Below are 206,783 nucleotides of genomic sequence, written 5' to 3'. Positions count from 1 at the left end.
TGATATATAAAATCAACTATTTGTGCGTGTTGGTCAAAGTCTAGCATGTAGATCTACCAATAAATGTGTTTTAAGTTTAGACCAAAGCTCTTAACATCCTTTTGACATAACCAAACTTTGAACAGCCAAAGAATCAATCACTGTGTTTGTGGCCCAAAGTAGGACATATAAATGGAGAGATCTGCATGTGATAAGCTTTGTGGTTTATATCAAGTAGATGTGATTGAAAAAACAAATTAATTCCATGGTGTTAACTACTTGAAATATAAAACAATCTATGATTAGAACTACAAAAGGATCGTGACCTAGGATCCTCCATGAGGGGTGAAAAAAAAACAAAACTACGCTCCAATGATCGAAGGATGCATTATACATCCAGTTCTTGTAACAAACATTTCATGAAAACCTAAGGAAAGTGGTGCTGTGACTTATGTGGCATGACTAAGTATATCGTTGACTGTGTCTTTGACCAACTATAATTGATTTGAGAGTGAGATGATCTTCGTCTTATATGTAAACATGAAAGGTAGGTTTTGAAGTCCAATATTTTACCAAACTTTAAAACACTTAATATGAGATCTAATTTTATTTTATATTTTTTTTCAAAAAATAGTTTCTACATAAAAGAAATTAATGCGATTAAAAATTAAATCCATGATCTTCAAAAAAAAAAATAGCTTTAATACCATGTGAATTAACCACTGTATTTCAAAAATTTAAGAACCAGCAAATATATGAAGTCCTAAACTATTATTGGAGTAATAGTTGCAGCTACGGTCATATTAAATAGGTAATTGCTGGAGAGGCTACAATAACAATTATGGCAATTAAGAGTGGTAATTTATTCTACCTTATCGAGTACCTAATTTGGCCAAACCCTAATGGCAAATTTTACTTGATCGATCGCAATTCAGGACAAGTGTGTGTAAGGGCAAAACCTACTTTGAACCCAATCTAGGTATATATAATTCTTACAAATCACCTTTCCTTTCTATTTTTTTGCTCTAGTTGCTGCACTCATAAAAAGATTAAACATGTGAATGATTACATGTTCTTTAATTAATTATTTCTTTTAGTTTAAATAATATTTAATATTTTAAAGAACAATATTTTTGTTTATTATATTTTTTATTATTAAAATTTAGTTTATTATATTCTACATCTTTAATTTTGTATGAAACTTGATTTTTAAAGTCTTGTTTAATCCAAACGCCTAACCTATATATATATATATATATATATATAATATATATATATATAATATATATATATTGGGATGGATAGCCGATAATGGCATGGTCGATGCATATGCCATCGCTGACGGCAATGGCAACAAGAGGAAATAGTTTTTTCTTTTTCTTTTTTTTTTCTGCTAAAACGGGCATTTCATACTACACGGGTATGAATACATCCAGGCAGAATCTGCAAACAAAAGGTTTCGAAATGCACCGGACAATCATGCCTCACCAACCCATAGAGTGCTCTTGAGTGGCTCGCAACATACGCCGCGACCCAGTCCGCCGCCCTGTTAGCTCAATGATATACATGCATAGTCCAAAAAGTAATCCTCTCCCTCACCATCAACCATATATCGTGGAGCAAACGATGAACTCTTTTATCGCTGTGAGAGCCCTTCCGGACCCAGTTGATCCGCATGGCCGAATCGTCCTCATGAGAATGGAACTCGCCTGAAGTACATGTCGTACATATTATAATCCTCTCCAAACCGCCCGTAGCCTCTTCTCCCTGGAATTGAGGTGTCGAAGATTTGACCAATTCTCTACTGCCACCATGTTAGAGCTCGGATCTCTGATAACAAATCCTGTCCTCCTGTCCTGCCTTTGTTAGAATTGAGCTATCAAAACTGACTTTGAAGAAAGCTTTTTCCTTTCACGGTGATCGCGTTCAGTGGGTGCATTTAGCGAGGTGCTGAGGAAGCTCCCGAGCCCAAGAGTCGTTCTTGCTGTAGCACGTGGCCATGGGATGCGTGTGGTTGGGCTGGTGGTATGTCGTCCCCTTCGACTATTCCATCCTCATGGAATGGTTGAGATTTCACATGGTCATGTTTGCTGAACTCTGGTCGAAGCCTAGGAAACAACATCAGCAGATTTCGACGCAGTGGCTCGCCACGTGCCGGGGCAAACATTGGACACGTACGTTGATGTATTATGAATCACGTTGCATTACTGTGCTATATATATATAATAATATGATATACGTGCTCCGTTTGACGTCCGGTTTCTTTCATTGACAGCGACCTTTAAACAAACATCAGTATGCTTATATATAAGCACGCCACACGTGGCGATAGCTATGACAGAGGTCAAAGATCCGATCTTCGCAAATATTTGATGCTGGGACACGTTTCATGACGGTGGTCTGACACGTCAGTCGATAGTGGAAAAAGTTGAAGACTTCGTGTGGTGGCTTGCGATGGGTAAGCAAAAAAAAAAAAAAAAAAAAGAGAGACTGTCGATTCAATAAGCCAATTCTTTCTCTTTTTTCTCTTTATTTTTTTTTTACGACTTGCTCAAGTAATTCCCAAGATATCGATCAACTAGTATATAATTTTAACAAGTGGTTAGCTAATTTAGAGATGATTACTAACAATAAGTCTATCTATCCTTAAGCTAGTTATTCAATATCAATATGCAGCTTAACTGGCTTGAATAAGTTTCGCCTGATTAAAAAATTGACGGGTCAAGCTTATATGGTTAAATGGTTGGCTTACCTCCTCGTTTGGATGGTTTTGAAGCATATAAGAGATTTTGTTTTAAAATTTGATTAACAATTATTGTCTTGGCTGGTTGGTACTTTTTTCGTCGAGTAAAAACTTTATATTCAAATTTGAGTGATTGATAAAAAATATTTTTGTTAAAAAAAAGAATATAGATAACCATGCACAAATTTAAATCGACCGCATGCACCTATGCTGACCCAACTAAGCCCAAGTTACTTGTAGCTTTTCAAGTCTTAGTTTATCTGCAATACCTTTGCTAGAGGAGATGTAAGCATATGCATATATAAAGATGTATTTGTGATAACATCTCCATATATGGTTTTACAAATGCTGTAAGGTGTCAAGTTCGTCTTGTTTGCTCATAAGTCTTCTTGGATCTTTCTACTAAAATCTTTAGAACTCAGGAAATGTTTACCACATTTTAACTTCAAGTTGTTGCAAGGTTACATAGATATGTTGCGCTGATCTAATACAAATTGAATAACTTCTAAGAGTTTCTTTAAATGGGAGCAAGTGATCCACCAATTTTAACTGTTAATAAAAATTCATATTTTAATTAGGTAATCCATAGGAAATTATTCGTTTAGCACAACAATTTATGCTAATGGCATACCTATGCCATAAAGGTGTTGAAAAATTCCTCAAGCCACTTCCAGAGAATTTACACCATGATTAGCATTAATTATTTTAAAAGCAATTAAATCAATCTCCATGATTCAAATCTATTGCCCGAGGATCTCCCTAAAATTAATCTCACGAGTTCATGTATATATTCTTCATTCCTGATTTTTGAGCACTCATGCCCCCTCATAAAGAGAGAGATCATGTCAAGCTCCTGCATCCCATAGTGATCTCAGAATGCCAACCCGGGCCAATCAACTTCATTTAAGGCACGAGATTCTTTGCAATGACCCCACCTACCCACTTTCTTGTCTTTTTTTTTTTTTTTTTTTTGATGACGAGAATTTTTACTTTTCTAAAAAATTATATTAAAAATCTATTATATTCTTAACAAAAAAAGAGACGTTATTTATAAATTTTGACGGCTTAAAAGTATTTTTGAAAAAAATTCTCATGTATTTAAAGAGGCCAACAGTGCGATGGATTGGGATGGCATCCTATATAGCTTATCACTCCAAAAATTATATTTGGAAGAACAATGCTTCTATTTTAACTCTCCTGCATTGTTTTTTAGTATCAGATTCTTGAGGTTGTACTCACATCCGTTGTGTGTTAGCTGCTCATGTACGGAAAAAAAATTCTCAATTTCTAATCGGTGAAAAAATAGTTTTTCATATCTTTATACATTTTTTTCATAAAATATAAAAAATTATTTTAATTGGATTTTTTTTTTTGCTGCGAACTAAATGAGCCGGACATGAACATGTGCTAAATTGAAGGAATCCATGTACCTGCCTCCTACCAAACCATTTGATATACTCCATTGCTTCCGACATACTTTGAGGAATTTAACCATTGGAGAGATGACCGAAGGCCATTTCAGAAAGCGATGCCAAAGGAATGGTCATGGCCTCCTCCTGCTCCACGAAGCGACGGTGAACGCGCGCAAGAATGTGCTTTGCCTTGAATGTGGTCATAATGCGGTCGCCTGAAAAGTCGGCGTCCTGCGCCGAAATATTCAACGCACCAAGCGTAAGCAAGTGCACTGCCTCCAGACTCCGAACTTTATTTTATTTTCAAGAAAGAATCTCGGAATTTTAAATTTTGACAGCGTGAATAAGTGATTGTAGCCAACCACTCCACCACTACTCCGCCACATAAATGCATGCACAGTGTAGAGCTCTAAACAATGCCAGATGGGCTAATTACATTCATAGAAACTCCTTATCAATAAAAAATTATTAGACAGACCAAATCTATCTTAGATTTAGGATAAAGTTAAATCATCTGATAATTTTATCCTAGATTTACAATGAATCTGGTCCGCCTAATATTTTTTTTATTCTCGACAGTGTTGCTTTAGAGTTGGGGAATTAAAAATCTCTTACACTCTTCTTTCATTAAATATATTTTATTCTATATTTTATATAAATGAATGACTTGGAAAGATATAAAAATAAGTTCAATCGAGAAAATATTATTTATTAAACTATGTATGTATGCAATGAATGCTTCCTTCTAAATAAAACTATGTGCTCTTCGGTCCCCCCGCACCGGCATAAATAGTGGTTTTGTCTTGTGAATAGCAAATTATGCCGTTGCAATTAATTGTTTGAAAAGCCGTCAGAATGTTTATTTTTATACACTCCACGTATATACAAACAACAAACAACTCCTTGGCATTGCTCTTACCTTGATATGCTTAAATGGAAGAACTTTCTGTCCGTAACTCCGCCTCTATATAGCCTTTGATAGTTTTCAACCGGGAGGGTGCCCTTTGGCTTTCTAATTTTTGGTAGGAAGAGTGGGACGACCCCCTCAAAACGGGGAGGGGGTGAATTGGGTCTTGATGACTTCCACATGTACTGCATGTACCAAATACTAACAAGTATGGTGGCTTATGAGTCAGAGTTACCTTGTGTGGCAATCATTAAAAGTTTGAAACATTTTCTTGTTGGTCTATTGATATGGCATGCAAATGGAAATTTGAAAACTTAACTCATTTTGCATAAGAATTGGTTCTTAGGTTTGTAGAGTAATTCGAAGAGTTGCATATTTGGTGCGGTGAATTTTGCGAAAGGTGATTGTAGATTTAGTTGCGACGTTGAAATCTTGCTCGACCTCAGCTCGAACTACGACTAACTGAACTTAGTAGCCATACCTCAATCCATGCACAGCTGATTTATACTGTTGTTATATGTTATATTATATGCCATAAACTCCAAAGAAACATGCCACTACCCTCTATTGAAACCTTGCTGGATCATCTAAATGCGAGAGCAGCCTGTTATATATCTGGTGCAATAGTAAACTATTTAAATATATGTTGAACAAAAGGAGGAAAAAAGAAAAAAAGAGAAAACTTTTATATATGCTAAGGAAATATGGTTAAAGTAATTAGATATATTGGACCTAGACCGGCCCGGGTTGAGTACTTTGTTGGACTATGGACTGGGCTTAGTTGAGGCATGTCTTCGGTCCAGGCCAGCCCATTAACACCTACGGTGGACAATAAGAATGATCAACATCAACAGCTAAGAGATTCATTGGAATTAAAAATAATCCATGGATACCTCCCATATATGATTTAAATGTTTGTTAGCGAACCGTTTTGAATACTTAAGTTACAAGAAATGAAAATCGAAATATAATTTAATAATAATACAAATTTAATAAAAATTTAAAATTAAAAAGATCAATAATTATTGATAATGTTGTTTCGAACATCTCACCAACAAAAGAGATCAATAATAATTGAAAAAATATTAAATATAAAAGATAAATATTTATATTAGGATAGAAAAAAATATATGCTCATATTGAAATATTTTATTTTTATTAATTTGATGAAGAATTTTTTGATTATTTTGTCTTAGAACTTGAGCAGTTGTTTATAAGGTGATATAACGAGAAAGGAAAACATGAAGCCGTTTTGGATAAGAGTGATCAACATCTACATCTGGTAGCATAATTTTAGAAATAATGTAACAATCTGCATCGATCACTCTATATTATAGTTTTTTTTCTATAAAGATTTTAACATCTGAGAGATTTGCATGAATTAAATAATCCTTGACGCCTCCCGTGATTTAAATGTTTGTCAGTAAACCCTTTTGAATACTTAAGTTATTGCTGACGTGAATTAATTATGGTGATGAGGGCCAAGACGAAGGTTGGCTTGCATTGCTGGCTAACACTTGCCTACGTAAGTTTGCCATACGTAAAAAGATTCAGGCTTCTGCGCAACCCACAGCCCAAATATAAAAAAGACTAAAACTTGCATGAAAATAATTAACAAATATGGGCTGAGGCCTGAAATATATGGATGATAAATTTTGAATAGGAAAATCAGGCAATCACGATAAAACTCTCTGGAATTCAAAATATGGGGGAAATGATCATCAAAAAGTTGATAAATTGAAGGAAAGAAACTACTTCACGTTTGATACCTCCTAGTCTTCAAGCTATCTCAAAATTTTTAAGTTTTGTAATGCAAATATTTACAGAGGGTGCCAACTAAGATAGTTGGTAAAGCCATAGAGGATTTGTACTAATATAATAATTAACTTGGATTCTAGTTTTCTCTGTTGTCCAAATTCTTAGATCTTCAAAAAAAAAAAGTTTATTTTTGTTTACTAGATTATTTCCCTGAGTCTTAGAGATATCTTTGTTGCTCATTTAAAGCTCAAGCATTACCTTGTACTTCCAAACTTACATACTGCACACATAGTGAAAAGCATAGATTACATGTATCAATACATCTATTCTTACTTCTCTGATCTTACTAGACTCCATTATCCAGTAATAATTCACTAGAATAGCAATTATCGGATTCTATTTAATAACTTGCGCACGCATCCAGGTCTCATGCAGCCTTGCATTTCGTTCCCCACTCAATTTAATCAGATTCCAAATAGAAACTAATATTTCAGGTGTAAAATCTTCATGAAATGCATTGCTAAATCTTGTTTTAGTAAATTATAATTATTTGACTTCTGCCATGCATGGTAGTGATGCCCTTTTTTCACCGCCCACTGATTTATAAAACATCTGGATGAATGTTTTTTCACTCCCCATCATAAATAAGAATGTCTTCGTTGAATCGTTGCTTTTACTTTTCTATACACTCGGACCTAACATATTTATTAAATGGATTAAAAATTTCCCGATCTCTTAATTAAACAGGTATCCCCATCTAAGCCATTCAACCAGTTTAATGAATGGGTCTAATCAGAGTAAACAAGTTTTGAATGGGTTACATGAATTTTAAACCAGACAGATAAACGAATTAAATAACTTGAGTCATAATTGGACCTAACTATTAAATGGGTCAAAAAGGGACATACGAATCAGAACTCTAAAATTTAAGCTGACCAATTTCGACTTAAGTGGGGGCGACTTGTGCCAGCTTATGCAAATTTGGATTAATTTAAATCGGATCAGTTGCGGGTTGTATTGCTAAGTAGAATCATAAGTCGCTGCCTTCACTTGGCATGGCCTTGAGGTTGGCACCCTGCCTCATGACTTCAGCAAAAGAAAAGAGTTTTTAAGGGAAAAGGAGACTTTATACTGTTGGTTTAATCTTGAGCAAGTTTGGTTTATGTAGGGCCCTATTTTCTATTTATAAAAAATGGTACTACCTCAAGCAATGAGTATGGTTCTGTTGTGTTGTCTAGATACTGCAGATGACATGAAAAGATAAACACTATTCTTATAACTTTAATGAATAAATTTTTGCTCAGAATTTCCTTTGTGATAACAAATAATATATTATACTAAGTATACTAAAATATTTAATTAATTTAGCATGTAATCTAATATAAAATATATCGTGTCTTAAATTTTTCCTTGAAATTTCCTTGTAATTTAATGATGATGATTTATTTTCAAAGTAAGAGCATAAGTCTCTTTTTCTCTCTCTTGCCGGAACATCTCCCTTGGTATGGAACTATACACATCAAATCTAGTTTGCTTGGATCATCATGTATAGCTAACCATAGTATAATAATGTAGCGTTTATCCCCAGATATAACAGGATAGAGAGGGCTTGTCCCAATCCTCCCTTGTTATATCATGGGTTTCGACACAAGTAATGATAGCATCGGTCAACATCGTTCTCAATTTCGTGAGTCATAACTAGCACGGTCTGGTGCGGTTCATGATCTGAATTTGGCCCCATCTAGATGAAAGGAGGGCCATTTAATTACAAATAGAATGTCTCGTGGACTATGTGTAACAAAACTATATATAATATAAAACGAAAAAAAAAAAAAAACACCAGCTATGACGTAGATAAAGTAAGACAAAGTTGATGTTGCCTTACCCCCCTCTCTCTCCCTCCCTTTCCTTGAAGCCTACTCAAAGTACAGTCAACGGTTTTACGAAAACAGCACAGTCAACGTTCAGGATTGCATTCAAGATAGTACCTACAAGACCAGATTCTTTGAACAACTTGTACGAGACAACCTGGTTGCATGCGTACCGCCGCCTTCGACTTTGCTCATGACGTATCTTGAAATCGTAAGCGCTTCATTCAGCTCCATTCCTCTGTAGATTAAAAAACTATTATTTTACACTAACAAAGTGGAAGTAACCTGCACTCGAAGGAAAGAAATTTTTTTTTTTTTTGGTAGAAAAAATGTTTTGGGGGAATTCTAACATGCATCATTTACTTTTGATAGCACGACAATGATAACAAAAATAATATGATAATAAATTGAAGTTAAGACTTCATGAAAGAGGCTCCAATTTCAGATTAAAATTTGATCTTTATCTAGGTAGGCTGGGTAACATATCTCTATCATACTTATCTAAATATATTTTTTCTGAAAACATGATAGGAAAAAGGCGTTTTGGATTCAAACTCGAGATTTTTCTTTCGAGCCGTAACGATGGAAAAAGAGAATTTGAGTACTCTCTCGACCACTTTGGGTTTGAACTAGAAAGGATCTATTTCTCAATCACAAGCGCTGGTGTATAGTGTAATGACAATTAAGCAGCCATGATTGAGACCCAAACAATACATGGGTCAGCGAGTTGTTTAGGGCTTTCTCCGGTTCAGGATTGAATTGGAGAGGGACTGTCCATGTAATGATGTAATGTCAACAACATTAATACTTTAGGAAAGTGATTTACCTCGCACTGCAATATGCTTGCCTCGAGGTTGAAGTCATAAGAACACGGCACGTACCCTAGAATTTTAAACGCAAGTGGCAGACTTTTTATTATTATTATTGTTGTAATGCCTGTTGCACAAAGCTCTAGAGTAGATACAACCACTTCCATCAACCACTATAATGTTCCGGAAGTGCTTGGGTACAGCTGAAGAAGCCTTACATAGTTGCATAAATAGCGATCCAATTAGTAGTATTATTGAACTTGTTATGCGCATATAGTGACAGACTCTTTGAATTGATTGATTTGGGTTGAGTGATTTTTTCCAAATCTTCCCTATTCATTTGATACTCTTTTTTAGCTCCAAAACATGTTTCTCTCTTCTCCTTTCTGTTTTCTTCAATTCTTCAACTCTAATCCTAGCCAGCTCTTTAATGCTAACCCTAATTTTTTCTCTTTTTTTTGGTAAGTCGGATATATCATCCAAAAAAATCAATATAAAGAAGGTGATGAAGAGGAGGTGGAGCAGACTCATGGCTCTCACAAAGCTAGCCGCCAAAGTGCTGCGCAACAAACGAGGTGACCTAATTAGTTGCGTTGTTCACCTCACATTAAGCATGAGTAACCTAGGAGGCCACATAGTCCCTTAACAGGTCTTTGATGTCCTGTAGCAGCGGGTGCTCATCCCCTGCTTTCACATAGCCTTGGATCCAACTGATCACAGTAGCTAAGTCTACTTCCAGATGGATGCGTTGTGCCCTTATCCATCGAACCACTCCTCCCATTCGATTTGTTGGTCCCCATATGGCCCGCATCAGTCCTCATGCTGCACTCGGCTAGCCCATAGGCCATGGCCTCGCCAGCCGAGCCAAGCTTATCCATTGTCAAGACCTCCTTCAACTTTCTCACCTTACGCCCATGGTTGGACGTCGCCGACCCGGGGTCCAATCTCTCTGAATCGGCAACTTCAGCGGCACCATCGAGCTTCACCGGTGTCCCTCGAGCCTCTAGCCGATCAATTGCATAGTCTGGTTGACCCGAGCCACCAAGCCCTCCACCCTTCATGGATCCCCCTACCACCGAGACACCTTTCGGAAATGCGGCACCCCCACTCCGGTCGACGATGCTAAAGGCAAGGGGTCCATATAGGCCCTTCGGGGATGGAGGGGGCATCGTGGGCTTCAAAGGGCTCACCCTCTTGCTAGGCTAGAGAGAGGTTGGCCTCTCTAGGGTAGGAGGGTCGCCGATCCATTGGTGAGCTTCTGGCTCGCTTGATATGGCCCACACTAGATGCAGCCTCTAGCATCGCCACGTCCACAGGTCCAAACTTGAGAGCTCGACACACCACATTAGTGTTCTGCGCTCAACACGCCTTAGCACGTGAGTCGACCCCAGCCTCCTATTCAAACCCAAGCTAGCTCACTCTATCTACGTACTGCCGAATTCGAAATAAGATATTTCTTCTTTGGTGACAGATGATGGGCCATCCTAGATGGCTTCTACCAGCCATCCGAACTCTAGTATTAATCTTTCCTTTGTTTTCAAAACCTAGAGATAACTTTGGCAACATAATAAAGTGACCCCAATGAGTCCATGGTCATGGAACACCATGATGGCGACGGCAGTGCGTGTGCTCCATTCGGCCTCTTCCAAGAGGCCCGTCCCCCATTCTCTTGAGGTCCCACCATCACCTCGCCCGATCCTGATCAACTAAAGTCATCCTGGTCAACAAGCTATGATGCCGCTTGCCAAACTGTTTGAAAGATTTCCTTTAAGCGGCTAGCTCATGCGCCACTAGCTTGCTTCACATAACTGATTTTAGATTGGGAGGAAATGACTTTGTTCGAAGGTTTGTTCTTTATTTTATTTATTTTTTTTGAGAGGATTTTAAGCTCTAATTTAGCATTCAATTTTCTTTTATCCATACTATGTTTCCAAAAATCGAACCACTCCTGGAGCTGGAGAAAGGACCGTGTCCGAGGTCACCAATTCAACCGTCGGATCAACCTAAGTTGAATGATGGCACCATAATGTAATAATTGTATTAGTTATTTATTATATAAAAATATAAAAGTTTTAAAATTTTGATACTATAACAACAAATTACAAATAATGCATAACGTAATAGCATTATTATCACCTTATTTTATTCAAATTTTTTAAATAATAATAACTATATTATAAATAAATAGCATAAGATGAAAAAGAGCTTATCATGCTACAGCATAAATTAAAAAACAAGCTTCAATTTTTTAAGTTTAAATAATATATCATTTTTTTAAAGATATGAAAGGAAAGCATATGAGCACGCTGACATACCTGTTTAGTGTCATGTATAGTTTATAAAAAAAATTAAAAATTTGGCATCAAAATATTTTAGAGTTGAAATTGGATCGAATATTAGTATATCTATATTCATATTTGTTTTGTTTGACGAATACAAATACGAATATAAATGTTAGTGGGATGCAAAAATTCATATTCATATTTGTTTTAAATGGATACGAAACAAATCGAATACCAAAAATATGGATATAAATATTGATATAAGTTAGATAATTAAACTTTATGACTACATAATCAAATATATTACTAAGTACATGATAAATCAAGTAAATAGCATGTTGGTGCAGTCATTGATTTTTTAAAAAAATTCATGAATGCTATATAAAATTAAATAGAGTTACAAATAAAATTGAATATTTGAATACGAATTGGATAGGTGTCTATTCATATTCATATTAATTTTTCTTTTAAAGGATATAGATACAGATAACGATATTAGTTGGGTGCTTAAATTTTTATCCACATCCGAACAATGACCGATCTTATCCCATCTACTTTCACTCCTAAAATATTCTCTTCTTCCATTCTATAATAAACAAACATTATTAATAGCACATACCTCATAAAATATATATCATAATATCATATTATAAGAAAGAATAAACTATATAGATTCATGATACGAATCAATATCATATAACATAAACAATATATAGTATAAAAGCAAATATTATCACCTAAAAATCATATAACATGATACTTTAAGTCAGACTCAAAACATAATATAAAGATAGTTCACACACGCGAACCATCATCCAAATTCCAAATCATATACATCAAAAAAGTTCCACATAAACAATATTTCCATGAGTCAACAAATACTACATATCTTCTCCTCAAAAATTCACATTCCTGTAAATCTTCAACAAGCTGACTAATCAAATTATTTTATCATTTACCCATTCCAAGCCAGAATTGCAAATACTAAAAATTCCTAAGTCTACTCCTTAAACTTCCAACACTCTATCGTGTGCATCGTCATGTATAAAAATCAAAAGTAAAAATATCATGCTCGTCCAAACATTTGATTAACAATTTTCTCTCTAGCAAGTCTTCACACCGAGGGCGACGTTGTCTTTCTACCCTTGAAGTGGTGTTATCCGTTTTTTAGAAAAAAAACAAAGCGAGATGAAATTTTTTGTTGAATCAAAAAATAGAGGAAAAAAAAAGAGATGATTGGATTGAGGCGATGGATTAAAGGGGGAGAAATCCACTTGGATTAAAATATAGGATACGTGTCATACATCTATGCACCGTTTTTTTTTTGAAAAAATAGTAGAGGAGGGGAAGGGACCAGCCCACCCGCGTAGCAGCCTCACTACTGGGCCTTTATTCTACCAGAAAATATTTGATATAGGTCGTAAATTTTCGCGTGCCTTTTCCGATCCGTGAGGTTACCGTCTCATGTGTAGGTACGTTATCTCAATACTATCTTGGTATAGATAGAAGGAAAGCGTATCCGCCAAGAAGCCGTTCGAACGTAGGACATTTAGTTCTTAATTTAATCGATATCTACACATTTCAAATCCGAAAAATTCGAATAGAATTATTATTTTCGTACCATCAGACTACCACTTTTCTCATTTAAAAATATATGCTTTCGTTCTGTTCTTGTTTATATAAAAATATATATATATATTCCGATTCCGGTGGCTCACGCAAGCGAAGCGCTTCCAGAACGTTTGTCCTTTTCTCATTTAAAATCCGCGGGCCAAAAAACCATGTGCACCCTCGGTCTCGAGCTTTAAAATTCTTTTTTCGCGCGAGACATGCGGCTTTCTCGAGCTGACCGGCCGGGATTAGGTAACGCGGCTAGCATGTGGTGAACCCTAGTGCATGATAAGAGGAAGTTGGAACTCTACGTGGCTTTCTACGGATCTTAGTTTCTCCGTCGACGCAAGAAGACGACAAAATTGGACCGCACCGTCGCGCCGAACGGACAGCCGACTCAAAAGTCGTTCGTTGCTTCCAGCTTGGTGATGGCTGGTGGAAGCCCACGCCCTCATTTTTGAACTGCCCGGTGCAATTGCCCACGCTATGTCTCGTATTTCCTACTTTGCCCATCCATTCTCTGCACTACAAATCCTGTATTAACCTCATACAGCATTGTACTGCTGATTTTTATTGGATTACCACTTAATCCTAATCCTTCATATATATAAATTTTTACTTCAGTAACCAGATTATAACACTTAACAAGTACCATCGGAAGTCCAAGTAATCCAATTTATCGGTAGCCTTGATCCTACTTGTGAAGGAGATAAATGTAGCTCGACATGATGCTTTGTGTAATGGTGAAGAAAATTATAATAATTCATACTTAAGATTAATCTAAGGGAGCTTTATTTGTGTCCATGAGTAGTTAGTTGTGAGAAAAAACAAAATCTTAATCTTTCTTGAAAGTTAGGGAATATGTTGATTTAAATAGCCTTTTCAAAAGAAAAATCTATAGTTCACAAGTAAATATATTAATAGTCCATATATAATTAGCAAAGAAATGGGTTGGGCGTGATATGCACCACACTAATGCAATGCAAATGGGATTGAAAGTGGATTAAATATTAATATATTCATATTTGTTTTGGTTGATGAATATGGATATTAGTTGGATACAAAAAATAATAACCGAATGCTCAAATTTTTATTTATATTCGAATAGATTCGTATAAAAAATAGATCTAAATAAATATTATTTAGTCTATTTTTACTTTTAAATTCAAGCCCTTAAGTTGACGTAAAAATATTTTTCAAATGCGGATTACTCACAAGTTACAACGCAGATAACACGAACATTGACGATAATTCGTAATTCAATGTAATCGAACAATAGTATAATCCGTCTCGAGACCTCTACAGCCTACATCGAGTCATGACAGATTACAAATTACGGGAAGGAGATGCATCCATCTAACATGATAAGACCCATTTCCGAAGGAAAGAACCAAAAAAAAAAAAAAAAAAAAATCATCACGACATATCCGCCCGCATTCTAACAGGCGCTATCGTACGCATATCATCGTAATTATGACAAGAACTAGTGGTCGTTGCGCCCAGACCGCGTGTGGAAAAGCCGGATTGCTGGCTCCTCTGGCCCACGCGCATCTTCCGGGCAAGCGAGACCAGCGTGACGCAACGCAATCCGAAAAAAAAAGAAGGCAAATCGCAATCTCTATATAAGCCACCCTCGCCGCCTCAAACACCCCATCACCGCCATTCCTCCTTCCTCCCCATAACGCCCATAAACCCATCCCCTTCTCTCCACTTATACCTTACCTCTCCTCGTAGAAAGCTCGCATCAGTCCAGCCATGTGCGGTGGCGCCATCATCTCCGACTTCATCCCTCCCCGGAAGAGCAGCGGCTCCAACCGCCTCCTCTCCGCCTCCGAACTATGGCCCGACGCCTCCGACTCTTTCTTCCCCAACACGCCCGAGCCCGTCTCTGCTCCCTCCGAGAAACGTATTCTTCTTCGCTTCTATTCCCATCGCGATCTCCTTAGTTTGGTTTGGTTTTTTTTTTTCCTTGGAAAATAAAGAAGAATTTGTTGCATGCAGCGAAGAGGAAGAGGGAAAGGAAGAATCTTTACAGAGGGATCCGGCAGCGGCCGTGGGGGAAGTGGGCGGCCGAGATCCGGGACCCCATGAAGGGCGTGCGCGTGTGGCTCGGCACCTTCAATACCGCCGAGGATGCAGCCCGCGCCTACGACCGCGAGGCTCGCCGCATCCGTGGCAAGAAGGCTAAGGTCAACTTCCCCAACGAAGACCCCCTTCTCGAGCCCCCGAAATCCCAATCCCATCCATCACGCCACTACCCACGCGGCCCCATCCCCTCTTTCCCCCCCTCCGTCTACCAGGGCCATCCATCCGTTGCTCCGAAATTGGAAACGGCGGAGCCTTCCCCGGCTCCGGCGGTTGCCAACGGCGGCGATGCCGGCGGAGAGGTGAAGAGGCTGTCGGAGGAGCTGATGGCGTACGAGACGTACATGAACTTCTTCGAGATCCCGTACATGGAGGGCGGAGCGGTGGCGCAGCCGGAGGTGGCGGCGGCGGCGGCGGCGGCGGTGCTGCCGGAGGCGGGGACAACTGCCTGTAATCAGCAAGCGGCCGTGCCTTCGAGTATGGGGATGCTGTGGAATTTTGATGACTCTCTTGCCCTTTAATTTCGCATGCCTTCTTTCTCTGCCTCTCCGCTTCTCAAGTCTAACAGCTTCTATTTGTATATATTTATTTAATTTTTACTGCTCTTCTCTGCTTTGGTACAAGAAACCGGACGGATGGTCTTGTTCTATGCTAATTTGCTGATGATCTGTTGTTAAAGACTATGAATATTTGCTTTGTGAGATTTAATTTTCCGGCATAGGGAATTGCGACCTGCTTTGTTGCAGGAAGTGGTTCAGCTCATGCTCTGTTTCATTGAAGCTTGTTTTGTAATTCGAGAAGTTCTTATACATTTTGCCGAGCTTTGTGAGATTCATATGTGCCCTGTTCATATTTGGTTGAAGGGAAAGTGGGTAAGGAGTAGCTTCAAAACTCATCGATCCTTAGATCATGCTAAAGAAAATCTGCAATTAAGAGAGCACTTTGCTTTTCATAATGGTGATTACATGAGCGAAACGGATTAGGAGGTAGGAAAGCTTTACGATATTTGACCGGGAAACCTGACTTAGTCCGCGTACGAAATAGTTGGATGAAATAGTCCGGGCAACCTAGCCCTGGCATTCTCCAATTTGATGGTGCTACCTCATTAAGTTAGTTTTCCAGTTTCTACCAATTTTCTTTGAACTGCCTTTCCTCGTACGGAAAGAATAAACTGGTGGGCAGCCAGCATCAATTTATTTGGTGCTGAGTGATTTGTACCAGTTATTTCGAGACTCTGCCGATCACTTGATGACTCTTCGCCGAGAGCCAGTGACAATGGTGCTTATGGGGCTCCACCTTGGCTTCGTTTCATGGAGGGGTTCGTCGAGCAGGTTGAACACCTGCTAAGGGGAGAGGAAGGGGTAGTTGCTTCCATGAACGAATTCGATTCCATTCATGTTAATCTGAAGCTGGAAAAGGTTGTGTTTAAGCTGAAGCAAGCAGGGTTGTTGCTAACTGTGCTCAAAATTATCTGGATGGTAGTTGCTGTAGCCACCGTGCACATGTTATTTACTTGCAATTTGTGCAATACCGTAATAACATAAGCAACCTTTACTTTTGATGGTTTAACGGCTATTTCTTTTAGAATTTGTTCTCCGAATCATCTGAACTTCTTCCATGCCCTTCCAACTGTTGGGAGAACCTCTTATGACAAACTCGTCGATCCCTTAACCAAATGGATGGAGTCATTGGATCATGTTACGGTGGATTAAAAGATTGGTTCTTGATGCTGCGACCATATTGTATGCTAGATGGGCAATGACTTGGTTAGTCCGGCGTGAGTTGTATGAGCTTCAACATTGACACAAAATGGTGCTCATACCGGAATGGATGCTAGAAAATAAATAAGTAAATAGATAAAGCCCATATATGATGGAGAAATTGCTCAGAAATGTCCCAAGTCACAAATTGTCCAACTTTAGTTCCTAAATATCCTTTCAACATGGCTGGGGACAGAGAGCTTACAATGCGACCATAAATTGTCTCGAGATAAAAAGACGTTATTCCGTGGATTACCTGACCTATCCCATGATATTTCAACCAAACTTGGAGAGATAGGAGGAGGAGGAAGAAGAGCCTGATAATAACAACAACAAAATCCCAGAAATAGCTATTGCCTACTTCTGAGAAGAGCACCCGAGGCATGGAATAGATTTTTAAGAAGTCTTCTTGAAAAAAAAAGAAAAAAAGAGAGCTATTGCCTATTATATTTCTCTGTTGCTACATTTTTCTATATTATTCAAAAGGTGACACTATCCATAATTTTTTCAAGCAAACAATATTTTACCATCTTAGCAAAAAGTGTGGTTAATTGAGCAATAGCCAAATAACCCTTTTTTTGGCTTCATAATTAATTGGTAAATTGGTGGATACTGGTGCTTAATTTTAGCCATCCCTTTGTTAGTTATCTAAAAACCAAACACAATATGGAGATAGTTTTGTTCTGATGTGATGATCATATCAAAGCACTTTTTGTCCTAAGAAAATATGAGATAGTAAAAAATAAATCAAAGTATAAGACTATTCTTTAATCGAAAATTATAAGGAGCACATCAAAGAAAAGGGGGATGCACTTTGTAAATTATCTTCTCTATGACCCCATCTTGTAAGATAGAAATCTATCCTATCATAACGTATCAACTTCATAAAGAGGTGAATGATAGAAATACATGAATAATGAACATTTGGGTGAAAGCTCCACAACATAGAGGACACATTCAAGTTAATACTTGACATTAGTATGTATAAATTATGATAGAATGCTGGTTGGGTCCATCGTTCATTGAACTATTTGGTTCAATGCAGCATGGGTCCTTCATTCACATCTAAGATGCATGAAAGTGCATGGCTATAAATTCACATGAGCTGTGCTTTCATGCAAATCATCATGTGATCCAAGAGCATATGTTGCATCAGATAGTTCAATCAGCATTGGTCCGACTCTTTTTCATTATAGTATCCTAATGGTTAATCTTTCTCACCCTCAGAAAAGGATGTTGGATCTTCTTTATTCAAAATCGTAGCAATTTTCTTTGGACAAGGAATGTGGCTAGTGTTGCTTAGACTAATCCTCTAATTTTCAATTTATGATTATTATTAAAATAGATATAGATTAAGTAAATATATATCTAGAATATGCCAAGAGAGTAGGAAATTGTTATAATAATGATATCAACAAAAAGAAATAAATACATTCTACTGCAGAGTAAATCTAGGCAATCAATTGAGCCAACGATGGCAAGGCACTCTCACAAATAGTCCTGTGAGAAAAATTAATTGATAAAACATATACTACCCCTATTACCTGATTTATTGTAGTGTAGATACTTCCAGCTATAAAAGGAGTAACTTCCTTACATAGCGGCAAAAAACTCTAGCCTATCCGACCTAAATCTCAATCCATCCAACCCAAATCTCGGTTAATGTGATCCAGCCCAATCCCAAATTTAGCCAACCAAATCAACACTATCCTAAACAAATCTAGTGAAGTTAACTTTTTTGAGTATATCCCATACCTAATCAAACCCAATTATATTTAATCATACTTAATCAAAGTTTTGCCCAACCAAACCAACCCCTCTTTAAGCCTACTCATCCTCCCTAATCCAATTTATCCGATTTGAGGGCACATAAGCCTAATTAGCCTCCAAATCTATACATATATTCCAAATTAAACCCTTCAGAAATCAAATATAAAATTGGGCTAAGTCTATATATTATTGGACCTCTTGATATCCTCACCATATCCTTTTTATCATAAGTGTATTCCCAGAAGAACGCACTATGATAAAACCATAGTCATTGATGAGAGCACAAAAGTGCAATCATCGTACCACCTTAATTAGTATTATAGTTAATCTTTAATGATAAAATTAATTAATTAACATTGTATTTGTGTTTGAGTGCAAGGAGTCCAAGAGACCCAATAACATTGGGTTTGAGCCCAATGCCCGGCAGCTCAAGCTCAACAAATTCTCCAGCTGCCATGCAAGCATGAAATCCCGCACCATCCATCAGATCACCTTCCAAATCAGTCCCGCATCAAGGCCCCGCGATCATTTCCTTCTCAGCCACTTAGCCTCCCGCAGTGCATCGCGGTCGCCCATCCTCCCCAGCTCCAAGCTTCCAGATCCTCATAGCATCCCACGTGCGCCCCATTCCGTGCGATCACGGGAGTCCCCAGTGCGTCTCCAACGCCTGTCCGCGTTCATCACGGATTTCGCATTCGTCCGTAGGCCAAAGAAGAGGATCCATCTTCTTCCATCCGTGAAGCATCCATCCCGCAGATCCCTCCTTCCGATTCATCAACGCCTCCTCCCAGCGTCCGCCCACACCGTCCCCCTCTCTCGTGATCCAAGCCGGACGATCCCAGCGGCCAGCCCCTCCTTCCCGTTGGCATTCATTTCAACGCGTCCCCGTGATAGTAGCATCCGACGTCCGCTCCCATTTCTTCCGCCCGTTTCAAAAGCAGCAAATCCCAGCCATTCCGCCTCACAGATCCGAGCCAAGCACCCGTGCTAGCTCCGCCGGATCCCCAGCGCCTCAGCCCGCGTCTCCCCTTCCTCCGCCTCTGCTTGCGCCCGTGATGCGGACGCTAATCCATGATTCCCAGCCTCTCGGAAGACCCCCGTTTCCGTCCGCATTCACAACCATCCGCAATCAAGCATCTACCATCCGATTGCAAGCCGTGATCCCAGCCATCTCTGTGGCGGATCCATGTTTTCCTCCAAGCAATCCTGCGGCCAGCTCCACCGATCCAGCCATCTTCTTCAGCCCTCCCGTGTCAGCAAATCGCACAAGACTCGCGTCCGTTACCCCTCCATCAGGAGATCCACCGCCGGTTTCAAGGGATAGGGGAGATCTATATAAAGGAGAGAACAGAGAAGAAGAGGGGAGGAGGAAGGAGCTTGGCTGGGTGGTGGCCGGCGGGTCCCAGGAGGAGGAGGTATGCTCGGTTGGCCAAGAAACAAGGGAAGAAGAACCATCACGATCGCCAAAGCAGAGCATTGTGTTTTTATTTTATTTTATTTTTAGTTTTAGCTTTCTGTTTTATTTTTAGTCTTATTTTAATTGAGAGCAAGATGTTTTGGGGTTTTTAGTTTTATTTTAATAGAGAGTTTTATTTATGCTAAAGTTGTAATTTCTGTTGTTTTTAATTTCCGTTCTTCAAATTCTGTAATCTTTCTTTTTTTTTATGCAATACATTAAAATTTATTTCATGCAATCGATGTTCTGGTCTTCAATAGTCCTAGCACGGTTTTTATCCATTTTATGCCAGAGCTTTCTTTTCCATTAAATATATAAATGCTTTTCGAATTTAAGTACCTGTCTTTCTGTTAATTTCAAGTAGAAAATATTCTCCGGTAGACCAGAGAATCCGTCAACATCCCCAACGTAATGTTTTTCTTCTATTAATCAAAAATTGATTTTTAATTCGAGTGAACGTTTTTATTTTTAAGCAACTCCACTCGCCTCCCTATGGATCGACCTCTTACAACCGCTATTCTTCGAGTAGGAAAGGTAAGAGTAAAAATTAATTTAAATTTTGTTTGTCGGTTCTAACAACGATCTGTTTAGCATATTTTTAGGTAAACAGGAATCGGACGAACAGTCATCTTAACCCACATCCTTCTCTCTCATTGGATGACTTACCAAGTAGCATCCTGAGAGGTCTTGACATCATTATTCCTTCTAACTAATTTAATTTCTTCCTTACACTTCTCTTGTCACATTGAATCCTTGTTCCACTAAATGACTAAGATTTTTTCTCGTAACTAATGTTATCGATTTAGATTCCAAATCCTTGACATGCATTTCCTAATTAATATTGGTATGCTATGTTTGGTCCTCTTATCCTTCCCAAAAAAATCAAGTAACCCTAAATCTTACTCCTAAATCTAATAGCATTCACATCAATACTACCATCAAGTTATACAATTAGATGACACTCCCTTCTTCTATAACATTGCAACCATCCATCGACCTCTACATCACCAATGCTTGGAGGAGGGTAGGATCCAATCAAATTCCTCCATCTAGCTCACCTCCTCATCACTCCCCTAATCCTAACATTCTTCTCTTTACTCTAATACTAGCATTCCAAAGAAACATGATTAAACAAACCCACCCTTCTTATATCTCCACCTTCTACATTTTCAATCCTCTCTTTATATCTCTTATGCAATGAAACCATGCCATCTCAAATTCATTAACCTTGAAATCTCTTATGATTTTATTATAGCCCTGAAACCAATTCTTCGCCTCTCTATACAATTCTATCCCTCCAAAGGAACACAATCCATAGAAATATATTCTCTTATCATCTCAATCCTTCATTTGCGCTATCTCATCAATTTTTTCTCAATCTCTTAGGCTCTAGGATTAAGTCACTCAATCTCCCTCTCCTAGACATGAAATTTAGGACAACCATATGGTCATTAAATCTTAATATTAAAATCCCTCATCTCTCACTATAAAACCCTCTTTCCTCTTCCAAAATCTAAGAAAAAAAATCATAGAAGAAAGCTTTTATAAGTAGGCTAAAATTTGGAATACTCTTAAGGAAACTATACCTTTCTTGAGCCATTCTAAAGCTTAACCATCTCCCTTTTCACCTGCCTTCTCCTCTTTCTATTAAAAACCTAACCCTAATTTTTTTGATAGGCATTTGACAAGAAAGAAAGAATGGGCTTCAAAGGAGCACCAGACTCTAAACCCCTCTCTCCTTTTTCTCCTCTTGGTCTCTTCTTTTCATTTTCATTTATGCATCTAAGGATATACTAGAAAGCCCATTTTTCTTTAGGACCTCCTTTATAGAAGAGGTGGTTGGGTTACACTAATAGCCCTTTTCCATCATAAAATTTGATCCTTATCTACAGCTTTATCCATTAGATAGCTTTCTAGCACTTTAGCTAGCTAGGTGGTAATTACAAATCAAACCTATCAACTATCATCATCTCAGCAACATAACCGGCTGAAGATCGATTCTAGAATTCTCTACTCAGCTGGGCAGCTGGCACTCCACCACAACTGGCTTTTTCTTCTTCCCCAGCAAGATACCAAGCTCGTCTTCTTCCCCTGCAAGCTACCAGGTTTCTTTCAGAGCAAGACTTAGCAGGGCAACTCTTCACAAGTCTATAAATACTTGATTTCTGTAAGCATTGTTTAATTTTTTACTGAAGTACGGCACTGTAGCCGAGCACTGTAGCTTGTGCCGCGCCAGTGAGAGGAATGTAATGTTTTAGTGAGAGAAGCCTAATACATCAATTTTCTTTTCCTCTCAGCTCTTCTATGTTCTATACGTTCTGAGAATCCCTTTATGGTATCAGAGCAGGCGGTCCTCCCTTCTATCAACTTCCCACCCTCCTTCTTCCCAACTATCACTCGAATCTCTATATCCCACCCCAAGTAACTACTCTCAGCGGCAGATACTGCAGAAGAGTCAATGACATCCCCGAATTCAGTAAGTGCAGTTCGATCAGATGAAGTTCAACACTCATCCGACTCGATATTCTCTCCAAAACTCAAGTTCCTGGTTACAAGAATCACATCTCTTGTTTCCATTCAACTTGCATCAGACAACTACCTTACATGGAAATCGCAGATCTTCTGGGTATTTCGAGCATCAGGTTTTTTCGCTTTCCTCGATGGATCAATTGTATATAAACCTCCCTCAGGCCCTTCCAGCAGCTCAGAAGAATATGATAATTGGCTTCTGACTGATCAGTTCTTAGCCACTGCTCTTAATTCAACAATTTCTCCTGCTATTCTACACCATGTAGTAAACTTAGACCATAGCTTTCAAATTTGGTCTGCTTTAGAAACAAGGCTAAACTCTGCCTCCAAATCACACGTCATTCAAATTAAGAATGAGCTCCACAATTTGAAAAAGGATGACAAATCCATGCAACAATATCTGGGAGAGATCAAGATAAAGGTAGATACCTTGGGAGCAGCCGGTTCCACAATGGAATCAGAAGATATAATCCTCTACATTCTAATTGGTCTTCCACCAGCCTACGACGCCTTTCTACTGCTATCCGAATTAGATCCTCCTCTCTCCCACTAGATGAATTTTATGCATTATTGAACAGTGAGGAAATTATCCTGCTTAACAAAGACTCACAGCATTCCAGTACAGCATTGTCTTTTGCTCTCTCTGCTGTCCGTGGAAGGGGCCGATCAAGAAACCAATTCCCTCGAGGACGTAGACGATGGTCCTATGACCAAAATAGAGGCAGATGGCAGGAAAGAGGATGGCAAGGAAGTGGGCGGTCCGGGCGTAACAACTCAAACTTCATCGAGTGTCAAATCTGCAAGAAGACAGGGCACTCAGCTGCAAATTGCTGGTTCCACCTATACCCAAATGCTCAGTATTCCCCTCCAGATACAAACCATCAGGCGCTGTTTACAGCACCTCCCTCCACACAAACAAGAAACTGGATCATCGACAGTGGAGCATCTTCCCACATTACAGCTGACCCTGCTGCTCTTCACAATGCATCACCATTCCTCGGTACAAATCAGATTTCAGTAGGTGATGGCAATTCGATTCCAATTACCCATTCCAGTTCTGGTACGATTACTACTGACTCTCATAGTTTTCGCCCCTCTAAATTGCTTCATTCACCACAAATTTCACACAGTCTTCTGTCAGTACATAAATTAGCTGTTGATAATGATTGTGTTGTCATTTTCGACTCGGGTGGATGTGTAATTAAGGACAAGAAAACAGGGCAGACACTGTTTCAGGATCAGTGTACTGATGGTCTCTACTCCATTTCATCTTCCACAATGACCACAAAACCTTTCACTGCCTCTACAACAGTACTACAGGCTTCACCAAACTCAAGTGTCCTCTGCCATCACAGATTAGGCCACCCCAATTCTGCTACCGTTTCACAAGTGTGCAGGCTGCAGGGAGTGCCCTACTCAGAGATGCCATCATGTGTCACATGTAATCAATCAAAGAAGCCAGCTGTGGTGGAGTGCCAGCTGCCCAGCTGAGTAGAGAAATCTAGAATCGATCTTCAGCCGGCTGTGTTGCTGAGATGATGATAGTTTATAAAACCTAAGTCCTATGGGACCCCAAACATAGGGTGGGTTCTACGAGATGATGACTTTATTATTGTTGGGATGCTTTCGTGGTTTCTTTGTGGATACTATAAGTATCTTTACATTTCTCTGTTTATAGCCTTAATGAAATAGACAGAACTTTTATTCCTTCTTTTATCAAAAAAGAGATAAATATGTAGATTCTTTTATTTGTGCGTCAAAATATTTTAGGGGTGATAGGCACTTGAGTGCATAAACATATACAGAATTATACTATACAATTTGTATACAATTGAAATTATTTCCTTGCAAGGATGAAGCATACAAGAGGTTTTTGGTAGAGCTCCTAAAAAAAGTAGAGAGAGAGAGAGAGAGAGAGAGAGAGAGAGAGAGAGAGAGAGAGAGAGAGAGAGAGAGCTATCCAGTGGTATCTGAGAGAGAGAGAGAGAGAGAGAGAGAGAGAGAGCTATCCAGTGGTATCTGTATCATCATTGGTCCCTATAAAAATTTATTTAATCCTTCTTTTTTTTATTCCTTCTTCGAAGCAATGCTAAGTGCATGGCATGCACAAGCTGGCACTTTTTCATGCATGGGCCCTCATTGATAGCTGACATGGCTTGGCTTGTACGCATCATTATGCACTTTGCAATTTAGAAGATTGCTAGACTTACTCAATAGCCTATGTGGTTTTCATCATGGATAACTGCAGCTATCAAGCTTATCCTCTAGTCAAAATATTTTTCTCAAGAGAAATGTTGAATGTTGAATGATTATCAATGGCATATCTAATGAAATAGGCCAAGCTCTAGAATATTTGCATTACTCTTAACTACAATTATTTATTTTTAGGTCTCGACATGTGCAATGTATATGAGTTGTGAGAACAACTGTTGGAAAGTTGAGACCTCATAAAAAGGGAAAAAGGAGGTGGAGAAGAATTGATAAAGTTGTATTAGAAGAGATAGAATCCAATACTTCTAGAGTCTTGGTTTCTCAATCAAACAAATTGTATTTACCTCTCAATCTCTAGTTGGGTTAGGATTTGTCATATATAATCATAGCGGAAAGGACTTATCTCCTAGTTTGAAATGTAATCCCAGCACGTCTCTTCTGCCAAATTATGTATAAATTTGGTTCACAACTTGTACATTTTTTTTGTGTGTATAAAATTATAGCAGCTATGTATAGGATGTAAAACTGTGTATAATCCAATGGTTATTTATCTCAAATCCTGTCTATGGGCAAGATCACCCATATACCTATGGTTTACTCCTTTTCCTTTCTTTTTCTTTGAAAAAAGTTTTAGTCGTAGCAATCGTGTTAAGGTGGCACAGTTACATACAATCCATAAATTTGTATCTTTACGTCCATTTTTCACCAACTTGTGTATAACTTGCTCTCAAGTGTCCACTGATACGAAAACCGTATGTAAGGTAATTGAGTATAATCGTTATTAAAAACAAAAACAGGACTAAAAGTTTTAGATAAAAGAGAGAAAGTCAAAAAGGCAGATAATTATATGAGATGTAGTAAAGGGAAAGGAAGATGGACACATTAGAGGATTTTCATTCTTTTTCCTCTTGATATGATGATTTGAAGCCGGACGTGTGACTGCAAGACCTTTCCCATTGGATGAGCTGTTTGAGACTGTTTTATCTTTTTTTTCAGGAAAAGAATTTAGTTATTTGGGAACTACTTGTTCATTGTTGCCACGTCCTAAATTTTTTTCCAGCAAACGGTCCTTGGCGGCCTTGTCTCCCTGTCTAATATTCCAACAAACTAGGCTGAACCGATTAGATTCGCAATGAAAGAAATCACGCTATCCAGCTTCGGTTCCAAGCTCCCCCGAATATTCTATTCTTGCCTTGCTCATCCGGAAAGCCAAGAACGATGCCGATGGGAACAAAGCACGGCCTTTTATCTTAGCTATCCATTCCTATAACAAACCCTCTAGCAGCGTGCAGCGTCCCCTCCTTAATATCTTCTCCAATTCGATTCAATGTTATCCGTACTTGTGCCTTCAAGGTTCGGGCTAGATCTTTGGCACGAGAGAATAATTGATATTTTTTTCGAGATATCATCACTTTGCACAGCCCTTAAATCACTTCAATTTTATTATTCATCCATTTGTATATATAGATCTTGAAGCGACTATTGTTTCCTATGAGCTCCTATCTCCTAGCTTTCTTAAGATCCCTAGCTTTTTTAAGATGAGCTTTGATGGTAGTATGTTTGACGGTGTAGGTAGAAGAAGAATGGGCTTTGCGATCAGAGATCACGACTCCAAACTTGTCGTAGTTGGAGGATGATGCATATTCGACGTGGCTATCATGGGAGCAGAGCTAAGAACTGCGTGGAAGAGCATCACCTATACAATGCTTATTCTGGGTACGGACAATATCTACTTGGAAGGAGATTTTGCTAAGCCCTTTTTGAATTATTTATGTCTATCAAAAGATAAATAGTATTGCCGGCCATGTCGTCACTTTTGCTCTACAATATTGGGCGGAAATTAAGAGTTTGTTCCTTTTTTTTTTTTAATTTTTTTATTTGGCTTTAGATGAAATGGTGGATTTTGTCTGCAATCTCTGCTCTCACTTGTGCTGCTGCCGCGCCGTCTCAGAGCCCGAAACACAGAACCCGGCGAGCGGCGGAGAGATGGACGGCGGCGGCGGCGGAGGGGAAGGGATCACCCATCGGACGGTGGCGGTGAACGGGATTAACATGCACGTGGCGGAGAAGGGGGAGGGGCCGGTGGTGCTCCTGGTCCACGGCTTTCCGGAGCTCTGGTACACGTGGCGCCACCAGATCCATGGCCTCGCTGCCCGTGGCTTCCGCGCCGTCGCCCCCGACCTCCGCGGCTTCGGCGACACCGACGCCCCGCCTGGCGTCTCCTCCTACTCCATATTCCACCTCGTCGGCGACCTCGTCGCCCTCATCGATTCCCTCGGCCAAGACCAGGTGATTACTGTATGTCACGGATTCTTCTTAGGCACTGCTTCTTGGATCCTAATGTTTAAGGCAACTGCCGTGAAGGTGTTTGTGGTGGGGCACGACTGGGGCGCGATGGTGGCGTGGAGTTTGTGTATGTTTCGGCCGGAGAAGGTGAGAGCTGTGGTGAATTTGAGTGTGGCGTTCACGCCTCGGAAACCGGCCAGGAAGTCGGTGGAGTATTTGAGGTCCCTCTATGGAGACGACTACTACGTTTGCCGATTCCAGGTGCTGCAATAATTTTATTAGTTGTTGACTTGTTTCTTATATTATTTTATTGGATGGGTTTCGTTATGGTTCTGTGTGGCCTTTGTATATGTAGCGATGTTTTGCTTCTGGACACTTATCTCGGATCAACATGAAGTTTGTAATTACTTTGGTAGGGATTTCCCTTGCTGAATGGTAGTGAATTATTTAAAGAACTGGAGAACCATGTGGCCACGTCACATATCCACTGGTTCTTCGGATTCAGCAAAACGTCGAATTCATTATAAAAATTAGATGCAAACTTTAATTGGGGAAGCAAATGAGTGGTGTTTGTTCAAGTTGGGATGACTTGTAATTGTAGGCACTGAGTTAGATTTGATATTTTTTATCTCGTCTTGGCAGCTCGGGCTTATTTGGGTTATGTACAGTTTTGTGAGATCTAGACTTGTACTAGTTGGAGGATCAATTCTAGGTTTGGGATCCAAACGCTGGCCATTTTTCTATATTTATGACTGGTTGGAACAAGATCAGGTCAAGTTTGAGCCAGATCAAGGACTTTCTTAACATTGCATCATTAATTCACCTGTGAGGAAGAAGAGCCAGAGACTTGGCCTGTGATATCTGGATTTTACTAGGCTTAAATTGATACATAGATATTTATCGAAAAAACAAAAAATAAAACTTGATAGATAGATATAATACTTGCATTATTCTAGCAGTACTTTTAGCAAGTGCGTGCCAATATGTAGATAAATATATAGATATTAATCTTAATGGAGCCATGGGAAGAGCTGCTTCTTTTTTGCGGCGGGGGCTTCCATTCACCAGCGCAGACTACATACAAGTGCTCTCCGAACCGTGCTGGACAGTCACCCATCACACGACTCTCAAACCCAACTTGTGGTGGATCCCGAGGGACAAAGTCAAAGCACTTAATCCTTTGCCCCATAGGAGAGGAAAGAATGGATTTCATCACATTATTTAATAACAACTGATCATGCCAAAATCCTCTGACCAAGCTTGCTCCGAGATGACTAAGTCATCTGGAAATCTTGGGGTCAAATGCTTAAGCAGAAATCAAATAATCCCAAAATTCTATTATTTCAATTGGATTTGGATCTACATCCCATAATACATACGGAGTTAGACCTAGATTGAATTGCCTTTGATTCAAATTCTTGTAGACTTGTGTGAAATTATGTCTTTATCCTAAGGAATGCCTTGCACCTTTTGTTTCAAACATATGCGTCACGAGGATCCCTGGGAGTCCAACGGAATGCTACTTTGTCCAGAGATAAGGTTTTCTCAACACTCTTTTGGTCATGGGCTTCACTTTTGCAACCAATTTGTGCATTGCCTTTCATAATAGCGATGTCTTTTAGATAAGGGTTTTTTTTAATCACATTTCAAAATTTTAATATTTTAGCTGCTCAATTCATTTATGTTTAAAATGGCAATTGCATTTTAAGAGATCGATCTTTACAATTCACTGGAAACCCTCTTATAAGTTTGCATGCTACTGGATTGTCATGATATATACAGTGAACCAATTTTGAAAGTTCTCATAAAAAAAGGTTTCAAAGGCCAATATTTTGATCTTGGCCTAGTACAATGATTTGCTGCCATGAAGTTTTATCTATAGTACATGGAGCGGAAGCTTGTTGGGGAGATATCTGTTGGTCTTATTTTTCGCGACCTTTTTTCTCCATTGCAATGCTCTTATGTTGTTCTAAATAGCATGCTCTTAAATGACATTGTCAGATTTGACATTATTTGTATTCTTCTCAAAAATGACAATATCCATGGAATATATTGAATGGCTTTTTTCTCTCTGGAAACCCTTAACTAATTCATGAACAATGTCAATGGCTTGTATTATATATCCAGAAACCAATGACATAATAATTTCTTCTTACCAGATGACATTGATTGGCTCTAAGTACCAAAGAGTTTCCAACTGTCTCTTAATTAACATTTTTGAATGCGGTAGGAACCTGGAGCAGCAGAAGCAGAATTTGCGCGTCTTGGTACAGCATTGGTTCTCGAAAAGTTTTACACATATCACTCTCCAGATCCCCTTTTTATCCCCAAGGAAGGATGGGGTTCCCCTGACACTGAAATCCCATTGCCTTCTTGGCTCTCGAAAGATGACATCAAATATTATGCTAGCAAATTTGAGAAGACTGGTTTTACAGGAGGACTGAACTATTATCGGTGTTTAGACTTGTAAGTTTACTGCAACCTTTTGTCTACCCAAACTAGTAGTGTGACTGAATTATGTGACCTATAAAGCACGATATTTTCAATATTTTTTCCAGGAAAAGTTTCTTTAAACTTCAGATGAACCAAGTTCATCCTTCCAATTAAAGTAGTTTAATACCAATCATTTATTTCTGTTATGTTTATTAAAAATTATTAGGCTGCATGCTTTGTAATGACTTGATGATTGGGCAACATGGGGCCTCAAATATGATAGTAAAAATGAGGGTGTTTAAGTCGATGTATAAAAAACACTATGAAGGAACAGTTAGAAGAGGAAAACTAGAACTTTTTTTTTTTTAAGCTACTAGAATTATGCTGTTATATTCAACAAATGATGAAGCTATTGTTCTTGGTAAAGGGGTACTGGGTCTAAAAGACTTGGCAGAGTAAAGGAAATGGGATTGGACTAATTTTTTCCGATATTCAAACATTCAGGAGCCAATAAATGGTGTTACAGGATTTTGGTGAGGATTAGACATTCTACGTATAGTTAAGAACAGCATGCAACTATGAGGTGTGCATAGCAATCATAGAGCCTGCATTTCATTTAGTTCGTTTTTTAGTTTGTACTGATGCAAAAAAGAACGGTGGAATCAAAATGGTTTATGTACATTTGCATATGGATGTAAGGTACCCCTGTTGATATCCTTCAGCATTTGTTATGTTTGAGAATTGAGAAATATTCTTATGTAAATACATTCTCATGTTTGTTATTTCTCTCCTGATGGAAATATTGTGAAATAAATAATAAATAATAAAAAATTATAATCCTGACTTTGAGGCATATCAGATTTTCTCTGATCTGCCATATTAATCAAACTCTAGAATCAGAAAATTTTCAGCAAAATTCTCTAAATTAGTTTTATCATACAGTTCGTGTCATTACCAATGTTCTTATGTAAATACATTCTCATGTTTGTTGTTGCTATCATGATGGAAATATTGTGAAAAAACAATAAAACTCATAATCCTGACTTTGAGGCAGATCAGATTTCCTCTGATTTGCAATATTAATCAAATTCTAAAATAACAAAATTTTCAATCATCTTCTCTAAATCAATTTTATCATACAGTTATATAAAATTGAGGAGTGTCATTTCCAACTATACGATAATCCATGTTCAAAATTTTTATATCTGGCATATTGAGAATAGATCGATTTGATGCAAACGTGCTGGCAAAATGCAATTCAGATCTGGATGCTCAGTCATATAGCAAGGCCTAATTGTGACAATCAGGGCATAAGGCAAAAAATGACGTAATCCTTTTTTTCTAAATTCTAACAAAGTAGTAATGCAGTATTTCTGATATGATCTGCATTTGATTATGGTCTTAATTTGCTGGTTTGGAATGTTTGTTCGGAGTCTAATGAGTTGGGATGTATATGGTCTTGGCTCATGGAACCAGGCCTATGGTTTCGGCCTTCATCTTCTTCTTGAGTTCTAACCCCATCTGCTGCACTATACCCACCCCATCCCACCTTAGACCAGAGCTTAAGCCATTGGGCAGACTGGTCGAAGCGCAAGGAACTAGGCTTTGCTAACCGAGAGTAGATGTGAGGACTGACCTTACTCTGAATTGAACCTGTGACCTCTTGCTTTGAGTGGCAATACCATCCAAGTAAGCACTTGGTGATACTTGGTGAGAATATCTGACTAGGTTTTAGCTTATAAAACTCAGATTAGACCCAAACAAAATATAAAAACAGAAAGTAAATTATTCTGGTTTGGGTCCATTTTGATTCAGAGGACAAGGGGTAATACCATCCAAGCAAGTGCTTGGTGGTACTTTGTGAGAATATCTGACTAGGTTTTGGCTTATAAAACTCAGATTTGATCCAAACATAATATAAAGCCTGAAAGTAAATCATTCTGGTCTGAGTCCAAGCCCAAGTGCAAAGCTAGATAGGGTTAAAGTGGACCTAAAATGGTTAATTGTCCTAAGTTTTTCCATTCGGAGATCCAAGTCCAAATGCGAATCTAGTTAGGGTTAAAGTGGACCTAAAATGTTCCATTATCCTTGTCTTTGCATGCAGAGATTGTGCATGTTTGTGTGTGTGTGTGTGTGTGTGAGAGAGAGAGAGAGAGAGAGAGAGAGAGCACCAATCTCTTTTTAGAATGTGTAAGCAATACAGGTAGACAATCGATGACTAGTATTTTGTTTTTAGATCACAAAATAAAAATATTAGTTAGTAGATGTGGGAGATGTTATATTACTGCAGAACCAACTTGGTTTTATATATATAAAAAAAAAGGAATCACAGAATTATTTTTTTTTTGTTCATGGAAAATTGTTTATTTAGCATCTTGTGCACCACTTTTATTGGTTAATCAACAAGTGAAGCAGCCTGCTGGTAACGCCTATCCTGTTATTTTAACTTCAGAGTTAACTGGTCTTAAAACAGATAATATATATCTTTATTTTTTTTAGAAGTTTTCTTAATATAGGTTATGATATGCGTCCTGTTCAGTTAGTGAGATCTGTTATTTATTCATCCTCATACTTCCATATCAGTACGTGACTGAAACATTACGATGGTATGAACGCCATGCAGAAATTGGGAGCTTACAGCACCATGGACTGGGGCGCACATAAAGGTACCAGCAAAGTTCATTGTGGGAGATGTAGACCTGACTTACCATACACCTGGAATCCAGGACTACATACACAAGGTTGGTTTCAAGAGTTATGTTCCATTACTTGAGGAAGTAGTTGTAATGAAAGGAGTAGGCCACTTCATCAATGAGGAAAAACCACATGAAATTACTGTGCATATTTACAACTTCATCAAGAAATTCTGATTTGCAATTATAATTCTTGTTAAGCTCAATTCTGGTGCAGCCATCTATGTTGCATATAAATAAAGCAATTATGTCAAACAGCTTAATGGAAGCTGTTGTGCGATTGTATATCTATGTAACTTGTGTGCATTTGTTTTGGTCTTGGAGGATTTCCTCCTGTTTATCGCAACTGATTGGTTGAAGATGTAGCTGTGGTGTGAATTGTTGGAACCGATCATTAAATATAGCTCGCAGCATATGTTCCATGAGTACTTGGATTTTATTTTACTTTTTTGTGCAAGGATTTAATGCTACTTATCTTCTATTTAGTTATAAACCTGGTAGCAAAGACTAGAACTTTTCGTAAATTCGTGGCAATGGGAACATTTTCTGGTTGTTCACTGTGGTTCTGAACATTTTCTTGGAAACCCTGTGGGCAAGGTGTTTTCCTCCCTCTTCTCTATCTTTCCATTGTAAGTTCCAAATTAACTAGCTAGGCAATTAAACATTATTGTGCGAAGTCAGTCAGCGACTCAGCCCTTTGACTAACATTTAAGTATGTATTTTTCAGTAACTAATTCATGTATTCGAGGATTCGAAGATGGGAATACTAGTTTAATGTTCAATCTCCATCCATGTCTTGCTATTTTTTTGTTCTAGGTTGATGTAGGATACTTGTAGCCAAATTAGTGTGATAATACGGAAGAAGATTACATACACCAACCTTTTCTATATGAACGACCTTCAAGAACTATTTAGCTACTTAAGTTTGATGGGTAGTACTTAATATATCCCTTAACAAGTTGAGCCTCGCATGCTTGCGCTCTTCCGAGTTCCTGAGGGTGAAACTTAGAACTTAATCCAGAGTAAAATAGTCAATGATGGACATGTTTGGTTAAATTGTGTAACTAACCAAATCATTGTTGGGGCGATATAGGTGAAGACATTAAAAAAAAAACATGGGAGTCTTAAATTCTGGCTATCTCTGGCCAAATACATGACCTCAATTCTCCTTCTGAACTTTGAATATACAAGAAATAAAAGAGTCTTGGAGGAATAAATGGATACAGAAAAGATTAGTTGCAAGTTTCATCGTTTCGGCTTGGGGTTCCTGCCTTTTATTTTTACCCTTGTCCTTGTAGTCGGATCGAGAAAGGCCTTAGCTTAGCCTTGCTGTCCCTTATATTTTTAGGATCCGATGAACATAGTACGTATTGACAGCTTCACAAGAGAAGAAAAGAGCATTGTATTGTTGGTGAGATGCATTAACTTTCGAGTGCTTTCCCTTGCTGCATTGATGAACATTTATTTCATGAGCTTGAACCGTAGGCATCGAGTAGCAATGCGACTTTGGAAGAGTTGGGACTCCAGTGATCGGGACCTCTGGAGTCTGGACTCTTAGAGATAGGTTGAAGCTTCCCTAGTTCAAGGCATTTCTGCTCCATATGATATAATAATACAAAAAGCCATGCCCACCTAAGTACGACAGAAAAAGTCTTGCATAGCTAGAACAGTATAAAGAAAAATGCTCATAAAAGTCATCCATCAACTTACTGCTCGGTTAGGTATTAATAGACCGTATATTACAAGCAGAATTTAGATAAAAGAATATCAAATTTTAAACATTCTTCCATCGAGACTAAAAATGAATAGAATTTAAACCATATCTTCTTGGAATTGATTTAGGTTGCAATATACGGCAACAACCATCCCTCCTAGATGTAGATCGGATGGATGCGTAGGGCATCTAACATCCAAAAAAATTTAAATTAGTTCGGCCTAGATTTAAGAAAGAATTAGTAAGATGGCTATGATTCATCCATAATTCGCATCCATGCAATATTTTTCATTTTAATACTATAATCTTCAAGAATGCCGATAATATTTTATTAAAAATATACTATTTTGTACGTTGATTTCATTTAATGCAGCATTATAGGTTCCGGCCTCAGCATTTAATGTAGCAGTAACGGAACTATTGAAACCGTGAATTTGATATCCGAAGGATCGACTTCCGAGAAAGCATATGCTTCCAGAGAACCACTTCAATGATCGTGTCTGAAAATATCCAATTGGATTTGCAAATGTTGCTTGCCCATTGCCTAAGACTTCTTGGATATAGAGACGTTTCGAGCTTGTTTGCTTAAGGTGGCCAGTCCTACCATCAATGCATTTGCTTTGTTCCTTCTTAAATAGAAGATACCCATGCGCTATGGACATTGAGAAAGGAGGACATCCACCCAAGATAGACTTTGTTCAGCTGACCTAATCCACTTAAAGCGTTTGTCTGGTTGCTGCTAAAAATCTAGATGGAGTATCCATTTTGGACTGAATCCGGTTAACCTGTAATCTAGAGTGGTTCTAACCCGACCTAATTTTGAACTACATGGGTCTAGATGAGTTAATACTGCACCTAACTAGATCCAATCAGTGGTGATACGGAAGTATAAGGCAACAATCATTGTTGGTGCATCAAAAATTATAATTATTTGTCATTTGAGGTACGATAACTAAATCCTATATGTCAAGTCCCTGGCTACGTGCACCGTGCACGTTACAATGCTCAAGACCTACGTGCATGTGTACATGTAGTGTAGGTATTATAATTTCGTACTTCTAATGTATCGTAACAAAATTAGCTTTATGATTTGTGTCATTCTCATACTTTTTTTTTTGTGATTTGCATGATACAAGGGCGTGCCTGCATGGAATGTTATTGCTATATAACACAAATTATAAATATATTTAAGGTTGTACTTTTGTTTACATGAAATCCTAAACCAAAATTGGATGCAATGTAACGATTTTTTATTACAAAAAATTGACAAGAATGAATAATAGTCAAAAACAACTTTCCGTAGTTTTTTTTTTCTTTTTTTTTATTTTTATTTAGATTAAGGAGCCTAGCCGTCCTACCACTCTTATGTCTTAGCTTAGGCTCTATAAGGGCAGACTAAGACAACACTTGTTAATATTTCTTTTCAAACCAAATTTTTTTTCTTTTCACTTTTTTTCTGATGGATGTAGGTTTTTTTATATTTGTGGAAACGACCGTTGTTTCTTTGTCTCTGATTACCCAAAAAGAGAAAAAGGTAGGTGGCGGTTTGTAGGAATTTTAGTTGCCTGAAGTACACGGTTTGGATTTTGAAAATCTAACAAAACCAAAGAAAAAACTATCAAAAAATGGATTATGGTTTGCTGTTCATTTTGTCCCATGCGATGCATTCATTCAAAAAGCTATCCTATCTTCTTCCTCTCTTCTTCTCCCCAGAGGATCCAGATCCTTGCTTAGTTGCACACTTATTTGTCACTGGAATCCTTGATGTGATTCACAGGCTACGAGCGGTCCATCCATGGTTTGATTGACACATTTCTGATTAACTTTATGTTTATCTTATGTCATCATGATGCACATTCTTGTAGGTTTTAATGCCCCACCATCACATTTCTCTTTAATTAGATGTATATTTTCTTGCTCTTAATTCTGGATTTATTTTTGATTTAGCTGTTGCACAATAGTGAGATGCACATTTTCGGTTGACTTGTATACACTTTTGACATTTTCACACTCAACTGATATCTGTATCGAGTATTACTGCACATACAGGGGGGAAAAAAAAACCGACACTGATCCTGCAAAAAGTGAAAACTATAACGACCACTTTTGTAAAATGCCCATATATAAATCAAAGTTATTGCCGCATTCCTTAAGTCGAATAACAAAGACAATCTTTATCAAAAAGCAGAACTATCTGGCTTTCCAACTTGTAAATCAGAACTCGGATTTTCCAAACTTTTTTCAGTGGAGACATGTTATTGTCGCCAATTTATCGAAGAACATCAACGTAAATACCGACCTTTTAACTAAATGCATCTATCGAGAGAGAGAGAGAGAGAGAGAGAGAGAGAGAGAGATGCAACAACCGAAGATAAAGTACACTTATCATCCAGCAAAAATTTCAACAAAACTTAGATACCTAGATCCCAACCATTACCGAGCGTACACTGTTGTTCATTAATTGGAAACAGAACAGTTGATGGTAATAGCCACCGACCGAGCGAGGCAGAAAAAAAACCGTGAGCGAACACTCCAAGCTCCCAAGAGGGAGACGTTAAAGGAGGGAGGGAGAGAGAGAGAGAGAGAGAGAGAGAGAGAGAGAGAGAGAGAGGCGACAGAGGCGAAGCAGCCCGGCTCTCCCACCTACCCCGCTGACTCCAAAGTTACTCCGGCCGTTAATACTCGTCCCTTCCCGATGCCACTCCTCCTCTCTCAACTCCATTCCCTCTATATATATAATGATGCAGCGACTCGAGAACAGATATAGAGCAAAAATCGTCCAGGAACTCGAGAAAAAGGAAAGAAGATGGAGGGAGAGCTGATGGCAGAGATCAGTCACAGGTTGGTGGAAGTGAATGGCATCAACATGCACATAGCCGAGAAGGGGGAGGGCCCCGTAGTCCTCCTCCTCCATGGCTTCCCGGAACTCTGGTACTCGTGGCGCCACCAAATCCTCGCTCTCGCCGCCCGCGGCTACCGCGCCATCGCCCCCGACCTCCGGGGCTTCGGCGACACCGACGCCCCTCCCGACGTCTCCTCCTACACCATGTTCCACGTCGTCGGCGACCTCGTCGCCCTCATTCACACACTTGGCCAGGAGAAGGTGACTCCTGCAGCTAACTTTCCTTCCATATGAAGTCTTCCTTCCTAAGCTTTAATGCTTAAGAAAATTTAACATGAAGGTGTTCGTGGTGGGTCATGACTGGGGGGCGCTGGTGGCCTGGAGCCTGTGCCTGTTTCGGCCCGACAAGGTGCGGGCGCTGGTGAACCTGAGCGTGGCCTTCCGGCCGAGGAGCCCGGACCGGAAGCCGGTGGAGACCTTCAGGGCTCTCTACGGTGACGACTACTATATTTGTACTTTCCAGGTCTCTCGTCTTCATGTCTTAACCTTCTCCTTAACTACAATCAGTCTTGTTTAAACGTTTTAATGCCTTTGAATAGCTCGGACGGAGAGAGAAGTGGTTGGGTTGGCAAGTCCTATATATCGTCTAGTTATTATCCCATTCTGTAACCAGTAATATATAACCGGAAAGATGATGATTTATTTTTTTTCATTTGGTGTTATTAATGTTCATATGATAAAAATAATGTTTGATGTATTTTAAAGCTCTAGTAGTTCTTTTTCGAACAGAGGAGTAATCAAATGAAGTCTCTATTTTACTGTCATTTTTTATTTTGAGGGCTAGTTGATGACAGTTGAAATTACATTATTTATTGAAAACCTTGGTCAAGTGTGAAAAAAATTCTATTGCAAAGGATGAAGTTGGAGTGGGGGGATTGTCTAGTTCTGAGGGTCTTTGGTTGTTGGGTGCTGGGTAGGTGGATCTGAATCAATTAATGTTGTCCAACTTTCTGTTGTAAGTTTGGATCTTGGATTCATAATATATTGGACTTTCTATGAGTACTTTGAAGTGCATTCTTGGTGAGGTGGTCCCAACTTTAGCCGATCACATCTTAGCAATTCACATCCTAGTGGTTGCTGTAGTACGAGGAAGAAATCCAATAAGAAGCCTTTGCTATTTAACAATCTTGTTGTAATATAATTCATCAATTGTTTCGTTGAACTGGAGTGGAGCCACTGTGAAAAAAGAGAGTTGGAACTTGGATGAACGGTCCCAAGTAAATATTTTGAGCAATGATACACTAGCTCGGAAATCTCACTCAAAAGAATCACTTGGCTGACTTGCACCTTCGTTTAATTTCATCATATGGTACGTTTCATAATGCCAATTGAAAAAAGTAATTAATACATCAGGTTTCAGAGCTATATTTCCAAGTTACCACAGCATTAATCAAATATTTTGCCTTTTTTTTTTTCTTGGTCCTCTACATGCTTATTTATTTGGTTTCGAGACCATGCTACAACCTACACTTGCTGATGTACCATTTATCATTAGAATTCTGCCAGAATATATCATTAGAATTGTATTAAAAGAGTGGAAATACATGTGATGATATATTCTTAAGCTGAGAGTATACCTGCATGTATTTATTTCTCAAAAGTCAAACTGTCCCATCCAGAATGCTACATAAAATATCATTAATGAAACTTGTTAAAAAAAAAAAAGATATTGAGTGTTTCTTTTCATTTCTTTGACCATTGACCACTAGGCATTTTCCTGTGCATGTTGTAGGAGTGATCAAGATTTATGATGATATATGAGGTTGGATTAAAGAGGTGCCTTGATTTCTCATAGAGAGCTCCTGATCCTATTTGGAGGGTTCTAATGAAGTCATAGTAGGATTGGTCCTGGTAGGACTTTGCTTCCTATGTCATCAACATAATCAGTGCTGATTGATATTGTGCCTTACGAACTAAGTGTTTCGAAACATGAAATGATTTTGATTTTGATTTTGATTTGTAAAAAAGCGAATCGTTAGTAGCTACTCTGAAAGCTGAAGGGGCTCTTGTTTCTTACAGAGCATTATTTTCTTTTCATAGAATCTTCTAACTCGGTACTCCAAACTAGTTGTGAGGCTTCTCCCATTTGCTAGAGCATAATATCACAAGCTTTTGAAATTTGATAAGACTTTATAGCAAATCCTTTATTTTCTTCTGTGTGGTAAATTATCTATGCTTATTAGAAACTCCTCCAGGGATGTAATATGACGACTTTATTGTTCTTATTCCTCCATAAATTTCTAAGCAGCAAAATTTATCTAACTATTTGCAGGAACCCGGTCGAACCGAAGCTGAATTTGCTCGCATTCCTACTGCTTTGGTGATCAAGAAGTTCTTGACTTATCATGATCCAGCCCCTGTTATTGTGCCCAAGGAGAATGGGTTTGCAGCTTCCCCTGATAAGGAAATTACCCTGCCTTCTTGGTTGTCAGAAGAGGACGTCGACTATTTTGCTAGCAAATTTGATAAGTCAGGCTTCACCGGAGGATTGAACTACTACCGAGCTTTGGACTTGTATGCATTCATAAAGGCTGATTTAATTAAAGGCGTGGTTTATCTTAAGTATGAGTTGCATGATCATTATGCTGCATGGTCTTAGGATTGGTAGTCTTCAATCACTAGGGTGCATTTTATGGTTAGCTGCTAAGGTATTTTTCCTTCTTCATATCTTATAGGGTAACCTTGCACTTAATCACTTGATCCATGCCTTTTTCTACCATTAGTCACCCTGAGAAAAAAAGATGTATTCCTTGACATCTAATTAAAATCTTTTCTTTCCTTTTTCCTTTCTCTCCAGGCCTTCTGCAGGTCTTAAGAGAAATCTGTTCTTTTAATGTTCAAGCATTGACTCACATCTTAAAGTTCTTGTCTATTCTTTTAAGAAAAAGTTGGACATGATCCAAGAAGATTCTTTGCTATGTCTCTCTTTTTTCTTAAAAAAAAAAGGTCTAGATATATGAAAATAGATAGAACTAGAGAAAATCAAGATACTTCAAATCACTTAAAGATTCTTCCATTCAGTAAGCAGCAAAGTACTCGGTTTCTAATTGATTCAGTGAATGTTGTATATCATTCTAGCCAGATGATTTTCTTAACTCACATGAATCGCTCTGATTTGGTCTACACAACAAGTAGTAATCCATTGTTCTGCCTTGTTAATGACTCTCCAATTTTATTAGATCAGTTTTGTGTATCATTCGAGACAAGGAGATTTTTCGCAACAATGCTCCTTTGTTGTGCTCGGATTTATGGATTTGACTTCAAATCTTTCATTTTTATTATACTGTCTTAAGTGCATCTTAGATAACTCAACGGTACATGTGCAGAAATTGGGAGCTCACAGCACCATGGACTGGGATGCAGATTAAAGTTCCTGTTAAGTTTATTGTGGGGAATCAGGATCTGATATACAACATTCCAGGGGTTAAAGACTATATACACAAGGGCGGCTTCGAAAGAGATGTACCTTTCTTAGAGGATGTAGTTGTCATAGAAGGCGCAGGGCACTTCATTAACCAGGAGAAGCCACAGGAGATCACTGATCACATCTATGAGTTCATTCAGAAATTCTGAATTGCTTAGCCAGCAGGCTCTGCGATGCATGCATAATTTAGTCGTGTGACCTTTGTCATTAATTAGTATCTTCTTAATCATATGATCACTATTTTTTCTTTACTTACATGAATTAGATTTAATCTTATTTTGGTAAGGCATACAGAATGTAAGAAGATAACTAGCATTGAGCATGCGAACTTTTCATGTTCAATGCTAGTGAACTTTTCATCGATGTGTATACTTATAATCGTACAGAATGATCATACTCTCAAGATTGATGAAATTGAGTGAAAACAAAAGATGCAGGGCTACGGCTTTTACGCAAAATTGGAGGAAAGCACAAATGTGGTTGTTATATAAAGATGGAAAAATATCAAGATATTTGTAAAATAAACAAGGGCAAATTTCTTCTCACGCCATCCTATACAATAATGGCAGCCATCCCATTTCATAGTAGTACATTGAATAGCAAGGACTAGCATGTGAAGTTTCTACTCACAACATTCCATGGCATGATGGTAGTCTCAAGCTAGCATGTCTCAAGCTAGAGGGTGGAGATGTGTAACAAGTTGACCCGATTGAATCTTTTCACAAACCAAATAGCAGTCTAAATATGTTGGTCCATTCATCCAAAACTCGGTTTGCAGCTACATGAAGAGCGGCTTGGCTGTCACAATGTAATCTCATGGGTTGGGTATTTGAAACACCATGAAGAGTAGTAAAGAATGTATTTTAGCCAGGTGATCTCGCAACAGTGATTTGCTAAAAATGCCATGACTTGCAAGAAAAGTGATATATGTCATGGGACAAGCAGCCCAATATGAATGGTCCAACCAGAGGCGCCTGGGTCCTCTAAGGGATCACCTTGATCATCTCCATGTAGGATTTGTTGCTCCATTGGGAAATCAACAGGCGATAACAAAGCTAAATGATCACCTTCTAGTCTGCAGTCAAAGTTCAGGGCTCAACCCGGGACATGCGGTACGGTAGGGGCAGTGAGAATTTCCATTGGCCCAATAGAAGAAAAAAAAGACGCATTTGTATCTACGAAACCCATTTTAAGAGGCATTGGGCGAGAATCATCCGTAAGATAATCGTATGCCTTAGAAATGATATGAGGTGTTTGGAAATGGTTGAAGTAGTTGAATAGATTAAATTTATTTTACACTCACGCTTTTTGCTACATAAAATTCTACTTGTTATTCCTCTGTATTCATTTATTTTGGGAATTCAGATCCATTGATGACTTCATAACTGATGTGCCCTATCTGGGAGCTCACAGCACCTTGGACTGGGGTCCAAATAGCATTACCATACCATATCCAAGACTACATTGCTAGGGTGGTTTCAAAAGAGATGATGCATTTCTTCAGGATTTCTTCGAAAGAGACTACATTAAAGGAAGGAGTGGGCCATTTCATTCGTTAACCAGGAAAAACTAGATGAGATCTCTGACTGCATATATGAGTTCTGATATTCGAAGATCACTCTTGTTGCCCTCCATTTTATTCAAATCAATTTTGTCGAACCTGAATTAAGTATAACCGATATAAATGACACAATTACAATTGAAAGATATATGTTCTGATTGGTTCTGTAATTATCACTTGCATTTTGTTTTGATGTGGTACTCAATTAAACATGGGAAATTCCATCTGTGCTGAGCTTGGAAGTAGAATTTTCAGCTATAGCTCCTGGTCGAATTGTAGTTTTCAAGTTAAAATTAGAGCCATCTATGGGTCAGTTTGGGCCTGATTAATGGATCTGACGACATGTCGATTAGTTGGGATAAGATATGAGAGAAGATGATAGAGAGACCGGGAGATCAAGAAGTCCGAGGACTCCAATCTCACGGGACAAAACTGATACGAGCAGTGTAAACCAGGGAAAGACTACGAGAGTAAAAAGAAAGTGGTATAGCTTTTGAAGAGCGAGGGCTTGACACCCAAGCAATTGGGGCATGATAATTTCAGGTGCACTTGGGAATTGAATACGGTTTCAGTTTGTCCTTCGAAGGGAAAAATGGGGGCTTTATAGTTGCTTGCTTGGTGATAGGTCATGAAACCAAAGCCAAGTATGTTGAGTGAAATTTAAATGAGTAAAATGCATGAGCACATATAAGTATCTCAAGGAAAGGAAAGAAATGAGGTTGAAATGGGATTTTTTTTACCTGGTGGGCGAATGGGGTTGTTTTCGGGCTCCACTTGGATACAATTTAGTCCCTGATTTTTTTTTTCCAAAGGTGATGCCTCAACTTTCTTTTATCCTCCAGAGCACTTATGCTATGCAGGCATCATCAGAAAATCTAGAAAACATCCACCTCCACCCTCAACCAAAAAAAAAAAAAAAAAAACTTTTCACTTGTGGATGTCACATTAAAACTAGGAGGGTTCCGGTTCTATTTTTCGAGCGAAAGAATGATTGATCCTCTCTCAGGACATCATCCATTAGAGCATGCCTGACACAAATCTTAAACACTCCAAACCCGAAATCCCAATCTGCTAAAACTCTCCGCCTCTTACCCAACGGGTAGGTGGCGATGCAAGCCAAACAAATGCTCAGTGATCACTTTAAAATATGACAATTTAAGTTAGCAACAAGGTGTGATTAGCTTCATTCAGCTGTTAACATCTTAAACTCTTGCCTCGGCACTTGAGATCATACAATAATTTCCACAGCCATTTGTGTGAATTTCTCAAAAATAAGCGTTCTATGTTATTAGAATATTAGATTCTAACATCTGTAAAATGACTGATTAGTTGATTATCTAACAATGGCTATGATTCAAATCTTTTGTCTAATCCATATAATAAGATCTTTTGGAACTGGGCAAACAGGACTCCAAGAAATCTCTAACTGAATTCTCTTTTTTTTTTTCATTTTGGTAAAGCGAGATCCACGAGAGAGCCATTATAAGAGAGACTCCCTCTTTCTCTTCTTTCTTAGAAAGGAATATGTGCTGTATTAATTATTATAATAAATAAGCAAATACTATCTACTATCCTCCCCTATAGTATTAACATTTTTTTAATATCATAGTAAAAGTAAAAAATACAATCACCATTAAATAGATACCAATCATAAGTTAAACAGCCCAACATTGTCCCTCCCACTTACTTAAAATCAGATGACTCGTCTATTTAAAGAACAAAAGGAGGTTCTTGTGGCACTGTATTAGAAAAGAGACTAATATGTCAAAAATTCCTAAAAACATTCAGCCCCAGTGGTAGTTACAAGTGTTGTTACTCCAAACCTCATCCAGTCGCCCAATTTTGCATTTACTCAAGAGTAATTAAAATCATCATAGCATAACTTAAGGAAAAAAAATACATCACAGCATATCTTAAGAACCAAATCACCTCACAGACCACAAACAATCTCAGTGGCCTGACATTTAAACTAAAAACGAGTACACTGAACAATTATGCATCCTTTGCAGGCAAGAAATATAATTACCTCTCTTTCAGCAATGGATGTGCCAGCCAAAAACGTGTACGCTAGTTTATACGACTATGCATGTCAACACAAAGGAGACTGTAGGACCAAAAAAGGGAAAAGACACCATGTCACAGATGTTAGGAAGCAAAACGTGCACCACAATCCAAACTTAAAAGGTTCTTAACGTTTCTGATAGTGATATGCATTCAGAGGGGGAAATGAAAATACCTGCCAGACTAATTAAAATTGTACCCAAAATTGAAACACAACAAAAATTTTCATGATAATAATCCTCCCTGGTAAAAACATTACCATTACTTCATCCTTTGGAATAAAAACAAGACAATCTGACCTAAACCCTAAATCCTCTGCTGTTCCTTCTTCCTCTGGCCTTCTCAAATTTTCTTCCCTTGGAACGGACATAAGGCTTAGTATGGCTGTGTGGAACTCCTGGAGCTTTACCGAAGTGCTTCACAGCTTCCCTAGCATTCTTTGGACCCCTGAGGAGAACCTGTAATTTCATGCAACTGTTAGAAACATGCAAGTCTTGACAAAATGCTGCCGTCCAGCAATCTTCCTTACTGCAGCACTAATAGTCGACGGTCATCTACGACCATCATATTTGGTAGCCATTTAACGAGAACTAAAGCAAGTCTTAAGAGATCAAATATATTCGGTATGAAGCATGACTGCAGCAACAGTACATTCAAGCATCAAGTAAAAACCTGAAAAGCAAAGCCCCTCCCAACATATTTTGATAAAAGAAATGCTGCCTCGTGCCTATGTTATACTTAGTTATACCAGAAATTATAGTGTTTGTTATAGAAAATGAAGTGACAAATATAGAATTATTGATATTTTTTATTGATTATATATACTATCATATATTGATCTCTCCAAGATCAGCTAAACCAAACATCAGTTTCGTCCAAAATTTTAAGCTTGAAGGCGAAGGAATAATCAAGAATCAGATTTCACAAGATAGAAAAAGAATCAGAAAGAAATACTACAAAAACTTGAAAGTCATCCAAAACAATAAATTAATAAAACTCGAGAGTCACTTTGAAGAAAGAATAAATCGAAAGACCAGCCACGCTAAAAAAGCATACAGTTCTTTTAGATCAGAATATGGGAAGAGTCATCCAAAACCCACAAGAGCTAAGTTAATTTAAATAAAATTATCTCTAGCAGATGCAAATAAACAGAAAAATACAACAAAAAATAAATGCTAGAAGGAATGAGGCATTTAGCTCAGATAATGTTTTGGTATCCATTCCTTGACATTCCATTAGATGGAAGTTCTCATAATGAGCTGGGATTAAAACAATATCATCATTGCTTCAATTATTATAGCCTGAAGTATCATAAGCTTCAGGAGTAAGGCTTGGGGGGAAACATTTGAAAGACATTAAGGAATAAAATTAGCAAGATCAACAGTCGGCAACATTTCATGTAAAGACGGCAGATTAAGCTGAAACATATACTATCAAGTGAGGTTGGGCATCTAAGAAACAGAAATCCTGATTATGGAATCCAAAGATATTTGAATGTCCATTCTCCTCATTTTAAGGACAGATATTCAATATTCATCATAGACCAAGGGATGTAAGTCAACCGTACTGCTGAGAATCTAAGAGCCATCCAATTGATCAGTTTAGTCTAAAAATGTATAATGCATTCGTAGCAATCAAACATCAAACCAATATAAGCAGTCTTGACTCAACTAGTCTAGACTGATCAAAAAGACACATGACGACTTCGACTGTGCTTTTCTTCAGCATTGTGGATCATGCATTTATTCCAAAATATTATTAATAAGAACAGCAAAATTTTCTTTAAATGGCAATCCAAATCACGCAACTGAAAATAAAGGAGTGATTCCCTCAGTATAACATTTAATGAGTTCATCAATGCACATCAGCATTAGCATGGCTTAGACAAACATCATAGGGAATCAAACCAAAATAAACATCAAGTAAAGAAAAACGAATAAAATTTCTCGACTTTGTGTTAATCTCAGATATCAATATGAACTCTGTTCCTTGACCTTCCAATGGATGGAAGACCTCATAATGAGCTGGGTTTTAAAGAGCAATATCTTCACTGCTTCAACAATCTAGCTAGTGTTGAAAGGTAAGTCACATAAAAAGACAGCAACCACCATTAAGACTCGATCTTGGAACATGGCAATAATGTGATTGCAGAAAGCCAAAGAATTAAAAAGAATACATTTTTTGAGGTGGTAGATGTGTGTGCATATAGGCTCAAAAGAAGATATTGAAAAATTTGGAGAAGACCACACGGCCAAACCAAGTCCAGAATAAGCAAAAATCCTCATAACCCAGAAGCTAGTAATAGAATTGCAGATTATCACCTTGAAATTGCAAATATCCACATCTAAATATAGCCAAAATTTTCAATCGTTTGCATGTTTCTCTAGTGCTTTGTAGATACAATTGTATCGTTCTTATACCTCACTCAAACAGTATATAGGTTCAGGCTAGTAGAACAATTAAACCCATCTTACAAGCCGAATAACAAACAAAGCAACCATTTTTCTTCCTTTCTCCAATTAAATCAAAAGGAAAAGCGCATGTACAGGAAGCGTGCAATATAGTATATACCGTGTTCTGCCCAAGAGGAGATTGGAGGGCAAGCTGATCAAAGGTCAAACATTCTCCTCCAGCCTTGAGGATCCTTGCCCTAGCCGTCTCCGTAAACCTTAAAGCAGTCACCTTCATGGCCGGGACCTCGTAAACCCTCTTATCATCTGTCACCGTACCAACAATCACTGCAATCTTATCGTCCTGATTCAAAGTAATAACACTACCAGTAAAAATCCACCCATCTAAAAATCAAAACTTTTGTTTTATCAAATAACAAAAACTATAAATACGGGAAATCAGTGGAGACCAACCTTTCCTTGCATAAAGGTGACGAGCCTTTTGAGGGAGATGGGGGGCCTGTTGATCTTGCTCATAAAGAGCCGTTTAAGGATCACCGCATTGAACTTGCTCCCCGTCCTTCGCACCAGAAACCTATACAACTGATCAAAGAGAGCAAACAAACGTATCCATCGGCTCAATAATTCCATCAAATGCAATCTAAAAGATGGCGTAAAGACCAGATCCACTGCAAACGGACACGTTCAGAGCTGAGCTCACCTTGACGAGGAGCTTGAGGTAGACATCGTCGGACTTTGGCGCAGTGCGCCTAGCCTTCTTGCTCCTGCCGCCGGCGATGAGATCGATACCCTGCGACGAACGAAGAAGGAAGAAAGCAAGGGATAAGAAGAGACAGAGAAGAGAGAGAGAAAAGGTTAGGGTTCCGTGTTTGGGGAAAGAGAACGATGTTACCATGGCGAGAGCTCCTCCCCCTCCACGGCCCTCTGCGGCGGCTACAGTTCTAGGGTTTGAGCGGCCCACCCTCGCCTCGCCCCCTTTGGCCCTTCTATCGGGGGGTATTTATAGAAGGGTGCTGTCCGTTGTGCCGCCGGTTCTTGGTGTTGGATTTGGCATTCTATTCGCCCGATACGCGGTTGATCCGAACCGTTTCTCTTGGATGGTTGGATGGGGAATAAAATCGGGAGATATCCCTATTCCCTCACTGGTCGTACCAAACATCTTGACTGATGGAATAGGAGTATTCCCTTTATAATGCCCACGAGGTTATTCCCTCTCACTTGTGTTATAAACCAGTTCTATATCAAGAGTGGACTATCGTAGGGTGGAATAAGCTTATTCCATCCCGTAGTTTATCCCAATTACCATTTTACTCTTTTACTTTTCCTATACACTCTTAAAAAAGAATGGAACGGTAATTTTATTTTTGTGGTAAAATTCAGATTATTGTAAAGTTCAATATGTATTAAGTGCATTCTATCCCCCCTATGTCATCTAATTTATTTTCCAAACCAAATACGGAAAAAATTTATCTCGTGATATAAGCTCATCCCTTCTACGATAATTGATATTTTTTATATTTTTTATAAATTTAAAACAATTATAGAACGATTTAATGCGTCATTATTTTAGATCATGAGCCATTTATAGGCATGGCTCAAAGTGTTAACGATGTGCCTTCAAAAAGACCTGAAGATCATGACCATAAATATGGTGAAACACTTGTCCATCATAATTAATTAGCCATATTCCATCTTCATCAACCTACACCAGATGTGCACTCACAGGAGAATAAGGATGGCAGTCCCTACTTCACCCATTAACCTGACCGAACTTAAAAGATAGCGGATTTAGATTGGGCATGATTAGAGATGATAAACAAGTTAATGAGATAATCCATTTACTAAAAAGATCGAGCTTGAGTTTAAAAGGGTTGTTCCATTTATAACACATTATATAGAAGAATAGATTAATTGGGCACAAAATTAGGAGATTAACATTGGTCAATATATTGATTGAATTATTATTAAATTAATTATAAGAACATTTTAAGCATATTGTGGAAACAAGTTAATCCTATCATCTCAAGCATGAACAAATCTAATTTGTTTATTGAATGGACTAGACAAGTGAGCTAGTATTACTTGTTTAATAAACAAACCAAATTTAGAGTGCAGTTGGATCAAAACTAGAATCGAAATCAGGGTAGAAAGAGAAATGGTCGTATCCTCTAATGCATTTAGTTTGTAATAAGAATCAAAATCGAATTTGAATACTAGAAGAGAGGGGGGAGATTAGGGCAATTTCTATTTTTTCGTAAAATCGAAATGAAAATGGGACTCCTTCCAACTAAACAGCTCTCATTCGAGAGTCCAACTCCCTCCAGCCAAACATATCCTAGTTTATTAGCATCACTATTTAACAGGTAAGATTTGGTTTGACCATTTCAACAAAATCCCTACATCAAAAGTAATTTTAAATCTGCGATTTCCCTTTGTGTCCATTGAAACACAGAATCCAACTCATATAGCCTTTATTGCCATCTTTTGTTTTAGATGTGCTCTCAAATATAATTTCTATAGTATTTAGTACTTCCTCGCTATACCATTCATCCGGATGATACAAAAGAGCCAGATCACCAGCAAGTCTGTAGGCTAACTTGAAAACGGTATAGGTCTGCTATAAATCAGGTTAAGATCGGATCAGCTACAGATCACCCAAACCCAACCTTAGAATGACCCGGCCAGGAGCTGGCGTGCAAGAAAGGAACCACACCAAAAATATTATTGACCCTTGCAACAGTTATAATTCTATAATTTCTCTTAAAAAATAAAATTTTTCAAAAAAAAATTGGAAAGAACTATTACTCATTGCTCATTGAACCAAGAATTTAAATATATATATACACGGCGTTGGACTAGGGTTGATACTTTTCGGAATTGAACCACCCCATGTCAAATCCTATACCGTCCGAAATAAAGTGAGAGATAGCATTTGAAACTTTTAATGCAAAATAATTACCATTATCATGGTTGTCACATGACATATATCAAAATTATTAGACAATAATGGGAAATAGAGATATTATCTTGCCTTTGATTTTCATTGACCAAAAGTATTATTTTTTGGACCACATAATCATTTTTGAGAGAAATATAATGCAAAAAAAAATGAATTTCAAAGAAGAAACTGGTATTTTATTTAGAGTAAGGCGCACATGAAAATAATGAACATTATTTTTTGTTATAACAAAATGTTATAACACCAAGTAATGTACACAGTGGCCTTTTTTTTTTTTTCCACCTAGCATTACTATTACAAACCTTTTCCATTCCATGCTCTCATACACAGCACTATAAGATATCCAACAAAAAATTACGCTCGGAGATGCGTTATTTTATGGCTTTGTCCAAATTTTGTTGCACGTTGCAAATACGTTTAGTATCCGACATCAGGAGACCAGATGATAAGCTGGCCCGCTATAAAGCCAGAGCAGGTAAGCGCAGTAGTCATGAAGAGTTGGACCAGGGAGTCTCAATTCGCTCTGTCCAGACCGTGATCAGGAGCTTCTTCAGTCCCTTTTGACTCTCCCCTCAGCTGGACGCATAGACTAAAGCTAGGCATATTAAAGTCCCAGCAAAAGTTAGGCATTTAAACACACCGGGATTCCCTACAAAAATTAACTCTGAAATTTTGTTATTTCTCTCAATTGGTTTCCGCACAAGATCTACGTGTTCTGATCCAACCATACTTCCTAAAGATTTATAACAATTTCCTTAGCATTCCAGTGAAGCCAAGAAACACTTCAGCACATATTTTAACTTTCTCACGAAGCAGACGCAATGACAGCGGTAATTAAGCTTTCTATCAGGGGTTAGGGGTTCGGATTGTATCTTTCGTGCGAAAAAAGAATTCACCTTCCTTCATAAGAATCCACCATTGAATCGCACAATAAACGCTTTGAGATCTCTGCAGGCTGATGCACGAGTGGAGTTTGAAGTGCTTTGAAATCTGCACAAGGTGCCATCCAACATTTGACATCGTGAAAGAAGATACAATTATTCTTTCGCGTGAAAGATACAACTGATACCCTTCCATCAGCACCTGATATATCATAAAAGTCGCTGCACACAAAGTACAGTGATGGCTTTGGTTAAGCAAACTACAGAATAAAGATGCGAAAATGATGTAATGTATTTGCTATTAAAAAGAAAAAAGTAGAACTCAAGAGTAAATTTCTATAAACTACATGCTTTATGATTGATGCAATTAGCCATAAGCATAATAATTGCACAACACAATATCCGCTGCATTATAAAAGCTGAAAGTTTTTTTGGAAGCCATAAAATATATTGTGGTGATGGCTCTTCAAGGTAGCTGTCGAACTTCATATTCTTCATTCCTAGTTAAGACCTTCCTCTACAAGGATAGTTGCTTCACCTATGGGAATCCAATATTAATTATTTTGGTTATTGCTAGAAAAAAAAGCAAACCTGGTCTTCAAATAATTTACCTGAGAAAAACACTTCTAGCAGCATTCTAACTTGTCCTCAGCGAGCCCTCATTCTAGGCGTTCCATCTGCAATCAGAAGAAAATCATCAGTGCGTGAAGAATAGTCCCAAAAGAAAAGTATGATACTAGCAAGAAAATATAAAGATTACATGAGAATAAATGCCATGATTATGATGCTACCAATGGATATGGTACATATGTTAAGAAATTAGAATGATTTTCCAATAGAAGCTGTCCCAGCTACTCCCTCAAATGTGTCTAAAAAAATAATATAAGATTATATGAATGCAAAGACTCCTTTCAAATAGATGGTGAGCAATCACAAACATAAAGATAAATATTAATTCGACCCTCACTTCCTTGGGTGAAGGAGAAGTCAAACGAACAAAGATCTGCAATGATTTTCTGGTCTAGAGCCTGAAGCTTACAGATGAACCATAGTGTAATTATTAGACAAAGATCCGGTGGATTGAAAAGCTCCTTTTATCCCTCAAGGATTATGTTAAGATAATTGTACGAATTACCTTTCTAAAGTGCTTTGGTGCTACAATGTTCTAGCTTGCTCATAACAGAAATGACCAATAAGAGCCATTCAGACAAGAAAAGAAGAAATCATACCTTCCAGAGGCCATCATTTAGATAGTGCATATTATCAACTCCAATTCCCTTGTTGATAGTCCTACTGCAGCAACAAAATACATCCTTTAACACAAGGTACTTGAAAACAGAAAAAGAAAATATAACACAATTTGAAATAGCCCAATATGTTCTGCTTGAGATACCGTTTGACACCAATATATCATTCCTGAACAATGAGAGCCACACATACACTAGAAGGGCATCGACAAGCGCCCAAGGGAAAATTCTAGTTATATAAGGTCATACATACCTGTTCAATTACACTTGGGGAAAGAAAAGTTTTCAAAGGAGCCTCAGTAGGATGAAGCCCAGTTTTCCATCTCAGCAGAGATATCAGCTTGTATTGGTATCGGGCACCTATTGATATGACATAACTGATATCTCAGCCTGATTATCTTGGCCAACAGATACTGATACATTCCACCATGTCAACTGATAATTCCTAATCGGACTGTTATGAATTTAAATTAAAATTTTAATAATTACTCACATAAATACCCTAATATGGTAATTAAATCCATGTTTACCATAACGGCCGAGATTCTGATATCTTGGATCCTATAATAAAGGCCATGATCTCCAAAAATCTCAGATGCTAGATGTTTCCCCCTTTTTTCTTTTATTTTTCACCATTTCTCCTTCTGGGCCAAGAAAAACTGAGATCTCCATCATTTCGTTTAGGTCACCAGCCAAGATGGCCAAGAAAACCAGTTTCATAAACTTGGAAGAGCCAAGCTTTGCTGTCAGGAAATGCCAAGCATGGCCGCTTAATCATTTGCTGAAGAGGTTGGATATACTAGATAAAGGGATAATGCCAAGCATGACCATATCATCATTTGCTGATGAGGATGGGTGCGTACCAGATGGTTGGAGATAGTAGATAAATAGAGGGGAGAAAACCCCAGCCACACATGCATATATGCATGCTGGGATGGCAAGAAATTATAATTATTTCATACAACACCACATCTTCACTTTTCTCGTTTATGCAGAACACTTGAACTTTATTTTACCATGCCCCACAACTTGGCAATAAGGTTTCCATGAGTCAGGCCTCTGCAATGCATCATACTTAGAAACTGAGTATCACAGCATCCATCTTACAAATGTCGTTCCCTGACCATACCACATGCTTTAAATGTAGTTACTATATGCAGCCGGCCTATATATATTGAACAAGCAGCCCAATTTGCATTATGAAGCCTCATATGTGGCCCACTCCTGGGCCCATGCGAGCATTGTGAATTCAGTTGAGCTAGATGCTGGTTATGGCTAGGCCAAATGCAAGTATTGCTAATCATGTTAATTTGATAAAAATGATAATTATTGCTATTTGGTTTTAAGTACAAGGAGAAAGAAGTGATTGTCATTTACTATTTTTATTAATGTTCCTCTTGTTGTTATTGCAATTATTATACCTTTATGTATATTATTTACTTTTTTAAAACCTTTCAAAAAATGCCAGCTGTACATGCACTACGCATTCACACTGAACATGTACTATAGGCATTTGACTGCCTACATATTGTGGCCATGTTTCAGAACACTATCAATTATTATTATGACTGTGGACACTGATTATTGCCTTCCAGATTTCAAGGGGCTTTCAAGTGAAGAAAAGAGAGATATAGCATAGTTCCCTTATTCGAGAGAAAGCTTACTGAAACCGAAAAAATTTTCTTGCCCATATAGTGTTTAAAGAACCTATTCAAGCTAGTAAAGTTGAGCTGGAAACACCCTCAGTCGTCCCCACCCTTATGCATATCCTATAGCATTACTAATAAAGGTGGTTTTAATAAAAAGAAATTCAATGAGTTCTTGGTTACTCAGTGTTACAAAATCATTGAGAAAACAACTGAAAAATCTTTTTCTCATTGTGAATTTCTTGCATTATTTGGACAAAAACTTTGAGGATGCTGTTGACAACCTTATGACAAGATTTATTTAAGTAACCTGTTCACCTAGTTTAACCTTAGCAGTCCTTTGGACACTTTACAACAAGAGAAATTAAAGGACTATTTATGTTTCAAGAATTAAAATCAAGAAACACTCAACAATGGCCTGTGACTCGAACAACATGAATAGTTCTACCATAATCTCATTCATAAATGAGAGAATCATTGTTTGCCCTTAATTTAGAAAAGATATTAGGTTTCTTGTCTAGGCAACCCACATTTTGTGTCCACATATTTTGTCAATTCCTCACTCTGTATAGTATAATTACCTATACAGCCTCCTTACCTACAGAAAATAGTATGTAGTTTACAAAATAATACAAGAAATTCTATTCAAGACATATTTATCCAAAAATTTTCCATCTTTGCATCTGTAATCTCTCAACCAATATAGCTTAAACTAAAAGAAGAGCTTATATTTGTGGCTTTTATTTCTGGAAAATGGCATTCATTGTGAATTTGAAATTAAGTCGCAAAACGAATATTTTAAATAAAAAAAAACATTATGATTTTGACATATATGTATGCAAATAGTTAGCAAATGAAATGCAATTGACCTGTGGAACATCAAAATATTAAAGCTTAAAAACAAGGTTAAGAAAGAAAAGAATTCAAACAGTAAAACTTACATATCTTTTGCTGACATTTTTGTATATCCAATTGCCAAAGCATGTTGTTTTCCTTCAGACATTATGGCCTGAAAATTATGAAGTCACATAAATCAGAAAATATCCACAACATAAAAGCACTCATATATTAGTTGTACAAAAGAAACACTTAATAAAGGAGTCTATATTAAAGATGCTTGGCTGCTTCAAATTTACACAGGTTATAGCAATAACTATTCAATCAACTCTCGCAGGTCAATATACCACATCAGTACCTCCTAAGGAGCCAATAACCCAGAATTTCTGGTCACCGAACAGTTGAACTTGTTCAATGATGCCAATTTGATCTATGGCTACTCCATAAAGTAGCCTAGCAACTGATGTATGCAGGTCGACAAGTTCAACCTTGACTAGATGAAGTCACAGGGACTAAATTTTATATTCTAAAATATAAATCAACTCATGCAATGACTTGTAACAGGGAATGTGTACCACAGGGGTTTCCTCCAATACTTCATCATCCAAAGCGCCACCAGGGGATGTCAGACCAGGGCACATGATGTTAGCACCAGAAAGAACAAATTTTATCGCACCTCGATCCACTTGAAACTTTTTCATTATATCTGGATCTGAGACAGAATAAGAGAAAGGATGAGAACCAAAAAAACTTAGATGGAAAAATAATTCCTCAATATTAAGTTATCAGTAAGACTCAAACAAGATGCATTTTTCAGTGGTCGCATCTCCCATGGGGTTCCACAATTTGTCTGCCCCTAGGCCAACTACACCACAGCTCAAACAAATAATATGTTGCATAAATTAAAATAAAGTAAGCTTAATAGGCTCATAATTCTTTAGCAAGGTCAAAAAAAATAAGGAACATTACCAAAATCATAAAACCAAAAATACCCCAAATATTGTAAAGCTTGGAGCTTAACCTTGTACAAAGCAACGAACATATAAGAAGATGAAGGGCCAAGGAAATACTTTACATTGATGAAGAAGCCTCAAAGTTGGCATGTAAGGACCATCTCGAACATTGAAAAACAGTGGTACATTGTTCACTACGACAAGATTCAGATGATTTTGGCTAAACAAAAAAATAAATTAATCAGAATTTCAGTTAAGGAAAATCCAGTTTCATCATTTAATATCATAGACAACTAGAAAACCAAATATTACACACAAATTGACGAGAACAGTTTAGCATTTCAGTACTAAACCTTATGACATTTAATGATCTAAACAAACAACTCTTCAAAGTGACCAGAAAAGTTCTAAAGGATCCACTTTACACGAAATTGTACAACATACATTACTGAGCAGTAGCATGACAAGCATGCAAGATTCATAGAATCATATAAAGCAAACTCTAAATAACTTCTACATTGCAAAAGAAATTTTCTCAGAAACCATCCTTATATCACCATCAAAGATGCATCATTACATTCTATGGTTCACATTTTTCATTTTCTTTTTGCTCTTATTCCCAAACTGATTTCTTTTCTGGATCTTGTTCCTATTCTGAAACCTCCTTGCTCAAAGGAAAAAACTTTAGGACTTTTTTATCTCTATGTAAGCATCAATAATGTAGATAAAAGCACAAAATTCTACTAATATTAAAAACAAAGCTAATAAGTTGCACATGTACTTAAAAAGAAATACCCAATCAGCATCATGAAAAGTCCTTGCAAAACTGGGACAAATTAAAGGATACTGTAAAGAAAGGAAGAAAGTAGGGAAAGTCAGTGATGTGTGTGCATGTGTAAAAGATTCAACTTTAGAGACTCTGGAAGACTACGAGACAAGAGGCAGAAAAAGATGACAATAATATAAACCACTATGGGCACAGTAATAACTAATAGAATTTGGTCATGGTGGGTAAGTAAAGGGTTATAGAAAGAATGAACTTTCGCTAGAAACTCAGAAATTAGTGTGCACATATTTTTTTGTAGTAACCAGCACATTAAGATTTCAGCCTTCGCTGGAATTTGAACAATGGAAGGATTTGGCAGGTTGTTGACTTGACTTTGGAAAGCATGGCATCCTAAAGTCAGGAGGAATTTCATCAAATCTGATGAGCAGAGAATTCTTTAGTTTTCCTTATGATGGAAAGGGGACTAGATCACTCCACCATGAAAAATTTAGGTAGCCTCTATTTTCCTTGGGACTAAATTTTCTTTCGGTCTACTTTAGTCAGCGTGATTTTAAAGATAAACTAATGATGAATTCAGAGCTAGGATTTAAGTGCTTGTGGGCAGTAGCATGAAATCACCAGTCAATAGCTGGCAAGGCACGTACCATGCTGTTCTCGGGTGCGTACAGCTCTGTGCCAAAACAAACAACACTACAGAAGGATTTGGAAGCTTTTTTTGTCATCAAAAATATCATAAAGAGATCATTGATAAATGTTATGTTGACCTGCTTCAGCGCTGATGCACAAAATGGCATAGGCTCCCTTTTGAAGAACAGTTATATTCAAATGAGAACAGCAAGGAAGCAGATAACATGATAAATCATTCTTTTCTTCGCTGCCGCTTTTAAGTTTTGGCAGCTTTTAGTTCACATCCTTCCTTCACAAAGACTTACATAAATCAATTTATTTGATGGAACAATGATCATAATTTCCTTTTCCAAAGAATGGGAGGTTAGCTTGGATAGCTCTTCCACTTGCCATAAGGGGGACATTTCGAAGGATGAAATATAGGATTAGTCTTCTAGTCGAGGATGAGGAGGTATATGAGTTTGGATCACACCTGTAGCTTTCAATATCATATAGAATAAATTTTAAGGATGGAAGGTTATTTACTCAACGCTAGTTTCTTCCAAATGCACCTTTTCACTGCTCTCATCATCCTAATAAGATTGCAAGAAACAAAACTTCTAGTTCTACTTTGTTCTGAACAATCTTATGATACTCTCTCATCCATGAAAGGATGGGGTTGTGAATGGACAGATTAGGATGAGGAAGATATTACAACATACTTCTGAGGAGTTCTACACCAAAGGGAGCATAAATTGCATTTGCATCGGTAGACAATTTTGGCAAGTAAAGACAACTTTGCAAATAAAAGAAGTAAAGGAAGATGCACTAATAAACACTAACATTGTGTGAAAAACTGACATGGAATCAGGTTAATTGGATCAAATAGCCTTTTGATTTGATTTACTGTCTTCAGTCTTTATATATGGAAAATAATTGTCGATTAGAGAGGAAGACTGATAATACCAGTAAGCATGGAAAATGTTGATAATAGTCAAATTGAAGTTTACCTTTGGACAGAAAGGTCTTACTATAAAGCTACGGGAATAGTAGGTTGATCTGTAAGCAGAAAATTCTTAAGAAATCAGTATACCTTTGGACAAGATTTTTCATGTGAAAAAGAGAGATGCTCCTCTTTAATCTATCGATTTAGAGAACAGATAGAAGCATTATTGAAGGAGCAGAACCAATGTGAGAACTAACTGTGGAAGAACAAAGAAAATTTCTAATTGCAGCATGCTACAAAGGTGCTCTTGATGCTTGAACCACTTTAAACCTGTTATAGTTGCATGCACATATCCACGACAAGGTGATAACAGATCAGATATGGATGATCTAGTGTTAAATAATGAGGCTAGCAGTGATAGATGCTGAACCAGGTAAGATGGAACATTTTGAAGGATGATAATTTGAAAACTAGTCAATCCACAATAGAGCACATGTTGTTTCGCAGCTCTATAGCTAAATGGTTATAATAAGAGAACAAACCCAGACACTAATTATAATAATCAAAAAAATTTAATAGCTAGCCAACCACATCTCGACCTATTTGGTTTTATTGTGATCCAGGTTATATATAAAATGAAAAATTGAGAGTATAAAAGGAAACACCCTAGAAAAATACATCATCAATTCAAATTTCAGTTCCGATTTCCTTTTGTGAACATGATTAAACCAGCATGTAACAAATAGAGTAACCACTAATGTTATAAATAAATCACCAATAATGAACATATACCTCAGTTTTGAGGAAAAAAGTACAAAAACATGGAGAAAAGATTGGACTGACCATTTTGCAACAATTAGAGGTGATTTCTTTGGAAGCAGGTCATCTAACAAAGGTTCAAGGCCAGGGTACTGCAAAACAAGTAATCTCATCAAAGATATAAACAAGAGTAAAACATATTGCCTTAATATAATCAGAAGGGCAAAGTAATCAAGCAAAAGTTACTCTTCAAATTTAACACAAACCTCATCAGCAATACTTTGTCGAATCTTCCGCTGTACAGATGCCTTCACTTGGTTTTGTGCAGATATATCTTCAAAGGAGAACCTTCAAAGAGAAAGTGAAAGTTTGTTGGCATACTTCAAGAAAGAGAAAATTTTGCAAGCCAAGACATTACTGTACTTATCAAAACCTTGTAATTGAAGTTCACACAGAGCAAAGATCTTAAAAATTCATCTCCCATTTATAGTAAAAAAAAGTTATGTATATTTATTTGGGTTTTGCATTTCAGATCTTGTCCAACCACTTTTTCCTACAAGAGTAATTTCCAAACCTAATAACGGAAAGGAGTGGATAAACTACAGGCTTCAATTATTTCTCACCTGACTGACTGCAGTTCAAGAATGCATAAAAAAGCATCAAGATCGATGCAAAACTCATGTGCATAGTCCCTTGTACTAAGGATGATCCAGATTTATAACTTATCCTTGCTTTTACACTTCGATGCTTCAAGCTTTTTGATGCTTGTAGAAACCATCCTCGAGATGCTGCTATTTGGCTCAACTAATTCTAATTTATTTATTTATTTTCCTATCTGCACATAGTTATGACTAGTTAACTTTAAGTCCATAAATAAAATTCCAGTCGAAACTTTACAAGTATGCATATCAGACTATGTCATTCCTCAGAAGAAAAGGTTCTTCATAAGCATGTGGCAAAAAGAAGATGCCATGACAATTGAGGTCTCTGATGATCACTAAAATCAAACAACCTTTTTGTGTACCTCGTAGGCAACTTTTACAGGACTGACAACATTTATGATAGATCGTCATCATGAATTACGGTAATACGAGTATCTCCATAACAATCATTCTATCCTTTATAAGTACTGCATTAGAAAATAGGAGGCACTGGAAGGTTTTCTTCTGAAAATGCGCCAGAAGCCTCTGTGGAAAAATGAAAGAAGATGGCTTTACCTTCCAGCTATTTGCATCCCTAGGCACATCCTGATTTCCGTAACAGGATTCTACATTACCTCTTTATGAATCTCAGTCAAAGGGGAAGAAGAGGGTGGAGACACAAGGGCCAATCTCACAAGTACAAAACATCACACTCTTGAGATAGAAATTGTTATTATCAAACCTCATTTTAATCCCTTCATGAACATAATCCAACAATAGTCCTTCATAACATAATTTGCCACAAGTTTTTCATATTCACCTAGAATGGTATTGTTAAATTTTTTTGTTGTGAACTGTACAGAATTCAGAGAATTAGCAACCAAGAAAAGAACAAAAAAATTAGTCAGCAAAAGGCCACAAATATACAACTAATTTAGTGCATGTGTCTAACGGGTGGAGCCCTAAAGTGAGGAGCATAACTTGAAGGATGAAGACGACAAGAAAGAAGATGTTGAGTGAACCATCAATCCATATAAGACATCCCCTTTGAGGTAAGAATCTCTCTTACTGCTCAAAAACAACAATTTAATCTAGCTAAACACCTCATCAATGTTCAACACCTATTTTCAAAATATTTGCATGTTCTTCTATTTCTAAATTCACCATCAGACTCTAATTATCTCTTTTCTATATTTAGCAAGAAAGGCATAGTTCATAGTGGAGTAATTACGAATGCTAATCATCTGCCACCATATCAACAAGGTCGATTGAAGTGTAAAAGCCTAAAATCTAGCGCTCCAGAAAATCATCTTCTAGAAGGACAAATGTTCATGACAGCCCACTTTGATTCTCCTTTTGTCAAGATTCGCTTAGCAAAGATTTACCTCTAAGGGCTTGTTTGGATATTCCTACAAGATTAGACTGAAAATCCTATAGGATTCGTAGATTAGGCCATCTATTTAAGCATCGCACTGTATCAACTAGACACCACCCAACCCACATCCTATGGAAAGAAAAAAAGACCTCCATGCGGTCGAAAAGCTAGGATCTGGGCTAGATTTAGATAGGCTCTTAGAAAATGTAAGCTAGATAGGCTAATAGGCTCAATTCCTACAGAATTTTCAGCCCAATCCTGTAGGAATATCCAAACATGCTTTAAATAATAGTACAAAACCAAGGATTAAAAAATGTTCCTCCCAATGTTATTATGTAGGAGAATTTCAAAAGTAAGAAAACCAAAATATTATTTCACAATTAGCTACTGCAAGTTTTCCACCCATATGCTGTGTGATAATCACAATTTTTACCATGAAACATCTTGTCTTTGTGGATGGGTGCGGAATCCTCTCAATAGCCACTTCACAAACGTAAACCCCAAAGATTGGCTTTATCCTCATCAGTCATCTCCCACATAATGGATCGCTGACAGCTAAATAATCTAGGAGGTTTTAACAACTTCTCCATGTTATAGGCTACATTATGGTTGTAGTCTATTCATCCACATGACTATGGATGTTTAAAGGTAATTCTTTGCACCCCTAATCAATCCTCCCAAATTATCCACATAATAGGTTACTAGAGTTTTTATCCAATCACTAGAGTTTTTATCTTAGTATGTTTATTAAATCTATACCTCAAACAAGACAACACTATGGATTGAGAAATCGCCAGCACCTTTCAATGAATCAACTCCTCCCTCCACATCCTTTGACTTCTCATATTATCTTCCACAAATCCAAAGCGCAGATAATTTTGTTATATACCATGTAAGGAGATCAAACCTTCAATGCTCTCTCGATGCCAACTCACTTGTCATAACCCCAATACACGATATCACTTCTCTGCCTCCCATTTTTAATCAAAGCATTGGCTTCCTTCTTCACATCAAACACAAATTTCTTCTAAGATCTCATGTAATTCACATTGAAATCCTTATCCTCACGCTGACACTCCACTATTCCATATACTCCAGTTCCAAGTTCTCTAGCCACATTACCTCAGACACGAAATGGTCCATGGGATAAGGTGAGCCATCTTATATCACATAATTCACAGCGAAAACAGATAAGAATACAAGATCTAGAGTCCAAATTCTACCATGACGATACTTGCTGATCTACAATACATAAAGAATACTCAATAAGGCATCTTGCAGTCCAATGTTAACTTCATTCACATTCCAAAACGTTCGAACTCTTTCCTACAGGCAGTACCTCAATAATAAATAAAATTTGCATTGTTAACTAAAATTACACTTAAAATTAACTCCCTGTAACAATCGGACACCAAAAACTGGGTACAAACTCAAAATTTGTGCTCCCAATATCCACCTTACTAGATCCAATCCCGCAAAGAAGATAAATACATATTTCTCTGGCAAGGATAATACACATACATTACAGAAAAACATTAACGAGATAAAAAAAGAATCAGGATTTGAAACCCTAAAACAGCACGCATTGGAGTTTAATACCTTAGAGAAAACCTCGAGCAAATTAATCGACCAACAAAAACATAATTAGCAGAATCGAGGGATTACCTGATAGACTGTAAAACAAGGATCTTTTAAAGAAATTAGGAAAAAAGTCCGTCCAAACTTCTTGAGAGGATTAAAAAAAGTGATGCCCTAAAAATCTTAGGAGAGAAAAAGAAAACGAAAAGGGAGCTCACTTTTTAAACATATTGGAACCTGGAAGAGGGAAGGAGAGATCGGAGGCCGAAGTGATCCAAAGGGACAGCAACGAGGGCTTCGGGCGAAGAAGTTCAGAGAGACAAGACGACGAAGTTGGGGGCGCGGCAGAGTGGAGCGCAGAGATTGGGCCCGAGGGGGAGTCGGCAGCGGGCGAGGATGGGTTACGGATAGCTCGGCGATACGCCGGCACGGCTTATTACCCGGTTGGAACGGGCACGTGCTGATTACAGGGCTGACGTTCGGATGGACCGACTGGACACGTGACGGTGGCGACGGGTTTTTTTTTTTTTTTTTTTTTTTTAACCAGAAAGTCACACGTGCAATACGAGTGCTAAAAAATAGAATTAGATGTTTTTTTAATAAAAATAATATATAAAAAAAGAGTTGGGATCCTTTTCAATCCATGGTTTGAACTAGAGACAGTCGAATTCAACCATGGGGTGACGTGCGGTGCATGTAGTAAACAATAGAATCGAAGGAATGGAAAAGACGAAGAAGCAAGGAACCGGATCCTCTCCAGTATGTGGTTGGACACAAGAAAGCCAGCTTGCCAATCACAATTGCCATGGTTGAGTATAACCCATATGATACCTGTATGGCCCTCCTCAATCATGGCCATTACACCATACATAAGCCTTATTTATGGACAAAACAGTAAGCGCTGCAAAAAAACGAGAAAAAAAAACACACACACACACACACTATGAATCCTACTAGTGACTTCAATAGACTCGATCTGTAAAGTGATCATAACTTGATGGCCTCCCAAATGATCTTGTTGTCAATGTCTTGGTATTACATGGTGAACTTTTGGGTGGTCATAGAGTATATTAACAAGAACCGAGGATGCATATGGAAAAGAGCGTCCCTTGCTTTGTAGTAGATTCGAAATAGATTTTATCTTTACTCTTGTTGATTAATTATCGTCCATGGCCATGTTACATTTACTTCGATGACTATATATAGGAGAGAATAGCTATAGTTTGGGTTATACATGGTGACTAGTATCAGTATATAAAACCACAAAAGATGGAGAAAATACAGTTAAATGGTTTGGGGGAGTAGAGGAGAATTGAGGTCCATGTGGGTGAAAAGACAAAAGGAGAGGATTGGTACAGTAAGAATCTCTTTTAAATTTCGGTGTTTTCTAGACTTGTTATTGAAGTAGAATAAATAATATAATTAGACAATGATGTTATTTCGGCTAGAAGCCTTGTGGTTGGACTGAAGATAAATTTTTCTACTCCTTTAAAATTACGGGAGAGAATGAGAGTGACACTATTTGCAATAGACGGCTTTGAAGTTGTCAGCAATGATAGATAAAGTTCCACATTTTACATTTCTTATAAAAATACAATTTTTAGAAGAAAGATATGAGCGCACTAATCAAATCTTTTTATTTCATATGGATGGATATGTTCGTAGGGACTAGCAGGTAAGGATGGTAATTTATGATCCGATCCGTCAACCCATTTTATGAAAGACCCACTTATAATATATTTGAGTTTGACATAAATGAGTTTAGATTGTAAATGAGTCAATCCGTCTAAAACTAAATATTAAATAAGTTGAGTTCAAATTTAAACCTTTTGGCCTATTTAATTCATTTCATAATCGGGTCAAGTTATAACCCAACCCATTTAACCTCTTTAAAACTAATTTAATCTGTTTGAAATCTATTTAACCTATTTCTGACTTGTTTAACCTAAGTTGCTTAACCTGTTTATTATGTTTAAATCCATTTAACTTATTAAAAATCCATCTAATCTATTCAATAAATAAGTTATGTGGATCAAATCAAATTATTTATTTAATAAACAGATTTAATTCAAATTTAAAATTTTGACTTATTTAATAAATATCAGATTTGGATTAATAAATTTTTGAACCAACTCACATCTAATCCGACCGGATTGTTACCCCTACCAATAGATATACCCTACCAACAGATAGATTAGTGTCATATACAGTATTGTACATGCTTATACTTGAGTGGGATAGAAATATATAATCCTCGGATGAAATAAACAAAAAAAAAAAAATGCTGCACGTGCAATTCATGCGACTCACCAACTTGACTAAAGGCAAAAGTGGCGAGAAACGCAACAGTACAGACATCTCTCAAACCCCTCATTCGCGAGCATGATAGGATATTATCTACCGAGCAGTATCGTAATAAGGATGGCAGAGTGCCACGATCCTCGAAGTGCAGGGCCCCTTTTCAGCTCACCTTGCACACTCCGCACAGCTTTCAAAGGCGAAGTTGCAGCTATTTCTACCATTTTATCCAACAGCAAATCATGGCCTACAGTATAGACAATTCCAAATTAACGAACCCAGAGGCTAAAATATATTTTTTCGGATTAAAAAACAATGTTTCCATATAGTATCTCTTTCCTTCATGGAACAAACACCCTTCTCCAATTCCATTGCAGCAAGCAAAAGGTGCAGTAAAATCAGCAGATCTAGACCTTACTAAGTTACTAGGCAGACAACCACCATTGCACCTCTTAATTAATAAGCCTTGCGAATCCTTAGGGGGCCACTACAATCAAGATACAACCTAATCAAGAAAGATTTCAACAAACAATGTCAGACTAATTCCACTCAAAAAAACAAAATATCAGACTATCACCAAGTACCTGAAATGGATTAGAATCCCTTAATCCTGAGTAAGGGAGGCTACGCTTGAACTCCGAAAGGGCCAAGTGGCTTACAGAGAAGTTTCCCAGCAGCGGGTGTCATTTGTTAGTAAGCAGGCGGGCCACATCTGGCTCAAGTTTAAAAACTCAACCAAGAGAAATTCTAAAGAATGCAGTCCAAATCCAATATGCTAATTTGGCTAGGATCAGATCAAACTCTCAACAGGTGCAAATAAGGCTCCAATAATCCTGCCAAGGGGTGAGAAATTTTGAAACTTACTGTAGTTAAGATCAGTTCATCACTGGTTTCATGTTCAAGGACTCCAAATGACAATAATCCCTCAACCTTTGCATTACCATGGTCTGCTACATCTAAACACAATGAAGAGCAGGTCAAAACTGGCATCAAGATTGTATTACAAGTCACGCATTACAAAATCTTTTAGCTCTCATGTTTGCACAGAAATATTCCTGATTTAATTGACAAGGAACTAGCTCTGAGCTTACAATCAACATGCGCTCTCACCTGGCAACAATAAACATCATTAACATTTAAAATTTTAAGCTAACAGTAGTAAATACTTTCTAAGCTTATCAGTTCAGATTACATGTTCCAACGCATTGCTAATTGCACAGATGGACCAAGATATACAGGCAACGTGTAGGAAAGCCAGGGCGAGAATTTGCAAGCTAGGAAGCTCTTAACTAATAGGATACAGGTACTTTTACCAAAAATAGGATACAGGCACTGGCTGGAGCATCATTGTCATCGTCAACCAGATTTGAATAACAGCACTGCCTTTGAATCTACATAGAAATAGATGAAGTGGTTGGTCTCATGCGTCACATACGAACCTGTGCAATACAACCAGAAACCAACAGAAAAAGAATATTTACACTCCATGGACAGATTAACTAACAGAATGAAGCAAAATAATTACCTTAATCCATAACAATTAGTTTTAAAATAAAGCGACAAAAAGAAAGAGGGGAAAAACTTCAAGCCAAAATATGGAGATAACTATGACATAATTACAATATCTGTGCATTGAGTAGAACTTCACAGTTACAAGTATACATAGTTCAGTCATAATCTCGGTTCTCCCCTCTCCCCCCCCCCCCCCCCCTCTCTCTCTCTCTCTCTCTCTCTCTCTCTCTCACTCATACTCAGTTAAGCCAAAAAAAGAAAAAGAGGTTAATATAAGACCTGATCCATTATGCCAATACTAAAGTAGCAGTACCATTTGTGATAAAGAAAAATTTTGAGAGATAAAAGTCCATATAACCAAGAATGAACTGATGGTTGAGCCGAAAGTCAAGAAGACAAGATGGTCTCTGCTATTAACAAGGGCATCAAATTTACCAAAAGTAAACTGCATATGTGGATTTTTAGAAGCTAAACGGATTAGAACTCAGCTGCTTTGGTGTTTTAGAATTTCCAAATATGAGATTTACCAAGGAGAAAGGGGACAGCGGAACGAGATGTAAAAGTGATGGGTGTGATGGAAAATATATGGTAGAAAGATGCAGAGCAATTTTTTTGAGCCAAACAATGGAATAGTCCAACATGCATTTCATAAGAAATGAAATGGAAACAAAAAGCAGAATAAAACAACAAGAGAGAAAAAGAAAAAAAGATAATAGCCTCGGAGCCCAAACAACAAGGTCCAAACCCAACCGAATTCCACCTAAAGCCCCCATCACATAACAGTATGTCCCAATTGAAAATGGCCCACCTCAGTCATCCAGCAGGCATCAAACTCTGTGCCGCATGATGGGGGACCAGATCTCCACCTACTCCACTATGATGCAGAACAATTACACGATCACATAAACACAACATAAACAGCAAGCCGTATCTTATCAATTTAGAGCAGGCAGTTTCAATTCCATTTCTTATTTCCTCTCGAACACAAGCTTGTGCTCCCATGTTTAAAACTTGAAGCAAATATGTTATTCAAGGATATGGTTCTAAAAGGGTATGGGCAGCATTAGAACAACAAACTTGTACAAAAGATGTTGTAGCTTGTCATCATTTAGAATTTGCATACTAGTTAAAGAAAGTCTTCATGAGAATTCAGAAAGTACATGGACATGAAGAGAGAGGAATAGAGAACAAAAACAAACGGAGACTGGAAATATCTTAATAAAATTCATTTTTAGAGGAATTCTTCATATGTCAGTTTGTGCATGTTATTTATCGTGCAAATATAGTGGGTGCCATGGATTTTGTGTAATATCATGAATAAGTCATCATTTTAAAAAGTGAGACGAATAATGATAGCAGAACTGCCAAGTGCATCATTGGCTTTTCCCTCGCTTCCATCCATATTACCTAGGATTGGTGAATTTTTCACAAAAATGATGCCACTCTAGCCTCAACAAGACCGCCACAAGAATGCCAAAAGTACAATTATTTATATAGACTTTATAAAACCAGCAGATCCCATATCACTAGCTGGACAGTTATATTAGAACAGCAGATCCATGACAGGTTATCCAGTCATGGTCCAAGCAAAGCATTATAAATAATCAGAAAATGGAAAAGTCCGTTCAAACAAATGCAGATCAAATTACAAAGCATGAGTTTGATCAAGAAGAATGTCATACAGTAAATCAATCTTGTGAAAAGAAAGGCATAAATCTACACAATTTACAGCTACAACAAGGACAATCAAATCATTTAGTTACAATAGAAGAAACCAAGAGAAATTAACTGATATGGGACAAGGAACCCCCCACCTCAGGTTCCATGCCAAGATCACCCAGGAGTCGAGTTACCTCAAATTATCACTTCAACAGAAAAGTAGCCCCTGGTGCATCAAAAACATCAGCCCAAGCTTTCAATCTAAAACTAATGTTCGATGGATATAGAATAGATATCCATGTCTTGGATGAACCCATCCTGGTAATACCAACCTAGATTCAGGGTCCTCGTTCGAGTTTAGTCAATATTGCATCTGCTGCAGGACATGATGCATCAAAATGCCTTAAGCATGCCTTAGCAATAATTTAATCAAACTTGAGTCCATTTCCATTCCTGAGAGCACCTACAAGTCCTACTCATGGCAAAAGAACCTAAAAAATAGAAACACAGCAGGTTATCCCTCTATTTTTATAGGGAATTGTGTTATTCTTTAGTTGAGTGCCTACTTCCTACATTTTCAGGTGACTACATTGATTCCAAAAGAGCTTGGAGACAGCATGGTGTTGATCCAAGGAGGCTGATGGGCAGCCTGCTCCAAGCCAAGGCACTTATACCATGTTTGACAGATAGTTCTCATAGTATGTCAATTAGCCACAGTATCCCTTTATTACTCATTTGCTTTAATACCCATATTATTAGTTATCCAATGCATATTTTACCATCACTTTAGAATAATAATTTTCCTTCTAGGATATAAGAGGGACTTCAGGTCCTGACTTCAATCAGACCCAAGCTTGTCTTCTACCCACAAACAATAAATATCCCATTTCCACAGCCAGTACTGCAATCAATTCTGGATGTGCTTGCTCAGACCTCACGTGACCAATCCTTCTTATATGGTGCCATGTCATGTCATCTAGCCCAATAATTTGATTGTAAATCATTCAGCATTAATTCAAGCAATTGTCAAATTTCAGCTATAAGACAATGAAAGGACAAGAAAATGAGGTTTTTCCATCTAAATATGGATGAAACCTACAAAAGAATGAATGCGAAAGACTTCACTTCTCAAATTCATTTATCTTGCAAACAAGTACAACCAAATGGGATCAACAACCATGACCATGCCACATGGAACTAAAATTATAAATGGATTTATTTATTTTTTTGCGCAGAGGAGGTTGGGGGGGGGGGGGGGGGGGGGTGTGTGTGGATTGCTAAACTTTTCTGCACTAAAAAACAAAATCAACCCAAACTTATAGGTATGGCAAAACACCAGTTACAGGTACAAAAATAATACATCAGCTATTTGGAAAGTGTATCTAAAGGTTATAGTTTAACAATTAGATAGTGAACACATCCAAAAAGACTTAACTGAAGTAAAAAAAAAGGTTATGTAATCCAATAATCAAGTAATATCTTAGAAACAGAAGAAAATGTCAAGGATGTTTTACATTAACTAGAGATGCATTAGATTATCTGACAGTGTCTGCTAATGCAAATATTACAAAAATACCCATAACTGCCAAAAACGCTAGTGGCTTTGTGCTCATGCAGATCGACATATGAAATTTATTTTCAGGCTTACGGAATGATGAAAACATATAGCAAGAGAAAAGATATACACACAGTCTTTATAGGCTGCGGAAAACATGCATACTACTACTAAAAGTAGTTTGGTAACCATCAAAAAAAGGCAAGAGAGAAGGTCATATACATATCATTTTAGATATGTATAAGAATACAGTGATATGTCTGCATGCAGCAAGAATAGTAAGTTCTAGTGGTAGTGGTAGCCTGCACCAGGAGTTAGGATTATGCCCTCATATCTTTTCATCTTAATAGAAAGACAGATGGTATTCCATTGAACGTGATTATGTATACTATTTATGAATGTTGCAAAGTTGAATCAATGAGACAAAAATAGAAATTAATGGGAAAAACTTATAGAAACACGGATTGAAAAACATTTACTCCATCCAACATAGAGTTCTATTTCCAGGAGAATCTTGGAGTAACTAAGCCTTTATTACATTTATAATATATGAAACAGAGAGACAAATGGAGCATCCTATAGATTTGAAGCAGGTGGGTAATGAGAAGTTGGTTTGCCAAATCACCACATGCTGTTAAAACTTGAAGAAACATATTATAGAAAACAATAAAATGATAAGAATATATTAAACGAACTCTTGACATTGAAGAAGGTTCACTTAGATATATGGCTTGAGAACATGTGGATGTTGAAGTGCATATGAGATAAACCAAGGGATAATTATTTTACTACTTCAAAATAAAGTTTCGAGTTGCAATGAACAGGAGATTGCTTTTTCAAGAAAGGATTACGCAAACTTTGGCTCATAGGAAAACTAGGCCTTCTGATAGGTAAAAGAAGTTGATGCCTAATTCATTATCTTAGTCTCCAATGAAATGTTCTTGGTTACAGCAATGACTATTATAGCTTCTTCATCTTGGTGGCAAAAGAGTAGAGCATACTTTGCAATAGCTGACATGAATAACTCGCAAGCTGAAAATTTCACACATATGAAACAAGTTTTGGCAGCTTCTGACCTACATTAATACTGCAGTGATTGTGGAAAGCTAGATGCTGAGAGTCATATCAGACTCCCAAATATAGATACATATGGAACACTTCAGATCTTGTAATGATCATGAAAATTTGTGGATGGCTGGAATTAGCATTTCATAGTTACTTGGTAAGCTGATATCTTCATTCTGACATACTTTGAGCAAATGCACAGGAACAAAAATCCTAGTTGAGATAAAGTTGTTTTTCTATATCCAGATATGTTAAAAGGTTTTATATTGCAGTTTATCGAAGATTTCAGCTGACCCAGATTGCATGAATTGGCACATCAACATGCAGGGACAAGCTACCATTTTCTTCAGTATGGACTCGGCATTCAAACCAGAACAGAAACCATCTCTGAGAAAACCTTGTAACAAAACTGTCAATGCCTCAGTGAACTTGTCCGCAAGAATAAGCATCAGGCCCTCATGGATGAACAAAACCCTCTTCTACTACCTTCAAAAAGATACTCTGACCGTCAAGGAAGAAGCACTGGCTTTGCACAGGCATGACGTTGCCAAGCATCCTTCGTCAAAAAAGATATCAAAAAAAATGAGGTTCAAAAAAAAAAAGAAGGGAGGGGACAAACATTCCAAGAACGCTTCTAATAATTCGCAATAACCATCATTTTTCTATTGATAATCCCAATTCACATATTAATACTAACTAAATGTTTTTCAGATAAATTGATAAATCTCCAGGTCATGCTTTCTCATCAACATTTTCTTTGTAATTTTTTTTTGTTTTCCTTTATCCTCGTGACAAGCACATAGATCAAGTTCTAAATCAGGTAACTTCTTGACCATGCGCCAGTTAATTCATTACTCGTGACTTCATCCAGCTAAAAAGCATACAGATATAAGTTCTTGGAAGTTAGTACCTTCATCTCAGCAACAAAAAGAAAAAAGAAAAGAAAAACGAGGCTCAAAGATTGATATGAAGACAAATGGGAGAAGAAAGAAGAGATCATCGGTGGGTACCAAAGTTGCGACCGACAATGCAGTGCCAAGTTGGGCCGTGGTTCTTGTCGAACTCCTTCTTGATGTACTCCGCGATGTCCTTCTCCACCGTATACTTCTCGAACGCCTGATCAGAATAAACCGTAATCAAGAGACTCAAAAATAGTACCAGGATACGAACTTTACGGAAGATATCAAAGGGGGAAGCGGACGCAGATGAGGAGGAGGTGGAGCAACGTACGATGCGAGCACATTCGAAGACCTCCTGCCGCATCTCCTCCTTCATGTCCGCGCTCTTGAAGGTGATCTTCCGGGCCGCGGCCCCCGTCCCCGCCCCCAGGGCCGCCGTCGCCGGCGGCTTCCGGTCGTCGGAGGAGGCACGCAGGTACGCCGCGGAGGGCGCCGATCCGGCGACGCCCTTCCTGCTGTCGTCCGCCATCTCGCCCCCCTTTTTCCCTTCCAGTCCCTTTCCAAGATCGCCGGCTCCAGCCCCGAAGACAACGCGGGCGCTCTTTCCCCCTCTTGTGCGTTTATGGAAGTTTCGGGATAAAAGATCTGGATCGTGTTTTATATCTGACTTGCAAGCGTCATAAAACGGTTTCAAATTTCGAATTTAAATAGTGAATCCGGGGGGGGGGGGGGGGGGGGGGGGGGATTAAAAAGCGAAGCTTTTTGCATCCACCCGCCGGAGCCCAGATTGGAGAAAGTAAATTAGGCCACGCAAGATGCTGAAAAAGAGACGACAGCATGAGTATTTCGTACGATGGGATAGATGGTGGCTGGTGGTGATACCGCGTCGCGTGATGGAAAAGCAAATTATCTTGTGGAGGGGCTTGCACTCAGTGCACGCAAACGACAGTACTAGGGCTTCGAGAGGCCTGAGAACGCGGCGTTTTCCGACAGACCGAGCCAAGAGAGCAGAGCACCCACATTTGCACCCAAAATACGTTGTGACCAAGTCAGGCTTCATATATACTGGTGCAATCATTCCTTGAACTAGAGATGGGCTCCGCTAGTTTATCATCTGATTGGGCCTCATAGCATCTAGCTCAAATTTATTTTGATTCAGTGATTGGTTATAGGCTGATCCAGCTTTTTGTCTCTCTTTTTTTTTCCAGAGGTCTTATAAGCTTGGTTCATAATTGATTAAAATAAGTTTCAGATTGGCTTAGTTATAATTAAAACGAGACTGGTCCGAGCTTATTTAAATTTGAGCTTAAATTGTTGCTGTGGAATTGGATATGCAAATGAAAAGTTAGTACTTGAAAAGGGATGTGAATTTTTTCCATTGTAAAGTAGGTGTTTCAGACCTAAAAACTTCAGATGGTCAGCCACACAAAAAGAAAAACAAGACCTGGTGCAAATAAGAGCTATGGTTTACCTCAAAAAAATTTAAATTGCATAAAAAAAAGAAAAAAGAAATAAATAATCATGGCTGCACTCTTCATCTGTTTGGATGGAAGTTGTAAGTTTGAACCTTGGGAGGTGGTTCCAAATATTTAAGTAATCCTACGGTTGTGCTTCCATTCTGAAAATAATGATGCGTGATAATACGAAACTGAAAAAAACCATCACAAGAAAATGAAGAGCCACAGTGCTAAAACCAGATTAGATCCATCTCTCACCAAATCATTTAATAATTCAATGTAAAAATAGCTATGCATTATATATCGAGAAGTGTAAGATGCACAGCCACATGCACATCACACAAGAACAGGTGCCAGTTTCCCCTATTTCGCACAACCTGTTGCATGGCCAATGCAATAAATATCAAACTTTCTTTCATTCTCGAGTTGGTAAGAACATCATAGAGATAATTTTACAAGGGGCGATCCATAAGAAATTTGCCAGTTGGTGAGCCGCGGATGACACCAATGATAACAACCTCTGCTCAATAAGCAGAGATTCTTTTTCTTGGTTGGTACACTCCCAATAATTTAAACCTGAATAGTCATAGTACGATTAGCTGTCCGTCCCTCTCCATCAAGAAAGAAGGAGAAGAAAATTTCAGGTACGATTTTCCTTTAATTTACTTTTGATCAAAAAATACTTTATTGACTGTACATAAAAGCAAACTTGAAAAAGTACATGCCTTCTCAGGCTTTATATAGTGAATAATTGGTGGACCATGAAATGCTGCTATTTTTCACATTGAAGAGTTGACAGCATCAAACTAATGTTTTTTTAAATATAAAAATTAATATTTAAGTGATGTAAGAAACTTCTTCCACAACGATGGAACTCCCAGCATGAGCAAAAGATACTGTTTATTTTTGTCTTCCAAGATGACCTGACGATTAAGCAACAAGGATGGAGTTACACTGTCATGCAGCGAACGAGTTTAAAAAGCTGAAGGTGCTTGGAAATCCTGTGGGGTTAAGATAAGAAACGAGCCGAAGAAAAGCTATCCTTGAAAACAGGTTCTTTCTGATGAGAGCCAAAACAATATAATAAACACACAAAAGAAAAATGCGCTCAAGCTGCAATAGTTAATAAGCAGTTCTGGGGCTGCAATATGCTTATGTCACATGATAATATCGTTTTCAATGCTTTATAATGTATTCTTCAAAATTTGTTAGGTCTCAGAAGCAAGACCTTGAAAAGCTACGCACCATTCATCCATAATCAGCAAAAAAATGTTCACAAAACAGTGATTAGAGATAAATTGTTTGAAAATAGGCCTTAGTTCTCATGATGTATAACACGGAAAAGGCCTTAGCTAAGTGTTCAGCACGAAGTTCTGCAGCCAACCGTAGTAATACTAGCATTTCATGAAATGATAGAATTTGTCATTTGTTAGGCTATTACAACCCTTAGTACTCAAACCTCAGAGTGTTATCCAAGCATGCACTTGTCCAGTTTTCTACTGGCATTTAACTCTTAGTGTCCACTACATAAAGAATTACAAAAGAGAAACAAAATGATAAACAAGACTTACAGATAACAAAGGAACAAAGACATTCTATGAAGATGTTTCTGTCATATTTTCTAATTCCTTTATCAACAAGTTGAGACAAGTTAAGAATATACCTCGTCCCTATGTTTCTTCATCAGAGTCTTCCACAATCCTACTCATTTTAGCCCTCTTCCTTCTTAACCCCATCTCTTGATCTTCCTTATCAGTCTCGGAATGTTCATCAGGAGTACCGCCACCGGACTCCGGGGATGCAACCTTCTCAGACGCATTTTCCTCATCTGGTCCTACAGATTCCTCACTTGATTCATTCTCAGATGATGTAGAATTGGCCTGGCTGGGATCATGTTCAGATGCCTCTCCCTCAATGGCAAGCTTCTTCATCTCTATGATCTTAAAATCCCTTGCTGTGCTGCGCTTGGCATGCCTCAACAAGTTGACTTTAGTCAGCTTGCTGAGTTGAATGAGATATTTCTCATAGTCCTCAATTTGGAATATCAAATCAGGAATACATCTATTCTCCCTTTTGATCTTGCTAATGATTCCCCTCCTCTGAGCATTCTCTTGCTGGTTCTGAATTGCCAAAAAAAGAAAGGGAAAAGAAAAGAAAGGAGATGAGGGAAACTTTAAAGGTAGAATGAACAAGCTTATATAGATCATTGAAACAGAAGTGAAAGCTAAATCGGACATAGGCAAACTAAGACTGCAGAGCTATTTACCCTTTGCACAAGAGCAACAAAATTGTATAAAGGACTGGTGAGCCTTGAGCAAGTCACTTCTGCTAGCTTCTGAAACTTGCGGCTAGGTAAGAGTTGCTTGCAACCTTTAGGAGCAATGCAGAGTTTTGTCATGCGAGCCAAAAGCTTGTAAAATCTTGCAGTTACCTTCAGTAAATGCTCTGCTTGAGAGTCTGTAAAATAAGGACATAAAAGTGTTGGTTGTGAAGTAAAAGCAAAGCATGTTATTCATTGTTGGATGAAAAGCATACCCTTAAGGTTCATCTCCAGAAAAGAGGACAAGAGATATGCCAGTGCTTCTGACCTGGAGTGCAATGCTTCTTCCAATTTTAGTCCAGGTAGCCTTTCACCAAATTGGTGCTTCTTTTTCAGGCCAATGAATTCAAGATTGACAATGGAGATTGCCTTAAGTTTTGATACAGACCAGTCCAATTCAACCATGCAACATTCAACCACTTGTATAAGCATAGCAGAAATTGCATTTTTTGTTGAATGATTAATAATGGGAAATGTTTCAGATATCTCCTCTGGATCTTTATCTTCAGATCCCATAACTTTCAACAGCTCTAATGCCATGTCATGAGCAACAATCAGGTCATTTGGAGCAGGCATCAGATAAATGGCGAGTCCCGCTACACTTCGTGCAGCATTGGGGTTCTCTATACTGCTGCTCCTACAGATGCCCCCAGCCCAGTTTCCATGATAGGTCTTCTGTTGACGTGGCAATTTCTTCTCCATGATCACTATCAATTCAGCTAGAACCTAAACAAGAAAATGGGAATAAATTCACATCCATCTTCTACATAAGTAGATGAAATCATGGAAAGAAACATGAAGCAAACAAAATAGCAAAATGATGATGAGATTTTTCCCTCCTCCCTTCTTGAGGCCATCTCAGCATGAACTAACACTTCACTGGAGCTGAATACACTCCTCAAAGCACCACCATCCCCATGAAGACTTGCTGACTTATTGAACAGAAATAGAAACAAAATTTACCCTAGTTTTTTGGTGTAAATTTTCATGTAAAATATAACGATTAAAATGCAGTAATTTTTAATGGATTAGTCTAAAAAGATTCCGAAAAGGCTTCATTTTATTCAGATGATGCATTAAAAACACTTAGTTCGGCCTAAATAATCAAGCTAGCTGAAACCAGCAGATTGATTCAAACAACTAAGTAACATAAATTCCAGACTAATTGTTTCAAATAACCATATAAGCAGAAAGGAGCAAGCCCTCATTCATCACATGGTAAGGCACTCCTCCCCATTGCAGGAAGATATCTGCGTTCTATTGTAGGCGAAGATCATAACAATATAATCATTCCGAAGTGGGTAATACCGTGGGGGATGAGAAGTAGCCAAAAAATAACACAGTACTATATTAACACAATATACTAGGGCTGCTACATCTGTTAATCTACATTCACAATGGAAAAGAAATTGTAGTGTGAAAACAGGAAATATGCTTAATAATCAGCTACAGAGAGGGACTAGAGCTACCTCAGATTCATGGAAAAGTGAAAGAGCAAGAAGCTCTGAATACAGTGGCTTTATTATTTTCTCTAAAAACAAATGGAGTCTTCTCAAGAACTTATCCTCCGGCATTGAGCCTTGCCCATTGTCAATACCCTGAGCAGTATCTATTGTAGTTTCGGAATCCAACTCTGGTGCTTGCAGGATAAGCATATCCTCAATCAATTGAGCAAAATGAACCCCAGATGAATTTAGCTTGAACAACTCATTCAAGCATAACAATGATAGTAAGAGTTGGTCTCCTTTATTTTCTATGTTTGTCTTCCGTTTGCCTTCTATCTTTTTAGGATCTTTTTCTAGTTTTAGGCCAGACTTAAGCAGCCATACCAGCTGCATTATAAGTTGTCCCAGCTGTTTAACATCTCCATGGAATAAAGTTTTCAATGGATCATTATTTGATCCAGTTTTCATCAAACTGATTGATTGTAAATGATGAAGACAAGCCTTTAAAGCAAATGATATTAGCTTCAGACACTGGTCCCATGTCTTGCACGAAGATGATTGACTATGATTCTGAGAAGCAGTGTGTTTGTCAGGATAATCAGCATTGCCTGACTTAAGTGCAGTCACTAGAAGCTGATGGATATTTGAGGTTGCAAAGAAAGGTCTCCTTGCTTGAGATAATTTTTGGAGGGAAACATGTGGGTACTCTTTGGACTCACTGTTAGCCTTGTCTTGGATATATCTCGAAGATCCTTTCCGGTTGCCACTCCTCTGTTTATTCATGATTGATTCTTTTTCTAGAAAATCATATGAACTAACAAGCTCCATTATTTCTTTTTCAAGCACTATCTTTTCTTCATCAGCTGCTTTCTCTAACTCTGAAGCAACAACATTAACGAACACCTCAATAATTCCAAGCAAAATCCAACCACGAAAACAAGTTTTCCCACCTTGTGATGGAAGAGAAGTATCTTCACTCTGGCCTTCACCATCTGATCCAACAATGGAAGCAATCATATCATGGTCAGAAGCAGAAAAAGTATTGAAATTGAAACAATATTAGCTCAACAAGAGTCAGACAATGAGAGTTGAAGGGGACACAAAACCATCTAAAGTGCATTTTCTTAGAGATCTCCGGATCTTTGATAATGCATTTGAGAACAGCTCACCAGATGATGTCCTTGCAACCTGCAATAGGTTCAAGAAAGGATTGTGACTGCAAGTCTTACAGTGACAACTTCAGATGTATCCATTGACAGCAAGGCAAGCCATGCCTCCCTTACCTCATTCTCTTGTGAAGGGGAGAAGTCAAAACATGGCCAAGAATACTCTGATGGATGGTCAGATTTATCATGTGGCTGAAGAAGAAGAATCCAAGAGACACACGATAAAAGATAGTCCAAAGGTTCTACCAGACAAATTTTTCCACTCTCCAACTTAAAGCATGCATCAACTCTAAGGGGAGAGTCTGCATCCTGCAAAAAGAATTTGTCCAAAATATGCCAACAATGTTATGACGTAATTCCTTAAGGATTATATTTGATGGTTTCATGAATTTTTACATGATCCTGAAGACAACACAAAAGAAATAACAGCTAATATGCAACTTTTGCAAACTACAGATAAAAATCAAAAGGATGAGGCAAAAGATAAAATACCTCTTTGTAAAAGTGAAGAAAGTGAGGCCAGAGAAAATCCAAGACAGAGGTAGGAACAAACGGGTCTAACACAACAAGTTTAATGAGACCATGGTACATGATTTCTTTAACTCTAGCCTGTCTAAAGCAAGCAACTGCTATCAAAAGACTTGTTAAAGCTGGGGAAAAAGTGAAATTTTCATGACTATAAGTGCCTGAAAAGCACCTGTTGTGAAAGACATCTCTGAAGCAATCCACTGAGTTCTTGAAAGAGACCTCTGCCCAGCCCACAGGATATAGCTTGCTGGCTGCAACTTGCTTGGCTGGATGACTCTTGTAAAGAATTTATACCATCTTTCTTAGATCTGTTTTCCATTAAAATTAATTCAATGATAACATTAGTAGCAGCTATACGAACTGAATCTTCTCGTTTGAACATGGCCTTTCTTACAACCAAAACAACGTAATCCTGCAGATATTCATCAACAGCATCATAACAGCACTTGGAGTATTGAAAGATTACTGCATAGTGAGATAGTTTGAGAACCAACACCTGGAGATCGCGGCTGAACTTGATCAGTGGCAAGATGGCATCAACGAGAGCAACGGAAGTTACATCATTCATGAAAGAGAAATAGTCCAGTAATTCTTTCAGGTGAGCAATGTAATCTAGCATAGGGTAAGGGTAGCTTTGAACCAGATGACCAAATAACCTATTACAAGATTCACATAAAGATTGTATTAATATGTATCAGATTGTAAGAAAAGTGCTCAAAAAAATTATAATCAAACTGCTTAAATACTTGATGATCGGCATGCTCTCATGAGGCTTCAAAGAAAGAATCCGAAATTTGCACTGCTCAATTATCTGCAGCTCGGGGGAAATCAAATCCTTAATAGAAAATATTGAGAGGCTGCACTTCATGACAATATCAAAAAAGAAAGAAGGAACAAGGCATGATACATAAATGGGGCAAAGCACAATAACCATGAAAAAAAAACCGCTGCATTGATTGCTATCTATTTTCCAGTTCCTTTTCCTTTCATTTTAAATTTGGCAATGAGCGATAAAAGGCTTAAATAATAATCACTGACAAAGTAAACCATGGTTCCATACAGTTCATAAAGCTAATGGAATTGTACAAGTTCCAACCAAACAAACCTCGTTTCTTGCCATGTCATGGACCTCAAAAAGTGTCTTTAGTATTTGAATGCCGAGCTCTTCCATGCTCATCAAACCTCTAGAACCACCAACTTCTCCACTCCCACTATCTATTGATTCCAGCAAAACAAAGCCAAACTGAACAGTGCTGGGTACAACATGCTCCCGTCCATAGTTGCTCTCATTCACCTACAAAATAGTGAAGTGCCTCGATTATGCTTGATGATGAATTCAACTAGTATGAGCGGGTGCAATAATTCAAACATAAGGAAAAATAAGAAGCTGAGTGCAAAGAAAGTTACAGCTTTTATCAATGCTTTCTCCACACATTTAGCAGTCTCCAGGCATTCCTCTTTCACATCATCAGGCAACCACTTGCAATTCCTACAAGTTTCAACCTTTTAATCAAACACAACAAAACAAATCACAATCATATTTTTGAAGAGAGAAATGTCGCTGATTGGAAAGAATCCTCACCATGAGAGCTTATAGTCGCGGTGAGAGGTCACCACCGCTGACCTCAAAACACCAATAGACCTCTCATTGAATCGTCGCACCCTGGCTACCGACAGCAGGATGGCGACCGCGAAGTGGTTAAGCACACCACGATCGGATCGAACAATGGCCAGCACCTCCTGCCCCAAGGAAGGGTCCTGCTTCACGGCGAAGTTCACATGCATCAAAACCGTCCCCTCCACCTGCCGCACAATCGAAGCCGGCCCCGTTAGGGACCCACCAAAAAACCCTAAAATCCCTCCAATCACCGCCCTCTTGTTGATCCCCTTGGAAGCGAGGAGAAGGAGCTGGTAGACAAGGGACGGCAGATCCTGGAGGTCCACCGCCTTCATTCCTCCGAATACCTTCTCGACGAAATCCAGAACACTAACCCTAGAAAGCGCCGGGAAATCGCGGAGGAGGGAGACGATCTTTACCAACAGGGCCTTGGACCAATCGGTGGCGAGGAATCTCTCGAGGATCGGGACGATGGATTCTTCTCCGGAGGCATCGATGGCGAGGTCGAGGAGGCGGGGGAGGAGGTCGAGGGGCTGGGCGTCGTCGGGGTCGGCGATGTCGGAGAGGTGGAAGGCGATGAGGTCGAGGAGGGAGGGGAGGTCGGAAGGGTCGAGGTTGGGGAGGAGGGGGGAGAAGAGGTGGAAGACGAGGGCGGTGTCGGGGCCGTGGGGGAGGCGGCAGGAGAGGAAGAGACGGAGGGAGGAGAGAAGGAGGGAGGAGAGGAGGGAAGCGCGTGGAGGGGATCGGGAGAGGAGGGAGAGGAGGGAGGAGAGGTAGGTGGTGACGGGAACGGAGGGAGAGGGGGAGGGGGAGTCGAGGAGGGAGAGGAGGGCAGAGGGAGAGGCGGAGGAGGGGAGGGTGGCGAATGGATCCTCGGCGAGGCGGACGATGTCGTCGGCGGTGAGAGTCGGCGGAGCTGGGTGGTGGGTTCGGGCTGATCTGGCGGTGGTGGTCATGGCGCCGCCGTGGCTTGGTGGCGCTTCGTTTCTCTTCCTTGCTCTCCGCCTCGCTCCCTCAGGTTTGAAACTTGGGGAGCGTGTTCGCGCTTGCGCGGGAAATGATGATTGGAACTTGGGGTGGGGAAGAGAGAGAAAGAAAAGAGCGTGGCCTGGGCCGAAAGCCCGGAACCCGGAACCTGGCTTGAAGCTTGAGCTTATTGGGCTGGCCCAATTAACTTGATTTACTAAAATTGTTCTCAGAATAATGCTTGATTGGGGTGGCACGGTGGCAATGTTTAGCCCTTTAACCTGTTTAATTTGATTCAAGCCATGCTATATTCCCAGAATAACCTGATTTTTTATCTGCTTAATGAGAAAGTTTAGTTTTGGTTACTCTTGATGATGACCCAATACCAAACACCTCGTATTATTATAAAAATAAGGGTTTTTTTGCATGAATACCCTTCTAAATATCAGATTTTGCGTGAATACCCTTCTAAAATTGATATTTGCATGTATACCCTTATAAAACTCTGTTATTGTACAAATATCCCTAATATAACGGTTGTTCTAACGGTGTTAAAAAAATTATATTTATATTAATTAAAAATAAAATTAAAATTTAAAATGACGTTATTATCCTTACCCTTTCTTCTTCTTCTCTCCTCCCCTCTCTTGCCCTTTAAAAACGAACACCGCACAATTGAATTAGGGCTAATGGTCTCGTAAGCAAACCCACATAGTTAAGTAGAAATTAAGTGAATGGGAACAGAGAAGAAGAGAAGAAAACATTTTCTGGGTTCTTAGTGGTCGCACAAGAGAGCTTCGAGGCCGGTGGGAAAATTTTCCTCCGGCGGTCCACCCGCCATCCACGCGTGGTCGGAGAAGAGGTCGTACTCGTCGGCACCCGCCATCCACGGCGGCGAGTACGCCCACGGGTCCGGCAAGTCGTGGAGCACGAAATCGCAGCGACTTGGCTGAGTCAAAGAGGTCCTCCCCGAGTCGCGGCAGCTCCACGATCTCCCCCAGGTCGTCGGAGGACTCGTCAGGATGGGTGGGGTGGGTGGCGGAGGGCAGGTCCATGGCGGCGGCGCGGGCGGCGGCGGCCTGTACGTCGCGAGGGGAGAGGGTGGCGGGGCAGGGGAGGGAGGCGGCGAGGTCGGGGAAGTTGAGGACGGCAGCGGCGCCCTTCACGCTAAGCGCCGCCACGTCGTGGGCCCGCGCAGCCATCTCCGGCGCCGGAAAGGTCCCGAGTCAGATGCGCGACTTCTTACGGGGCTCCCGGATCTCCGACACCCCCTTCCCCCATGCCCGCTTCCGCACGCTGCGGTACACCGGGTGCTTGCTCCCGTCCCGCGCCTGCTTCCCCCCGCCGCCCGTCAAACCTCTCTTCTTCGGAGACGGTGACGGCGAGGAATTGGACGACCATGAGCATGGCATTGAGTTCCTGCAGCTGGTTTCGGTATCGGAGGAGGCCATTCGTTGTGTTCGATTCCGAAACGGCTGAAACGATTATCTCCTGGGAATTCGTGTTAAAAGGGCGATCGAGGAAACGTATGGGGGTGAATGAGGAACGGCCATTTGGATTAGAAGCAGGCAGAGGGTACGCAGCAGATGAGATTCTCTAGGTGCTAAAAAGGTTTAGATAGGTTGCTATGTGGGATCACGCGATTGGAAGAACAATATAGCTTTTCTTCTCTTTTCTGTCGTGTGCTGTGTGCGGAGAGAGAAGAAAAGAGTGACTTGATGTGGGGGTGGGAGAGGCCAGAGGAAGTGAGGGTGAAGGGTGGGGGCGTGGGAGGGTTTTTGTAGGGAGCGGGAGGGCTGCGAGGTGCGCAGGGAATCGATAACCAAGTGCGACACAAAGCCATTTTTTCCTGCGAGGAATGTGAAGCAGGGAGAAAAAAAGAGTAAGGATAATAATATAATTTCAAATTTTAATTTTATTTTTAATTAATATAAATATGATTTTTTTTAACACCGTTAGAACAACCGTTATATTAAGGGTATTTGTATAATAACAAAGTTTTATAAGGGTATATATGCAAATATCAATTTTGAAAGGGTATTCATGCAAAATCTGATATTTAGAAGGATATCCATGCAAAAAACCCTAAAAATAATAATATTATATTATAATAAGAATGGGCAGCAACTCTATCCAAGTTTGGCTTCACTTTCTCTTAAAAAACATTTTTTCTCTTAACTCTTGGCATTTCATCTTGAATTGATTATATGCATGCTGTTCTCATATAGCTCGACTTTTTGCATTTTTTTTTTCCAATTTCCCATCATCAAGTATATTTTATGGGCCTCGTCTTGTAGCTTTTAGTGTGTTGCACATATGTGAGATTCTAATTTATTAACATCTCATATCATAAATATTTTTTTTATCACGGTTATTGTTATCGATATTGACTAAAAATATTTAAAATTAAGATGTATGGACTATGGTGTCCATATCGCATTATTCTTATTTGTATTTTTATTCTTTTATTTCAAAAATAAAATATTTTTTTATTTTATTTTCAAATCATAAAATTTTAAAATAATTATTAAAAAAATATATAAATATGTTGGTGGTGAACAAAATTATGACAATAGTTGTGAAAGCAATAGAGGCTATAGTGATCTAAGGGGCAACGATGATGTAGTAATGATAGTGGTAGCAGTAATGGCTGCAGCAGTCGTGATGAAGATGACTGCGATAATGGTGGTGCGGAAAGACAACTATAGCAGTGATAGAAATAGTAATGGTGCAGACGACTATATAAAAATAATAAAAATAAAAAAATTTCTTTTTTTATATTTTTATAAATGATAAAAATAATTTTTGAAAATAAAATATAAAAATAATAATACCAAACATGTTCCCATCTTAGTTTTTGTGATTTTATTTTCTCAAATATAAATTTTAAAACTGATCCTATGTATATGTATTTTAAATAATAAAAATCGCCAGGTGCGAAGGTAGTGAAGTTTTACCTGCCTCACAATAAGCTAGAATCTGGTGGCTCCAAAGTCATTGTCTTGCGCCATCCAGGATATATTTTATACATAAATTACGTACGCAACAGACGCCAAAAATAGCGTTTCCAAGAAGGGCAGCGGCAGAACCAAAGTAAGTTAAATATTATAATCTTAAAATCAAAGATCAAGCAATATACTTAATAATTGCAAAAGTTCTTGCTCCAAAAAATACTATAAAAAAATTAGTAGAATACGACTCTTAAAGAGCAAAAGAAGATAGTGGAAACAATATAATCGGCAAGAATATGACATCAACAATGAACATTAAAGTAAGTTGAAAATATCATACAAAAAATTACACGTGAGGGCATGGATCAATATGTGATTTTTCATGTTCGAAATTTGTATCAGGTAGCACAGCTTATTTATAATTTATTTAGATCTTTTGAATGATCAATGATATTGTCATAGAAGAGATTGCTTTGCTCAAAGCTCTTTAAATGCCCTCTTCCGGGTGTAGCCAACTTTGCCATCTTAAAATGAGCACTAGAGAAAAATTTTCATGGAGTTTCAATATTAACCTATCTTTTTTACGCCTCGCCTCCTTCTTCTTGTATGTAATTATTAGCTCCCAACTTGGCGAGTCCAAGATGTTCATCTTGGAAACAGACAGCCCACCATCTCTTTTTCTCTAGTTATCAGTCAATGAGGCTGATTTGAGCGCCTAGTGATGATTTCTGTCGTGCTAGTTTTATTCAAGATGATATTGTTTTTGCAGTAATTAGAGGCATGCATAGATCGGATGATAATCATGTTAGGATTATTTTGAACCGAACCCATTTAAATCGGATTTTTAAAATCAAAACTAAATCAATTAAAAAAAATTTGTTTGAACGATTGGGCACGATTGGGTACATAATATTCATGTTCGATGAGTTGGGTTATAGACTAGGCTAAATTTAAACATAAATTTTTATATATATATAAAATGATGTCCAATGAGTTATATCAGACTAAGTTTAAATATATATCTTCTCGCTGGAGAATGTTCGATGGGGTAGAACCTTTTTTACTTATATCCTTCCCATCCGTAGTAGAGCTCCACCAGCGTGGCGACCCTATCATCATGTGACTATGTGAGTACGTCATATCAGCACCACCTAAGTAAATGACAGACCAAATAGCGATTCCACCAGGCAAACCAAGCGAGAGATATCCGGTCTCCACATTTAATCGACGTCCGCACGTTTCGAATCTGAGCCTTTTCGGTAGAATCAAAGCTCCATTTCTACCGTGCTACCACCTCGGTGGTGAACTATTTTTTTTTTTTTGATTGCGTAGGAAAAGATGAAGCTTGAGATACAGTAGAAATTATCTTTCTATGCACTAATTTTAAGACGGCAAAGTTGGTAATACATCAAAGAAGGCATTAAATTGCCCTGGCTCGAGCAATTCCTGCTAATTTTTCTAATTATTATTATTATTATCTGAATTAAAACGGAGGCTAGGGAGGGTGACCACCGGCTTTTATTGCCGAAAAACCCAGTACCAGCGGTACGACCACTCCCGGTGTGATTGCCGCCTCCAATCCTTATATTCCATGCCAAATTAGGCCGTCCGTCCCCCTCTGTCGGCCATTTTCGCATAGATCTTGTGGACCGTGCAGCGCCTCATCAGCCATCTCTGCGGCCACAGCACCGAAGTTTCTCCTCGTAAAGAACTTTAGCCGCCGGGCTGGTCGCAAATTCCGCACTTCCGCAGTAAAATAAATCCACTCTAGAGAGAGGGAGAGAGATGGGAAGGGGTAGGACGGAGATGGAGGTGGGAGCGGACGGGGTCGCTGCCATAACCATTGTCAACCCTCCCGTTAATGCCCTCTCCTTGGATGGTACCTTCTCTTGCTTTTGAAATTTCCGCTTTGCATCCTTTTATTCCTGGGACGTGTATTTGGACCTAGAAAATATTATATATGATGTGTTTTTCAGCTTGGATGATGATTTCATCTAGTTTATGCGATTTGATCATTTAGATTTTTTTGAATTTTTCTTTTTCAATGGCCTTGCATTAAATGGTTTAAGTGAATTCACTCTTAGCAAAATTTAATGTAGCACTAAGCTTTGTAGGTGGATACATTAAGTTTAGGGATAGTGTATCACTAAGCTTTGGGGTCAGTTGCTGCATTACTCAGCACCTTGATTGGTAAATTGGTTTGGCATGAGTTGACAAAGATACTGCATTTCATGTACTTTATCCATAATTATTTCTTTTTTTGGAATACCCTGATGTTAGATCTACTCTTATTCAGTATTGAAAAATTATGGTTTCCTTTGAACTGTTGAAGTATCATTTTTCTAATTAAATTCAATAGAAATATGTTGTCTGGTTTCTTTTTGCAGTACTAGTCAGCCTAAAAGAGAATTATGAAGAAGCTTTGAGAAGAGATGATGTGAAAGCGATTGTCCTCACAGGTATCTAGCAGTTTATGTAACAGAGTCTTCTGTTTTGAACAGATTTCTGTTAGACATTATATGATTACACTTACACCTTGTGACAATCGGACAGGTGCAGGAGGGAAGTTCTCAGGAGGTTTTGATATCAGTGCATTTCAAGAGGGAAAAAGTAAGATTAGCATGCATCTGACATTCAACATTTTTCCTATCATATGCTTTCTTTGTTTTGTTAATTTTACTTTTTTATACCATCAGCGAAGCAGGCAAAGGTTGATTTCTCAGCAAATGATTTTCTCAATGACACTTTAGAAGGTATAAGCTAGAGTTTTTAGCTTGATTCTTTTTAGCATCTATTATTTTTAGAAGATTTTATATCACTTTTTCCCCATATTTTTCCTCTTGTCAGGTGCTAGAAAACCTTCAGTGGCAGCTATCGATGGCCTTGCTCTTGGTGGTGGACTTGAGGTTGCAATGGTATGTGTTGGTATATATTACTAAATTACTTTTCACCTCAGTTTTAGTTTGCTTCTGAAGTTAAGCTATTTTATGTAACATGGTCATTTTTCCCTGGTCAGGCATGTCATGGTCGAATTTCTACTTCTACTGCTCAACTGGGTTTGCCTGAACTTCGGCTTGGAATTATTCCCGGCATGGGAGGTATTTTTGTAAACATGTTCTCCTTGCCAGTTTACAGAAGAAGAGTTTTTCTTGCATAATGCATGAACTATAATAAAGTGGGTTCCTTAAAAGTAAATTCTAAATTCATATATTAGTGAGATAGAACATGGTCTTAGGCATTTGGGAAATCTTCCTTGGAATTGCAAAAGTGGTTGCATTATTTCTCTTATAATACCATGTTGCACAGGTTTCTAGCTCTAAGCTTTCTATAATGGTTGAGCCGAACCACTGTCTCCATATGCAATGATGTAGGCTTGGTAATTGTGGAAGAATATGCGGCATACCCTTCAACATTTATATTTTGGTTAGGGTTCAAGTCAGAAATTATCTAGCACATGCTTAATAGCTTGGTTAGCTTTGAAACTATGAATAGGGTTTTATACATATTAACCACATACAGTAGAATGATCTTGAGAGTTTAGACTATTATATTTTCAAGGACCATTTATGTACCATGTTAAGCAGCTTATTATCACCCATTCTTATGAGTTTTCCTCCTTTTTTTTTTGCTAATAATTTGGTACTGCATGTAATACCTATTCACCAGTTAAATGTGGAAAACATATTTTGTGATTTTGGAGAACATAGCACGAAAATCCAAAGTACCGTGCCAGTTCGGGAGGTGGGATTTGATCACTTCAAATCAAATCGGGCGGTACGGGGCATACCGTACCGGTTCGGTACTGGTATGGGTGGCGTATCGACATTCGGTACGCTAAAAAAATTCCGTACCATACCATACCGACACCGTGCTAGTGTGGCACCGGTATGAGGTCTGGTACCAAGACGGTGAACCTTGCTTCAAATAGTGTTCAACCAGCATTTTTTTTTCTTTTGAGTAGGGGAGGAGAGCAGTTGTTAAATAGGCATTAAAGCAAATATATAGTATTTGGTGAATTGGCTTTTAATGTAAACTTGAGCATTTATATACCTTAGGTTGATGAAGGTTGATGATGTGTCACATGACAAGTGATGGATGTCAACACTCCCTCCATTATAGCTAACTCTGAACTTGCTAACCGATCGATCATTCAAGAAAAATAGAAGAAAAATATTTAAAATTTAACTCTATGACTAGTCGGTGCACACATAACTCATGTTATGTTACTATGCTATGATATTTCTGATGATACCTTAACAACCTTTTTTACTTAATTAATGTGCTATAGTATTGCTTATATTAGCCTTTTTTTTGTTTATTTATTTATTTTCATAATATCTCTTATCAACTGCCCTCGTATGATTGCTCATTTATGATGATGTATTTTACCGTAATTCTTCATGTTTATCTTTCATTACTTATTGCAATGACCTCTTTTTATGCATTCTTTTAAGTTTAACTAGCACAGAGTAAATACTCTTTTTATGGTTTGGTAATACTGTGCCCATTGACTAGCACAGAGTAATGAGGTAGGCAAAGGACTTTACAAACTTGTCTCTCTCATAAACAGGTTGTTGTGCTATTTACCTTTGCATTCTTTTGCACTATCAGACATACTTTCCTTGTTCCAGGGACACAACGTCTTCCACGCCTTGTCGGTCTTTCAAAAGCTCTTGAAATGATGCTGGTAATTTGCTCTTAATTTTTGTTGCCTATTATTGTTGTTTTTGTTAAAAAATCATCTACCTTCAGTTCTTAAGTCAAATTTCATGGATCATCACTTTCATATTCTATTTCTCTGCATAGATGTCCAAGTCAATGAATGGAGACGAAGCTCATGCATTGGGTCTTGTGGACGCCATTGTTTCACCCGATGAACTGGTCAAGACTGCTCGTTCTTGGGCTTTGGACATTGTTGAATTAAGAAGGCCATGGATTAAAAGTCTTTACAGAACTGACAAATTAGAGCCTCTTGGGATGGCTAGAGAAATTCTCAATTTTGCAAGAGATCAGGCTCAAAAACAAGCTGCTAAACTCCAACATCCTCTGATTTGTATTGATGTCATTGAAGAGGGTATAGTTTCAGGACCCCTAGCCGGACTTTGGAAGGTAAGTTTATTATTTTGCTGTATCTCCTAGTAGAGCCAGTTATCAAACTTTTTTCATTTGTCTAACATTTGGTGTTGACAGGAATTGTACTCTTCTCGGATGCTTCAATCTTCTGAGACAAGCAAGAGCTTGATGCACATCTTCTTTGCACAACGTGCGACCTCAAAGGTTAATGGAATTCTGTGTGGCATTTGAGGTTATATGCATTTAGTACATTTTTGCTTCTCCATGTGCCATGTTTATGGATTAAACTTTGTTCTCAGTCTTCTAATGCTGTACTCATGTCCTTTTTTTTTCTAAATTTGATGCACCATAATTCCCTGTGATCCCATCGTTAAGATAAATAAAACTACTACCACATGAATTCATGAGGTGATGTTTGCTGCCAAACTGACAAAATTAAGAATGACAATTTATTGATCTAAGGATTTGATGCTTGAAACAACAAACAGATTGTATACCATGCTTCTATATTTCTAGAAACTGGTTTCTTGACAACTCTGCAATAACCTTGGTTTTGAAACGGGCTAGTTTTTAAGGTACAAAATCTGTGCACATGCGTAGGTAAACCTGATGGTATAGCCTACTGGTCCCGGAACTTTCTCTTAATCATTTTGATTAACTGCAGCTATTCAAGTTTACTTGTTTTGCTGTGATTAGTTATGGGAAACTATTGTCAGTAGACATTTTCTCATGTGATCCTGATGAAGTTTTTCCAGAAAGCTCCTTGATAATAGAATTTCGTAACAGATATTGTATAGGAGGCTATTTTCCATTGTTTTCATTGAAGAATATTGCACTATTTTGGAGGCCATGCATGTTTAGGAGGCTATGTTGAGTTTCTTTTTCAGTGAACCTATTAGTTTGTACACTTTGTGATGTGATAGGTTCCCGGCATTACCGACATAGGCTTGACGCCCAGAAGAATACGTAAAGTTGCGATCGTTGGAGGAGGTTTAATGGGTTCTGGAATTGCCACTGCACTGATACTGAGCAATTATTTGGTAATCCTAAAAGAAGTAAATGAGAACTTCTTACAGTCAGGGGTTGGCAAAGTCAAAGGTTACTGTGACTTCAATTAACCTCCTCATTATATAGGGGACATTTTTTTTCTAAATTCTATATCTCTTTCTTTTTCACATGCATGATAGCTATTATACTTACTTTCTAGGTTTCTTTTCAGCCAATTTGCAGGGTTATGTCAAGAAAAGAAAAATGACTCAAGAGGAATGCGGGAAGGCCCTCTCTCTCCTCATAGGTGTTCTTGACTATGAGCACTTCAAAGATGTGGACATGGTCATTGAGGTAACTTCATAGTTAATCTTTTCCTTTTAGCTTTCTCATTCCAATCCTCTGAAACTTTTATTTGTCTTTTCAACTCTTGCTTTTTCTGTTTGATTGGCCTTAAACATTTGTAAGTTGTGACAGGCAGTTATCGAGAATGTGTCTTTAAAGCAGCAAATATTTGCTGATCTGGAAAAATACTGCCCTCCTCATTGCATACTTGCTAGTAACACTTCGACGATTGACTTAAATTCAATCGGAGAGAAGACTATGTCGCAAGATCGTATTGTGGGTGCACATTTTTTTAGGTAATGCGATTTTAAGCGCAACGTTTCTTTTTATTTTTGTACCTCCATCTGATGTGTTCTTATTCTGCAGTCCTGCCCATGTCATGCCGCTTTTGGAGATAGTTTATACTCGTACAACCTCTCCACAAGTTGTTGTGGACTTGCTAGGTGTTGCAAGGAAGATTCATAAAACCCCTATTGTTGTTGGGAACTGTACTGGTTTTGCTGTCAATCGGATGTTTTTTCCTTACTCACAGGCAGCCGCTTTACTTGTTGATCATGGCTTAGATGTGTATCAGATTGATCGTGTGATTACCAAATTTGGAATGCCAATGGGGCCTTTCAGGTATTAATAAATCTTACTTTGAAACTGGAATTTGGATTTATCTTTCTTATTAGAACTGTCCATATTGCATATGACTAGGCAATGGATTTGATAAGTCATCTGGTCTGAGGTTGGGGAGAGCAGAAAGATTGTTGCTTGTTTCCTATGTAATTGAGTGACCTAAGGCCTTTTATTGCTGTGTCTACACAGACTGGCTGATCTGGTTGGGTTCAAGGTCGCTGTGGCTACTGGTACCCAATACCTCCAAAGTTTCCCTGAGAGATGCTACAGGTCAATGTTGATACCCATTATGCTTCAGGATAAAAGGATAGGTACTAATGTTTTTTGACTGCTATAGAATTAGTGCAAGATTATGTCAATATCCTCCTTTAGGCCTTATGGCAATTCACTTGCCAATCCATCTACCGCATCAGAGCCCAAAATTTCAGTACCCATACACCTTTGTAAGTTGTAACATTTATGACAGGTGAATCTTCGCGCAAGGGGTTCTATGTGTATGATGAAAAATGGAAGGCTAGTCCAGATCCTGATATAAAGAAGTACATTGAGAAATCAAGGAGCATATCTGCTGTTACCCAAGGCCCCAAGGTCTCCTTGTTTTCTCTAAAAACTGAATCCTGTTCTTATTTTAGGACTAAATTTTACTTGATTACTTCCGCCTTATCTGCACATAGTGTCGAAACAGTCTGGGTTTCTTTGTTAAACTTCATCCTTTTCCCATGTGATAATCAACATCATTGCTATTAATTCAAATAATATTACTATTTGCAACTTGTTGATTGTTGATATAATTATTTTGTTTCTTATGCTGTGCTCCCACAATTAAACCAGAGTTGCCACTTATTGGAAACTTCAAAATGCATCAGATGCATTAATGTATTTTAGGGATGAGTGCAGGTGATCGAGCTAGCAGATAAAGATATAATAGAGATGATATTCTTCCCTGTTGTAAATGAGGCTTGTCGTGTCCTCGATGAAGGAATTGCTTCCAAGTCATCGGATCTTGATATTGCCTCCATCATGGGCATGGGTTTTCCCTCATACAGGTCATATTCTTTGTCATTAACATTAGTAAGTGATTCTTGGTTACTTGCTAAGTAGGCTGCTACAAAGCTGCACTTGACATCATTTCTTGACACCAGGGGTGGCACTATGTTTTGGGCCGACTCTTTAGGGGCAAATTATGTATTTTCTAGACTGGAGGAATGGTCAAAGATGTATGGCGATTTTTTCAAGCCTTGCGCATATCTGAAAGAAAGAGCCACAAGAGGCATACCTCTGGTGAGAGTTGAATTCTTTTCTTTGAATGGTGCATTGAGCAATGTAGTTTGTCCATTTCATCATCTAAATGTATCTTTAATGGATGCAGAGTGCCCAGGTTAATCAAGCCAAGTCCCGATTATAGAGTACTAGTGCGGCGATCTTTTCATCCTTTTATCCATGGAATTGATGGCAAGTTATTTTTGATGGTATTGTTCTCAGCTAAGTGATTGATGAACAACATGGACATTGTATTGTTTTCAAGCTAAGCTGTGGAAAGAGCCCATGTTTTTTATGATGATCCCAAATAGGATTAGCATATGGTAGCTGCAGCATGTTTTTTCCCCATCCCTCGATTGTTGTGAGTTATATTTAGTATGCTTGCTTTGTATAAAAGACGAGTGGCTATGTGATGTGCCATTAGAAACACAAGGAACTGAGGTAGTGTGGATTCACCAGTAACCAGATCTTGTGTAATTTCTGTTTCATGACAAATTGGATCCCTTTACCTTACTTATGGTCATGATTCTAATACTATGGATTTCAAAAATACTAATTGTCGTTTTGAATTAATGTTTTTCTTTTTCATCTTATACTTTGCGAAGATTTGAGTAACTCCTGCAAGCATGGTACACGATTATCTTTTCGTAAAAATAATCTCGATTATTAATGCATTTAAGGCCCTCAAAAAGGATGGAGAAAATCAAATGATGATTTCTTATGGTAACTCATTTCTTGAGAATGAATTGGATAGAATCATCTCAAAAAGAGAATAGAATGGAATCGAAGAAGATGGTTAAAAGGGGATGCCTGCTGGTGCATGGAAATGTATCAATTAGAATTATGATTCACATGAGGCGTAAAGGCCTTCCTTTTACATCCGCCACCCACCACCAAATTCAACATTAATGATTGAAAAATAAAATTATAGGCTAGCGGATGTGATCTAAAAGGTCTTAAAATATCTATGTACAAAAAAATCGTACGATGTAGAGATTACTAGTCCATATATCAAATCAATTGAAATTACAACTATATATTTGAGATGATTTGATGCATAAACTAGGATTCTTTAAATCATATATATTTTAGATTTTCGATTATTAATATTGAATTGGATGATGGGTGCAAAGTTTTGTGTTATATTTTTTGTGTATTGTAATTGTGCCTTTAGTTAGAGCGAACAAAAATTCAATCATATATATCAACTTCTTTCTGCCTACCGACGATAGTAGTGGACAGTAGCAATGCTCCTATCACTTAAGTCGGCAAAATTAGACCAAGACTGTACGTGAATGAACTATGGAACCCCTTCGCTTTTGGCGTAGGGGGAGACAACGATAAGGACAGAGGGATAGGGACACCACAAAAGAAAGGCACGGGACCCCATTCGAAAGGATAGGGGAACCGCTCTGGATCGATAGAGTTGGTGATGGGTTATTGCTCTTCTTCTGCCAACCACATATTCTATCCTCTCTTCATCCGCTTATACTTCCCTGGACTTTCATTTCCTCTAGCTCCGAGGTCCATGCCATGGCACTAGATCCAAGCTTCATTGTTGGAATTGTGGGTAAGTCTCCCTTCTTCCCAAGTACCTCTTCTTATCATTTACATGGCGACATATGATGAGTTGCTTGGTTTTTTGTCAGGGAATGTGATATCCATACTAGTCTTTGCTTCTCCCATGTGAGTTCATGAAGCTCCCCTTCTTCAAACACTAAACAGCTGTTATTGTTATATTATCACTTCTTACTTAGTTTTGAGGTGGTGTTTTGTTGGATGTGATGGTTCAGAGGCACCTTCCGGCGGGTGGTGAAGAAGAAATCCACCGAGAGTTTCAAATGGCAGCCTTATGTCACCACTTTACTCAGTACTTCACTGTGGACTTTTTATGGTCTCCTCAAGCCTGGAGGTCTCCTCGTGGTCACGGTTAATGGCATTGGAACCGTGTTGCAGGCCATCTATGTGACTCTTTATCTCGTCTACGCTCCCAGGGACACAAGGGTGATGGCTTTGTTTCCTTCTCTTTGTCCATGGAAGAAAGTGTGAACTCAAGTAGGCTGGGTTATATTTGGCTGTTTGATATTTGATTTCAGGTGAAGATGGCAAAGTTGGTGGCAGTTTTGAATGTGGGATTTTTGGGGTTGGTGATACTGGTCACTCTTCTGGCAATCCATGGGAGTGTCCGGCTTACTGTGATAGGGTTCTTGTGTGCAGCTTTGACCGTGGGCATGTATGCTTCGCCCTTGGCAGCTATGGTATGCAAAGCAAATTTTTTGTTCCCCTTGTTAATATCAACCCACGCGGATTACACAATATAAATGTGGGAATTGAATAAGCTATATTTGATGCTTAATTTGTATAATATCATAAATGCTTCTAAAATGTGTAATGTATTAGCATGACCAATTCATTTGTCTTTTGAGCAAAGACAAATTCATGCAAGTTATTAGTTTCTTTTAAGATAACAAATATGTAACCCTGTAACTCTCTTTTCAATTATACTGGCCAGGAATGATTGTTTGTATAACACACCGATAAACAAATCAAAATATAGTCTTTAAACTTTATGTTGCTTGGTAATGGTGTATAATGTTATAAAGATACATAACTGTTATGCACTGCAATACCTATACACTCATATAAATTTATTGAGGCTGAGACCAACTACATGATCCCTTTGTTATGCAGAGAATGGTGGTGAAAACGATGAGTGTTGAGTACATGCCCTTCTTCCTCTCCTTCTTCCTCTTCCTCAATGGTGGAGTATGGAGTGTCTACTCTCTGCTCGTACAAGATTACTTCATTGGTGTAAGTTCTTTTTAGTTGATTTTACTATGCAAGAAAGTTTTTCTTAAGCTTGTAGATACAAACTTTCTGTATGATCTCCCTAACCATCAACCATATCTAAAAGATTCCAAGGAAAATGTATGAAAAATGATTAAAAAAAAACACAAGGAAGCATAATAAAAGATATAAGTAATGTAAGGAAAAGACTGCATACTTTGGCACATTAGGTCCTTTAGTATTTCCCAATGATTAGTAACTTGTGTCCATGAAAATTTTGTTACTTTGCCCATTCCAACAGAGGGTTCAGATTGATCCCTGCCTTCTTCATTAGGGGTATAGGTTCATCTAAACTTGGTTTTAATCTGAATTCCAAGTATTGATTCTAGCACATGAGCTCGCATTGCTTTAAAACTAGCAGTCTAATGCATAGATTGAATAATGGTGCTACCTACTCTGCTAGTAAAAGTCTCTTGGTGATTGCTAGGGAATCGAAATTGTGTAGTAGAATACTACATTGTCATGTCTGGGGGTTAGGGAGTATTAGAGGAGGTATTCCTTCTGTTCTGTAGCCTATATTTTCCCATTGGCCTAAAGTACAGCATGCATGAAACTTGTCCCGAGCTAACCCTTGGTTTGCACAAGCGAAATTTGGAAGATCTAAATCTGCTTATGGTGGAACACTGAGAGTGAAAAAAAAGAGGCTGTTCATCCATAAGGTCTAGAGAGAGCCAAACATACAAAGCTAATTGATCCCTACGTGCAAAGGTTATTTTCATGTTTTGAATCCACAATACTCAAGTCCTAGCAAGGCAATCTTAACGTTGCGCCAAGACTTGCCCTCTATAGTACAACATTGAGAGTGATCTCTTAAAAGTTGAACCTTGTCTCAAGCAACATTTATTTGGGCTGTTAAGTTAATCTATGAAGATTAAATATATGGTCTACCAAGCAAAGGACTCAAATAATTAAAGTTGAACCAGGAATTTAGATTTCGGGTCACTAATTTGATATTCTAAGTGATGTTTTTTTGTAGGTTCCAAATTGTGTTGGTTTTGCATTAGGCTCGGTTCAACTGGTCCTCTATGCTATATATAAAAGGAAGACGCCGTTGGCAAAGGCAGCAGAGACAGATGAAGAGGAGGGCTCAGCACACCTTGTGGGCGAAGTGGAGATGCAAGGATATGAAGGCAAGAATAGCTTCCATGCAGCTCAACAGAGGCATTTGAACAAAGGTAGCAGCCTACCAAAACCATCAATACCCCGCCAAACTAGCTTAAACAAAGTTGTGAGATCCTTGTCCATGACTGCTTATGAGCTGCACTCATATTGGCACCAAAATGATCGTTTGGGGAGTTAAGAACATAGCACCTCTCAAGATGATCCAACTCTCTTACAAGTGAGGGAATCTTATAAGCTAGAGTTACTTCCAATTGTGCAACTTGTTTTGAGAAATCTAAGTTCTTAATGTGGATTTTCTTGTTTTTAAAGATTTTTTACATGAATATCTTTCTAAATATCGGATTTTGCATGAATATTCTTCCAAAATTGATATTTATATGTATATCCTTGTAAAATACTTGTTTTGCTATTCTATCATTTTTTATCTTTATTTTTGCATATGTACCCATACCAGTTGATGCCGTTAAGAAATTATCGGTTTCAAATTAAAATGACTAAAATGCCCTTAATAGATAGACATGTAAATAGAAATATTTATAAAGGTATACAAGCAAATAACAATTTTACAAGAATATCCATGCAATTTTGTATATTTAGAAAAGTATATATGCAAAAAAGAATTCTAGTAGATGAAAAGAATTTAGACATATTAATTAATGTGATAGCCTTTAGAATTCTGTATTTATTAGTTAATATCATAGCCTTCAGAATTTTGCATTTATTAATTATTGTTATAGCCGTGAGAGTCATGCATTTATGCTTCTATACAAATAGGATGAATTAATATATTATAAATTAACATAAGTCTCAACATTTTAAGTGGCTCTTGTATTGACAGTTTTGAAATAGTCAAAAAAAAAATTAAGAGCTCTCAAGAAAACTTGTACTCTCTTTGCAAAGTGATATGTTCATAAAGAAGGAGATGTCGATGCTCACTATAATTTTTTGTCTTACAACATCTCATAAATCAAGAACTGGTCTATGTCTAGCCTCATAAATCCCAGTATTGAATAACTCCAAAAGATTGTTTGTTATATAGGAGCACTTAGCTGTGATGCCAAACTGAGATCTACTCCATAAACCAATATTTTCAACATTAAGATACTTAAATGCCTCCAAGTTGGCCTCCTTAATTTAATTGATGATATCCTCATATTGGACTTTTGTATATGCCCTTGCATCTCCCGATACCTTAATTTTAAGCCAGTGTCCTGGAAACTTTGTTTGAAAGTTTTTGTAGAAGTGTCTTATGCATTTTCTATATTTTGTTTGGGATATATATGTTGTACTGCTTCCTTCAATCCTTTTTGTCGATCTGATACAAGTACTAAACTTTCTGGAGTTTGAATTAATTTTTTAAGTGCCTCCAAAAACGAAGTCCAAGTATTAATTCTTTTCAGATTCTGCAATACCAAAAATAGCCGGAAACAAACTATTATTTCCATTAAGTATGTAGCAGCCATCATCATACCCCTTAACCTCCACTTTAAGTGGCAGCCATCCAAGCATATGAAAAGCCTACAACCAGCTAAAAAGCCTGTACTGCAATCTTATAGGCAAATAAAAAAGCGGTGGAAGTAATGCTTATTGTTCATGCATACAAAGTGTATGATTTTATAAAATAACAACCATACATATTAACAAAAATAATGATTTTATAAAATCCGCTAGCCAAAAATAACCAAACAATGACCAAAAAGTGAATGTTGACCTTGCTGTCATCTACCAATTCCACTAGTTGGGGTGTCTTCTTTAAGTTGAGATCAGCTAATAGTTGTATCTGAGAATAGGATCACCAAGCCAAAACACAGAATTAGCTTATTTTTCAACACACGTAAACGCAGTACTGACTTTGTATAGCTTTGACACTTTCTTTTTGTTTGTCTGAGAGCGAGAGAGAGAGAGAGAGAGAGAGAGACCAATTAAATGAACAGCGCTCCAAATAAGCTGAACAACTCTATTATATGCTAAAATGAAATGGATTTACCCATCAAATAAAAATAACTAGTGTTAGAGCAGTAAAATGGATCGCGTCCCCGCGAGAGATATTGTCCGCTTTGGGAATAGACTCTCTTGGGCAGTGTCCGCTCTTATAGGTCCACGCTTCTCTCACGGCTTTGTCCTTTAAAAAGACGTCTCTCTATGAAAGAGTGTTTAAGCAGCTCAGCTCAAGAGAATGTGGTATTGTCTGCTTTGGGGTTTGATCACGCTCGAGCCCAGTGGGCTCTTTGGGTGCCATCACCCCGCACAGTTTTGCCCCTCTTATGAGGGCGCCTCTCGGAGGAAAGGAATTTTGCCCTTCCTTATAAAGCACAATCCTTTTCGTTACTCAACCGATGTGAGACTAAAGTCCCGGGTCCCCATCTGCTTCCCAACACTAGCCCCCCTAGCGGAAAGGATTCATGCGGAAAAGTTATGGCCGGACACTTCCTCTAGCGCCATTTGTTAGAGTAAGAAAATGGATCGCGTCCCCTCGAGAGATATTGCTCGCTTTGGGGATGGACTCCCTTAGGGAGTGTTCGCTTTTATGGTCCACGCTCTCCTCATGGCTTTGTCTTTTAAAAAGGCGCCTCTCGAAGGAAAGGGATTTTGCCCCTCTTTATGAAGTACAATCTTTTTCGCTACTCAACCGATGTGGGACTAAAGTTCCGAGTCCGCTTCCCAACAACCAGCATTTATCTTTATAATCTAAGAGATCAAACCAAGCACAAGGTGGCCGCTGCGTTGAAAAGAAAATGATTCAAATCCTCATAAATACAGTTATCTAGAAAGAAGAAATGAACTTCTTCATCCGTAAGTAAAACCACAAACTCAGATTTCAAATGGAAATTGCAGATAGTTATTATCCAATATAATACAGGTGGGAGGGTGGTATCACAATCTCAAACAACAAACTGTTGAGTTTGTTTGTCACATGATCCTAGTGAGGTGAGCATGAGCCACTGGCTGTAGATTTCTTGATCAAATACACTCTTTGGGAGTGAATCCATGAAAGCTTTAATTTGAGAGATCCAAGTTGAAAAATGAAATGGGTTGAAGATCTGACGTAATTAAAAGACCATTTTACAGTGCAATGTGCGCGTTGGGAGTAATTTAAGGTTCATTACCATGTATTTATGTTCATCCTAGTGCAGGAAATCAAGAACAAACCAAGCCAATAAATAAAATATAAAGAGATTCATTCTCAACGCTATTAATACTAATAGTATTGTGAGGACCAGTGTAGGCGTGTGTTTAGTTCTACATCGGTTATTTACTGGGTAGATTTTGGGTACTTATACAAAATTAAGGAACCCAAATAATACCTTTCGGCTAGCCATTTTGGGTGAGGTCCTGAGTTGTTATAAATGGTATTAGAGCGGACCCGACCCATAACCTATATGGACTAAGGGACACTGCAGCACGGATTCATTGGGGCTGACCATGGGCCGATCGTGGTGTTTGTAATTAGATTTGAATAGATTTAAACCTTAGCCTGATGAGGACGTCAAGGCTTGAACAGGAAGAGTATGTGAGGACCCGTGCGGGCGTGTATTTAGTCCCACATTGATTATTCATTGGATAGATCTTTGGTACTTATATAGGATCAAGGAACTCAAATAATACCTTATGGCTAGCCATTTTGGGTGAGGTTCTGAGTTGTTAGAGGTATATGCAACCTGCAACTTCTAACTATAAGCGTGGTAATTTATGATCCAACCTATCAACCTGACATGCAAACGATGTGCTTTAAGTAGATTTGGGTTTGACATAAATGAGTTTCGGTCATACACGAATCAACTTGTCTAGATCTGTTTATTAAATGAGTTAAATTTAGGTTTAGACTTTTGACCCGTTTAATTCGTTTGATCCATTTAATAATTGGATCAGGTAATTACTTGATCCATTTAACTTGTTTAAAATCTTTTTAATATGTCTAATTTTGCTTAATTTATTTCTGACCTATTTAATCTATTAAATATATTTAATATGTTAAAGATTTATTTAATCTATTTAACTTATTCTGATCCATTTAATAAATAGATTATGCAACTCCGACCAATTTATTTGTTGAATAGATATATCGGATTAAAATATAAAAATTTAACCTCTTTAATAAATATAATAAATTTGAATTGACAAATCCGACTCACATTCAATCATTACCAATTGCCACTCCTATTTGCATAAAGTTAAATCCAAAATATTGCACAATCCCTCAACCATCGAGCCCTCTTAGATACGTAGGTCCAAGTAGGGTTGTCAATGGGCCGAGCTGCTCGGGCTCGGCTCGAGCCCGGCTGGATAAAAGCTCGGTTCGTTAGTCAAACAAGCCCGAGCCCAAAATGAGACCCGTTTAAATTCGAACCCGAACCCGAGCTCGAGCCCAAAAGATGGCTCAGTCCAATTAACAATTTAATTGGGTCCTAATTAAATTTGGACATAACCCAATTAAATTTTATTTGGCTTAATCAATTTAAATCCCAATCTGATTGAACCCAATTGGATTTAAATCAGACCCAACCCGAGCTAACCCAAATCTATTTAATTTCTTTAAATCGAATTGGATTGGTTCGGGTTCGGACTCAGCCCGTTAACCCAAACACAATTCGTTATCCCTTCCCTCCACCTTCTCTTTCTTTTCTTTTTTTCTTCCCCTTTCTTCTCGTTTTCTCCAGAAGCTTCCCGCACCGGCGCACCGGGTGTCCCTCCCCTCCCCTCTCGCCTTCCTCCTCCGCCGCCGATGCCTCGCCGCCTCCTTCCACTGTTCGGAAAGAAATCACACCCGAGGCCTCTCCCCCTCTTTCTTCTCCGTTTCTCCCCCTCCTTTTTCCTCTCTTTGCCGACTCCTCCACAGCTCCAGCGGCAAGACTGCGACAGAGGAGGGGAGTCCCTCGCACGGGAGGGTCGGGCCACGGTCGGCGATGCCCACGACCGAGCCTGCGATGCCCATGGCGTCCTCGGCAGTGCCTGCGGCCGAAGCCGACGGCCGCCGAACGCGACGAGGTGAGTCCATTCTTCTCTCTTTTTTCTTTCTTTCTTTCTTTCATTCTTTCTTCTTTTTTTTTTCTTTCTTTCTTTCCTTCATTCTTCTCTCCGATGACGAACCGTCGGAACCGACCTCGGCTGCTCGTTCTTCTCTCCGACGGAGACGGAGACGGGGATGGGGCGGGCTCGGGCTCGGGCAAATGAGCTTTACGAGCCCGAGCCCAATACAAGGCTCGATACCGAGCCCGAGCCCGAGCCCGAGCCGGAGAATTTGTGAAACAAGCCGAGCCGAGCCTGCTCGTTAGCTCCATGCCATGAGCATGGGTGCCTTCTCTCAAAACTTTTGGACCAACAAGAAGCAAAAGCACGTCAAAGGGCTTCTTGTACCCCTGAAGTCTGCAGTACTGTGGCTATTAAAAAAAACGGGTATTGATGCTTGGGTGTAAAATTTAAAATTTTAGATTGAATTAAATCCTTTTATGGATATCAAGGTTTTCTCGTGATTGGATTTGTTGTGGTTCAAATTTGGCCCAAGGGTGGGGTCGAGAGAGTTGCTGGTGATTGGAGATAGTAGCCTGGTGGTAAGGGGGCGATAATTCCGCCCAAGTTGCCCGGGTTCGAAACGCACGGGCGTCGATTAAATTAGGGGACCGGATGCCCCACGCTCGGCTGGCTTGTTGGCGGTTATGCTTTCCTTCCACTTGTACCAAGGTGGCACTGGGGTGACGTACCCACACGTGAGGCGGTGAACCCAGTGGGGTGAGCCCACGGGTCGGGGAAGGCACGCGAAACCTGCGACCTGTATCGAACATTCCCTAGTGGAAGGGGGGCTCAGTAATGGGGCTGCTACGCGGGTGGGCTGGTCCCTCCCCCTCCCCTCCTATTTTTTACCAAAAAAAAAAAAAAGAAGATGGAGGCCACCTCCTGCGTGGCGGTAGCGGCGGACCTGCACAAAGCCTCATCGGTGTTTCCGGTGAGGGGTCCTCCGACGATCAAGTTAGAGTGGGGTAAATTTGGTCCAGCCAAAAGTTTTTTGGAAGTTACCTGACCGTCTTATTTACAGTCTCGGTGGAGAGGCGCAGATGGTAGAGGCACTGTCCGCCCTCATCATGAGAGGGGGGTGGCTCTGAGTCGAATGGCGCATAGCTAAGGCTGGCCGGTGGCGTGTAGTGCTGTCCGTTCTCGAGAATGGTAAGGTGTTGACAGTCGTAGCAGGGTATGGCTGGAGTAGTCATGGTGCTGTCCTTTGACTGTCGAGGTCTAGCTATTGAAGCGTGGCGCGATAGCGTTGTAATGTACGGCCACGTAGGATGGCGTGGGCGCACATATGGGTGTGGCTGCTGGCGAGGCCGAACCTGTTGAGAGGTCGCATCATGCGTTCGGCGAGATCGGCTAGACGGGTGCTGAGAATAGTTCGGCTCCCCAGATTCAGAGGTGTGCTCGGTGGAGCGCTTTAAGCTCGAGAGTCGGAGCGTACTACTGAAGTTGTTCGCCCCGAGCTCGGTCGTCGAGTCGGCAAATATTGGTGGTCGGTGGAGCTTTTGACGGAGTCCGAGGCCGGACTGATTCTGGATCGGATTGAGGATTCAACCGGTCGGTGTTGGTATTTATTGGGCGGTCTTTTTGTTGTGGGCTAGACGATCCATTTCGCCCCCCATCAGGACTCAATCCCTCTTCCTCCCCAACAGGTGGTTTCTCTCCTATATCGAGGAGGTGAAGCAAGTAAATATGAACAGCTTAAATTTTAAGTTGAATTATGTTTCAACAAGTATCACCTCCTTCTGGTGTCCTACAACAGCTATTGGAGCTTAGTTTTGAACAAGTAGGTGGATAAAGGGGCTTGCTTTTGACTTCACTTCGAGTTCTACTCTAATTTTAATATCATTATAAAATTTTTTTTTTAATTTATCAGCAGTCTTTCTTTCCACTCCATTGGACTCTCTAACCTGTCTCATTTCCGGTTTTTCCAAAGACATGAAAAATATCACCTCACAGTAGATGGCAGACCTCTTCTTTTGAAGCTGGGCGTGCCGAGCGGTCATTTCTGCCAAAGAGGTTCTCCATGCGCTTCCAAACTTTGGCACAGAGTTGTCTTGGAGATTGGATACCCATAAGAATATGCCCATAATTTAATAAGTTTTAGTTACTTGCATATGCTTCTTAGAATGGATATTTAATGCATTCGAGTTAATGTGCCGACAAGAAAGCGTGGGATAATGATTTTAAAAAAAATTATATATAAGGTCATGTTCTGAAAAAAGTTATTTTAACTCTAGAAATTGATTCGACCACACAAAAACCCCAACAACCGGTCCCCAACCCCACGTACCTTTCCTGCTTTTGTTTTTTGTTTTTTTTTTCTTTTTTTATCACAGCCCATAACCATAACCATGCATGACTTCAAGTAGGCTCCACCAACTTTGTTCTTGCAAACCCCATGGCATGAGACTCGCACAAGCTTGGTTTTAATTAAGCTTACAGCAACTTCATCCGGACGTTGATCATGTTATATATCCATCATTGATTTTGATTAATTAAGAACCTGCCCATATGGTGTTGTCTGTCAATTTTCTTTGGATGAGGCATCAGATGTGAGGGGAAGGGATGGTCATATGGAGGCATGCATGAAAATACAGCAAATGCAGCACTTAATTACGAAAGACAGTGTCCAAAGAATTAGAGAAAGGGTTGGCCCAGTGTAATCTACTTGATATTCATTGAAGATATGATTTATAACTTATGTCTGCTCGTCAATCATTGTAACGTGCAGGGATGAGAGGTGCGAGCTTGGGCATCTTAATTTAATCACTATGCTTCACACTCATCAGATCACCAAAGTCTACAGGTTGCATTTTTCCTATAAATCAGGTGATTTAAGAAAAAAATATATTTCTGAGGAACATATTCTACAAGAAAATGAAGTCCCTACATAAGTGGGTTATTTTTCGTGAAGTATTTTACTCCTCAATATTTGTGCAGTTTAGAACCGTCGATCGAGAGTTTCCCATAAAGAAGTAGGTGTCGCTCGCAATCTACATACATAGAGATTATTCATGCATAACATGGACCATTCTTATACCAATGCTAGCATACTCATCTACAACAATAGCAGCAACAATAACAAAAATAATAATAAAAAAATAAAAAATAACAATAATAATGATGGCGGCGATGGCCGTAGCAGCAGCAACAGCAACAACAACAATAATAATAATAAAATTAATTAGATAAATAGGTAATATGTTTTTTTTTGCAAAAAAAAAAAAAATGAGAGATCTTTGTGGTGATATCGTTCACCAATGAAGTAGGCATGACATTTCTTTTTGAACATTTTATGCAATTTTGTTTGGTTTCTTGTTTAGATCAGTTTGATACTCAAATATTTTTTTTTTTTTGACTAAAATGGATGATTCATGCATTTCTAGTACAAATATATCTAAGAAGGTCAGAAAACAATAAGTTTTGGAGTGTTCTAGACAACTCTCTCTCTCCAACCTATAGGTACCTCAGAGTGACTAGCTACATACGAGATTATCCAGTCCGCAGCTCCGTGAGCCTCTCTGAATATGTAGTTGGCCTGAAAGGCCATACAGTCACTGATCATAATCCAGATGTCCCAAAGTAAAGGGTGGCACCCTCCTTCGCCGCTGGTGCCACTCAAGTTCCAGGTACTCAAACCTCAAAGGCACATCCTTAGCTAATAAGATGACAAAATCTAGCGAATTGAAAATCTAATCCACTCGTTAAGGGTCATCCCTGGCGGGTCCCCACGCAAAATGGACGGAAAAGCTTGTCCCAAATGCACAGAATTTTCGATCATGAATGGCAGATTAGAGCACGTTCTTCTTATCTCTCCCTCCTCCTATTAGTTAACCCCAAGCCCAGACTTCTCCTGCCAGACTCTTCTCATCATGGAAGCCCTTCTCTTCTTCATTGGATTCGTTGGTGAGCTTCAGCTATCCCCTCCCCCCCCCCCCCCAGAAACTCTCCCATAGCTATCTCCCATATATTCAATGACCATCTCATAACCGACTGTTTTTTCTTTCTCTTAACTTCTATTCTTGCAGGTAATGTCATCTCTGTCTTGGTCTTTGCCTCGCCCATGTAAGTATTAATATTTTAGATTGCTCTCTCAGAACTTCATAGGCTATCTATCTTCTATACCTCCTTTGGGTCTGTACTAATGGCATGTTGATGACCATATATCCATACAGCAAAACATTTTGGAGAATAGTTAAAAGTGGATCAACCGAAGGATTCGAGCCGGCTCCCTACGTCGTCACCCTCCTCAGCTCCTCCTTATGGGTGTACTACGGGATCACAAAACCTGACGGCTTCCTCGTTGCCACCGTTAATGGGGTGGGCATTGTTTTGGAGGCTATCTATGTCACCTTGTTCCTCATATATGCGGCTCCATCTCTGAGGGTAAGATCTTATAATAACAATCATCAAAGAGAAAAAATAGATCAAAATCTTAGAGCCTAGATTCAAGCTTAATTACTACCTTCTCTATGGACGAAGGATGCAAGCACTCTGACTCGGCCAGAGCCTAACTTGTTCTTTTCTTTTCCATTCTTCACTTAATTCTTTGAGAATAAATGTTCGATTTTTCTATTTTTTGTGGCTTATGTTTATTAGGCTAAGACGGCTATTTTGGTGGCACTCTTGGATGTGGGAATTTTTGGGGCGGTGGTTTTAGTTACAAGGTTGGTGGTGATCGAGGAGACCACGAGGGTGATAGTGATCGGAGCCATCTGTGCGTGTCTCAACGTATTTATGTATGGATCTCCGCTCGCCGCAATGGTAACTTTTTTTTTTTTCTTGTTGCCCCTCTTTTTGTTTTTTTTTCCGCCTAAAGGTCAATTATAAAATAGTAGTTTGCTAGAACTTTATAGGTGTAGCACAACCCTATATTTATTTACAGCATTAGGGTTTGAAATCACCACTATCTTAGAAGCTTAAGCTAATAAGATGTGATAGATTTATTTATATATTTAATATTTTCTTACAAGGGTTACAACTATATAATCATAAAATGGGACATGAGAGCTTAAGACTCGGCAAATCTCTCTCACTACTTTGTTGTTTCTTCCGAACGTTGGACCTCCCTTCTTCTCGGAAGGTTAAATGGCTGAACTCGGAATTAATCTTGGCATTTGTTAGACCGTGTCCGAAAAATATACTGCACAATTCTTCTCGCAAGTTTTAATGAAAAATTCTTTAATCCATGCGAAAGCTAGATAGAGGGGACGACGTAGAGTGCAAGATAGTTATTATTAGCCGTGGATAGCATGTAAGGTAGCCGTCCATCCACTAATGGCAGCCATCAAGCACTATGGTGCAAATTGTGCACTGCACAGCAATAAAATATAAAATATTTATCTAAATATTTTTTAATACTAAGTAGATACTAGATATTAGTATGCCAAAGAATTATCTAAATATTTTCTAATTTGATAAATTAGCCGTCATATTAAGTTGTACAAAGAGGTGCTCAGAGGCCTCAAGTTGCCTTCAGACCCGTGCGGCCTATTTTTGCCACAAAAAAAGCAAAATCATGGTTGTTTCTGCTGAGACCGCTGAGGCGGACGCAGAACTGGACCACGGAGGGGTGACAGCAAGTAGGATCGCCACATCAGCACGGACAGGCCATTCATGTCCTCCTTTTTATTTTTGAATTTTGGTGGCACACGGCATGCATGGTTAAATGCCTAGTGCCATAAAAAGCACAAATACGAAGTTTTCTTTTGCCATACTTTGTATCCATTTTAAGTGAAAAAAAAACATGAGGTGATTCCCTTAAAAAAAAAGAAAATGATATACAGCGTTCTTTAACTTTATGTAATTAAGTATAAATATGATTTTTTTTCAAAAATATGAAAACTTTAGGTTGCAATACCAACATATTTTATGCTTGCAGCATGAAATAATAAGATGTGTTTTGTCCTCTGCTGCAAATCATCTGTCATTTAATCACACCTAATGATTTGTTTTCTGAAAAAAAAAAATCAAGACTTTTATTTAATCTATCAACATCTGTCATTTATCCTTTCTGCAACATGGATGGCAGAGAATCTGCCTTAACTTGGGGTCTTTAGGATTTAAGAAATGAAGATGCTAGCAGTCAAAGCACTCTTATGACCGAGTTAAGAGAAAGAAGAGAAGTTGAAATTAAGATCTAAGCAGCAAAAGTTTGAGAAGCAACCACCACTGTTTTGTTCCGTTCTTTGAGTAGCTTATGAAATTGGCCATGGCTTAGTAGGGGCGGTTGCTTGATCTTTTAGAATTTGTTTGGTTCGCAAAAAAAAAAAAAAAAAGCATGGTCAATAAAAAAATAAAAAAATATATTACATTTCATAGGATTTTTAAAAGAAAGATGAAAAGATAGCTTTTTCATGGAATAAGATTCTTACACTTCATTAAAAAAAAAAAAAATCTATATGAGAAAGTCTGATTGAGATATTTTTTTTTTTTCAAAGTATCTTTAAGCTTTTAGATATAATGGGGTAAGATCTTTTTCTTTATTATAGATATAACATATATTTTATATAATTTGTTTAAAAAAATAAATACTCAATCAAACATAAGCTATTTTAGAATATGTTATTTTTTTATGGTCAATTAAATATATAAAAACTATTTTTTTGTCATTAGATTCTCAAAAAAAAATATTCTAATAAAATTTTTTTTCTGCGAACCAAATAAGTCTGAAAATCATGTCTCACGATAAGAAAGAGAAGAGTAGTATACATTTTTTTTCGTTTCTTGCACAGTAGCTTTTTTTAGTCGTACGGGAATCATCAGAACCCTACTTCTAATGTCCAATATGCCTTATTTGCATGTGCAGCCCACATGGTACTACTGTATCGTCATTTAGAAGTTGCAAGCTAACATGATCAGTAATTTGTATTTTGTATTTGATTTAAGGTATCACTTGTACCTCTCGACACAGGTCATCATAATACCTCTAAGGTATCCAAGTAACGCTGAGCCCATCTCTCAAATAATCGCACAACCATGGTTAGCCACATAGTTAGCCGCACTATCGACTTTCTTATAGATATGCCAAGCTATACAAGCGATACCGAATGCGAATCTCCAAATATCTACCAACTGGTGGTGACCAACATCCTGATGTTCTGCCTCTCTGTTGATCCATGATCCAACCTTTTTAGAGAAATTAAATGAATCAAACCATACGGCCCACTAATTCAAGTAATCTCCATTCAATTGCATGAGTTCAAGAACGAACAAGAGCAAGGTATTTGGCCTTGGAAGAATTTGAACTCATGCTGTCACCAAAATTTATATTACGTATAACCTACGGCAGCATGCTAATATTGGTTATTAAGGACCTAATCCTATATACCTGATCATGGTCAACCGCAAGGGATGCCACTTTAGGGTTTATATTTGACTATGTTGAGGTCATAGAAAATTGATAAAAGACTAAAAAATTGAGAACGTGAGTCATGCGACCTGACGGAGGCCCCATTCTATATGATAAAAAGCTTAGAAGCAAATAATAATAAAAAATTAAGCTCGCTACTCATGTGATTCTGGATTGCGACTTAAACTATTATTTATCTACTATTTCTCTGACAAACAAGATAATTCAGCCTATTTTTAAAATTTCAGAAAAGACAAGCTAGTAAGTAGAAACCGGAAATCATGGAGAATGTTATAGAGGCTTCGTTAGGTTGCACATGAAAATTTTCCAGGCCTCCTAATATTAAGATGGCAATTTAGTATTGATTCATATTAGTGATACCAACCTCACTAGAAGATTGACAAATTTCACATTCATATTTGGTTTTTGGGTAGAAATTTGTCCCAATTAATAAATGGAATCCATAGTCCTATCATGATTGGCTTCCAAAGCTATAACGAATGGTCTTGTTTTTATTCTTTCTAGTTTGAGATGAAATTCTTATTCAAACCTCAGCTTAGTGCGAGAAACTTCATTTTTTGGAAAATAAATCTATCGGGTTGCCTCATAGCCCGTCTGGAAGGAGATGAAATGCCATGAAAGTTGTAAAAAAACTGCAGGATAATAAAAGAAGATATATATATATATATATATATATATATATATATATATATATATATATATATATATATATATATATATATATATATATATATATATATATATATATATATATATTACTATAAAAAAAACAAAAACAAAAAAAAGACACCTTATGAACTTTAGAAATTTTACTACCAACCATTTTCCCATGACTTCTCGTTCATTTATTGCTTGTTTGACAAATTTTTCTCATAAAATATAACATCGGCATCATACTTTACACATATCATTTCCATGTACAATACATAATTGGACGCAAGTCCAAAACATAAGCTTCTTGTTATCATTTGTACTTAAATATCGCATTAAATTAAGTATTTTCAGTGAACAATAGTGATCTTCAAGAGTTAATGATCCATAGAAAGTTTAAATCTACTAATGAAGAAAGGATCAACATTTGATTCCAACTATTATTTGAATTAAGATGCAAACCTATTTGGACTTAAAGTTGGAGCTTTTTGTAACTTCCGCAATGCATATAATGTATGTCCTTTGGTGATGAGCTCTAAATGGATCTCATTATCAAAATCAATTTTTTCCTCGCCCTTTACAAAAGCTAGAATGGCTAAATTGGGCAAACCTATGCAAATGGAGTTGCATATGTAGATAACTCATGTTTCTTTGAACTAGTATTTTCTACTACTTCTAGCTATTTAGTGGACTCCATGCTTATTCTGACCTAAGTTTGAGGTATCACATTTCATTGCACCACTAATTCCTTGTGAAAGAGAGATTAAAATTATCTTTCTCATATATGCTTTCCTTTTCATGCCTAATCTTTATGCAACAGAAAACTGTCATCGCCACGAAGAGTGTGGAGTATATGCCTTTCTTCCTCTCCTTCTTTCTCTTTCTAAATGGTGGAATCTGGACAGTTTATGCCGTGCTTGATAGAGATATTTTCCTCGGAGTAAGTTTGCTCTCAACTTCTTGACAATACTATTAATCTAATAAAGACACTGAACAGAGTAGGTCTTTATGTTGATTAGAAAAAAAAGGGGCAAGTCCTCAACTTGTTTTTCAGCAAATCTTTCATAATTCTCATCATATTATTAATCTCATCCAAATAGTGATGATTCTTTACTACATAAGTCGCATAAATGTGGTATTATGTATTTATGACAAATAGCTGGATCTTTCTTTAGGAATTTAAGATGCCAAATTCGCTTTTAGGTTTATATTTTTAAATTAAATTTTTTTTCATAAATACCCTTCTAAAAATTTAAATTTGCGTGAATATCTTCTTAAAATTTATATTTATTTCTGTAACCTCAAAAAATACCGTTTTTGCACAAATGCAGCTAATATAACAGTTCTTCTAACATTGTTAATAAAAACCATATTTATTTTACTTAAAAATAAATTAAAATTTTGAAATTACTTTTTTATTTCCTACTGCAATCGCTTTATAAACATTTCTTTTTGCATATCTACCCATTAAGGGTATTTTAATCATTTTAATTTGAACAAATTAATCTTTTAATGGCATTAGATGGCGTATATAGGTACATATACAAAAACAAGGATAAAAAAGGGTAGAATAGCAAAACAAGTATTTTACGAGGGTATACATGTAAATATCAATTTTGGGAGGGTATTCAAGCAAAATTTGATGTTTAGGAGGGTATTCATGCAAGCAAATCCTTTTACATTTAAAGAAAAAAAATTATAGTAGACATTTTTTTTTAGTGAAAGGCAGGTAACAAGGCAAGCCACCCTATTTATCAATAAAGAATAAATAATACAAAGATAATGAAAGAGGAAGTTTGACTTAACCTAAATCATTCATATACATAAGAGAGGAAGTATCATTAAATGAGGCCAAAGCCAGCTTCAGCACTAAAGAAGATCATGGTAGCTAATTGGTCAAAAGCATTTCTTCAGAGAATATCTCTGGGTACATCTCTTTCTCCAAAAAGTCCAGAAGGTGTTGAATGAAGCAGGATGGGACTATATATTCAATGCGTGAAGGATCGATGACCAACTATATATATATATATATATATATATATATATATATTAAAAAGCAGCAGTTCGAGAAGGTTTGATCCAGTGGCCTTGAAGGGCCATTTCAGAAGCAACAACCACCCTAGATTTGTATCCAGTTTCTTCCTTAAGACATATCTAGTATTCAATCTATTTTCGAAACCTAAATAGAGAAACACTTTGATTTTTAAGGGGATGTTAATTTTTCATAGGGTTGGTGTAAATGAACATTTGAGGCCACCTTTACTGTTGAACCTTAAAAGATTTTGCAGAGAACAAGCCGCTTCTTTCTTCTCTCCAAAACAGTTTGTCTATCTTTGTAAGAAAAAGATGTCCCAATGCGTGAGGCTACGGTCACTATGAGACTTTGGGAAGGGCCAGAACGTAGCCTTACATCTATCTACGTGAGTAGAGGTTGATTTTGTGTTTCAAACTTATGACATCCCAGTCACAATGGAGTAATCTTACCATTATGCCGAAGCCTGCCTCTATTGCTGAAATCTCTATTAAATTCTACAACTCATAAGAAGCTACTCTGTCTAGGGAAAGTTACACTTTAATATCATTTATTCCTTCTGTTCCGATGAGCAGCAATGGAGGTATTTTGATTGAAACATGCTGGAACTCCTTTGGTCATTGAGCTAGTAAAGCTTGTATTAATTGTCAGGATTCTCATGTTCCTAGCTGCTTTTTTTGAATGATATCCTATAGTCAGATCATGCATGAAAACTACTTTGATATAGCTAGGGAAATGCTAACAGAAGCTGTACCTTAAATGAATGCGAAAAATTCTTTTACCATTAGTTAAGTGAATTTGAGAGTGCTTAATCAACAAGCTGAATTTATAGTGGCAATTCTTTTGAGAAAAATTACCAGGATCATTAGCTCTATTTCTACAGCTAGAAAGCACTGTTCTCATTTGCCAAGCTATGCGACTTCTCTTTTCAGACAGAGAGGCAAGGTTGCCATTATGCAGTAAGTTGATGAGCTAGTTCTCACCAAAAAATGTTGATGAGAGGAGATATGCACAGAGAGTAAGCATGATACTAATCCCACATTTAGGAAACCCTTTCATTTGAGAAGGTCCTAATTTCAAATTAATTTAGGCATTATTTTCTGAAGTACTTGAATAATTCCCACATCATTTATCCGAAAGAAGCTACTATTATAAACACAATTATCTAAATCATTCTGTCATAATATATGGAAACTTGTTATGTTTATGTCAAAATTCATAAGTGCCATTGCATATTTGCATTATTTGAAAATCGATGCGAGAAGGGAGAGCTACTGACATCCACATAGTCCCCATGTCAAGGTACAGATAGATAGATAGATAGATAGATAGATAGATAGACAGACAGATAGATAGACAAAAAAGACTTATGAACCGCTCTTATGTGTCGGAGGAGAAGACCATAGTGACCCCATTAGAGGTGGTTGCACCAAAGGCCGTATTATGGGTATGTTGGGACATCGGCAGAGAGAATTTATTCCTATAATATTTTTTCTGAGAAAGCACGCCTATAATATTTCAATGCCTAAAATTTTAATTAGCAGTTCCCTTGGTAGATTGGTGATTAAGTTTTCAATTAGCAGTTCCTCGGGCAGATTGGTGATTACCTGGAACTACTGGTGAAATGATTTCTCTCTCTCTTTTATTTAGTCCAACTGTCAGAGAAAAAGTATGATTCCCAAGTCACAGTGGAGCTAGGGTCAAACTATTATGCATGACTTCTTTTTTAATGCTAATATTGCTAGAGTGAGTGAAAGCATGGTTGGCTGTGATTTGTCTCACTTAAAGAAAAAGTAAATTTGTGTATTTATTGAAGATGAGAGTATCTAAAGTGTATATATGCATGGGAGAGTAGAGACATTCAAAGACTTAGATGTCTAGATAAACAATATGCAAAATAATGCGAACATAAATATTTTCGTTAGAAGGTATTTGGTCACAAATATATCTCTTCAAACTTGAGTTTTATGTGAAAATATCTTTCGACTCCAACCATCCTAGTTCTCCAAAATTTTGATTTCTACTATTACATGCTTGTGTCTCTGCTTTTGTTTTGTACGTATGCAACTGTAGATTTATGAAATAGACCTATCAAAAGAGGTTTTATCTTCCTATTCTTCCTATTCACATACTTTAGGTAGATTGTTGGTAAATCTTAACGAGCTAGTATGAGTTCTTTTGCTTTGTGAAAGTCTACACTAGAATCTTTGCTCAAAAAAAAAAAAAAATATTCGTACTAGATGCTTCATTAACAACATTCTCTAGCGTCATTAGCCAAGCATAACTATATAAAGCTCATGTTTGTAAATCTAAACCTTTGATGATCTTTCATGCATTGTCATATGAAGAACTTGTCGGAAGAAAAGGGCTAGTAGCTTGTTTTGCCTACAAACTAAATTTTCCCTTTTTCATATCAAATTAAATGCCTTATGATATTACATATTGGTTCCTAAAAAAAAGGATACTATGTATTGCATTAGCCGAGTGTTCCCATGCTGTAAATTTATATAAATTGATAAAAATGCTCTCCATAGCATATAATGAAAATCATAGAAATGAAGAGCATAAGAGATTTTTTATGCTTTATGAGAGAAAACTTTGAAAATTAAAAGTAAAATTCAGTTTATTATAAGAGCAGAAGAGTATGGATCCTTCAATTTTGTGCATTTATTACAAATACAGAGATTTCTTGAAAGGTACACAATATTGTCATTTTCTTTTGGTTTCTTGTTGTATAACTCATCCTGCTGATCTATTAAGTGCAATATAACTGGTCTGGGTTTCATCACACGGCAAAGATCAAGATCTAGGTCTAATTCTTTGATTGAAAGAATCTAAAATAAATACACAACTTTGCATTAATGATATGCTTACTTGCAGATACCAAATGGAATTGGTTTCTTCTTGGGCACCATTCAGTTGGTTCTCTACATGATCTACATGAATACAAAGGTGTCAAAACACTCAGGAGAGGCAGTCGAAGGACGATCGCAACAGCAGCGGCTCCTCGAGCCAGATGGTGCATGCAGGCATGATGAAGAAGAAGGCCAGACCTAGAAGGCTTTAAGCTTCCATTTGATTTCAATATTTATCTTTTATTTTAGGTGTGAAGGGAATAAGAATTTAGTTATTGGATTTGCTCTTGTTAAAAATTTAATGTGGGTTGCTATGATTGACGCTGTTATATGTATTGTAGAAAGCATCAACAAATAAAAGATTTTCCCTTTCTTCATTGACAAAAGAGAGGAGGAGAACTCTCCCACTTCATTAAGTAAATGAAGTATTCATCAAAGTATATATATAAAAAAATTATATAGTTCAATTTTGTGCTTATTCAGGCAATGCTACAGAGTCCTGATGAGTCATAAAGAAAATTCTTTGGGCCAAATGGCGCAAAAGGATTAGTGCTACTCATGAGGAATTCATGTATGAAATTTTGGAGCTGATTGAATTATGATGTATGTCGCCGTGAAAACTTTTTGCATGACCAATGTGACCCATGGTAGTTTTCGTCCCCTATGTATTTCTTTTTTAATGAAATCAAACATGTTTGGCATAAATATTTTGATTATGAGATCCTCATGGGCCTAAGTTGAGAGGGATCGAACATGATATTGACCAACTCCAAGTTGGATAATTCACTTTCCTCAGAAGGACAAAATATATGCATGCAGATCATAGACTTGCTCTGCCTCAGTTCGATTCTATCATGTATAAAAAACCAAGAATGTATCTGATCAAGATTTTCTTTTCTTTTCTTTTTCTTTTCTTCTGCGTGCGTGCGCATGTATACGCACGTGCATGTGTATGTGTGCTTGAATTAAAGCATGCATGCCTGCTTGTAGAAACAAGGGGGTTAGTCCATCCAAATACATTAAAATGATTTTGGTAGTAGAAATTCATCAAGATGATGAAAGAGAAAAATTCAAGATACCTTCCACACAAGTCTAATTGGGGGAGAAAGAAGAGAGGAAAACATTTCTCTTCCCTAAAAAGATATTTAAATTTAGCAGCTCTCCTATGAAGGTTAAACCCACCAAAGATCCTATTGGGAGGTATTAATCGCACCTAGGTATGGGACTGGGGCATCGTATCAACAATCCTTGATACGGTATTTGCCCTATCGAGGTAAAGACCAAGTTATTTTGTACATGAAGATACTTTTACTATGCATACTAATGAATGTTTGGATATCTGCATGCGTCGTCCCACACTCTACAATAGGAGTGTCAAACAATGCCTCATCATTGTTGTCAATAGCTCCATTTGCATAACGTCCGTCCATGTCTAGATTGGTGCATCATCTAAAGCAATCCTATCATCATCATAGTCCTTTATAGTCATCAATGCAATGAAGTGGTTGTGGTCTTAAGTTGTCGTTCTTAATAACATATCTTAACTTCTCTCTATTCAAATTCAATTGTTGAATTCGAATTATTGTCATAATCTTCTTCTTATTTAAATTGCTGTAATTTTTTTCTTATTTTTTTTTTCTTCTATAATCACTCTTGTACAAGCTATATATATTCAATAGATACTCAAAAACATTCCAACCAATCAACTGGGATTTTAGCGATTACATTATTTCTCTTTCTGTTCTCATGGATATAAACTTTAAATTTCTTTTACCTTATTATTCCTTGAGTCCATCCAAATGGTATCCAAAAAGCTTACTTCATGCCATTCCACTATATTTTAGTAATGAAAGGTGAGTTGTGTAAATGATGTCAAATTATGCATGAGTTGTGTGCATCAAACAATTGAGAATCAAAAAGGGAGTTCTTTTGTAGTATCATTTGCAAGAAGCGTTCACTGGTGACCATCGATGCAGTGGATATAACCCATGGAGGTTAGACCTGAAATAGGTGTAGAGCTTGGTTCCATTTATGTAGCAGAGTATAGATGTTTAATTCCACTTTTTGCTCCTTAATTTATTATCTCTTCAAAACCTGAGCTTCTTGTGACTGGTCCAATGAATCTCATAGCTTTGCAGGAGAGACCTATCAAAAGAGTTCGATCATCTTCCTCTCAGACATCTCAGAAAATCAATGGCTGATCATATTTCATAGTTCATAGGATTATCTATTAGATCCTAAAGATGGCATTTGCTACTTAGCAATATTTTTTATTTTTTTTTTTATTTATTTTTTGAGAGAGAAACTACTTAGCAATCTCATGATCTAGTATAGCAACTTTATTCAATCAGTTAACATAATAGTAACCTGATTGTAATTTTCTCAAACAGGAACCTGATTGTAATGCTGCCTTCGCAACAGAGCACTAAACAACCATGATCAGAGCCTTATGTGTACTGTGGACCACGTTGTTTTTGGTGACGAAAGGCAAAACAGGGAGGCTTCTTGATGGTCCGAGATGATCCAGTCCAGGCCTGTCCAAGGCCTCCCCGGCCCAACTTAACAAGGAATTCAAGCAGCCTAATGGCCCAATATTTGCACCCTCATATGGATTTATTTCGACTGGGCCTAGCACGTGACCTGCAGATACAACACATGATCGCAGTGAAACTACGTAATATATATAATTAAGATTTTAAATTTTATAAGACAGGCCGTCTCAATTTTTCTATGAAACAGAATATGCCGCCATCCTAATACTTGGGATAGGGATATCATAGGACGTGGCAATCAGAATATTTGTCCAGGTACTTGAATGTTAGGGCGCCCGGCATCTACGCGATGTCCTACTCGGATTTGAAATTATGCTTGTAATTCTATGTATGGAAAAATAAAATTATAATCATAGACATGTGTACGTATGTGTGTTATACTTGTAAATAAACTTGCAATGTGTAATTGAACTTGCATAACTACGCTACTTCATTATTTAATGAATCTTGAGTGATATACACTGTTGATGGTGCCCATGCAAGAAAATTACCACAAAATTGATAAAACAGAATGGGTATCTCATGGATGGGAAGGAGAAAATGGGCTTCGAAACGGACGAATGGATGGTACAGGCATAATATTATTGATGGTACACCCGTGACGAACTTATCATAAAGTAGATAAAATAAAAAAAAAATATGTCTGCTGACAGGAAAGTGACAATAGCTTCGAAGATAGCTACCGACCTACTTCGTATGTACGGCCAAATGAAATTCTAGTAGCTTAAAGAAAATTGGAAGATTTTGATACATATTAAGATACTATCTAAAAATTCAGATGTTTAGATGGATGAGCTAGATAAGAAATATAAAACTTTTTAATCTATCTGATGTAAAACTATTATTTTTGAGTATATCTAGTTCTTTCTATGTTAATACCAATTACAAATATATATTTTCTATAATTTAGGGAAGATATTATATGCTGCCTTTTGAATTTAGGGTCCACATGTTCTTTATTTCATGAGTGTTAGTGCATGGTTTATATGTATATCATATATGTGTATGTGAGTCATGAGTTCGGTATAATATAAAAAGTGAAACTAGGTAATAAAAATGTTACAACCTACGATCTTATTTAAAAGGCCAGCAGAAGTTATTATTTGAATTTTTTAACTCAGTAAAAGTATTCAAGATCTACCTAGTACGTAGTTGATGTGAGACTAAATATATGTTCGCATATATTCTCACATACTCCTCTCGTTTAAGACCTGACGTCCTTGTTTATCTAAGGGTTTAAATCAATTTAAATTTAATCACAAGGATCATGATCGGCTTTTGGTTAGCCTCCATGGATTCGTGCTGCAATATTTACTAGTTTAAATAGGCTATGGGCCAGATTCGCTTTGATATTATTTGTCATAATCTATGATCTTATCCAAAAAAACTAATTAGAAGGCATTATTTGGGTTGCTTGGCCTTGTATAAGTATCCAAGATCAATCGAATGGATAACGGATGTGGAACTAAACAAATGTTAGTATGAATTCTCACAATAAAGCACTAATTCTATCACGAGACACGGTTATGCCCTGCTATCACTAATATTTCAATCCCTATTTTATACCACCATAGCCATGTGGCTTTGAAGCTTAGTGCCTTGACACCCAATCAGCTAATTCTTTTTCCCCACGCTTTATTTCAAATAAAAATCGAATTGGATAGCAGGCATTTGACACATCGATTTCTATCAAGTATTTGATCCGACTATTTCAATCTAAATTTACTTTAGTTGATGCTGCTTTTAGAAAGGGATATGGCAAACAAATAGCAGTGCAGCTAACGCAATCTAGCTTTTGGGCTCATCCACCACACGTATGAAAACATCCAGAAAATATTATTTGCCATCTTGGAGACAAGTACTGTAGCGCTACTAAATGCTTGCGGATGCTTACAGCGACCCTCTCTGCGGTTGGAACGGACGAACATGTGATGAGGACCGACAAACATCAAAAAATGGAACAGTTTGTGGCCCACGGTACGTGACCATGGATTTCACATGCCCTGTGCGCAGCTTCCCAGCTGCTCTCTTAGCCCCAAATACAATTATATATATAGCCTGCGCCAATTAAACTCCTTTACTTCATCATTAATATTTATATTAAATAGTAAATTAAATGGTGTCGCGGTGGACATAATTTATCGGACAAGTTTTTACTTGACATTGGATTATTCTTCTCCTTTATTTTTATTTTTATTTTTACTGAAGTAGATATATCATACACAGACGGGTACGAATGCATCTAAAAATGTCAAAAGATAATAACTCCCGAAGCGCACCGAATAATTTTCTCTCTCAGCCAAAAAATCTTTTTAGAATAGTTAGCCACAAAAAAGATTACCCACTTTGCTGCTCCATTAGTTTCATGGTACACATGCTTTGCCTGAAAGACCATCCCCCACTCACCATCATTCGAATATTATTGAGCAGTAGGTAGTTGTCGCCCACCTCATTCATACTCTGTTGTATCGAGCTAATAATTATAGTTGAGTTGCCTTCCAACACTATAGCATATGCTTGCAATAAGCGTCCGACATAACTTAAATCGGATGAGGCTGCCCGCAAGTCCGCCCCAAATTCTTCTCCATTACTTTATAGATTGGTTTTTACGCCTTCCGCACAAACCATCACCATTCATGCTTTGGGATATGAGATAACACGACGATTAGACACGTGATCATACCAAAGACCAAGCGTGATCCTCGATTTACCTTGACTACCAATCACCTTATGCCACGTCCTATGCCATCGGTGCAAGGTGAGGTTTTGGTAAGACAATCTGAAAATATACCCACAACCTTCGAGTCTTCCCCTACCTACCAAACCCAAACGGGAACCGATTTCGGAGCACGTGATCTCGTGACTCTCTCGCTCGCCACGGGCCCACGGCGCCACGCCCTTCTACTCCTCACCCCCTTCCAAATCCAAACAGGAAACGATCGCATCTCGGTGGATAAAAACCACGGAAACTGAGATAAAACCACAGAACCAAACAAACAACCAAGAGAAAAAAAGATAAAAAGGAACCATGATGTCCTACGGCGACGGGCAAGAAACCATGAGGTCGCTCCTCCGCTTCTCCGTCCTCCTCCTGCTCTCCCTCTCCCTCGCCTCCTCCTCCTCCGCGGTAACCTCCTCCACCTCCGATGACACGAAGCCGAGCGCCTACGAGGTGCTGGAGTCGTATAACTTTCCCATCGGGCTCCTCCCCAAGGGCTGCTCCGGCTACGACCTCGACCCGGACACCGGCGACTTCTCGGCCTACTTCAACAACACCTGCAGCTTCTCCCTGGAGGGCTCCTACCAGCTCCGCTACCAGCCCACCATCTCCGGCCACATCTCCGCCGGCCGCCTCTCCGACCTCCGCGGCGTCAGCGTCAAGATCCTTCTCTTCTGGATCAACATCATCGAGGTCTCCCTCCACAACGACGAGCTTGAGTTCTCCGTCGGCATCGCCTCCGCTGACTTCCCCATCGACAACTTCTTCGAGTGCCCCCAGTGCGGCTGCGGCCTCGATTGCGTCACGGCCAACGACGGAGCTGCGTCTTCTTCTCCTTTTCGAATCAAATTGAGGGGTGCCTGGCCCTTCTGATCCCATCGCATAGTTAGTTGATGTTGGTAAAACTCGTTACTCTGTTACTGTTTAATCGGAGTTTTTATGATTTCTCGAAATATCAGCGAGAAATTTCTATAATTTCTCTTATGTTTTAACTATATGGACATGGATTAGCTAGGGTTTCGAAATGGCCCTTTTAATATCTCTCTCTTTTAGTTCGATTATTGAGCTATATGGTTGTCGGAGTTAGTGAAGCAATCATATATTATCTAGTTAAATAATTTAAGTTATATGGTTCTCTGTTGTCGGTCGGAAGCTCTTTGGACTTTGGAGTCCAATGGCGAAGCTCTTTTGTGATGTTATCTTTGATTATCCGCGGTTTGGTGGTTCTTGAACTGTGTTGCTAACATATCTTTTGTTTGTTTTGCGGTGAAATGTGGAATGATTCTTCTGTAATGTAGCGTATTATTTTTTGGTGCTTAGTATATGGTTTAGTAGTTGGCATTTTTTAGTAGATGGATGTATTGTGGTTTGTATGCACCTGATTAACTCTGTGCTTATTGGGGTCCCACAAAGAGAGGAAGAGGTTGGGTTTTCTTGATGTCAGATTTCGAGTAAGTATTTGTTGGGAAGAGAAGTGAGGCTGATCAGCTTGGTAAAAACCCTTATCAGAAGATTATATGTCCACTTTTTATTGATTCCTTTTGGGCTTCCTGTTAACATGGAGGACTGTTGAGTGATAGTGGATGAGTAGGAATATGCATGTTCCTACATAGTATAAAAGCCATGAGGAGCAAATTTAGAAAACCATGTCGTGGATGGGTGGAGAGTGAGAGAGGTTAGGGAAGAGAAGGGCATTTAGCATTTAGCAGCAAAGGGTGGGAAGTGAAAGGGCCTTTTTTCAGTTAAGTTCTTGTACCACGGGTGGTGTTATTGGTGTGGTTAGATGGATAGGGTATGGAGTTTTGCATTTCCATTTGAAATATGCTTCTTCTTGTGGCAGGGTGTCAAAATTTGGACCATTTTCTTGCATATGGAATTTTGTTTAAGAGGATGGTTTCAACAATGCTTGTGATGTCCATTACTAGCAGGATTGAAACATTCCCCACCTTTTGCCTCATTGTTGGTTCACCTGGTGGTTCCATGAGGTTTCATAAATTTCTTCCGTCTCCAAGAATTGTTAAAGTTGAACTCCATGTCCTTAAGATATATAATTTAGCTTTCTTAATTTATACAAAGTTCAAGATGGGTTGGCATCTAATTTGCTGTAAAGAAACTAAAGATTATAGGTGATTGGTTGATTCGTGGACGGCTTGATTACCCATATTTGACAGTATATGAAAAAAAAAAAATAAACTTGTTAGGATACCCGTTTTATATTATTAGGATTAATTGTAATTTTTGTGGTGAAAATTTGGGAATTTTTTGCTGTCTTTGGAAGTCCTCAATCTTGGCTCAACTAGCTCACAGTGTCTGTGAGAAATCTCACCCTAAATCATCAACAGCCACCTGATTAGATTTTTCACCTCCCTTTTGGTATATGCATGCCTTCCATAGCACCTAAGCTTGAAATGTTACCATATTTCTGTTTATTGTCTCTTGGACTGTTTTGTTCTATCAAGTTTCTTGACTATCTTGCTTTTGTAATCAACTGCACTATGAGGGAGGTATTTTCATCTAATCACAATGAACGAAAGGCAATGATTTTCTTAGCGTGCAAGTTATCAAAGGATGTATTCAGTTATATCAAATCAAGGATTCTGTTAACTTCAGGCATGCCTCAAAGATCTTCTTTACATCTTCCTCTCTTTCTATATGCACCTTCACATCCTGACATGGAGATAAGCTTGATTCTCTCCCTCTCTCTCTCTCTCTCTGAGCTACAAAATATCCAACTCTGTAAATTGGTAGGCTTGCATGGAGATTTCCTACTTGATCCCTTGAGTTATAAATCTTTTAAACATTTTTGCCATTTTATTCAAGGAAATCTAGCGATTCAAGCAATCATTTACACTCCTTTAGACCATTTAACATTGTAAGGGTCAGTGATGCATAGCTTCAATTGGCTAATATCCACCAAAAAGATAGCCCTCTAGATGTGATCTAGAATCCTGAAAGAAAACATAGATTTCTTGGTATGTGGATTTCCAACATTTGAAAGACGGCTATAAATATTAGATAGATAATATTGCGTAGATCATGGTAAATTAATGTAAATCTTCCCTTACACTGTTAGATCATCGAACTTATTCATCCATATTCTTCTCGAGTAAAGCTCTTTGGGTATATATACGTATTATATCAACCTTTTCTCTCCCTATGACCTGAATAGGTCCAAACAGGTTCTTCTTTCTTGTCACACTTAAAAAAAGTCTTTTGGGACTGATTCTATCTCCCTGTCTACTCTGAATATGCTTGTCATCCGAACCAATTTTGTTCTTTCGGATTCCATAATTTCTAACTTCTTCATCACTATCTTTGGTTACAAAACCATGATACTTCTGCTCTTTTTAGTGCCGTATTAGCTTACCTGCAGAGCTACCCTATCAACAACATTACACTGTTTTGACTCTTATTCTCCAGCTACTTGGTACTTCTCACTGGTTGTGATCGCTCTTCATGAGACATCCTTGAGCATTTCCTTGATCCTTCTTTTTCTTGTAGATTGGCTACCTAATAACCTTACATGCCTGCACCTATTTGCTGCAAATGGCTTCATATGTGCAAGCATGTGGATGTTTTGCATGTTCCTTGTACAAGGAAGCATGTGGATTGCATATCGTAGAGTTTGTAGACTTTGGAGTGTTTATCTAGGGCATTTCCTTTGTTATTGCATTAGCTTGAATCTTGATCTTATGCCTTGGGAAAGATGCATTATATTTGTTGCTCCGTAAATTTCATGTAACATTTTAGAGAAGATGTATGTTGTTTGTTTCATCAATTATTGCAACTGACATAACAAGGTGATGACCAAGCACTTCTTTGGATAGTAGAGCTGTTAGGCTACATTTTCTTATCTTGATGTTACCTTTGTTGCATCAAGGTTTGACAAAATCAACTATATCAAGAAGATACAATTTAGTATGGATGATGTATCTTACTAAGTGAGTAATGTCTTCTGTACTGGGTTGTGCAAATGCATCAGTTTATATTGTGAAGTTTAGCAAACATCTGTTTTCACAACCCGTGTTTTTTTTTAAAAGCAAACATCTGTTTTCACAACCCATGTTTTTTTTTTGAACAACATATTTTTTGGGGATAACCCATGTTACAAATGCTGGGAGGAGTTTGCTGGGAGAAAAGGACGGTGAGCTGGTGACAATGTCTGTTGAAAATTTGTTCATCAATCTGTTCTGAGGTAACAGTGAAGACTGGGCTTGTTTTAATATTCTGCATGCCCAAGGAGGAAGAGAACTCTCTGAGGACAACAGGATGAGAGAAAAGTATATGAGATACTCATGGCAAACAACAACCATCCCCTAATTTACTTGTTCGAGTTATCGAACTATTGTTGACGGATAAACAATTTGAAGAAGAATGTGCTTACTGATTTACAAGACTCAACTGCCCTATACTTAATCCATATAAGTGATCTGAGGAAAAAAATACTGTAATTTGAGCTTCATTACTATAAATATTCTATAAATGCATGTATGCTAAAAGTGGAAGGGGTGGAAATCATGTCAATGATAGAACACGGAACCTAAAGGTTTCTCTGCTTCCGGGACCTGATATTACATGCAATACTGCTCAAGGTGTGCATTTTTTTTCTTACAGTCCAGTCATCATGTTTGGACTCTTTGAATGCCTGTTTTTCTTCCTCTAATATTCTCTATTTTAGGCTACACGCTTATTCCTATCATGGTTGACGTCTCTGTTGTCATATTCTAGATCTGAAGATATTTAAGATATTCTAGGGACAAGTATATACGCATCTTACTTGTATCCTTTTTCTTCCCGTTAATTCACCCTATTTGGACTCATTCAACACCTTTTTTCTTCTGTCAATGTTTTCTATTTAATGCTACGTGCTTATCACCTACCATGGTCGATGTCTGTTGTCAAATTCAAGATATGAAGATATTGCAGGGCCAGATGCCATATACATGTTATAATTAGCTCCAGAAAAATTATACCCATGCCGCATGCACCACGTGGCTGTGCACCACACCAATCACCCAGTCTCTGGGTCTTATTTATTATGTGCTCATCTCAGTAATTGGTCATAGAAAGGAGCTGATTGGTATGGTACATAGCCATGTTAGTACACGGCGTAGGGTATAATTTGCCCCCCATGTGGTAAGTTAGCTCTGTGATATGTGCTGTGGACTCCTTGATGGGCACCACATCATCCGATCATGGAGGATGGTTGTTAAATAAGGTGCAGTGGGTCACATTAGGTTTTGTGCCATACTAGGCGCAGATAAATTGAAGTGCTTAGTGGTAAAGATGAGACATGGACAGTGGCTAAATATGGTGAGAACTTCAGCAACTTAATCAGATAAACACATCCTAGATATTTTGCCAAGCTTGACTCTCCTATATTCTACAAGTCTTTGAGCTTTGGCATATGTCCTCATTAGAAGATGACCCAACTTTGGCTCATGTCCCAAGCTCCATAGCTTCCGTTCCAGATAGTTACTTGCATCCACATTTGCACGCATGCTAGAATATTTGAATCTTAGAATCCCTCTGAGAGAAGGGGAGCCCAAATTTGCTAGGCTAAGCTCTGGTTGGTAATTGGGACCATTTTGGATGGAAACCATGTCTTCTCTGTAGTCATGGGGTTGGTTACATGTTAATTCGCGCGTTTATTCGGTGTGTTCAAGCAGGGTTGAAATAGATGTCTTCAGTTGGTCGTCAGGCCTCCATCCGAGGATGGTTCCATAAGCAAGTTCGGCATTTGGCTGGAATCGTTTCATTGATTTCATGATCATGTCTGGGTTTAGACAAACTTTTTGGACTGAAATTGGTCAGGGCACTGGCGGTATTCTCACGCATTTGTCGTATGGGAACACGTCTGATCCCTAAGAACTAACACCATATGGCAGGCCTGCAACAGATATGAACCTTTTTTTTTGATGAAGTTATATGATCTTCTTAGAAGATGTAACTCAGAGTATATATGTAGATCAAAGACCCATAGAAAGCAAAAGATTAGATTCCCACGAGAAGTCTTCATGTAACCTGGCCGACCTACCAGCAAGCCAATCAGCAATCTTATCAAATGAGACATAAACCTTAGCTGCATATCTTATACAAGCTGCCAATAAAATGGTTCATTTAAAAATGTCAGGAAATTAAGCCAAGCAAAAGAAAAAAAAGAATCCAACAATATAACAGTCAAACCTTCTTATATTCAATTCTGGTCAGCATCTGAAATGGTTAATCATAAAATAATGGCTCATGAGGACCAGCTATGGTGTCACAGTTACCAATCACATCTATTCTTTCTTATCGTGTCCATTTATATCAGCTTGACAAAGTACCATATAATCAAGGCATCTAACATTTGCAAACTTGTTCTTGTATGGAAGCCATCCCCAAATATAAAACTTCGACAACTGCTGTAGTTGTTGCTCATCCCAGAAACTCCTACAAGATGAAGAGACATGATTACACAGTTACGCGGACAACCAGCTATGTAGAACATTCGATTCAGTACTTTTCCTGTTATGTAGGTGGAAGAAAAGGAAAACAAGAGTAATCACAACATTAAGAGCTATCGAGGCAGAACCAGAAATACAAACATGAGACTGAATATTTACTTCACAATACTTTTTATGTAAGTTTTAGTTGACCATCCATCACCTTTTTCTGTTCCACCGGAGCTCAGAATCCATCAAACATCAAATAAAGGCATTAGAAGATCTAGCTGCTAAAACGACTACATGAGCATTGGAGCACTCCAGATTGTGTGCATCAGAGCAACTAAATAGATGCTATTTTAACAGGAAAACAAGCTGTACAACAAAGTTATCATCGAGAAATTCTTGGTACAACTGAGGAAGCAGGAAACTTTGCTCCATAAGATTCGGTAGATTGAAAAAAAAAAATTGAATTCAATTTTAAATCTACAATCAGAAGACTACATATTTTGCATAAACAAAGAAAATAAAAGACGACGATTCCAACCCATCTCCACAAATTGAAGAATTAAGTATGATACATAGCAAGTGCCAGTTGATGTTGAAAACTAACAAATCAGTCAAACCACTAGTCCTTATCACTGATGTCCATATACAAAATGTCTTTGCTTGCCCGCATGCTAAAATTAAACATTTGTCTTCAGAGTCAAAAAAGAAACCAGCATCAAACACTTCAGAAAATTGTTCCTCTGCTGTCACTCCTGTTTCTTTGGTTTTTGAATCTTCACATAAGGAAAGAAACCAAATAGGTGGGCGACCTGGGGTTGCCATCCTAGTTGCTGAGCACGGCAAAACATGAGAAATGTGTTTGCAAAGTATGAGTTGAATCCCATAAGCACATGCCACCAGGCATGACCCTGTGGGTTTATATACCAATGAGAGAGTTTCTTACAGAAGATGCGATCAAACAACCAGCATAGAGTCCCCAAAAGTATTGTTGCCACATAGAGTTTGGCGAGCCGCTTAGCTGCTGTCTCTTTAGTTTGGATGTAATACTTGTACATCCGAGGAATGCAGAGAAGACACAATACAAAGTAATGCACCTTGAATCCTATTTGAAAACGCACCAGTGAATGGACCATGGCAAAGGCAGCACCATAGAGAAACAAGAAAGTAGGCATCGTACTCCTATAGTGCCAATCTGGTGAGTAAAGGACATAAATGTAAAGCAGCATTTCCCATACCATTGGTGTTTCATCACTCTGTTGTAGTCTGAAAGTGGAGTAAAAGGTGATCACATAAACTTAAAGATAAGAGGATTCAATGTTTAGCAGGTTTTCATATTTAACAAAAAATTGTTAATGAAGTGGAATTTAAAAGATTAGGAAACTACTAATTTAATCAAAAATTTATTGTTCAAGTGGCAGTAGAAAGAACATCAGTGGTATTCAAAGCCTAGTGTCCCTAGTGTGGAAAGGACATATGGACTTCTTAGAAAGTCTGTTGCACCAATGCAGGGTACAAGTTCATTTCCAACACCTCTGAGATATCAGATTATACATGTCTAGCATTTTACAATGTCACATAACACCTACCATTACAAATATAAACAAATAAGCACTAGGTCTTTAGGCCTGACATTTGAGGGCAATATAATGAGTTAATATGTTACCACAGATTGTTTTCATGGGCAAAACTGGAATATTGCATTCCCAATTTGTTTGTTATAAATAAGATTTCAACATTCGAATCCAGTCACCACATTCTCCCTCTTAATCGAATCCTAAACTCCCCCATTCCCACAATTTCATCCTCTCCTCTATTAGTAAAACAATATTCAAAATGAATATATACATATACATATACATTTACAAACACACACACACACACACACACACACACACACACACACATATATATATATATATATATATATTTTACGTCCCTGTTTGTAATCATCAAACTATGCCATTTTTAATATGGGAAAATTCAAAGCATCCAGAGAAAAGTATTATCTAATTAAGCAAATATCCATTACTGGAAAACAAGTGCCTAAATAACTGTGGCCAAATCATACTCCACTTAATGGAGATTTAAAAGCTGCAACCAAGATCAGCAGGTACTTCCGTCCAATTGAGAAAAGTCTTCGACGCCGCTAAGCATACAGACCTGATGAACCCTGCTATGACTGCTAGCCAGACAATATCACCCTTCCTCAAGCCATCCAAATTCTTTTTGGTGGCTGACACAATAGGAATCCTTTAAACATCATCATGCATGACCAGTATATAATGTTCCTAATTCCCCCTAAAATGCTGAACTGAATTTTGGGATATCCACAATCAACTTTGAAGGAAAAAAAACTGTCACTCACACTACATTTACCAATGTATGCTTTATATGAACATTCCAGAAAAGCTACTGTGTGACACCTATACTTTCTAAATAATCAATTTCCAAATGGCGACTTTTCAAAGTCCTGAGCATTTATAAAACTTAAACATGACTGCTAGCCAAACAGCAATATTACCCTTCCTCAAGCCATCCATTTTTTTTTTTTGGTGGCTGACAAAATAGGAATCCTTTAAACATCATTCTGCATGACTAGTATATAATGTTCCTAATTCCCCCTAAAATGCTGAACTGCATTTTAGGATATCCACAATCAACTTCGAAGTTAAAAAAAACAGTCACACTATATTTACCAATGTATACTTTATATGGACATTCCAGAAAGGCTACTGTGTGACACCTGTACTTTCTAAATAATCTGGTAAATTTTCAAAGTCCTAAGCATTTATAAAACTTAAACATGCATTCCGAGTCACCTCGTAACAGCCGAAGATTCAAGTTCAAAAGGAGCATAGATAGAAATTAGAATAATGTTGAATGTAACAACAAGGTAAAAGAAACAACAAATAAGGCAAGTTAGAGCTGATTATATTAGTGAGAGAGAGAGGGGGGGGGGGGAGGGAAAGTGGGAGAGAGGCATGGTCATGGTTGGATCATTCATTGCCATCTTCAACAACTTTTAAATTATAAAATCTTGATAGTCTCTTGCCCTAGTTTTGGTGGCCATATCAATATCTACCAACCATAACGAAAAAGTGCTTGTTCTATATTTCAACTTAAAAAAAAAAAGAGAAAAAGTTCACAGAGATGCAAACAAAAGGCTATTAGAGCTGACCTTGATGCTTTGATTTTGATCTATTTTTACATAAGAAGTACAACAGTTATCTATCAAGCACAAAAAAGCTGGCAGATGTAAGCATACATCACAACTTAGATAATTTCATACTTATCATAGTGATTTAACTAAACACATCAATCCTATAAGATTGGTTCCTTAAGATTATAACAAGCTTCAACTTTGGCAGATGCATTAGATTCAAAACACATGAAAATACATTAGATGGGATCCTTAAGATTATAACAATCTTCAACTTTGGCAGATACATTAGATTCAAAACACGAAGAGAGCAAGCAACAAATCAGATACTAATGGCTTAGATAAGACTCAGATATCTGTGTCAATGAACGCAAATGGCATTAGCTATAATGACTTCGCCAGCACCGGGATAGCACTTTGGAAGGACTGAAATTCATAAATAATGGAAACAATTTGTGCAGACTGATGTATAGCAGGCTAGAGATAATTTTCTAATTTTATGTCAGCCAAAAAGCAGAGAGATCTACATATAATTTTGGCTTTCCTGTTAGATACATCAGAAGTTTATGGGTAGAAACACCCAACTTTTTCGCCTTATTATTAAGAATTTGAGAGGATGCTGGTAAAATTGGAGGACATAGACATGATGAAGAAAATTGCAAAACTGAACACAATGATCTACAGCAATAACAAAAGAATATTGCAAAATACTGGTCTACAGGGATAAAAAACTTACACATGTTGTAATGTGGCATGAAATATCATGCTCCCGATCGCAAGTATCATATTGGATATATGAAGAACACTAAATCTTTTCTCAAAGCGCTGTCGCAAGGCATTTATAAGTCCAATGAGTGCCAAAAGTATGCAAGGCACATTGGATATAGTGTTGTAAAATTCCGCAATATAAGATGAATGGGTATAGTTTTCCTCGCACAACTCAACAGTTGATGTTACTGGGCCCCAAAAACTTGATACTACCGAATCTGCCATTTCTCTATTAATTAGTTACTGGATTTCAAATTCACATAATGAAGGAACCTTGCGTACAAAGAACGGATGCTAAATCATATGGGTAGCAACAAGATGCACCTGCAGAAAATAAGACAGTTATCTCATAAGCATTCATATAAGAGCATCAATAGTAAATGTAATCTCATATGGAACCATCTGACACCACAAATAAAATGAATCCCCATTAAAAAAAAACTGCAGAAATATCTGATTTCCAAAACATACAAATTCGGCAAGTTGTAGGTTCCCAGCATCTATCTCACTGGAACATGCTTATGGCCATGCCTACAACACTACCAACAATGCACATATAAATATATACTAACTATCAGATACCATCAAGCATTATTACTTTCTAAATACAAGCAACTACAATAATGAGAAACACTTGCTGATATATGTCCATTTTCCACAAAAATCAAAATAACCGTTAAGGAGTTCGAACAAACTTTGTTATTCAACTGCCCCCATGTATGGTGTGTATTACCTATCATATTTTTATATGCGTAATACAAAATACATGCATATAGCATTTCAAAACACAATAGATGCAGCACACTTGACACTGGGGTAGCATGATTTCAGACATTGATCATACACAAGCTATAAGTAAAAGCTACAAAGTTGTCACTATGGGTGAAGAGATGAACAAAAGAGAAAAATCCATTTCCATTCCCTGATGTACCAACCAACTAATAGATGTTTCGGCATAAATGCAAATTTTTAACTATTCCATCCACAAGATCTCTCGTGTTCTTGATTTCCTAATCCAAATATCTTTCTTTCCTACTTCCTAGTGTTAATAAAATCTTGTCCAAGACCTAGTAAATATACAATCAAAATAAGAAAAGGCAAAGGGTCTCAACCAAGGTCCGCCGAATCAATACCGGAATCCATATCGGTCGGCGGACAGGTCGGTACGGTACCAGTTCGGTACCGTGCTGACATGGTAGGCTAGGCTGTGCTGGTTTCATATTGGCATGCCCAATTTTTTTTTATAGAGTTTTCCGCCGCTACTGTACCGACACACAGTATGATTGGGCATGTCGGTTTCGTACTAGCACGTCCAGCTTTTTTTAGAGTTTTTCAAGTTGATTTAATTGGCAATCAATCTTTTTGAACTTTTTCAATGATTTTAAGTCTAATTTGATATTTCTACGATCCCGGTTTAACCTAAATGATGCATGTTATTGTTTTAAAATAATATAAATCATAAAATGATTAGTGAGATGCTGCATGCTACAAGAAGCAACATAAAATATCCTCAAATCAATAGTGAGGTGAAAAATATAAAACAATACAATCAATTACATATATTTAAAGCACAACATACACACCGATCTAAAATCTCGTCGAGTGGCAATGCCTCTCGTAGATATCCGGATCATTAGCATAGTCAGGAGGCACATCAACCCACCCCTCTAACTAAGCGGCGTTGTAGTCTTGTATGCTCATCCCATAAGAAATGCGCTCCAAATTATTTTGCAAATTTCGAGCTATTTTTTCAACCCCCCCCCCCCCCCCCCCAATTTTTTTTTGAAGAAATGAGATAGAAAAGAGAAAGCACACCCTATTTAGGCCTGGATCTTCCTTCAATCATGCTGAATTAGTGTGATTTTCGTCGTGAGGAAAAGAAAAAAAACCAGAGATCTTAGAAACGATGTTGGAAAGACCTTCTCAGGCCTGCCTTCCTAACATATTTTAATCAGCAAATAAAGAAAGGGGAGGAGGCCCAGTTGAGAACCGGGTCGACTTCGGTTCGCACCAAGTTCGAACAATTGGCCAGTTTTGAACGGTTTCGGTTCGGTTCTGGCCTTGTTCGGTCAGTGTTGGTTGGTCCGGAACTGGTTCCAGCCGGTTTAGGGCCGGAACCGGTTTCAATAGGCGAACCGACCCGGTTTTCCACTCGGTCGGCTTGGTACGAGCAGAACTGGGCGGGTCGGGCCGGTTTGGCCTTCCTTGGTCTCAACCTTCCATGTAATCTAAAATGTGAAGGAGAGAATATCACAAAAATGTTTGACCAAACAAAAATATATGAGATCACACTTAAAGGAAATATTCTTTTAACATAATTTAAGATCCAAAGTAAAGAATGTTGCAAAACATAATAGGAAATTAGAAAAACATGAGATCACACTAAAAAGAATCGTTATTTCAACTTTCAAGAGAAAGTTTCCTCAATAACCAAACTTCGCACCCCACTACAAGTGGAAGTATACTCTCAATTTTTTTTATCATCCTACAACAATATCAAATAATTTCAAGCTAACACCCAATAGTATTCCCCAAAAAAGAAATGCACCACTAGAATAACAATATCAGAGTGTGTTATTGGAATTTTACATGAAGAAAAGTCTTGACTTCCACTAGCCAAAGACAATCCTGGTAACCCTGTGAACAGGGTTCCCTCCAACAGGGACCGCCTAAAAATTCTCATTCAAATATTTAGCAGGTGGCTGGATCAGAACTTGAGTGACAATCAATAGTTTCTTTCTTCCAATATGAGATCATTCCCTCAAGAGGAAGAACCCTATATACTCCATGAAGAAGAGCACATATAAGATTTAACATAAACTGTTCCATAGATCATCTACCTCTATATTTCTGTTCAGAACAATCATGGAAAGCAAGTGAAAAAGGCGGTCAACTGCTACAATCTCATCATCACAACGGACTAGGAAAGTTCCCATGAACCCACAAAGGATTTATATCTACAGAAAAAAATAATCTTGTGTGCATACCGAACACCAGATCTCATTTCATCAAAAAGCAGAAAAATTCCAAAATTCCATAACAAGGTCACCATGTTAATCAAATCCCATGCTTAGATATAGTAGGCTCAAATCAAGAGGCTCAACAAACTTAGCAAAGTTCAAATCACCACTAAGGTGGGGGAGAGAGAGAGAGAGAGAGAGAGAGAGAGAGAGAGAAATTAAACTTCATGAAAGAAGACACATAATTGGGTTTTCAGGAGATAGTAAGAAGCAAATTTGATGACCAATTTTCAAAAGGTGCTAGATCTAATTTCCTATCAGATTTTAAGCAAGAAAAAGAGAACAAGTTTGATCAAGCCCCATGAAAATGGAGCCCAATCTGGTGAAGAAACACACCAAGCAGCAGAATAAAGAGTGAGACCGTCAATTTTCTCTAACTTAAAAGGGCTGCACAATAAATTAAACCCTTAAATCTAGATTTAACCTATATCATTTATTAAATTATAATGATTCTTATTCTTGAACCAAAGTTATGGCCAGAGAAAACAATGAAGATATTTATATCCAAAATCCAATCATAGCACATTCAAGTTGTCATAACTTGGTCCAAACAAGCTATTATAGGTTCTAGCACGTCCATCCAAGTGAGTCTAAAAGCAACCATATAACAGATATTTAAATCCCTAGTTATGGACCCAAACGGCTATGGTTGTAAGGACTTGAAACTGTATTTAGAGTATTACTATACTATTAAATTTCAATCTAAGACTCAACTGCCCTAGTTTGCATCAGGATCTATCTTATCCTAGGAAGAGTAATAAAGGGGTCTCAAGAAAGATATTTCAGGGACGAAATACTGATAACTAAGAATAGGTTTCTCTCTCCACCATCCCATTAGAACTCCTATGGTCTCAATTCTATATTGTTTTACAACTTTGGAACATTAATAAAAATTTGTCAGCAAGCAGTAAATAACAATTTGAAACCAACAAGGGAAACAGAGGTTAGACAATATGCCATGATCCCATCCCATATTGAATTGGGAAGTAAATCACCAGAGGACCACAAAACAGAAATGGAAATTTAACACACATAAAAAGGATCACAAACAATAGAACTCTTCCAGCAGATAGCAAGCCTCTTCAAATAAAAATGAACATGTAGACTAATATTTACCCATAAAAATTTAGCCTCCAAAACTAATATTTTATAAAAATTTCTTCTATCATCCCAAACTACAGAGCCAACCATGAGGAAGAATTCTCAAATTCTTCAAGAACTGTTATGAGACATCAGATAATTTCAATCTGTAATTGAAGACTCTAGATCAACCAATTGAGAGGATACTTTGAACAACTACAAAATTTAACAGCATGGCATCCAAGCCAAAGTATAAATTACGATTAAGTAAACTAAATCCTAGTGCTCCTCTAACCAGATGTTGCACTTATTTCATTTTTTTACACGTTTTAAACAAAATTCATATGGAACCTTTCCTGAATTACAGTTCATACAAAGGTTTCTTCTTTGACAGTGAAGCTCTGCTCTGAAGGTAAAAAAGCTATCAGTACAATATAACTATTCCCATCAATAACCTATCCACATATTGTCCCCAAATTTCTATCCAAAATAGCCATAACAAACAATTGAAGAAAGTTGATCAACTTCTTTGAAGAATATCCTCATCACAAAGACCATCAGGGGAGATAAAGCACACTCCTTAAACCCATAAGTTGAGCATTAGAGCTAATTTCAATCAAACCAAAAATATGCAATATTTAAACCTAAGGCTTACGCCTCTTCCACACCAATTCTCTATGCTATAATATACTGATGATACCCAAAAACTAGAAGGCCACTATAAGCACTTCTCAGAACCAGTAATCAAGCAAAATACCTAATCTTAATCACATGTGGCTATTCTATATCTCAGCCTCATACTTAAACAGCCTCTCAGGAAGCAACTCTCTTTGCTTCAATGCATCAATAAATCTAAAACACTTTGATTTCCTTCAAATCTGAAAAAAATAAAAAACAAAAAAAAAACACAGTTTCATTTCCAAGGACTGCAGTAGTTGAAGACTGGGGGGATTCAGATGATATCTGGATAGGCCCGCATCACAAATTAGAATAAGAACAATAAGGAAACAACTAGAGAATCTCCAATCGGAAACAGAAAATTAGGGTTTTTTTTTGACAGATAGTATACCTCAAAAAGATGCCTTGAAGGATTAAAAGTAAAGGGTTCTAAGGGACCAGCTAGGGTTTAAAACATCTCAATGACTCGACGACAAAATTTCCTAGGATAACAAAATATAAAGACACGTGCTGGTCACATGAAGATCACGTGAGATTGGACGATTCGGACTTGGATTCCAAGAACCTGAAATATTGGACATGTTGCTATGTCTAAAGGTAGTGGGACCAACTGTATCCACAGAAACAGGGCAAATTAGCCTTCAGTTTATCCAACTTAACCCAAACTTGGAAAGAAACTTGTCAAATTCTAATTTGCTTCCAAACATAGTGAGGGCTACAGGTGTGTGACATAGGGTCCAGCTAAAGATTAACCAAAATCTGACATATCAAAAATCTTTAGAATATTTTCCGGCCAGGCTTGTTTTATGCAAATCCCCAGAAACGACCATCATTAGCCATAATAAAAGAAAAACAAAAGCAGAAATAGCAGCAGTACTCAGACCACTTATTTTTTTGGTAAACATAAATTAATGTTCATTAGACATAACATACGTACGGCAACCTCTTTACACACTAGAATGTTATAAGCTATAATGATATTGGTCAAATTTGCAATAACATCAATACAATGCATTATACCATGTATGATCATATATCATATATCATTCAAGTTTTCATTTAAAGTTTTCATGAAGTAAATTTCTAACTAAAATAGGAATATAATCATGATTTTCATGAATAAAAGCACGGCACATACCATCATGAGCTGATAAAGGATAACAACAGCCAACAAGCAACAACCAGATCCAAAAAGGACAGGAACAAAGGAAACACAGCAAGCCCTAGTTTCAAAACTCTAAATCTAAATACAGTCAATAAAGATCGAACCCAATTCCTTTAACAGAAGATCTAAACAAATTCCTTTAACAGAAGATCTAAACAAAGGAAACGCACTAACCTTGCCCCGATCTCCGAAATCCAACCGGACTCAACTTATAACACTTGATGAACCAAATCCTTCCATTCTCTCTTCTTTTAAGCTGCCCATAAGGCGATTGGCTTATCCTAGCAAATCAATCCATGCCTATAACACTCAAATTTCAAAAAATTTACATTAAAAAAAAAGTTTTGGAGACAACTCACTTCCTTAGATTCCATCTTTAATTTCCCACCGATCCCACGACCAACTCGGTCAAAAAAGAAATCTCCCCGTAGGGATGATACCATGCCGAATCTAATCATTGCAATGTCATCTTTTTTTTCTCATAATAATCCGAAAGAGAAAGAGAGATACCTGGGTTAAGACCGGCCACTTGCGGCGTCTCCTCGATGTCTCGTGAGAACCCTAGCAGTCGATGGGAATCACGGACACTGGGAAGAGTGTAGGATTGTTTTATGCTACACGGCAAGCGGCCGGTTTCCCTCAACCGGTTGGACTCCACCTCAGGTCCGGTCCATGATTGCTTCGGCCGGTTTTCGACGGAACCAAAGACCTCGGAGATCGAGGACTCGACCGGTTTAGTTGGCCGGTCCGGTCAAAAGTAGAACTAGAAGCGGCCACGGCTATAATTTAGAGGTCCCTCTCTCTCAAAAGTTTATTGAGCTTTTCTTCTTTCCAGCCTGAGCTCGGATCTCGGATCTCGGATCTCGGAATCGCTTCATACTTCACTTGTCTAATCCACCGATCGACGCTGTAAGCTCTCCTTCCCAGCATTTTCCTTGGTGTTTTAAGAAAATTGGTATCCGTGCATGATTTCGATCTGTTCTCGCTGTTTTGAGAGAAATTTTTTTGTGGTATAAATAAATTCTCTGTGATATGATATGGTTATTGTGCCATTCTTTTCGATGTGGGAGAATCTTCTTCATCTTTTTTTATGTTTAAATTTCATTTGCTTATTCCTTTGGATCGAAATGGTTCTGATGGGTTTGGAGGGATTAGGGGCAGATTGCTACGATGGCTTCGGATTTATTACTAAACATGTTCCTGAGGTTTGGATCTGGAGCTAAGGGAAAGTAAAGCGGGGGAAAAGAAAAGGTTGTTCCCACTAAGAAAATTAGATAATGTATAAAAAGGAAAGAGGAAGGGAGAAAGTTCGCATTTCCGTTTAACTAAAACAAGATCAAGTTGGTAGTTGAGCAACATTATGGTTCCAGAATAATAGGATCCATAATTGTTACATTGAGAACCAGCTACAGACATGCATGTGTACATTCATGTGTGTGTTGAAGTGGCCGCTTCGATTTATTGGTGATTGGCGCAGCTAAGAACTGCTAAGTATCTTGCTCATAGGCAAATGATCGTGTTAGAGGTCAGTCATAAAGGGTATGTTTTTTGACATCAGTCCCACTAGTGTGAGCTTTCAAAGGTTTCTTCTCTGCATCTTCAGTTGCAATGAGTAACTTTACCTATATATAGGCTACACTACTACTTATTTGTAAATGGAAGGCTTGCTTTGCATCAGTAAAGCACAAAATAATTGAGGACGTAGCATAAGATGTATAACCTCATTGTTTCTTGATTCCATTAAGGTCTTTTGGTATTTTTGAGATGATGCGAGATATGTAGAATGTGTTAAAGTTGTCACTTTGGAGTGGCATCCAAAGATACGATATTCTATTAATTATTCTGTACAGCATGAAAATTTTCTGAATATGTAAGTGGAGCAATGAAAACAGTATTCTTTTATCAATGATTCTAGTGATAAAGGAGGAGGGAACTTACCCAAAAGAAAAAAAGAAGATGTGATTTTTTATGATAAAATTGGTGACATGCTTGTTGCTTATAGTTTAGATAATTAAAAAAAAAGGGTATGCTAGTCAAGCACCAAAATCAGTGGCCATGAAGTGGCAAATGGACCTGTATTTTTTTCGTGTTTAGTTTGAATAAGTTTCTTTTAAAGAATCTGGTCCTTCACAAAATCGCATGATAAAGAATTCTTGTCGTTTATGGTATATTGTGGTGATCATTAGGGGTGTAAACGAGCCAAACATGAGTGAGCTGGCCCCAGCTCAATCTAAGGTCAAAATGTTATGGGGACTCGAGCTCATTTCAAGTTGGGATGGGAGCTGACTTAAGCTTGGCTCATTGTTGACCCTGGTCCCATGTCGTTTTTATTGGTAGATCTTTATCAAGAAAAGAAAAACCCATGTCATTGCACCTGTTGTTGGGGTATATACGAAGAAGGAGAAGGTGGTGTGGACCTACTCATACAGGTTTGGGATTTTGGAACCCGAGGGCATGGAGTTTTTAATGGTTTAGAATTAAGATTTAAAATTGGAGAGAAAATAGGAAGTTGACAGAGGTTAGGGCTTGTGACTAGTGCACTTTTGGAGAGAGGAATTGCTTGGGGGCTAGAGCAACATTTGGAAAAAAATTTAGGTGATCTAAACTGTTTAGAATGCAATCTGGCAGTTTGTATGCTTTCTTTTTTTCCCTGACAACTATTTGGCCATAATGGATAGACATAGAGTGTCAGTTGCTTGACTTCCTAGTTTATAGGTTATAACCACTCCCGCCTTAAATTACATCTACATCTAAGAAGAGAGAATTAGACCTTCCACATTTGGGAGTGTATTTATCACACATTATCAAATAATACTTGTTGCTGCTGGGAATCGGCCCGACCAAGGCATGCAGTTGGCTGAGCTCCTGGAGAGCTTAGACGATCGGCTACTCAAACCATAAAGATCAGCTGAAGATCGCGATGTGTCTTTAAGGTGGCGATGTGGTAGTTGCTATGCTTGGGTGGCGATGGCTCTGATGCCGGTCACTCCCGAGGTGGTGCTGAGCAGAGGCGATCATGCTCGGACCTTTGCTTCAGCGCCGCATTCGACCTGAAATAGCAATGACAGAGATGTCCTCTTGCCGGAGAGTATCCAATAGGGGACCTTCTGATACCTAAGTCGGACTCTCAAATAACAACGAAGGTATTATGAGAGCGGTAGAGTGGTAGCACGAGAGTGTAAAAGGGCTTGAAAGTATTTACTTAAAGGTCCTCTGAGGGTCGCTAAAAAGTTTGGGCGTGTGGATTGGCCGTTTTGGTAACTGATTGCATCTTGCATGCTCGTCACGTGGTTTTGGAAATCATTTGCAATTGTAGCCGAGCTGTCGCCAGCTAGGAGAAAGTTTGAAATTTGAAGAGCTCTGCACACGCATTTGGGGTAGGCCATATGGCGGACTTTGACTAGTTGATCGAAGGCTTCGTGGCGAGCTCTCATTGGTTGGTCTGCCACATCGGCTGTGGTCAGCTTCAAGGTGTATCAATACTAAATTTTTAAATCTAAAAGAGATCACATCTATTCAAATTAAATATCATGTGGTCAACAACAGTAGAATTTTGAGCTGCATCGAGCTGATAATGAGTGTGCTTGGCCTAGCTCATGTTCAAGTCGTTCATTTTTTGCTTGTCCTCGGCTTGTTTACTATTCAAGCTAGCTGAATTTTGAGCAGAACACAAGTTGCGTGCAATTGGCTCTTTTGTTTGACATTCCTAGTGATCACAATGCCAGGGCAAGGAAACACGGACATCAGCATCCATCAAGTGGCACTTACAATCTAATTTGTTTCATCAAGTTGATACTTGTTTAAAGAATGTAGCCCTTTAAGGATATTAGTAGAAAATTGAAATTGTTGCTTATGTTTTGTGATTAATTGTAATGGTGAGTATGATGGTTGACCAATATAATCGGGCAGGTAGCACTTGAATAAGTAATCAGCTGTGAGAAGATGAGAGTAATTGATCCTTGTACCAAGATTAAAGGCATTGGCACTTGTGACATTTCAAGGCAGAACATATGAGAGCATGTTGTATAATAGTAACATCCAGGGCATCCAATGATGGCAACCACTAATAGCATTTTTTTTTGGTGCCATACTCAAGATGCAAGCCTTTCCAACAATATATGTTTACTATGTGTATCAAAATATGGTTAATCAAAGTAAAAGGGTATGTTACAAGTAACTCTTAAACTTATGTTTTCATATATTAGTGGCAAAGTCCTATAGGACTGAAGCCAAAACTGACACTGAGTTTTAAAACATTGGATGCATTCCTACTGGAAAGCTTCTTTCGTTGAATGTCCTGAAACAAGCAGTTCTACCAGATTTGGCATTATTAGCTGTTATTTGTAAGTAGGCATATGCTGTGATAGCCACTTCCACTTACCAAATTTTGATGATTGTACTTTTTTTGGTAGTTATTAATCTGGATTTTTACTTTTGGTAGATAAACAAGCCTTATTAGTTTGAACAGTGGTACTTTTCTTAGACCAAATCCTCTTCATTAAAAATTGTATTCCTCCATGCCTCACAGACATCACAAAACACTAGATGGGATTAGCTGTCTTTGAATCACCACCTTCCTCTAAATGATGCATGTTGAGCACTGATTGCAATACAATAGGAATTATGATGCTAGTTAATTGTAAAAAGTCTTCTGCTTGAAGCCCGTCTTGGTTTTACATTATATTGAAATTCATATAGCTTAGAGATGATCAGTTTCAGAGTTTAGCATGATATGCTCACATTATCTCATCAATAGCTGTTGCTCATCCCACTTTTTTTAATTTGTACAACTGCCACAAGTTCTTTGGCGCTACTTTCTCCCCTAAATGTGTCCTTGTTTCATTTCCATTCTATTTATGCAATTTGTTTGAGTTGAGACCTTAGATCATCAGGTCCAGACATAGAGAGTGCTTCCAGTTTGGTTAGCGACAGTGTAAAATTTTCAAATCTTGGAATCCCAGATTCATAGGGACTACTTATTTTTTGAGTGGATATGGACTTAGATTATCTTTTATTTCATTCTCGATTCTTTTTCCATATCTTGATGAGATAAAAATTGACTAGTTAAGGATCTATGAGTATTGATAGCTAACCTATCAAGCCTCAAATTCTCCACTCAAATAAAGAACCCACTATCATTGTCAGTGTTCATGAGCTCTTGCCCCAAGTTAAAGGGGCTATAGCTTGTTAGCAGTTATAGTTGTGGTTAACAGATTTGATACCATAAGGTCGCCTTCTTTCTAGTAAAGGTATCAATTTACTTTAAATTTTATACAATTTACTTTACATTTTATAGTGAGCATATCAGAAACTTTCTCACATTCTAAGACCATCTTTATTTCCCTTTGCAAGGCCATGCTCATAATAGGTACTTTGACATTTATTTCTTCTTAGCTAATTCTGAGGTCTAGTTCCCTCTAAAGTATAGTCCAGATTTCGATGTGTAATTCTGCATGGATAAATGTTCATCCTCTCTTACAATGCCTTGGCCTCTTGTTGTCGTATCTATTTATGATTTCTTCAAATTCTTTGCAGCTCAAAATTATTTCTCTAGTGAAGCCTGGGCAGCCTGTAACGACTACTGGGCTAGTTCATAATGAAGAAAGGCATGGTGATATTTAAGTCTAATCCTTTTCTACTTTTAGTTGATTAAACTCATCACTGGTTGTGCGGTTCATCAGATATGTTGAATTTATGCCAGCATCAGTCATTTAGCTTACTGAGCACTGGATGGGATAATCATGCCCATATAAATAATAACAGGGCTGACATGGAAGTCCTTATCCACATCATGAAGAATAATTTCAGCCTTTTTTAGATGCCTGTGTATATGTGGGTTGTCTGTCACCAGTAGCCTTTTTCTGGATTTCTTTAGGGATCTTTGAACAAATATAGTATGCTAGGGCTATCTTGATCAATTTTTATAATGTTTTTTGTGGCATCGTTGCTGTTGTAACCACCAATTATCACATTATTCATTCATAAAATTAGTTGACATGATTATAGATAGCTCTCATCGCATTATTTATTCGGCCATAACATCTAAGGCATCAATAATAATGAAAAATGATACCCGCATGATGCATGGGGAGATAGTGAAAATATAAAAATAAATTTATATAATAGAATAATAAATACCTTCTTGGAAAAATAGAATGAAAATAAATTATAAGTGAAATGTATTTAATAATTAATTATCATTTTGGTTCCAACATCTCATTAATAAAAATATTGGCACTCATGGGAAAGATAAATTCCAACTTTGTTTCATTTTTTCCCCCTAATTTCGTGGAAGGCAATATTCCTGAAAGGAAATTTTTTTCCTTTGCATGCATGAGGAAAATTTCTCTGAAAGGAAAATTTTCATAATTAATGGCTTTCTAAAATAATTCTAAATTTGATTTATTTTTTCGGGCATGCATGCATGGATTCTAAACAACGAATTATTTTTTTTAAAAAATAATTAAGAAGAGTTCAGTTCAAATTTGAATTTATTTTATTTTTTTCTTCTACATGCATGAAATTAGTTAACGACTTTCTAAAATAACTCTAAATTTATATATTTTTTTATATGCAGACTCTAATGGGCTAACAATTCGGCTTTCTAAAATAATTCTAATTTTTTTTTTTTTTGTGTATTGACTTTGAATGGTCAATATTTTTTTCTAAAATAATTAAGAAGTGGAGGATAATATTCCTAAAAGGAAATATTTTCTAATTAACTTTAACATGACTTTCTAACATAATTAACAGCTTTCTATAAGAACTCTAAATTTGATTAAAAATAATTAAGAAGAGTCTCATTAAAATTTGAAATTTATTTTGAATTTTTTCTCCATGTGCATGAAGAGAAATATTGCTGAAAGAAATATTTTTCTAAAATAATTAGAAGAGTCCTACCCAAATTTGAATTTATTTTGATGTTTTCTTCCACATACGTGGAATTAGTAATGGTTTTCTAGAATAAATCTGAATTTGTATTATTTTTGTACGTGGACTTTAAGCGGCCAATAATTTTTTGTAAAAGAATAAAGAAATGGAGACTAATACTCTTGAAAGAATTCCTAAGTAAATTGAACACGGTTTCCTAAAATAATTAATGGCTTTTTGAAAGAACTCTAAATTCATTTTTTTCTAAAATAGTTAGGAAGAGTCCCAGTTAAACTCGAAATTATTTTTTCTTCTCTACGAAGGGACATATTTATGAAAGAAAAATTTTCGAAATTAACTTTAATATGTCTTCCTAAAAATTATTTTTCATACTCAAATTTGAAATTTATTTCGATTTTTTTCCCTCTGCATGTTTGAAGGAAAATATTTTTGAAAGAAAAATTTTTAAAATTAATTTTAACACGGATTTCTAAAATATTTTTTTCTATGCATGGTAATTTCTAATATATTTAGATATATACAAATTTCTAAAATATTTTTAATATATTTAGATAATTTTAACATATGTAGATAATCTTTGTTTTTTAAAAAAAGAATTGTGGATATTTCAGATGATTTTTCTATAATTATTTTTCATATTTTTGGATTTTAGATAGAGGTTGAGTTTTCTCTCTCCTTGTAGTTTAATAAGTACAGAGATAGAGATACTATGCATTGTTGTGCATCAACTATGTCTATTTCTAATATTTCACATATTTACATGTAATTCTAAGAGTTACATAGGTGAAATTGGACTCCACAAAAATAAAGCCTATCTAATAATTATATATATATTCTTTCTCAACATACCATGGATTGTTTTAATTAAATCTTTCAAGGACCGTGCTATATAAATGAGAGATTAAAGTCTCTTTCCAGGACCTATCATGTTTGTTGCGTGTGACAAAGTAGTAGACAAAAGAATGCTTGGAGTCTTTTGGCCACATGAACCTTAATTCACAAAAATAAAGCCTCTGTAAATAATTTAACTGTTTGATGGGATTTACAGAAAGTCTCTGTGTCTTTATATCTTACTTCAAATGAATAATTGCTTCATTAGTATCACTGGTGGCTAGAAGTGGACTGCACAAACACCAAATTGCCCTTCCAACCTTCTAAAGAGCCCTGCTGTATTATAATATATATATATATATATATATATATATATATATATATATATATATATATATATATATATATATATATATATATATAAAATTTAGTTATGGTCTCGACAATCTGGAGTCTCAAAAGGATCAGTATTGGGACATATTTAATCTCGAATGTGCGCCTTTTTTTTGTCGGTCTAAGTTTTTTATCATTGCACCAATCGATGGTGTTACTAGCCAATCGTGCATAACACATTGGAAATGCATACCCTAAAAAAATCAAGCTATGGGCCATTAGGATGCATTTTGGTTGCCAAATCTATTCTTTTTTTTTTGTGTGTGTATGTGAGAGATCATTCTGAAACAGTCTTCTTGTGTAATATAGGCTTCCTTTTTGTGCGCATGAGAATTTCCTAGGACCACTACTACTGCAATTTACTGCATACTAAATTTTATGATTTATACCAATCATGTGCACCATGCGGCAGGAAGACACTTCTAAAATGGTATTTAATGTTTTCTAAGCATGTTTGGTAGCAAAAATATTCCTATTTGGTTGCAGATTTGGTATAAATGATATTGAGGAATGCCTTCCAAATGCATCTACAAAGAAAGTATATAGTTTTTTAAAAATAAAAATATAGTTAAAATTTTATAAATTTATTAATTTCCTTAAAAAAAGAAAAACATTCCACATATTTTTCCTTCAAGTAGGGTCATTGCTTGAATGGTATTTTATTTCAGTTAAGGAAATTATATGCATTTTTTGGTTTGCACCTATAGCGCTGATATCATTTTTCCTTCCTTCCGAAAACACTTAATAGATACATAAAGTAGAGAAGCTGAGACTTTATGCAGATCGGAAGTGTTCCCGATCTGTAAATCAAACTCCCAATATACCTCAGCTGAACATGAAGGTAGGAAAATTTTCTCAGCTAGAATACAAAGCGGAAAAATTTTGAACAATGGAAACCTAGCTTGTATCATGTAAAAGAGAACCTTGTTGTACTTTCTTCTTTCGTAACAAATAATGAAAGAAGCAAGATCAGTGGAAAAACTATCGTTCCAAACTGCTCTAGTTTGTTAAGAAATCAGCAACTTGATTTTATTCCAGCATACTATGGTGAAAAGAGAAGTTGAGCAATCTAGCACAAAGAGTCTTTATATTATGATCATTTCTTCAGGATACCAGAGTCTTTTAAGTCTCCTTCCAAGATGATTCTGTCACTGAAGATTCATCAGAATAATTTTCAAGCCATACTACACGGCTGATAACTCTGCACTAAGAACTGACATAGTGACATCAAAATTTATTTTGACATAACCTGGTTGTCGGGCAATTATCTCATTTGAAATAGACCTAACCGCATGCAAGCAAGTTGGGCATAACCTGGCACGAGACAAGACTAAATGGAGAATTAAATCTATCAACCCTACAGAGCTAGAAGGCCACTCAACCTAGAAGCCAGTGAGGACTTCTGACTCCGAAGATAGCGCGCCCAGCCCCTTCTTCCGAACTGTAATCCAGCTGAAGACGAAAAAAATAATCGAGGAAACTGAGTCCTAGGTTTTATCGATTTAATGAGTTAAATTAGTACATAAGCTCTGTATTTTTTCCCTGTCAAATAGAATCTAACTGATAACGCGTACGCTTTTTTAAGTAAAAGAAAAAAATATTTCATATCAGATTCCATGGATTAAAACAGTCCCAATTAACAAGCACACACCACTTCACTCCTGACCAATAACCATATATTAAACCACTCAGCAGCATCATCTTATAATCGCTAGAATTAATTAATGGAGAAGGACCAAAATTCCATCTTAAACATCTGTGGGGAAATTTTCTTGGGTTTAGTGCTGAGACTTTGGCTTCAGCAGCATCGCTCGCAGCTCCGCCGGGTCTATCTCGGCCGCACGGTTGGCCGGCCGGTAGAACCCGGTGACCGGATCCGGCACCCAAGACGACGACGCCGCCGACTCCAGCCCTCCATCTCTCTTCATCGCCGCCGCCGCCACCTTCTCCTCCACCACTGTCCTGCTCCCCCTCCCGGCTACCGCCGAATAGCCTCTCCTGGAATCAAACAGACCAGGACCGTCAGATCATGAAAGAATCCAGCGATGGACCGATGGATATCCACCCAAAAAAAAAGAAGAAGACAGATGGATCGGGAGGCGTTGAGATTCGCACCTGCTAGCGAGGAGGGCGATACCGTCGGAGAACACCGCGATGAGGGTGGCGTTGGAGAGAGCGCGAGCCATTTGATCTCGATTAGAGCGCTGAGATCTCCAAGCTCACGCTGCGAAGGGAAAGAAAGAAGGTTTTGTCTTTTTTTTCCTCTCTTTCTCTCGCTTCGCAGCGGCGAGGAAACAGCTCGCCGCCTCTCTCTCGTCGAGGGTTTTCGTTTGGAGGGTGAGGGAAGAAGGCGGAATGCGAATATTTATAGAGGCTAGGGGAAGGTGGTAACGGCGGAGCAAATGGAGAGAAGGGTTTGACAGCGTCAATGTGCACGCGTACGAGAACTGAATAGGGGATGACGCGTGTGAGGAGGGAGAACGGAGCCGTTTGTTTTGTTTTTTTTTGGGACGGGGTCGTTATCTTTCGCGAAACCGCCGTTGGATCACCGATCACCCACCGGTCTCTGTTAGATGAGCCGTGCAGACGGATGATCCAACGGAGATTCAAGGAAGGCGAATCCTTCTTTCGCGCGAAAGATACGACCCTGGTCCCACCCACTTTTTTTTCAGGTGTATTTTAAGCGTGCAAGGTCGGCCGCTCCGTCGGCGGCGGTGGAGGGGTGGGGCCACCTGGGTTTTATGTGGTGAGGGGCGATGGGTGGAGAGAGGCGGCGGAGTTTCGTGGAATTTGGACGAGTTTTGTGGGGCGCCAGCTGGGGGTCATGTAACGGTTGGGTTCTCCAAGCGGTGGGTCACGCCTGGAGGCTGCTTGATTAGGGTTGAGGTCTGTTTACCCCTTGTGAGCTTACCTTACTATTCCGGTTTAGGACTGATCAGGTCAAATATTTTCTTGGAGGAAACAACATGGTAGCTTCCACGGAATGGACCGAAGAGTAAAAAAGGAGAATTCGAGCATGAGAGGATTAGGAAAGGCAACGAATGGGATATGGATCAGGTAGAATATTATTTATACTTGCTCTTTGCCTCCGGGTATGGCCAAGTAGGGTGGAGCCAGTAGATTCTCTGGGCAAGATGGAGCAGGGCATGTATAGTTAAATAGGATGGATTGAACATATTGGATCAGGTCAAATTATTAGAATTTTTTTAAGCATATAAATCAATATTTTGGTATGGGAAAGAAAATTTATAAAGTGATATATATCCAGATTGGGTTAGGAATGGATTTTAGCATCATCCAGTATCCACCTTAAATCTATTGTGAGTTGGGTAAAACATGCAGCATTCATGTACGGAATAGAATAAATTACCATTATTAAGAAGGATCCGCAGAGCCTCATCCTTATGGGAATAAGAAGAAGATTTTTCAAGATTTTTTCCTCGTTCAGCGAGTATCCAACACCGTGACCTTATTGCACTCAATCTTATGCTCTGTTCTATTGGGTCTATTCTGCCAGATATAATAGATTCTTCTTAAACAGGCCTTAATTGGAAGCAAGTTGCGCTTTACTAACTTAATTTTTATGCGACCTGATAACTTTTCGTATGCATGTAACCAATACTTTGATGTACTTTTTGTTTCTTTTCGGACTCGTTATTTCAGCTTAGAGCTTCGAGCTAAATTTTCTAAGAAAATATGATACTACCCGAGGGATTGGCCGTGGACATTTTTAAGTGAAAAATACATGCCAACTAGTGGAACTAAGATTGATCGGCCATGTAGCCATGTTTGGATTGTGATGGATTGGATCTCTTATAATATATACGTTATTGGTTATATTATTCTTATTTACAAAAGTGCTAGATGCATTAATGTAAACCTATTTGAAATGGGTTGCATCGAGCCTCTTTTTATTTAAAAAAAAAAGGTTTCATTAAAAATCTTCATGGGCCGGCAAGGCGAGATTAGTTAAAAACAAGGTAGATCGATGCTTATTTGTCTAAGGCCTCGTTTGGCAGAGCTGTTAGCAGTAGAGTTTTCGAAAGTAGAGCTTTTTGAAGTAGAGCTTTTATAAAAAGCTATTTATTGTTTGGTAACTATATTTCTAAAGTGTTGTGAGATTTTAATATATATTTGGTAAACAAACTGAGAAAGTATTTTTGGTATGACAAAATGACCATAAAAGATAATGCATAGTATTATACAATAGAGCATAATAAAGGTGTTATGTCAATGTATTATGGTATATATCAATGTATTAATGTATTATGATATAATGTAATATAATATTATACGTGGCCATACCTTGATGTAGTTTTATGAATCCTGAGATATATTGCTAAGACTGTTGAATATGGTATTTTGTATACAAATAATTCTTTGGTCAAGTTAGTAGTAGGTTTACCATTGGTTATTATTTTAGCTTGGGATCTGGTATTGTTTCTTAATGTAGTAAGAGACAACCTACTATTGCATTGTCTTCTACAGAGGCAGAGTATCGTGCGTCCGCGATGACAGTTCAGGAATTGACTTGGCTCTTGAGGTTCTTTAGTAATTTAGGTTAGGATACTGACTATATTGTTCCTCTTTATTGTGATAATGAGAGTGCAATCCGATTGATGAGGAATCCAGTATTTTATGCAAAGACAAAGCGCATTAAAGTTTCTCATCATTTTATTAGAGAAAACAATTATAGATGAAGAGGTTGATTTGTTTCTAGTTTCTACGAAGAGACTCTTCTAGTTTCTAGGTTGATTTGCTAGCAGATATATTCACCAAAGGATTGATGGTCGAGCGGAAACTTGGCATTGTCAGTATGGACTTCGCAATGAGAGAGAAAATATGAAAATCATTGCTAGTTTTATTCTACAAGAACCCTTAACTTTTAGTAGTGATAAGTCTTATCCCTATTCTTTAGTAAGCAAACCCACTCCAAGACTCCAAGCCACCTCTCTTTATATCCTTCTCTCTCCTCTCCCTTAACCCCCATCCTCCCCTTCTGTCTCTACAAGAGGACGTGCCTCCCTCCTCCCCTTCCCCCTTCGCCAACCTCCACTCCCATATGCTTCGAAGCAACCACACAGACTCACGCCTGAAGACTTCTCTTAATCTTTTGGCGAGAAGGCCCTTGTTGGAGAAGCAGGGCACATGCAAAGCTGAGTATATGGGACATTGCATGGGCTAATTAAGGCTGAGTATATGACCCATATGGACTAGGAGACATTACATGGGTTCAGCATGGGTCGATTATAGTGTTTGTAATTAGATTTGAATAAATTTAGACTCTTAGCCTGACGAAGATATTATAGCTTAAATAAAAAAAAGTATGTGAGGACACGTGCAGGCGTGAGTTTAGCTCCATATAGGTTATTCATCAAAAAAATTTTGAGTACTTATAAAAACTAAAATATTTTAAAAAAATATAATTTGGCTAGGTTTTTCGAACGAGATTCTGGGTTTTACACGTTTCATGTTGCATGGCCACATGTAGTTTCTGAACCTCTCCTATAAGATGGAATAGTTGGCGTCTATTGTATATGTTGGATGATAGATCACGTAAAGAGCACAGGACCTAACTTGGGTGTCATATCTGGAGTACAAAATGTATCTATTTTTGTGGCTTGTGTTGATAAAAAGACCAACCACTCAATTATTATTATTCTTCTTTAGAAGAAGAGAATTCGAACTTCAATTTGTAATAGATTTTTTTTTCTTTTCCACAGTTTCTGATGTCGCATCTCCCCCACCGCTAAAAAAATAAATAATAATAAAAAACTACCCTATGAAATACCAGTGAGGATAATTGGCAGACTACCAACAGAAATATTAATTTAATAGATATAGCTGCATTTGTTTTATTCATGTGTGAGCTTCGGCTGCTGAGCTATAGAATGGAGCCTTTGTTGTTTGTTCGCAATTTTTTTATTGATCCCACTTAGGATCTATTTAGATATTCCTATATGATAGCCTAGAGAAATTGGATTTGTTAGCCTAGCTCGCAATCTTCTAAAAACCCATCCAAGTTTTAACCTATATCTTAACTTATGAGTCTATTGGTCTGCAAGAAGAAAAAAGACTTATGAAGATCATTTTTTCCCCCCTCCCATAGGATTCGAGCTGCAGGAGTGCTAGATTAACATGTGCCATACCCAAATAGGCTGCTTAATCCATGAATTCAGTAAAAAATCTGTTCCAATAAAGCTGGATTTCCTAAATAGATCTTTATTCATATTAAAACCCCTTTCACTTTTATATCAAACTCGGATGGCATGGAGGATACCAAGGTTAGTATCAGCGCGGTAGCTAGGTTGGATCCTGACCCAATTCTTGGCGTTGTCTGCTCCTATTCTCTTTGCTCTTTTTTTTTTCTCCCCCATAAAGGGAGCTCAAATGCAATTTCAATAACAATACAATTAACTTATTCTTCTTAATATTTCGTAATGATATTTATTTTGTTTGGGTAAATCACTAAAAGGGTCGTCCAAGGGCCACATGAGAGAAGAAAAGCGTCCACTAAAATAGGCCCAATAGGACCATCGGAAAAAATAATTGGAAAAGCTATAAATCTTGCACAAGAGTGCTTGACATATTATGAAAACTAGAAAGCATAAGATCCTAGAAGTTCTGCTATTCCTGCAAGGCCTATACGTGCGATGAATTCAGGGTCAATATGCTAATTAGACACCTCCTAGTAATTGCTTTATTAAGATACAGTGAATAGCGACGACTCCTTCTATTTGTCATCTTCTAACGCTGGAATAGATCTTCTGCTGATCTTTCTGTTCAGTTTTAAAATATTTATTTTCTGACTCACACCGGTGTATCTACTTACATTTACTTTAATTCAATGCATTCGATTTACCCAAAAACAAAAAAGAAGATGGAATAGATCAGGTCAAGTGTTTGTTTGCTTGCTTCAGCACAAGTAATTATGGCAAAAGATGAACATGCTTGTTCCTGGCTCAACAGTCATTGAGGTGGAGCTTCGGGCAGTATGAGAGAGTATCTCATATGCGAGAATGGTACTTATTGCAGATAGGGTACTTTTCAAGGAGGATTCATCTATAGTGATCGATTAGATACGGGGAGTGAATCGATATGGGGACGGCCACCCACTGATTCGGAAGACCCGTAGACTGATCAGGGGGGTGGTATCCGTTCAGGCAGCACATGTGTATTGGAAGACGAACAAAGCGGCAGACTAGATTGCTTTCTATGTTGCTCGGCACTCCGAAGAATTTATCTAGACTTATGCCGTTAAGCTTCTTCTTTCCTTGTATCATTTTCTTTTTTTTTTGACTTGGCAGGCTGTACCCACATAAGAGCTATATGAAATGCCATTTTTAACAAAAAAAAAAAAAAAAACAAACATGCAATAGCTCGAAAGAATAATTGGTGCAATGTTTGAGATATGTGCGAGCACATTCCTTGTGATCGAAGTCCGTCTTAGAGGAAGGCTATCTTGTATAGTTTGTGGTATTGTAGTATTTGCCTCAGAGCCTCTTACAACCTGCAAAAGAAATAGGCCCAATGGGCCACAAGGACATGGTTCGTGTCCCCATTTATGGGCACAAAAAATCCTATGCAGTGCCAAAACACCGAAACCTTACGCCACTGCACCACATAAAAACCACGTGTTATTCATGCTTCACGTCTTCCACACATCGCATTTCTATGCCATCAGCAAATTGTATCTCGGAAGCTTAAATTTACAGCCTCCTCCGACTTGGGTGATTTTGTACCAGCAAGCTGTCACCACCATTACCAAATATTATGATTGATAAACGTTTTACTGTCCATTTAATTTGTAATTTTTTATCTCTTAATCAGCCGAATTTATAAGAGTGGCAATGCTTACCCATTTAACCCGTTTAACTTGTTTCAACTCATTAGAGATCGAGCTAAATTTTTTATTTAATAAAATGATCAGATTCAGATTTGAATTTAATAAACAGATCGTGTTTGGTTATTTTTTATGTATCATGTATCCTTACGTGTATCTTGTCCAACCAACCCTACCCAATTATCACCCCTAGTTGAACCTTGTATGCAAATCACCCCCTCCCCTCTCTTCAAAAGAAGTATGTGCGGCTAAAAATAAATATAAATACAAGTTGTTAAGATTACTTCGAAGCATAAGCTATGATATAGTGGCTCTTAGTTTTTCCCTTTCCCTTCTATCCGCTTGGTTGCCCATACTTGGGCATTTGAACTATGGGTGACAATGCTTAACCGTTTAACCTATTTTTTTTTATTCAACTTGTTGCAAATTAGGTTGGGTTGCCTATCTAATAAAATTTAACTTGATTCAATTTATTGTAGATTAGATTAAATTATCTGTTTAATAACTAGTGAGATTTAGGTCAGGATTTTTGGCCTACAAAATAAATAAGTTAGATTTCGGTTGGCAGATTTTTGATTTATCCTGGATCTGATCTGGCCGGATTGCCACCCTTGATTTGAAGTTTGAACCCTCTTCTGCTAGAGGAACTGGCTTTGAATGTTTGGCTGGTCTAAAACAGAGCTGAAGCGAGACTTGAACAAATAACCGGACGTGGGCTTACCCCCAGTCCACTCACAATCAGACGGCCCTTAAGCCCGTTTTTAGAGACGAGAACTCTTCCAGGTAAGTGTAGCCCAAATTACTGTTCTGCCGCAGCTGACCCGTTTCTCGGCGTTTGTTTTCAGGATCCTTCCATTCAAATCTATCAACGATAGAATTAAATTACTTAACCAACATCCAACGGCTGTCTAAAAAGCTACTTGCTTAAATATTCCCACTCTATCAGGAAGATAAATGAGAGTTGTTTTTTGGTGATTACTTGAGCAGAAAGATTGAAGCTTATTGGCTCTGATAATAATACATAATAATTTAAGAAACTAGTTTCTGAACTATAGAATTGGAAGTGGTTTTTCGGGAACTGTATAATTGCGCTTCACTTGGTTGCAGTTTTATCATCATTTGAATCAAAGACCCATGGATGTAGGCAATAGGTATTCTTCTCTCTATTTCTTTGCTGTCTTTGGATCTACCGTCTTTGCATAAAAGATAATTTGCCCATATGATGATCTTCCTTTAGGGGATCAATGTTGAAAAAAAAACATTCAGTTCTAGCCTATTAACTTCTAGTCTAGCTGTTGCTGCATCTTTTTCCTTTGGAACTTGATATGACATTTACATTCATCAAGATGTTGTATCTTTATCAGAAGATGCTACCTACCTTAATATTCAGTATCATATATTCTTGCCTCATCATGTTGTCGCATTTGTAGGTCGATGATGCCCGCATTTACTTGCATGCAGATTTATAGTTTCTGTTTTGAGATCAAGGTTGCAGATGAGTTGTTGCTGAGGTACTGCAACATCTCTAAGGCAGTTCACCTAATTTTTAGGTCTCTGCTATTCTCTTTGCCTAGTTATGTATTTATTGGAGTTTCCACCAAGCATCTTGTTTTAGAAAATTTGACACACTATCCAACCAGCTGGAAGATGATGGGAGGTCATACCTTGGCTTGTCTCTTTGCCTTCCTATCAGCATTTCTACTGCATTATTCCTCCATCAGTTCCCCATCCTTCAAGGCATTAATTCAACTCCATTAACTCCATTCTGCCCCCACAAGCCTGCATGCTGAAGTGCTTCTGGTCCTCTCCTTTTGAAAAGGACAGGGGTCCTTTATGGGGCTTGAATTGAAAGCCAAGGAAAGCTATTCCAGCTATAGCCAACCTATTCTCTTGGGAAAATTGATAAGGGAGGCCCTGGTCCCAACTGCTACTTAGACAGCATGCCTCATGTGGATCTTGTGATTCCAGCCATAACCATTCCTCTAATCATAGTAGAGTCTACATTACATAAACCAACAAAAATTCAGTTCTTTAATTCATGGTAAAGTTCAAACTAGCACATTCAATCATCACAAGTAGTGGATTAGTGGTCAAGGTCCTACAAGTATGAAAGTTCTTGGATGCACAACTAAATTGTAATATTTTGTGACTTAGATATTCTTTGATTTTACTGGTCATGATTTTGTTATCTCAAATGTTCTGCTCTGCAATCAATTTTCTGAAAGTCCAAAGATCCATAAAATTGAAAATTGAGTACATTGTGTTTTTTCTCTTTTTATCATCATAAATTTTGTCCATCAAACATTTTTTTTTCTTTTTCAAAAAAGGCTACCCACCTCTTAACAACCAACTTCTAGAAAATTTCACCTTATAGATTTAAGGATATTGCATTTGAGAAAATGAATTAAATCATGATTCTGGAATTAAAAACCTTCAGATTGTTTGATCTTACACTCAGTAATATAATCAAAATTTATATACAAATATAGGTACAGGGCCTTGAAGGAAAACACTATGGGGTTGTTTAGTTCTTTCTGAACTTCCTTCAACAAATAATTTTAAAATATGATTTCTGTAAAACATGTTCTGTGAAAAATTGGTTCATAAACCTCGTTTATCAGATTTTATGACTCGCCAGTTTTCGTAAATTAGGTTTTACGGAAAATAACCAAACAACCATTTCTGTAATACTTATTCATTTTGATCTTTTTAAAAACTTGTTTTAGTAAAATTTATCAACCAAACTGCCACTGCATGTATTCAAAAGTTGTCAGGGGATTCCACTATGAACTCGCAAACTAGTGGATGCATGAAATTTTGTTGGAGATTGAATAAACTATTTATGATTCAATTGTTCTTATGGCATATAAAAGAATATGGTGTAGGAAGTTAACAACATATACCTCTTTCTTTCATGTTTTGTCCTGATATTCTCTTCATCTTCTTTAGCATTTATAGTTGATTGCCCCTGAGTTTATCATCGGGTTGTTTAATCAAAAACTTATTCTAGGTTTTCCAAGTAATGTTGATTATTCTTTAAGGCTTGATTACAACTGCTTAATTTCCCTTGTTGAGCTATATGAATGAATACAAGATCAAAGGGATGAAAATGTTCATATATTAGTTATGACGTTAAGTCTAAATATTGAATGGTAAAGCTTCTCATTATGAATCTTGCAAGCTAGGATTGACTTTGGAGTATTGTTAATGAGATGAAGATATACCATAATTTTTAGAGAATGGAAGGGTGATCCACCTGCACTATAGCTATGCAGGCCCCAAATACCTGGGGATGTACCATACGGGACTTAAAAACTTAGATCTCTAATTGGTAAACTGAGGGGTACGACCGGGGGAAGCCCCAGTTTGATGGAAGTATATACCATATATAACATCGCCACATGATAAACAAGGAGAAGCCACCTCATTCTTTTGATACCTTAAATCCACAAGAGAAGAAAAGCTATAGATACATATCTTTCAAATCATGAAATTTTGCATGTATTAGTTTTGCAGTTGCATCACAACAAATACCATTGTAGACTTTGCAAAAAGGTGATAAACAGTGCTTCAACTTCGTCATATTGCCTTTGATTATAGGTTGGGCTAAACTACCATGTTTTTGTTTCTTGTATTGAAGAAATGCTTCCAAAGGCACAACCTAAAATTTAACCATACCTTCTATCTTCTTGTTGAGAAATATAATATAATTATTAGTTAAGCCCAACCTATATTTGATGAGCAACATAGTTGGTTTTTCTTAGTAGTTAACTAGCAGGATAGATGGTCTAGTGGAACTATTAGAGAGATATAGTCACTGCAAGTTCAGCATGGAATCTTTAGGGCTAGGGCTTATTGTTGGACAACAAATATATGGCTAAACGTGCTAAATTTTATTGCAATAGACAAAAAAAAAAGTGAGGGAGGCCCATTGTTAACCATAAAGGTCCTTTATTCTTATGCATTAGGACTGTTACATTATCAGTACTAACAGTCCATGGCTACATATATAAACATTCGAAAGATAACACTTCAGATGGAAGATTCTGCCTTATTTGTCATATTTATAGAATGGCATTGTTAGCCACTCCTCCCCAGTCGAGTTAGTGAACAAGATTGAAACCTGCTGGAATGATATTGATGACACCGCCGAGAATGCCACCAACAAGACCGCCTGTGAGGAGCTGCAAGGCTGATTGAAGGATACCACCGGATGGAAGCGATGCATCACAGTTAGAGAGAGGGGTGTCGACCACCAGATTGCAGCCACTCAGGAGTGTTGATAAGAGAGTTGTTAGCAAATTGAGTGTCATGGTAAATACTCCATCGTCATTTGTGGTTGCACTGGAAACTACACTGCCACCACACTGTAGCTGCACCAAAGCATCTGCAAGGCATTGCAATCAATGAGATGGTTTAGTACTACTCTATGATACTTGGAAATACGAGAAGGTGCAAAACTTTGGTAATACCATTTGTGTGAAGATCTAGCAACCCCATAGAGATTTAAGAAGAATAGCTACAGTTCTTTCTATAATATTATGCTGCAGCAAGTTTCATAGAACTTCAAATGCTAAAAGATTGATCATCTACTAAGCTAAAAGGTCACACATCCATTGCTCAGACATGACTTGGCGAGACTTGAGAAATCATACACTGATATTTCATGGGCTAAGAGCATTCTTCACATAAATATTAATTCTCTATAACATAAACCCCAGGAATGAAATAGAAAAGCAGAATGGATTAGCCATGGGTGATTGAATTTTCTGGTGTTGTTTGTGCATTGCTTGGAGAAGAGATCTGTAGTGCTTGCACTTAGGATATCATTGGGCTAGCCTTACTTGGGAAGACCGGTGTAGTCTTGGTGCTTGTCTTGGTGCTGTTGCCGCAGGGAACAATACCATTGATGAGGATTCGCCCGAGCTGGGCTTGTGCTACCGGTGCACACACTCCAGCCAATAAGACCATTGCAAAGAGGAAAGTCCTCAAGGCCATCGTTGGAGATGATACCAGTGTATGCAGCTAGTTGCAAGCAAGTAGTGCGTTTGCTTGCTTGCTCTTTGCTTTGGTGTGTATTTATAGGCACGAGGATGCAATATGGCTGCCGTTTTTTATGACTAGTGATGGCGCGTATCTTCTTGTATCTGTAGTTCCTATGGTTAACCTCAGCAAACTCATGGATCATAATACTTAATTTTCTGAATCCTGACAAAATGGGTGCCTTTCACGCATGCTCTTCATTCATAGAATGGGCCAAACATGATCCTAATACTTTATATCATTTAACTTTATAATTGCACACATGTTTATATTTGTGGTTTACTTCTTTTTTTCCCCCTTCTTTAACGATTTACATATAGTAGTCCTTGGAGTAGAGGTAATAATAAAAAAAATCAATTATTTTGCAGATGGAGTTTTATGAAATGATGTCTTATTCCAGTATGCTTGGATTTTGAGTGCTAAATTGGATACTCACTTAAATTTATAGCACTTGTTATATTTTATGTGATTGCCAAATACATATGTTCTGCATTTAAATGTGATTCTTTAAAATTAGACATATAAGTAAACATTCAACATAATATTAGGTATACAAAGAATCTATCAAGCCTTTATAATGCTCTGAATCAATACTTTTATTATGCTCAACTTTGTCTAATTTATAAGAGGGGCTTAAAGGAGTATTGAAATATTCTGCATTCTTCATGCCAAATTTCTCCAAGATTTCTCTTGTATGCTTTCTTTGGTTAATGAAGATTCCATCTCTTGTTCGTTTGATTCGGAGATCGAGTAATAATGTGAGTTCACCTATTATGTTCATCTCGAATTCTTCCTGTATGAGCTTAGTAAAATCTTGACATAGCATTTCATTAGTGGCACCTATCAACATAATTCTATGCAAATAATGTATTATAATCCTTTCAGCTTATGAACAGGGTTATATCAAAAGTTTCTTTTGAAAGATCATTTTCTAACAAGAATTTGTGTAATCCTTCATGTCAAGCTCTAAGAGGTTGCTTTAAACCAAATAAAGCCTTGTTTAATTTGAATGCATAGTTTGGAAATTTATCATTTTCAATTACCACAAAAGCTTTCTTTGTAATAAACCATTCCGACAAAGCACTTTTGACAACCAATAAAATACTTTAAATTCTATGCAGCAAGCAAATGTAAGTAATATCAGATATCTTTTATTCTTGCTATAGGTGCAAAATTTTTTATCGGAAATAATGCCTTCTTCTTAGTTATATCTTTTAACAATCAAATTGACTTTGTTTCATATGACAATTTCATTTTCATTTAATTTGCTATTGTAATCCCATTTTGTTTCAATTTTAACATAGTCTTCGGTTCTATTTCCAAGTTTTCAAACAACCAATTTCTCTTTTAAAAAGGTTTAGTCTTTCTTGCATAGAATTTAACCAATTATGATCTTGTTGAGTTTCTTCGAATGACTTTAGTTCTACTAGTGAAACAAGAGTTAAATAATTTCATATATCTTTAATGGATAATCTAGTTCGTACCACATATGAAAGATCATCTATAATTAATTCTTTAGGATGATTATGTATATACCTCCATTCTCTAGATAAGTCATATCTATCTTAAGGTTGTTGTGGCTGCTCCTCTTCTTCTTCTTCTTCTTGATCATTATTATCTTTTGCTTTACTGTCCATTGTATCTTGTGTAGATGTGTCCTTTAAGTTGAGGTTCTTTATTTGTTTGCTCATAGATCCTACCTCATCATCAAAATTCTTTTCTTTTCTTGAAGGAAGATCATTAGCTTCATCAAAAATGATATGAATGGGCTCTTCTATAACTAAAGTTTTTTTTGTTGAACACTTTATATGCTTTTTTTTTTTGTGCTAAAAACGGGTTTTCATACAGTACGTGTACGAATACACCCAATAAAGTCAAAAAAGACTAACTCACGGAGAGCCAGTGGCAGCTCCCCCTCCCCCACCCAAAAAGTGTACCCTGAATGATGAGCCGCGAAGGCAACCACCCAGTCGGCTGCCCCATTAGCTTCTCTGAATACATGTTTGGCCTGGATGGCCACCCCAACCCCACACATCGTCCCTATATCCCGAACCAAGGGATGGTCTGAGCCCTCACCCCTCAGCTCCTCCTGGATCCAACTGATAACTGTGGCTGAGTCGCCCTCCAAGACAATCGCGCCAGCCTGCAGTACCTGCCTCGCATATCGAAGACCCGCCCAGGCAGCTCGTAGCTCTGCCCCGGGAACCGACGTACCGAAAAACTGACAGCCTCCTGCTGCCACCACTCTGGAGTGCGGATCCCGTATCACAAAACCCGCACCTCCTCGCGCGCCTCCATCCATGACCGATCCGTCGAAGTTGACCTTGAGGAAACTCGGGGGTGGGGGTTCCCAGGTGAAGAACACCTGCTGAGGAGCTGCCGGAGCAGAGAGGGAACCCCAGGTGTCCCAAGCTATCAGAGGTCCATCTGAAGAAAGTCTGATCTCCAATGCCTGGACTCGCGCGAACTCCGCAACGAACCTCGGTGACACCCTGCGCTCACCGAAGGTGCGGGCGTTCCTCGCCAGCCAGATCTGATGTGCTGTGCAGGTCGCTCGAATAGCCTCCTGACATGTCCGAGGCCGGGCCAGCCACTGCTGCATCATCTGTACAAACTGAAGCCTCCCACACCAAACCTCCTGCGGGAACCCTGCCCACAGCCATGCCGACCTCGCCCACGTACACTGGAAGAGCACGTGGTCGATTGACTCCTCAACACTACATGTCCCGCACTCCGCAGGGATCCCCCAACCTCGCCTACTCAGCACTGCTCTCGTCGGGAGGCGGTCCCATGCCACCTTCCATAAGAAGAGTGCCGCCCTCGGGTGAAGCCCAGACCTCCAGATCCAAGTGTAGTCCTGCCCCGGCTCATGCTCCTGCAGGATAACATCGGCGAGGTCTCCCAGACTGACACTGGACCGGCAAGAGGTGCCCCAAACCCTGACATCAGGCCCCCCGCAACCTGGCACCGGAAGGGACCGGATCCTCTCAGCTAGGTATCCTCCGAACAGCTGACATAGCCTAGCGTCATCCCATGCTGACTCTCCTGGGGCAAGAAGATCGAAGACCCGCAACCCCTCCACTTCCTCAGCATCGATCATGGTCGGCCAGCACCTCAGTGGAACAGTATCCACCCATGGGTCCGCAGTCACATCAATACTCCGCCCATCGCCAATCAGCCACCTGGTATTTGCTGACACCGTCGGCAAATACCTCCCAATCTCACGCCACATGAAGGAGACTCGTCGTGCTCTTCGTGCCGCCTCTGAGCCCCCACGCCCATATCTGGCCGCCATCACCTGACTCCACAGCCCGTGTGGCTCTAACAAGAACCGAGCTGCATGCCGAGCAATGAAAAGCTCGCGCCGCTCCAATAGGGACTGCACCCCGAGGCCGCCCTCACTAGCAGCCCGGCAGACATGCTCCCAGGCCACCAAGTGCACCCCGTGGCCTCCGCCGTATGACCCCCACAGGAAACACTGCAGCAGTCGCTCGACCCTCAGCAAGGTCGTCTTCGGAACCACGGTGTTGGCCATGAGGTATACTGGCATGGACCCCAACACTGATCTGATCAAAGTCAGTCTCCCCATCATAGACAGGGAGGCCGCTCTCCATCCCTCCAACCTGCTCTCCACCCGCTGCACTAGGTAGGAGCACTCTGCCACCCGCAGTCTGCGGCCTGTGATAGGAACTCCCAGGTAGGTCAATGTCTCCTCCTGCTGAGGTATCTGTATAATCCCTCGGATCTCCTGTCTAACCCTGCTCTCCGTGCTCGGGCTGAAGTGGACTGCTGACTTGTGGAAATTAACTCTCTGACCTGACGCCGCGCAATAGTCCGCCACTACCCTCCGAAGGACCCGTGCATCAGAAACCCGCGCCCTGGCCAAAAGAAGGCAATCATCAGCGAAAAGTAAGTGGGAAAGAGGACTAGCCCCCGGGGCGGGGACATAGGCCTCGAGCTCTCTACGGGCACACACCCTCTGCAAATCACGAGACAAAATGTCAGCACAAAGAATAAACAAATAAGGTGATAGAGGGCATCCTTGACGCAGCCCCATGGTGGACTCGAAGAAAGGGGACGGTGTGCCGTTGACCAAGATAGAAAATCTTGGCCCCCTGACAGACCCCATGATCCAACCGATCCACTGTCTGTGGAAGCCGTACGCCTCGAGTACCTGCTGAAGAAATCTCCATCTGATCCTGTCGTAAGCTCTCTCCATATCCAGCTTAATAGCCATCAAGCTACGTCGCTTCGATGCTCGCCGCAGATCCCACATCATCTCCTGGGCCAACAGAACATTATGGGAGATGTTTCTGCCAGCTATAAAAGCCCCCTGCTCCTGACTGATAATGCCAGGCAGTAAGGGCTTCATCCTACGGACCATTATTCTGGCCACAACCTTATACAAGGTTATGCACAAACTAATGGGTCTGAATTGGCCGGGCTCCGCCACCCCCTGACGCTTCGGAATGAGTGTGATGAAGGTAGCCTTCCAGTCATCCGGCATCCTCCCCTGAGAGAAGAAGCACTGAATAGCCTCTACCACTGCTGTCCGAATGATACCCTAATACTGTCGGAAAAAGAACGGGGGGAACCCGTCCGGACCCAGAGCCTTGTCTGGAGCCAAAGCCTAGACTGCCTCCTGAACCTCCTGTGCGGACACTGGTCGGACCAGGGCTGCGTTCTCAGTATCCTCGATTCTCGCATCCATCCTCAAGGGATGGTCTCTGTCGCCGGACTCCTCATCCGCTGTCCATCTGTCACGGAAGAAGTCCAACAAAACCTGGCGAATGGCAGGCTCACCTTCCACCCGATGTCCAGACCCGTCTCGCAGCGAGTGGATAGTGCTCCGCTGCCTCCAGATAATCGTAGACCGGTGGAAGAAACTAGTATTGCGGTCACCCTCATGTACCCACTGAACTCGAGATTTCTGTCGCCAGAAGATCTCGTGCTGCCGTAGTAGTGAGTGGTGGGTCGCTAGAAGCCCCCGGAGATCACCCATATCATCCACCGAGAGCTCACCTTCTAGATCTTCTTTCCGCTGCAACTCAGAGATCGCAGTCTCTACCCCCTCTACTCTTCGAAAGATATCACCCACAGTCTCACGGTTCCACCGCCGAAGACGCCTCTTGGCCAATTCTAGTTTGCGCGACACCCGGTGCATAGCATCTCCACGCACCGGGGTGCGCCATGCCTCACGAACAATATCCCAGGACTGGGGGTATGATAGCCAAACCTTCTCAAAGCGGAAGGGGCTATGATGACTAGGTCCCGATGATGTGGAAATCAGCAGGGGGCAATGGTCTGAGGCGATCCGGGGTAGGTGACTAACCCTGCAGGTAGAAAAACGGAGGATCCAGTCCGGGGACGCAAAGGCCCTATCTAGACGCTCCCAAACCCTAGCACTGCCGAGCTGATTATTGCACCAAGTAAACTGAGGTCCAGAGAATCCTAAGTCCACCAGGCCAGTACGCGACACAAAATCGCGAAACTCCCTCCTGTCCGCTCTATCCATAAAGGCTGCCCCGCCCCTCTTGTCGCTCGAACTCAATATGCAATTAAAGTCGCCAACTACAACTGTCGGGACACCCTGGGCGGTAAGGCTGGTGATCTCCTGCCAGAGGACTCTCCTGACCCTATAATCTGTGCTCGCGTACACCCCACACAAAACCCATGGGGCAACATCCGGTGTCGAAACAATCATAACTACCTGTTGGGGGCAGTTGTGGAAGACATCAAAGGTTGCCACCCCTCGCCTCCACAGTAGCAGAATACCTCCCGACAGCCCTCGGGAATCGACTGCGTATGACTCCCAGTCCCTCCCCAAGCGCCGTCTCAAACGTACAAGCCCCTCACCAGATAGCCGGGTCTCGCTGATGAAGCAGATCTCCGGACAATGAACTTGCACTAACCGTTTGAAGGATGACATGAAGGACGGCTTGGCCGCCCCCTTACAATTCCAGGCTAGGATCCTCATGGATCACAGTCCACGTAGTCGGCCTCTGACCCATCCTCCCCCTGGGCCGCGAGGCCAGCCTCAAGCGTGCTACCTGGGCCCTCCCGCTGCTCAGCAGATACGACCTGCATGACTGCCGCCCTAATACGCTGCACAGCAGTCGTGTGGTCCGTGCCCCCTCCCGTCACCATCGGTTCGGCCTGACACCCCTGCGAAAGTGGCACGATGTGGTCCCTGGCCCCGCTCCCACTGGATGCATCCTCCCGCTGCTCATCTCCAGCCGGAGGCCAAGGGCCAAACCGAAAGACTCCATCATGGTCAGTGCCCACCCGCACGTCCCCAGGCTGAACCCCACTTGTCACACCCAAAGTGAGAAGAGCATGATCGTCGTGTGCGGGGGGACCCAGCTCCAAATCTGCTCCCTGATGAGGACGCCTAAACCAAAAAGGCCCAGCTGGTTCCTCGCTCGGGCCCTGCAGCGCAAGTCCAGTCCGACCCCCCAGGCCAGTATCTGAGTGGGCTTGTGGGCCTAACAAGGCGTGGCCCAAAGAGCCAACCGCGGGCTGGGCCTGAGGGCCCAGCGCCCGCGATTCCCCAGCAGATCGCGCGGCCCATCGGCCGCGCGCATCATCGCACGGGCCCAGCATATCCTGGGCCCGCTCAACCCCAGCACCGGGCGCTTTCAGCGCGCCCGGCGCGTCCCCAGAATCCGGCGCGCTGCTGGCGCAAAGCGCGCCAACAGCGCGGGTTGCGCCGACTGCGTGGGCCACGCCCGCGTCGCGGATCGCGCCCCGGCCCGCCCCCACCGGCCTGCGACCCCGGCGCCCGGCCTCGTGGGCCCGGTTGCGCTGGGGGGGCCCGGTTGGGTTCCCTCGGCCCATAGGTACAAGGGCCAGCTGGGCCCCCCGCCCGGTACCCCCAAGTGGGCCAAGGCCCGCCTGCGGCCTGGGCCGCTTCTAGGTTTTGGCCTGGGCCGCGGCAGCCCGGCTGGGCTCAGGATCAGCCCCGATCGGGGCCTTGCCGAGTCGTCGACTCAGCCCCGGGTCCTCAGACTCGGCCAGAAGGTCATCGGCCGAGTGCGCCAGGAGGGGGCCGAAGGATGTATCCGGGTGGCCGTCCCCCCAACGGCTAGCGGGGACCGGCGGCGAGCCACCTTCGCCGGCTTCTGCCAGCCATCGGTGTCCGCCGGGGACACCGGCGTAGTTGGTCGAGCCGCCGGAGACAGCGGCCGAGTCGAGGACAACCCGGGCCCCGAGTGCGCCTCGGTCGTCTTCCCCGGCCACGGCGGCCGATTCTCCCGCGGGATTCGCTGCCGTGTCGCCACCATCCAGGGACCGTAGATCGGTCCCTGTACGTTCTCCCCGACGCCCGGAGCTGGCTGGGCAGGCCCGCCCCCCGGGTCCACCGCCGCCGCAGAAGCCAAAGCCGAACCCGAGCCCCCCTCGGCGCTAGCGGTCGCCGGAAAGCGGCAAGCCGCTACCTGGTGGCCCATACGCCCACACCGGGAGCACACCGGGGCATTTTCGAAGACGAAGGGCTGCCATCTCACCTTCGTCTTCCCCTGGATCAGCACTCCCGGCAACAATGGTTTGGTGGTGTCAACCACCACCCTCACCCGGGCGAATCCCATCGCCTGCCACTGTTCTGTGAAGCTGTCCACAGCAACCGGCCGGCCCGCCCGAGCGGCTATGTAGAAGATGGTCGACGTCGACCAATATTCCGGCGGCAGACGAGGCAGGCGGAGCCACACCATTGCCGTCTGCACGGCCTCCTCCCTGGGTTCAAAATCCGGGGATGTTTATATGCTTTGCTGGATGAAGAGTATCCAAGAAAGATGTTTTCATCAGATTTGGCATCAAATTTACCTAAACTATCTTTTCCATTGTTAAGTACAAAGCATTTATACCAAAAAATATGAAAACATCTAATTTTGGGTTTTCTATTTTTCCAAAGTTTATAGGATGTTTTCTCTAAAAGTTGACTCATTTATTTCAGAGATCGACTCTTCAATGGACTACCTTTCATGGCTTTTTGTTTTTCCACTACAGTTGTTTTGAGGTCGACTCTACTGTTTTTAAAGTCCACTATAGTTTTATTGGAGTTGGCTCGTGAGTTCCTTGGGTCGACTCACTAATAAAATTTTTTTTGGCTCTCTCTCTTATCTCTGTGGCCATTCTAGGGTCGACTCGTCTTTGTTTAGGGACGGCTCAAGTTCTTCATGGGGCAACTCGTTGATATGATGGAACTTTTGGCTTTTTGTCTGTCTTTTGAGACTGTTCTAGGGTTGACTCATTGCAGGCTTGGGGTCGATTCTTGAGGTAGCTTAGATGAAATTTTTTGTGCTTGTTTATGAGCTTCCAAAGAATATATTCTTTGTGTTTTGGGGTTTAGATTTTTCATGTGGGGCTTCAGATGGATGATCTTTACTTGAGAGTAGCTGAAGACTTTCTTCTTTCCTTTCTAAAATATATCACTTAAACTCAAAGCAAATATATTAGTCAATCTTTAACTCAACTGTTTTGCACCATCAAAATCAATCTTTTAGGTTCAACATGAGGGCTTTCTATAATAGTGTTTTGTGTTAGTATCATTAGTAATATCAGTAATAAGTGTAGAGGGGAATTTAAGAAAGCTTTTGCCAAGTTAGCTATTACCGGGTAGAAATAATTGGTTTCTAAGGGTTTGTAGAGTCGTATTTAAATGATAACTAGACATAACTGTTAGCCTAGATGCACAAATATAATTAAATATTTCTAATATTCAAAAACAATAAATAAGAAGAATAAACTAGCAAATAACTAACTTGACAATATAATAATAAAATGAAGAAAGAGAGAGAAGATGGCCTGTGGATCGAAGCACGCTGATGCGCTGTCCCAGGAAAGTTTATGCCCCCCACGCACGGGTCTGCTGGCACAGATCTTCTAGAGATACGACGACCCAATACAGAACCACGTCTTCCCCGTCAGTGCGCCTCCAGGGAAGAAAGAAGAGCACGTTCACGCTTACAGATAGCTCCAAAGAAACTTAGAAAAATTATGAGGAGAAGAAAAATTTTCTTTATTTCTTTTCTCCCCAATGATCCCTAGAGCCTTTTTTATCTAGACTCTTGGAATAGGGAGAAGAGAAAATTTTGATTGTATTTTGAAATGATCCCTAGAGCCCTTTATATAGGCTCAGACACGTCAAAAGAAGAAGATTCCCCTCCCGCGGATTGATGACGTGTCTTCTTGTGCTCCTTTGATTCTTCGGCTTATTGCATCTTGGCCGTTCATGCTTCCTTCCTTCTTCGAGGGGCCTTTCTATGTTTGCTCCTGCGCTGGATACATGACACTTGTCATGGTTTGCTTTCATTAGAAATTCTTCCATGTTTGCTCCCTTGCTTGTGCACGGATGCTTGCCACTTGGCCGTTAACCAATTTTGGTTTTTAAATTTTTAAATTATTTGATTTAATTCAACAATCCCCCACATAAATTAAATATTTAAAAAATTTAAAATCAAAATAAAAATCAATATAAAATGCTGAGTATCTTATATTATGTAATAGGTGTAGGTACCTTTCGGTTTGAACCTTCACTTAGTGACAATTGATTATCTCTGTGGAGCCAAGGTGGACTATGCTTTGAACCTTGGTCCATGGCTCAGATTTCATCAACAGTACACATAATATAGCGTGAACATGCTCGAAACGGGTTTGCGCTTTACGGCCATGCGCAGGTATCTCTTCATGTGTGTTATTAGGGAACAGCCCACTTCCCACAGTCGCGGCCTCACGACTACACGCATATAGGTGAATCCTGAAAAAGGGTACGAGCAAGTAGGTACCCTGCCTCATGGGTCTCGAATTCATTAAGAGTAAAAACTCAACCCAACCCTTGCTTTTTATGAGCACTGTTGCCCTAGGGATGGGAAAAACAAATAGTGCTCCTCATTAGTCACCTATCTAGCTTGTTTCTACCCATTAAACCTTTTCAGGTTGGGTTACCACCGTGGTGACTTTACTTATGGGCTTAGCCCCATCCCCCTCGACAACTCTAGAACCACTGTTCTAGACAATTCTTTGGTAAGCTGATCAGCTAGATTCCTTTCGGATCTTACAAAATTTAGTGCAATCAAGTTATTCTTTAATTTGTATCTCAATGATTTATGGCGCACTTTCAAGTGCCTATTCATTTTCACATTTGCATTTTCTTGATTGCATTTATCTATAGCAGATCTGCAGTCACAATGAATAGATATAGAAGGTAATGGTGAAGTCTCAATAGGCAAATCTATCAGTAGATCTCTAAGCCACTCGGCTTCAATGCTAGTGGTATCTAGGGCAATCATTTCAGATTCCATGGTGCTCCTAGCCACTACAGTTTGTTTGGTAGACTTCCATGATACAGCTGCACCTCCTAAAAGAAAGACAAAACCAGTGGTGGATTTGGTGTCAACTGTATCACTGATCCAGTTGGCATCACTATAGCCTTCCAGAACAGCAAGATAATCACAATAGTGTAATCCTAGAAATATAGTACCCTTAAGGTATCTGAGAATTCTTTCTAGAGCAGTCCAATGATCATTATTAGGATTGTGAGTATATCTACTTAGTCGGTTCACAGAGTATGCAATATCAGGTCTGGTATATATAATTTGCAAGAAATCTTAAAGAACCAATGATCTGGGCGTACAAGCTTTGATTGACTGGATCACCTAAGTTCTTCTTTAGATGAAGAGATGGATTATAGGGAGTAGATACAGGATGACTGTTGCCCAGTAGATACAACCCAAGAGGGGGGGTGAATTGGGTCTTTTAAAACTTTTATGCTACTTCTAAAACTTTATGATTAACTATGCTAAGTTGTATAGATGCACAGTGAAAGTTAAACTTAGCAAGGGTTTGATGTATAGACTTCGACTTGATTAAATATGCTTGCAACTAAAGGATGTGCAGATAAGAATTAAGCAAGCAATTTATCTAAGTAAGTAAGTGTGTTAGTTAGACAATAACTAGAGGCATTACAAACATAAAGGACATATAGTGGTTCGGTGCACCCCAGCACCTACATCCACTCCCCAAGACCTCTTGGGAATTTCACTATAATCCTACCGATTACAGCCGGTTGTTTTACAAGCTCACAACCCAACTTGTTGTTTTACGAGGTCACAACGAACTCGGTCGGTTTTCCCAGGCTCACCGACTAGAACCACTCCGATTGTTTTCCCGGGATCACAATCAAACCCTTACACGTTGGTTTTACCCTCGGCTCACCAACAAACCTAAACCCCGTTGGTTTTTCCTTTGGCTCACCAACAAACCTTAATCCCGTTGGTTTTTCCTTTGGCTCACCAACAAACCTTACACCGTTGGTTTTCCCTTTGGCTCACCAACAAACCTTTAACCCCTTGATTCAATCCCTTGATTGAATCAAGTTACAAGATATTAAAACAAAGAATAAAAACAAATCAAAGCTTCTTAAACAAGCAGATATGACAATATAAACAAATAGAGTAAAGAGAAGCCCTCAAACGGGATTAAGGTTTTTATTGGAAAATCATAATAAATGACTTTTTAAGAATTTTCTCCACATAGTGGCTTTGGGACAAAGTTATTCCATTTTCATTCCTTATGATTTTAGTATTAAGGATTAGGTCTGCTTGTCCTAAATCTTTCATGTCAAATTTTAGAGATAAAAATTGTTTTACTTCATTAATAATTTCTAAGTCTGATCCAAAAATTAGGATATCATCTACATATAAACATAAAATTATAATTTTGTTATTCTTCTTTTTATAATATACACATTCATCTGTGTTATTAATTTTAAATCCATTAGTTAGAATTATTTCATCAAATTTAAGGTGCCATTGTTTGGGGGCTTATTTTAGACCATAAAGAGATCTAATCAACCTACATACCTTTTTCTCTTGACCTGGGACAATGAAACCTTCGGGTTGGTTCATGTAGATCTCTTCATCTAGGTCCCCATTCAAGAAAGCAGTTTTAACATCCATTTGATGTATAACCAGCTTATGAATGGAAGCCAAGGCAACAAGAATCCTAATAGTAGTGATTCTAGCTACAGAGGCATAAACATCAAAGAAGTCAATCCCAGATTTTTGAGTAAAACCTTTGGCTACTAACCTAGCCTTATATTTGTCTACAGTTCCATCTGGCCTAAGTTTCTTCTTAAAGATCCATTTACACCCTATGGGTTTCTTCCCTGGGGGTAGGTCTGCCAATTCCCAAGTATGGTTTTGGATTATAGATTGCCTTTCATTATCTATTGCTTCTTTCTAGAAGGGGGCATCTAGAGATTTCAAGGCATCCTCTAAAGAAGTAGGAGAGTCTTCTATTAGGAATATGTAGTAGTCTTCTCCAAAGTTCTTTTCAACTCTAGTTCTTTTACTTCTTCTAGGTTCAGTTTCTTCTTCTTCTTCTCTAAATCTGGTTCTGCTAGAACTAGTCCCTAAGTTATTATTGGTATTTATTTGATCATTTATCCTTGTTTTAAAAGGAAATATACTTTCAAAGTAGATTGCATCTCTTGCTTCCATTATAGTGTTGTTATTAATTTCATTTATTTGAGAGTTAAACACTAAAAATCTATTAGCATTACTCTCAATTGCATATCCTATAAATATTGCATCTATTGTTTTGGGTCCAATTTTCTTTCTTTTATTTTCTGGAATTTTTACTTTAGCTAAGCACCCCCACACTTTTAAATATTTTAAGTTAGGTTTTCTATGTTTCCAGATTTCATATGGAGTTTTATCATTATGTTTGAATGGAATTCTATTCAAGATATAAGATGCAGTTACTAGTGCTTCCCTCCAAAGATTTTCTGGTGCACCTGAACTAATTAACATAGAGTTAACCATATCCATTAAGGTTCTATTCTTTCTCTCAGCTACTCCATTAGATTGGGGTGAATAAGGAGCTGTCACTTCATGAATTATCCCATGTTCTTCACAGAACTGGGTCAGCTCAAAAGAGGTATATTCACCTCCTCTATCAGACCTTAAGATTTTAATCTTTTTATCTAGTTAGTTTTCAGCCTCTGTTTTATAGACTTTGAATTTATTTAAGACCTCATTTTTAGCTTTGATAAGATAGAGGTGACAGTATCTAGAAAGGTCATCTATGAAAGTTACAAAATATTTGTTTCCACCCCTTGAGGTTCTCCCTGAGTCACATACATCACTATGTATGAGTTCAAGGAGATCAGAATCTCTACTTACAGAGTGAAAGGGTTTTTTAGGTAATTTGGCCTCTACACATATCTCACATTTATCATTATTCTTAATTTCTGATTTTGGGATTAAATTCAAGTGCATTAATCTTTTAATTGAACTATAGTTTACATGTCCCAGCCTACTATGCCAGACAACAGGAGAGTCAATATGAAGAACAATAGAATTTTCATTCATAGATGGAATAATTACATTGAGTTTAAACAATCCATCACAAAGAAAATCTTTTCCGATGAAAGAGACACAATGGGTTACAACAACTTTATTTGATTCAAAAACAATTCGGTATCCTTGCTGGACAAGCAAGGATCCACTAACTAGATTTCTACGGATGTCTGGAACGTGGTGCACGCCTTGCAGAGTAAGGATCTTCCAGAGGTAAGTGTCAGATCCACTCGTCCCGCTCCAAGCACGCGCGCCACAGCATTATTACCCATAGTCACAGTTCCTCTACATGAGATCTGATAAGATGAAAACCAGGAGCGATCAGATCAAACATGTATACTAGCTCCGGTATCAATCCACCAGTCAAGTGCTAATTGTGTCATGTTAACTTCAGGTATGAAGGAAACAGACCTGATAGCAGTCTCAAAGGAGTTAGCCCCACATGTCACCATGTTGGCCTGGGCACCAGAAGTGGTAGGACCCTTACTTCTAGGTTGACGAGGAGTAGTGATCTTGTAGAAGCATTGGTTGGCTATATGGTTGGTCCGACCACAGACAAAACAGCAACGAACAGATTCTCCTTCTTTCTCTTTCTTCTGGTTCTGAGAGAAGTTGGGTTTTCTGTTGTTGGGCTGAAAGGAGTTCCTATGGTTGAATGATTTCTTCTTGAAGGACTTGTTGTGGTTGGGACGGAAAAAACGATTCTGATTTTTGGATTTGGGCTTGGATTCAACATTGTTGACTTTGGGCAAAGGATTGGAGGAGTGAGATTTTTCTCTAAGGCGATGTTGTTCTTCAATCCTAATAGAATTTAGGACTTGGGTTAGAGACAGATCACCTTGGGTGTGGCTCAAAGTCTTGGCAAAGTCTGACCAGGTAGAGGAAAGTTTGTCTATAATACAGGCAACTTGGAAAGACTCATCTAAGTGGGTTCCATTTGCCTGGAGTTGAAGAATCAATGTTTCATATTCATGGATTTGATCATTCATAGATTTGGAATCAACAAATTTAAACTTGCTAAAGTCAGAAGCTTTGAATCTCTTTACCCCGGCATCATCAAGTCCATATTTATTTTCTAAGGTATCCCAGAGATCTTTGGCACTCTTAGCTATATAATAAATATCATAAAGCCTATCAGAAAGGGCTCCTAGAATTCTATGAAGACAGTGGTAGTTGGTTTCTTCTGGAGTCCTAGTGGAGGATGCATCATCAGAAGGAGCAAGGTTTGGGTTGTTGCGAGTAGAAGGTCGTGAAGCAGATGGGTTAGACCCACCAATGGCGGAGATCAAGCCTAAGGTAGTGAGCCAGAACCGCATTTGATTCTGCCACCTTCTAAAGTTTTGATCATCAAATTTTTCAGGTTTAGCACTAAGATTTTCAGATGCGTGGGAAGCCATTAGTTTGTAGCTTAACACAATTTTGACACCTGTGGAAATGAGAAGGTTTATGTCAAATTATTGCACTGATATTTAAATTGAACTTTAGATGTCTAATTGAAAAATCCAAAGAATAACAGCCAGATCAGCTCCAGATCGGTGGTGGAGCACTTGGCTCACTTAAGTACCAGCCTTTCTTAGGCACGTATGCCTTTTTGACAAGCTTTTCTTAGACACCGTTATTCAATAGATAATTTCACTAGATATCGTTCAATTTTATCCTGAGTGCAATATTAAGCTAGCTCCTATGAATTAACCAATTTTCGAATTTCCGTTTGAATGGAATCTGGAAATTACTCCGTAAGGAGTCCAAATAGAGGTATTAATAAACCTCTTGGAGGTTAAGCAATCTAATATTTTGCTTGAAAAATTAAGTATTAAAGTAAAGCTAGCATAAATGTGTAACAGCTAAAATAGAACAATTTATAATTATGCAGCAAAATATTTAATAAATATTGCAATCTAAAATCTATTGCTAACCGTACATAAACTTTTCTGGATTGTTAGCCTAGATGCACAAATATAATTAAATATTTCTAATATTCAAAAACAATAAATAAGAAGAATAAACTAGCAAATAACTAACTTGATAATATAATAATAAAATGAAGAAAGAGAGAGAAGATGGCCTGTGGATCGAAGCACGCTGATGCGCTGTCCCAGGAAAGTTTATGCCCCCCACGCACGGGTCTGCTGGCACAGATCTCCTAGAGATACGACGACCCAATACAGAACCACGTCTTCCCCGTCAGTGCGCCTCCAGGGAAGAAAGAAGAGCACGTTCACGCTTGCAGATAGCTCAAAAGAAACTTAGAAAAATTATGAGGAGAAGAAAAATTTTCTTTATTTCTTTTCTCCCCAATGATCCCTAGAGCCTTTTTTATCTAGACTCTCGGAATAGGGAGAAGAGAAAATTTTGATTGTATTTTGAAATGATCCCTAGAGCCCTTTATATAGGCTCAGGCACGTCAAAAGAAGAAGATTCCCCTCCCGCGGATTGATGACGTGTCTTCTTGTGCTCCTTTGATTCTTCGGCTTATTGCATCTTGGCCGTTCATGCTTCCTTCCTTCTTCGAGGGGCCTTTCCATGTTTGCTCCTGTGCTGGATACATGACACTTGTCATGGTTTGCTTTCATTAGAAATTCTTCCATGTTTGCTCCCTTGCTTGTGCACGGATGCTTGCCACTTGGCCGTTAACCAATTTTGGTTTTCAAATTTTTAAATTATTTGATTTAATTCAACAATAACTGCCAGTATATCAGTAGCACCCACTACAATTAATTTCAAGCAGGTAGACTTAAAAGAGTTCAGCTTTTAAATCCATGTATGCTATGCAAATAGAATTTATCCAACCTCATCTTCTCATGTATCTATGTGCTAATCCAATTATTGGAACTTTTAATCCGATATAATATGCCCAAACAACTTCCACTAATACTGCATTCATACAAAGCCGTTGGGATTATCTGCTTATCAGATAAAAATCCACACAAGGTTATGGAATTAGTTTGTCGTGGAAAAAATCTTTTTAGGTTGGTTGTGTTATAATTGACAGAGGATTGATTGTATTTTTGGACATTAAGATTGTCCATCTCACTCAACATATTAACTAAAATCAATAGCCCTACTTAAAACAGATTCTTCATTCTTTGAGAAATAAGCCAGATGATTCATGTAGACACTTCTTGCTAAAAAAAATTTTCTATGTCTTCCTCACAGTGCAAGATTAATGCAACCATTTAAGAGGCACATGTTGGAACAATGGACAAGATAGGATAGTAGCATATCAGAGGTAGGCTTGTCTCTAATGTCTTTATTGCTCTCTTGGCCGCAATTGAAGCAAAGCGTGCAGTGTTGCAAGTTGGGGGAAAGGAAGCTATATCGATCCCTTCAAATTTGCTTGCTAGTACATCATACTAGTTAGTTGGACAATGTCTTAATTAGCTTTCTTTCAGTTATATGCAGTATGTATCTCCTTTCACCAAAAGATAATATTATCTCTTCTCTCTCTTCCTTTTTTTTTGTGGGAAAAAAAAATTGAAGAAGAGTTGGCCTCCTTTTCTTTTACTCCTTGAGAAAAGTAGGAGGTTGCGGTCTCAAAGGGTCACTCGGCATGCTGCCCTTCTCTGAGTTCTGAAGTGGACTCCGGGCAGTGTCACTCGTTTTCTGCCATGGTCAAAGGGGAACTACAACAAACGCTGATACCTAAGTATATAAATATATATTAACGAGGGGTCTTAATGGTGTTATGCACTCCATTTTACTTAAGGAATGCAGGTTGGTTCCACTAGTCAACAAAGATTATTTCTTATGCCCGCTAACTCCATCTATACATTATGATGAATGCCTGGAACATTGAGATGCTTTGTCACAAGACAGGTTTTCATGGAGACTTTGGTTTTCTTAATGCATGCTTTCTTACACTCACACCAATCTCTATAGTCCGTGTTAGACTACATCTTTTGGTTATATAAAGAGAGATGGTCTCCAAGATCTCCCTTAATTCACTTGTAAGTTGTAAAATGTCTTCTACTTGACCAGAAGTGCAGCAAAGGATCGAATATATCTTTTCCGCTAACCATTAATTAAACCTTGCCGGAACTCTCACTCACCTCCAGTCCTCGAACATTATTGTATAGGTTGTGTAGGGTCTCTTGAATTTGAGGACTCCCACTAAATATGTTGGTTAATCAGTTACCCATCTGATGTGGCATCTCATGGATGGCACAATCCCTTCATCAGTCCACGTGGATTAGTAACAGGGTGGGTAATGCACTGGCGTTGCAGTTTCTTTGAACTTCGCGTGGGACGTATCTGTAGGATTAATTACGTACCAGAGTTTTCTTGTTCCTGGACGATGAAAACAATGTACTGTAATTTATTTTCTTTTTTGTTTGGCGATTCCTTCTAATTGTTTTAAGTATTTATAAATCAAATTTGCTTTCAGAGAGTCAAAAGTATGATATTTTCGGTTGAGTCATGGAAAGCTATATGCGGTTTCCAAACTTGTCATCTTACATACACGAACACTCTCCAGAGATTTGAGGTTTTCAAGATGGAATCAGGCATTCTTAGGTTGTGGATTCAGTCTCATGCTCTGCAAGTGAATCTGGAATCAAAGGAAACTGCATCTGCTACTTTTATGGATGAAGACCCTCACCTTTATCAGTCTGGCATGACTAACAGAAGCATAACATTGAATCTACCTTGATCAAAACTTGATTGCCGCCCATGGCATCGACCTTTCTGGGTGTTGACATCAGTGTATTTTTTTTCTCAATTATTCGGTTCGAGGCCATCATACTCCACATGCAATTCTGGATCACTGGATGGTGAACAGGAAAATCAAAAGTATTATTACCCAAGGTTTGGTGCAATGGAGTCATACTCCACCAGAGGATGCTACTTGGGAAGATTGGCAGAAGTTACAACATGACGAGGTTGTCTCCAAGGGAATTGGAGTGACAGGTTAAAATTAAAAGAAAATTAATCAGGACCATATTATTCCATTTTGTGTTCCAAAGGGAATTTCTTTGCAATATATCTAAGCTCCCAACTTCCATTTATTCTTTCTAGTTGAGAATGACTCTGTGTCCGGCTTGTTTGCAAGATTAATTTGAGGCTGGAGCTTTGTTTGTTATGCATTAATCAAATGGAATGAAACAAGCTTGTTGCCGAACCAAGCCCAAGGTATTAATGATTCATTTGCTAGTCTATTATGGAGACTTTACCCTCCAAGTATTATTTCTTCTATTCATTTTGTGGTGACGGCATTGGCACCTACGCAGAAAAGAACGTTCAGAAAGTACGTAGCCGGCCTTCTATTTATGGTGCCGGGGTTCTCACCATGCCATACATCATTACATTGTGAGTAGTGCGGAGTTGAAGCCGGCAGATCCTCCCAACTCATGACGATATTCTCACAACGAGAGCACAGAATCACAATAAACATTAGATGACGATGCTTTCATAAAACTAAACATCATATTACTTAAATTTTGGACATTCTGCATTCTACCTCACACCGATGTACCAACACAAGAATAGTATAATATAAAAGCTTTCTTAGAGAGAGCTCGATATGACAACAAAAGTTACAGGGAAATCTGTGTGTGTCCGTGTGCGCCTCACATGCTGTGCCCAGTCTGTGGCACGCGCGCCATTGGCCCAGGCTCAAGGGGCTGCAGCAGCAAGCACGTCGTGCCTCCATTGCTGCTGCATGGACTAAGCCGCGGAGAAGCCATACAGTAACAAAAGATACACAGATTATTAATGGACGTGGTTTTGGTGCCACTCAGCAAGACGTGCAATCAACAGATCTTAATAGTTAACTCAATAACGCTGAATGTAGTTACATCCCTTGGGTAACAGATGGAACCTTTCCTCCTACCGTCAATGTTTTTCTCCTTAAAAAGTGGAACTCAAGCCAGTGAAACACTAGTAAGTAGTAACATCATTCCGCATAGAAAGAGCACCAACTGCAACCACTACAATATATACAAAACAAAGTTACAACACATCACACCTCATCCACCACTCTCACAGTACTACCTCACAAAACACAAAAGAGCAGAAACTAGAACCACTCAAGACACAAACAACACGGACATATATAGCTCCCTTCCTCATTATTCACATTGATAAACTACCAAACCACATCCATCAGCAACAAAATTTACATACTTCTACGTCATAGCAATAAACATGGAAGAAAGAAGCCGTCCCTCTCTCTCATTCAATCTCCGTTCGTTGGCTGTTCTCTCTCTATCTTGCTTGGAGTGGATGCTGGTCTAGCAGCAAAAACGTACGGATAGATGGGGGGAGCTCACTCGAGCTCACACCTCGTAAGGAGGAGCAGGATTCCGTGGTCCGACACCACCCATTCCTCCTCTCTCCAATGCATCCGACGATGATTTCCTCCTAAACCGGTTCCACTCCCTTCCGCCACCTAGTTTTAACCACATAAGTCTTGGTTAAATTCCAAACTATATTCAAGAAAACGTCAAGTTAAAGAGTTACATGTCGAGTTGCATATATATATCGAGTCTAGTACTTATGTATTCATTCTTTTACCCAAAAAAATGTTGTACAATTATATTACTTTTAATACCCAAAAGAACATTCTCTAGATCTTTCGCTAGGGTTCGGGTTGAATCTTTCCCCAAAAGAATGATTGATCTTTGACCGTTGGATCGTGCACAGATCTCGAAGCGATCATTGACCGTTATTAAACTCATAACTACCCATAAAATACCCAAAACACCCCCATCATTCAGGGGCATTTACGTAAATGATGGAACAAATATACCCTCCCTTTCTCGAAAATTACCAAGCACTACCACCTCCAAACTATTAAACCTCACCGGAAAATGGAGACACCGGAGGCGTCGATCCCAGCGGGGACGACGGCGGCGTCCCGTTTCCCGGCGATGGGCACCCCGTCGGCCTCTTTATCATTATAGTCCGCGTCACCCTCGGCTCCTCCTCAGCGCCGCCCGATTTCGCACTCCCTCGGTCCATCGCCTCCTCTGCTACACAACAAAACCCGATCTCAACCGTACGATCGTCGATAATTCCCCAGGAACCAAGCAGATCAGAGTTAAGAAAATAGAGAGAGGAGTTGAGTTCGCCGGACCTTTGCCGGTGCTCGGCCGGAAGGTGAAGGAGGAGTGCTTCCGGAGCTTGCCGAGACCGGTCTCCGGACGGGGTCCGGCGACGGTGTCGTCCCAGAGCTTGTCGAGCAGGCCCATGGACTTCTACTTAATTACCAAAATGACCCGGAAACCCGGAGATCCTAGATTGGATCTTGGGAGCAGAGGAGAAGAGAGAGAGAGAGAAAGCAGGTCCGCGAGGGTAGATTTATCGAAGGCGGGTGCGTTAAGATCGAGATGGTCGGGGTGGGATGGGATGATCTGTGCCGTTGAAGTAGATATCTGATGGCGACGTGGCGGCTAGGCTGAGTGGGCACCACGAGGAGCGGATAAGATCGGACATTACGGGAGCCACGCGGCGACTGTCCATACGGCGAGGAGCGCGTCACGTGACGGCAACAGAGTCGCTTGCCCTTATTAGCGGCCCCCGGGCACGTGATTGACCTCCGAGAAGTTTGGAAATATCGTATTTACCACCGCCCAAAGGCAGCGTCGACGTTTGCCGTCGAATGGAAATCCAATGGTCAGATCTTGCAGGACTCCATGGGGCTGTTGAAATTCGCAAAAACTCGATAGGATAAGGCAAAGTAGATGGCAAATCTAGAGCTCGTATAGAAATTTCTATGAGTATTATTGAAATTATACAGACTTTTTGATCACGACAGTCATCGTATACAGATGAATGGTCGATTTCATGGCCATGGATTTTCCGGACGCTTGCGGAGATCTGAATGCAGATTTGCCGTATTCCTAGCTTGCGAAAGGGACGTGATAAGTGGTATTGGACAAATGCAAAATTAAGTAATATAAATATCTACATGTCCAAGATAAATCATTGTTTACTTCACTAAGGGCTGTAGATTTTTTTTTGGCCTTTTGCAGCCGAAATTACGGAAAAGTTCAATAATCCATATATAATGCTGTGTGATTCTCATATGCAGCCTGGATGGTTGCAAAATCACAATTCATTGTGGAGCAAAAGATCATGAAAATTTTTTTTGACTCCAATACTTTTACAATTAAATCTTTGGCTTATCGAGCATCTAAATAAAATTTTCGGAAGCATATATGCACTAGAGCATTATACATAGCAGACAAGAAAAATATCATAATTAGCAACCTCACATTTGTTAGGGAACAAACGACAATCCCAAAGTAGCGGAAGAACCAACATGTTAAAAACCTATGAAAGATAAATTTACAGCTCACCAATTTTATTCTATTTTCGAGAAAGCATTCATATCACTTCTCTTTATCTAAAATGGAAGAATGCTATTACCGGTACTAGTCATGCAGCAATTGGTTGCTACTATTGAACAACATAGTATCGGAGATTTAATCATTCCATGACAAGGAATTGAATTATCATTTGAGTGGAAAGTGTCATTGTAAAGAACAAATTACCACTAATCAACAACATAGTATCAGATGCCACCACTAGTTGCTTGTTCATAGATGGGGGAATCCTAAGTCGAAGTCTGAATAATAGGAACATAAAATGCTTTATTTCTTGATCAATAGGCTATCTTGTCTGAGGGACAAAGATAGCTTATCAAGGAAGCTTATTACTCTAGTGAGTCTCCCAAAAAAATCTTGAGGTAGGAACATACCAATACAAGGATATCACTACTAGATTATATCCACTCACAATAAAGCCACCATAGATATCTATAGTGATGTAGATGTTTATAACACTATAAATATACAATAAAGTACCATAAAGCAATCTTTGTTCAACAATGTCAAGAAAATTGGGGTAGCGTTCAATTCCCAACCCACTGAGTCTCTCGGATAGTAAGTGCTACTGCAGCCAGCTAGTTAAAGCACTTAAGAGAATTGGGACACACAAACTCTCTCTTACATGTACGGGTGAACTGTTTTGAGATGAGATGGGAGATGTGGAGGGAGGGAAAAATTTGATGTCGTTCCTTTTGGGCTGTACAACGAACAAGTGTGGTCATCATACATCAGCGAGGAGAAGAGGGAAAAAAGAATCTTCTGCTTGGCTTACACTTTTTGAACCACTTTTTGCTGACACTATCTTCATATGAGGGCTGTCACCATGAGCAAGCACATACAAGGATTTCAACAGGACTGTGGACAACCTCTTCAATATTAGTCATCAGGATATACTTCATCTGGCTCATGACAATTGCAGTAAAATTATTGGCTGGAACTGATGGCAATGACAGTGGTTTTGCAATATCAGTGAAGGTGTAGTAATGCTGCTTTCCTAACTAGCTAGCTGCTTTAAGTCTCAAATCTCTAGGAGCTTGTATCCTTAGCTTGAGGGAGCCCTAGTAAATATCCTAAAAAAAAGCTTGTGTACAATTTTTTTGAATAGCTCTAGTTTCACGTTATCCAGTGTAGAATCACCACTACCTTTTCAATAACAAAGCCCTCGACTAAGAGATTAATCCGAAATGAGTGATTCATGCCGCTGGCTTCCCAGAAAGCATAAACAGATGGTCATAGAAATACGAAAACTATATTTATAAAAATAGTGGATGAGTTTTACTTATTAAGTTTTGGACTATAACTCAAAGATCCCGGCTGAAATCAAGTGATTCAGTTGAAACAAGATGATTTCATGAGATTAAAGTGGAAATAGGATTTAAATATATACTTGCACACCTCATAAAAGCAAGGATTAACGAACCATACTGCACCGGCCAATTCAAGACATACTGAACCAGATTGGTTGGTTATCGGTGTAGTTTAGCCCATATATCCGAGATAGGACTTTGAGGGTTTGTTTTAGGATTTCGTTCAAGAGTTCATTCGGTTCTTTGTCTCACTTGTTTTCTTGTACTCGTCTTGCTCTTACCAACCGATTCAACTTACAATTATCTCAAGTAAGCCTTTCTTCCCCCTCTCCCTCCTCCTATGTTGATATTGCTTTCTTCTTGAGTATGGTCTATGAGTCTGCCACCATGGCCACTATGTCCTTTCTAGATGGTCGAAGCTCACAACTCTGCCCTATTGTGGTCTCATCCTCTCTCTCTCTCTCTCTCTCTCTCTCCTTCCATCCTCTCCCTCTCCTTCCTTTTTCTCTCCTTCACCCTATCCTTCTCCCTCTCCCCCCTTCCTTTTTTTATTTCGGTTAGTTTTGGCATGGCTGCACGCATACCATAATAGTCACGGGCTTTTGACTAAATGAGGAGAGAGAAAATAGTAGCTTCTCAAACTGAGATAATTATCGAACTTATCCTTTCCACTCCAAAACTACTATATTGAAAGGGCTAACTTACTAAATTTCTCCCTTAATCAAGCAAGAGCTCTCAATCATAACATGTTGCTATCATTTTAATAAAAAAATGACCTACTAATTTTTAATATATGAACTAGCTGAGGTTTCAAGCACCATATGTAGGACAACATACCCCACAATGCATCATAACCACATATTTGTACATTGGCACATTGGAGACACAAACTATACAAAGATGGACATCCAGAGTAGGACCAAAGTTATAAAAAAAATAAATAAAAAAAAAAACTTTGACATATGATTTTACTTCTAATTTCCTTATAGTTGCAACAAGTCATATTTTGAATAATCAAAAGAAATTTTTACCTCTCACTCTAATCTTTCAACTTAACTTAGTATAAAAATCCATACTGTTAAAAAACATAATCACCACTCAATTACTATAGATTTACCAATTTTCAGGAATTATGGAAAGGGAAAATGAGGCATATCACAATATATACAAAGTAGAAAATGAAATGTTCCATATAACCCTAGATCAAATGAAGTTCGTTATATAGTGCCACAATGCAACTGAATCCAGGTTCTCAAGATAAAAACAGGTTGATTTAATCGAAAGGAAAACAAATAAGAAACACAGGATGAGAAGAATGGAGACTAGACTTTGTGCAGGTAGTAAAGAAAAAGGAAAAAGCCTACAGTTTAGAATATTAGGAGGCTAGTTTGTGATTTGTGAGAAGTATCTTAGCATACTATAAGGCAAGATATCTCACACTTTCTATTTTGGATGTGCTCAGGTAAGAAGAAACTAAAATGTAACAGTTCATTCTTTCTACAACATTTTGAATGGATAAGTGCTCATATTTTATTTCCTCAAACTTTAACTTTTATCCTAACAACAGCTCAAATAGCACAATAAAAAGGAGAATATGTATCGCAAGCAAAGGGAAGGCTTAAATATGTGATCAAAGGTGAATGGGAGGACAAGTCGATTGACTGAGGTGATTTCAGATAGTAGAGAGAATGGAGGAGGGACAGGAGGTGTGATGTAAAGGATGATGGAAGGCTTGTAGTTTAGGTTTAGATCTAATTGTTTTTAATCTTTGGATTTTATTTCCAGTTAATTTTCTATTTTACTTAGTTTTAAGAGACTCCTCTAGTCTTTTAAAAGCATATGACAGATTTTATATTTTCATCAGGCTTCCTTCAAAAAATGATTAATTTTCATTAGGAAAGTAAATGGTGTTGAGGTAGTAGAGTTTTAGGTTGACTATGGGTCCTATTTTTAAGTCAAAAGTATATATAACTTAAAAGTCCTTGGTAAATTATAGATCAGTTTAAAGTCCTTATATTTTAGGAGACATCAATGTTTTTGAGTTGTGTGTCAGTAAAAATGGGTCGATGGCTTTGTTGGACAATTTATGGATTTATTTTGGAAAAACAATAATTCTTTTGTGGGGGATCTTTCCTGAATTCTTCTCTTCCATCTCAGCTTCTTTAGTTCCTCTAACTAGACATCCTCTTCTCTCTCTCTCTCTCTCTTATCATTGCTCTTTTTCTTTCTGCTTTTGATAAGGAGAATACTCAGATATGTGTAGACCTGAAATTTAAATCAGCAGCAAAAGATTTAGTTTTGCAACCTTGCGGTTGCATCAAGTGAGGACAAATGGTATGTGATGAAGACAAGAGATTGGAGGACAGCTATGGTCAGGACTCAGGATGATGGCTCAGTGAGCAGGCAAACCTATTGTGGAAATAGGAAGGAGAGAAGGGTGGTGTCAGAGACTCAGAGGTAGTAGGCAAAAATGAGCCTCCTACTGACAGCAGGAAAAACAAAAGAGTGAGGGTGGGGGGAGAAAAGATCCCATTAATAGGTGGGAAATATATCCAAACACCAAGAAACAGAGTTTACACTTCCAATTCTTGGAATGCTGTAGGGATACTTTAGAAGGCCAATCTATCCTAAAATAGGACCAAAGGAGAGAGGCCATCTATCTCATAATGCCTCTTTGGCAAAAGAGGGGAACAAACTTTAAGACTTTCAGCCAGCTCTGAGCTCAAGAAAGCTGCACCACTCCACTTCTTACCTCAATTGTGAAGGACTTAAGTAGATTAGAATGTAAAAATGCCCTTACTATTCAATGTCAAGAAAGGACTTGTACACTCCAGATCAAATAAATTGAAGCACTAGGAGAAAAATAAAAGGTGATATAATCTAAACAAGATAATGTAACTGCTGCCTATGAAACGAAGTAAAAAAAAGAGTCATGACCAGCCCATTTATGAGAGCAGGAATCATGAGTAGCCCTTCAGAGGAGCTGTCCAGCTAAGTTTAAATTGCATCAAATGGCTCGGTTATAAAAGCAGTTGTGAAATTAAAAGATAATTAACAAAATAAGAGGGACTGTATACCACCCTAGTTTAGAGATGCAATGTCATTATTTGCAAATGAATGATCAAGGTTTGAAACAATTTCTAAGATGTTCAGCACTTTTCCATGAAGTGTTATTTCAATTGTTCTGCAGCCTCATCTAAATACATTACCAGCAGCTCTGACCAAATAAGAAACAGTGTGCTGCGTCATTCTCAGCAAAAACTGGCATATCAACTGGTTCGCATCATTCGACAATGGTGAGAGTTTTTTTTTCCCTCATAATTTCTAAAATTTTTACCAAACATGGATAAGTTTTTATTATTATTAAAGGAAAATCCAACATACAGAATCTAACTGATAGAGGGCTGTCTGTATCCACAAGTGACGCTACGGTTTCTCAAGAAGATGGTGCCATCAGATTATAGTGTTCCACCTTGCTAACAAGATTTATAAGCAACGTATAGCAAAGGTGGAGTAACGTCAACAAAATTATACGACAAAAATAATGATTTGCAGCATATCAGGAATACAAGGATCGAGCTAAATAGAAAAGTTAGCCACTACAAATAGAGCTGGACAGGATCCAAAAGCAAGATTAGTTGCAATGAAAAGTTAGCCACAGGCTAAACTTCTGGAGGTCATAACTTGGTCATATTACGCCGATTGAGATGAATTTTTTTTTTTTAAATCGAGCAGTTTTTCAATGTCTACGATATAATGCCACGCTCTTTAGAAAGCAATGCTCCTAGTGATGATCAAGTTCAAATTCTATCATTTTGGGGCCTACAATGGACAGATCAAACCAAAAATTTCTCCATCGAGAAAGAATTAAGTGAAGAGATAGAGTTGATGTAGAAATCAAAATCTACCTTTTCAAGAATTTAGCTTTTTTTAGAATATTTCTACTAGTGATCTCTATTTTAGGAAAGAAAGTTTTATTAAAACTAGAAAGAAAAATCCGACCTAAATTGTATAAGATCTTACCATTATAAATAGAGGCTATGTATCTTGATTATTTAATTATCTATGAAAGAAAAGAGAACTTAATCCCTACTTTCGCAATTCTTCCATCTTCTAATTTTTTTTTGAGAGATTCAAATTGAGCATATTGAAAAAAATCTTCCTTCTTCCTGATCGGATCACAAAAAAATAAAAATATAAAATTCTTTATTTAAGAACTGAAATAGTATTTAAAACAAAAGAAATAAATAAACATATTCACTTATCAACTAAAGTTTTCATGAACAATCCAATGTTTAATCATCTGCTTCCTTCTATGTCCTATCAGTTTACAGCCAGGATCAAGCAATGCATCAGATAGGATACGTATAATGCCAAATGGTTAAAAAGTGAAATTTAGCAGCAGCACTACCCTGAAAGCAAGAAATGACCAGTGAAGTAATGCATCAGTTAGGATAAGTATAATCCAAATGGCTAACAAGTGAAATTGAACAGCAGCACTACCCTCAAAGCAATAAATGACCAATGAAGGACTGCAGGACGAAAACTTCAACAAAATAATGATAAATAGGATGCGACTTGAGCAAAGTAATGGAGTATGTTTGTTTCATTTAATAACCTGGAAAAGTTCAGCACAGCCATGGAATGCCAGCGTCTCTCACAAGACCAGTGTGAAATCCTAGGTAGGGATGACCAGAGGAGCCTCGTAATCTGAAAAAGTAGAGGCAAGAAAACATCTGAGGCGATATCTATCTTGCTAAGAATGAATATATAAAATTTTCTCCTGCTTCTCTCTTTAATAAAATGAGTGCCCTGCAATTGCAGCTCATTTATCAAGAAAAAAGAACGTGGTGTTGGCTCAGTGAAGATGGAAAAGGAGTGTTTTTACCGTAAGCAGGGGAAAAGAAAATAATGAAAAGCTTAAAGAGGTTAAACTACTCCTACGAGTCAATGACTCATCTACTAACACCATAAACAACAGTGTGATTTGGCCACTGCTAATATGGGATTTGAGACCATACTTCTAGTTCATGTCTAGAGCTGAACATGAAAGACGCCTCGGGCCTAAATCATATTTATTTTTAATCGAGCTTTAAACAGAAGTTATTTAAAATTTAACATTTTCTATACTTAAATTTCGTCCGTAATCAGCTGTACTCATGTTCGTATTATTCCATCTATTATATTGTCCGTCCATATTCCGAAATGGTTTATGTGGGCTCCATGCATGACAATGATACACTATGACATGCTCCATGCATGACAATGATACACTATGACATCTACATCTAAGGTTATACACAAATATAATGATACTCAAGGCATTGGTAAGACTGACATAGATAATCATATCGAGCCTAGTAGCATTTTTCCATAGTTTATTGATGTATTTTGGCTGATAGCTACGACAATATATTTAAAATACTCCACCCAATCATGCAATTTGCTAACACTCAAAACTTTATAGAAGGTGAGCCCTATGAGACAGAGAGTTTGGTTGATAGAGTCATGCTTAGACGGGCAGCCCAAATCCACGAATGCTGCAGGATTTTTTGCTCAATCTTGTAAGAATATCCAAACCGACCCTAAGATGATGTGCCATCCCAATTTTTAAATAATATGACTCCTCGTTGGGCTGTGAAAGTGATCAAAGAAAACTAAATGGGTATAAATGGTGATCATGGTATAATGACAGCTATAATTGTTATGCATTATTCCATTAAGAAAATGCTAAGACAGGCACCCTGGACCGACTCAAATTCTTTTCTCCTCCATCACCGTTGGTGACTAACGTTAGTTCTAAGAGTTCTATCACACCTCTGTTCTGCTACTTCACAGCATGGGGCAAGTGGGATGAACACTGGTTTAAGAGCATTGGATGAATGCAAGTGACTTTGCTAACCAATGAAATGTCTTTGAATGATGCTATTTTGATGTACTATGAATTTCTTTTATTGATTCAATTACAAATTAATATGCTTCCAGTTTATGTTGAAGAATGGATCTTATTCATGAATCACTAGAAAGACAAAGAATCTAGATGAGGGTGCAAGGGACACGGATAAACCTTGGCCCAATACTCCCAATTACATTTAACCCGTTCTCGGAGCACTCTGGATCGAAAGTGTAGAGCCACAAATCAAATTCAGGTCCTAAATTGAGATTTAACCTTCAATTAGGTCGAAGGCAAACTTTGCAACATTGAATCCGACCCTAAGTCATATCCAATTACACACACAAGCATTAGTCTTTCATTTCAAGTCCAACATCCAAAACTCAGCTCTCCATTCAAGCACAGTCCAACTCTTCATGTAAAATGAGCCAAACTGGTCATAGATCTTTAGGCACAAAAATCCGAACGTAAATTGATATTTATTCGCATGAGAACGACATACAATTCCAATACAGAGGCATGAGTAGATTCAGGAAAGGTATTCATGGTTATATATAATTGGTATGCTCCTATATGTTGGAAGAATATAGCAGATAATAGACGACAATACTTGTATATTCATTGTCATTATAATGGGGCTACAGAGGGTGCATGATGGTGATCACAATTTGACATTGTCACTGTATGAAGATTTTAAACTTGATTTTTTGTATTTGATTAAATATAAAATGAACTAATTAAATATAAAAAGCATATATAAAGTGCTTTAATATTTTTTAACTATGTTGTTAGTCATTATATCTCACTATCTCAGCTGATAACAATGAATCTAATGAAGCAATATTTAAGTTATAACTCGCACCGGTTTAGCATAAGTGCATATATTAGATATTAATTGTTCCATCGACGCAAGGTGGCCTTTGAGTTCCATTTTCAGCATATGATGCAAGTAAAGCTACTGGCTTGTTGAAAATGAAGTGCTTAATGCAAATCACATATCTCAAAATCCATTAGGCACAGCATACCATCCTACTGCAACTCCTAGCTTCTACCACAGCAGGGGCGTAAAACCACGTCATACATGTTAATATTGGCATTGTCGAACCCGGAGGGGCACCCTAGCATATCCGATGTGCAAAATGTATGATAAGGCTGCAAATAGGTCGGATGAAATTCGGGTATGCTTAACCCAACTCGACCCAATTTCATATACGGGTTTTGATATTGGACCTAGATCCAATTCAATAGATAGCCAGATTGGGTCAAGTCAGATAAAAGGTCAATTCGGGCTTGAGAAATGCAAAACCTCCATGTTCAAATTTCTGAACAGAGACAGAATCGCATGGACAGTACTGCATTATATTATCCAATGAAATGGTCTGTGTGCACCATAAGCTCCTGCTTTCTCCTTTCCAAGAGTTTCCCATAAAATACTTCACTTTTTACTGTAACTTCAATTGGATCACCATATCTTGTTTCAAGTCTGAAACCTTTTTGCATCCCTATTCCGTGCTCATCATTTCCAGCTTTCCCTTGATCATTTCTTGTTGTATCAACTATGATAAAATAATAATAATAAAAAATATATAAGCATGAGACACAGCCACCAGCTTGTGTTAGGATTCCAGTGCCACTTTTCTGTTTGTATCATCCTCAAGAGAATTACCGAAACCAGATGGTTGGATTCAAAGGGTCAAAAGTCAATGTTCAGTCCTCTTCTTTTGTTCTCCTACTTTCCATCATGTGAATCTATTGCTGTCCTTTCTTCTCATAATCTCTTGAGCAGAAAGTATCCAAATCTTAAGTGATTGAGTGCTTGGAATCTCGGAAGTATCCACCCACAATCTAGAGGTCAGCATGAGCATCAATTGCTGGTGGAATTTTATTTCAAGAATAATTTTACTTTGAACCCTCCCCATGCTCATGTTGGCCAAATAAGGCATTGCAAAATAAGTGTTGTTGCTGGAAATTGGACCCGGGGGCTGCCGCAAACCGAGAAGGGAGGAGCTCCACTGCCTGGGGCGGTGGATGGCGGTGCGTCGACAGGCGGCGTCCTCCTGGAAGATCCTGCAAAAAAGCCGGTGGCCGGGTTTTCCGGCGCCGGCCCTCCGAAGCTTAAGTCAGAGGGGGCTAATTGGTGGAAGAGAGCCTTTCTTTTCCTGTTGTTTGTGTGTATCTATTCCCTCCCCCCTTCTTGTGTTTGAATGTCCTCCTTTTATAGAGGGATTTAGTGTTACCTGGGAGGTGACAGGGGAGTTTGTCTCCTTTTGCAATAATTGGGCACGATCGCGCTCATTAATGGCGTTGGGGAGAATAAGGCCGGATCAGGCCGGAGTCAGGGAGCTGTCACGGTCGGCAGGCCCGTTGAGGTGGTTGAACCGTCGGTCGTGGTAGGCCTGGGGTTCGTAGATGGTAAGTGCATTAATTGTTGAATGAACTAGTGGTCTGGATGAGCCATATGCTTTGATGGTTCAGTGATCCGGAGATCGTCTTGGGCCGTGTTCATTTAATGACTGAGTGCATCGGAGGCCCGAGGGGGTCTTATGCATTAATGACAGGTCATGCCGAGTTCCTGTGGAGATCCCGTGCCTTGATGACTTAAGGATGGCGGCAGATTGTAGTGGAGTCACGTACTTGGTTGTCAGACCTGTTGGAGGATTAAGCGGAGATTGGATATTCGGCTAAGGCATGGGCTCAGCAGAGGTGCTGAGCCGAATAGGTCGCCTAGCGGAGTGTCCTGTGGCGGGGTTGCTCCTGGTCGGCGCTTTCTAATCGAGCGCCTTCCTGGTCGGCGCTCTTCGGTCGAGCGCCTCTCTGGCCGGCGCTCTTCGGTCGAGCGCCTCTCTGGCCGGCGCTCTTCGGTCGAGCGCCTCTGAGGTGTCATGACTTGGGTAATCTCCCAACACTACCCCCCGACTTCCTAGTTCTAGCTGGCTACCAGCTTGGGCGCGGGAAGTAGTTTTGGTTGGGTTATTATGGATTTAAAAATTTTAAAAGTTATTGCGCGTTTTTTGAATTACCGGGCGCTTCGAGATGCCTTTAATAGGCGGCGTTTCTCCTTTCCCGAAAAGGCCTCATTATTGGGACGCCTTCTCCGAAGCGTCCTCACGTCGTGGGCTCATGATGGGGCCGTATGATTCGATAAGGCGCTTCTGTGTTCGAAGCGTCAGCCCGGAATAAATGCGACGCTTTACCTTTTGGGTTGACACGCGTCGTAATCCGAATAGGGAGCAGCATTTTTTCTCGCTGATCTGGGCCGTTGGGGGATTTATATAAACCCTCACCTGGCTTTCTCCTCCTCTCTTATCGTCTTCTTCCTTCAGCTTTTCTCAGTCCGAAGTTTTTTGTTCCCGGCGTTTCACAGGTCCCTTCCCCCCTTCTTCTTTTCCTTCCAGAATCCCTTTTCTTTCTTCCTAATGGGTTCCGGTCCAAATAAAGTCGAGTCCACCATGAGCGTACTGGAGGTGGAAATGACCGAGGAGTGGTTTTTTCCTCTCCAAGGGTTCCAGTTGGAACCCACCAGGCAGGGGGATCGGGTGACCGACCCTCCGGTAGGCCGGGTTGGAGTGTATTTAGAATCACTCTGGGCCGGCCCACGTTTCCCTCTTCACGGCTTCGTGAATGAGTTGCTGACGGAATACCAGTTGGTTCCGGCGCAACTTGCTCCGAACGCCTGGAGAACAGTGATCGGTTTTCTGTCGCTGTGCTTACTGCACGGGATTCCGACCTCTGTTAACGTCTTCCGGCGACTTTTTGTGCTAAAGTCGAATCCGGGAGACGGAGAGTGGCTCTATATCGCCCTTCGGGCGGGTCGGCCACTCTTCCATGGTGCCCCCTCGTCCATCCACGACTGGAAGAAGAAGTTCTTCTTCCTGGGGTCTGAGCGGTCGTGGGGGTTTGACCCTAGGTGGGGGCCAACCCATCTCAAATCTGTCAACAAAGTCCCCAGGCTTTCTTCGCGCGAGCAGGGGGTCCTCGACGCCATCCGCAGCCTCGGGGGCGGCATCTTACTGAACGGCCTCATCAGTGAGGACGCTCTAGTAAATGTTGGGCTGAGCTCGGCACGTCCCCATGGTAAGAGTAGCCTTAAGGTGTTTTTTCTATTTTATTACAGTTTCTAAGTTTTAATCCTGCTCGTCCTCGCAGATATCGCAAAGATGGTGACCAAGAGCGAGGTCCTATACGCCCGGTTCCAAAAGAGAGCGGCCGAGCTCTCGGGAGAACCGACCGAGCCGAGGAAGAAAGTGAAGACCTCGGTGAAGACCTCGGCGACCACCTCAGTTGAGGCGCGCGCTCCTCGCCCCGCGCGCTCTGAGGCTGGTCGGGGAGAGGGCGCAGGCTCTGGCGGAGCCACGATTGGCACTTCCATACCCGGTGCCCATTTCGCAAGTCCCTGGTCGGCAGGAAGCTCCAAATTCCGACCAGGGAGGGAGGACTTCGACAGATTTGGCGCTCGCGCGCCCCTCTTCTACCATGCGGCGGTCAGGTCGGCCGCCAAACCGACCCCAACTCTCCGGTTCCGAGCCGGGGAATAGCCAGAAAGCGACGGGGTCGGCTGCACCCAGGCCGGCCGGCCTGGCGGGTTCATCGGGCCCCCAGGAGCGGGTGCCATACGCTCCTGGATGGGCCATCTTTGAGGAAGACTCGGCCCTCGACAGCGTACAAGTGGCGCGCGAAGTTCTCCGGGTCGCACTGCTCCCGGCCGACCAGGTCAAGATCCGATCCATGAACTATGGCGAGTTCATGGATTCCACTATTTGCTCCTCCATCCGAGTAAGTCAGCTTTTATTTCTGTGCAAATTTGTATTTCAGCTTAAAACTATTTCTTACGTGTCCCTCTTGCAGCGCCTCCACGAGACCGAAACGATGATTCACATCATCCAAGACTATCGGGACCGGGCCCGAAGGCATCAAAGGGGGCATGAGGAGGCCGAAGCGAAGTTCCTCGCGTCCGAGGCCGAGCAGAAAGTGCTTCAAGCGAAGCTAGGGGCGGCCGAGGACGAGGTTCGGGCTCTGGTCGCCGAACTTAAAGAGGTGAAGGGCGCGCACACTTTGACCAGGTCTGAAGTGCGTGCCGCGGAGGCCCGCCGGACGGAGGCCGAATCGTCGCTCGCTATACGCGAGCAGGAGGTGGGGGAGGCTCGAATAAAGGTCCAAGATCTCGAGATCCGTCTAATTGACATGCAATCTCTGCTCGCGGACCTGCGAAAGAGAAATAAAGACTTTGGAGCGGAAGGCCGCCTACCATGAGGCTTGGAGAGAAGGAGGCCCGGGAGCAGGCCCAGGACGCCGTCAAGCTCTTCCGTGAATCGGAAGAGTTTCGCGACTTGATGGAAGAGGAAGGCGTCAACGGGCTCATCCAGGGCTTCAAGGACTTCCGCAACCAGTTGCGGCGACTTCTCCCAGACTTCGACCTCAGCCTGCTTCAACCAGGCGCTGGGGTCGAAGATCCAGAAGCGGAGGCAGAGGCAGAGGTTCCAACCTCTGGCGGGGCCGACCAGGAGGGTCAAGCTGAAAGAAGGCGAGATCGCTCCCGAGGTCATCGAGGCGGCTCCCGAAGCTACCGTGGAGGCCTCGACCGCAGAGGAGCCAACCGCTCCTGAAGTCGCCGGGCCTGAGCCCTTGGTGTAGTCTTCCCCTTTTTTCTCTCTCTTTTTTTTTTTTGTAAGCCGGAGTGGCCTCTATACTTGTTAAGGCCGAGTCCGAGCTCTTGTACTTAGCCTACGGGCTTTTTGAAATGAATATACATTTGTTATGACTTGTGACTTGTGCTTTGGTTTCATTTTTGGCTGGCTAAAGATCTTTCGTTCGAATCCGCTTTTATATTAAGGAATTAGGCTCTACGGCTCCAACTTCGTCTGCCATATAACCGGACTTGCGTTAAGACTCGGCACAGCCGAGCCTAGGTCCTAAGACTAGCACTATAACGATAATTATGTCTAGGATACGCTCGGGCTCGGAGGGATCTTTTCGAGCTTAGCTCAGAATTCGACCGAGCCCTAGGACTTGCTAACCAAAGATTCTTCAGCGAACTTTGAGCCCGAGCGTCAGGTCGCCGAGGCGGGTGATTAAATTAATTAACCAAAAACGGAGATTAATGAGAACGAAAATGAATCAAGTAATGTAGAGATATTAATTGAACGGGTACCTGGTACCATGAGCGCTCTTATGCCGAGGCTATGAACTCCGCCTGGCTACTGAAGACGCTCTTCTGCTCGGGGTCCGTTCTTTTGGGGATGCCGATAGAAAAATCCGATTGTCAGTCACGGGACTTTTCGCTGATCACGAATAGGAAGTTGAATCAGGTTCCGTGATCGATGGAGAACGAGCCGAGCTCGTTGGCCGATGGAGAACGCATCACGATCTCACGGACATCATCCCGAAATATCGGGGCATCCCGACCGTGGTCGGGGTAGGAGAACGAGCCGAGCTCGTTGAATACATCCCGTTGTATGGGGGCATCCTGACCATGGTCGGGGTAGGAGAACGAGCCGAGCTCGTTGGTCGGTGGTGGACGCATCCCGTTGTATGGGGGCATCCCGACCGTGGTCAGGGTAGGAGAACGAGCCGAGCTCGTTGGCCGATGGAGAACGCGTCATGATCTCACGGACATCATCCCGAAATATCGGGGCATCCCGACCGTGGTCGGGGTAGGAGAACGAGCCGAGCTCGTTGAATACATCCCGTTGTATGGGGGCATCCTGACCATGGTCGGGGTAGAAGAACGAGCCGAGCTCGTTGGTCGGTGGTGGACGCATCTCGTTGTATGGGGGCATCCCGACCGTGGTCAGGGTAGGAGAACGAGCCGAGCTCGTTGGCCGATGGAGAACGCGTCACGATCTCACGGACATCATCCCGAAATATCGGGGCATCCCGACCGTGGTCGGGGTAGGAGAACGAGCCGAGCTCGTTGAATACATCCCGTTGTATGGGGGCATCCTGACCATGGTCGGGGTAGGAGAACGAGCCGAGCTCGTTGGTCGGTGGTGGACGCATCCCGTTGTATGGGGGCATCCCGACCGTGGTCAGGGTAGGAGAACGAGCCGAGCTCGTTGGCCGATGGAGAACGCGTCACGATCTCACGGACATCATCCCGAAATATCGGGGCATCCCGACCGTGGTCGGGGTAGGAGAACGAGCCGAGCTCGTTGAATACATCCCGTTGTATGGGGGCATCCTGACCATGGTCGGGGTAGGAGAACGAGCCGAGCTCGTTGGTCGGTGGTGGATGCATCCCGTTGTATGGGGGCATCCCGACCGTGGTCAGGGTAGGAGAACGAGCCGAGCTCGTTGGCCGATGGAGAACGCGTCACGATCTCACGGACATCATCCCGAAATATCGGGGCATCCCGACCGTGGTCGGGGTAGGAGAACGAGCCGAGCTCGTTGAATACATCCCGTTGTATGGGGGCATCCTGACCATGGTCGGGGTAGGAGAACGAGCCTGGTATCATAAGACAACACAGGAGAATTGGTGAGTTTAAACAAACGCACGAGCCGTTTATAAGTGAAATTTATGGTTACAGTGGGAGATCCCTTGGGATTCTATTGGTAGTACACGCGGAGATTTTCGGAACTCCAGCTTCATGGGATGGGAGTCCCATCTAGAGACTCTAGCTTATAAGTTCCGGGCCGACGGATGCGCGTGACTCGGTAAGGTCCTTCCCAGTTTGGAGCCAGTTTCCCTTGTTCGGTTGGTCGGAAGGCCTCGGCTCTTCTGAGGACAAGGTCTCCTGCTTTGAAGGACTTGATTTTGACTCTGGCGTTGTAGTATTGAGCTATCTTTTGTTGGTACCTCGCCATGCGAACGCGAGCGGCCTCCCTTGTTTCCTCGATCAGGTCGAGGTTGTTTCTTAGCTGCGAGGAGTTGGAGCTAGCGTCATGATGCTCTACCCTCGGAGATGGGAGTCCGATCTCCAACGGGATGACAGTTTCCGTTCCGTATGTCAGATTGAAGGGAGTCTCGCCGGTGGGGACACGGAATATAGTCCGGTAAGCCCACAGGACATTGTACAGGTCTTCGACCCATTGTCCTTTGGATTTGTCGAGCCTGGCTTTGAGCCCCTGCAAAATAGTACGATTTGTTACCTCGGTTTCTCCGTTTGTCTGAGGATGCGCGACCGAGGTGAAGCGGTGGTTGATGCCAAGCTCGGAGCAGAATTCTCTGAAACGGAGGTTGTCGAACTGGCGGCCGTTGTCGGATATGAGGATGCGGGGAAGCCCGAATCTGCAGATTATTGACTTCCAGACAAAATCCCGCATCTTCTGCTCGGTGATCCGGGCAAGTGGCTCGGCCTCCACCCATTTTGTAAAATAGTCGATGGAGACGACCAGGAATTTTCTTTGCCCGGTAGCCAGAGGGAATGACCCTAGAATATCAATTCCCCACTGGGCAAAAGGCCAAGGGGAGCTGATAGAGGTTAAGGGAGCCGAGGGTCGGCATTGGACATTGGCGTTTCTCTGGCATCGGTTGCATCTCCGGACGAAGTCCATGGTATCCTTCTGAAGTGTCGGCCAATAATATCCCTGGCGCAAAATTTTATGGGCCAATGCTCGTCCCCCCAGGTGACTTCCGCAAATCCCTTCATGGACTTCGCTCATTGCATAATCAGCCTTCGTCGGGCGGAGGCATCTGAGGAGGGGAGAGGTGAAAGATCTCCGATAAAGCTTTTCCTCGTGCAATATGTACCGGGTGGCGGAGCGCTTCACTCGGCGAGCCTCCCGTTCATCATCAGGGAGGACTTCATCTTGCAGGTAGCTGATGAGCTCGTCCATCCAGCTTGGCTCGAACTCAACACAAAGGGCCTGCTCGGGCTTCTCCGTACTGGGTTCTTGAAGGTACTCCAGTGCCGTTGTTTTGGGGAGCTCGCTCATGCGGGAGGACGCCAGCTTTGACAGCTGGTCGGCCCTGAGATTCTCCGACCTGGCAACATGTTGGATGTGAAAAGAATCCAAGGTCGAGGCGAGATCCCGTACCTTCTGAAGATACTTTTGCATTGTGGGGTCTCTGGCTTCGAAGTCGCCCAGGATTTGGTTGACGATGAGTTGAGAATCACTGAAGGCCTTCAAGTCCTTCACACCTAGCTCCTTGGCTAGCTTGAGCCCGGCGACTAGCGCTTCGTATTCCGCCATGTTGTTGGAAGCAGGGAACTCGAGGCGTAGGGCCTGCTCAGCGACCACCCCCTCCGGGCTGGTGAGGATGAGACCTGCTCCGCTACCCCCCGAGTTTGAAGAGCCATCGACATGTAGGGCCCATGCCAGACTAGGGGTCTGCTTTGTTGGTGTAGGCTCGGGTTCAGGCTCGACCTCGTCCGGTACGGTGCACTCGACTATGAAGTCGGCAAGTGCTTGCGTTTTGATCGCCGGTCTGGGTCGGTACTCGAGGTCGAATTCTCCGAGCTCGATGGCCCATTTAGTAATCCGGCCGGCGCGGTCTGATCTCTGCAGGATCTGCTTTACTGGCTGGTCGGTCAGCACGGCCGTTGTGTGGGCTTGGAAGTAAGGCCGGAGTCTTCGCGCTGAGATGACCAAGGCATAGACAGTCTTCTCCAGCTTAGAGTATCGGGTTTCAACATCCCTCAAGACCCGGCTGGTGTAATACACTGGTTTTTGGAGCTTGCCCTCCTCTCGGACCAGGACCGAGCTTACTGCTACAGGGGAAACAGCTAGATACAAGTAGAGGAGCTCGCCCTGTTGAGGCTTTGTGAGTAGGGGAGGGGAGGCCAGAAGGTGCTTGAGCTCTTCAAAAGACTGCTGGCACTCGTCCGACCACAGAAAATTCTTTGGCTTCTTTAGAGCCGTAAAGAAGGGAAGGCAGCGCTCGGCCGAGCGAGAAATGAATCTCCCGAGGGCTGCAACCCGGCCTGTTAGCCGTTGTACCTCCTTGACTGTCTTCGGAGGCGTCATTTTCCGGAGTGCTCGGATTTTTTCTGGGTTGGCCTCGATTCCTCATTGTGTGATGATGAAGCCGAGGAATTTGCCCGAGGTGACTCCAAAGGCGCATTTGGCAGGGTTAAGCTTCATTTGGTATTTTCGGAGTGTGGAGAATGCTTCATCAAGGTCAGCCACATGGTCTTGCGCCACCTTGCTCTTCACCAGCATATCATCAACATAGACCTCCATGTTTCGGCCTATTTGGTCTTTAAAAATCCGGTTGACCAGCCTCTAATAAGTTGCCCCGGCATTCTTTAAGCCGAATGGCATTACTTTGTAGCAGTAGGTACCCCCATCGGTGATGAAGGCTGTCTTTTCTTCATCTTCTGGCGCCATGCGGATCTGGTTGTATCTGAAAAAGGCGTCCATGAACGCCAGCAGCTCGTGCCCCGAGGTGGAGTCTACGAGCTGGTCGATGCTGGGCAGTGGGAAGCTGTCCTTCGGGCAGGCTTTATTCAAGTCGGTGTAGTCCACGCACATACGCCACTTTCCGTTGGCTTTTTTGACGAGGACCACGTTGGCGAGCCACTCCGGATAGGGTATCTCCCGGATGAAGCCAGCCTCAAGGAGTTTGTCAACCTCCTCGGCTGCCGCTCGTTGTCGTTCAGGGGCGGCGCCTCGCTTCTTTTGTCGCACGGGCTTGCAGGTTGGCTTCACTTGGAGCCGGTGGACCATGATCTCTGGATCTATCCCCGGCATATCCGCGGGCGACCATGCGAAGACGTCCATGTTGTCTCGCAGGAAGTTGACGAGGCAATCCCTTTCGCACTCGCTAAGGCCGGAGCCGACCTGCACGGTTAGCTCGGGAAAGTTTTCGTGCAAAGGAACTTGGATTAGTAGCTCACCAGGCTCTACCCGCTCCTTCTGAGGACTGACTCGTGCCTCCGGAGCTTTAGCTGAAGGCTGGTCGGTTGCTGGGATGGGTGCCTCAGCTAGTCGCCTCGCCTGATGTGTTGCCATGTAGCATCGTCTGGCTACCATCTGGTCCCCACGAACTTCGCCAACTCCTTGGCTGGTGGGGAATCGCATGAGCAAGTGGCAAGTCGAAACCACTACTCGGAGGGCATTGAGACCTGGTCTTCCGAGGATGGCATTGTAGGCTGAAGGCAGGCGTATCACAAGGAAGGTCATCCTCATGGTACTTTCACGGGGTGCGAGCCCGACCGAGACCAGGAGGTCGACCTCGCCCTCTACTAGGACTGAGTCCCCAGTAAATCCGACTAGCGGAGCATTCATTCTCCGTAGTTGCTCTGTTGTCATCCCCATTTTACAGTAGGCATCAAAATACAACACATTCGCCGAGCTTCCATTATCGATCAAGATGTGTTTTACATCAAATCTGTTTATAATCATAGAGATGACAACGGCATCATCGTGGGGAGTTTCGACTCCCGCCAGATCATCATCCGAGAAGGAGATGGCTTCCGAGGTTCGTAGGCGTCTCGAGGAGGTTCCTTTCCCTGAAGCTTCTCCAACAGGGGCCCCGCCTTGGATGGTGTTGATGATGCCGGCGATGGGCCTGTTGGCATTTGAACTTTCAGGCTGGGCGGCTTCTTCGGCTCTCTTCTTTTCTTCACGCCGGCCCCGCACAAATCGATCGAGCATCCCTCGGCGAATGAGTGCTTCGATCTCGTTCCGGAGCTGGTAGCAGTCCTCGGTATCATGACCGTGATCTCGATGAAAACGGCAATATTTCCGAGGATCGCGCCGAGCTCTGAAATCTCGTTTCGGAGGTGGGAGTCGGATACAATCTTGACCCTCAATCTCCATGAGGATTTCGGCTCGAGGAGCGGTGAGGGGAGTATAGTTCTCGTACCTCCCTTCGAGTGTATGGGCCCGTGGTGGGAACCTCGGGCGGGGTGATAGCCTCTGCTGAGGCGGTCCCCGTAGTCGGGGTGGACTCTTTGGGCGGGGCAAATTCTTGGCTCGGCGTGGGGACGGACTTCTGGGCTGGCTGCGCTCCTCGCGGCGCCTTTTCTGTCTCTTAGAGGCATGTTCGGCCCCGCTCCGCCTGGTAGCCACGGCTTCCTCAGCCTTGGCGTACTTCCGCGCCCGAACAAGCATTTCGGTGAGGTTCACAGGGAAGTTCTTCTCAATAGAGAAGAGGAATCTGTAAGACCGGGCTCCAGTCTTTAGTGCTGACATGGCAATCGACTGGTCGAGCTCCCGGACTTTCCATGTTGCGGCAGTAAACCGATCCAAGTACTCCCTGAAGGATTCTCCCTCCTTTTGTTTGATATTGAGGAGGGAGTTTGATGTCCGCCGCTGAGGCTGGCTAGCGGCAAAATTGTTGGCGAACTGCCGGCCGAGCTGCTCAAAAGAGGAGACAGTACTCGGCTTTAGCCCGGTAAACCAAAGCCGGGCCGGTCCTCGGAGTGTCGCGGGGAAAGCTTTGCACATCATGGCCTCCGAGGCCCCCTGTAGGGCCATTAAGACCCGATAATTTTCCAAGTGGTCTAGGGGATCAGCCCTGCCGTTGTAAGGCTCCACCTGGGGCATCTTGAACCGGGAGGGGACCGGCTCGTCTTCAATCTCCGGGGAGAAAGGGGACTTCGTAGTGAACTCGAAGTCACCATCACGTCCTGATTTCTTCCCGTGGAGCGCCTGAATTTGGCGCTCCAGCTCCTCGACCTTCTTGTCGAGCTCATGACTCCGGGGGATCGCTGCAGCGGTCCGTTCCGGTGCGAGTTGCCCCGGAACTGACTCGACCTCCGAGGGTTGTGGCCAGCCACCAGGGCCTCTGGCTGGGTGTTCTCTCCAGAGGGAGGCCTGGACTTGAGAGTCCTGACCTTGAAGGGGAAGCCCGCTTGTGGGGGGCTCCGGTTGAACTGGGGCCGGAGGGGGCGGTACCGTCGGGACACCCCTGGGTTGCAAGCTTTGGACAGCAGTAGCCAAGGCCTGCACCTGCTATACCAGGGTATCAAACTGCTCCGGCCAAACTTGAGGAGTTGACTCGGCCTGGGGTGGTAAGTTCTGGACAGAGTGCCCAGGACTAAGTGGAGGACGTCGGGAGGCATTGGATGCCCCTTTACTTCTTAGTTTCATGGCAGCAACTCGGTCCCTTCCTCTAGCGCCATCTGTTGCTGGAAATTGGACCTGGGGGCTTCCGCAAACCGAGAAGGGAGGAGCTCCGCTGCCTGGGGCGGTGGATGGCGGTGCGTCGACGGGCGGCGTCCTCCTGGAAGATCCTGCAAAAAAGCCGGTGGCCGGATTTTCCGGCGCCGGCCCTCCGAAGCTTAAGTCAGAGGGGGCTAATTTGTGGGTGGATGGTGGAAGAGGGCCTTTTTTTTTCCTCTCTGTGTTTGTGTGTATCTATCCCTCCCCCCACCCCCTTTTTGTGTTTTAATGTCCTCCTTTTATAGAGGGATATAGTGTTACCTGGGAGGTGACAGGGGAGTTTGTCTCCTTTTGCAATAATTGGGCACGATCACGCTCATTAATGGCGTTGGGAGAATAAGGCCGGATCAGGGCCGGAGTCAGGGAGCTGTCACGGTCGGTCAGGCCCGTTGAGGTGGTTGAACCGTCGGTCGTGGTAGGCCTGGGGTCCGTAGATGGTAAGTGCATTAATTGTTGAATGAACTAGTGGTTTGGATGAGCCATATGCTTTGATGGTTCAGTGATCCGGAGATTGTCTTGGGCCGTGTTCATTTAATGACTGAGTGCATCGGAGGCCCGAGGGGTCTTATGCATTAATGACAGGGTCATGCGAGTTCCTGTGGAGATCCGTGCCTTGATGACTTAAGGATGGCGCAGATTGTAGTGGAGTCACGTACTTGGTTGTCAGACTGTTGGAGGATTAAGCGGAGATTGGATATTCGGCTAAGGCATGGGCTCAGCAGAGGTGCCGAGCCGAATAGGTCGCCTAGCGGAGTGTCCTGTGGCGGGGTTGCTCCTGGTCGGCGCTTTCTAATCGAGCGCCTCCCTGGTCGGCGCTCTTCGGTCGAGCGCCTCCCTGGCCGGCGCTCTTCGGTCGAGCGCCTCCCTGGCCGGCGCTCTTCGGTCGAGCGCCTCTGAGGTGTCATGACTTGGGTAATCTCCCAACAAGTGTCTTAACCTTAATTTTAACTCTCTCACAAGGAGGATGCAAGACGAATAGATATGAATGCATGCCACCTACTCTCCTAAATCCTCCTGCTTAGATATAATGTACATAGTATCCATCATCAACTGCTCTTATACATTTCCATCTTTGCTCAGACCCATTATTACTTGCATCATCATATTAGTGGCTTTGAATCATATTGACACCCGCCCTCCAAGGCAAACCAATTACAAAGATCTTGAAAAATTGGTGGACTAATGGGACTTACCACTGGCAGGTCAAAACTAGCCATATCTTGTTGCCGAATTTCTTGATCGAGTGCTGGAGACTCAGGACCTACAACCCAGTCTCATTCCGATACATCGATTAGGTTTGCTAGTCTGCTATTCCGATTCTTGTCTACATATATAGTTATCCTTTCGCATGCCCGATCTATGTTTTATTTCTTATTTGCTTAAGCTTTTGGGGCCAATTTGTTAGTTCTGACATAAGCAAAATGTAATAAATTCCACTATTTTCAAGCTAAGATTAACCGTATTTATTTAATTACAGCTGATAAGTTAACTGAGCAAGAGCTGAGCTTAATCTTATTCATAAACCAATTTCTCATTACACTTGGCTTATCTATATACAAGGCAAGCTTGGAAAATATGAACTGAATCTAGCTCTTGCTCTTGATTAAATGAAATTAAAGGTGCCATCTAATAAGCCCAAATTATGTATGAGTCGCTTGGTTCATTTGCAGATTGTAGCCCTATTGTTTTTTAATCTAATTAATGATCAGTTGGTCAAGTTGCATAGCTTTACAGGGTGGATTTTATTTTTATTCCAGTTTTCCAATTACAAGGACTATATCCACAACCCATGCGGCACTTATTGTTTGAAAGGCATGCATCACCAAACAAATCAGAAGCACCTACCGAGCCCTTTGAATCTTTTATCTAGATGTAAGAAACAAATACATGGAGAACAAAAATAGAATCAAACTGAAAGGTGAGACTCAGGCTTCCCATGAAGAAAGAAATTGAGTTTCTTCTAAAAGTTTGTGTGCAATACATGACAAACTTAATATTGTTGCTTATTTGTCATATTCCTAGCAATGCATAAACAAATTATCAAAAAGTGCATGTATCAAAATAAAAAAAAAAAAAATCTGTAAAATTAAAAATTAATTTCGCATCTAAGGTATTTTTTTTTCTAACAGGAGAAGAAGAAAAAATAAAATATCTCTTTGCATATTCTTTTTGAGAAAGTTCTCTATTGAACATATTATTATATAGTAATACATGTATATTTTTTGGGTCTACTTGGATAATGTGGGAAGATACAAGTGGCGAAAATGATACGTTTTGATGCAATGTCAGAACTCATCATCCGGTGTGGAAACTATTAATTGGAGGAATCAAATCAGCATGGGCCACCCTCGCTCTCAAATCTCCAGTAACAAAGGAGACTTCTCCACCCTCTATTTATATCTTTTCTCTTCCTCTTTCTCCAATCTATCATTCCATCTATCATTCCATCTGTCCATCCATCAGCTTTTCGATGCGGCTTGTGTCTCACGCAACCACACCATGGTGTATCTCTTCCAAAATCCTCCGCAATCCAATCGACACACCAATTATTAAAGAAAGGATGGGAGAGGGGGTACCCCACTTAAGAGGCTTTTTGTTTTCTTCTCTTTTTTTGTTTTTTTGGCTTCTCGGTTGTCCTCTTCCTTCTTGGTGCCATGATTCGTGCAAGGCCTCATATGTTAACCACCACTTTCTCCTTGCACATCCTCCTTCCATATCAAACAAAAAACATATAAATAAATACAATTGGATGATGACAATACAGGCTTACAGCTCTAATTGATTGTGGTCACGAAAAATGTTCGGCATGAAGATTGATGATTATGGCTTATTCTATGATACAAAGGAATATAATGAAGCATGAATCCCACCATAAGTTTTGTAAATTTTCTTTAACGTAACAAATGTAGAGTTAGTTTTTCTCAGAAAAATTGAACAACAAATTTGGAATCAGTTTTCCTAGCTCATTCAGTGAAGCTGGTCGCATTTAACTTGCTTCAAAAGAGAAACATTTCAGTTACACAAAGATCTCATGCAAAATTATATATCATACATATATTATGTAACTCTTGTATTTCTCCTTGGCTTGAATAAGGAAGTAACATAATAACTCTCATGCAATCAGCTTTTACTTTTATTTGAATATCACCATAGCAATAACTAAAATTGACAGCTCAAGTGTTTATCAACTTCATGATTTTATAAATCAAGATACTTAGAGTGGTGGAAGTTGCTTGCAGTTGTAATTAAATACCTTCAAGTCAAATTATGTAGTTCGAAATTTATTTTGATAATATAAAGTAAGATGTTTTTTACTCATCTTATAAATTATTTTTCAATGAAAAAAAAGGGCTGTTCTCCATTATTTCATTCTCACAGGTGAAGGAAAACAATTTAATCAACTGATTACTAGAAAATAGCTTTGTTTATCTGCAATGAATGAAGTTCATGTTGACGTTTAGAAACAAGGTAGATCGTTGCTTGTCTAAAAAGACTGCTTTTGTTTCATAACCTTTAATGGTGTCGTATGCTTTATTCTTTCATATATCTACGGCAAAAATCTGCCTTGTGTTAACTCTGCTATCGACGGCTCAATGAGTGAATGGCACAAAATAAGTTGACAGGGACCATCTGAATACTTCTCTCTCTAGGCCCTCGTGGGTGTCCTTACTCCTTGAGCTGTTGTCCATTATAAGAAGTCTCGTGGATTTTATATAGGCTTAAATTTGGATAAATGCCCCATTAATTAAGTCATATAATAGGCTACTAGTTTAAACATATTTAAGTAGTCATGATGTCGTGGAAGTTATGATAACCAGTGGCCTAAGTTCTCAAATTTTGTTCTGATCATATACTTTATGTGTTTTTACAGATTTGTTTGACATTTTCTGTGGAAACATTAAGGAACTAAAAACAATATTTGACAGAATTATATTTAGTTAAATGCATAGAATATTAATCTACTTTCCAAAAATTAGAACACTTTTCTACTTGTTCCATGCATGCAAAGCTAGCATAAAAATTTCTTGATATATAGTTATAGTGTATATAATCCTCAATCACACACAAAATAAAAAGGGGAGCACTAATGCACTATCATTGTGCAACCATAAGCATGGCATGACCACCACAACGACACTTGGTTGGGATTTCTTGTTACATTATACGAAAACCATTCTTTAGGATCTGTATTCCATTTCAGTGCGAGAAGTCCTTTGCATGCAATCTCATCTATACTGTTATCAGTAGGGACAAAATTCAACTCCTCATGATCTCTAGAGAATATTCATCATCAAGAGAAGGACATGCTGCTTTAATCATATATATGTGCTTTGGTGCCCCTCATAATCATCTCATCTGCTGTATACATTGTGGTATCCTCCTTAATTCATTGAAGTAGTACAATCAACACATACGTATGTATAAGAGAATGGTGTTTTGTTGAGTGAACTAACAAACTGGGTGCTTATTAAGTTTCTATGCGCAAGCCGACCAAATTAAGATGAGCAACAACTTTGGCAACATTGGAATAGTAGTCCCTTCACATGAATCGTACCATAAATCAATGTCAATGTATTAGTCTCAATCTGTGATATGTTTCACTAGAGTTGAAAGGAACCAATCAGTTGGCAAATCAGGTTCCTATATATATGTATGATACCTGACTGCAATTCACAAGGAGATCACTACTACATAATACTAATTCCTATCATCAACTCAAAAGTCTTTATTGCTACATCCATGTCTTTCTCTTCTGTATTTATTTTATCCATTATGTATTTTGCTACTATTTTGCTTCATATAATAAACATAGCTATTTTTCGGAACTCGCCCTTTTTCTTACCCAAGGGAGCATAGATATTTATTCTGGGGGGAGCAAGGTTTTTATGGCAGTGGAGGCCCGCAAGGCCGGGGTCTTTTTTTTTTCGCTAAAACAAGGCCGGGGTCTTCGCCAGGCTTGAATTCTATTAAAATGGGAGGCAGGACCCCCTCCCCCTCCCATAGCACTCGATTGCTCTACGCCTCTCCTGTAAGCAAACCCACTCCAAGACTCCACCTCTCTTTATGTCCTTCTCTCTCCTCTCCCTTAACCCCCATCCTCCCCTTCTGTCCCTACAAAAGGAGGTGCCTCCTCCCCTTCCCCCTTCACCCAACCTCCACTCCCATACGCTTCAAAGCAACCACATAGACTCATGTCCGAAGACTTCTCTTAATCTCTTGGTGAGGAAGCCCTTGTTGGAGAAGCAGGGCACGTGCAAAGCCTTCCCCTTCTCTACCTCTCTAGCAATCTTTGCACGTGCTCCCCTTCTCCAACATGACCTTCTCACCTCCTCCTTCCCTTCGCTCCTCTCTCAGAGATGGATAGCTACCACAAGTATCCATTGAGGTATATCTCCTCTTCTCACACTTGAGTTCTTTTGTTATTGCCCACGTCATATTGTGTTTAAGTATTATCTCTTGTGAATTATGTCCCACCACCTCGTTGGGAGCTTTGTAATCCTTTCTCAAGTTTCTCCATGAATTCTCCTCTCTCGAGGACTGGTCTGGTGGCATGCATGCCCCTTTACTCTTTAAATTAGCTCTCTCCTTGTTATTGTGCATGGCTCATGTAATGGGAACTCTACCACACGGGGAAGAGCAATGTAACGTTTTTTTTTTTTACTTTTTTTCCAGTTTGCGTGACACGGAATGGCCTCCAAATACAATAAAATAGAATATAAATAGCTCTCTTGTTAAATTTTAACTATATTTGTTCTTTTCATTCTAGTGGTAAGATAAGAAAGTGCCACCTAGCCTTTTCTTTTACACTAGCCTTTATCTGTCACAAGCCAAAGATATCACACGTGTGAGGGTGCGTCAGGGTGACATGGGAGTGAGTACGGGTGGTGGTGAGAGGGTGGCCCAGTTTGACACTTTGACCAAGCCCTGGCAGCTTAAATGAGAGGTGGTGGTAACCTTAAAAGCTAGAGAGAAGAAGGGATGGGAGGGGCGACGCGAGGCGGCGACGCGCACGGAAGGCACGGATCTTCGAGGCGCGCGGGAGAGCGTTTCAGGGGGACGTGGGGTTCGATTTCCAACGGAGCGCGAGGGATTCGCGGGGGATCTGATGAGATCTCCGTATGCTCACCCCGCTAGAAAGTAAAAAAGAAAAGAAGTGAATTCATCGCATCAATCTAGTGACCGGGGCAACGGAAATTAGGGTGTGGTGGGGTCGCGTTGAAAGGGATAGGAATGAGTCAAAAAATGGAGAGTAGTTTGATGGGTGAGTCTGACCTTGCTCTTACTAATAGTTTTTTTTTTGTGCGCCTAAAACGGACATTTCATACTACATGGGTACGAATATACCTAGCAAAATCTGCAAACAAAATACCTCAAAAAACATCGGACAAGTCATCCCCACCAACCCATAGGGTGCTTTCTGAGTGGCTCGCAACATACGCTGCTATCCAGTTAGCCGCCCCGTTTGCCTCACGATATGTATGCATAGCCTGAAAAATAAATCCATCCCTCACCATCAACCATATATCACGGAGCAAAGGATGGACCCCTCTATCTCTGAGAGAGCCCCTTCGAACCCAGCTGATCACCGTGGCCGAGTCACCCTCCAGGAGGATGGAGCTCGCCTGAAGTACATGTCGTGCATACCGTAATCTCATCCAAGCCGACTGTAGCTCTGCCCCTGGGACCGAGGTGTCAAAGATCTGACAACCCCCTGCTGCCCACCATGCTGGAGCTCGGACCCCTGATAACAAACCCTGCTCCTCCCCTCCTGCCTCCGTCCAGACCGAGCCATCAAAATTGACCTTGAGGAAGCTAGGGGGTGGGGGGCTCCCAGGTGGAGCAGGCGCGGGCACAGGCAACAGAGATCCTTCATGTAGGTCTGGATCATAGACCTTTGACAGCTAGGGATACTGGGGGGACATGCTAGGCTCACCAAAAACTCGGACGTTTCTGGCCATCCATACCTGGTAAGCTATGCAGGACACCCTAATAGCCACAAAACGCATCTGGTGGGAGCCGGACCCAACTCCGGACCTCCTCCCAGAAATAATCCCTCCGGCTCCATGCTACCTCCGAAATCCCAGACAGTCTCCAAGCCCTCCTCGCCCAGACACACTGGAATAGTGCATAGTCCAACGACTCATCTACCTCACAATACTGGCACAAAGGAGGAATGCTAACACCCCGTCGGCTCAGCGCAAGTTCATCGGCAGCTGGTCCCAGGCACTTCCAGAGGAATAATGCAATGCTCTGGTGTAGCCCAACCCCTCCATACCCAGCCACAGTCCCCTACCCAGCTCCGACTCTTTGCTGAATAGCCCGAGAAACATCACAACCTTGACGCTGGCCGTACACAGTGGTGCTCCATACCCTAACATCTGGCCTTGCTGATCCTGGGACGGAGGAGCCCGTACCCGCTCTGCTAAGTGCTCCCCGAATAACTGATCCAGCCTATCATCATCCCACTCTGCCTCCCCAAACATGAAGAGGTCGTACACTCGGAGTCCAGCAGTCTCCCTCACCGCTGATCATCGGTCGGCCACAGCCTCAGCGGAAGTGTATCGACCCAAGGGTCCTCCATCACATCAATGCTCTGTCCATTGCCAATCAACCATCTGGTATGTGCCAAAGCCAGCGCCATATACCTCCCAACCTCCCAGCACATGAAATACGCCCTCTGGCCGCACCACCTGGCCTACTAAGCCTGCTCGACCATATCTCGCTATCATGACCCGACTCCAGAATCCATGTGGCTCCAGAACAAACTGCACTGCTCGTCGCGCCAGGAGTGTCTCACGCCTCGCTAAAGTGACTGCACCCCCAAGCCCCTCACTCAGAGGCAGGCAAACTCTCTCCCAGGCCACCAAATGTACCCCGTGACCCCTTCTAGAGGAGCCCCACAGGAAACTACGCATATTCCGCTCTATCCCCGCCAGCACCATCTTCGGCACAATAGTATGGGCCATAATGTAAACAGGCATAGAGCAGAGGACAGACCTGACCAACGTCAACCTGCCCATCATAGAGAGTGATGAGGCTCTCCAACCCTCGAGCCTGCTCTGCACTCTCTGCACCAAAGGAACACTCGGCCATCCGCAGCCTCCTCCCTGTGATGGGAACTCCCAGATAGTCCAGTCCCCCTCCTGCTCCCGCATCTCCAATATCGCCCTGATCTCCCGTCTGACTCTCCGCTCCGTGCTCGGACTAAAGTGAATGGATGACTTCTGGCAATTGATCTTCTGTCCAGATGCCGCACAATACTCCATCAATACCCTCATGAGGGCTCGCGCGTCCCTCACCCTCGCCCTGGCTAGTAGCAGGCAGTCATCTGCAAAAGGAAGTGAGAAATAGGACGAGCACCCGGGGCTGGGCTGTAAGCAGCCAACTCCCGGTTCTCGCTTGCTACATGTAAAGCACGGGATAGTGCATCAGAATAGATGATGAATAGGAAAGGGGATAGCGGGCATCCCTAGCGAAGCCCTAGAGTAGCCCGAAAGAAAGGTGAAGGCGTACCATTGACCAAGATGGAGAACCTAGGCCCCTGCACACAGCCTGAAATCCAGTCAATCCAAGTCTGATGGAAACCAAAACTCTCCAATGCCCATCTAAGAAAGTCCCATCGAATCCGGTCGTAAGCACGCTCCATGTCCAGCTTTACTGCCATCAAACATCGCCTCCTCGGGGCCCGCTGTAAGTCTCACATCATCTCCTGAGCTAGCAAAATATTATATGATATACTCCTCCCTCCCACAAACGCATCCTGCTCCTGACTGATA

At 39.7% G+C, this 206,783-nt stretch overlaps 17 protein-coding genes, 1 long non-coding RNA gene, 3 other non-coding genes and 1 pseudogene across 38 annotated transcripts; 8 read left to right on the top strand and 14 right to left on the bottom strand.

Annotated features, from left to right (window-relative positions):
- Window positions 1-15,007: 15,007 nt before the first annotated feature.
- Window positions 15,008-16,268, top strand: LOC120107301 (ethylene-responsive transcription factor ERF071-like). The gene is made up of 2 exons (XM_039120516.1): window positions 15,008-15,278; window positions 15,374-16,268. The coding sequence occupies exons 1-2, from the start codon at window positions 15,128-15,130 to the stop codon at window positions 15,976-15,978; spliced, it is 756 nt and encodes a 251-aa protein (XP_038976444.1). The 5' UTR covers window positions 15,008-15,127; the 3' UTR covers window positions 15,979-16,268.
- Window positions 16,269-26,366: 10,098 nt separating this feature from the next.
- On the top strand, window positions 26,367-33,023 carry LOC120103647 (epoxide hydrolase A-like). Of its 5 annotated transcripts, none has more exons than XM_039120530.1 (6): window positions 26,367-26,536; window positions 26,756-26,899; window positions 27,072-27,472; window positions 27,548-27,730; window positions 29,629-29,935; window positions 32,526-33,023. In XM_039120530.1, exons 2-5 carry the CDS (start codon window positions 26,842-26,844, stop codon window positions 29,911-29,913), a joined length of 927 nt encoding a protein of 308 aa, XP_038976458.1. In that variant the 5' UTR covers window positions 26,367-26,536; window positions 26,756-26,841; the 3' UTR covers window positions 29,914-29,935; window positions 32,526-33,023. The 5 variants fall into 5 exon arrangements, with proteins under 5 accessions (XP_038976458.1, XP_038976454.1, XP_038976455.1 ...); XM_039120526.1 differs by having other exon boundaries at window positions 26,416-26,536; window positions 29,700-29,935; XM_039120527.1 differs by having other exon boundaries at window positions 26,419-26,536; window positions 26,756-26,832; window positions 29,700-29,935.
- A 3,882-nt stretch (window positions 33,024-36,905) lies between these two features.
- On the top strand, window positions 36,906-41,044 carry LOC120107309 (epoxide hydrolase A-like). Its single transcript, XM_039120531.1, has 4 exons — window positions 36,906-37,412; window positions 37,492-37,674; window positions 39,484-39,725; window positions 40,538-41,044. Exons 1-4 carry the CDS (start codon window positions 37,116-37,118, stop codon window positions 40,782-40,784), a joined length of 969 nt encoding a protein of 322 aa, XP_038976459.1. The 5' UTR covers window positions 36,906-37,115; the 3' UTR covers window positions 40,785-41,044.
- A 3,295-nt stretch (window positions 41,045-44,339) lies between these two features.
- LOC103703629 (60S ribosomal protein L18-2-like) lies at window positions 44,340-47,601 on the bottom strand. The gene is made up of 5 exons (XM_008786546.4): window positions 47,561-47,601; window positions 47,369-47,458; window positions 47,122-47,250; window positions 46,829-47,011; window positions 44,340-44,715 (listed from the first exon to the last, which is right to left on the bottom strand). Exons 1-5 carry the CDS (start codon window positions 47,561-47,563, stop codon window positions 44,557-44,559), a joined length of 564 nt encoding a protein of 187 aa, XP_008784768.1. The 5' UTR covers window positions 47,564-47,601; the 3' UTR covers window positions 44,340-44,556.
- On the bottom strand, window positions 45,449-45,550 carry LOC120107310. The gene has a single exon (XR_005509168.1). It is a non-coding gene; the product is annotated as a small nucleolar RNA snoR69Y (small nucleolar RNA).
- LOC120107312 lies at window positions 46,081-46,159 on the bottom strand. Its single transcript, XR_005509170.1, has one exon. It is a non-coding gene; the product is annotated as a small nucleolar RNA snoR53Y (small nucleolar RNA).
- LOC120107311 lies at window positions 46,213-46,318 on the bottom strand. Its single transcript, XR_005509169.1, has one exon. It is a non-coding gene; the product is annotated as a small nucleolar RNA snoR69Y (small nucleolar RNA).
- Window positions 47,602-50,371: 2,770 nt separating the features above from the next.
- On the bottom strand, window positions 50,372-62,300 carry LOC120103826 (malignant T-cell-amplified sequence 1 homolog). Of its 2 annotated transcripts, none has more exons than XM_039120519.1 (9): window positions 62,102-62,300; window positions 58,556-58,637; window positions 58,374-58,441; window positions 55,314-55,411; window positions 54,814-54,950; window positions 54,343-54,410; window positions 51,738-51,801; window positions 51,120-51,185; window positions 50,372-50,730 (listed from the first exon to the last, which is right to left on the bottom strand). In XM_039120519.1, the coding sequence occupies exons 1-8, from the start codon at window positions 62,110-62,112 to the stop codon at window positions 51,168-51,170; spliced, it is 546 nt and encodes a 181-aa protein (XP_038976447.1). In that variant the 5' UTR covers window positions 62,113-62,300; the 3' UTR covers window positions 50,372-50,730; window positions 51,120-51,167. The 2 variants fall into 2 exon arrangements, with proteins under 2 accessions (XP_038976447.1, XP_038976446.1); XM_039120518.1 differs by having other exon boundaries at window positions 50,607-51,046.
- Window positions 62,301-65,152: 2,852 nt separating this feature from the next.
- LOC120103824 (dynein light chain 1, cytoplasmic-like) lies at window positions 65,153-71,700 on the bottom strand. 2 transcript variants are annotated; one of them, XM_039120532.1, is made up of 3 exons: window positions 71,203-71,598; window positions 70,983-71,088; window positions 65,153-65,620 (listed from the first exon to the last, which is right to left on the bottom strand). In XM_039120532.1, the coding sequence occupies exons 1-3, from the start codon at window positions 71,398-71,400 to the stop codon at window positions 65,538-65,540; spliced, it is 387 nt and encodes a 128-aa protein (XP_038976460.1). In that variant the 5' UTR covers window positions 71,401-71,598; the 3' UTR covers window positions 65,153-65,537. The 2 variants fall into 2 exon arrangements, with proteins under 2 accessions (XP_038976460.1, XP_038976461.1); XM_039120533.1 differs by lacking the exon at window positions 65,153-65,620 and adding an exon at window positions 69,422-70,528 and having other exon boundaries at window positions 71,203-71,700.
- An 893-nt stretch (window positions 71,701-72,593) lies between these two features.
- LOC103703711 (Fanconi anemia group I protein homolog) lies at window positions 72,594-80,767 on the bottom strand. Of its 5 annotated transcripts, none has more exons than XM_039120517.1 (14): window positions 79,370-80,767; window positions 79,195-79,276; window positions 78,893-79,081; window positions 78,534-78,598; window positions 78,284-78,443; window positions 77,957-78,199; window positions 77,752-77,868; window positions 77,377-77,568; window positions 77,200-77,281; window positions 76,118-77,085; window positions 74,864-75,374; window positions 74,595-74,785; window positions 73,992-74,448; window positions 72,594-72,904 (listed from the first exon to the last, which is right to left on the bottom strand). In XM_039120517.1, exons 1-13 carry the CDS (start codon window positions 80,359-80,361, stop codon window positions 73,999-74,001), a joined length of 4,242 nt encoding a protein of 1,413 aa, XP_038976445.1. In that variant the 5' UTR covers window positions 80,362-80,767; the 3' UTR covers window positions 72,594-72,904; window positions 73,992-73,998. The 5 variants fall into 5 exon arrangements, with proteins under 5 accessions (XP_038976445.1, XP_026659000.2, XP_026658999.2 ...); XM_026803199.2 differs by lacking the exon at window positions 72,594-72,904 and adding an exon at window positions 73,060-73,251; XM_026803198.2 differs by lacking the exon at window positions 72,594-72,904 and adding an exon at window positions 73,254-73,329.
- Window positions 80,768-81,068: 301 nt separating this feature from the next.
- LOC120107304 lies at window positions 81,069-82,113 on the bottom strand (annotated as a pseudogene).
- Window positions 82,114-84,832: 2,719 nt separating this feature from the next.
- LOC120107306 (glyoxysomal fatty acid beta-oxidation multifunctional protein MFP-a-like) lies at window positions 84,833-92,158 on the top strand. Of its 2 annotated transcripts, XM_039120522.1 has the most exons (18): window positions 84,834-85,201; window positions 85,710-85,781; window positions 85,876-85,932; window positions 86,019-86,075; window positions 86,170-86,237; window positions 86,339-86,420; window positions 87,954-88,009; window positions 88,129-88,431; window positions 88,513-88,599; window positions 89,319-89,493; window positions 89,615-89,736; window positions 89,860-90,023; window positions 90,094-90,348; window positions 90,538-90,659; window positions 90,815-90,936; window positions 91,246-91,394; window positions 91,491-91,629; window positions 91,718-92,158. In XM_039120522.1, the coding sequence occupies exons 1-18, from the start codon at window positions 85,108-85,110 to the stop codon at window positions 91,751-91,753; spliced, it is 2,160 nt and encodes a 719-aa protein (XP_038976450.1). In that variant the 5' UTR covers window positions 84,834-85,107; the 3' UTR covers window positions 91,754-92,158. The 2 variants fall into 2 exon arrangements, with proteins under 2 accessions (XP_038976451.1, XP_038976450.1); XM_039120523.1 differs by lacking the exon at window positions 88,513-88,599 and having other exon boundaries at window positions 84,833-85,201.
- An 812-nt stretch (window positions 92,159-92,970) lies between these two features.
- On the top strand, window positions 92,971-95,930 carry LOC120107307 (bidirectional sugar transporter SWEET16-like). The gene is made up of 6 exons (XM_039120524.1): window positions 92,971-93,178; window positions 93,258-93,294; window positions 93,402-93,612; window positions 93,705-93,866; window positions 94,300-94,419; window positions 95,432-95,930. Exons 1-6 carry the CDS (start codon window positions 93,142-93,144, stop codon window positions 95,753-95,755), a joined length of 891 nt encoding a protein of 296 aa, XP_038976452.1. The 5' UTR covers window positions 92,971-93,141; the 3' UTR covers window positions 95,756-95,930.
- An 8,392-nt stretch (window positions 95,931-104,322) lies between these two features.
- Window positions 104,323-113,880, top strand: LOC103703710 (bidirectional sugar transporter SWEET17-like). Its single transcript, XM_017841930.3, has 6 exons — window positions 104,323-104,490; window positions 104,613-104,649; window positions 104,760-104,970; window positions 105,184-105,348; window positions 109,428-109,547; window positions 113,520-113,880. The coding sequence occupies exons 1-6, from the start codon at window positions 104,457-104,459 to the stop codon at window positions 113,694-113,696; spliced, it is 744 nt and encodes a 247-aa protein (XP_017697419.2). The 5' UTR covers window positions 104,323-104,456; the 3' UTR covers window positions 113,697-113,880.
- A 5,140-nt stretch (window positions 113,881-119,020) lies between these two features.
- Window positions 119,021-119,871, top strand: LOC103703624 (uncharacterized protein At5g01610-like). Its single transcript, XM_008786537.4, has one exon. The coding sequence runs from the start codon at window positions 119,075-119,077 to the stop codon at window positions 119,636-119,638; it is 564 nt and encodes a 187-aa protein (XP_008784759.2). The 5' UTR covers window positions 119,021-119,074; the 3' UTR covers window positions 119,639-119,871.
- Window positions 119,872-125,595: 5,724 nt separating this feature from the next.
- LOC120103783 (alkaline ceramidase-like) lies at window positions 125,596-135,703 on the bottom strand. 5 transcript variants are annotated; one of them, XM_039120534.1, is made up of 4 exons: window positions 135,581-135,703; window positions 135,245-135,370; window positions 129,096-129,451; window positions 125,596-126,462 (listed from the first exon to the last, which is right to left on the bottom strand). In XM_039120534.1, exons 3-4 carry the CDS (start codon window positions 129,350-129,352, stop codon window positions 125,946-125,948), a joined length of 774 nt encoding a protein of 257 aa, XP_038976462.1. In that variant the 5' UTR covers window positions 129,353-129,451; window positions 135,245-135,370; window positions 135,581-135,703; the 3' UTR covers window positions 125,596-125,945. The 5 variants fall into 5 exon arrangements, with proteins under 5 accessions (XP_038976462.1, XP_038976463.1, XP_038976465.1 ...); XM_039120535.1 differs by having other exon boundaries at window positions 135,245-135,378; window positions 135,581-135,655; XM_039120537.1 differs by having other exon boundaries at window positions 135,245-135,351; window positions 135,581-135,654.
- Window positions 135,704-135,868: 165 nt separating this feature from the next.
- LOC103703622 lies at window positions 135,869-141,079 on the top strand. Of its 2 annotated transcripts, none has more exons than XR_603467.4 (2): window positions 135,869-135,979; window positions 140,606-141,079. It is a non-coding gene; the product is annotated as an uncharacterized LOC103703622 (long non-coding RNA). The 2 variants fall into 2 exon arrangements; XR_005509165.1 differs by lacking the exon at window positions 140,606-141,079 and adding an exon at window positions 138,980-139,396.
- Window positions 141,080-144,761: 3,682 nt separating this feature from the next.
- LOC103703621 (late embryogenesis abundant protein Lea5-like) lies at window positions 144,762-145,541 on the bottom strand. The gene is made up of 2 exons (XM_008786531.4): window positions 145,301-145,541; window positions 144,762-145,183 (listed from the first exon to the last, which is right to left on the bottom strand). Exons 1-2 carry the CDS (start codon window positions 145,369-145,371, stop codon window positions 144,964-144,966), a joined length of 291 nt encoding a protein of 96 aa, XP_008784753.1. The 5' UTR covers window positions 145,372-145,541; the 3' UTR covers window positions 144,762-144,963.
- A 9,418-nt stretch (window positions 145,542-154,959) lies between these two features.
- LOC120107305 (phylloplanin-like) lies at window positions 154,960-156,285 on the bottom strand. Its single transcript, XM_039120521.1, has 2 exons — window positions 155,873-156,285; window positions 154,960-155,415 (listed from the first exon to the last, which is right to left on the bottom strand). Exons 1-2 carry the CDS (start codon window positions 156,024-156,026, stop codon window positions 155,132-155,134), a joined length of 438 nt encoding a protein of 145 aa, XP_038976449.1. The 5' UTR covers window positions 156,027-156,285; the 3' UTR covers window positions 154,960-155,131.
- Window positions 156,286-160,701: 4,416 nt separating this feature from the next.
- LOC120107308 lies at window positions 160,702-162,048 on the bottom strand. The gene has a single exon (XM_039120525.1). It carries the CDS (start codon window positions 162,046-162,048, stop codon window positions 160,702-160,704), a length of 1,347 nt encoding a protein of 448 aa, XP_038976453.1.
- A 7,707-nt stretch (window positions 162,049-169,755) lies between these two features.
- Window positions 169,756-170,745, bottom strand: LOC120107303. The gene has a single exon (XM_039120520.1). The coding sequence runs from the start codon at window positions 170,743-170,745 to the stop codon at window positions 169,756-169,758; it is 990 nt and encodes a 329-aa protein (XP_038976448.1).
- A 4,566-nt stretch (window positions 170,746-175,311) lies between these two features.
- On the bottom strand, window positions 175,312-176,757 carry LOC103703620 (dormancy-associated protein homolog 3-like). 2 transcript variants are annotated; one of them, XM_008786529.4, is made up of 3 exons: window positions 176,502-176,757; window positions 176,230-176,394; window positions 175,312-175,814 (listed from the first exon to the last, which is right to left on the bottom strand). In XM_008786529.4, the coding sequence occupies exons 1-3, from the start codon at window positions 176,614-176,616 to the stop codon at window positions 175,702-175,704; spliced, it is 393 nt and encodes a 130-aa protein (XP_008784751.2). In that variant the 5' UTR covers window positions 176,617-176,757; the 3' UTR covers window positions 175,312-175,701. The 2 variants fall into 2 exon arrangements, with proteins under 2 accessions (XP_008784751.2, XP_026658998.2); XM_026803197.2 differs by having other exon boundaries at window positions 176,230-176,397; window positions 176,502-176,717.
- Between the last annotated feature and the right edge of the window lie 30,026 nt (window positions 176,758-206,783).

Source organism: Phoenix dactylifera, unplaced genomic scaffold (assembly GCF_009389715.1).
Source record: "Phoenix dactylifera cultivar Barhee BC4 unplaced genomic scaffold, palm_55x_up_171113_PBpolish2nd_filt_p 000821F, whole genome shotgun sequence".
NCBI lineage: Eukaryota > Viridiplantae > Streptophyta > Magnoliopsida > Arecales > Arecaceae > Phoenix > Phoenix dactylifera.
Note: the sequence above shows the minus strand (reverse complement) of the source record. Positions and strands in the feature narration are given on the sequence as shown.

Bases quoted from the DNA above. Each gene is read 5' to 3' on its own strand.
- LOC103703621 (XM_008786531.4), bottom strand. From the start codon at position 145,371: ATGGCTCGCGCTCTCTCCAACGCCACCCTCATCGCGGTGTTCTCCGAC. The intron at 145,184-145,300 runs GTGCGAATCTCA...GTTTGATTCCAG, and splicing joins ATCGCCCTCCTCGCTAGCAG to GAGAGGCTATTCGGCGGTAG.
- LOC120103824 (XM_039120532.1), bottom strand. From the start codon at position 71,400: ATGGCGGACGACAGCAGGAAGGGCGTCGCCGGATCGGCGCCCTCCGCG. The intron at 71,089-71,202 runs GTACGTTGCTCC...TATTCTGATCAG, and splicing joins TCTTCGAATGTGCTCGCATC to GCGTTCGAGAAGTATACGGT. The intron at 65,621-70,982 runs GTACCCACCGAT...TGTATTGCACAG, and splicing joins CATTGTCGGTCGCAACTTTG to GTTCGTATGTGACGCATGAG.
- LOC120107308 (XM_039120525.1), bottom strand. From the start codon at position 162,048: ATGAGGATCCTAGCCTGGAATTGTAAGGGGGCGGCCAAGCCGTCCTTC.
- LOC120103783 (XM_039120534.1), bottom strand. From the start codon at position 129,352: ATGGCAGATTCGGTAGTATCAAGTTTTTGGGGCCCAGTAACATCAACT. The intron at 126,463-129,095 runs GTAAGTTTTTTA...CTCCACTTTCAG, and splicing joins CATGCCACATTACAACATGT to ACTACAACAGAGTGATGAAA.
- LOC103703629 (XM_008786546.4), bottom strand. The intron at 47,251-47,368 runs GTGAGCTCAGCT...CTCTTTGATCAG, and splicing joins ACCTCAAGCTCCTCGTCAAG to TTGTATAGGTTTCTGGTGCG. The intron at 47,012-47,121 runs GTTGGTCTCCAC...ACTTTGAATCAG, and splicing joins TCACCTTTATGCAAGGAAAG to GACGATAAGATTGCAGTGAT.
- LOC120107303 (XM_039120520.1), bottom strand. From the start codon at position 170,745: ATGCGGTTCTGGCTCACTACCTTAGGCTTGATCTCCGCCATTGGTGGG.
- LOC103703710 (XM_017841930.3), top strand. From the start codon at position 104,457: ATGGAAGCCCTTCTCTTCTTCATTGGATTCGTTG. The intron at 104,491-104,612 runs GTGAGCTTCAGC...CTATTCTTGCAG, and splicing joins CTTCTTCATTGGATTCGTTG to GTAATGTCATCTCTGTCTTG. The intron at 105,349-109,427 runs GTAACTTTTTTT...TTTATGCAACAG, and splicing joins GATCTCCGCTCGCCGCAATG to AAAACTGTCATCGCCACGAA.
- LOC120103647 (XM_039120526.1), top strand. From the start codon at position 26,842: ATGGGAGCAGAGCTAAGAACTGCGTGGAAGAGCATCACCTATACAATG. The intron at 27,473-27,547 runs GTGATTACTGTA...ACTGCCGTGAAG, and splicing joins ATTCCCTCGGCCAAGACCAG to GTGTTTGTGGTGGGGCACGA. The intron at 27,731-29,699 runs GTGCTGCAATAA...TGAATGCGGTAG, and splicing joins ACTACGTTTGCCGATTCCAG to GAACCTGGAGCAGCAGAAGC.
- LOC120107301 (XM_039120516.1), top strand. From the start codon at position 15,128: ATGTGCGGTGGCGCCATCATCTCCGACTTCATCCCTCCCCGGAAGAGC. The intron at 15,279-15,373 runs GTATTCTTCTTC...TGTTGCATGCAG, and splicing joins CTCTGCTCCCTCCGAGAAAC to CGAAGAGGAAGAGGGAAAGG.
- LOC120107305 (XM_039120521.1), bottom strand. From the start codon at position 156,026: ATGGCCTTGAGGACTTTCCTCTTTGCAATGGTCTTATTGGCTGGAGTG. The intron at 155,416-155,872 runs GTAAGGCTAGCC...AATGCCTTGCAG, and splicing joins GACTACACCGGTCTTCCCAA to ATGCTTTGGTGCAGCTACAG.
- LOC103703620 (XM_026803197.2), bottom strand. From the start codon at position 176,616: ATGGGCCTGCTCGACAAGCTCTGGGACGACACCGTCGCCGGACCCCGT. The intron at 176,398-176,501 runs GTCCGGCGAACT...TTTGTTGTGTAG, and splicing joins CCGGCCGAGCACCGGCAAAG to CAGAGGAGGCGATGGACCGA. The intron at 175,815-176,229 runs GTGAGGTTTAAT...GGTTAAAACTAG, and splicing joins TCCGGTGTCTCCATTTTCCG to GTGGCGGAAGGGAGTGGAAC.
- LOC120107306 (XM_039120522.1), top strand. From the start codon at position 85,108: ATGGGAAGGGGTAGGACGGAGATGGAGGTGGGAGCGGACGGGGTCGCT. The intron at 86,238-86,338 runs GTATGTGTTGGT...TTCCCTGGTCAG, and splicing joins GTGGACTTGAGGTTGCAATG to GCATGTCATGGTCGAATTTC. The intron at 90,660-90,814 runs GTACTAATGTTT...CATTTATGACAG, and splicing joins GCTTCAGGATAAAAGGATAG to GTGAATCTTCGCGCAAGGGG.
- LOC120103826 (XM_039120519.1), bottom strand. The intron at 55,412-58,373 runs GTCAGTCCAATC...TTTTTTGTTTAG, and splicing joins CCTCTAATTGTTGCAAAATG to CCAAAATCATCTGAATCTTG. The intron at 51,802-54,342 runs GTAAGTTTTACT...TTGTTGCTGCAG, and splicing joins AAAATGTCAGCAAAAGATAT to TAGGACTATCAACAAGGGAA.
- LOC103703711 (XM_039120517.1), bottom strand. From the start codon at position 80,361: ATGACCACCACCGCCAGATCAGCCCGAACCCACCACCCAGCTCCGCCG. The intron at 77,282-77,376 runs GTAAGGGAGGCA...AACCTATTGCAG, and splicing joins CCCCTTCACAAGAGAATGAG to GTTGCAAGGACATCATCTGG. The intron at 74,786-74,863 runs GTATGCTTTTCA...CTTATTTTACAG, and splicing joins TCTGGAGATGAACCTTAAGG to ACTCTCAAGCAGAGCATTTA.
- LOC103703624 (XM_008786537.4), top strand. From the start codon at position 119,075: ATGATGTCCTACGGCGACGGGCAAGAAACCATGAGGTCGCTCCTCCGC.
- LOC120107307 (XM_039120524.1), top strand. From the start codon at position 93,142: ATGGCACTAGATCCAAGCTTCATTGTTGGAATTGTGG. The intron at 93,179-93,257 runs GTAAGTCTCCCT...GTTTTTTGTCAG, and splicing joins CTTCATTGTTGGAATTGTGG to GGAATGTGATATCCATACTA. The intron at 93,867-94,299 runs GTATGCAAAGCA...TTTGTTATGCAG, and splicing joins CTTCGCCCTTGGCAGCTATG to AGAATGGTGGTGAAAACGAT.
- LOC120107309 (XM_039120531.1), top strand. From the start codon at position 37,116: ATGGAGGGAGAGCTGATGGCAGAGATCAGTCACAGGTTGGTGGAAGTG. The intron at 37,413-37,491 runs GTGACTCCTGCA...TTTAACATGAAG, and splicing joins ACACACTTGGCCAGGAGAAG to GTGTTCGTGGTGGGTCATGA. The intron at 39,726-40,537 runs GTATGCATTCAT...GTACATGTGCAG, and splicing joins TACTACCGAGCTTTGGACTT to AAATTGGGAGCTCACAGCAC.